This window comes from Homalodisca vitripennis, chromosome X, assembly GCF_021130785.1.
Source record: "Homalodisca vitripennis isolate AUS2020 chromosome X, UT_GWSS_2.1, whole genome shotgun sequence".
Lineage (NCBI taxonomy): Eukaryota > Metazoa > Arthropoda > Insecta > Hemiptera > Cicadellidae > Homalodisca > Homalodisca vitripennis.
Genome location: NC_060215.1, coordinates 27,795,002 through 28,056,255, shown reverse-complemented (window position 1 = coordinate 28,056,255; position 261,254 = coordinate 27,795,002). Strand labels below are relative to the sequence as shown.

The 261,254-nt window shown below is 34.0% G+C and overlaps 4 protein-coding genes and 2 long non-coding RNA genes across 17 annotated transcripts; 3 read left to right on the top strand and 3 right to left on the bottom strand.

The window, feature by feature from the left end:
* Positions 1 to 29,505: 29,505 nt before the first annotated feature.
* On the bottom strand, positions 29,506 to 49,878 carry LOC124368842. The gene is made up of 4 exons (XM_046826273.1): positions 49,633 to 49,878; positions 36,311 to 36,380; positions 32,558 to 32,731; positions 29,506 to 30,346 (listed from the first exon to the last, which is right to left on the bottom strand). The coding sequence occupies exons 1-4, from the start codon at positions 49,687 to 49,689 to the stop codon at positions 30,138 to 30,140; spliced, it is 510 nt and encodes a 169-aa protein (XP_046682229.1). The 5' UTR covers positions 49,690 to 49,878; the 3' UTR covers positions 29,506 to 30,137.
* Positions 49,879 to 53,966: 4,088 nt separating this feature from the next.
* Positions 53,967 to 100,405, top strand: LOC124368841. Its single transcript, XR_006923013.1, has 2 exons — positions 53,967 to 54,203; positions 100,286 to 100,405. It is a non-coding gene; the product is annotated as an uncharacterized LOC124368841 (long non-coding RNA).
* LOC124368840 lies at positions 92,786 to 113,603 on the bottom strand. 2 transcript variants are annotated; one of them, XM_046826271.1, is made up of 6 exons: positions 113,480 to 113,603; positions 108,018 to 108,121; positions 102,051 to 102,174; positions 101,635 to 101,796; positions 98,814 to 98,978; positions 92,786 to 94,797 (listed from the first exon to the last, which is right to left on the bottom strand). In XM_046826271.1, exons 1-6 carry the CDS (start codon positions 113,489 to 113,491, stop codon positions 94,402 to 94,404), a joined length of 963 nt encoding a protein of 320 aa, XP_046682227.1. In that variant the 5' UTR covers positions 113,492 to 113,603; the 3' UTR covers positions 92,786 to 94,401. The 2 variants fall into 2 exon arrangements, with proteins under 2 accessions (XP_046682227.1, XP_046682228.1); XM_046826272.1 differs by lacking the exon at positions 101,635 to 101,796 and having other exon boundaries at positions 113,480 to 113,601.
* Positions 113,604 to 118,440: 4,837 nt separating this feature from the next.
* LOC124368839 (haloacid dehalogenase-like hydrolase domain-containing 5) lies at positions 118,441 to 150,453 on the top strand. Its single transcript, XM_046826270.1, has 7 exons — positions 118,441 to 118,759; positions 131,199 to 131,405; positions 134,500 to 134,703; positions 138,120 to 138,331; positions 142,193 to 142,381; positions 145,233 to 145,377; positions 149,030 to 150,453. The coding sequence occupies exons 1-7, from the start codon at positions 118,652 to 118,654 to the stop codon at positions 149,183 to 149,185; spliced, it is 1,221 nt and encodes a 406-aa protein (XP_046682226.1). The 5' UTR covers positions 118,441 to 118,651; the 3' UTR covers positions 149,186 to 150,453.
* A 15,251-nt stretch (positions 150,454 to 165,704) lies between these two features.
* Positions 165,705 to 232,163, bottom strand: LOC124368838 (cullin-1-like). Of its 10 annotated transcripts, none has more exons than XM_046826261.1 (17): positions 232,084 to 232,163; positions 231,775 to 231,889; positions 215,500 to 215,677; positions 210,893 to 211,067; positions 207,539 to 207,648; positions 204,765 to 204,803; positions 200,104 to 200,312; positions 191,826 to 191,888; positions 188,852 to 189,006; positions 187,445 to 187,738; positions 186,463 to 186,726; positions 182,921 to 183,100; positions 182,309 to 182,458; positions 175,671 to 175,789; positions 173,757 to 173,978; positions 171,530 to 171,749; positions 165,705 to 168,464 (listed from the first exon to the last, which is right to left on the bottom strand). In XM_046826261.1, exons 3-17 carry the CDS (start codon positions 215,652 to 215,654, stop codon positions 168,384 to 168,386), a joined length of 2,436 nt encoding a protein of 811 aa, XP_046682217.1. In that variant the 5' UTR covers positions 215,655 to 215,677; positions 231,775 to 231,889; positions 232,084 to 232,163; the 3' UTR covers positions 165,705 to 168,383. The 10 variants fall into 10 exon arrangements, with proteins under 10 accessions (XP_046682217.1, XP_046682220.1, XP_046682216.1 ...); XM_046826264.1 differs by having other exon boundaries at positions 215,500 to 215,674; XM_046826260.1 differs by having other exon boundaries at positions 232,091 to 232,163.
* A 4,718-nt stretch (positions 232,164 to 236,881) lies between these two features.
* On the top strand, positions 236,882 to 260,580 carry LOC124368837. 2 transcript variants are annotated; one of them, XR_006923012.1, is made up of 5 exons: positions 236,882 to 237,169; positions 241,697 to 241,798; positions 249,724 to 249,792; positions 254,262 to 254,494; positions 258,809 to 259,498. It is a non-coding gene; the product is annotated as an uncharacterized LOC124368837 (long non-coding RNA). The 2 variants fall into 2 exon arrangements; XR_006923011.1 differs by lacking the exon at positions 258,809 to 259,498 and adding an exon at positions 260,295 to 260,580 and having other exon boundaries at positions 236,883 to 237,169.
* Positions 260,581 to 261,254: the final 674 nt, after the last annotated feature.

The window sequence follows — 261,254 nt, the reverse complement described above, 5'->3', positions numbered from 1 at the left end:
TTCATAGAGGGTAAATAAATCGAAGGAATTAAAATCAATTTTTCAGATTCCCAGGCAAGTTTGAAAACACTTTAACATGTTTTCCAGCAACGGTTGTTTAACTGGTTGTTCGTGTTATTTTGACAAAAATGTTCTTAGCCATCAGTTGTATATAATCTTCCTCGAACAATCCTCAACACTCCGTTGTTGTCTTCATTTGTGATTTCTTTCGGTCAGATGTATTTTTTATCTGGATGTAATAATTAGGTGTTATGACAAACCAAAGTTTTGGGACGGTAAACTTTACTTACTTGCTAGAATATTTGATATACGAGTATAGTCATATTTTGATTTTGAAGTGATGGAGATAATTAAAATTTGCTTTCAAAAGATTGGAGATCATGTATTTTAATTTATGTTTTTGAGGATTTAATTTAAAATAACGCGAAGTAAGACCTTTTAAATGTTTCTTGATATTTATATCAAAATAAGGATCAAACTATAAAATAGTCAACCAGTAGGCTAAAGGATGATTGGAATGTGTAAATCGTCTACAAAATTAAAATTGGGACTTCTTAGGCTACTTAGAATGTCCTAATCAAATGTTCGAGGATCTTATTAAATGACATACTTTATAACTAGACCTATCTTGTCCATCAAACAATTCAAAGACAAAACGCAAAATAAGAAGAATGTCTCGTGAAAACTATAGCTTTACCATAACAGAATATTATGAATTCTTTTCGGAAATATAAATGTGTTTACAGAAAGACATTAGTGCAACGAAAGTTAAAAAACAAATAAAACGTTAAAACAATCTGAAAACTTGTAAAAAATGGAGAAATTTTATTAATACTTCATAAAAACAGAAATAAACCATTCACAAAGATCCTCCAATGAAATAAAAATTAACATCGGCGTGTGAAATGGATGAGTTGGAGTGTATTTTCCATATACTTTACTAAAAAAACTTGTAACATTGTTTGGTTGATAAAACGTTACCTTGGGCACTTATTGGCTTCACTCACGAAGTTGGCCACTCTCCAGATAACTAGCCAACTTCCGTCGTCGTGTATTTTCAATATCAGGAATGACGACGATAATAATATATCGTCATGAGCTTTTTCCTTGGCGTTGTCTATGATATATTACAAAACATCATTATGTGTACTAATTACAGCTGTCAATGTCAGAATAGTTACCGATGGCCGACAGGTCGAAAACGTCGTACAGCGTAGCTCCAAATCCTGTCGGTGGCCTTAGCACTTTTTATTAATACCATCGACCTTTTGCTGTATCGATTCACCTCTTATTCTGTTTGATGAGCTCTTCTCACATGCCAATGGCCCTCGAGGCATGACCTAATAAGGCTTAAAAGAGGAACAGCCTTTGTCTTAAAAAATGTCTCAGATGAATTGGCCATAGACTATTGTATCTCAGCAAAGGCACAATGACGTTATAAATGTTACTATTCATTCAAAGGACGTTATCAATGATATGGCCATTTCCATTAGTTACAGGGTAAATCAAAGCCAGAGTTATCGTGCAAGGAATATTTGTATTTTCCACGTTGATAAAGCAATGGGCAGGTCCAAGCCTCACTATCTTATTATCGTTTTTTCCAAAAGCAACCGAGATTGTAAGCCTAAACTCACAAAGAACTCCATGTTTGGAATCTGTAATCCGGGGTAAGTGATTGTATATGATGATGTAATGAGTTATTAGTATCGACATTTTATTTCTTAGATAGAGCCTACCTTACTGTCTTCATAGTGACACTTGTGTTCTAATCATAACTGTAATTACGAAGGAGCGCTAGATGGAGGAATGTAGACGCAGGCCAATAGAAGGTTGTTACCAACACCCATGGATGCCAGTGTTTAAAAATAAACTCAGTGTTTATACGTGAGTGGACTCTCTCAACGGAAATGCTGTTGTGGAATACAATTAAGCATCCTCCTCCTGATTGCTTGGGGCTGGTTTCATTAGATCGGTCACACATATGCAACGAAAAATCAGTACCACCAATAATATCAGAATCCAGGATATCTGGTGAGAGATTCGTTTTGCACAAAAGGATAATATCGTCTAGGGTTGCAGATCAATTGTGTTTTAGTTCAACTTGTTTAGAACGGAGACCATTTAGATTTTGACAATATACAGTATATTAAGATGAGTTTGCTGTTTGCCATTGGAGTTTATTAGTTTTTTTAAACAATTATTGTAGGTATGCCATTTACAAACTTGATGGTTAAGTTAGTCTCCCCTGCATCTTGCCTCGATTTCAGAGTAACACGAAGGTGCTACAAATATTTTCTCTCGCGGGGAGTGCGACCATAAGATAGTGATATGCCAATGAAATGATCAGGAACATTATCATCTTTGAAGTTTCTGAAAATAGAAACGGCTACACTTTCAGAAGGCATGCAAAGAATTAAGGGGCGAGACTTAAATTGAGATTTCTTCCCTAATCTAAAATGACGCACTTCCGTTGGTTGAACTTGAGATCGCAAATGGCGCAAGAAGCCCTCGACAAACTTAGTATCATGAGTTTTTGCTTCATTAGCGGTGGCCGTAGAGTTAGGTTCAACTAAATTATGAATGATGACATTTCTGGAGCGTCGGTTGCGGTCGTTACTATCAGCCATAACGTTCTCAAACAATTTTGCATCATTTATAGCGTGTGAATTCTTGAGTGATGTAACTTCGGATTCCAAAACTTCGCCTGAGTTAGACGAGGTTCTAGTTCTTTCACTTTTGAAATTATCAAATCAAGATCCTGCTTAATCAACTTTAGACCATCAGCCAACTCCGCTTTTTTAGCAACATATGATAACTTTAAAAGGATGGAATCCAATTTAACTTCAAGTGGGTTAGTGGGTTACAACCCCATTTTATTTTGTTGTTACTGCTTATACGCTGGTACTCTGTTTTGGACACTCGAAGACATTGTCCGTGGAACCATCGCCCACAAGCTGCATCACAACACACTCCTTCCTCCGTGTCTAGGACAGTTTTTACACAAATATGGCAAGAAACAGACATATATAGTTTACGCCTTGCTACTTATTCACCAGTAGATATATGACTAACCAGCGGCAGCTACTCGATTCACCACCTACTAGGTCAGTCGTGCTACTAGAATAAGAGAGAATGAAGGAGGTGACAAATCATATTTAGAAGGCAGTGGCTGCTGGAGCTTTTGCCGTGGTGGCTAGTCTATCAGGGCGGCAAGGTTTCCTTATAGTTGACTGTTGTTATTGACGTCACGAGGAATACGGTTGTTAGTTTTTAAAAAGTGAAAAAGATGGATGTAACGAACAGAAAATAGGTGATGATCACTCACGATGAACTAATACAGGTACCTACCTAGAGGATAGGTGAAATTAATGTAAGCATTGAAAATAATGATATCATTAAAACCTAGGACCAACCAAATCACAACTGCAAGCGCTGTCATATTGATCACCTTGATTCACATTAAAACTGATGAAAGCACTAGTACAGCTTAATCCGAGATTACCCCGTCTCCATAATCTATGCCATCTCCTATTACTGATTCCTTGAATAGGGGAAATGCTTATTCTATTGGTGGTTTACGCGATGCCAAGATTGTACACTGTGTACTTTACTTCATTTGCAACGACAATCGTCTTTTGCTGTTATAGAAGAATCCATATGCCTTTTTCATAAATCGTCACCTTTGTTTAAAATCCTCTATTTCAAGTACATAAAGCAACAATTGGGATTGAAGTAAGAGGCTATCTCCGATAAATGAAAACAAGACTGCAAGGAGCTACTGTGAGTAGCCTCTTTGCCTTTCAGCAGATTTATGGACAGAAACAAAATCGGAAAAATCTAGGAGTTACAGCCAATTTTTTGGATTAAACAAACATTACATCAATTGGTCTTACTTGCAAAGGACTTGATTCTAACCATACTGCTGAATTCATAAGCAAACGATTAAAATAAGTACTTGACGAATGGGATATTATCTTAGAGAAGATAATCAGTATTGTAACAGATAATGACAGTAGTGGTTTTAGCAGTTCAAACTATTTTACCCAACAACCAGATGCTATGTTTTGCTCACTCTGTAAACCTTGTTATATTAGAAACGATATTTACTTCAGACATAGATGTCATAATCAAGAAATTTTGTAAAATAGTTGTTTACATAAAAAATTGTGATTAATTCAGAGAAGCTTAGAAAAATATAAGAAAGTGACATCTCAGAAGGAACAGTAAACAATGGTTCTTGACTTAAAGACAAGGTGGAATTCTACCTTTTGTGTCGTTGAGCATTTTCTAGAACTGTTGACCATTGTAACTCAGATTCTAATGATAACAGCAGCCCTGAGATGCTAACTACAACATAAATTGCTGACCTACTCCAACTTGAGCTATTGTTGAAACTATTTGAATCTGCAACCGAAATTTCTAGAGAGAAGTATGTCATCATTTCAAAAATTATTCGAATGGTGAACTGTTTGTGTTCTTATGTAAGCAATTTCAATTTCGATTCTGACAGGTCATCATGAAAACTGTAAAACATGTACTAGACTTATAAATTACCAAACTGTTTGGATACATTGAAATGAATCATTGTTTAGCAATCAGCGATCTTCTAGACCCAAAGTTCAAAAATATACACTTCAAGAATTCAGTAGCTTGTGCAAGTGCTATCAAAAATATAAAATAAGCTTCAACATCTTATTTCCCTATGGAACTTATTTTGAATAAATGTGGCTCATTCTATCGCGCATATTATATTGTGTGTGTGTGTGTGTGTGTGTGTGTGTGTGTGTGTGTGTGTGTGTGTGTGTGTGTGTGTGTGTGTGTGTGTGTGTGTGTGTGTGTGTGTGTGTGTGTGTGTGTGTGTGTGTGTGTGTGTGTGTGTGTGTGTGTGTGTGTGTGTGTGTGTGTGTGTGTGTGTGTGTGTGTGTGTGTGTGTGTGTGTGTGTGTGTGTGTGTGTGTGTGTGTGTGTGTGTGTGTGTGTGTGTGTGTGTGTGTGTGTGTGTGTGTGTGTGTGTGTGTGTGTGTGTGTGTGTGTGTGTGTGTGTGTGTGTGTGTGTGTGTGTGTGTGTGTGTGTGTGTGTGTGTGTGTGTGTGTGTGTGTGTGTGTGTGTGTGTGTGTGTGTGTGTGTGTGTGTGTGTGTGTGTGTGTTGTGTGTGTGTGTGTGTGTGTGTGTGTGTGTGTGTGTGTGTGTGTGTGTGTGTGTGTGTGTGTGTGTGTGTGTGTGTGTGTGTGTGTGTGTGTGTGTGTGTGTGTGTGTGTGTGTGTGTGTGTGTGTGTGTGTGTGTGTGTGTGTGTGTGTGTGTGTGTGTGTGTGTGTGTGTGTGTGTGTGTGTGTGTGTGTGTGTGTGTGTGTGTGTGTGTGTGTGTGTGTGTGTGTGTGTGTGTGTGTGTGTGTGTGTGTGTGTGTGTGTGTGTGTGTGTGTGTGTGTGTGTGTGTGTGTGTGTGTGTGTGTGTGTGTGTGTGTGTGTGTGTGTGTGTGTGTGTGTGTGTGTGTGTGTGTGTGTGTGTGTGTGTGTGTGTGTGTGTGTGTGTGTGTGTGTGTGTGTGTGTGTGTGTGTGTGTGTGTGTGTGTGTGTGTGTGTGTGTGTGTGTGTGTGTGATAACTGAGAAAATATTGTCCAGGCCACCTAGAATATTATTTAAGAGACCTCAAAATTTGAAGAATATTCTTGTAAGGCCCAAAATTCATGTTGGAAAAAATTCTAAACATTTATCTTTTGCCTGTGAACCATGTAATAAACAAAGTTGTGGTATTTGGAAAGAATGGATAAGACCGATCAATTTAAAAGTTGCTTCACTAAAAAAACTTATCCAATAGCTGATAAATGTGTGTGTTTCTTCTGTAAACAATAATTATTTGTATTTAAAATTACAAAATGGTCTTAAAATATATCAAACGGAATTTCACATTAGGCTCATTAAAATTATGAGAACTGGCCATATCACCATAGGTTGGGATGGGCTTTGGATTCCTCTTCAACAAGTCAACGTACTGTACTTACTTAAGTATCCAGTTGTACATTGTGGCTTTTTTCCAAAAAAGAACTATTCTCCTCACTAAGGTGTTTTCGTGAGAACCAGAATCGATTTACGTACATGGATTCACAACTAGTTCAGACAATAAAAATTGAATAAAAAACTACATAGATAAGGAGAAACAACATATAATTTTATTTATAAATCGATCTGGCAGTCATAGTGTGCAATATGAGACATATGGACAACCTTAGTGCAAACAGGAATGTATCAATCTCCTGGGTGCTAACTTTCGATGCCCACCTTTTCAAAATGTCTATTTGTTACGAATATTTTTTTAACTTTTCCTAAATCAACATTTCTAACAACATTATAAACATATATGTAATCAATAACACCTAAATAACATATCATGCCTGTTGAACTTTAATCTTGAAGAATTGGAAGACTCAGGATCGGCAACTACAATATAAATAAATATTTAAACTGTATAATTCAGTGTCATTAGAATAGTGAAAGTGTACGACGTGGCTGCATAATTATCTCCAGTAGCGTAGCCAGAAATTTTGTTCGGGGGGGGGGTCCGAAACCAGGGGATCCGGGGGACGTTTTGTGTGTTATTTGCCAATGAGTTCACTGGTAAAAGGTAAATACCAAAAATATGGAGCTTTAGTAACTACGCCTTATAGAAAGTGGAAAGATGTAATAGGCAAATTCAACTCTCACAGCAACTCTAGTACCACAAATGTTCTTGTATAGCTACAGAAACTTTACGAAGTTCGATTCTGGCGGAGTAGAAAGCACCAAAGTGATGTTGGATTCACTGGATAAGAAAGAAAAAGAACAAAACAGAGCTTCACTCAAGCGTATAATTAACACAACTATATTCTGTGTAGAAAATGAAATACCCCTTCGGGGACATTGGGCCACTGACGGCCGAAAACCCTTCAGAAAAGGAGGGCAATTTTCGAGCGTTGCTCGGGTACAGATCAAACTAACGGTCGGAAATGCACCGGAAAAACTCTACTGATTAGAAGTTCGCCTACTTTGGATTTCACTGATTGAGGTATTTATGAATGAGTTATAATGACGATTATTTTGTATCATTACACTGTAGACGAGTATATAATTATCGGGGGAAAAAAATTAAAAAATCACTTTCGGCTGGAAATAAAATACACCTGAAAAACTCTAATGATTAGAACTTCAAATACTTCGGACTTCAGTTATTGAGGTAAACGTGGTATATTTGATTGAGTTAGGACGACGATTATTTGTTGTCATTAAACCGTACTCGACTACCCAGTGGGCGTAACTAGACAGAGTCGCGCCCCCCCGCAGCGTACTGAAATGCGCCCCTCCTGTCGGCTCCTAACACCCCCCCCCCCCCTCCTACTGACCTACACGCATCGTCGTTTATAATTATGCCTACTTCCCTGGCTCTTTATTCCTTTATGATGTTCACTATGATGTTCACTCTACTTACGGTAAATTGTAATAGAAAACAAACCCTTTACTTTTTAAGAGTGGCTTTAAATTTGTGTAAATAGTTGATAGTCCGTGCTATGTCATTTTTAATACATTTTGTAAAAAGACAAATAAGGAAAAGAAAACTTTAAATGAAATCATAATTAAAATATTATAATGAAACTATCAAAATTAAAATTATATTAATAAAAAATATCTAAAACAATTAAATAAAAATAAAAAAATTGTAGACATGTTAATTATTTCCATTTATTTAAACCCTCTCCTCTTCTTAAAACTGAAATATTTTTCAGCTAACATCTTCAAGTTGATCCTACGAGCCCGTTCATGTTCTATGCTCAAGACTCCCAAAGCGCTCAGCCTTATTGAGTGGTCATAGTGTTTCTCAAATAATTCTTTATGAGCTTGAGTTTAGAAAATGACCTGAAAATTTATATAAGGATTAAAAAACTATGTTGTTAACATAATATGCCATTTTCAGGTTATAATACAAGTATATAATTAAAGGGTATAATAACTCTTCTTAACACAAAAATTAATTTTAGTTAGTACGGGTTTTTATGATATTTTGGTGATTACGAACCTTTTCCCGCTGGACGCTGACGTAACTGGGAGAGTCAAGAACATCATCATCATTCGCTGTGCAGACATCAGGAAGGCTGCTTGACAAAGTCACGTTTTCTATCATTAAATATATGAGGCTAAATCCTTAAACTTTTTTCAATCCTCTTGTTTTTATTTCATCCGAAACAATGTTTCTGAAACACACTATTTGTGTCTCCAACCCGTGTGAAACATCTTCCTCATACTTCTCACAAAACTTCCTGGCTGAAAAAAATTAGTTCATCATCACTTTTCTCTGTGAGGTACTTTGGAGTTAAAAAGATGAACTGATCGTTAATCCTGACCATGCTCTCAAAGTGGAACTCTTATATCGGATACTGAATATCTGGAGCCAATAACTATATCCAAGCTCCTGTAAAATTACTTTTTACTTTGAATTCTTGCAATGGATTAGAAAATTCAACATCGTTGGTCAGTTCGTCAAAAAAAGTTTTTTACTTTTATTACATCGTTTAGTCGGCAGGAAGACTCAATTCTATCCCCATGGCTAGCGTTTCAGCTTCTTTAACACACCACCTTCAAACTCATTTCTTGCTCTCTTTAGTTCAGTCATACTCTTTCCAAGAAGGGCTGTAGCTTCGTCAATTGATACATCTCGTGTTTGTGTGTGTTAGATGTAATATTAATTCTCTCTAAAACCTTACTTTGGAAAGTAAGCATCAATACAAATTGAAAACACGTCATTTGTTTTTTGAGTCCAGTTGCCTCTAAAACCTCTTTATTCTTTTTTTTTAGAAGTCAGAATAATATTCGTCAAACAGCTTAAGACAGAAACAAAGTTACACTTTATGGCCAGTAAATAAATCAGTACCTAGATGACCAACGGGTCGGAACACAATTCTTTTTGAGTGTCTTGCTAAGTATAGACCCCCTTTGCTTCCATAGATTTCTCTCTCAAAGCGCTTGCCATCTTGGCAGGCTTTCGCCGAAAAACACGTAAATTTGATTGACCAAATCGTAAAATAAAATCATTTCTGTTATGTCAGTAACTGAGTCATTGAGTACCAAATTTAAATTATGCGAGGCACAATGCACGTACTCTGCATTTGGCGACTTTTGCTTTATTCTAGATTGGATTCCAGATAGTTTCCACTCATTACGGCTTGCCCCGTCATAACCCTGGCCTCTACACTTTTTCAATTTTAATGTTGTTTTCTTCTTCCAAAAAATTACAAACCTCGTTAGTAATTTTTTCCGAATTTTTGGCCTGTAAGAGCTATGAACCCTAAGAATGATTCTTTAATTTCAAGTTTTTCGTAGTTTTGGACTGCCACATGTCGTATTACTATCGATAGTTGATCAGTTTTTGAGACGTCTTGAGTGGTGTCTAAATACCAGAGAGAAGAAAGGAGCTGCTTGGATTTCACTTACAACTTCATCCAGAACATGCTGTGACGCAAACATGATCATTTCATTTTGGATTTTGGGAGAACAAATACTTAACTTTGCTTTGATCGTTTTCTAAGTGACTTTTTAGAAGAGGATCGTTATCGTGACAACAAATCTATAATATTCAAAAAAGTTTCCAGAAGTAGTTGTCCACTGTTTCAATATTTTCATTCCGATGCCCTCTGAACGCTAAGTTACAAGTAGCCATAGTTATTTACTACATCTAAAAGTCTTTTGGAGAATCTCACAATACTCAGGTTTCATACTTTTGAATAAGTGATTTTGCCATCTTGGCTATTTTTTACGGTACTATATGCTAAACATGAATTTAAGTGTATACGAGATGTTTCATGTTCTTTAATTTTTTTGCTTAAACCTTGCCAATCATTTATTAGACCTTTACACCAAGCATCTTTAAATTTAGGGTCAGTTCTGTCAGCGAACAACCAACAAGGTTCACAGTATACGCCATTTAATAAAGGTGAATAACAAAGCCAAAACCGTTCTAGTTTTTGGCCCGTTTTGGCAATTTTGTAATAAAAATCACTGCTAAAAGATCTATTGTTTGTCGAGTCTTTAGGAAAAGGCCCTGTGGGCCTACATGGTTCAGAATTCAAAATGAAAGTTTTTATCTTCTTCTTTTAAGAGGGATACTCCGTCATTAGTGTAGATAGCCCAATGTCAGTTTTAAAAACACCACGTTGTTGACTGATTTCATTAGTATCAATATGCAAAACACAGTTTTTATCAATGTCTACGGTACAGCTACAGCTATCATTATTTATCTTAACGTCTAGACTCACGTCTGGTTCGTTATTTGTGAATTCAGGTGGGGTCTGAGTAGATGTTCCATTTTCTGTCTCGATGGTAGGTAGGTCAGAACTTATTTCACTACACTCACAAATTAAACCGGAAGTTATTTGTTTCCTTACACTGTCATTGTTTTTACTAAGAGATATGTCAGATTTAAAAAATAGATCAATTTTTTGGTGTTTTTTTTTTGCTTTTTCTTCCTCCTCCTTCTTCCGCTTTCGGTATTCTGCACCACTAGGTTTTTTAGACATTTTTGTGTTTAATTATTGATTTAGTTTTCTAGTACATCGTCCCATAATATAAGTTTCCTGTAAGAGGTGTAGTTTGCAAACACTTTTCACCGCCACCACAGTTGTAGGCTACTGAATAAATCACAACTTTCGAAAATGCAGTAAACGTAACGAGTAATGAATATATGACTGAGTGACAAGGAACCACAGTATACTGTGAAGGAACTACCTAACAATAATTGGTACTTGGTAGTGTGGAGGGAGGGAGGGGAGTATTCAAGTCGCAACATGAAACAAGGCAGTACACGCACGCACACCCCCACGCTCACACACGGTCCTAAAGCGCCTTAAAATACACTTCCGTGGCGGTTCAGCAAATAGTTTGCCTGCTTTAGTTTTGAAGGCGTTTAACTAAAACAAGAAATGATAATAGGCCTACGATATTCCTCGCTAGCTCATTTATACAAAAAAAAAATTATAAGGAATTACAATGAAAATAGTGATATTCAACCTTAAGAAATTTGGTAAAATCGGTATAATTTTTTTTATTTTTTTTCATTCCTTCGTGTGGCGCCCCTTGACACGCCGCGGCCCCCCCGCATTGCGGGGGTTGCGGGGGTATGTATTACGCCACTGCGACTACCTATATAGTTATCAAGAAAAAAATCACTTCCGGTCGGTAAATACCGAAGAAAAGCTCTCTACAGATTCAAGTTTTGACGATTTTGGATTTCGCTGGTTAAGGTAAAAGTGGTACTTATAAGTATATTAGGACATTGATTTTAGGTATTAATTCAACGCCGACTAATAAATATATAATTGTCGGGAAAAAAATTACTTCCGATCGGAATATACTAAGGAAAATGAAATAATACCTCAGTCAGTGAAATCAAAAATAGTCAGAACTTATCAGTAGAGTTTTTCCTGTGTATTATCCGACCGGAAGTGATTTTTTCAAGTTTTCTTCGATAATTATATAGGTATTAATCGGTGTTCAATTGGTACCAAAAATCAATGTTCTAACATAATTAAGTACCACTTTTATCTCAACGACTCAATCAGTGAAATCCAAAATCGTCAAAATCTGAATCTGTAGAGAGCTTATCTTCGGTTTTTACCAACCGGAAGTGATTTTTTTCTCGATAATTATATAGGTACAGTGAACAGTTTAATGATAAACAAAAATCGTCGTCATAACTCAATCGAAAATACCACGTTTACCTCAATCACTGAAGTCCAAATTAGTTAAGTTCTAATCAGTAGAGTTTTTCAAGTGTATTTCCGACCGAAAGTGATTTTTTGTATTTTTTCGATAATCATGTACACGCCTACAGTTTAATGACACCGAAAATCAAAGTCGTAACTTAATTCTAAGCAGTCATTTAACGTCCTCAAGACGAATTTGAACGAAGTGGTCGCTAATTTAAACTGTTCGCCGTTTTACGGTTCAGGTTACTTTGCGACGTCACGTGACCGCGCCCTATAGAAATATCGTGATTACACTACACTATCCGGAAGGCCGAGCCCAAAAGTATTGTTTGATACTTTATGATTTAAACGAAAAGACAATTATATTTTTAACAACGGTCACTTTAATCAATTAAATCAATAAATTTAATGTTTGTAAACAAGAGTAATGATAACTCTCATTTTTTCTCCTGCTCCATGCTTTATTTTTTATATGTCTTAAAATTTCGGGGGGGGTCCGGACCCCCTGGACCCCCCTTCGCTACGCCACTGGTTATCTCATAGATCAAGATTTTTTTTCTCAATAATCAAGAAAAAAATCCTTCAAAGTTCGATAGTTTGAATGTGAAAAATATCAGAGTAAAATTGAATGGTTCTTATTATCCAGATGAATTACAAAATTTAAACATTTCCGGAGGTCTTTTCAGAATTATGTATCAGATGTATCAAGATTTTAAGAAAGTTTACTACAAAAATATGGAAATGTATTACAATCCCAAAGAATTTATAGACCCATTTATGTTATTGATACAACAAAGAGTTTGACGAATATTTCTGGTTCAAAGAACGATATAATTATCAATATGGATTTTCAAAATGCTGTTGCAAATGCGATTTGTTATGTTGTTGTTATTTCTGAGAAATGTTTATCATATGACGTGATTAAGAACGATATTAGAGAAATCCAGTAAAATTTTAGATTTCTTGATTTTTCATAAAACAGCTTAAGAAAGTAGAAGCAAACAGCTATAGATTCGGTTATTTTTCATTCGTGATTTACAGATTCGTTTATGGTTCAATGAACAGTATTTTACATTGATTTTCTGACTGTCCCAAAAGTGGTCTAGAACCGGCATATTCATATCTACTCATATATACAAAATGACGGAAATAAAGATTTTTTTATTCGATTTAACCTTTAGCAGCCTTTAAGAAGTTAACCAGTAGCCTTACAACCGACCAATCCAAGCACATTTTATTTTATTCCTAATACAGTAGGAAGATGGTGGTATTAATAGTGTCAATACCTCCGATCCAGCACTGGTATAAAAATATTAGATTGAATAGATAAAATATAATAAATATATTTAGATGAATATTTGGTCATGCTAGAAACTATAGTGGACTTCATTGAATGAAACTCTATTTCACTCCACTTTGCCTCAAATGCACATTGAGTGTTATGAAAACTTGGAGCATTTTATTTTAGACTGTCCAATGCATAACCATGATAGAGAGAAAAAATATTTTATATATTAAACATAAATTCAGTAAACATTCCTACAGTTAGTAGATTTGTTGAGATCTACACAACAACAAAAATTGACATTTAGTTTTTGGTAAACGAGGGTTATTTTTACATATCATGGTCATAGATATCAAAATTGTATAACAGTTCCCCACAGCAGGAATGCCACGTTTTAATCTAATGACACCATTGGACCTTAAATGTCACTGATATCAATAAAACCTTTAGCGTTTTTTACTTCAAAACTTAGATATTATGTTAGAATCAGGTATTCTAACATGATAAGAACATAAGTAACATGGATAAGAAAATGCTATGCTCATTTACCTACTTTCTAATCTAAATATACACAGCAATTACATGTATCTGTATAATTTCTCAGGGCAAGAAAATAAATTAAAAATGGAACAATAATTAAATTTGATACATTGCTAAAAATTTTAAGCAAACATCAGGCCCCGATTAACACCTTTTGCGGCCTAGGCCACACTTTTTTATTACGCCCCTTAATGTTTAAGATGTACTAGACCTACGTAAAACACAAAAAGAGCATTCGAAAAATTATTTTTTATGTTTAACATACAATTTAATTTGTTGAATAAGTAATACAAACATAAATGTTTAGAGAGAAACTTGTAAACAATTTAATACTGAAGACAATTATGTACAATAAGGCAATTACAATGAAATAATAGTTTTTAAAATCAAATTTTACTACCAATATGTAGAAAAACAAATTAACGAAAATGAATGACACTGAACGATGAGTTAATGGATTTGAAGGGCTCAGTTAGTTTTAAATTAGTACGTTGTTGCGTTTTGTACTGCTAGTTCAGTTCCTGTCCACCAGGTTACGGGCTGAATTAGTTTAAACTTGATCTGTTGGGGAGCGCCATTGTTGGTGTGTGTTTCTTCTGTAAACAATAATTATTGGTATTTAATTAAAATTATAAAATGTTTTTAAAATAAATCAAACGTGATTATATTTAAAAGTTTATCGATATAAATATAAATTCGGTATAATACTATATAAATACAAACAAAACGATATAATCAATCGTACTTTTATACACTCTCGTTCGCAGATTTAACTGTATGATATTTAAATACAATCATGCTACATTGTTCGTAGTAACGACGGCTTGCTTCGATGTGAACTAAACACTAAACAGCTCTCACATAATAATTTATGAAAGCTGCTATCGGTCATTCTCACCTGAATGTCGATATGCAGCTCATCTGCTAATCTAGAATAAAATTTAGTTATCTTAATTAATAACTGTATAATATGTCAAGTAGGTAATTTATAGACAATATCTTTTAAGCATTAACTTCTTTACATCTATGACACAATATTGTTATTTAACCCTCAGGCACATGCACCAATTTTCGTAACAACGCTACTTGCGAGGGTGGATTAAACCTTATTATATTTTACTCATAAATATATAATTTTGGTATTTTTTTTAAAATTACTCACTAATATGTTAAATACAGCTTGATTTATTCATTTGAACAAGTCATTTATATAAATAATCTAGATTATTTTAATTTATTTGTGTTAAATATTCTGACTGTTTTGTTAGTAGTAATGTCCTTGTCATAACTTTTTTCATTTAAACTTGATGATGTTGAGTGGATTTTTTTAGAATACCTTATGACAAATAAATAAACAACAAAATAATCATTCTCATATAACATTTTTAAAAGAATTATCTGTTAAAAAGATGCCAATTTTTTTAGCTTTAATGCTCTGCTAGAAATTCTCTTCTAATCAATAGGAGTTTCATGTGACATACTTTATAGATAGACTCATTGCATAGATTATTAGTTTTAACTGCGCAGATTTAACTGTATCATTTAAAAATAAAATCATGCTACATCATTACTTATGGTGTATAATGGAGTCGACGGATTCTTCAGAAGACTAATATTTGAAAGCTGCAATCAGTCATTCTTACCTGAATGTTGATATGCAGCTCATATGCTAATCTAGAATAATATTTAGTATTCTTCCTTAACGTTTGAAGGTTATAATAAAAAGTGTTACTGATTTATTGTTTCACTGAACGATGGCAAATGTCCGGAAAAATCCTGTTTCCTTCACTTCCTTAACGAATGTATAACATTTTGAGTAGGTAAAGGTTATTTATAGACACAACAATATAAATAAATATTTAAACTGTATAATTCAGTGTTATTAGAATACCAACACTGTTTTGATGTCAGTGTTTTGATGTCCAACCTCTCCACCTTAGACGTCAGTTTCTCGACCTAATTTTCCTCTTTAAGTTGATCAATGGTGGGGTTGACTCTGCTCACTTGCTGCTGCAGATCAACTTCCTTATACCAAGAGGAACCAGATCTTCACAAATGTTTGCACGCAAATATCAGCCCACGAACGATTCGCTCAATGGTGGTCTTGCCTGATTGCAGCGCCTTGGGAACGAAATTTACTCAAAAATAGATTTTGTCAGTGAATCTTTGCTGTCCTTCAGGAAGAAATTATTTTATTTGATCTTTGAGCAACACTAAACTAATCTAGATGCTTATCTAGTCTTAGGCAATATATTTGTTTTTCTGGTCAATCATAGTTGTACTGCCAATTGCTACCGTTTTTCTTAGTTTATCCCTGTTAATGTTTTCTCGTGGTTAGCTCTCACCACTGTTGTTGTCTTTGCTGTTGTTTTGTTTGTTATTTATTGTTGTTACTGTTATTTATTATTATTGTATTGTTGAATTATTTAGCCTCTAGTAGAATATTGTATGTAGTACCTATAATATTTGCCATCTCGAAAATGTTCCTTTAATTTATATTATTATTGTAAATGGTATATCCGTTGGAAGAATAAATAAATAAATATATACCGTAATCACATAGTAAAAAATATATGTAAATTTTACCATACTGGTATAGTTTTATAAATACAATTATCATACATGACAATACAGCAACAATTTTCAGATTAAATATTCATAAATAAAGAAATAGGCTACTTCAACTAAAAAAGGAGAACAAAATGAGGATTTCTTACTATCAAGTCAATATAGTAGTACTATTAAGGCTAGTTTCTTAGAATGTAGGCCTATATGTTGCTGCTAGAAATTATATTGAAAAAAAAAAAACAGTTTAAAACAATGAGTTATGTATAGCGTAACTATAATTCTGGAACATTTTGCAATTTAGTTCTCTTTTCCACCCGTTGAAGGAGGACAATAACATAACACAAAGTTTGTATTTTGCAAATCCGGACGTTAATTAGGTCATGTTCTGTATGCATTAGTAGCCATAATAATTGGTTGAGCGGCATAGCTTTTGAAGGGAGCAATCCGTTTTAACTCAGATTATAGGGAAAACGCTCTCAAGTGAGCAAGAGAACCACTCGAGCATGATCAGGCAAGGGAGGTTTCCTTCCCCATGTAGCATGAGCTACAGGTGCTGAAGTTGCATTGGCACGTGCTGACAAAGTGTACCACACTGATGTATTTTGTAAGCTCAAATTTTCATATTTGTCTGTTGAGACATCCCCAATGATGGTTTTATCCGACATTCGTTGAACATGGCTGTTACTCTCTCAAGTTGTAGGTATTATGAGCTCTATGCTGTATATTACGGCTACTAAGGCATAGAGGGCACTACCCCTATGCTATGCACCTGACTTGCTTGGAAACCAAGTTTGAGCAAAGGAGTATATATTCTGCCTAGTGATAGCTGTTTCGATGTTGTTTCATCTCTTCAAACGCAGATAGGCAGCAGATTTCAGCTGTTACTTTGTTACAGCGTACTCAGTTGAAGATTGAGAACTTTACTCTCTCTCTACAACTATCATCCAAGCAAGGGTAGGAGACTCTACTACTAAATTTTACTGTTTAATAAAATGTATTTTTATTTAAGGATTACATTTCATAAAAGTTGATAATTTATTTTAAATTGTGAACTTTTCAAAAGAATTTTGTTGAATATTGTCAGTTTTTAATAAAGTTTTTGAAAGTTAAGAATTTTTTCATAACATCTTACAATATTTTCATGAATTTTAGCTTTTTAAACAAATTTTGTTGAAAAAGTTTTTTCCTCGATAAAAAAAATGTTCTGTTTGTTTTTTATAAATCTGTTTGTGGTATTTTAGATAGTTCACTTGATATTCGGTTGGCTCCAATATTGTCTTAAAAGTAACATATTATATCGATGTACATGATTTTGATAGTGACATAAAAATCCAAAATTGATTGAAATACAAGTCAATTTTTTTCTTTTCAAGATTAAGTGTTTGTTTCAGTTTTTAACTCTTCAAAAGTGTAGATGGATTTATCCCAGAGTCAGACGCATAGTCGTCTTTTTAAGGTGTTGGAGTCACAATTTTTTAAGTTTTGTGGAAGCATGTTGATTAGTCGTACTTTAATATAGGAAGGTTTCTTGGAGAAAAGTGTAGTTCTTTGCATCGGTAAGGAGAAGTCATTGCCATGTTGCGTGTGATGATCATGAACTGTCATTCTAGCAAGTTTCCTTGTGAAACAGCATGACTGATGACCAATTATGTAGATAGATACCACTGTAAGAATGCCAAGGGTCTTAAAGACTTCTCAACAGCTATCTCAAGGTTGAAGACTAGCCAGGACCCACACAGTGCGCTTTTGTGTAACAAGGGCTCCTTCGGGATTATCAATTGAACAGCTCCTCCAAATGATTATCCCATAACAAATATGAGATTCAAAAGGGCATAATATGCCAGTGTTAGTGTGATTACAATTCTTTTTTCTTTTCAATTTAAAAAATAGCAGAACTGAGTTTAGAATACAGCTTGTCAATGTGAAGCTTCCAAGAGAGTTATTCATTTAATATTATATCTAGATGCTTGTTTGCCTGAACCCTTTGTAGATTTGAGGTTTGGTAATTTCATTTTTTAGCCTTCCTAATGCTATAAGTTTTGTCTTGGAGGAGTTAAAAACAAGGTCATTGTTATTACATTACCACTGTACCATGCTCATTGTGATGTAGAAGTAGAAGTAGAATATATTTATTTCCACAAAATACAATAAATATTTACATGTGATTCATTTTACATAGAAAAAAATTAAAACTAAAACTCAAATGTCTTGTTGCCAGATTTGTTTTAGGCTACATAAGCCCTACTTAAGAATAAACTTAAATTAAATTAAATGCCAGTTTAATTTAGTAGTTTAAAAAAAAAAAAAAAAAAAATGGTACTAATATGTTTGGGGAAATAATAGGGCTTCCAAGGTTAAGCCTGTTTGGAGGTTCCATCAGTGTATTATGACAAATGGTATACACGAATCCAGCTTCAGAGTTACAGAAAAATAAAATTCAACTTCAATTTCTTGCTCAAAAAACAAACTAAATAAAACGCACATCTATTTAATATGCTTAAATTGTGCCATATAATGTAAAATAAAATAACTCCTTGTAAAATATACATTCACACAAATATCTACATACATATAATAATAAAATAATTTTAATTCAATCATTACTAATATAAAAATATAAGAAATCAAACAATTAATTAAGAATACCTTGCTGCAATGTATGCTACTACAACTTTAATTTACTTCATCCAGGAATCTCTAGCAGTGTTTCAATATCTGTCATACAAAATAACCAATGTTTATGTCTTGTTACAAATATATTTACATTTTTAGAAGTTTTAATATGGTCTGGTAATTTATTAAAAATCCTAGGTGCAACAAAAATATAGGATTTCGTAAAAAAGGTTGTACAAGGTTTTGGGACAAAAAATGCATTTCTATTCCTAAGTCTATGTTTGTATACATTATTATCACAAGGAATGTTACAATTCTTATTATAGAACAGTCTCATTACACTGCAGACAAACATATACTGTAATAGAAGTATTTTTAATGTTCAAAAAAAGGATGTAAACACTCAGTTTTATTTTTAAAGGATATTAATCGTATCAAATGTTTTTGCAGAATGTATAATGGCTCAATGTTTGTAAAATATGTCTCTCCCCAAAAAAACTATTCCATATTCTTATCTACTTTGGACCAAAGCAAAATATAACATTCGTAACAATGTCTCATTATACATTTCTCATAAATAATAAAAGTATCTCAAAATATTGTTTAAATTGTTTTTTTAATTTATTAATATAAATTTTCCACTTGATTCTTTCGTCAAAATGAATTCCTAAATATTTAATGTATTTCGCTCTTTCTACAACAGTACATTTAACCGCCCCACAAACTCCCTGGTAAATAAGACAGTTAGCACACATATATTCCGGATTAATATTAAAATTAATGTTCTTCTGATTAAAATTTATATACTTAATTTTCTATGCACTTAACAGCATATTATTATTGGCCAACCACCATTGAATTGCCCTAAGATTATTTTGCATTGATGATTGAACCATATCCCAACTTCTACCAACATAGCAAAGGGCAGTGTCATCGGCAAATGATGTCACTTTTCCTTAAAATCTAGCATTACATAGATCATTTATATAAATTATGAAAAGGGTTGCTCCCAGCACAGAACCCTAAGGGATCCATTTCTTTATTATACCCATTTCACTGATGTATGAATTTATTTTTAAACACTGTTTTCTTTCTAGTAAATAACTCCTAAAGCATTTATGACTAACACCCCCTATTCCACTTTTATATAATTTGTCTAACAGAATACCATGATCAACAGTGTCGAAAGCCATCCTTAAAAACTTTTATTAGCCTGTAAAACGGATTATTTGAGCATGATTTCAGATTTTGAAGACTGATTTGCAGAAGAAAAAAACAAAGTCAGTTCCATAGTATTCTGGAAAACAGAATCTTAACAATGGAACAATTACAAATTTTAATTTAAGATAAATTTTATAACAATACATATGATATATGATATTATTATGTCTATGTGCCAACAACAGTAAATTTGCAACTCATTTAATCTTTGCTCCAGTAATAACCTAAACTTTATTATTCGAGACTACTGTACCATGGAATCAATAAAATATTTTAATTTGTCGCCTCATAAATTAAGATGATGAACAATAGAATATTAAAACCAACTGTGTATTCTTGAAGACCATATATGTATATGAGAATCAAACCAACGTAGGTGGTGTTTTAAAACTACATAATTCTTCTCCTTCACTGAGATCTGTGAGGCAATGTTATTCTATAAACAGGTCCTTATAAACCATACGACATGTTCATTTGTTTATGTTTGTAACAAGTATCAAGTCTCATTTGGACTCCAATAATACATCACTTGCAAGAACTTGACCCTGAATCGGGATCAAAACATTCTTATGAGGCACTATATCATTTACAAATATTGTAAGTTATTGATATGCATTATTATAGCAATGACTGATGTTACCATTATTATTGTTCTTCTGTTAAATAAATATTATTCATTCTCATTACAACTGATTTAACCCTTATCTTATTTCTTAGTGTTGTAAAGAAGTTTCTGTTTATTCTACCTAAATTTAGAACATTTTATCCTAGAAAATTTATATACATTTTATGTAGGGGAGGTTGTTGTACCTCGGATCACTTTTATACATTTTACTTTTATTATTTTCTTATCCTAGTTGTATGGTCAAAGAATCATCACATTTTAAATTAGTTTTTATGACGAAAAACCTTTTATCTCCTTTTATTAATTTTTTAAAATTTCTTTACAAATGATTCATGGTACATGATGGTCATGTACCATGGATCACACCCTCATGTACCTAGGATTACTAACTTCATGTACCTTGGATATAAGGTGGGTCATTGGTAGTAGAATAATTTTTGTACAAAGTGAATAATTTTTTATTTGGAGAACATAAACAACTTTAATGATAAAATTGAACTATTACAGGTCTATTCACAACTAATAAAACTTATGAGGAAATGCAATACAGTCATTTAACATTGTAGTTTAAAAAAATCAAATGGAAAACTCAATTGTCCTTGTGTTCTTGATGAACCAGTCATTATTGTAAGTTTATGTAATTTAACAACTATATCCTCAATCATGACATCAAATATCTCTTCAGATTCTTGTACAAATTTGCTGGTGACGCCAATTCTCTTGTTAAACTTAATCTGTAATTCAAATCCTTGAGGGCATTTCTCTAATATTTGACCAAGATAATGCTCAGGCTTACCAACTATTTTTTGAAAACCTACTAAGACGTATTCATCTTTTTCAAAGGTCAGTCTCTCAAAAAGTTGCTCTTCTTGTTGTTCATACATTTCTTCATTTACTTATTCTAGTAGTCATGAATAGCAAACATCTTCACTGCCAGAGTCAGGATCATCATAATAATCCCCAGAACTGCTGTCAAACAAGATAGCTTTCTTTTTATTTTTGCTCTGAGCATTGTCATTTGCCAATTTTTGATTTTTTTGCTCCTCTTTTCTTGTTCTTCTTATATTGCTAATTTCTTGGGAGTATCAGTAGCAACTTTAGTTCTTCTGGGCTTTCTACCTCTGTTACCTTTCTTGTGAAGCGGAGCTTTAGGGAATGGAGCCACCTCTTCTGGTGTAACCATTGTATAAAGCTTATTTTGAGTAATGGTATGCCTACTTGGTGTTGCTGTTAGTTGTACATTGTCCTCTGACTGTGTTGTCACTGATTGTATGGTGACCTCAGACTGCTGATTGATTGCTGCTCACTTCTACCACTGCCGAATGTTCAGTTGGACTGTTGAAGGAGGATGGAGGATGGAGACATACAATGCCAAAAAGTCATCATCAGAAAAAAACGTTTTTATCTAATGGGTAAATTCCAGGTTCCTTAAATGTTAGATGTACTAAATGCTCGAGGAAAGATGTGGCCAACGATTTCAGCAATGCAATATATGTCAAATACCTTGCCAGGATTGTTACAAAGCCATGCTTCAACTGCCTGGCTGTAATAGGTTTTCAAAGGTGAATAAATGGTAAGATCCAAAGGTTGTAATCTGTGTGAGGTGTGGGAGGAGGAAATGGTAATATTATCACACCAACCTCTGACGCCTTTGCATTCACTTCCAATCAAAGGTGTTTCGTGGTTGTCTGTTATTAATATGACAGGTTCATCCTTAGAGGGTTTCGCATGTTTAATGAACTTTAAATAGAGTTCCTTCAGATGACCATCCAGATGGATTAGCTCCTCCAATTGTCCCTGGTGGTGCCTCTTTCAACATGAACTCCTTAAAATTAACCCTTGATAATATTAACATGGGCGGAATGTGGTTTCCAATTCCATGGATACAGGAACTTAATGTAACTAATGTAATGTCCACATTCAGCCGACATCATTGCGCTGAGTTGCTTAATGCCTTTAGGAGCAACAATTTTAGTAGGATTTTGCACTGTCATTAATCCTGTTTCATCTTGGTTCCATATTCTTTATGGTGGAGTTGGCAAAAAACACTTATGAATATCTTCCAAGTTATTATAAAACTGAGAGATATTATGCTTATTAATGCAGTTGCTTGTGCCAGGCTAGTTTTTTGAGGTTTTCTGATCGATAAATTGCCATGTCTTGTTAAAAAACTCCTCATCCATTCTTTTTCATGGACATTAGAGAACAGGAGCCCTCAAATCTGATTGGCTTCTGTAAGTCTCAGATTTGGAGGACATAAATATAAGTAAGAAAGGCACAAAGATCCTTTTAGGACTAAGTGCGGGGGCAAAAGTCTCTTTCCCTCAGGGGAAAATATGTAAATTATTTGTTAGTTATAAATTTTTAAGTAATACAAATGTTTAGATAACAAAACAAGATGAAGCTCAGGGGTCACTGAGTTTTAAAATGATGTTCAGATAGTGTAAAACCACATATAATGAAACAATGAAGCCGTGGTTAACTGCTAAGTTCAGCTAGTCAAGGGAGAGTTCACTCTAACGTCAGCTGAGAGCAACTAAACCTGTCAGTAAGTAATAGAATTTGTTTACAATAATTTTCTTAAACTTAATATTCTTAATATAACTTAATATCAGTAGTTTTAAATGTATTGACAATTCAAAACCGTTACAACTGATGATCTCTGGAGTATTAAATATAAATACACTAGGAAAACTGAATAACCAAGCTAAATGGGATCAGACAACCTTAATACGGAAATATTCGGATAATACAGAAGTTTCAATAAAACATGTTAATGTACAGAAAAAGTGAATATCGATTAGTAAAAATGGTTTATTTATATAATAAAAAACACTTGATATCTTCATTGTAATTTTGTACACACTTCATAATGATTATTCATGTTTTTAAAACAGGCCTTGGTTAACTGGGCATGTTGGATAATCGGACTTTTCCTCTACTTCTTTTTGTATTTTTATGCTTTTATTCATTTCAGGCTCCTCCTCGGTTACAATATTTTATTAGCTTTAAAACTAGCTGATTCTCCATTAGGATGAAACATTGCATTTGGGAACTGCTAAATTTGCAAGTACTTTCGGCGAAAACTTTTGAATGTAAACCAGTTGGCTGATATTAATTATGGACAGGTTTTTTCATATTTATGCTAATGAGCCATTGTCAGCTAACAATCACATTAAAGTCAAGTACAGCATAGGTACAGTATAGGGACACAACACATTGCATCAACTCTGCTTCAAGATAAACTCAAAACTAAGTGTTGTAAAATTGAATTAACTCCTTAATGGCTTTTGCCGAGTTAATTTGTCGCTGACTTATGACTAAAAGATGCTCAGTGACGAGTGAATCCGTCGTGCAACAAATTAACCCGATTAATTTTCATTTGACGGGTAGGAATTTGACTAGCGTGAAAACAGTAAATAACATTACACAGTTTATTGTTTGACGCTAGATTGTATAAGCATGCTGATTGTCTTACAATGTGATGTATAGTGTATAATGTACGCGAATGCATCACAAATTGCTTTACCAGTGCAGCGATTGTGATGTAGGTTTGTGCGTGGCTCCTTGCATCAAGGTTTCCCATTTTGAAAAAAAAAACATTAAAAACGGTATTCACAAACAACTTGTGTGTAAATAATGTATATGTGTGACAAATTTTCATTTGTTTAAAAGACCAGTCTTAAATTCAACAAACACAGCCAAAAAAGGTGTGTTTTAAGAAAGTTTTTAGCTTAAAAAGTAGTTATTTTTTAATTAAAATATAAGCAATAAAAATAAGCACTTTGTTGTCTGTCTACTTTTGTAATTTTTAATTAGCCATTAAGGGGTTAAATGTGTGGTAATTCTGGTTTAACCAGAAGAAGTACAACATTAATGAAATAAAAATAAGCACTTTGTTGTCTGTCTACTTTTGTAATTTTTAATTAGCCATTAAGGGGTTAAATGTGTGGTAATTCTGGTTTAACCAGAAGAAGTACAACATTAATGAAATAAAAATAAGCACTTTGTTGTCTGTCTACTTTTGTAATTTTTAATTAGCCATTAAGGGGTTAAATGTGTGGTAATTCTGATTTAACCAGAAGAAGTACAACATTAATGAAATAAAAATAAGCACTTTGTTGTCTGTCTACTTTTGTAATTTTTAATTAGCCATTAAAGGGTTAAATGTGTAGTAACTCTGGTTTAACCAGAAGAAGTACAACATTAATGAAATAAAGTAAGCACTTTGTTGTTCATTAGAAACGAACACTCTAGTGAACTGAAATGGATATGATCCACCAGCATGGTCGATGATACAGGTTACCAAAAAACCACTGGCTTGGAATGAGCAGTTAACTGGCAGGAATGTTTCGTTTGGTCCTGGAAATTAAATCAAAAAAAATATTTATTATCTGCATTTAATAAAAATAAATAAATCAAATGATAAAATAAAAAACTCTAGAATTTCTTTATATGACATTATTAGTATAACGTCTTACCACAGAGAAAAACTCAATACCTTATGTAATCACTCACATGTCCACACATCTGTCAATAGCACAGTCCAGGGAACTTCAGACAAACCGGTCTTGTTCATTTGCTCTATGTATATCTTCTTCAGTCCAGCCACAAACTGGTGACTGCCATCAATGGACATAATGGAGAGAAGAAGCAAATTCCACTTGAAAGCTGTAGTCCTTTGGTAAGACATGTGTAGAACATGTATGGCAATTTAAGTGTTTTTTGAACTTTCAAAAGAAATAAATATAAAATCACAAAATATTTTGGAAGCCCTGAATTTTAATTAAAAAGTAATGCCAAAATGTTAATGGGTTGTTGTTAAATAATCTTGAAGTTTCAATGTTGAGGCTGCTCTTAACGGATGTAGTCATGTCATTAATCATAGAGTTGTAGCTGCTAAAATAAGGTACAACGAGACACTTCATCAGAAGACAGTTTTCTTGCAATGAATTAACTGAGGAGAAATTAATTCTCCTACATATCTTAGTCACAATCTCAGTTGATTTAAGAGTAGAGGTATTATAACGTCCAAGGCTTTTAAATTTGTCATAGTAAGCATTGATGGTAGCATATTACGCGTAACTATGAAGTATTGTGTTCTGTAAATGTGCATGACACATGATCATTATTTGAGTTTTGTTGTGATTCAGTCTAAGTCTATGTTTTTCAGTCCATGTAATTATTTTGTTTATATCATAATTGACTTTAGTTACACAGTCAATCTAAGTCATGAACATCAAAATGAACATAAATATGTAAATTTTCAATGTATTTGCATTAGGTAAGTATAGTACTAATGTCGTTAACATATAGTACAATCAAAAGTCCCAAGAATGAATCATGTTATATGCATTAAGAAATTCCATAATTTTAATTTAATTAATATTACTAAATCCCAAATTATTTCCTGTCCCCAGCACCAGTTATAGTAGAGTAGAAAGCGACCAGAAGATACTAGTGATATATTAGCCAGTCTCAACTTCCCTTTACATTGTTGAGAAAATTAAATCAGTAACTGTTTCCTGAAGTAACACCCTTCCTCAATTAACACCAGCAGCAGCAGCCTATCTGCCTTCCTGCCTGATAGATAGTTAGCTTTTTACCCTCCCACAAAATTTTCCTAATATCAGTATTTGATTAGAGGATTCAAATCTTGATAATATACAGTGCCATATAAGTTTTATTACCCCTTTGCAACTTCAAGACATTTTTTGGCAAAGAATACATCTTTGGTGAGAAAAACTTTCCATCGCAAACGTCACCAAGAAACTTCATGTTAATCATGAAAGTGTAGTTTAAAGATTTTGTAAACTTTTAATCTGCAAGAGCTTTCTCAAATTTCAAAATATTTTCTGTAAAACTTTATCCATAGTTTAATGCTATTTAAATTTTTGAAAATATTAAACTTTAATTTGCATTTCAGCATTTGGACTTCATCTTATTCAATGTTCATGCTCGTGACAGAAACTCGGCTCCAATCCCATACGTTGTCCTCAGCTTGATCAACCACACCTTCAGAACCTATTGCTTTTATTAAATTTCATAAATTTTACCATCCCACTGTTCTATATTCCCCTACTGTAATTAAATCTTTTTAATTTTAAATATGTGTAAATTAAATTTAATACATTTATTTTGTTTTGAACAGAACCAAACTTGTGTCTGTTGATAAAGTATTTATAAGTTTAACTTTTAGTAATGTATATATATATATATATATATATATATATATATATATATATATATAATATTTATATATTAAAATCTTTTCAGGATGCATCACTTTCCCATGAAGACAATCAGACTGAGGATTTCAATTGTCATCCAAAGCACAGAGAGTTAATCGTTTGGTGAAAAATGGAGTAATTTTTTTTGTCTTAAAACTTATTATATATGTGATAGACACAATCTAAACTCCAATGCTCCATACCAATACCATTGACAGGGTTGAATCATGGTTGAATCGTATAGTTGAATCAATAGAGAGAAGGCTCTGTATTTTATGAACTCAGCTTTAGCATTTGAGATCTTAAAATTAAAAACACAATAGATGAGGTCTTCCCCAGATACAGCCGGATTTGGAAATTACTCATGATGGATGTCTTGTGGGCCAGAAACTATCACGAGATCAAGATAAGCGTCTGCTACATTGATATGATGTGTTGGTTCAAACAGTAGTCTGTGGTCAAAAATGCATTTGATCAAAAGTGAACCAGCATTAAAAACACCCATGATAAATCGAAACATGATTATAAGCAGCTATAAATTTCAGAAGAGCATTTTCGAATTTTATAAAATTCCTCACTCTAGAAGGGTTATAGTACACTTCCAGGAATAAAACATCTGAGCTAGGTAAGCCAATTTTGTACATAAATTAAAAATTACAACATATAAGAATAAGAATAAGAATAAGAATCATTTATTCCATTGATCTGTTTACAGAAATAGGACAAGTCATTTTAAAATTACATACATTGTTAGAGCTAAAAATTACATTAACACAAAAGTGTTGTAAAAAGTTCACATGAAATTTAAGTAAAGTAGCAATAAATAAAAGTAATTATAGTATTTGAATGTAAAATTTAATAATCATACAATTTTATTTAATAATTCCATTACAAGACACTCATTACGTTATTTATGGATATGAGGGTATAAATCTATAGAATAAAAAATAATATCAGATAAATAATAATAAAAACAGCATAATGTTTTCGTCAATAAAAAGTCAGAGAAAAATAATGTTACATATAATATACACATACAGAGTGTAACAAAACTCTTTACACAATCTTTAGGACCCAAAGGAGTTAAAATCTAAATCCAGCCAATTGTCCCTTTTCATTAACAATCTGTCAATCTTTATATATTTTTTTTTAGTTTTCATCTTTTCAGAAATCAGTAAAGATATAAATTGTAACTTGGTACAATTATTTGTATTCAGTCTAAAATCATGAACAAAATAATAAAATATTATTATATTAAGTTCCAAGATGGTGGATGGTTGAAGGTTTGGAAGCTGTGAAAAATAAAATTTGTATGATAATCCTTAAAGAATAATAAAAGTTGCTAAGTTTAATTATCAACATTTTACACCTATATCATAACACTCGATCACTAAATAATGTAGATATAAGCTTTTAACAGTTATAATGCATGGTTAATGATGTTGTAAATGTGTAAACAATAAAAACTTTGCTGTTACTTGAAATCAAATATTCCACAAAGATTTAGTTTGAAAAAGTTAACGTTAGCTTGACTTTTTCAAATGTTATGTAGTGTGTTTACATTTATGTTTTCTTGGTTCTTGTTTATTATTCATTTTGTTAAAATGTGTTAATTTATATTTAAAACTTCCTGAAGACGGGTATTAAATCCTCCAAAATATAGAATTGAAAAGAATTTTAGAACGGTGAAGGTAACCTGGGTCATATTTTAATCGGGTTGATATACTAGGTCACTACCGAAACTTTTGTGACCCATGTATGACGCCATTTTTGCAGGCCAACTTCACACTAGTGAACCATCTCAGAATTTATACAAATCTTTAATTTACCTTATTTTAGTTTAATTCTAATTTTAGTTCTCAGGGAAAGCAAATGAAGCTTATCTTCCAGGACTCCAGTTGAACCTGGACTGGAAGATTCTCACAGAGCAATCAATATCCTTTAACGTACATTTCCGGAGGCTGTAAATGTCACATTTAAACTTTATAATTTCACATAATAAATGTTCTGTAACAATGCAAATTAATTTATTGCATTTAAAATGTTATTGCATTAACAATTTATTCCATCTTAGATTATTATACGTTTATATAAATTTTCTTTAGAAAAACATTGTATTTAAATTCTCGTATGAACTTTTGGATTCATCCATATTTTTAAACCAACAAATAATAAATAGTAATAATTTCAAAAATAACGTTTTGGTAAATGCTTTCTATTAATTACAATTGTTTTTGCTGTTCTTTTATAATCACCAACATTACAATACCGTAACTGCCATTTGCCTGTGCCCATGTTTCATCTGAATGTTGTAAAGTCATACGTAATAAAATGATTCGCCTTTTATTTTATGTACCCAGTTCACCTCTCTTGTGCAAGATAAGTGCTTGCTGAATTAAATGTCAGTATCTATAAATTATGATGATGCCAAATCAAATATAGATCAATGTGAGACTAAAGGTTTAACACTACAGGTGTGAGATTATGGTTGTTTGGTAAGTGCAAAGTCATCTATAGTCCAATCTTGGATGCTTCTTCATAACATCTGTTGTACGAACACACTATTGCAAATGTGCAAATATGACTTAACATTATTTTATTTGAGATTTTAAGGTGGCAGCCCTTTTTCCTGTGTCTGAAAGTAGGCTACATTTCAATTCTATTCAGGAAGAGGAAGAAAATTAATCACAACAATTGATACTAATAATCTTTATCTATTAGTCAGTCACACATCATATCATAAAAGTGTTCAATTTAATATATACATTTTTCTTTTAATGATGAGCACAAATATAAATTTAAAAACCCCATAAGTTTAACACCATTACTTACATTTTACTCTCATTATTTGAACGATCTGAGAGAACAAACCGAATGTGTTGTTTTGTGTGCATTACTCAACCCTTACAAAATAACGTCAAAGGTGTGAGCGTGTGTCTTTCTTGTATAAAACAAATACACATTTTTATTAATCAGAGATGAAATATATTTCAAAACATAGCTACAGGGATGAAATGAACGTCATAGATCAAGATAACTCATCTACTTTGTACTTTAAGACAAACGTATTTGAAATGTAAAGTACAAGCATGTTATACTAACAAAACATCAGCGTGTTAGTCCCAATAGTAAATCAATGTATATTTCTCTTATCTACTTCACAAGACCAGTTGTGTTTGTGTTATGTAAGTAATATCCACCAAAGAACTGAGTTGACGATGTAGACTATGTACAATGATCGATGGATGGGTGGAACCTCCAGCCTTCAGGATCGGGATCTACTAGAGGAGTAGGCGGGTCAGAAAGAGCACTACTGTCCGAGTGTGTCAGGTGATGTGGTAGTACAGGGCAGCCAACACGATAACCACCAGGAGACCAGAAGTTCGGCTGAGCGTAGGAGCACCGTTGCAGCCATCGTAATCGCATGACTGGATACAACCTGTCATCATGGTGTCCTGATAGCGGAATCCGCCACACTGCGAGTCCATTGTTTTCATCACACAGGCTCTGATCACCATCACCTCTTTGGTTTCCACTAAAAATTTTGTTTACACAATAATTAAATGAAATAGTAGTATTAGAGTGCTAATATTAAAGTGATATCTTAGCTGCGTGATAATACAATGCTACAATGAAAATTACAGTGAAATTCGTAAGAATGAGCTTCAAAATCAAAAGCGTAGCTCCACAGATTTTTTATATCTATAATGTTTAAGAAAAATTCTAAGCTATTAAGCTATATAATTTTTGTGGATTCAATCCCAAATTTATTTTGATATTATGATTGATAATGGTATAACCAGTGTCCTAGCCTGCTGTACATTATGTCCATAAAATTTTGATTCAGTTGTAAGTTATAATTATTAGCTAAACAATAACATAGCTAGAAAAAAATTTGGGGGGTCCAGACAATGATATTTTTCTGTAGTGGACAGATAGTAAGGGCCCATTTTGTTCTTTCCAAAGTTTTATGTCTGTTTCTTTGTTGAGAACGATCTTTCAGCAGTACATGGCAGTAATATTGAATTATTAAATAATAATAATCGTTTACTAAAAAAGTAATCGAAAAAATTGAAAATTTGGGGGCTCAAGACCCCTTGGACCTCCTTGCTCGCTACATCCTTGTAGCCAAAGAATAATGAAGATATTTGAAACAGCTATTTATAAGTTTTCCACTGTGATTGGAATAGTCATTATTATGGTCTGTTAATTAATAAATGTCGCTTTTGTGTTCAAAGTCAGTACTATAATTGTGTAAAAGAAAGTGCAATATGTTTGAACTCAAAATACTACAGATCAATGGAAATAAATTGCGTACTTATAATCTTTGGCACAGTCTGTGCTCGAGTCTTAAATTTGTTATATCGACACCAGCAGTTTAAAACCATGGTGTACAATTATAAACCATGTAATAGACAAACTATTTCAAAGTTATGCAACTAGAAATATATTTGGCACTAGCTATTTTGTTTTGTAATTGGCCCAATCCACTGCTCAATGTGAAGTTAGACTACTATATTAGAATAAATATTATAGAAAACCACAGTCTCTTTATACAATACTTATAAAAATGGCTGCATATATATGTAGATGAAATATTTGTATACATCCTTTTGATATATGAGAACAGGTAGAATTATTATTAAATTTAAAATTGGTAAATTATTAAATTTAACAACTTAGACCCCCAAAATATTGAGCTGTTCATGGCCCTAGCTGTCTAACTGATATCACATCCAATCTTGATTTACCATATGATAAAAGTACTAAACATTTTGTTTTGGATATCCTATGGTAAATTCTAAAGACTACCCACCTATGTATTCTTTTTAATACATATTCTGGTCAAGAAATACTTGTGGAGAGCCTTTTTCAGTCAAGAAATATAACTAAAATTAACAGGGCCAGTAATACAAATCTAGTAATACAGTGAATGAAGCAGTGCAGAATTTTGTTATGATTGGTTGAAGCTTAAGAGCTGGCTGTAGTGAAATGACCTTGAATTTTCCTCCATAAGAGCAACGTTAAACTCATGTACTTTAACGGCCCTATTTTCCATCATAGTTTTATGGTAGATGTCTCTTTTTAAGTATATAATCAGTTCACATCCAAAAGCCTTTTAGTTTATTTTTTTAAAGAGTATACGTTTTTAATATTTCAAACAGTAAAGTACAAAAATGTTTGAGGTTTTTCCTGAATAATCCATAAAAATATCGACAATTATTGTATGACTAAAAATAAGGTCATAAAAGTGCAGAGGGCTACAAGCAAGATGGCCACTAGTACAGCTGGATCTTAATTGATGGTCCGATTGGTCAGTGATTGGATCAGTCAGTCACAACAAAGCTCCACCCCTTTCATGTGTTCAGTACTGGTTGTACCAGTTTTGGTTTAAAAGTAAGTGACTGAAGACGGCTCTCCACATAGAAACCAACATATTTTAAGATTCTGATTGAGTTAGCAATTTTTTAAATGGTCTTAACCAGGGAAAAATGGTACATGGTAGTCCTAACACTGGCTATGTATGCCTAAGGTGTAAGACTTTTAAGAGTTGAATAGGAATCTTAAAGGTTTTCAAACTAATAGTTTTACTATCAAATTAAATTAATCGTAAAAAAGATTTTCTTAAACCATAAAAAGTTGGTTTAGTTTCATGAATTTAAGTTACAGAAGATTCGCAACACTAACTCCATATTGAATACGTCGGTTATCAGTAATATGCAGTGCCAAAACTACTCAGACTTACCATTTTTCCCATCTATTTTGATGCAAAAGTTGGCAGGAAACATGCCGATGTGACCCTGCTTTGGCACCATGCACTTCTCCTTGTACGTAGACATGGCTGGGTTGAACGGATCTTCACAGTTAGGGTTGCTTCCATTTAGAGAGGAACAGATGTAGCAGTTTATAGAGACAGCTCCTAAAAACATTGTCTCTTATTTTAAAATCTCAGAGAAGAAAATCTGCAGTGAATACCTCGTGCACAGTTCATACCAACAATTGTGCAGTTTTAGAGTTGGTAATCATTTAAGGCAAATGACATTTGTGTTCAAAAAAGCTATGTAAAGGGGTTAGTATGACGAATATACAATATAATTAATTATGAATGAGGTATGATCTATCAAAAAACAGTTCTTCTCAAACAGCTGTTGTTAATTAATATATCAATGAACAATACATCTGAAGGAGTTTTACAGGGTTTCATATAATCCATGCCAAGGATCATTGTGGTAGTGTTAACGAATTGCTGATGTGCTCATTGCAAAGGCATGCTTGGCATTCTTGAAGCTTTCAAAAAGAAAAGTTAAAATATAAAACCTTTTAAATGATTTGTGCTGTCCACATTATGCATAATGCATAATGTGGACAGGTTATGTATTTTTTGCCTTTGGAAGGTTGACAAAGAGGAATGCCTGAAGCATCAGCTGCTTAAGATGCCTTGGAAACCAAAAGATCGGAAAACAGAAAGGAAATTGATACAATGGAACAGAATACACATAAGATTGGATATACAACAATAGAATTTCACAGACTAAGTAAAACTTGTAACGGTCACACTGTACTATCATTAAAACTACACTTAATCAAACTGTATCCCATGAAAAAAACTAAAACAAAACTATATAATTGGCTTCCCCTTTTTTAACACTGAAGAATTTTTCAAAATTAAAAATATTACAAGTATTCTCATTCCTCACCAGTCCATTTCTGTGTGGAATCTCATATTGTAGCATTGACTACTGCAGTTTTTAGTGTTATGTTGATACTGTTGTTATTTATTTTTTAATGCATAGTTTTTTTTGTACTGTTCTGTTTTACAATTTTGTTATGTTAACATACTGTCATTGTATATTGGTTAAATTAATTAGTTAAGTAACTAGTTAGTTGAATGGTTTGTTATTTTCATACATCAATATGATCGTGCAGCTACTTTTCTTTCATAACGTGTAAATTTGTCATTTATTTTTGCTGGAACTCTGGATTTGTTTTAACTCTATTTTGTGTTATTTGTTTATGTGTATTATTTATTTATCTATTCTTTTAATCTAAGTTAGGAATCATTTAATTAAATAGTTATAAGCATTTTGACTTGGCTGATGAACTACATTATGACTTTGTCAATGTTTATGTAAATTATACGACAGTAAAATATTTGAATTTGAATCGCTTTTGCTGAGATGCTAATTGTGACACCTTTGTACACTTTGGAGATCATGAAGCTAAGTTGACTGTTTAGAAGAAAGCATGCTCTCAAGTCTAGTGATTCCTCTGATTAGGCCTTCTATTTGAGGCCTGTCTAAACTTCACTAGGAAAGTCAGACACCCATTCTTCTTCAGGGAAGTGGAATGCCAAGCACTCTCCCTCCGCCTCCTCAGCTTCATGCTTGGTACACAATGCGCCACCTTTAATATATCAAGGTCGCAAGAGGTCCACACAACTGAAAATCACTGCCTCTGAGAACCAGCCAATCAGTTGATGAGTTTGGACTACATTCATGTAAAGTATTCTTAAACAGGTGAATTAAAATATCAGTCACAAGTTCTTTTATATTGTTTATGTAAGTTATAGGGCCTACGTCTGTACTTACACAAAATACTAAAGGGTGTATTTTAGAAGTTAAATAGTCAGAGCTGAAAAGCTCTGATAAATGTTTTCCAAAAGTATCGTTTTTATAGTTAGTTACGTGTTTGTAAAAGTAAATAGAAAATTAAAGGTAGTTTTAACGAAGGCTATCCTAAAAATTTGTACCCACTGGATTGAGTGTGAAGATTTAATAATTTTAGCTTTTTCATTTATTTGGCTACACATTTCTAGAAATTAAGGTTGGGACCTCTGTCCTTGATAGGAGGGTGAAAAGTTCATGCTGGTTTTGCGTACCACAGTAACTACGGTTTAGTAACCATTTTAAAAGTAATTGGGTGGCTATTGTTTTAAAATATGACTTGTTCTCTTAAACTTTGAAGGGTGTTTGTTTCGAAGGATAATACGAAGTAACTGTACAGAATGAAATAGAATTCTCTATGTTGACCAATTTGTTATAAATAATAAATTTGAGTAAATATTTAGGAGAGCTGGTGGCATAACAGTCTAAGGTTTGGAGTTTTGATCTGAGTTAGAGATTACGCAAATTCAAATCCTGTCGGTGACCTTTGTACTTTTGATTAGTGCTATTGATCCTTGGAAAAGGATTGGCCTCTCCTCTTTGTACTACAAAAGAAAAAATTTACATTTTGAAATTTGAAGTGAAATTGAAGTATTTATTATAGAAGAGAAGTTGGGACTTAAAAGTCCTATCCGCCACTTAACTCTAAGTATCACGGAAGGCACAAATACTCCCAAAAGGGTCTCTGTTGCTGAGAAACTTAAATCCCAGTGAAATAGAATGGAACATTTTATACTCCAACTAATATTTCATAAATCCACCTATGTGTTACTGAAACCAAGTGATCAATTCTAAATCCATCCAACACCAACTATGAACGCTGAAAAGATTTTGGACACTCCAGAGAACTATGAATACTGTGATACTATTTTGAATGATTAGTGCTTAGGCGGCACCTATCACTTGAAATCTGCCAGCTGCTCCCTTACCTGAAACCATTCTCAAAATTATAAACCAGTCTTACAAACCCATTATAATTTGGTAACTACTTTTACATAAACTAAAAACCAAAATTGGATGAGAGGGATGCAAATGATTGTTGAAAGTTAAATAGAGAATACTTCAAATGTTTGTGAGAAAGATTTTAAAGAAGAAAGCCTCTAGAATGATTTCAAAGAAAAATGTTCGTAAATTTATGTCATTGAATAAATTCTCTTGTTTTAACAATGATATTTACAAATGTATTATTTTGATCCAAAAGAAAATGGAAAACTTAAAAATTATACTATCCGAGCAGAGTTGTAAAAACTGATTAAATTAAAACACATATTTAACTGTTTATAAAATTCTATGTAAATACAAACTTTTTTTAGTAGAAGGCTGAAAAAAATGAAATGAAAAATTCTTTATTTATACAGGCAAAGTTAGGGCCGCATGGCCCTTTCTTACACTTAACCTGCGACAACATAAAATTTAAAACATTAAATAAATATTATCTTAAGAATAAAACAAAAAATGATAATGATAATAAAATAAAGAAATAATTACATTTACTCAATGTGGTGAAATTAATGTAATATTTTAACGTGTTATAATTAAAATTTAACACATTAATAAATTAACTACCTCTGTTATTCTTAAAACATATAAAATAAAATTTTACTTTTAATACAAATAAATTAAAGTATTTATTGCTAATTAAGGCTGGAATTAAAAGCTGTTACAACATATTTCTACATGATACTAGGAATTAAATATTCATACAACAATTAGTAATGTTATCATAACAATTGGAGGAATATAACTTATTAGCTTGTAAGAGTGAGTTAACATCACAATATTATTCATACTATAGTTGTAAAATATTTTAAACCAATTACATTCGAACTACTCACCCCGACACAAATATAATAACAATACGATAGTCAGCTCCAAAAAATGAAGTATCATTTTCTCTAAGGAGTCCTGAAAAAAACAGAATAATTTATAGTGTATAAATAATCTAGAGCAGTATTTTAGTTTGAACATTACAGAAAATTCAGTGTTGCTGGTTGTGACAAACATTACAGAAAATTCAGTGTTGCTGGTTGTGACGAACATTACAAAAATTCAGTGTTGCTGGTTGTGACGAACATTACAGAAAATTCAGTGTTGCTGGTTGTGACGAACATTACAGAAAATTCAGTGTTGCTGGTCGTGACGAACATTACAGAAAATTCAGTGTTTGCTGGTTGTGACAAACATTACAGAAAATTCAGTGTTGCTGGTTGTGATGAACATTACAAAAATTCAGTGTTGCTGGTTGTGACGAACATTACAGAAAATTCAGTGTTGCTGGTTGTGACGAACATTACAGAAAATTCAGTGTTGCTGGTTGTGACGAACATTACAGAAAATTCAGTGTTGCTGGTCGTGACAAACATTACAGAAAATTCAGTGTTGCTGGTTGTGACGAACATTACAAAAATTCAGTGTTGCTGGTTGTGACGAACATTACAGAAAATTCAGTGTTGCTGGTTGTGACGAACATTACAGAAAATTCAGTGTTGCTGGTTGTGACGAACATTACAGAAAATTCAGTGTTGCTGGTCGTGACGAACATTACAGAAAATTCAGTGTTGCTGGTCGTGACGAACATTACAGAAAATTCAGTGTTGCTGGTCGTGACGAACATTACAGAAAATTCAGTGTTGCTGGTTGTGACGAACATTACAGAAAATTCAGTGTTGCTGGTCGTGACAAACATTACAGAAAATTCAGTGTTGCTGGTCGTGACGAACATTACAGAAAATTCAGTGTTGCTGGTCGTGACGAACATTACAGAAAATTCAGAGTTGCTGGTCGTGACGAACATTACAGAAAATTCAGAGTTGCTGGTTGTGACGAACATTACAGAAAATTCAGTGTTGCTGGTCGTGACGAACATTACAGAAAATTCAGTGTTGCTGGTCGTGACGAACATTACAGAAAATTCAGTGTTGCTGGTCGTGACGAACATTACAGAAAATTCAGAGTTGCTGGTCGTGACGAACATTACAGAAAATTCAGAGTTGCTGGTTGTGACGAACATTACAGAAAATTCAGTGTTGCTGGTCGTGACGAACATTACAGAAAATTCAGTGTTGCTGGTCGTGACGAACATTACAGAAAATTCAGTGTTGCTGGTCGTGACGAACATTACAGAAAATTCAGTGTTGCTGGTTGTGACGAACATTACAGAAAATTCAGTGTTGCTGGTCGTGACAAACATTACAGAAAATTCAGTGTTGCTGGTCGTGACGAACATTACAGAAAATTCAGTGTTGCTGGTCGTGACGAACATTACAGAAAATTCAGAGTTGCTGGTCGTGACGAACATTACAGAAAATTCAGAGTTGCTGGTTGTGACGAACATTACAGAAAATTCAGTGTTGCTGGTCGTGACGAACATTACAGAAAATTCAGTGTTGCTGGTTGTGATGTAAGCGAAGAAGCTGAATATGTACAGTACGTGAAAGAAGCTCTATACTTAGTAGCTGAGGGCCCCTCCCACAAAACTCCTTACAAGTTGTACTCTGTAACTAACTCTACCCAAAATGTCAAGGTTACAGACCCATAATCACATCTGTAAACAACTTTCCTTTCAGTAGGTCTATCTGATTGTTGGTTTGTTTCTTCCGATGGTGACACTTCCTCTACGGGAATGTTTTGTAGAGAGGTTGAGAAATAACATTGAACTAAACGCTGAAACATAAACCAGCCGAAAAAGAGAGTTTATTTTTAGTCTCTAATTTAAAATGTTAGGTTTGTGTTATATCTATCATATTAAAGCCACCATGATAAACAAAGCTTGTAACAGCAAAAAAAAAAAAAACACAACATACATGTTTTGAAAATCTTGATTTCTACTGCTTTTAGAACGAAATTTGTCCTTCGAAAAATGAAAATAGATCAAACATTGAACAATTTTGTCCCTCAGTGAGTTTTATTTTATGACTCTGTGTCTCTGACCATCATTGACATAAGTTTTGTGTTTATGGATTTGTTTACGGTTAAAGATTTGAGTACACAAAACACTAAAATATTATATACTTTGATAGGCACTTTATGATAGACAATATTATTCTCTTCTACAACACATTTTGCAGTGAGAACTTTAAAATTACAAAGGTAGATTCCTCATGTTGTCAAAGTCAAAGTCAAATCATCTTTATTTACATGTACATAGAGTACAATATTGCGTCAAGATACTTTATTGATATTCATTAACATAACACCTGTCTTACAATAACATCATTAGGTACATAACACATTAACACTTGAAGATGAAACTAAAGGAACAAAAGGAAGAGTCTGAACACTTGTAATAAGGGTAAGCTGAAACATTTATCTCGTACGTAATATATGTTTGTTTAACATCTTTAATTTTGCTCTGGAAAAAGTCTGTATGCATTTCAGAATGTAATTAAAAACCACTAAATGCAATTTGTAAATTCTGATGAAAGAACAGATTTTCTGCATGCACCTTTCATCTACTCACTTAATTCTGGAGGAAGTTTACACATTGTGAACATAATTTTCTGTAATTCTTGTGAAACCAACAAACTGAAATATGCTATAAAATCCCCAAACAAAGTTTACAGCTGAACATACTGCGATGAGTGTCTTCAATGCTGTCGAGCTATCAGTAAAAATGGCTATTGTCTTGCTCCTATGCCACAGACAAAGATTCTAACAAGCACAATAGAGCAGCTATGGTGGAAGGACTGATCCAATGCGAATGTTGAGTTTAGCTCCAGTTCACCTTCCTCTTACGTGCAGCATCTGAAATCTGATGCTGTCTCAGACTTGACTCTTGAAATCTGGAGTCATGTTCGTCTGAAGGGGTCCAAAAACGTAAGAGGAAGGTGAACTGGAGCTAAGCTCAACATTCGCATCGAATCATCCCTTCCCACTATTGCTGGTTTATGTGTAGAAGACTCGGTTGCTCCACTGTGCTTTGGGATCATGTCAGCCAACGTCATAGTGCGCTTAATTGTGCACCTGATGCGACAATGAGAATACCTCTTCACCTAAATTACACTATTTTTATATTCTTGGTGTCTCTGATGTCGAAACGATGCGGGGGGAGTTCGTTTTGAACTACTTCATTCTTTGTCGCCGACTATTTTTCTGAAGATCCCTTAAGACTAACATGACTCCGTAATTCAGGAGTCAAGTCTGAAACAGCATCAGACTTCAAATGCTTCACTTAAGAGGAAGGTGAACTGGAGCTAAACTCAACATTCGCAAGCACAATAGATATACTGTTCATCGATCGAACTTCTTCAGTAAGTCGTTCACTGTTCAGGCATGTCGCCTCTGTAACTCTCTTCCTGATAATATCCGTATTATAGAAGGTCGAGCTCGTTTTGGGGCGGGGGTCAGGGACTTGTTGCTTGGCGGTCTGTAGGGGTAATGGGTGGCGGTGCTCGTGGCGTGCTTGTGGTCAGGCTGTCTGTTTGAGAGAATGAATGTAGCAATAACAAGAAATTCTTTAAAAAGTAAATTGTTAATTTAAGTTTTAATTTATCTTTGTTTGAATTTTTTCTACATATTAAGCTGATAAATTTGATTTTTTAATTGTTACATAGTAGTACATATATTTTGGTTAATTTAAAATGTAATTTGTTATTGTTTTAAAGTCATTAAATGTACATATGTATATATATATTATGTGAGATTGAGTGGTAGAGAGGGCTAAATAGCCCTAACTCCGCCTCTTGAATAAAGGCATATTTCATTTCATTTCATATAAAGGCAGTGACCTATGCACACAAATTTTAAATCAAAGACTCATAGGAACCACAGCTCTCTACATAGACTCGCACCTCCGATTTCAGCTCTGTACCTCTTTTTTGTCTCAGAGGTATAAGTCAAATCATTAAAGCTCTGCTGGTGGAAGGAGTTCACTTCCATTGAACCAATTCTCCCGGTAAGAATCTTTATCATGAAGGTTTTTGTAGTATATTTAAATACAATTTAAATTATTTTTATACCGTACTTAATAGGAGAGAAAATTATCTTTATAATGTACAATGTTGTACTATCACTGGTGTATCCTCTTACTTATTAGATGCAGAATCTAAAATTGTAAATTGTTTGTACCAAAAGTTTCTGGACGTGTTTACAGATTCACTAGGATGTTAGAAAGGTGAACTGGCTAGATTACAGCCAAAAGCAAATGTTTTACCTAGACTTCTGAAGCGAAGCCCAATTCCTTTTGCGCTAAAAAGTAAAGTTGTGGCTGAAATAGATCGATTGGTGGAGTCAGGTATTTTGTCACCTGTAAAGTAACAAAGAATGGGGAAGTCCTGTTGTCCTAATAATTAAAAACCCAAGGAATTGCGTTTGTGTGCGGATTTTCGGGCTTCTTCACTAAATGATTCACAAATAATTGACAGACATCCAATACCTAGAATCAAGGATCTCTTTAATACTTTACAAAAAGGCAAAACCTTCTCTAAAATCGATTCATCTCAGACATATCAGCTAGTGTGCTTGGACGATCAATGAAAAACTACCAAGGGACTATTTATGTATAATACAGTTACCTTTGGTGTTACTTCATCACCAGGGATTTTTAAAAAAATAATATAAATTGTATTTCAATATACTACAGGTTTATCGATTAAAAAGTAGAGGCAAGTGATATATACGAGTAGGATTCTTTTTTTTCTCTTAGGACAAGAAGCTTATAAATTGCACTTAGTACTATGAGAACCTTAGCGCTGCTTTCGGAGTGACAGGATATTCAGGAAGGGTAAAGTTAGAGGGTAGGGGCCGCCTCCCATCGAGACCCATGAGGAAGAATTAGAGCACTAATCTCAAAGTTATGTCCCCCCGGAAGAAGGGGAGGCCAGCTCTAAACCAGCCTCTCCAGTCAAAGTAGGCAGGGGGTGGCATACCCTTGTTGAGGCTAGCAAGAACCTCTGGTACTTAGGGAACGAACCCCACCAACTCCAACAGTCACCTCCCGCAGTGGACTAGACCTATCGAATTACCCTTGCACCCCAGAATCTCGACATTTGTGGTCAGTAATGTGCCGCTCCTGGACAACCATAAGGTTGCCCAGATTTAAGTGACACATCGGTTTTTGCTGTGCCCAGTGGTAGGATCTTCTGGAAGGTATAAACCAGCCAGAAGTTATCCCTGCTGGGTAAGTGATAGAGGATACCTGTAATACATTATCTCTGGATCACTGTGCTATTTTACAGTGTCCAGTGCTGCCAACTAGTGTCCTCTCTGCTGGAGAAGATACACACCAAAATCACATTGCGCTATGGGAGAAGGTTAAGGGGGCATCTCTAAGCAATGCCTGAATCTCCAGTAATGTTCCAGTGGCGGCCAGGCAAGCCACCACCTCCTTAATCTCCATTTACAGCGACCAAACTACGGCTCCAAACTACCTGAGGAGAGAGACATACAGACAATTAAAAGCCCTGGCTTAAGTCCACAAAACCTGCCTAATACAACTAACTTCCTCTTGGTGAAGACTCTGTATAGCTGTCTACTGTGATGCTTTTTGATCTGATTCACGCTGGCTATAGTACAACTAATTCTTAATAATAATTTTCCGTAAAGAACAGTAGCCTACATGTACATATTTATAATATTCTAATTGTTGATACTATCCAGTGAAAAAAACATTTTTTAGTATAAACCCCAAAAATATTAGCCTAATTTCAAGAACTTAGTAAGCAAATTACGCAAAATCGCCGAGAAAATAAAATTATCGTCTTCAATAAAAACCAATTAAAATGTTACTGTACTGTTGACTTTTACACAGAGTATTTTTTTAATTGACGACACAATTCACTGAATGGGGGTTTATGTGTCTCTAATACTGGTAAATTAATTGCTATAAAAATTACAAGACTAGTTTAGAATGTTCACTGAAGTGATCTACATTAACCTACGAACTCCGGAAGAAAATTGTGTTCATTTTTACTGTTATACTGCAACAAAATATTGCACCATTGTAGCGATTGTTCAACAATGATGCAACAATTATTGTTGTGTCTGCTTGCACGAAATGTCCAATGAGGATAATTGTTTTCTGGACGTTATTATACGTAATTGAAGTATAATTTTATACATTTTATTTATTACAGAGTTATAACATTGATGCAGAATAGTCCTGCTGGGTTTAAAGATTAGACCCTTCTTCTGAGAACACTTTAAACGGATTTTCTTGTTTTGTTGTACAATCCAACGAATACTACATTGGTTCTAGCCAGTGACGTGTGCAGAAAGAGGACCAGGGATCAATGTATGAGAAAAATAATAAAATCTTCTGACAAGGATGTGTTTTTCTTGATCGGGACAACACTGAGATAGGTCAGTGACGCGGTGTGCGGTAGTGTACGTGATCGTGGATTGAAGTTTTACATAGAAATAAAAACTTTTGAAGAAGAAATTTTTCTATGAAAATGTCCACAATTTTCGTTAAAAAAATATCAAACATTTTCCGTGTAACAGAAATGTATAAAACCACATTGTTGCTTAATAACAAATTACAACAATATAACATTGCTATATAATTATAAATAAGCTTCCAAAATATAAATTGTGCAAGGAAACAAGAATAGGAATCCCTGAAAGTGTCCTGAGTTTGTATTGTCATTATTCAATACTGGAAACTATTCCAGGACCGAGAAGGATAATTGTAACTACTTCACACATTTAACTATTCGGAATTACCTTTCATTTAGAGATAATGCATTTGGAGAAATAAAATGTCATAGATTTAAATGTGGCATTTTTCTGTTACTTCTTTGTTAACATATCTTGCTGCACGTTTAGAACACAACTGGACTCGATTCAGAGGTATTTACGGAGAAAGCGCAAGTCATATGAGATTGAGTAAAAATTGTAACCGTTTCGCAGTTTCCAACGCGGTATTAGTAGCAGTGTGAAACTGCCCATAGATTCCATCCATAGAAAGAACTAATCCTCTGACTCGAATCCTAACGTGGTTCATGAACTACTTCTAACCCAGTTCCTGAGCCAGTTCATTTAATAAAACTAAATTAACTTTATTATTTGAAAACGAAAATAACGAATTAAAAGCAAAGTCTATAAAACCTAGTTAACTGGCATTCTAAAACTACAAATACCGGTTTTTATGAACAAAAGTCAACTCAATTCCACGGGCCAAATGTAGAAAAACAAATCTATAAACGACCGTACCTCAAAAACGTACAAGCCGATTTCGATCAAACTTTCTATACACATTAAATACACGATCTACTATATTATATTACTACCCTCATTCTTAAGCCGCGCCTACATTCGATGTATCTATCTTACATGTCATATGCTGAAAAAACAAATCTATGAATGGCCGTACTTCAAAAACGTACGAGCCGATTTCGATAAAACTTTCTATACACATTCAATACACGATCTACTATATTATATACCTACCCTCATTCTTAAGCCGCGCCTATATTCGATGTATCTATCTTACATGCCATATGCTGAAAAAAACAAATCTATGGATGACCGTACCTCAAAAACGTACAAGCCGATTTCGATCAAACTTTCTATACACATTAAATAAACCATCTACTATATTATATTACTCCCTTAATTCTTAAGCCGCGCCTATATTCGATGTATCGATCTTACATGTCATATTCTGAAAAAACAAATCTATGGATGGCCGTACCTCAAAAACGTACGAGCCGATTTCGATAAAACTTTCTATACACATTTAATTCACAGTCTGCTATATTATATTACTACCCTCATTCTTAGGCCGTGCCTATTATCAGAGACATCGATTTTACATGTCAAATACTGAAAACCCAAATCTATGGATGGCCGCACCCCAAAAACATACAAGCCGATTTTGATGAAACTATCTATACACATTTGAGACACAGTCTACTATACTTCAATATAAACCTGACTCTTAGGCCGGGTGTATTTTCGGAGATTTATTGATTTTACAGGTTAACTACAGAAAGAACCTATGGATGGAATCTATGACCAGTTTTTTCGGCATATTAGTAGTATAGTACTGCAGTATAGTAATATAGCTTCAAGCGCGTTATTTTCTATTTTTATCACACCCCTTTAAAAAAATTTCAAAGTTCTAATGTACATTTCCCAAACATTCTGCAATATATTCTTTAATATATAATATGAAACAGATGTTAGAATTGAGAATTTATAATTTCGTCACATTTTGGTAGAAAAATTTTCACAACATTCATAAACAAGTATTTTAGGTGGGGGGGGGGAACCAACAATGTTCAGGCATGCATATGAAGCTTGAAACATATTTACTAGTAATTTAAAATGTCGGTAAACTGTTATATAAATACAATTTTGAATGTGCATTATTCAATCACAAGAAATATACAACGATTACTGTTATTAAATGCAAAATTATTAATATTCGGGCTTGCTTCAAATAATTTCAATGGAAGTCCATTCCAATGTTACTTTGAAGTCAACAATGCGCTCTCATAAAATAGTACCCCACAAGAGAGTAAGCGACTCTAGAACATTTATTAACATTAATTGCGCAATAATACAATTAACCGCTTTAATGATATAGTTAGGTCACACCTCCATTGTACGACGGATAGGACTATTCGAACAACGCAGTTGAAAACACAAACAAGGCAGTGTTTATCCAGAGCTGCAACAGTCCGGAACTCTCTCGACCCTTGGGAACAAAGTGGATCGTCAACCACAACTAGTCCCTTAATTTTGGTCATTTCCCATAAAATATGGAATATGTCTCATATTCCATATTTTATTTGCAATTCATAATCGAAGATCTAAAAAGTTGTGCTGTAGAAGAAAAACTAAAATGTGTGTGGACGTGTACTAATGTTCTTTGTAAAATTAAACATCTCCCATAATCTTAAGAAAAAAAAAGTCAGAAGTGTTAGATGTTTCACGTTACTTGTATGCAGTAAAATTCGAAGTTTCACTAAATCCAGGTCAAAAGTCCCTTACTTTGTATAGTACATCTTTAATAGTGTTTCATTTTACAAGTACAGTCTATTCAGAAATGATGTTATGGTTTTGTAAGATGTGTGTAGTTTTCCATATTTTGCAGTTTTGACCAACACAGCTCAGAGTTCCTTGTTGACTAATCAGCATTCTTGTAGAAAAACTATTGGAATTTAGGTGCGCGTAAGTTTTACGTTCAAAACGAGACGCCTAAAAATGCCATCGACCACAAGTAAGGGAGAACCATAGTTAAGTACATTTGTTTTGGGATAGCAATCAAAATGGCCTACAGGACAAGTATACTACTCAATAGTTGAAGACTTGAAAATCCAAAAGTACTGAGTGCCAAAACTTAAACTTTTCAGGAGCAATAAAAAACGACACAAATTCTTAAAATTAGCAAGTATATTTTACAGATATATTTTATGAACTCTTTGAAGTTTGCGGTCGGTTACAAAGTTGTAAAAAGTTGTTTTATTCCATAGCTTAGCAGTAAAATTCTGAAGTGGGCCATATTGCAGAAAGGTGTAAGTCCAGTATCTTAGTCAAAGCTAACAGACCTATCTGCCATTAGACATTTGACTTTAATAATTCCCCAACAAAGAAAAATATTTAACAGCTTAAGAATTTTGAATAATTTCGGAATAAAGTTGATGCCTGAAGTAGTACACATTCATTCTATCTGTCTTATAAAAGCAGGGACGGTTATGTATTTCAAGGCTGTAATTAGACTCTTCACATGTGTCACATTTAGAGGATTTTGCACTTTGTATTTTGGGATAACGCACTTCAACAAACTTGTATTTGTTATGTATTTCAAGGCTGTAATTAGACTCTTCACATGTGTCACATTTAGAGGATTTTGCACTTTGTATTTTGGGATAACGCACTTCAGCAAACTTTTATTTGTTATGTATTTCAAGGCTGTAATTAGACTCTTCACATGTGTCACATTTAGAGGATTTTGCACTTTGTATTTTGGGATAACGCACTTCAACAAACTTTTATTTGTTATGTATTTCAAGGCTGTAATTAGACTCTTCACATGTGTCACATTTAGAGGATTTTGCACTTTGTATTTTGGGATGACGCACTTCAACAAACTTTTATTTGTTATGTATTTCAAGGCTGTAATTAGACTCTTCACATGTGTCACATTTAGAGGATTTTGCACTTTGTATTTTGGGATGACGCACTTCAGCAAACTTTTATTTGTTATGTATTTCAAGGCTGTAATTAGACTCTTCACATGTGTCACATTTAGAGGATTTTGCACTTTGTATTTTGGGATAACGCACTTCAGCAAACTTTTATTTGTTATGTATTTCAAGGCTGTAATTAGACTCTGTGTCACATTTAGAGGATTTTGCGCTTTGTATTTTGGGATGACGCACTGCAGCAAACTTTTATTTGTTATGTATTTCAAGGCTGTAATTAGACTCTTCACATATGTCACATTTAGAGGATTTTGCACTTTGTATTTTGGGATGACGCACTTCAGCAAACTTTTATTTGTTATGTATTTCAAGGTTGTAATTAGACTCTTCACATGTGTCACATTTAGAGGGTTTTGCACTTTGTATTTTGGGATGACGCACTTCAACAAACTTTTATTTGTTATGTATTTGAAGGCTGTAATTAGACTCTTCACATGTGTCACATTTAGAGGATATTGCGCTTTGTATTTTGGGATGACGCACTTCAGCAAACTTATATTTGTTATGTATTTCAAGGCTGTAATTAGACTCTTCACATGTGTCACATTTAGAGGATTTTGCACTTTGTATTTTGGGATAACGCACTTCAGCAAACTTTTATTTGTTATGTATTTCAAGGTTGTAATTAGACTCTTCACATGTGTCACATTTAGAGGATATTGCGCTTTGTATTTTGGGATGACGCACTTCAGCAAACTTATATTTGTTATGTATTTCAAGGCTGTAATTAGACTCTTCACATGTGTCACATTTAGAGGATTTTGCACTTTGTATTTTGGGATAACGCACTTCAGCAAACTTTTTATTTGTTATGTATTTCAAGGTTGTAATTAGACTCTTCACATGTGTCACATTTAGAGGATTTTGCACTTTGTATTTTGGGATGACGCACTTCAGCAAACTTTTATTTGTTATGTATTTCAAGGTTGTAATTAGACTCTTCACATGTGTCACATTTAGAGGGTTTTGCACTTTGTATTTTGGGATGACGCACTTCAACAAACTTTTATTTGTTATGTATTTGAAGGCTGTAATTAGACTCTTCACATGTGTCACATTTAGAGGATATTGCGCTTTGTATTTTGGGATGACGCACTTCAGCAAACTTATATTTGTTATGTATTTCAAGGCTGTAATTAGACTCTTCACATGTGTCACATTTAGAGGATTTTGCACTTTGTATTTTGGGATAACGCACTTCAGCAAACTTTTATTTGTTATGTATTTCAAGGTTGTAATTAGACTCTTCACATGTGTCACATTTAGAGGATTTTGCACTTTGTATTTTGGGATGACGCACTTCAGCAAACTTTTATTTGTTAGATATATTAACCCTTCGCACGCCACTAATAAATCCATTAACTTTCCTATAATACCATGAGAAGTAAAAAAAATCTTGTTTCTTTAAGTCCAAAGCTAATTTTTATTATAACAAAATTATAAAAGGTAAAAGCAGAAAAGAACTATTTACAAAACTGTTTATTTCAAATTATTACAAATATTTCATTGTAAAATTTTATTAAAATGATAATCTATAATATCGGATATAACTGTATTTGGCGTTTTGGTCAAATAATTTGGGTTTTGGGTTTAAATATGATATATACCCTTCCTCGGTACACAGGGGCTATTAGAATCACTGATACTAAGAATTGAAGAGGTAGCCTAGGCCTGCATGACAATGTGTTCTCTTAGAAAAGTTTTTATTTTATTTTTTAATTGTCTTGTCTATTATTCTTGAACATTTCCGTGCTATACTTAGCTTCCTTACATTGTGGTGTAATGTTGGCTAAACTGAATAAGATTTACTCACAATTCAGATCCGCTATTATTACATTTTTATATAATACACTTCTTACTAAAAAAGTAGATTGTTCTCCTCCTTACAGTAATAAAACCATAAGGCTATAAAATACGCAAAATTTAGGGATCTATCATCTTGAGTATTTTATGTATTGAAGGTATATAGTTCAAGGTATAAGTTCTTTATGAAAATGGCTTAATATTTTCTTTCAGTTATTTATTTTATAGAAAACATACCTGTTGTAGCAGTTAGTTGTGCTCATGTAATTAATAACATAATGAATTAATAACACATCTTTATTTTAACTATAAGTTAAATTAAACTAATATAAATTACACGCTTGGAGATGAAGTATGTGAGCGCTTGTTGCGTTTTTGTTTTGTAAAACTGTGTTTCTTTTATCTATCTATTTAATATAGATTATAATATATTGGTATTAAAATAAAATACTAAACATAGGTTATGAATAAGTTAAAAAATGAATACTCCAACGTTAAGTGCAACAGCATGGTACTTAACGATATCGCAATAACAATAAACGTACTTATTTGAATTTACGATGTTACCAACTGGAAACCACAACGCCAGGTACCATATTTAACTTTATATTGCCACAGTTATAATTCGGGCACAAACCAATTATAAATATCTATGGACGTTTATAGTTTATGAACCAACTGTAGTAAACACCTAGTTCTCTAACGAACTACTATATTTAATATCAGCATTACATTTACAGCTTTCAATATTTCTCCAAGCATACTTTACTTTACATAAATATTAGTGTCTGAATTTTGTTTCAAAACAATTTTAATTAAGATTGAATACATGCTGTTCAAAGGAAGTAAAATACTAGATTTTAAATACCCTATGATATTGATAGTATAGGTAACTGAGATTCGAGTTTTTGTATGGAATTCAATTTTAATATTATAAAACTAAGAATGCACTAGACAATGTACCTTTGTTATCAAACGACAAACATTACAATAGCAATTAAATAATCAACAAATCGCTTACATAAACACAAATAAATTGATAATGGCTCGAACAGAATTATTCTTCAAGTACATGACCTCTTATTCTCTGGGATGATTGTAACGATTAAAACACAATTCAAGGTAAAATCGATAGATGCCCTATCCCCAAGGACAGTACCTAAGGGTGAAAGAGAGTACAGTAAAGTATATAAAGGATTACTTACTGTTTGTAGTTGGTGTAGGTTACATAGCAGCAGACGGCCTAACCCGAGAGTTGACATCGACCGATGACGTCAGAACCATAGCAACGGTTGCTATGGCCGTGCAGTCTCTGTACACTGGACCATTCACAGTGACAGCGACATCATCAGACTTGAGTGGTTGCTCGTTTTATTTTAAACGTCGCTTCTTCGAATATTAATGAGCTGGGTTCGGTGCGATGGCCGGAAAGTCAGTGTAAACTGCTTGAAATCTGTTGAACGCAATAAGTCATCTTCGAGTTGAAAGATGCTGTCCGCAATGACGGATTTCGACAGTTACTGCTTGTGCCAAAATTATTGTTAGCCTAAACGAACTGCTCCCTATTTAATGTGTAAACTATCCAAAAGCCTCAGGAGCGTATCTACCAGATTAGAAGCTGGGGTGACCTCCTTGGGTGCATGGGAGGCGGCGCAGGAGTCTTCAAAAATGTATAGTGGACGAAGTCCGTAAATGGATTGTCATAATCGAACAGAATATTATAATTTATTGCCTGATTTTGGGGAAGGGAGTACAGGAATCGTCTTCTGAGATATTTCGGAAACGTTTTTAGCTACTTTCATCTCTGAAAAAATGCTGGATCTTCCTTATGAATCAAATTGATGCTTTGGTCACAAGTGTCTGAGAGCACACCCACACCACTTGTTTTTTAGTGTTCTTTATAAATATTATAAACTAACTAGCATAAATGTATTTCTGTAGAAAAGGTTGGAGTTCCAAGCCTGTTCGGCCAGTTGCAAATCCGTTATCATCATAGCGATAAGACGTTTCGAATAATTTCACTGATAAAGCTGAAAACCCGATTCTTAGAAATGCGGAACTTCAAGACATATAGAATATTTAAGATTTGGGCCAGCTAACGGAATATTATTATTATTATGTAATAAATTATAGTGCAGTTATTATAAGACTCTATTACTAAAAACTTAAGTATTCAATAAAATTGTGTATTTCACGCAGTTTTACTTAAAACTCCAAACTAACACATAAATACTGATTTAGGAGTGATAAATTTTGAAGGTTTTTACTTCCACACAATGCTCAGACTTCTGAGATGTGGAAAAGGTTGGTCATTGCGGGGCGGGCCTGTACATCGAATTGTGATAAGTAGCCTACACTATTGTAGATACATTTTATTGTACAGTCAAAGTTCTCTTATGTTTTTATATTGTAACAGTTTAATAAGAACATAAAATAAATATGAACAGATAAAATACGTATCTAACATGAGTTTAAGTTTAGGGATTTTATTAGAGGTAAATCCCGATTTAGAGATATTGTCAGAAAAAAATCAATGTAAAATTAGAAAACATAGACGTACTCCGTATACAGTAGACTTGTGTAAGCAAGCAGAACACACAACTCCAAAAGAAAACTTTTTGTCTAATCAATTAATAATAATTTTTAAAAAAATCACAATTTCCGAACTCTCTGTATTTGTAGGGATAGCATGATTATGGGAATTTATCTTCGTTATATGTTAAATCACAAGCACGACGTTTCGAGGACTGGTATCTATAATCTTCTTCAGGTGCTAAATCCTAAAACACAAGATGCAGCACGCAAATCGTTTATAGCTTACAACACATGGCGACGAACATATAAAAATAAAAATTGACAAAATACAACAAAATTGACAACTACGTTAACAACATAAATAGCTTATATATTTTATATAGAATCTGAAAAAACATCCTGAATCTAAAATAAATAAACGTTTAAAAAAGAATAAGTTGATTCGTACATAATACAACGCTCTATATTATAGGGTACGCACGAACTTGAGTCCCGAGGAGCAATAAGTTACGGGAATAGGTTAATACGCGTGAATACATCATCCAAAGTTACCACAAAGTCAAAAGTAGTGGGCCCATGATGTTGGACAAGCAAATCTAAATTGTTTCTTGTTCCACATTATTTAAAATTGCTTACCCAGAAACTCTCCTCAATCATCTACTAATTCAAATCATTAATTGTCGACATGAAAAGAAGTTAACATTTTGCACACAAAATAATTCTACTAGGAGTTAGTTGGCTGGTTTTTTATATTATGCACGGCATGGCTAAGATACTCATAATATACTAACATGTGATACTCAACTTGTGGGCTTGATTATAAATAGTTCGAATCCAGTAAAATACTTCAAATAGTTTACTCAGTAATTTCTATATTTATGTGTATTTATACCGTGGTATTGAAAGGTAAAATATGGTGTTCTCTATTTCTCATTATCATTAATTCATTTGAGTCTTTTAAACGAGACAAAACTACGTTGCTTGTAAAACTGGCTTTTATAACTAAGTTATAAAACATTAAACTCTATAGGGTACTATATAAGGTTATTATATTGATAAATCGAGTATTTACAAAGGACCAGGAGCGTAGCTAGATGGGGGGCTTCCGAAATGAAAATAATGTATGAAAGTACAACAAGAACTATCTCTATAAATTAGTTTGAATTTATATATAAGTTTGAATTTATATATAAGTTTGAATTCGTATAAGGATTATGTTTACAATAAGATCGTAAACGTATTAAATTACTAAAGTAAAAGATGTATAGCCTTTATCACAGCTATGATTACTTGAACTATCTGACCTGACTTTTGTATAAATAACTAGTTGTTTCCCGCGGCTTCAAACACTTTTCGTAATCTTTGCCAGTGTATGTGCACTTCTAGTTCAAGTAAACTATATTTCCAACACCGATGTAGAGTTTTCCTTGTTGCCATGATCAAGAAAATCTGTGTACGTTTATAGCCAGTGTACACGTACGTATACTTTATTATAAAGTGGTCTAACACTCAAGCTTTAAGTTCAACCAGAAATTTTCTTAAAGACAAATATGCATCATAACTTAGCGCCTTCAATTATTGTTTGGCTATTTGACATACGTAACTGTTTCGTAATTGCAGTTTATAGTGTGCAGGCGCTTTGAAAACTGTTATCTTTTCCAGCGCCCTGGTGGCGACTTATATCAATTATTAGCATAGCATATAAACCTTTTCCGTAGAAAAATACATATACATACACATTTCCATAATGATAGGTAAAATAGTATACGATTCTATAAGTACATACAGACACATAACGATATATCTATATATTTATTAATTTTTAAATATATAGATTAAGCTTTTTTGGATTTAGGTTCGTTAAACTATCGATTATTTTTATTTGACAGTTGCAACGTTGGAACACAGTTATGCTGGACGAAATGAAAATAAACTTTATGTCAATATTCTCTGCGGTTTACCATTCGAGCACCACGTAACAGCAATTTTTAATCCTATGTTGAACGTGGCTCCAACATTTTTTATGACTAATTTCAAAGTTATGTTTAGTCGAGCAAAAAAAAAATCAAAATTTTAGCAACAGACGCTAACATTCAAAAGATTGCTTAAGACTAAGCTAACCATGTTTTCAGTAAAGTGGTCAGCTGATTATATATTAAATTTAATACAGATACAATTATAGTGAGTTAAGTATTTGAACGTTTAAAACAATACACAGGGCTGTACTAAACTATATCCGCCTTATCTCACTGACATCATCTTATTATTATCTGTTAATGATAGTAAGGTTCAATATAGGTTGCTAAAAATAAGTATGGACAAAATTGAATTAATCGGACCACTTGAAGCATTGTTTTTAATTATAATTGATTGAAATCCAAAAATGTATAATAATTAGTCTATTAGTTGTCCGATTGAAATTATTTTTACATACTGTATTCACGATTGTGAGAAAAGTCTCTAAAAGGCGTGCTTTTTATTTTATTATTTTAACCAGACCAGATGTAAGTGTTGAGGTATTTATTATTTTATCGCAGGAGTTATAATTGGCTTTTCCGCTTGAATGCATATAAAATATACACGATCTAGATTGTTTAATCCATATGAAGATTATTATTTAAAAAGTAACAGTCGCAGTTTCTTCAAAATTGTAATGAACGATATTGCAAATTGAGCCTATAGTAGCGTTACAGTTATTAGATTGAGCTATCTCGTCCGTCGACACTGTCCCTTCAAATAGACCTGTGGTGAAATAGACGGTAAAATTGTCCGCAAAAAACCAGTGTGAGTACGGGCCTGACTATACAGTCCATCATTCCCCGCGCCTGCATGAGCGTAAAACACAATACAGCTTAAAATACATTTCATCTCCTGGTTTAAAAAGCTTGGCTGTCCTTACATTCATCCAATTATTAATACCCTTCAGCAGGAAATGGCAACCCTGTTACTCGAGAAAACCGGCAACATCGGAAAACCCCAAATACCATTATCAGTTATGATAAGATTCAACCAGTTACCGGATCGGCGCAGTAGAGTGAACAATTAATTATTTGTGCTCAAGTCCACGCGAATGGGACTGTACCGTAGTGATCAGTTCTGAGACAGCAGATGTTTTTATTTGGGATTACAAGAGGAAATGTCTGTTCGCCCTTTTATTTGCATTTTGGAAGATGTTCCTCAGGGAAGTAAACGTGTTTCTCTTGTCCTTCTGTTGAAAACGACTACATGAAAGAAGTGTGCAGTAAGTAGATTATTTTACTGTAGATTTTGTATAGCAAATCGGCTTATTGCAATCGTCCTTATATTATCACTTTATCTACAGTCCTAAAAATTTCTACATGATTTTTCCCACAGCCTGAAAAAAACCCAGTTCCAAAGTTTATATACATATAACGGTGACATGATATGATAAGATATGTGACAGTGGTGTATAGACGTTAAGAGTTTATTTTATAATTTAAGGAAATAGTAGAGGAATTAACAGTCTGAAAACGGAATAAATCGATTAACATAAGTAAAGAAATTCTAATTGGATATTCAGTTTAACTTTTAGTGAATTATTTTAAAGATAAGAGTTTATTTTCTAATTTAAGGTAATAGTAGAGGAATTAACAGTCTGAAAACGGAATAAATCGATTAACATAAGTAAAGAAATTCTAATTGGACATACAGTTTAACTTTTAGTGAATTATTTTACAGATAAATTTAGTAAAATATTACTCATGTACATGCTGAGGTAAACCACATGTTTTTGGGGGCAAGTCACATTTTGTAACTTTTGAGGAAAATGGGCCTAAAGTTTCAAAGTTATAACGTTTATACTTTTTTATTTAATTTAGCTCTGAAAACGTTATTGGGAGGGAAAGACACATAACATTTTTGTGGCAACTCCTGGTAAAAATTAAAATACTCCTTCCTATTAAATTTTTAACTTTTCTAACACTTGCCCCCCTTTTCCACTTAAAAAGGGGGTATTTAGGAATGGAAGAAGGGGTTTAGTGCTGTAAAACAATACAAAAATATTATTATGTAAAAACAGAACTTTGTTTGAACATGATACCCTATGGAATACCTTTAGATAAGATTATTGCACAATAACAAACTCTTAACAGTAATAAATACTCTTATAAAAAGGTAAGTTTATAAGTCTTTTTGTTTTGGCGGTTACTAAGATCTAGTTTTATTCAAAAAAGGAAAATATGATCATTATTTTAAAAGCTTAAAAGTGCTAAAAAAAGAACAGTCTATTTTTAGTTTTTATCAGTCTTACCTCAGTGATAAACTTGACACAGTAAAAAATACTGTTGTTAAAAAAGCAACATTTTAGTACTTTTGCTTTATCTTAAAACAGTTCTAAAAACTAAATAAAATCTACTAATAAAAAAATTACAATCTTATTATTATTTTCAATGCTTGAAAAAGGTTAAAAGATACAGTCTTCGTTACATTATTTATCAGCCTTTTCTCAGTGTATCTATGTTAAAATTTTTACTCTGTTTCTTTCTGTCTTCACTCTTTGTTCCTTTGCTCTTCCTAATTTTGTTTCTGCTTCTTGCACCTGGTACCTGTTTACTTGTTCTTCGATTACTCTCTGATGAAACTACTGGTACTCTCCTTTAACATATTTAAGTTGTGTTTTCAGATTGTTGAGTTTCTCTTTGATTACAGTCCCATACAGGTTTTTCTTACTTACAATGTAAACATTCATTAAAACGTTTTCAAATAATGTTCTATGGTCATTTTCGTTCTTATTCTTAGCTGTTATTTCTTTTCTTTCCTGCTTTGGATGGTCATTCCCTTTCTTATTTTCAGCTTTTGTGCATTTTCTTTTCTGCTTTACATGGTCACTCCCTTCCTATTCTTAGCTTTTGTCTTTTCTTTCCTGCTTTATCAAGAACACCTTTTTAAATGGTGTGTTTTCATCATAGGTCTCTTTGTATAAGTAGCTTCCGAATTCGTCCACTCTTATCCATTTTATACCGTCACGGAATCTGATATTTTCTTCGAGAAGATCGTTCTTTCTTTTTTTAGACCTAGTTTGTCAGCAAATTCTTCAAAATATCTAAAATAAGATGACATGTCTACATCTAAGTTTTTCTTGGCTGACTTATATGTGATTTCCTGGTACTGTTTTGGTATATACACACTTTCGTGTTTTCTGAGTTCTTTTTCAATGCGTCCAAAATCACAGTCTGAATCCAGATAGCTATGGCCAACTTTAGGAAATTTATGATCAATTATTTTAAACATTTTTTGGGCCACCATATACTGATAGAATAGGATTAGCAAGAAGTTTTTATTTTGTCCTGAGCAGGAATCCTACCATATTAAGTGGTCAGAATTTATTAAGAATGTATCTAGTTCGAATAAGGTGAGCAAGGAACTTAGCACTTCGTGACTGCCCCGATTCGCAACATCTTCAGTCCAAGTACAAAAGTTTGATTTTTCGGTTTCTTTAGTAATGACATGTACTTCTAGGTTTTAAAACCATAGCTGTCTTAAGTAAAATGCTTTTGACGTTGTTATTTTAGGTAGTGGCATGGTTTGCTGTAAGTCCACAGTCATAACAGACTTTTTCAGTGGTTTTCGCTTTTTCCCTATCCTTTTTTTGTAGTGCAAATGCCTCTTTGTAGTTTTCTTGATGTTCTTCAGTATTTTCTCCCGCGTCACATGTGGAACAGGTGTCACTTTGTGGATGACCAAATGACAAATTAAAATCCCTGTCGAATATTCTTCAGTAGAAGCTGATTTTTACTCTGAAATATTCAAATTTGTTTTAAAGTTCACACAAATCTATATATAACTTATGCGTCTTAGGAATATTAAGCAGTAGAGAAAGATACTTTTATGTAAACCACAGATAAGACATAAGATCTTTATTGCTGTTGATCATATATACAATGACATAAGCATTTTCAATACACTTTTTAGTATAAAACATACTAGTATAGAAACAATCATTATTGAAAACCACAAAACAGATTTAACAGACTCAAAAACATTTACCTTACAGTTGTAAAATAAACACATTTTAAAATTAAACCACAACAATTTAAAATTAAATATTGACATCCATGTTGACATAGATGTTGACAAACCAACAATAATCATCTGTTCTCAGTGGATAAATGGGGCAAGTGCACATAAAGTACTGAAAAAGGGGCAAGTGCCCAAAGAGTAAGTGGATAAAGGGAGTAAGTGCAATTTTAAGTGGACAAAGCGGTCAAGTGAAGCACTTACCTCCTTCATCCACAAAATTTGAGTTCAGTTTCTGCACTAAACCTCCTAAATTCAAAATCTATCTCAGCTGTTGCAGTTAGGACAATGAGACCCAGTGTATCATATAGAGGATCGCTTACCCTCTTCTTCCATGCATCTAACTCAATTTTGCCAAATATGTTACCCCCTTTTTCCTTCAACTGTGATTTGTAACTGTTATAGCTGGAGATGGTAGAGAATCATAACTAATCATTCATTACACGTAATGACTGTTTGGTTTTAAAATTGGTTTGTGTAAAGTAATAGAATCAAGTTTTAATTTAATACAACAAACACTAGATGACAGGATGTGAGTCCTTAAGTGACTCCAGCAGTGACAGGCAGTGATCAGTCTGTTGCCTATAAGTACTTGCAGGGACAGGTCAAGGTCATACATAACAGCTGATCTACACTGTCTTCTGCTCTGTAGGCTGTCTGCAATGTTTTCATCCTGCTTGTTTACATTCTCACTGGTGCAATAGTTGGACATTTAATTTAGACAGGGCTACTGAATATAACTGGTTACAATTAATGCAAACAAATATGTGTTATAGCACCTAAAATATCTGATTTTGGTATTTTGCTCCACTATGAATTAAATAAACTTACTGAACAAATTGGTTAAAGCACATCAGTCGAAAAAATTGTATCTTCAATAGGTCACATCCTCGGTCAATGGAATGATAATATTCTTAGAAGTGTTGAACATAAGATACAGTTAAGGAACCTAGAAGACAAATATGACCCCTTAGAATCTAAATGCAAAAATGAGTCTCCAAAAAATAGGTCTCTCGTAGAGGAAATCTAGTTACTGGAAAACAGCTTGGCTGAAGGTATGACTCATAATTACTAAAATTCGGAAGAAAAATGTAATGAAAATTATCATGATCTCAATTCAAAGATATCTACAAAAACAGATGAGATAAGTAAATTGATGGGTAAAATAAATAATCTAGAATTATGTTTAAGTCAAAGTGAAAGCAAGCGCAAGGGGTTGGAAACACTTAACTGTATATTAAAATCAGACTATGATGTTGCTACAAAACTGTGTTTCCAACACAAGAAAGAACTAACAGACAGCATGGAGTGGCTAGATAACCTAGTAATCAACACTTATTTACAAATATTAAACCTGGAGCTCACGCACAAAAATTCTGGTATTTACCTGATTCTGGTATCTGCAGCCCGGCGGGTGTTGTGTGTGTGCAGGTCCCTACCCCTAACATTATCACTTGAAGTATGTATAGAAACACCACAGTGATTATGCAGAGCTCAATAAAGGCATATCTACAAGTTTATCTAGGCTGTAGACCAGCTAAAATGTGGACACACTTTTTTTGAAGAATAAGGGTTCTTTGTAGATTTGCTTTACTAGAGTTGCCCCATGCTGAAAGACAGTAGCTGAGGTGAGACTCAAAAACGGCATAGTAAGCAGTAGTTGCCGTGTTTAGATCACTTAAAGACTTAATTCTCTTTACAAGATAAAGTCCTGTGGCCAGCTTTTTGCAGATATTGTCAACACGTGTAGTCCATTTTAGGCTGTTGTCAATTTTAATACCCAAGTATTTGGCTTCATTCGATGATTCAATGTTTGGCAGCACTCCCACCTCCTCTTTTCTGCAACCCATGACGAGCTGCTTACATTTACTCTCATTTACCACTAGATTGTTGTTATGGCAGTACTGAACAACCATCTATCTCCATTGCTACATGGGCTGAGACTTCTAGGCTACCAGGTGTGGAGTCACTGAGGAGGAGTGCTATATCGTCTGCAACATTATGGTTGTTGAATATTCTTCCAAGTATTTAGGGAGGTCGTTAGAAAATAAAATAAAAAGGATAGGTATTTAGATGGATCCCTGTGATACACCTCTTAAGACTGGAAGCGGTTTGGATCTCACTATTCGATTAAAGCCCTTCTCTGTGTATTTTAGTTCAACCAGTTGTTGCCTGTTTGACAGATAACTCTTGAACCATCTAGCTGACGTGCCACATATACCGACTGCTTCTAATTTATTCAGCAGCTGCGTATGGTGAAGACAATCAAATGCCTTACTGAAGTCTAATAGTATAGTAGTAGCTGGGTTGCCATCCTCCAATTGATCGATTATAAACTCTACCACGTCTATCACAGCAGTGGTTGTAGAACGTCCTTTTATGAATCCATGCTGGTACTTTGTAAGTAGATCGTGCTTAAAAAGGTGATTCATGAGTCTGGATAGGACCACCTTTTCAATTACCTTGGATAATGTTGATATTAACGATATTGGGCGGTATTTACCCACTTCCCTAGCACTACCTAGCTTGAGAAGGGGTATAACTTTGGCTAGTTTAAGCTGTGCTGGAAACTTTCCTTATCTAAAAGACATGTTGATGATTAGTGTTAGTGGGTAGGCAAATTCATTATAACAAACTTTAAGGAGCTTAACACATACATTATCAATTCCCGCTGAAGTTTTATTTTTTAATGAGGAGATCACTTTCCTTACTTCTTTGACTGTCACTGGGTATAAAAACGAAACTGGAGTCTCTTGGTATGGGGGCAATTATCATAGGGTTTGGTTTAGGATTTGCAGCAAGAGTATTGTCCGCTAATTTTATGAATACAGAGTTAAAACAATTAGCCATTAATGGGGGGTCACTGATAATCTTAAATGGCAAACTCACATTGATTATGCTGCTTCAAAGATTGCTCGGGGCATTTTCTTAATTAGATCTCTAAAGGGTGTTATTTCCTCAGACCTTCAGCTGCAGATATACTATGCTTATGTCCACAGTTGTCTAACCTATGGGATTGTTTTGTGGGGTTACTCACAAGCTGCAAGCAAGCTATTTATTCTACAAAAAAGAGCTGTAAGGCTGCTATGTAATGTACGAAACCGTGAACACTGTAAACCTCTTTTTATAAAACTTAATATTTTAACACTGCCTTCTATTTATATATTATATGTGCTCCCGTATGTAAAAGATAATTTTAACTACCTCTCTAACCATAGTAATATCCATAGTTACTATACACGTAATAGAAATAACCTAGTAATAACAAAATGTAATTTTTCAAGCACCCAATCCAGTTTCAAGTATCAAGGAATTAAGCTGTACAATGCATTGCCTTCAGATATAAAAGAATTAAGTAGAACTAATTTTAAGAACTATGTAAAAAAATTGTTACTCAAATCTTGCCTGTACAGTGTCAATGATTTTTATACTGTATTAAGAGAAATTTAGAATAGACTATTTTAGCCTAATTATTTGACGTTGTTATATGTATGTACATTACATCTTGACAATAAATGATTTGATTTGATTTGATAACCTCACCCATTGGATCGAGCAGTTCTGTAGGATCTTTTGAAGTTTTACACTTTCTCTCCTGGTTTACTACTGTCCATATAACTTTTGATTTATTGTCAGAGCGAGCAATTTGATTGGCAACTTTCTGGCGCCTCTGTGTCTATAGTTTTTGATCATAGTTATTTTTTTTAAAGCTACCTCTTGCTTATGTTCTAGCATACCAGTGAGATCATACTGAGCTTGTGCTCTCAAAAACTCCTCCCTCAGAATTTCTGTTTCAGTGTCTGATATCTTATTTTTTGCCTTTAAGTTGGGTTTTTTTACATGGACATACATGATCAATTACCATACTAATTGTATTACTAAAATACTTGTAATAAGCATCGGATGTATTTGTAGAATCATGCAGTTCCTGCCAAACTTCCTGCGCCAGTATGGCACACCTGTTAAAAATGTCTGACCAGGATCATACAAGAGAAGTGAAGAAGTGGACAGCGGCAGCCATATTGGTCTCTACTCTTGCCTGATTTTGTACGCAGTACGGGGCTGCACTACGACTCATGCAATATATTAAATCACTCAAACGCAGCTAAAATGATTGATAAAACCAATGCAATGCTACAAACAAATTTCGATCTTTGTTTGAAGTTTATTTTTGAAGATGGAAGGGTCGTGAAGGAAACAGGATTTAGCCATTACAATACAAATTTTGGTCTATATGAAATGAAATCTAGTCAACAAAAAGAGAGGCCGAGTCACTGATGCATACAATGATACAGAAAACGAAACAATCTGGCAGTTAGTGCAGAATAAATGGAAAAAGTAGCAGAAGACAAAAGTAAGAATGAATAATACCACAAAAATAAAAAATGTAATACAGAAAAAGTTGTACAGGACAAGTTTAAGAGTGGTGTCTGTTTGGACTTGAGGTATCTATGTCTTCTGTGTGTCGACTGGGAGTACCTTTTAAGTATGTAGTGACAGATCTTGTCGAACTGTCTTCTGATTTGACATTTGAGGATAAAATGTCTGTGGTCGCTGGAACTAATGACATGAAATAATGATTTATTCCAATAGTTGTATACACATGATTAACAAAACTTAAAAACTCTGGAATGACTGACCACTTTTACAAGTAATGTGGTCAGTTAAAACACAAAATATAAAAACAAAGTTACTTCTTGAGTCCAGGTCAAATTGTCATGTTGCTGCCAGTTGAGCTGCACTCTGTGGCGTCTGTCAGACTTAGCTGACTCCATTCCACTAGATAAGACTTAATACAAAACATAATTGCTTAATAACTAAACCTACAGTATACAAATTATGTATTACTCAGAGTACAAAATATGAAGCCACAGCTAATTATAATAAAAACAAAAAAGTTCTTAAAATAATTTATTTTACATTAAAAAGAATAAAAATATAATAGTTAAGCATTTAGGCCTACATCTGTTTAAAAAAACCCAATATCGTGATGACTAAACAAAAAAAATTTTACTTTCAGACAAAAATGCTTTATATTACTAGTTTCTTTAATATTTTGAGGTAATCTATTAAGAAAGATGGTCCACTATACATAAATGAAATTCTTTTTTAATGATTTATTAACTTTATGAATTCTGAAATTTCTTCTATTCATACTTCTAGTTGCATATAAAAGATCAGTAATTCCGGTATTCCCACTCCATAAATAAAAGAACCTTAAATACATATAGATGTTGAATAGGCAGTATTTTACAAAGGACAACTGTCTCTCTTTTTCTTACCTAGTATCATTCGTAGAAAGTGATTTTGAACAACCCTTAGTTTGTCTATTAAATACTTATGTGTTCCTCCCCAACAAACTAATCTATATTGCATTCTAGAATCAATTAAATAAAAATAAAAATATCTTAATAGGACTTTGGAGCAAAAATTTTTCAAAAAGTAGAATTTCCTAATCGATGATTTTAGTTTTGACAAAATTTCTTTAATATGCGATTACCAATTTAGTTTTTCGTCTAATGTTACTCCTAGATATTTGAAAGTCGGCGTTTTAGTGATGTTATCGCAACAACGATTTACCATTAAACAATCTGTATCCTGATATTTTAAATCTGTTACCAAGTCAAATCCCTTAAAGTTGAAATTGTCTTACTTCATACTTTGTCTTATTAACATTAATGAAACACATTCAGCCTGACGGAAGACGTCAATACATTCCGTACTTGCAGCTGATTGAGATGTTGCTTCATTTACAGATGTGGTAGTTGTCTTAGTGCCTGACAGATACAACATTACATCTTGTGATAGAAATATATCGTTTTGTAATACACACGTCTTAACAAAACGTCTTTTGTCTGTGAAGAATGTTGATGTTCTCTGTATGGATTTCTTAACGAGGAAGAAAGAACCAGTCACGGACTGCATCTTAACAGTAAGGGGAAAACAGTTTTCCAATAAAACAGCAAGTTCATTTTGTAAAGATCAGGTGAACACACAACTGTGTAATCCAGTATCCCAGGACCCTGTGTGTGAGGGAGCCCAAGGTGCTATGCACGTGCAGGATGATATTTTGTGCTCATCACCAAAGAACGAGTCGAATGTGGCATTTGTCGGACATAGGGTATCATTGTTGACTCTGTACCCTCCTCTACTGCTGCCTGGGGTATCGGTTGGGACCTTAGTCACTCCGCGTGTTGCAGGGAACAGTATCACCAGTGCTTGGAAAGGATGGTAAACTCCAGAAAGTAAACAATGAAAGGAACTAAAATCAATCTAAAGTCTCTGACACAAAGGATTTGATATTAATTAATCACAATTGTGTTACACAAAATACAGTTAAGGTGGTTCACTCAAATATGGAAGAAGCTCTTGAGCAGAATAAAACAAACACAAAAAATAGTCTTTGCACATTTGTATATCAGCTGATTTCACCAACACAAAGCAAATGAGTACAGGGGTTGCGCAAGTCTTCAGAAAAAAAACCCTTCTTTCTGGTTGCCTGAGTAATCATTTGACTTAACCCAGCAGGGATCACTTCTGGTTGGTTTATACCTTCCAGTTGAACCTACCACTGGGCACAGCAAAAACCGATGTGTCACTTAAATCTGGACAACCTTACGGATGTCCAGGAGCAGCACATCACGAACCGCAAATGTCGAGATTCTAGGGTGCAAGGGCAATTCGTTAGGTCTAGTCTACTGCAGGAGATGACTGTTGGAGTTTGGTGGGGTTCGTTCCCTAACTATCAGAGGTTCTTGCTAACCTCAACAAGGGTGTGCCACTCCCTGCCTGCTTTGATTGGGGAGACTGATTCAGAGCTGGCCTCCCCTTCTTTCGGGGGGACATGACTTTGAGATTAGTGCCCTAATTCTTCATCATAGGTCTCGATAGGAGGCTCCCCCTAACCCCTAACCTTAGCGTTTCTGAATATCCTGTCACTCTGGAAGCAGCGCTAAGGTTCTTACAGGACTAATTGCAATTTATAAGCTTCTTGTCCTAAGAGAACAAAAAAAATCATTTGACTTACCAGAGCCCGGATGGAGCAGGAATTTGTTACGGCTTGACAACCAAACAGAAATATTTTCACAAACCTCTGACTAAGTATCATAATCAAGCCTTTGATGATTTAACTCACTTTTGACTTTGTGCAAAAGAAATTCCAGAAGCCCATATGTTCCCCAATGGGATGTGTTAGGGATCAAATCCCTGTAAGACACTTTGTTTCCAGAATTGCACATTTCCAACGCGGTACAGGAGCCGCAGTTTGTATTATTGTGCACGAAGGAAAATCTACATGCAATAAAAAAATAGACAACATTTGAATCTAATTGAAAAACTGGAATATGAACTGTACATGGCTATGGAACAACCAAGACTCTGTGGGCTGCTTGGAGGGAGAGGAGCTCCGATCAGATGCTAACCAGGACAGCGATTGCTGCCAACTCCTGACCACAGGCCACCAGACCAGCACGTCTTGTCTTTTGGACGGATTTCAGTCCTCCAACACTCCAAATAGCGAAAGAGGAAAATCAAAGACATTTTGGTTGTAATTTAAGAATTTGTGAACAAAAAAATCTTAAGCAGTCATGTTCTTGGAAATTCGGCTGATGCTTTGGGGGTCCTCTTAACTTCACTTTAAACTTATTAGTCAAACAAAAAGAAATTCCAATTTAAGCGAATCCTCAATTCATAATATACTACAAAACGTAACAAATCATTAAAAATCTTCTACCAGAATATAGAAAGTTTTATGACACGTGCAGAAATATTGTAAGTTATTTTGGATGAGTTAAATTCAAACATAATAATTTTATCCGAACATAATCTGAAATCAAAAGAAATAGAAAGACTATATTTAAATAACTATGTAATCAATGCTTGTTACTATAGAGATTCAACCTCAAAGGGCAGTGTCGCTTTACTTTCACACACGTTTGAAGTGGAGGCAGGTGGTCATCCCGGCAGACACTGGGCTTTTAGAAGATGACAAATTTGAATGTTGTGCAGTGAGGTATTCTGCTGAAAACTGTAAATTTATACTATTAGGGATTTATTGATCACCCAACAGTAATGAATGCTTTTGAATTTGTAGATAAATTAAACCTTTTAATTGTCTTTATGTTACAAAAAAGTAAAAATCTGACTATTGCAGGTGACATAAATATTAATGTATTAATCAATTCTAAATAGCACCAATCAATTTTTATAAGCGAATATTGAATGCAGATAACAATGCTAAAACGACTTGGCAAATATTAAACTCAGAAATTGGAAATTTATACAAACAACTTTACAAAATTACTTTGGTGAACATGAGATAAGTGGTATTCTTGATTATTTTAAAAGTAAACCCTCAAGTGGATGTGATGAGATCCCAATGACAGTGATAAAAGCAGCTAAATCACAATTGTGTAGTTTTGGTTCATTTGGTTAATTCTTCTCTAGTGTCAGGCATATTTCTTAAGAAGCTTAAACTATCTAAAATAATACCTATACACAAAAACCAAGTGAATAGACGATGAGATCCTGGAAAGTTATTTCCACTGTATGTCTGAGCATCTTGATGAGCAAAATGTTTTTTTATGCGGACCATCTTCAACACAGTTAATCACATATAGTCCAGTTACCGCTAGTGAGATCACAAAGGTTTCCTCATTTTCAAATAGTAATTATGTTCTCTTGTGTGTGAGTAACAGTTCCGATCTCACCAGGGAGGATGGGGATCGCACTGGAGCTTACTTTGTATTGACCGAACAAATAATCATGGTTATCACTTTGATTCACTTAAAGGCTCAAATAATAGTTCTGTACACAAAATTGCGGAACTTCTCTAAATACCCCCTAGAAATCTGGTTGAAGCAGAGTGCTTCCAACAAAGAAATACCTACAAATGTGGAATAAATGTTCTGGTTAATGCTAAACATATTCTCAATTATTTCTTTTACAAAGGTGAAATGGATGGCATTTCTTTACAACAATGGTTAGATCACAATTTTGTTAACATTAAACCAACCATTTTCAATTATGAGACACCTAATGCCAATCCAATTGTAGAGAAACTAGGTGACAAGATTAGCTTTGAGACATAATTCCTCAAGCGATTGGACTGCTACGAAGCGTCGTTTTAGTAATGCCCGCTCTACATTTACTTGTGCATGCGGTGCCAGTGCAAGTAAAATCATCGCTAGCTCAAATAAATTTGCTGTTCTTAGTACTCTCAACAATGACCAAACTAATACTGTAAAAGTAAGAGTAGTTAATAACAACAACAACAGGAAACCAGTTATTGTTAAGTATAATAGCAATAGTGGTAATGGTAAAAAATTTATAAAACGTAAAAAGAAGCGCACAAAGAATAACAAATTTTAAATAACTGATCAATTTATTAACAGTGAACATGATGTCGCCGATAATAGAAAATCTATAAGGTATCCTAGACTGTAGTACTCAGAGGATCTGATTCACATGTTGACTCAACAGATCTACAGGTGAATCAGATAATTTTAGTGCAGTAAACGTGCAATGTGTTGACTCCGGGCAGGTCTCTGTTACTCAACGCAAATTAAAATCATTGCGTCTTTTTACTGATAGCCACATCGTCGTATAGCAGACATTTGGCTAACTAGATTTTAACATTCAGTTAAAATAATTTCTCATTGTATGCCTGGAGACTGAGCAATGTGTTGCATGCCGGTAGCCCGGAACTGAACAAAACCGGTTCTGAGGATTGTATTGCTATTATGGCTGGGACTAACGACATATTAAGATCAGATTGTCAAGATATTGTCCAACAAATTGATTCTTTTTGTAATAGTGCACTAAATACCAATCTTATTGTCATCGGCATCCCTCTGTGTTTTGACAATAGAAGTTTCAATGACCAAATATGTTTAATTAGTCAGAGTATAAGTAATGTATGTTCAGAGTACAGTAATGTAACGTTTATACCCACTGATGTACTAAACAGATTTCTATGCAATCTCCACGTCCTTCATTTGAACCTGGCCGGCAAGCGTGTTGTGTGCAAATTAATCTTTGTTGGGTAATGCGAGAAATTTTCCTTACAACCCTTAAATCCACCAGCAGAAACCAACTTGTCGCTCAGTTCATTATCCTCGATCTCGAAAAATCTTAATGGTAAAAGCATTCCTGAGTTTTCCGATGATTATTATGGTCACAGTATTCTAATTCTGATTACAGACCGTGTATTGCCCCGTAAACAGATCTCAAGGAAATTATCTCATCCTGGTTTTTGACTTGGGTATAGAAACCAATATGGTAACTGGAATTTCCTCTACAAACAATCATAATTTTTTAGGGTTGAGCTGGAGTCACGATAAAGGACCTTAAAGGGTTGCCTTGTTATAAATAACTCTTCCTCACAGCCAGCTTTAAACCATTGCGAAACACGCCCAATGCTCCTAATGCATCACAATGTACAGGGAATTGTATCAAAGCTCGAGCAAGTTGAAATCCTGATTGATTTGAGTACTCCAGATATTTTATGTTTATCTGAACATTTTCTTAAGCAAGAGGAATTGAATTCATTCTGCCTCCCTGAATTTTCTGTTTCTTCTGGGTTCTGTCGGTCGAGCCTAAAAAGGGAAGGTGTTTGCATATTAACGAGAGATTTCTTACAGACTCAGACATTTGACGTTGGATCTTTCTGTGATGAAGGAATTTCTGAGTTTGCTGCTACAAAAATCATAATTCATGATTTAAACTACATCATTCTTGCTTTTTATAGACCACCTGTATGTACCTAAACAGAACTTAATAAATGTTTTGACTCAATGTCGAATTGTCTTGATATGATAACAGCATTACCATTGTCGCAGGTAATTTCAATATTGTTGTCATGTTTCTATTGACAACATCTCTAAAAAGTTCATCAACTTGATGTCTTCTTTTGAGCTCCGTCAAACCATCAAATCTTACACAAGGTAGTTTGGAGGATCGAGCTTGATCATTGACAACATCTCTAAAAATTTCATCAACTTGATGTCTTCTTTTGAGCTCCGTCAAACCCATCAAATCTTACACAAGGGAGTTTGGAGGATCGAGCTCGATCATTGACAACATATTTACAAACATAGGTCCTGCTCAATTCGATGCTGAAGTGTGACATATTTTAGCGATCATCACGCTCAAATCGGAGATATAAAAGTAGATCTTCCGATATGAAACTTCCTGCTCTTTAAAAACATTAGATTTTTTTCACAAATAAGCAAATATAAATTTCATAATTCTTTACAAAATGAGTCTTGGGAAGATTTTTATAAAACTGAGGATGTTGCACTCAGTTTCTCTCTTTTCTTAAATAAAGTTTTTACTATTACAACTTATCCCGAAAGACAAGTTAAACTCAAAGAAAATACATGTATCTTCAAGATCAGGCTAGATAAGAGTCTTGTGAATCAAAGGGAAAGAATGTTATTTATGTACACCATCAGCAAACACTTGGATTCCGATCATCCTCTAAAAATTCAATACAGGCAAACAAAGACAGAATTTAGGAACATAATACGGGACGCCAAATCTAAACTACTAATGAAGAAGCTGTCAAACTCAAACAACATTAAAAAGACATCATGGAAAATTATCAAAGATTTAAATCCCAACAAGAAAAAAAAGTCTTTAGACCTCTCTCATTTGTTAGTGCCGATGGAGTTGTAGAAACAGACCCTCGTGTTGTCTCGGAAGAGTTTAACTTATTTTTTAGTCAAGTTGGGATACGACTTAACTCATCGAAGCCCTCCTCTGGAGGTTCTTGTGGAACACTTCAAAATGTAGTTTCCTCTTTGTACTTGACACCTACTGATGAAGGTGAGGTATTAAAAGTCATAAAATCGTTTCGACCTAGTAATTCTTCGGGCAGAGATGGAATATCTACTAAAATATTAAAAGCCAATGGTGAACTCTTGGTCAGACCTATTTCTTTTTTAGCAAATGTGTCTTTCGAAGCCGGTGTTTTTCCACAGGATCTTGAAACTACAATTGTTAAGCCTCTTTTTAAGAAGGGGAACCCTCACGAACCAGAATATTTCAGGCCAATATCAATTCTTTCAACCTTCTCGAAAGTTTTAGAGAGGCTCTTTCTCAATCGGCTGGAATCATTCCTCGTGTTTAATAAAATTATCTGCAACCAACAATTTGGTTTCAGAATGCGAACTTCAACTTTAGATGTTATTTATAACTTCTTGTCACAGATTGTATATTCACTAAATTCTTTCGGATTGATCTGGTCATTAAACACCGCCAACACGAGTGACCGCCACATCGAGTATCAATCAATTCATTTATTGCCAAAAACATAACATGCATAGGCATTCGTCAAGAAAATTATAATATCCTAACTTAAAGTATACACTACTGACAGATCAAACACAACAAGACCAAATCAATATAACAGGAATGATCTACAATTCATTATCCTCAACGTATTCCCAGACACTGTAATATTCTCTCGAAATAAGAAAGTTTTTCAGACGATATTGAAATTCCCTATGGTCCACAACAATTTTCAAGCAGGATGGCAAAGAGTTAAAAAGGCGGATGCAGGAGGTAAAGACTTTGTTTTTCAAAAAAAGATGTTTAATGGCAGGGTAGGATTAGGTTGTTTCTTTTTCTTAAGGAGTAATTATGGGCTGGATTAACGTTGACTGAAAAAAGGTGGGGATACTTTTTGTAAAAAGAAAGACACTGAAGGATATAAATGGATGGGAACGTAAGGATATTATTACTGCGAAAGAAACCTCTACAAGACTGGGAACGACTCAACTTGAAAATAATCCTTATAGCTCTTTTCTGGAGACGAAAAACATATTGAGTTTTTTTACTCTTGTATCCCCATATAGAGACTCCATAAGGTAAGGATAAAAACAGCCATAGTAAGCAAGCAAAAGAATTTCCTCACTAGCAAAACAGGATAGTCTATACATCAAAAATATGCAGCTGCTTAGTTTTTTCGTGACTTTATCAATGTGACTAAAAATGTTTAGTTGATCATCCAAAACAATTCCAAGATAATTAACATTCAAAGAAGGACACATTTCTGACTCTCCAATCATAATGTTTTTGAGATTCAATCAACGTTTTAGCAGACTTTCTAATTCCAAAATCAAGAAAATTGGTTTTAGATGTATTTACAAACAGAGAGTTTTCACCCAACCACTGCAGCAGATTACTGGCCTGAACAAAGGTTTGGATTTCAAGCTCGGCTCGATTGCAACCAGAGATGACCAAGGAGGTATCATCAGCAAACAAAAACAACTTGGAACCTTTCACGCTTCGATGGATGTCATTTATGAATAGTAAAAATAATAAAGGACCAAGTACGGAGCCTTGGGGAACTCCAGTGCGTACTTCTCGCTCCTCAGAAAATTGGTTTTCTCAAGCACCCTGTATCATCAATAAAATGAATTTCAACAATCTGTCTATGGTTCAGGAGATAAGAAGCAATCCAATCAAAAGCTTTCCCTCTAATACCCAAGTTTTTCAAGTTTTCTGAGCAACAACCCGTGATCCACAACGTCGAAAGCCTTCGTAAGATCCAAAAATAGGCCAAACACGTGATTCCTGTTATCCAATGAGTTTGATACCTCAGTTAGAAGACTAAAAATTGCATTGACTGTAGACAATCCCTCACGAAAAGCCAAAATTGATGGTCATGTAAAATTCCCATTGACAGACAGGTAATTGGAAAGTCTGGTTAGCACAAGCCTTTCAAGAACTTTTGAAACTGTAGAAAGGATCGAAATGGGGCGGTAATTGCTAAGTTCATTTGGACTTCCTTTTTTCTTAAATATAGGTTTTACAATTGAGAGCTTCAAGTGTGATGGGAACTTCCCAGATTCAAATGATGAGTTCACAATCTGTGCAAGAGGATCAGCCAATATATCTATACAGCTCAACAAAAATCCTGGATGAAAACTCCATCAGATCCTGATGAGTTGCTTGTTTTCAAGGACTTTACGACTGAGATGATTTCATTCTTATCAGTTGGAGCAAAAAATATAGAGGAACTCATACTCGATGAAGACAATGATTTTGGAGGAACAAATGAAGAATTACCCTCAGAATCTCTCAAAACTCTGGCTTATTTCTGCAAAATGGATGTTGAATTCTCTGAAATCATCCTAGGATTGATTCATCAGATCGCCATTTCTCGTCATTAAGCGTAATATGTGTGAAGGCATTAGCTTTCTTATATCAGGAATGAGATCCTTAACCACATTCCAAGCAGCTCGCTGTTTTATTCTGAGCCCCGCTGATGTAGGTCAATACTTTTTTCGCTTTGGTGGAATGGATGCGATTCCTAAACTCCTTCTTGGTTTTTGAATAAAAGAAACTCTCAAAGGATGAGAAGAGTCAAGATGCTTAGACAGCGAGTAGAGAAACAAAAGGCGATTATGAAGATTTTTTTAGATCTTCGTCAAAGGAATCCTCATCTGAGTGCCCCATGTACCAAAACTAATCTTTTTTTGTAGGAAAAAACACAATCAATATGAAATGACAAAATTGCAAGAAATAAGTCAAATATTTCATCAACATCAGCGGCTCCAAAAAGGCTCATGCCATGATTCACCCTCCAGAAGACTCCTCAAGACCCGAATGCCGTCCGGAGTGAAGCACCACTTGAATGTAAATTTAATAATATTGTGGGTTGAAGGAACAAATGAGGCAATGTCTCCAATTTGCGCATGATGATTGGAAATTCCAGTAATTAGAACCTGAGGTGAAAAACATATTCTTTGGAAATATTGCTAAATATGTTGTCAATGAGTGAACTGGAACCAATTAAATTCTCGAGTGAGAGTGTCTATTGTGCTCACCAAGCCGAACAATACTCATCAGATCGATAAAAATTTTAGATGACTGACTAATGGTGGAAAAATCTATATTGAAATGAAATCACCACCAGACAAAACAATCCATCTGTCAAGATGGATACAGGTTTCCAAGCAATGCTGAATCGATAGAAAAAAAAGCATTTATTTCAGAAATGCTCTGATTAGGTGGTCTATAGACACATATAAAAGTAATACTATTTGCTTCAGACTCAACTCTAACACCACACAACTCACAAACACCCTCAATTGAGAACTCAGACATATCAATTTCATAAAACTTAAGTAGTTCCTTAACTAAAATAGAAACGCCTCCTCTTTTTAAGATAGAACGACAGTACCCCCCCGAAGCAATACAGTAGCCAGGCATGCTGAAAGAGTCTAGGTCCGCTTTATTTAAAAAATGCTCAGAGATACAAAGTAAATCTGGGGAGTACAGATCAAGTAAAACTTCAATTTGAGGCATTTTTGCTTTGGCACCCTGCACATTCTGATGGATAACTCGGAGACTTCGTAATAGAGGCCTGGTCACCAAAGAATAATTACCATTCATTAAAACACTATCCACTCTCGGCAAACAGCCCTCAAAAAACAGTCATTCTTAAGAGGATAGGTGTCTTTCGGCACTGTATCCGACATAATTGGGAGTGATTCGGACATATAGTTATATGAGAGATCTCGGTTAATTTAAGAAAGGAATAGGAGAGGTTTGGGAGCTACAATCAACAGGCATCATGTTAAAAAGGAGACTAGCTATCCTCCTCTTCCCTGAAATGTTAAGGTGGAGGCCAAATTTGGTGTAAAGTTGAGGCTTGAATACTGAGCTGAGTGACAGGAAATGGGCATGAACAAACTGTGAAACGATTTGAAAAATGGTCATATTAATCTTAGAAATCAAACTATTTAGATCAGGCCTATCCCGTCTATAAGGAAGGCCAACCACAATCACATTTGTGTTGCTAGTCGATGTCAATAATCTGGTAAATGAGTTTAATAAAATCTTCAATACTACAGTGTCCAGAGTTTACATCATTGGTCCCACCAAAAATTATCAAATAATCATTTTTACATAAATCACTAGATACATCATCTATATCATGTACAACATGATCCAACTTAGCACCAGGTCTGACAAAAGAAAGTACATCAGAACCACTATTACATTTTTCTTGTAACAAGGTTTACTTAGCAGTTTTACCATGACTGTCGGTTAACAACCTAATTTTCCTTTCTTGGAAGTCTTACAGAAACAGAAGGAGAGACATTTTCCTCATCGCAATATTCTGGTGTTAAGCTTAACACTTCCGTACTGATTACATTTGTTCTACTATTAGCACATTTGTTTGACCTAGAAGTCTTGTGTCTCTTAAGGTGACTAGGAGAGTTGTGCAATCTTATTGGACTACCAAAATCTCCACTTACTCTTGGAGTTACCCCTACCACCTCCACAAGGAGGTTCAGATTCGTCAAGGGAAGAGAGGATGGAGTAAGGATTATTGTGCTCAAAAGAGACATCAAGAGAGGTACTGGGTGAATTTTACTGGAAGTTTGGAACAGTTACCCAACCTAACTCATCTGACTGCTCCCCTCCAGCCTCCAGGGAAGCTGGTTTTAAGCTGTACTTTCATGAGTTCAGGTTGATTCAGTTTGGCGACACTATCAAGCTACTTGAAGAACAAACCTCACTTAACTCAGAATCCACATGCAATATCACATCAGTGTACCAATCAAGAAACGGTATCTGCAACATCTTATTACAGTAAGCTTCATTTACCAATTTAGCATACATCAAGACATTCAAGCCACACTCATAGTTGTTGTTTTGTTTTGCACAATCTACCTCAACAAGAGTAAGTCCAGCATTAAGTCTTTCGATCAAAATGTTCGCACTTAAGAGATTGTGTTTGCCAAGCGAATCAAAATGGAATGCCTGCTTTACAAGCAAGTCTACGAATAGTAAACTCCAGTGATCACCAGAATCACTTTTAATTTTATCAAGGTTATTGCCTACAACAAAAAAAACGCATATTTTGAGTTATAAAATGATAATTCCTCTAGAATTGGCAAAACATCACTAGAATCACCCAACTTAACAAATTGCGTAACAGATGGACCGAAAAAGAGAGTTTTCCGAATCTTTACTCGTCTGTTTGTCAGCAAAGGATTCGAAATAGGAATCAATAATTTTATCTTCTAGCCACCTACTGTTATGCCAAGATTTTTCCTCTGCAATCTCGCAACTGAGCTGCCAATTTACTATGAACAGATATTAATTCGACATTTTGCCTCTGATGCCGCTCAATTTGATTTTCAAGATTCGAGATAAAACTCTCCTTCTCAGATAGTAACTTTTGTACAGTAATACTTTGGCTTTCCATTAAACTAATTTCATCCTTAAGTTTACTAATTCTTAGATTTCAGGCAACTATTTTCATGAGCTAAAGAGTCTTTTTCCTCCTTAACTACATCCTGTGCCGTTATTGAGTCATTGAAGTCCGAGATTCTTTGAGTTTTTTCATCCTGATATTTGGACTCAAGTTGGGCTGTCTCACGCTGGCAGGTGTCCAGCGATGTTTGGAGGCTGGAGCCTCGAGTCACGGCATCACTCAGAGAAGTTATCAACCGTGCAACAGTTGATTCCAAATCGTCCAGTTCAATCTCAGGGTAATTAACTTTTAGTTTATTTAAAACCATGCATAAATCAGTAACTAAAGTCTCAGATACATCATCAAGATTCAAAGTGTCCTTTAAGAATTTCATCAATGGACCGAATGTAAGATTTAGTTTTAGCCCTGGTAAGAACCATTTTTGAAACAAATCACAAGTCTAACCGATGACTCACTGTTGGTAGAGTTTTTAACTAGAGTTAGTGATAAGTTGAAATTGTACAGTGCCTTCAAAACCCTGGATACAAGTACCGCATGCAGTAAAGATGAGTTGCCTTCAAATATTCCAGCGCAAACGCTGCCAGCCGTAATACAAGGCAGCGGCCGCTTTTTACCGGTCAGATAGATCACTACCAATCTATTTTGCATTTGTGTTCTAGTCAAAACCATTATGGCAAATGACAGAACCGGGCACACGTTAATAGATAGATAATAAATAATGGTAAGCTAACATAAAAACATATAAAACAACAACAAATTTTTTAGAATTACGAGAACGGCTCAAATTTTACCATTCGATTTACATTAGCACCGAAAATGAACAATTTAAAACTTTTTTTAGAAATTTCAAGAGCAAATATCGGAAAACAATAAAATCTGCAAAAGCACGTGAAATTGAAACAAAATTGAAAACTTGCGAAAACTTTTCCAAAACTGCTTGGAGCATTATTAAAAATGTAAACAACACAGCCAAATTGCTCAAAAAACTTCCAAATTCCAAAGCTCAAAATCCAGGACGAAATTATTTCAGATCCCTCTAAAGTGGCAAGTGAATTCAACTCATTTTTTTCATCTGTTGCATCACTTGACCCATCATTCAAAGGCCTCAATTGCAGCGAAGTGTCATCGATGGGACCGGTCTCATCCATGGGCACTGTCTCCTGTGAGTGAGGAAGAGGTGGCCCGCGTGATACAGGGATTGAAACCAAAAAAAATCATGTGACATCAACGGCATGTCTGTGTGGCTGCTCAAACGTTGCTCTAAGCATATTTTGGCTCCACTCACAAATTTGATCAACTTGCAAGCAACTATCGTCCCAATTTCAATCCTCCCAGTTATGAGCAAAGTTTTTGAAAAGATTTTTCTTGTCAGATTTGAAAATTTTCTTGATCGTTTTGAAATCCTCTGTTCCGAACAATTTGGTTTCAGAAAAAACAAATCAACAATCGATGCGGTCACAGACCTAATCAATACAGTTGTCGGTGGCCTGGAGAGAGAGAGAACATGTGTTAAGCATATTTCTAGACCTCTCTAAAAGCATTCGACTGTGTACATCACGAAACACTGTTGTACCAGTTGACGACATGTGGTGTTCGAGGTCTGCCGCACGAACGGATCTCGTCTTACCTCAGGATAGAAGCCAGTGTGTGCAGATTGCGAATACCCTGTCAGGAAAGGTTCAAATGACTTATGGTGTCCCACAGGGATCTATCCTTGGACCTGTCCTTTTCCTTGTGTACGTCAACAGATTGAACTCATCGATCCTTACGGGGAAGATGGTTCAGTATGCTGACGATACAACTCTCTGCATCAGAGCAAAAACAAAAGATGAATTAGAAATCAACTCATTTTTAGAACTGAATTCATGTATTCAGTATTTTTCAACACTAAATCTGAGGGCCAACAGTTCCAAATCAAGCGTCGTCAATTTTTTTCTCCCGGCAGCAAGAACCCTGACAACTTCGCTGCCGTGATGGCGGATGATGTTCTAATAGAAGAAACTGATTCCACCCAAGTTCCTCGGAATGCACCTAGATCGAGGGCTGACTTGGGATGATCACATTGACGGCATTTGTTCAAAGGTTTCCTCAGGCATTTATGCCTTACAGAACCTTGCAAAATTCTGCTCTTTGGATATACTAAGAACGGCCTACTTTGGCTTGGTATATCCACACATCTGACATACGGTTTGAGACTGTGGGGCAGCTGTTCTAAATACAAATTCGAACGTGTATTTAGAAGTCAAAAGAAAGCTGTCCGAATCATTTCAAAATTGAACTTCAGAGATTCATGCAAAAACACCTTCAGGGAGCCTTGGATTGCTGACTTTGCCCTGTCTCTATATCCTGGAGGTTGCCCTGTACTGCCGTTCTAAGTGTAACTTGGTTCAAGGCAGGGACGTTCACCAGTATGGGACTAGAGGCAGGGACAACTTCCTTCCGCTTATCAACAACACAGAACTGCAGCATTTGAACGTTTGCCGTCTGAAGTTGTTGTCAAGCTAATCAATAACCTCCCTGAAGAGATCAAACAATTGAATGACCAAAAAAAAAAATTTAAAACTCGACTAAGACATCTTTTGCTGTCCGGGGGTGTTTTTACTCAGTTGACGAGTTTATGGAGAGCCGCTGGGACGAAATTCAAAAACTAAACACCATCAATCCTCTGGTTCTGGTGTGGCAGTGGCAGGATTGTCTGGTGAGAATGAAGATGAGAGTGAATGAAAGAACCATGTGGACTGTGTGCGTGAGTGAATGAAGTTTAGGCCTACCTTTTTATTATTTAAATATTTATTTATGACGTTTGTATGCAATTTTATAATTGTTACCGCAATAAAATATTATTATTATTACTTGATGAGCATAAAACACACATATGCTTGGTTTTAGACCAAAATAAAGCCTTTGACGTAGTTCCGCACAGTCTGCTTCTCGAAAAGGTCTACTGTGTTGGTATTAAGGTAAGGCCTTTGATTGGGTTTCGTCTCTCATTCTCAACCGTAAGCAGGTTGTGGCTGTTCCCTACATCGTCAGTATAGGCTGCCTTTGAACATTTGAATCTAGTGAACTGCCCAAATTAGCAGGGGTACCTCAGGGTTCCGTCCTGGGACCGATACTTTTTCTTCTGTTTATGGATGATATTCCCTCAGCAGTAAATCGGGATGACCTTTGCCTCTTTGCAGATGACACGTCTTCCAGCATTTCTAATAGTGTGAGAGAACCTTTAGAGACTTAAATTTCACTCAAGGCAGTTCTGTACTTCAATGGCTTGAGCAAAACGTCTTCACGTAAATAAAAAAAGACCAAGTTCATTGATTTTTTTTCTAAAATCCTCTGAAAATAATTCAAACCAGTCTGATAATTATAGGAGATTTCTGCCTTGGCTCTAGTTCTTCTACGGACTTCCTTGGTCTTGAGACAGACTCTAACTTATCTTTCCACAACCATATCCATAAAGTTGCAAGTAGTCTTTGCAAAAGCTTAACAGTAGTCTGTTTGTCTTGCACAGGTTAGCCTCGTTCGCAAGTAGAGAAGTCTTGATAACAGCATATTACGGTTGTTTCTACATGTACTTGAATTATGGATTAATCGTTTGGGGTTATGAATCCTCCAAGACTAAATCCCTATTCGTTCTTCGAAAGAGGGCCATACGTGTCATTTTTAAACTCCACTGATCTCAATCATGTAAAGGTGTTTTTAGAAAAAATAATTTACTTACTTTTCCTTGTATATACATTCTGGAATGTTTCACATTTGCCTTTAAAAATAAAGACTTGTTTCCAATAAAACAAACAACTTATAACCTTCCGAGATAATAATGCCTTAGCCCTTCCAAAACATAGGACATCCTTCTTTGAAAAACATACGTTTTATTCCTGCATCATCAAGCTTTTTAACAACTTGCCCATAAGGTTCAAAGAGGCCACTAATTTAAACTCTTTTAGGAATATATTAAAAAAAGTTTTAATTCTAAAATAATACTACAGCATACATGGTTTTTTAGTTAATAAAAACTTTCAGATTTAAGGAATTTTATTTAGTTATAGTAGTTTTATGTACTGACGATTGTTATGCAATTTACATTATCAACAACAATAAAGAATTTTGAGTTTGAGTTTGAAAAAGGCAATGAGAAAGACATGAAAGAATTACTGGCCATTATCTTTGTCCAGTAATTTCAAAAATTTATGAAAAAGCCATGTACATGCGATTTTATAAATATCTAGAAAAATATCATATCCTTGATGACATGCAACATGGATTTCGTCAAGGGAAGTCAGTTTTGTCTGCAGCAATTTCATTATTAGTACCTATAATAGAGTCTATTGATAAAGGTGAAAGTGTAGTAGGAATTTTTATGGACATATCAAACGCATTTGACAAAAGTGTTGAGCATTCCATTTGATCCCAAAGTTGCATGGCATTGGAGTGAGAGGAATTAATAATATGTGGTTTAAGTCATGCCTTTTTGAAAGAAGTCAATTCGTAGAAATTACACATGTATCAAACCAAAATAAAATTACCAAAACTATGTCTAATTTGCAACCGATTCTTTATGGCATACCGAACTATTCTTGTCCCCTTACTTTTCTTATGTTATCTTCAAGGTCTGCAACAATCTCTCAGTTATGTTGCAACAGACAATTTATGCTTGTATGCGGATGATTCTAATTTGAGAATATCAGCAAATTCACAGCAAAAAATTGAACTATTGAGTTTTTATGAATTGGTTAATATTAAACAGTTCTGTGATTAAAATAATCATTTTATAAATAAACTAAAACACAAACTTTATCTGTTCCCGCTATCCTTGTTTTCCCTCAACACTTATAAACAACTAACAAGATTGCTGTGTTGCCATAACAATACCCTTATCCTATATCCTTATCAACAGATTGCTTTTATTTATACAGATTGTTGCCATTACTCTGGTGTGACTAGGTTTATGGTACCTAACACAGTAGAAGTAAGAGTCCACAGACTATTGTTTTAGAAGGTAGAATATTATTTAAGAAGCTGATACAAAACTGTCTAATTACATTAGCAACTTTCCATAAAGAATAATACAAGAGTATTTTACTCTCTCCAGTTCAATGTAAAAATGTTTGATACAGTCTCATCCTGTATTTTACAACTAATTTCAATTGACATCAATAGAGAAAAATCAAGTAATAAATTAAACTGTAATTAACAATAATAATAACAATTTAAGAAACACACATTTAGGCATGTTAAAGGCTTTCAACAAATTATCTCTGTTTTTATGTATATGACACAATCTTAATAATATGTACAGTAAATGAAATAGGATGATGAATGCACCTAATTTACTTACATATATATTTTTGCAGCTATGAACTTTTCTTAACATTAACAAAACTAATATGATGCAAAATTAATGAATGAAAACAAAAACAAAAAATGTAAGTCCCTTCTAAGTTATGTCTGATGACCATAAAATTTAAAATTGCACAAAACAAAATTCTTAGGACTAACTATTGACAGCAATTAACTGAATCCACCTTTTACTAAGAACAATTACTTTAGATTTTTTTAGTATACCAGATGTTCTAATATGCAATATTCAAAGTCTAAAATAATTTACTCTGCATGTGTAGAAGCTAATATTAACTTCATTATGAGTATTTATGGGCCAATCAGAGATTTGGATAGGCTATTAATAATGCCAAAATAGCACTCCATATACTGTTAAATCTTAAGTGGAAACACTCTTTAATATGAGCATTTATAAAGTGAATGTCTATTGTATAAACATATTATTATAATTTGATAATATGAGAAAATCACATATATCACACAAGAAATTGAGGATGTATTAAGACTCAAACCCATATCCTTATAGTTATTAGCTATCCTTATTAAATGAAATGAAAATTCTTTTTATTAATCAGATTATAAACGTATATACTATCAATGGAGTCATATATGTGGTAATAACCTATGAATAAATTAACCTTTAAACGTCAATGAAATTGTTAAAGGTAATAGCATTACCTAACTATTAGTGTAATTTTTTGTTGTTGTTATTTTATAGTTATTTTTTATTTTGACACTACCAAAGGATTGTAAAAAACATAAACACATGTTTTGAAAATTTCTTAGCATTTTAATATACAACAATTTATGTAGGTATCTAAATACGCCTATTTGTTAAAATTCTCTAAAACTCGTCCTGTATAATTTTTTTGTATTTCCTTTATTAATATGTTCACCACGACGTGTACCCCACCGGGTTCACTCGATCTTTCACAACTGCTGTTCAAGTTATATGAACTTCAAGTTAAATATAATTTACAAAGCACAATTTCGTTACTTTGGTTGTGTAATTTTTGGTTTTTATACAGAAAGTATGACAGAAACACGTATGTAGTATGATAGCGATCGATTAGTAACTATCGTTATAATTAATGCATGTACCCGACTATAAGTCGACGAAAGAAGACTCTATTGCCATATGAGACATTATTTTGGGTTACAGTGTTAGACAAACTATTACATGCATCATCTTGAGATCTGACAGGGAAGTATTGTGTAGATAACATTATTGTTAATCTTTCACATAACAAATTACACAGTACAACCCCCCCCCCCCACTGGATACGCCTATGGCCGAACATGACTCCAGATTCCAAGGCTCAAGTCTGAGAGAGCGTGAGATTCAAGATGCTGCACCAAGAGAGAGGTGCACTCTTTTTTAATGAGGATTAAATAAATAATACTTATTACAATGTACAAACTTAAATATACATATAATTTTAGAAGGGTACTGAAAATACTTATTATTAATTTATGTACATGTTTAAGTGTACTTTCATTAAAGTATGGAAATAAGCACTTATGGGATATTCAAAAATGTACTTTAAACATCTTGTTCAAATTTGAGCTACTTCCAACAATTCGTCTTCAAAGTTTCTTTATTTACAGTTGAATTCTTCTATCTTGGTAACTGTCTTATTGAGAAAATGTAATGGTCCAAGAAAACAAGCAGCATCTTCAAGACACAATTCTTGAAAATCCTTCTTTATAATTCCCTCTTATCATGTTTCTGTTTCATGCTCTTTGCCTCTTTCATTAGTTGATTCATTGGTAAAATTGTAAACCATTTCTGTTCAATACAGGGTGTCATTTAAGTCCTGATACGCAATTTGAAATTTTAAAGTTACCCCCTTTGAAAAGGGAGAAGAAATTTGTTTATCCTCAAAAATCCAGAAAGTAATTTAATAAGTATGGTGAAGGTTGTATATCGATATCTCAATCCGTTTGGAATATATCCATGTATATCAGGACTTAATTTACACCCTGTATATAACATTTTAGGAACAGTTATGTTGACATCCTGTACCCTGGTGTTCAGACTCTTATAGGATGGCAGTTTTCTAGTAGTATTTCCTGAACTGGTGGTAATTATTATTTTATCCATGGAAAGGGTTAAAATAATAACTAAAAATGTTTAAATGAGCTTATTGTCAACAGCGTTGAATTGTTATAACTGATTTGTGTTTCCGATGCATCTAGTTTCCATTCGCATTTGCTCTAAAATGGTTTCAATTTATTCACTATTAGCCTTTATATTCATCTGTGCCCTGTATCTTGATCTGTTCTTTCTTTTCAGCCACTTCAGCATTTTTTACACAATTTTTGATCTGCCATAAGTTTTACTGTTAGTGTCCTATATGCAGTATATAATTAAAATTCTCAAATTCACGCATAAAGAGTAATCCAACCTAAAAGTATTAATGTTTTCGGCTTGTGTTAAGTTGTTCAAAATAACAATTAAGTCATTGAGAACATATTCTTAAAACTCAAATGAATGGAATTAACACTTTTTCATATTCATTTTTGCTCAAATGATCCATAAGTAAATCAGAGTAAACTAACAAAATGAACAAAGCTATTATTTTTAATTTACCAAGTAAATACTTAAATTCAATAATTATTTTAATATTGGTTTACTTTATTTTGATTAATAACAGCTAATATGCTGTTATTTTAAAATTAAATAAATCCGGTTTTAATTTTAATCAATTCAAACAAAATTTATAAATATGTTTAATGGATTGTATAATAAGAAAACATTTACTTGGAGGCATGTAATAATAATATTTGTCTGAATACAGACTTTCAAGAACAGAATTTGACCCTTTAAAGAACGTTACAACCTTTTCTTAATTAATCCTGTTAATTTGAAATATTAAACAAATTTCCAGACATATAAAGGGTTTTAATTTGTTGCAGGCTTTAATAAGCAAATTTTTCAAGTCACTTTCTAAAAATTCTGGAATTATTTCCTAAAGGCATATTGTTAAATGATATAATTCCTTTATAAAATGGTCCAGTTTCTAAAAGAGTGAAGACAATGGATGAGAAGGTTACTAGAACTTGTGTTTGTTTCTTGTACTGTAATCATGTTGATGATTGAGTATTATAAAATTGGATTTATCTTTTTTTACAAATACAGCTAATTCTAAAATATAGAGAGCAGATAATTTTAACATTTTGAACTGAAGAATGGGTGGCGTGACTATCTAAAATTAATGTTGGCAATGGTATGTACGGTTCTTTTTTTCAGAATAGAGATTTTGTGGCTGTAACTACTATATCCCCAAAATATAATACCATAAAATAAAAGTGACTGAAAATACCCATGGTAGACTGCCTTGGCCACAGGAAAACTCACAACTCTTGTAATATGCCTAATGGAGAATAAAGCATTATTCAGTCTAGAGCACAAATCATTAATGTGTCCATTCCACTTTAAATCATCCTAGATTAATACTCCTAATAACTTTTTCAAATTAATTAATTTCAATTGTTTATTATATTCTATTTGATAAGATATGTTATAGTTGGGTTTTATTGTTCTAAAACTGATCAAGTTAGTTTTAGAAAAATTGAGATTTAATCCATTCCACTTAAACCAATTCGAGAGCTGACGGATTGATGAGTGGAGTATAATGTTCATTATTGGTTGATAGGAGCGCTGTTGTGTCATCTGCAAACAAAGTTAAACTGCTATCAAAATTAAAGGCAATTTCATTAACATAGGCTAGAAATAAAAAAAATGTCCTAATTTTGATTCTTGGGGGATACCGTAGTGAACTTTTTGCCATTCTGAAAAACAATCAAAACCATTTTCCGCAGTGATTTTAACTCTTTGGTATCTGTTTAGTAAATATGATTTAAACCACACTATTACATTTGTACTCATGCCATAATACTGAAGTTTCTCAAGCAAAATCTCATGAATGACACAATCATCAGCCTCGGGTAAGTCGCAGAAGACTCTAACTGTTACACCCAACCTATCCAAGGCCTGCAGAGCTCGATTAATGAAATTAAAGACCACACCTGTTGCAGAGTAATTCTGCCTAAAACCAAATTGATATCTAGTCAAAAACTGATTAAAATGCTCTCGAACATGGTTCAATACAATAGCTTCATATATTTTTGAGTAACCGGAAGCGATGCTACAGGACAATAGTTATTTGGATCAGTTTTATCAAATTTTTAAATAGAGGAAGCACAGTTGAATATTTAAGTTTTTCTGGAAAATGACCAGTTAGTAATGACATATTTATTGCTTTTATCAAGGGTTATAGAATTATGAGGGCTGCATCCTTCAAAACTGCTGTGGGAATTTCATCCCAACCAATTGAAAACTTGTTTGTTAGTTGTTTAATTACTTTTCAAACTACTGATTCAGCTACTGGTTGGCAATTAAACTTTAGAATTAATTGAAATGGTAATTTATCCAACAATGCCAGGGCTCTACGTAGTGATGCTCCCTTAACAGTATTCTGGGCACCTTTGTAAAATTGGTCAATCGAGGATGCACCAAAACCAATTTTATTCGGATAATAATTCACAAAAATATCTTGTGTTTGTTTATTAAAAATGTGTTTTCTTACAAACTTTGGCTTTGGTTTTTTATTTCCTATTTTGGGAATGTCGAATATTGTGCATTGTGATCTGAAAGCCCATACTCCACAACAAAAGGCCATAAGTAATCTAAAGAAATATTAAGAAAAATATTATCTATGCAGGATGACTTAAATCTAGAAATTCTTGTGGGGTCAGTCACGGTTTGTAATGTTGATGTGAAGTCAATAAAACTAACAATACAATGGTTTTATGGTCAATTTTGTTTAAAAAATCTACATTGAAATCTCCATTGATAAAAATATTTGTTGTTTTATATTCAGGCACAAGTTTAGTAAGCAATGTATCAAAACATTTGAGAAAAGTTGTTGTTATAATTTGGGATTCTGTAGATTACTTAATAAATATACATTTATTTTCCTTATTATATTTAAATTTGAAATTTCTACCGCAGCGCATTAAAAATTTTCTTCCAGAGAAAGATGATTTATACCTGTCCTTATCTTAGTATAAAAGTTTTTCCTTTGTACTAGAATGCAGACCCCACCTCTCAACGTAATGTACTACGCCTTTTGAAAACAGATGCAAGTTTGTATTTTTCAAAAGTGTTAAAATAGCAATTGTTTTCTTAATGTAACCTATGTTCTGAAAAACATAAGACTCTGGGATTAATTTTGTCGCTTAAAAGAGATACCTCTAATTGTCTAATTGATTAATCTTATTTTCAATACCCTGAATATTATAGTGCATTACCAGATTATTGTTATTTACAACTGACATTTCTGAATTAATATTAGAGCAACCTTTTTTTTTACTAAATTAAGCACTTCTATCCTGATTCTTTTTCTAAAATTTAAGTTCAATTTCTGTTTCTTATAAAATATCTTTCATTTCCCTTTTCTCTAACATTATTATCTACAACAGTGTTATTATTATTTTCCTCTAAATATTTAGTAATCCTAATAAGTCTACAATTAGAGTTGTCCAACCCTTCACTGTGAAATCTTCTTCTGGAAGTGACTGAGGAGTTACTGGAATTTCAGAATGTTCATTTCTTCCTTCACCATTGCAGGTGTTCTCCTTTATAGTTAATTGGTTCCTAAGGTTTCCTAGTGATGGAAACAATGTGGGCCAGGTTTCCTGGGCCTGGTAGTTGCCTCTCAGCCATCTGGCTTATTGTGCACCCTCTTCCAGGTTTAGCTGTGTCAAATCGCAGGCCTTTACAAAACTGCATGATCTTCTGAACAATGCTTACCTGTTCCAACCCCTCTTCTGTATGCCTAAGAAAACCTAGGGATCTTGAGCGTTTGCTCTGTAATGCCGTACATTCAAACATGACGTGCTCAGCTGTTTCGTCAGCCTCGCCACATTTGCTGCACAATGTTTCCTGAACCGGTGTTACCTATTCTGTTCAGGTGGCTTCGGAATATCCAATGACCTGTAATAAAACCAGTCATCTTACGGATCTCCTTTCTACTCATTCTAAGGGCCATCTGCTGCAATGTTTTTTGATGGTCCATTGAGCATCTGCTTTGCTTGTACGTACCCTTCAGTTTTTCTCCAATGTTGTCAGTGTTTGTTAAACACCCACCTGGCAACTGATTTACGTGCTAAGTTATATGAAACCTCACACGTTGGTTCAGGACCAGTAAGAGGACAGTTGGTTCCTAAGTTAGCAGAACTGTCTGCCCCTTCATTACTTGTGATTCCTCTATGTTCAGGCACCCATATCAGAATAACTTGTTAGAATAACACGCAGGAGAGCAGGAAAAATATCATCGGTACCTGGTGATTTGAACGGCTTAAAAGACTCTAGGGTCCATTTTATCTCTGAGTATTTAATGACAGTCTTTTGTACAGTTCCAGTCCTCCTTAGACGAGTTCCTTAGGTTCTCGTCGACATTCACTAACAACTGTTTCACTGGTCTGGAAAGATCCTAGGAAGTGTGTGTTCAGTAAACACTGAATGGTCTCCTCAGGATCCTTGGTGTGAGTCCCATCTTCACTAAGTATAGTACCCACCACATTTATGGGGTTTCAAGCTAGGACTTTTTGAAGCTTTGCACAGTCAGGTACCTTGTCAATACTCTGACAGAATTCTCTCTCTTAGCTCTTCTCACCTCTTTATTGTACTCTGTTAGGACAGCAGAGTACATATCCCAGTTCCCTGCATGTTTGCATATATTATATGCTCTGCAAAGGTTTTTCCTCAAGGTTTCTAGCCCCTGGTTGCACCAACATGCTTTTTTCCTAGAGTTCTTTTCTGTTACAGGGCAGGCTTTATGGTTTGATTCTTTTATGGCGTTTTGCAGAGTTAGCCATATCATCGACCCCTTGCACATTTACACATACACATTTTGATACACATTTTCCCTTACTAGATTGCTTCTTAGCTCCGCATTAAAAGCTACCCAATCTGCTTTCTTTGGATTTTTGTGTCTCATTTATTTTGTTCCACCTCATGTTATAGGAGATATAGCTATGATCTGAAGCAGATGCTTCATCTAGCACACCCCTGTTTAAAACTTTAGTTGCAATATAGTTGCTAGCCAGAGTTATATCTAAGACCTCTTCTCTTACCCCTGTACCTCTTCTTTGTACAAAAGTTGGTTTACGGCCTTTATTGATAATAATTGTTAGATTCTACTATAAAATCCAAGAGGCACTCATCCCGATTGTTGATGATGCTGCTTCCCCAAGCAGTGTGGTGGGCATTCACATCACAACCGACAATCAGGTTCTTCCTCGAAAGATTTCCGAACTCCACAATCCGCCTCATCTCCGCAGTTGGCGGAGAAAAAAATTTCTCTCCCTAGAGATTTATTTTTTCCCTGTTCTTATTAGAATTTAATTTCAACATTTTCAAATTTCTCTAAGAGAAAGGTTTTATTTGATTAGCTCATCTTTCTCCAGGATGTCACTATTATAAGTGATCTAGAGGTAGTCCAATAGTTTGTACCAGTGTTTCGAGGGACTCTACTCCAAGTTGTTATATTGTAGTATTTAATTCACAATGGATAACTACACTAAAATCTGCTACTTCCAGGGCAATAGGTTTGGAATCCATTTTTATTCAGTGTTTTAAGAAAAACATGTCATGCAGCAAAATATAAGTAATTATTCCGGAATATGTTGTCTATTTTATACATATAATTCTTTTGTATCTGCTCACAAGTGATTCTCTGAGTTAATAATATTTAAGTCTTATAACTGCCTTTATGTGTAGTAACAGTTAATTTTGTGAATTCATTTCAATTTCATTATTCACTAAACCACCCATCAGTTGGTTTAACAAGCAGACAAACAATCAGTAGGTAACAGATAGTTTTGCAGATATTAAATATCTATGAATCAGTTGGGGCAGCAATTCTCAACAGGAAACTGCTCAAGTCAAGTCAGTGACTACCTCAGTAGGAATTACTAGATTAAACTTTTAACCTATTTACAAAAAGAAAAAATGTGAACATGTCTAGTTGATATACTGAAAGGTAATATTTCAAGCATTAAATGTAGCTTCTGAGTCTCTAAAAATTGGATTGAAGCTTCAGAAAATGTGCTTCAAAACATGTGGTTGTCACCAAGTAAATGAATGAATATCCAAATATTAAAATTATTATTCTATCTATGGTGGTAAAGTTATATCTTTGCCTCCATTAGTGAAACATCCTTGTCCGATCCATTCAACTCAAAATATACCACAAACTTATCATAAAACAATTTTAAAATTTTGATTTTTTAAGCACTAAAAAATTAAACTTTAGTCATATGATATATTCATCTTCTTCATCCTAATTGCGTTAAATTTCAGTTTATTTGTAGAGTGTGCATTAAAAATAAATGCTCTCAAAAGCATGGGTTTCTCTTTCTATCCACCACAAAGATGGTACTTGTAATTTCTCTTGCATGTTTGTCGGAGTTCTGTCCCTTTACCCCTCATTTCTATCCACCACAAAGATGGTACATGTACTACTTTCTCTTGTGTGTTTGCCGGAGTTCTGTCCCTTTACCCCTCATTTCTATCCACCACAAAGATGGTACTTGTAATTTCTCTTGCATGTTTGTCGGAGTTCTGTCCCTTTACCCCTCATTTCTATCCACCACAAAGATGGTACATGTAACTTTCTCTTGTGTGTTTGTCGGAGTTCTGTCCCTTTACCCCTCATTTCTATCCACCACAAAGATGGTACTTGTATTGTCGGAGTTCTGTCCCTTTACCCCTCATTTCTATGCACTACAAAGATGGTACATGTCCTTTCCCTTACATATTCGCCGGAGTTCTATTCCCTTATCTCTCATTTCTATCACCAACTTCATAGCCATACCCTATATTCGTGTGTCAAAGGCCTATCAAATTATGTATATTTCATTATTTGTTGTGTTTTCTACTGTGTTCATAAATTTTAAACCATGACAAAATTTATCATGATATATAATCCTCACTTTTAATTATTATCAAAGCGAGAAGATAACTTAATAGATGTTGAAAATACCATAGCTGTTTGTTGAAGGTATGGATTAATGTTAATAGCTGACCAATTTGGTAATTTATAACAAAGGAATGGATGGAATTGATTGCAACCTATAGATCAAAATGGTTTATATTTGTGTCTTCTTGATAACGGTACACAAATCAACATGATGTACTTAACGCATGAATACTCAACAGAAAGCTTCTTTCTACTTAAGATGGTATCGCCCAACTATGGCTTTATTTGTACTAAAAGTACAACAAAAACACTTCAGTCGAGGAAGAAATGCAATGCTCAGACCACTCCCAGAAGTTGTATGAGACAACATTGACTATTGTCCACTAGAAATTTATACACAGAGAATAATTGCACAGAGAAAGCGAAATTTGTCCCCTCAGAGGACAAATCAGGTCTACTCCCAAAATTGTTTATGAACATGGTACTTATAATTATTATTTATCAACTACTTAGATTTGTAATATATTTTGAGAAGATTAAGGATTTCAATTAAATATTTCATTTCAGATTACAAACTGAAACTTATATCCCACAAAATGCTTCTTCATATGTAATAAAAAGTTTTCCTTGTTACAAAGTAAGGTCCGGGTAGTCTTCATAATGTCCTACTTGTACTGAAGTTCAACCTACTGTAACTAGTCTCTGTGCAGTGTCCAATATAGTATAAGATAGCTGTTACTTCAAAAAAGAAATTAAAAATAATATTGTATTTTTATATAATTCAAAACAATATTGAAATGTTATTTTTTATGAACTGCTAATAAGTTATTTAAACAAGGTAAAAAAAATTACAAAAAAAAAACTTTATCCATTAATGGGTCAATTAAATTTAACCGTTATTAGAAATGTAGAATTTTAAATGGAAGATCTGGCAACACCGTGACGTCTTCCACGTGACAAGTAAGCTGATGATGATGCAGATGCATATAAACAATATGTCCTCTGACACATTTGTATTGAGCTGAAGAAATGCAGAAAAGTTACCTAGGTTTACATGTTTTCCACCGTTCACGGTGATAAGTATAGAATATTGAAAGATTGTTGAAATTTTCATTCAGGGTAGTGATTGCATGCAGGCCATAAAACATTCGCATGTTGGTTATAAAAATGTGTATTATGTCACAAGTATGTGTTATTTAATTTAATTATAGTATTTGTCAAAAATGTTAGTGTTTTTATTTTGTTTACTCTAAATATAGTCCGTAAATAGTCAGAAATAAAATCACAACACAATTTAAAAATTTGAAATGTATTTATTATAAGATAAATTCAATACAACATTATAAAACAACTCAGACATCATTTAGTGAATTTGACATCACTTAAAATGTAACAATGTAGGTAAACACTATACATTTTGTTGTTGTATATTATACTTTTTATTTTATTATAGAAAATGATTATATCTACTGACAATTCTAAGTATTATAAAGTTATTTGACACTAACTTCCCCCTCAACTCATTTACTGGTCATAACACAAAATACAATCATTGTAGACATGATTCATTTATATCCAATACAACTCTTAAATCATTATTATAAATAATGACTTTGACAAAGTGTGTTATATGCTACCAATCATTGAAATTACTTAAAATATAGGCAAACACTATACATTTTTTTGTTGTATATTATACTTTTTATTTTATTATAGAAAATGATTATATCTACTGACAATTCTAAGTATTATAAAGTTATTTGACACTAACTTCCCCCTCAACTCATTTACTGGTCATAACACAAAATACAATCATTGTGGATATGATTCATTTATATCTAATACAACTCTTAAATCATTATTATAAATAATGACTTTGACAAAGTGTGTTATATGCTACCAATCATTGAAATTACTTAAAATATAGTTATTTGACACTAACTTCCCCCTCAACTCATTTACTGGTCATAACACAAAATACAATCATTGTGGATATGATTCATTTATATCTAATACAACTCTTAAATCATTATTATAAATAATGACTTTGACAAAGTGTGTTATATGCTACCAATCATTGAAATTACTTAAAATATAGGCAAACACTATACATTTTTTGTTGTATATTATACTTTTTATTTTATTATAGAAAATGATTATATCTACTGACAATTCTAAGTATTATAAAGTTATTTGACACTAACTTCCCCCTCAACTCATTTACTGGTCATAACACAAAATACAATCATTGTGGATATGATTCATTTATATCTAATACAACTCTTAAATCATTATTATAAATAATGACTTTGACAAAGTGTGTTATATGCTACCAATCATTGAAATTACTTAAAATATAGGCAAACACTATACATTTTTTTGTTGTATATTATACTTTTTATTTTATTATAGAAAATGATTATATCTACTGACAATTCTAAGTATTATAAAGTTATTTGACACTAACTTCCCCCTCAACTCATTTACTGGTCATAACACAAAATACAATCATTGTGGATATGATTCATTTATATCTAATACAAATCTTAAATCATTATTATAAATAATGACTTTGACAAAGTGTGTTATATGCTACCAATCATTGAAATTACTTAAAATATAGGCAAACACTATACATTTTTTTGTTGTATATTATACTTTTTATTTTATTATAGAAAATAATTATATCTACTGACAATTCTAAGTATTATAAAGTTATTTGACACTAACTTCCCCCTCAACTCATTTACTGGTCATAACACAAAATACAATCATTGTGGATATGATTCATTTATATCTAATACAACTCTTAAATCATTATTATAAATAATGACTTTGACAAAGTGTGTTATATGCTACCAATCATTGAAATTACTTAAAATATAGGCAAACACTATACATTTTTTTGTTGTATATTATACTTTTTATTTTATTATAGAAAATGATTATATCTACTGACAATTCTAAGTATTATAAAGTTATTTGACACTAACTTCCCCCTCAACTCATTTACTGGTCATAACACAAAATACAATCATTGTGGATATGATTCATTTATATCTAATACAACTCTTAAATCATTATTATAAATAATGACTTTGACAAAGTGTGTTATATGCTACCAATCATTGAAATTACTTAAAATATAGGCAAACACTATACATTTTTTTGTTGTATATTATACTTTTTATTTTATTATAGAAAATGATTATATCTACTGACAATTCTAAGTATTATAAAGTTATTTGACACTAACTTCCCCCTCAACTCATTTACTGGTCATAACACAAAATACAATCATTGTGGATATGATTCATTTATATCTAATACAACTCTTAAATCATTATTATAAATAATGACTTTGACAAAGTGTGTTATATGCTACCAATCATTGAAATTACTTAAAATATAGGCAAACACTATACATTTTTTTGTTGTATATTATACTTTTTATTTTATTATAGAAAATGATTATATCTACTGACAATTCTAAGTATTATAAAGTTATTTGACACTAACTTCCCCCTCAACTCATTTACTGGTCATAACACAAAATACAATCATTGTGGATATGATTCATTTATATCTAATACAAATCTTAAATCATTATTATAAATAATGACTTTGACAAAGTGTGTTATATGCTACCAATCATTGAAATTACTTAAAATATAGGCAAACACTATACATTTTTTTGTTGTATATTATACTTTTTATTTTATTATAGAAAATAATTATATCTACTGACAATTCTAAGTATTATAAAGTTATTTGACACTAACTTCCCCCTCAACTCATTTACTGGTCATAACACAAAATACAATCATTGTGGATATGATTCATTTATATCTAATACAACTCTTAAATCATTATTATAAATAATGACTTTGACAAAGTGTGTTATATGCTACCAATCATTGAAATTACTTAAAATATAGGCAAACACTATACATTTTTTTGTTGTATATTATACTTTTTATTTTATTATAGAAAATGATTATATCTACTGACAATTCTAAGTATTATAAAGTTATTTGACACTAACTTCCCCCTCAACTCATTTACTGGTCATAACACAAAATACAATCATTGTGGATATGATTCATTTATATCTAATACAACTCTTAAATCATTATTATAAATAATGACTTTGACAAAGTGTGTTATATGCTACCAATCATTGAAATTACTTAAAATATAGGCAAACACTATACATTTTTTTTATATTATACTTTTTATTTTATTATAGAAAATGATTATATCTACTGACAATTCTAAGTATTATAAAGTTATTTGACACTAACTTCCCCCTCAACTCATTTACTGGTCATAACACAAAATACAATCATTGTGGATATGATTCATTTATATCTAATACAACTCTTAAATGACTCTGACAGTGTGTGTTGTATGCTACAAAATGTAATTACAATGAGACATCTTCAAAAATTAACACTTAAATCACATACTAAAATTAACCCTTAAATTTCACAACAGAATTGCAGTACCACTCAAACATTTTGTCTCTTTGTGTATCTAAATCGTAAGAATGGCTCAACCATTTAGAATATTATGTAAATTAAGTATAATTGTTAAGTGATTGAAAAAATTTAGTATTTTTCAATTTTTATATTTAGAACAAAGAAACAAGAACATATAAAAAATATGAATATCTTATCTACCATAATTTAAGCTTTAGGCTCATACAAAAAATGTATAGGGCTTTGTTAATTCCATGTATGCCCCTAGTATCTAAAGTTAAATAACATTGAAAATACATACAGTAAATGCTTATTGTAAAACATTAAATAATAGTGTGTTTCAATAAAACATTACACAATTTTTATCCGATTTCTAACAAACATCTGCAAAAGCACCAGTAATTATTGAAAATATGATGAAACTGGCCAAACAGACCAATGAAACTGGATTTTAATTAAACAACTTAATTAGCATTGCTATTTATTATAAACTATTTAGTTTCTTTGTAGTTGGTTTTGACTGAAAGTCTGTACAGGGTGTAACAAAAAGGTTGGGCTGGCTATGCATTTTCACATTTTATGTGTGATTCTAAGCTAAAAACGAAGAATAACTTTTTCCAACTTCCACTTTGTTTAGCAGCTAGCTGCCATTTTGTATTAACAAATTATTATCTCTAAAACTAGTAAAGCTAAAGAAACCAAATTTGACACATTAGGCTTAAATAGGTAAGAGGAAAATAAAAAAATATTCTTTTACCTATTCAAACCTGAGTTTGTAATAAACAAAGTAATAAAATAGAAACATTACATATTACATTTTAAAAAGAAAGATTGGAGTATTTGTATTAGTGAAGTTATTCGCAAAAGATTGAAAAATTGGTGACTGGAATAGCCATCTGCAATTGTATAGAACTTATTCTAAATGCTGGTTGTACCAAATGTTTACTAGTTTAAGAGATAATAATTTGTTAATAAAAAATACAAAATGGCGGCTAGCGGCTAAACAAAGTGGAAATTGGAAAAAGTTATTCTTCATTTTTAGCTTAGAATCACACATAAAATGTGAAAATGCATAGCCAGCCCAACCATTTTGTTACACCCTGTATTTATGTCTATTTGAAAGGAAATATCATAATTGAATCAACAATTAAAAAATGTATTATCTATTTTACGGAAAAACAATAAGTATGCATATTATACAAGTGAAATACTTAAGACAGGATATAAGATATCCATAATGCACAATTATATTGAAAAAAATTGTTGCATGATATCCACTATGAAAGTATTGATCATGAAAAGGTTCACTCCCTTTGGAATTCTGTGTCAAATTCAAAAGTTTAAGCATTTACTTTCAAGTTAGTGAAGGTGCTTTGATGGATCTCCACAGTGAGCACATGGGTCTGGACGTCGGATGGACTTTCCCCATGTTTTGCGGTATGGCATTCTATATATTTTACATGTCATGCCGGGCAAACAGGTCGTCAGCCCATCCTTTAGCTCAGTCAGATTCACCACATTTGGTGACCTGGATTTCATGTCCATTTTATTTCTGTTATTCACAACGAGCTTGGAATACTTCATTGCCTCCTTAGCTTCATAGGAGAACCCTCCTACTGGTATGAGCCCCCATCCATCATCGAACAGTACATCTGCTTCTCTCAGCATCTCTGAGGTAAATCCCCAGTGAAATTCTTTCAGAGTGCTTTTCAGTTGGAACGCTCCCTGTGACACTAGGAAGTTGGTAAATTCCATCTGGTAACATAAAGACCGATGTGAAAACATCTTTGACATCAACATTAAAATGACAATGTAACAATTAAGTTTTCAATAATATTTATACTACTCATCTCTACAGTAGACCCATTACAAATGATTCAACTTGTATTGTTCAAACAATTTATTTCATACCAGAGGACAGTTAGGTTTTGATAAAAGATGAAAACTATCATGCACTGAATAGAAAGACAAGAAAACAAATATATCTACAGAAGTCATTGCCAAGACTGCATTTCATCAATTTAGGGACATGCAAGTCTACATTTTTAACTACATAAAATAAGGCTAATCTGAAAAAGTCTTGAGACATTTTCAGTGTTGCCTTACAATGTACTGTATTTATAAAACGTTTGCATTTTCCAAATATTTATCTTTGTTTTCTCCTGTACACCTTTCAGAAAAAGTGGTCACTTCAAAAGTATGTACCAGAAAAAATTACAAAAACATTTCATCATCATATATAGGTTTAGGTGAGTAATCATTTATTTAATGTGTTAACATTTATTCCGAATATAGTCTCAATTAAAATTTTCCCCGTAATAGGTGTTTTATTAAAAAATATTAGTCATTAATTTTTACTCTCTTAAACTTCCAAGATAAGTAAAGTGGTCAAAGAAATAATCAATCAGTGAGATCATTTTTTAAATCTGTAAACTACTCGTTTTATTACTTATTTCCAACATCAAGATTACATAACTAAAAAAAATGTTAATATAATGAATCCAAAAGATTGACCTACACTAACATAAATTAGAAATTGTGGAGTGAACTTCCTATAAATTCTGACACTTTATTGAGGAGGTGATATCTGAACAATAATTGGTTGTCACTTTCCAAAAACAAACATTTATCTTATACGTCTTAATTCATTAAGACTGAGAACAGGCATGGCTCATCCTACAAATTTTTCTGATAGATTACGGGAGCTAGTGATTTTTCAAAGCCGAATCTCAAATCTATCGAAGCTTAAAAAATTTGGTTTTGAGACTTAAACTGTAACCTTATATTTGCTGAGAATTTCAGTGTCGCTATTACTGGACAGAAATCACTATCACTATCAGTGTCACTATCACTTATTCATGTTCCATCACTATCAGTTCGACAACATATCAGTAGGTGGAATCTTCTTTTGCCGAAATAATAAATAAAAAATAATGGCTAGAAACTGAAAAATAGTAATGTGTCATCTGTTGTGATTGTCAATTGATACTGGTGAGGAGTCACAAATGGAAATGGTAAAGCCCAAGGCAAGACTAGGAAAGTTTTATGTTGTATGAGCATTATCGTTGTTTGGCTAAGAGTGGTAGAGAATAAACCAATAAACAATAAACCACAGAATATATTCAGTCTGAGATCCAAGGCACAGTGTTATTTTCAGTTCCAAATTTGTAATAAGAACATTTAATGAAGTACTATTTGTTAGCAAGATATCTGAATGATATTTATACCAGGCACTTCTAAACTACAGATTGATATATCTTTATATATAAAAAGGTTAATATGTGATAACTGAATTATTTTATTTATTGTGTGTGTGTGCGTGTGTGTGTGTGTGTGTAATAACTAAAAACATTTTGTGGAAATATAACTCATATTTTTAATGGGTTCCAAAGAAAATTAGTTTTGTTAAAATAACTAGATGGCATTTGGCAATGGTATGTTAGTCATGTCATATCAGTCCTGTGATTGAAAAAAACTATCAAATATGTCAATTCTAACCAGACTGCTGACAACGGCTTTTGCAATAATATTTTTGTTAAGCATTTACCAAACTCGTTAAATTACAGATAAGGGCCAATTATATATATATACACAGTGTGCTTAAAAAGTCCCGGAAGGTTTTAACCCTTAGAGCACTGAATACAAATTCCTATATTTTCCCCTAGCGTGCTATTAGCATAAACCATAAATTTTAAATTTGTTAAAAGTTCTATTTGATTTAACATTTCTAAAGTTATTATAGGAAGAAAAACATAAAAACGGATTTAAAAAAAATATTTTTGTATTTTTTACAGATTAAAATGTATAAAAAAACAAAACTTGGAATTCGCCAATTTCCAAAATTGTTGTGTGAATGAAATTTTTGAAATAATATAACTGTAAAAATGTTCAGAAATAACGTGAAACGCGCAACTCAACACAGGAAACAAGCTTACGCGTATGTTTCATGAACAGCACTGTCGCCCTCACCACGCGGGAAATCCTGTAAGACACGCCAGTCTGCAGGTCAGAATGGTGTTAAGTTGCTATGACAACCAGTGGCCGAGAACAATGAATGGAGCGCAGTCGTTGCCTGAGGTTCGGTCAACATTTTACCTCATTCTATCGGCAGTTTTACAAACTATAGTTCACAACAAAAAATAAAAACTTAAATCGCGAGATTTCCCGTAATACCCGTGGTAAGAGTTAAATTTTTTAAAACCATTTCTTGTAAAGCAATGTGATTTTGTATCAATATTACCCATAAAAATATAATTTTTTATGCAGTTGTCAGGATTTTATCTCATCAATCAGGGGGACGGCTAGCAAGGAGTCAGAAGAAAATCTTAAATTAGAGCATAGGTCCAGATGTGCATCAAATTCAAGGTCTGTTATAGTAGAATACAATGCCGCAAACCGGACCTCAAAAGGCTTACCCTATTCAAAATGGCGCCGTTTTATAGTTTTACGTATCCGGAGGTATTTCTTGAGTTTCTTCATTGATGGGATGAATTAGTTTTTGGGTGTTGGTAGCAATGATCACAACAATGGGATTTTAAAGACAGTTTATTCTTGAACAGTCATTATTATTTACACCCTTGTTAGTAAATGAATGTTGTTAATGACATTCCTACTCTCATTCCAACATTAAACTGATGCATTGTTTATCTTATCTAATTTGATTGTAGAATACATTCAGAAAGGAAATTTTCTTTTTCTTTAGATGTCTAAAGTTAATCTTGTAATGCAGTGTACAATATTTTTAAAGTGTAAATTGGTTTTTAATGCAAGTTTTATCAACACTGACTGGTTGTGTATTTTATTATTGTGATATCTCTGACTGAAAACTTAAAGAATAACCCTGCTTATGATGAGGGGATGTGGCGAGCAGTCGAATTCTGTGAAACAATGATGTGTATGTGTGGACAGGAACTATATTTCTTAACTAAGCTTGTATTTTCAGATGAAGCTACCTTTACACTTCACGGAGATGTAATTAGGCATAACTGCTATTATTGAAACGATAACAATCGTCACTGGATAAGAAGCCATACACAGACAGCCCAGAAAGTGAGAATGTGGGCTGAGATAGTTGGAAATCGCATTGTAGGACCCTTTGAAATCAATGACAATTTGAATGGGGTTTCATATGAATTATTTACTGTGTTGGATGAAAGTTATAACACAGTATGGTATTAACAGGATGGGGCACCACCTCATCGTGCACTACAAGTACGTGAGCTGCTGGACAGAGAGTTTCCCAATTGTTGGATAGGACGTAGGGGAACAATAGAGTGGCCACCTAGATCACCAGATTTAAACCCTTTAGATCTATGTTTATGGGGTTATTTAAAACAAAGAGTTTAAATAAATAAGCCTGCCAACACACAAGAACTAATTCGTTGCATCAATCAAGAAACTCTGCAAATACCTTCGGATATGTTACAAAATGTTACTGGTTTCTACCACAGATTAGGATATTGCCAATAGACACTTGGAGAGCATTTTGAACACTTACTATAGTTGTAAGTACTTGGTTTTAAATTTCACTACAGTAAATTAATGTTATCTTTAAGAAATAGAATATTATGTGGATAAACCTTTTGTAATCCTTGATAGGGCTCTGAACTGGTTCTGGGTTTACAATTCTTAGCATTTCAAGGCTCTGTCCGATGTGTTAAATTGTATATTGTTACAAATGTTATATGTGTTTTAATTCATATTTATATTATAAAAATTTTATAATGACACACTTATATTTGCTAAACACTGTTATTACTATAACTTGTTACCTCATCATCATAGTTGGGTATTACTAATAATCTTTTCAAGTTGGTACACAAGCCTAAGGAACTTATGTAGCCTGCTTTGATGTAAACGTTGACAAGTTCTAGTACTCTCAGTGATGGTAACTCGCTGATTTCCTGTAGGATTCTGTTAGTAGAGACCGTCCCTCCCTGTAAATTACATGAAATTTACAAATCCAATTGTATGAACTATTAAAATTAGTTTTGGATGAACTTCTTTTTAAGGTCATAGAGTGACAATTTTTTAAACCTTTTGGAAGCATGTTGAAAAGTCTTGCTCCGATACAGGAAGGTTCCTTGGAGAAAAGCATAGTTCTTTGCTCCTGTGCGGAGGACTGTCACGTGTGAGATGCTCATGGATAATCCTTTATCTGGGCAAGTTTCTTCAGCACGGTTTTTGTGCAACAAGGTCTCTTTTAAGATTATCAATTGAAGAGCATCCTCAGGGGATTATTCCGTAACAAATATGGAATTCAAAGAGGGCACAACATGCCATTATTAAACATTGATTAATGTTTACCTACAAATTTACCGTTGAACAATTTAATAACGGAACAAAATATTTGTATTAACAAGTTTAATAATGTATTGATTTTGGGTAACTTATGAACCGCTATACGTCAAATGAATGTAAGAAATTAAAGAAACTAGAGAAATTATTAATAAGACTAAAAGCAGGAAACTCAACACAGTAATAATAGGTTAACTAATTGGACTAACTATTAATAAAATTAATGTTAGAGGAATGTTAAGTTAATCAATGCATAAAGGATGCACTAGAATACTGAAGATTGATGCAATCATTTATGTTATCCGCAATTCGTTTTTGGGGCAGTGGTAGTGTCGTATAAATTGGTTTGGACGAACTTGAAGGGATATATTGTGGCTATGCCAATCTTCACATTAACAAAATTGTTGATAAAAGTTTTCATGTCACTCAACATCTTAAAAAAGAAGTTCATAAATCTTCTTATCAAATGCCTTGGCTGCTATACTCTAAATTAAATACACTGCATGTTATAGGATATTTTGTCAGTTTTTCACTATTGAAAATAATTTACATGTATATCTAAAGGCGCCAAATATCATCCTCGTGCCTAATTTGGCACCCTAAACTTCTCTATTCTGACGGATGGGCGCAATTGGTGATAATTTCCATTAGTTTTGTTCATGGTTCCCAGTTAGTTGTAAAAGTTTCATGCAACCCAGTCCTCTGCGTGGCTATTTGATAAAACTTATTCTGATTTTTCAAAAGGTAAGTCGTCAAAATAGTATTTTTAAATGCCCTTTTCGAATTACTATGTGTTTATTTAGTTGAATTTGACATGTCTGTTTGGGGTAAGCTATAAACTGAGTGATCTGAGCGTTTTGCCGTGTTCGGTTTACTTCCCCCCATCTGTTCCTAATTTTGTCCAGGGAACGAAATTTAAAATATACTTTTTTTTATTTTGTTTCAGATGCTACCTAGGAAGAAGTGGAACAGAGAGGCGATAAAATCCCAATATTTTATAGTGACCAAAAATGAACCTTTGTAGCCCGTGTCTAATATAAATAAATATTGTAACATGTTTTTAATATTATGACTTTGATTTTAAACTGTTAATATCTCCTTCACAAGAAGTATTAGTAGGGGACGAAAATAGTACCACTTTTTTAAAATTTTAGTAAAAGTAGACTGTGTTTGAATTTGTTTTCTCTAAGGATAACAAATCATTTCTGATATATTTTGAGCTAAATACAATGTTTAGGTTTAGTTGGTGGTGTTACATAAATTGTTTGGAAATAATTTATTTAAAGATATGGTATTCAGAGACCAAAAAGAGACTGAAGGACAGTCATTTGGCATCTTTATCGTAACACGAGGGTTGTTGTTTTTTCAATATCCAATCTCATATGCCATGACAGCAGGACATATCCATGAAATGAAATGAAAAATGTCTTTATTAGAGGCGAAGTTAGGACTATAAAGTCCTCTCTACCACTTAACCTCGTAAAAAATTAAACCAACATACATATACATGTATAACTAAAAATAAATCTATTTATTCGCCTTATACGTTAAAAGAATCTTAGCTTTAAGATAAAAAAAACATCTATAATTAATGTAACTTTATATATATATATATATATATATACACAATACTATAATAAGACACACACGCATTCATTCAACTTGCATTCAGTTGCCCTAAGTACCACATTCCAAAGCTGCCAACCGCTATACCCCCTGAGCCCCCAGCATCAAGGCCCTGACCTCCGCCCCAAAGCGAGCGCGCTTATCAATGGCTCTGATGTTTATAGGTAAGGCATTCCACAATCGACAGGCAGAAACTGTAAACGACTTACTAAAGGTAGATGTTCGATGAATTGGGATAGGACATATCCACGGTGTGAACAGTAGTTGATCGCGCAACATTTGTAGAGTTCAAGTCGCTAGTTTGCACATGAACATGGCCGCCTCTCTAATTTCTCCTGCCAAACGTAAACTGAGGAGTGTCATTCATTTCTTGCACGCATAAGAGAAAAGTGCAGCAAACAAACCATTGGAGAATGTGCCGTTTTTACAGAAAACATCATGAGCGAATGTGTTGTGTCTAAATCAACGGTTTCTTGGCCTCATTGTATTTGCAACGTATAAATAAAATAAATAAATAATAATTAAATAAACAATAAATAAATAAATAATAATTAAATAAACAATAAATAAATAAACAATAAATAACTAAACAATAAACAAATAAACAATAAATAACTAAACAATAAATAAATAATAAATAGCTATGTTTAGAAAACTGGTATTTCGTACCTTCTCAAGGCGAAGCCACCTGAGCTTTTTGAGTTTTTTAAAGGTTCCAAGAAATTGTTGCAAAGAAACAGATCCATAGTTTCCAAGCTCTAGATACTCAAGCTCTGTCATTTGGCCTACCACCACCAGTATCTCTGACATGTTTTCCACATCAGTTAGGGACTACAACAACCAATCCAATTGTCTTATTTTTTAGCAAAATAACTTGAATGTATACAAAAGATAATACAAAGTACCAAGCAACGTAGTGTCTAGCAATCAAGCAAGTTACATTAGACTATCCTAAGATAATTAAGGCATTGTGTACTATTTGGTAGAAAACGTATCAAATTCATTGAATTATAGTAGTACCTCCACTGCCTGAAACTTAAAATATAAAAAAAACACACATTTAAATTGAGAGCAAAAATACTTACCAATGTCTTTAAGTGTAGCATATTCAGGAGTGCTGTCACATTGACGACTTTCAACTCCCTATAGCCTCTGAGTCTCAGTTCCACCAATCTGGTATTAAAGCATTCCAAATTAATTTCAATGCCCCTGAAACAGGACAAAAGCAACACCGAATTATTAATACTGATAGCTGTTAGCACACCTGGGAGCAGAAGAATTATATTGGTATGTTGCAGATAAATTATATTTAATTACTATAATATTAAAAATGGATCAACAATTTGCTTAATTTTAGCAATTGAACTAGGCAGGTATATCCAACTACTACAGGATTTTCTTGAGTAGGGCAAAGGTTCTTGCCACAGTGAAGAAGTTACCAACAAACAATGTTCTCAGGGAGTGGGAAGTCATAGAGCTTTCAGCCCCAGACAAGACTAGAAAATAGGGCAGAGCAATAAAGCGAGGGATGTCACCCCCATGTTTATGATAGGGTCCTCTTGGGGTGTGAAGGACTGGACCTCGTGCACAGAGCCACTCTCCTGGAATCAGTCTAGTTCAAACTAAGATATATAGGGCAGAGAATCTGAACATTGGCGGTGACGTTACACTAGGCCCGGCTGCCCGGTGCCTATGCCTGTACGGACTTACAACATAACTGTCATTTCCCATTTCCATAAAAATATTAGTTTTAGTCCACTTATGGATATAATACACTATTGTATTATGATATTTAGGGTTTATTGTTGCATGTTTCGTTATGGTATTGTGCTAACGAAACATTAGGTAAGGATTATATTTACTGAGAAATAATGTGCTTCTGCCCATAAGCTGAGGTTTTGACTTGACTTATAATCTAACTGTTACCATTTATTAGGACATTTTGGTCAATTTACTAGGCTTACCTTGTTTTCATCTATTTCAATAGAGTATAAACATTTAATTAATAAATTTTAACTTTTCTCTAATTCTGGATTTATTTTCAGCTACGATTTTATTGATTTTTAAACAAAGTACGTAAATACCATTATGCCTAGGATACACTGTGCTGTTGTAAGGTGTAATAACATACATGTGAAAACAAAACGTCTAAGTGAAGTGATATCTTATTTTACTTTTCTCAAATGTGCCGCTTTGAGGAAAATTTGGGTTGATAGCTGCAAAAGAAAAGACTCCTTCAATCCAAGCACATCTTATGTATGGAAGTGCTCAATACACTTTTTAGAGTCTGATTGTATTGGAAGTTTTAAGGCAGAATTTTTAAGACAATTGCACAAACATTTTTTAATCTGATGCTTTTTCCCTCAATAAATCTGACCTCAATACGAAAACTGAAGTCACTGAAGATGAGTATCTTGTTGGAAAAGTGTTAGGGGAAAGTTGGGTGAATATTATCAAAGAATTACTAGAAACTAATGGCAGTTAAGATTCCAATTAAAGTAACAGTGAAAGAATGTACTTTTGAAGATGAATAAAAAACAAAAGCAGTGACCTTCACCATACAAATTTGAAACAAACAATATCTCTAGATGGATTAAGATATATCACTGAATATGTGTCAAAAAACTTATGAAACTTCACCCGCACATGGGTGGTTTCATTCACAAACAAGAACAAAAATCTACATGCTTACATAAAATATCACTTGGATGGTTAGCGATATTAACAGAACCTATTGATGAATTTTTAAATAAAATGCAAAGCCTTGAATTTTTAAATAATATGCAAGGCCTTGAATTTGTAAATAATATGCAAAGCCTTGAATTTGTAAATAATATGCAAAGCCTTGAACTATAACAGTGGAGTTTTTAAAAAATCTGTTGGAATAAGAAAACTTCCAACAAAAAAATAAAATGAAAATAAAAAATCACTTTCCTCATCAAGTCATAGATTTATTTTTATGAGGGAGAATCAGAATGAGGATGCCATTCTACAATAGGCTTGAAGTTGAAAGGAGAAAGATTGAAGAAATAAACAAATTAAGAAGATACAAACTAACAAATTAGCTTGAGTATTTATTATCAATTTTATTTTTACCAAAAATGTAGAATATACAGAATCTCGTGTTTTAGACCATAGTTAAGCAATGAAATTTCTTTAGATATTTCTAAAAGAAAACTCTCCTTTGTTTTGAGAGAAAATGTGTTACTGTGTGATAGTATAAAAAGAAGTTAATATGAGCATAGTTTTCAGCTTTGGCGTTTTATATGTTTTCTAAGTAAGATATTCTTTTCATTGCTATATTTTGAAATTTTTAAAAAATTAACCAATATAGAGCTGAAAATTATTTTTTTTATCATTGGAAAAATTATCTAAAAGTTTGAACAATTACAAATATACATTTTTAACAAATTTCAAGACACTAGTGAAGCGAAATACAACCAATGCAGACGAAATACAATTTGATAGTGAAAAAGTAGTTAAATTTAATTAACATTTTTTATTTCTATAAGCCTAAGTTAAGGTGTTATATAATAAAACATATCAAAGTTAAGCCATTCATTATTAGATTATAAATCTACTGAATATTTAACTATTTTCGCTTTTAAAATGCATTCCAACTGAAAAGGGTGTGAAACAAGGCTTTATGCAATGCAGTGTATGGTCTATACTGTCATCAGCTCATTGTGTGATGAGCGCAGGGGGTAGGGAGTCTGGCCCACCTGTTCTATTCTATACATTTTGGGATACATATAGTTTTAGGACAGACAGCGCTAGCTTCTAGAAGTACTTTGACTTTGTATCTATATACAGCTTGCCAACACCACCTCTGTCCCTACCCACCTTTTCAGTCCCTATCTACTGGTCCAATTTAACGTATTTTTGAATTTTTTTTTAGGGGTTTGACATTAAAAAATCTAGGTTTTCAGACTTTTTCCGGTGGTCTCACGTGCCAAATTTCGTGTCTCTAGCACTTCTAGAAATATTCTAATTTGTATACATGAATGAGTTACACATGCAGCTGTATATATATACTAGCTGTTATCCGCGGCTTTGCATGCAATCTTAAGAACCGAAGTCCTTATATTACTTAGTAAAAGCAATTATGATGTAATATGTTTGGAGTCCTATAAAAATTTTAAAATGTAAGTAGGCATACATCAGGTAGATATTATTTAAGTTCATGGTAAATAGTATCAGTGTTTAACTTAATTATTATATCATGTTTGGCACGTGTAGGAGAATTTCTGGTTCTAATTAATTTAATACATAATGTCATAGCTGAATCTGCCTTGTCATCCCAATCAAGAAAACACAAATCTCAGATCACACAGGTCCTGGAAACTTACTTCGGTCAAAAAGCGTATATTTCCAGTCCTTGTCATATATTTCAGGTCTAAGATATTTCCAGTACCATAGTAGAGTTTGCCTTGTTGTTCTGACGAAGAAAAAATATATATACTTACGTAGGACCGAGATGCCTACTTCGGTTAAAAAGTGCCTACTTAAGACAGTTTAAATTCACTTACCTACTATGTCACAATTTAGCTTGCCATATTGCCTCGATCAAAATACTATATACTTTCAATTATCTAGTTCTCGGAAATCTATTTTGGTAAATATCGTGTTGACATAGTTGAGTTTACCTTGTCCTGATGAAGAAAATAAACACATAAGTAGGACTGAAAAGCCTATTACGACCTAGGGGGAAGTCCTACCTATTACTTATGTACTTTCAGTATAAGGGGGAAATCCTTATTAAGGTTATGCAACATTCCAAAATAATCGTTATTAAAGTTTTGCGTTATACCAGTCTTGCTTTTTGGACTATAGCCAGGGAAACAATGAATTGTTGAGGCATGTAAGTGTTCATTTCTCTGTTTTCCATAAGCCACTGTTAAAATGCAATATCACAATATGTCAAGGAAGCCCACCAGTTTAAAGTAACTTATGTGAAAACATTCATAACTTTGTCCATTGAGGTTGTTTACTTAACAGTGTTTAAATAATATTTAAAATGCATTAGATTATTTAAATCCATCACTGGCGCAATCTGGATCAAAATTAATATTAACCGTATTTACAATCTGCATTACACTACTGATCAATCAGTTTACTTAATATTTCATCAAATTTAAATGTAAACAGATGTTTCAGCCAATTTGTCGACATAACACTGAAGGTTTGAACAGCTGTTAATTTAGATTATGAAACGTAAAAACTACATTTTTTCTGAATTTCAAAATATTCAAGGTAACTTTTCTTATATTTTGCTTCATAAAAACCTTCCATGGATTTCAATGAACATTTTACAAAAGGAATTAACCGAAGTGGTCCAGTCGTTCTCAAGATTTGCGCTTAGCAACACATTTTGTGATTCATTTTTATTTATAATATACATATATACAGGGTGTCCCATGAAGAAACGGAGAAACTGTCAGGACTTGTTCTTACGGTGAAAATAATGAAAAAAGTTCATATACACATAGGTCCAGAAACGCTTAGTTAGTGAGCTATACAGGGTGAAAGATTTCGCCCAGATTTCAGTGCCACCGTTAAAAGGGAGCCCTATTAAATTATTTTGGGCGTTACCCAGGACGTAAAATTTAATGTATATTATGCAAATTGAACTGAAAAATTGAATAAAATTGGTACCAGACCTCTAGCTGCAGTAATTTTTAAGATATCTGAAGAAATACGCAAAATTCGATGTCCAAAAACAAGTTTCATTTAGGTTTCAAGTAGATTAACTTTGTTAAATGTGTAACAAACACGTAAAATTCTTTAACAAAACTTGTAAAGAATTATTTTCTTAAGATAATGATGTAAAATAAGCCACTAAAAGTTATACGTAAACGTTAAGAAAATCAATTTTTAATTAAATAAATAACGTACGAAGAATAGACAAAATCGGTTACACTTCTTTTCTTACTGAATGTACATCCTAATATTTGGAGAAAACATGTTAATTATTGAAAATATTATTGAAAATAATTATGTATAGATTTTATTTATAGAAACATTCTTCTATTTTTTCAAATGAATTACATACTAGTAAAAAAAACTTGATACGTGATACTTCCTAATAAGGTAAACCTAATGAAGTAAAATGAGACACATTAAAATAATGTATGTAATATGATGTTAAACCAATAAACTGCATGTCAAGTTGTATTGAGACAAGATCCACCTCTGAATATTGATACTCGGCTAGTATTGCCCCATGCAAGGTCGCGTCGTTCGTTATTTTATCCTCCTATAGACACGTGTTTTGTAGCTTTAGAGTGTTTATTATGCTATTTAAAGTGTATGCATATGCCGTTCTTGTTATTCAATAGAAATTACGCTGTGGGTAACGGTTAGTACATATATATAAATAAAAAATATGCCAATAATTTTGAACACATTCCTATAATTTACTGTTCTCAACTTGTTAAAGAAAATGCCTCAAATCACGATATCACAAAAGTGATAAAATACTAAACTTGAGTTTTTATTAACCCTTTTACCGCCACAGACGTATACAACTTAGTGCGCAATGACCACCAAGCACTGTTTGAACGCCACCAATCCGACAACTCGTGCTACGACTGAAAAATGCCACAGAGAATTTCACTAATTAGCTGACATCTGCTGAAACGATCATAAATACAATACAATACGCTTAAACAACAGCTAGAGCAATAATTTATGTTTGGTTTAGTTCGTCTTTAATTGTTCTACATTCACATGTATAGTTTGAAAAGCTTATATTTGCTTTGTAGTTTTTGACAAAATATATTCTTTGCAAAACATAAATAATGTCTTACTTGGGTCACAGTAATCACAATAACACGATTTGAGTTCTTTCAGTGTTATATTTTGGTGTTAAAAATTAGATTTACTATTAAAATACACATATTTTAACAATAGCTTACAGCTGTAACCTTGGGAAAGAAACATTTATTTAAAATTTTGAAATTATAGCATAATTCTATTATTGCTATCCCAATAATCAAAAGAAACTAGTTTCAGCTTACACAGTCAAAGTTTGATTAGTCTAAACTACTAACTTGATAGGGCCAGCATCAACATATCGCAGGCTGTTGTTGCCTCTAACTTGCTCCTCAAGCTTCGTCGAGGAACAGTAACGAAGACGTAACTTCACTGTTTGAGCCTGTCAACATAAAGTAAGATAAAATAACAGCATATGTGTAATTTTTACTATGGTCGTGCCAGCTCACGAATTACTTACATAAAGACTTGATGTTCATTAACAAATCTATTGGTTCTTTTTGTTAGTTAAAAACAAAAAAGATATTTTTATCAAATCTAAAGATATTTAAAATAAATGAAAAATACTGTAAATCCTTGGCTAATAAAACTCGGTTCAAAAAACTTCCGTGAACGATAATGTTTGAATTAGTTTACATACAAAAGTAGAACACTGGACCAAACCTCCTTCTCGGGGCAGAAGTGGGAGTAGCAACTGTTTGGGCAAATGACGTGTCCGTGACATGATTCAATTTCCCCCTCCCTCACCAATGCCACAGTGCCGATTCACACCACTGCTATTAGTCATATCCTACCACCATTATATCAGTCACTATAGAGGCTATTAACGTGTAAGTCTACGAGTATTGTAAGAGTTTTCAAACAAAAAATTGCAAAATCTTCTTTGTTAAGATTGTGTTTTTCTATTCTTGAGTATATTCTTCACACTGATTGTTAAAAAACTAGTACCAAAGTAGAATGGTGTGGAGTTATAGATGCATCAAGTATTATTGATCATCGTGGATTGAGGATAACAGACCACAGACTAATATATTGTGACTTAAGATTCGAACAAGAGAAGACTCAGGCCAACTTAATAAGGCAGAGAGATTACTCCAAGTTCACTTTGAATGATACGTTAGCCATGGCTGCTGAAGTGGACTGGGATAGAACATGTGACCTCAGCAGTGTTGTTGATATAGAACATTTTACAACTTCACAACATTACAACATTAAAAGCATTTTTTTACAATTATGACCTAATGGTTCTTCTTCTTCTATGGGGCGGCCTACTGCCATGCACTTAAGCCTCAAGGGCCTTTTGCGCACCCCGAAAGCACACCATGAGGCCTACCAGACTATGATTTCACTAAAAGAGTAACAAAAACAAAGGCCCCTTGGAGAACCCGAGAAGTTATAGAGCTCACAAAATGAAAATCAGATTAAAGAGGCAGTTTCTTTAGAGTCAGAACGATGCTATCTAGACAGAATATAAAAGCATTAGAAATACACTGAATAATGCTGTAAGATCGGCAAAGAAAATATATTTTGAAGATAAACTGGCCAACTGTAGAGACTGGTAATTTTTGCAAATGTTTACGGCAGAATGGTATATTTGGGTCAATTTAGATTTGGAGAGCAAACGGATGTGGTCTGGAAGACATGGTCTTAAGCTGAATGCTAATAAATGCACTGTTCTCTACATAGCACCAGCAGCTCAGCTACAGCGTATCAAAAGGAGCAACATGCAAATCAGAATTGGCATCTCAAAGGAAGACGCAAAACGAAGTCAAAGAATGCAAATTGATTTGTCTATGTAGAAGATATCACAGTCAACCTTTTCGAAATACTGCAGGACACATGACCATGTATGCCATGTGTACAATGCAGACTTGCTGCCTTATAAAAAATGTGCTGTTCCAGCAGCAGCCGCGGTATCTAGCAGATAGGCCATGTAGGCACGGTGAGATCATTTGTCGCAGCACTAAGCATAACGGCCAACTTCACCTCAACAAAGTGAGGTTGGGGACTGGTCGAAGGGGGTTTTCCCACCCCAGGCAGTGGTGTATTGACTTTAAAAATGCCCATACCAATGTTCATGATGGTAGTCATAGCGGTCAGCCTAGCCTAGTGACTGAAGATTTGATGTTGAAAATCAATGACAAAGTTTGTGAAAATCGCCGTTTCACAATGACTGAACTCTCGGAACATTTCCCACAAATTTCAAGAAGTTTACTACATGAAATTGTTGTAGGGAAGCTTGGATACCACAAATTTTGTGTCAAGTGGGTTCCGAAAATCCTTATGGAAGATCATAAAAAACAAAGACTTGTTGCATCGTTTAAGTTTCTTGACGAATACAACAAACATGGTAACAAACTTATCGATCTTATCATTACTAGTGATGAAATATGGGTGAAGCATGTCAATTGTGAAACAGAAATGCAGTCTATGGATTGGAGACACACACATTCTCCAAAAAACTGAGAAAATTTTCTCCAAACTCTGTCAGCGAGAAAGATTACGGCAACTGATTTCTATGATGCTAAGGGTGTGATTCTGGTTGATTTCCTTGAATGAGGATCAACAATCAATGCAGAGACGTACATCTGCTTAAAAATTTATAATGATTGCCCAGACCACATACAACATGAGCCATAACTCAGAAGGTTCAGTAATCTTGCTGCTGAATTTCTTCTTCAAAACCATTTCTACAGCTTCTCCGAGTATCTTAGTCACCGTAGTCTTGACATCTGATTAAAAGTGTAGAAAAATGTTCCTCAGTTTGAAGCCTAACCCTTACCCAAACATTGCATTGTGAAACATTGCAGAAGCTACGGCGAGCGATACAAAACAAGCATAAGGGAAAATTGACCTTAACAATTTTTTTTTTCCATGATAATGCAAGCCCCATACATCTAATCGTACACGACAAACCTTGGATGATTTTGATTGGGAAGTGTTTGATCATCTGCCTTATAGCCCAGATCTGGCACCAAGCGACAACCACCTATTTCTAGCGATGAAGACCTGGCTCGCAACGCAGCTCTCCGATAGTGATGCTGAACCTCACGCTAGCGTTAATCATTGGTTAAGATCTCATGCAGTAGATTTCTACAAAACTATAATCAAAAAACTTATGTAACGTTAAGATAAAAGTCTCAATTTCAACGGGGATTACTTACGGAAATGTTTTTCTATATTTCATTCCATACAACCATTCCAGTAGGCTATTTTTAGATGTAATTGGATCGAATCCAAAAAAACTAGTATCCAAAATTAGCTTCCTTCTTTAGTTTGGTTAACTGGGGTTTTACTGTATATAAAGGCCTACTTAACTAGAGTGAACTCAACATTGATAAAGCAACGTATAAAATTATAATCAAAAGTAAATTTTAATATTTGTATAATAAAGTAAAGTAATGTCTTATTTTAACAGGCGAAGTTAGTATTAAGAAGATTTTCTAGATTGGTTACACCTTGTTATTTTACAATAGCAGTTAAAAATGTGTGACGTAGGCTAAATGAGAAAAATTCCGCAAGTTGTGAAGTACGTGTGAAGTACGATGTTGAGCATGTAATGTAATGTAATGAGCACGATGACGAACGAAGTGGACGGCCAAGCATTTTGATCGATGAAATTATTTCTAAAGTCGATGGGAAGATTAAAGAAGACCGCCAATTCTCAATAACAGAACTCTCTTAGTTTTCCTCAATTTTCACGGAGATTGTTACGCAGAAATTAGGTTACCATACAATTTTTGCAAGATGGGTACCGAGCATACACAGCAAATCGGATTGTTACACTAAATTGTTACGCAGAAATTAGGTTACCATAAAATTTTTGCAAGATGGGTACCGAGCATACACAGCAAATCGGATTGTTACACTAAAATTGTTACGCAGAAATTAGGTTACCATAAAATTTTTGCAAGATGGGTACCGAGCATACACAGCAAATCGGATTCGAGAAGTCCTCGATGCTTTTCAAAGGGTATTGTTTCCACATCCGCCTCCAGCAATGAAGACCTGGCTTGTGACGCAGCGTTTGCATGACGACGTGGAACTGTGGGAAGGTGTGACTACCTGGTCTAACGTAGTTAATACGTCGGCTTACGATCATAACAAGACCATGTACGCCCGTAGAACAAAAGTACAAGGGCTACCCAGAGAGTAGATTACGTTTCGCTCTGTAGCCGCTACGGGCGGGATATTGCAGCCATTGTGATGTCTGGGTGTTTCTCAGTTCAGTGGCTATTCAGCCGTTCTAGTGAGAGGTTACTGTCGTTCCTTATTGTTTAAGAATAGCAGTTTAAAATGTGTGACGTAACTGAAAATTCCGCAAGTTGTGAAGTGCTAACAGTAATATAGTTTTTATGGCTAAGCACAATAAACCAACGAGATTTACTGCCAACTCTGATAAGTTTATTAGAATTATGTGATTACTGAAGATGGAGTGTATCAGTGGTGCATTACGTTTAAAAATGGAGAAATAATGAGCATGAAGACGAACGAAGTGGACGGCCAAGCAGTGTGATCAATGAAATCGTCTCTAAAGTCGATGGGAAGATTAAAAAATGTCCACCAATTCTCAATAAAAGAACTCTTATCTAGTTTTCCTCAAATTTCAAGGAGTTTGTTACGCAGAAGTTAGGTTACTAAACATTTTTTGCAAGATGGGTACCAACTATACACAGCAAATCGGATTCGAGAAGTCCTCGATGGTTATAAAATGGTGACGTTTCCACATCCGCCTCTAGCAATGAAGACCTGGCTTGTGACGCAGTGTTTGGGTGACGACGTGGAACTGCGGGAAAGTGCGACTACCTGGTCTAACGTAGTTAATGGGTTGGTTTACGATCATAACAAAACCATGAACGCCCGTTGAAAAATGAAATATTCCTTTGTGTGAGAAAACTACAAGGGCTACCCAGAGAGTAGATTACGTTTCGCTCTGTAGCCGCTACGGGCGAGACTATTGCAGCCATTGTGATGACAGGGCGTTTCTCCGTTCAGTGGCTATTCAGCCGTTCTAGTGAGAGGTTACTGTCGCTCCTTATTGTTTAAGAATAGCAGTTTAAAATGGGTGACGTAGGCTAACTGAAAATTCCGCAAGTTGTGAAGTGCGGACAGTAATATGGATTTTATGGCTAAGCACAATAAACCAACGAGATTTACCGCCAACTCTGATAAGTTTATTAGAATTATGTGATTACTGAAGATGGAGTGTATCAGTGGTGCATTACGTTTAAAAATGGCGAACTAATGAGCATGAAGACGAACGAAGGGGACGGCCAAGCATTGTGATCGATGAGATTGTCTCTAAATTCGATGGGAGGATTAAAGACCACCAATTCACAATAATAGAAGTCTCACTTAGTTTTTCTTAAATTTCAAGAAACTTGTTATGCACAATGTAGGTTACCACTAATCTTTTGCAAGTTGGGTATCAATCATACATAGCAAATCAGGGGTACCAATCATACACAGCAAATCAGGCTCGAGAAGTCCTAAATGCTTTTAAATGGGAGGTGTTTCCTAATCCGCGATTAACCTTGCTGTTGATATCTGTAACTCTGTGCAAGGAGTCAGAAAGCTATGCCAGATAGGGTGAAATGCATATCAGTTTTAGATGCAACTACCTATTCTAACTTGTAAAAAACATGATGTCCTACTGATAAGTAACATGACAGACATAAACAATAAATATAATTTATTGATATAAAAAGTAAATAAGAATCAACATATAATGTATATTTACCCTAGAGCACATTATTCCAGAAGATCTCCTATGTTTTATAAGATCTTACAACTTCTACTGACACCTAACTGTTCAAAAACCCGGGAATACACTGAATAATATTGCTTGTAGCGTCAGCCTTTAGCCAGCCAGTATTGGGAATAACTGAAAGGAAACGACTGGTTAGTTCGGTTATTTTAATTTACCCGATTAGTCGTTTGTTTTTGCTGCAACCAGTTAAATTAGTTTTAAGGCTAATTTTCTACCAACTAATAAGTTTAGTTGATTGAATAAACTCAGTTTCAAATTGTATTAGTTACTGATTCTAAGTGCCATTGGAGGTTGGACCAAAGATGCAATTATTTAATTTATTATTTTTATATTGTTCATAAAGTTTATCTGTTTCTGTTTGTGGTTTTTATTAGTATTTACGGCTGTTCCTTGTTGCCTTTTCTTGATATTTATTATTGTTTATTGTATCTCATACACATATTACAAGACAACTATCCATACATCTCATTTATTTTTTAGTTTTGTGTTGGTCATTGTTGCTAACTTATTATTATAATTATAAATTATTATGCTCGCTTTTGTATTGGTTGACCCGTTGGAAATAAAAAAAATCAAAATCAAGATGGAAGCCAAAGAAATTTAACGATGCCAATCTCTCTGAACCAGAACGAAGGCAAAGTTGTATGTCCTGAACCTTCTCCCCATTTAAGCTCAACTTATTAACTTATCAAACAAGGAATGTCTGCTGTTAATGAGCGTAAGGCACTGAACAAATCTGAAAACAGTACTTATCAAGAAGTACGAAAGGGCAGTGGTGCACGCCAGAATAAAACATTTTTGTCGGCAATTCTGACGATTGCCATAACTAAAATTAGTGGACAAGAAAGTGTTTGTTTGTGTCCAGAGTGAGTCCTGAAACATCCGAAAATGAATTTAAGTTCTTTCTAAATGACACCCGTAAATGTGATAATGTAGTGGTAATGAAACCTGAATCTAAATATCCATCAGGATATTCTTCTTTTATGGTCGGTATATAAAAGTCAAACTGTGACAAGGCCTTTCAGCCAGACTTCTGGCCTATGTGTGCTTTTGTTGACTATTTTAGGCATAATTTAAACTCCAAAGCTGTGGGCAAGAAGTTGAAAGAATGACAGAATTAAGTTACAGTACCTACGTAAGTTTAAGTAAAGTGGATATCTCACAACCTGGTCTTAGCAAAAATATACACTTAATCAAGATACTTATTTGTAATATACAGTGTTTGAATAACAAAGTCCAGGAATTAGAGACTGTAGCAAGTGAGGGTACCTTTGATATAATGGCTCTCTCGGAACACTGGCTGGGAATATCAGAAGTTAGCATAATTAATATTAGTGGCTTTTGCTCGCAGTACTTCACAACATGGTGGGGTTACTCTTTTCTTGTCGGATAGATTCCAGTTTAATTATGAAGCTATTGATATTTCCTATTACTGTACAGAATTGCATAATGAATTTGCTGCTGTAAAACTCTGTACTTTTCAGATCAATGTAATAGTTATATATCGATCACCTAATAGTAACCTGGATCTGTTTATATCTAACATAGAAAGAATGATTCTGTCTTTGGAAAAAATTGACTTTCTTATAGATGGAGACTATAATGTAAATGTCGCCAAGTGTGATACTAATACAGTTAGGCTGGAAAATCATTTTAAAGCATTAAATATGTATTTTATGAATTACAATCCGACAAGAGGACTGTCGTGTTTGGATAGTGTAATAACCGACCTAGCGACTGAATCGATCGACTCGGAAGTAATTGATTACGGTTTGAGTGACCATGACTCAGTTTGTGCTAATGTTTGGATGACAGATCAAAATATACCTGTCAATGAAAATAATCAAACTGTTAGCGTTGGTAGACCCATCACACCTGATAATTTATGCAATTTTATTAACCATCTCGAAACGATTAACTGGGAGTTTGTGGTAAACTCTGTCAAAAGGCGCTAAAAACAAGGTTTAATGAATTCTTTCAAGTTTTTATAAATGGATTTAATTTCTGTTTTTCGGAAGTGGTTCTTAGGGCTCAGAACTATAGGCCTACTAGACATAAATGGTTCGCCCTTAAACTCAAAGTGATGCAGGAGAGACTAATGTCTTATCGGGACTTTGCCAAGGCAACAGAAAGGTTGTAGGCTAAGCAAGTCTATAGCGCCGCTATAAAAATGTATCAATACGAAATAAGACAAGCTAAACTGAAGACAAATGCTGCTTTTATTGAAGGTGCAGTGAACAAGTGTTCTGGTGCCTGGAAGTTAATTATCCGATGGACATGGCCAGAAGAGCTAATGCTCCAGTGGAAGACATGAAGTGAACGTCTATAATGGTGGACCAGATTCTGCACAAGGTTGGGCGGATGAAGGGCAGTAAAAGTAAGTACATTTATTCTTTATCGAGTAGCCTTATAAAATCAGTAGTTGGGTATATCTTGTTTCTCTTAATAGTGTGCTTCAATGCATGTCTAAATGAAGGTGTCTTTCCCAGTAAGTTAAATGTTGCTCGGTTCACTCCAATTTTTAAGAAGGAAGATAGGAAAGGCCTCTCCACAGTGAGTGCAGTCTCTCACGTGGTTAGTGGCGTACTAGATGGTTTTGAGCATAGGCTAAATACGGTGGTAACACTCCGTGACATCAGTAAGGCCTTCGGTTGTGTATCACATTGTATATTGTTTGAAAAATTAAGGCACTACGGTGTACACCACACTAATTTGGAATTGTTCAGGTCTTATTTGGGCGGCCGAGAGCAGATTGTCACAGTAAATGGTTGTAGCTCTCGGGTAGGTCCTGTTGTGCACGGAGTTCCACAGGGATTCGTTCTTGGACCATTACTCTTTCTTGTTATGGTAAACGACATATCTCGTAACACAGACTCTGATTTAATTTGTTACGCTGATGACACCATTCTGATTGATGTTAATGCTGATATACATGACTTGGTCATATCGATGCAGGACTCACTTGACTGTGTCTCGAGTTGGTTCCGAGCCAACATTTTTATGCTTAACACGGATAAAACACAGAAAATGATATTTAGCTTGAGTAATGTAAATATTTTTAAAGGTAGTGGGCATAACCCTAGATAGTAAGTTAGTTTGGCATGAGCATGTACATATTTTATGTAGTAGGTTATCTAGAGTAATATATCTCTTGAGAACACTAGGGGACTGTCTTTGTTGAATATGTTATACAGCATAATTTGCATTTTTTAAAAGCCCAATCCAGTATGGGCTAAGTCTATGGGGCAGTTCATATACTTCCAGGCTCACCTCGGACCTTGAATACATCAGAATTTAAAAACATACTGACTGCTTTCTTTTTGGTAAACCCATTCTACATCAAAGTTAGTTTCTTGCCTTATCTCAGAGTGACTTTAACTCTTACTTCTAATGCATGGAGTGCTTGTTTTTAGTATTTATTAAACCTGCATGGGTGTTACATAGCCATTAGTTTTTAGTTTTAGCCATTTTTGTTTTTTAGCCTCTACTGATTAAACCTATTACATGTATGCTGCTTGTTAAACTGTTAATAATGTTGTCTATTGAATATTCTAATTAGTTATTTCAATTACGCCAGTCTCGTACTTTATCTTTGAACTTCCGGTTAACTTTGGTGATTCGTAGCTAAAATAAATTATATTATTGCCATTTAAACGGTAATTATATTGTAGCCTTCATAGATATTATATAATATAATGATTTCTGATATGATTTTTAATTTAAAATACACTAACTAAAAACTAAGAAAATCAACTAGATTTGTGATATGCTTTGCATTATTGACAATGCCCACAATGTCAGGTTTAAATGAAGATAATGTCCATGGCAAGTTGTTTTCAACACAGAGCGTTTTCCTATATTTATTCTTAACGTATGCCAAACTTGAAAAGGATCGTTCACATTAATAGGTTGTTGTGAAAACCGTTAGTTCCATTATTGCAATTTTTGCTAATTCTTTATATTCACTTGATGTTTTAACTTTGATCCAGAAACAAGGAAGACTTGATTGGTTGAAGGAGGTCTTTAATTCTAAATCACATGACAGTTCAATTAGCGAATCCTCGTGAGAAGATGTCAGTGACACATTAAAAAAATTGTCATTGGCAAATGGATTTGTCATCCATAAAAAGCTGTCATCAATTTTAGGAAAGTAGTTCCTAAAATTAAAAAAATATATTGTCGGGACCAACGATAAAAGTACGTATTTAGGCTCATAAAAGTAGGTGACTGGCACATTAAAACTAAACATAGTTAGTTAGGTCAAAATTTAATAAAATCAAATACATCAAATTAATTTTTAATTATCTGAGAAACTTATTATAGAAATTATATTAGAAACTAATCAAGACAAGTGCTCCTTCAATGTTGTAGCTGTTTCTTCGTCTACTGTGAAATCGTTAGATTCTATTAAATCTAAATTCCCCACTATCGTTATAACAGGAGGCTAAAATTGCAAAAATCCGTCGAATGCACAAGTATTTGTTAAAGTTAATTTATTATTTGGCATATCTTTTAATTTAATTAATTTCAAGTCTGCTGCGCTGTTGCCATTTTAGGACACCTACTGGTATTGAGCATTTCCCTAAGATACTTCCGTCAGTTATATCAGGTTGCTTAATCAAGTACGATTTATAATTTAATTTCTTAATCTTCTTCCGATACTTATCTATATTATCTTAATTTTTCTTTTCAGTGAATTGGATATTTCCTCTGAATAGTAGTTTTAATTTAACCAAGTTAATTGACTCAGCCAATTGCACTTTTATATTTAACATCACCATAAATCATTGAATTGTTTAAAGTGAACTTTACGACCAACCGGCCGAAGTTATGGCTTAGTTGTGTCTGGCTATCAATCTACCACTACATGGATGGTCAAAGGCTGTGGACAGTCAAAGGTGTTGTTTTGTAATTGTACATGTTTGAATGATTTTTTAACACCGTGCAAACCAGCTGGAAGTCAGCTGTACATGATGTTTCTGGCAGCTGTTTTTCCACAATCACTTCTAGCAGAGGGGTCATTCTTGGTTAATGTTGTGTACGATAAGTTAGTGAAAAGGCCATACAATGGGATGTTGTTTTGATTTCTTTGAAAACGTTTTATCTTATTGTTTGATATGCTTTATTGCCTAAGAAATTAAAATGGCAGGTTTTATTTATTATCGAGGTGTAAGATGTGTTCAACACGAAGTGAAAAAATTGACCCTAACCTCAACAATTTCATTTTTTAGAAATAATTCTTCTAATCAGGTATGTAAACGTATTCAAATTATGTTTTACAGAATAATTGTGTGTTTTTGTGTGACTACGATGACAGACCAGTTGTTCTAGAGAGTTATACATTTAGATTTTTATAATTTACAACAGATTCTGTAAGCATTACAATTAAGCTAACAAATTACATTTATTTCAATGTTGAGTAAGAGAATTAGGTGAAACAAACTTTGTTTCAGCTTCTGTTAAAAGTTTAATTCCTTATTAAACCTCAACCCTAAATTTATCATCTTAAAATCCTGCTAAATACTTCTAAGTTCTCAAACAAATAACATAATTAATTGAAAATATATTACTAAGAGAGAGAGAGAATCTTTAAGCTGTGTAATTCTGTTAAAGAGAAGTACAGCACTATATTTGTGATTTGGAATATCTAAGCTAACTATTACAAATCAGTGTATAGTTTGGACTTGTAATAGAGACCATTTTGCTCTATTATTGACTTTAAATGTAGCCTATCTTCTTCAAGTTTTCGCTATTTAGTAAAGAATAAACCAAATTTTACCCCAACACAGGCAATTAACAGATATTTTGTTGATAGCATCGCTCGCTCACTTAATATGTATATGGCTAAATATCAATGTGATTTATAGACCATCGGACACAGAAGGAAATGCTGAACATCGTGATACTTTTTTGTTTCTCCATGTCAACTGTGATGTCACTGAAATATAACATAAAACGATCTGTCACCTAGGTGAAGGCTAGGCTCAGTATTAGTGCACCTATTAGGCACTTACTGTTTATAGCCATATTTTATAGCCATAAATAAATAAATACATAATCTATCATAAATCTTTTTTATAGGCTATTAGAAATGTCTGAAATCTTTTTTGATGTCTGATGATGCAGTCACAAGCTAGGTTGCTGACCCAAGTGAATCTAATAATGAGAATACTTATAAAATTAATACATTAATACAAGGCAATTGTCTAGTCATGTTATAAATCACACCATGTTTTTAGCTAAATTTAAGGTAACGTGAAATTGGTTATAGATTGCATCCATAGAAAGAACGATTACCCGGACCTAGTTCCTAACTGAATCCTAACGTCATCAACTTAACTCATACAAAATATACATTAATTTAATAATGTAAAGATAAATGCTACAAATACATATTTTAAATGAACAAAGTCTACTTTTACGATAATAATCGCCATATGTAGCTAAGTTCTACAAAAACCCTATAGATGGTCCTGTACATAAAAAATATTCAAGCCAATATTGATAATACTTTCTATACATGTTCAATACTTGGTCTACTATATTATATTACTGCCCTCATTTATAGGCCACGTCTATTTTCAGTGATATATATCGATTTTACATGTCAAATAAAGGAAAAAGTTATGGATTACGGTACGTCAATAACGTATGAGCTGATTTTCATCAAACTTTCTATAAACATTCAGTACATAGTCTACAATATAACCTTCATTCTTAGGCCGTACCTATTTTTAGGGCTATATCGATTTTACATGTCAACTAGTGAAAGGACATATGGATGGCTGTACCTCAAAAAACTTACAAGCTGATTTTGATAAAACTTTTCTATAAATATTCAGTACATAGTCTACTATACTAATATATATAACCTTCATTCTTATGCCGTACTTATTATTGGAGTTATATAAATTTTACATGTCAAATACTGAAAACCCAAATCTATGGATGGCCGTACTTCAAAAACGAACAAGGTTTATTTTAACTTACTTACATTAAAACATTAAACCAATATTTAGCACTTTTTGTATTTACTTTTGTGATGTGTCTGAAGAAGATATCTTTGATATCGAAAGGCCTCACAAAATAATAAAAGTGTTAAATATTGGTTTAATGTTTTAATGTAAGTAAGTTATCAGTACCAATATAAGCTCCATCTACAACATTACAAGGTTTATTTTGTTTATTTGGCATTACCCAGGAGGCACATGTTTGGTGCTAAAGAAATTTTATTATTGAATTGAGAATATAAATGACTTTCTTAAATGTAACATAGTAAAACATAGCAAACGTTTTTATTTAAGGTATGATGGAGGCATTTCAAATGAATGTTTACCATTACAAAATTCCCTTTTATATGGCAAGCATATATTTATCATGCTTTCTGAGTGGAGCAACAATTTCTTGGAAAGGTTAGCTCTTTAGCTGTTTGTAGAAAAAGATTGACTATTCTATAAAATACATTACAAATGCGCCACAGCTGTGTCCATCATGTTGTACTATATGATTTATTGGATAAATCTCCATCCTTTGTTTACACTATCCACTTTTTGTTCTGTTAAATGCGCAAATGTAATGAATCTATCAAATGTCCTTTTTCAGTCTGTGAGCCTAATGTTAATTTTATGGATCATCCATAGGATCTATACATATTAAAATGTTTTCTCTTTTATATTAGCATAAACTAGAACCCAGTGAACACCACAAGTGTCAACGGGAAAAAAACAATTTAGTTCTATGTTCTGTAATTATTTAGTTTTGTAACGCAAAGTGATCTCTATCATGATTTTTGCCTTTTTCAAGAACATTAGTACTAAAACTGTCATGAAACACTACGCTGTTTGTTTGTAGGTAAGCAATCTGAAGCATAAAACTAACACCTACGGTGAAATCTGAAGTAATCTATTTGTTTTAGTTAAATATTAGCATATCTTCTAAGTATACATAATTAGACATTTCAAGATACAAACAACATAGTCGACTCCATTATTCAGAGGCACATAGAAATTAAGATCATCGATTAAATCATTTTGCTGAACTTTGTTCTTAATTATGTCTATTTGTTACTGAGACATGACAACCCCATACACTGAATATATTGTGAGTTAAAGAATGTCTTTAGCCTTCTTTCTCGTCTTTGTCACGTGTCCTCAACAATATCCATGTTCTCAGGACAACTATGACATTTAAATTAGTGCCTGATAGAAGAGCAGATTTATGTTTCTTTTTCAATGCTGGGTCTCTCTTGTAACTTATGTTTCCGCTTACCACGTGCACATCCTTCTTTGGTTATGTTCATGTTATTTCTTTATAAATTGACATAAAATTTGCCCTAACCATTCTATATATCTATTTGGTCTAAGCCGTTTGTTCCTTGCAAGGACAATGTGCTTTAGTTCAAAAACCAATTCTCTACAGGACCACTGCTCATTCTTTCTGAACAAAAAAATCTCTGTATGTTTTGAAGTAACAAATCAGGCCATAAAGGCAAGTATTGTAAATATTTGTTATTAATTAAATTTGCCATTTCAGGATTGAAGTATATGTTTTCTGTCCTACATGCACTATCACGAGTAGTAGAGTCTTCACTGTTCTAATTTTTTATTGGCATCTAGCTGGTTGTTTTCGAAAACTTTAAAATTTGGCTCATCTTCTTTTGGTGGCTCTTTGATGTTCAGCAATGTCTGAACTTCAGTTTCAATTGCTTTTGTCTTTTTAAAATGGACTGACTCTGTTGGCATATTGCATCAAAAATAAACTCATGTAAGTCAGCTTCATCAGTTTGCAAAGAGTTCAAAATCTTCCTCCAGGTGACAGTGCATTAAGATTATAATTTGGTTGATGGGTGTTAGATAATCGAAATAATGTAAGTTGTCTTTTATTCATGGACAGATCGATGTTTACAAGATATGGAATTCTAAATTTGAAAAATAGTCACTGGTGGTTAACTGAATATCCAAAAGCAGTTGTAGAGTCGAACTTTCAAATTCGATTTCCAATAAATGTATGATGTGGTATAATTGGGAACCATTTAATTGGTCCATTTGTTTTTGAAAACCGCCTTACTGGTCTTGTGTACAAAGACTTTTTAGAGAATCAACTGCCAGTTCTACTTGAAGATGTACCATTTGAACGAAGACATCAAATGATATTCCAACATTATGGCGCACCAGCACATTATTTACAAAATGTTAGAGAGCACTTGCAGATAAGTTTTCCAGGTAGATGGATTGGTTGAGGTAGACCAATTAATTGGCCTCCTAGGTCCCCTGATATAAATCATTTGAATTCTTACCTTGGGGATCATTTAAAGCAACTTTCATACGCAGAACCAGTTAATTCCACAGAAGAATTATTGAACCGAATTTTAAACACTTGTGAATTACTTAAAAGATGCTATCAGAAAAGCTATACGTGGTTTTGTTAAATGGTCTAGATTGTGCATAAATTTTGGAGGGAATAATTTTGAACACCATTTATAAGGTATGGAAATTGGAATAAAAGATTAGCAAAGATCAGCAATTAAAATGATTTGTTTGTACTAAGAACGTTCATTTAATAAACAGATATTGCATTTTCTGTCTTATTTTTCGTATATGTGTTGATGTAGTTAAGCATTACTTTTTTAAACTTTGTGTTTGTTTATTACTAGCCTATTTAAATGATTCTCTTTTTAATTAAATTCTCTAAAAGTTTTGGTTAACAAGTTTGCATGTTTATTATCCATTTTATGAAGTTAATGTACTTCAAATATAAACAAAGCATGTTTTTCAAAATCAAATTTTGCACATTTTGTCTGATATCTCAGAAATGGGTAGTCTTACAGGTTTGGGACATATGTTATTAAATTTTTTAGTTCATTATTCATAGTATCCAATAAATTTAACAACTATCTTTATGCCATAAATACATCAGTTTCGCTTTATATCTGTCCTTTCTTAGAAAATCGGGCAAAATCTTTCACTAACCGTAGCCTGCTAACAAAGCGTTTTCGGACATATGTTTATGAGTTTTTTTCATTATTTTGATGAGAGGAAACCACCTGAGAAATTTGTCGGGTTACTTGTGAGACACCCTGTATTATAGTATGGACTAAGCATTAAATGTATATAGAAAGTTTTATCGAAATCGGCTTGTACGTTTTTGAGGTACAGCCATCCATAGGTTCTTTCAGTAGTTTACATGTAAGATTTTTATACTGAAGCAGGGGAGGGCTAGCCTGGATCCATCTAAGTCTTTCAGACTGATATGTCTGTCCTCCTTTCTTCTCAAAACCATGGAGAAGATGATTGCTAGGTTTGTGTGGGAGGGATCTCTTTTGTAGCGACCTCTGCATCCAATTCAGCATGCCTACACTCCAGGAAGATCATGCGACACGGCCCTGCATCAACTGGTATACACAATTGAGGAGACGCTGGTAGTCATAGGTGTCTTTTTGGATTTTTTTTTTTCTTCCTGAGGGAAGAGGACAGTTTGTCCCCGCACTTAGTCCTAAATGGACCTTTGCGCCTCCCTTACTTTAATTTGTGCCCTCAAAGACCGAGGCTTTTGCAAAAACCAATCAGATTTAAGGGCTCCTGTTCTCTAATGTCCTTGGGGCTGAGGAGATATACTCCCAAGTATCTTTTCCGAGTCTCTACGATGGCAGGACAATCCAACCAAATGTGCTCCGCTGACTCCTCCTCTTCTCCACAGAGTCTACATTCGCTGCTCTGACTAAGGCCTACCTTCAAAAGGTGCTTCCTCAGAGGGCCATGTCCTGTCAACATTCCTAATATCAGTCTTATATCCTCCTTATTCTGGTCTAGGAGAGCTGTCCACCCTTTTGCGTAAGGAGAGATAAACATTTAGGATATTCTTAAACCTGAGGCTCTACTCCAATTCTTGTGTCTTGTCCTCTTTTCTTTTTGGATATTGAAGGAGCCTTTGACAATACGGGCACTCAGGCGATTATCAATGCGGTCTCCAGACGTGGTATTGATGGTCAAATATGTGACTGGATAAGACCGTCACTCACAGACAGGGTGGTTGTTACCACTCTTATGGGAGCAAGTGTCAGTTCAAGGTCCTGTGTAACCTAGTTGTAGACGACCTGTTCATGTCTTTGAACAGTAGTGGTGTCTTTGCATAGGGGTATACAGATGATACTGTGATTCTTGTGAGTGGCAAGTTCAACACAACAGTCATGGAACTGACCAATGTTGCTCTAAACATAGGGGGAAACTGGTGTGCTGGGGTGGGCCTTACTATCAACCCCACCAAGGCTGCTGTGGTTGCCTATACCAGGAGGCGTCACTTAGAGGCACTGATGGCAACCGTTCTGAGGTATTCCAAAGTGTGAATCCTTTGTAGCTGTCTTGAAATGAGTTCACGCTGAACATGAAAGAAGGTGGAGGTTGCATCCGGTTTTGAGAATGAGCAGAATGGTACTACAGTCGCCTTCCTCCAGAGTGGCGTCTGACCTTCTCTCACTAAGTAGATCAATGTTTTTTTTGGGTTATATGTCTGATCACGAGACATGGACTTGAGAAGCATCTTCACAGAGTCGGCATCCTTTGGGAGGATCCGCTCTGTAGAATATGTGATGAGCAGGATGAAACTGCCGAACACTTGCTCTTTGATTGTCCTGCAATAGCAAGAGAGCGGTATGCCATCTTTGGTAGTTTGGACAAGGATGGTGAATTTCCCCAGGAGGACCTGATAGGTTGTTTTCTACGGTTTGTGGAACTGCTGAAATCATAGACTGGTAGGCCTCATGATGTGCTTCCGGGGTGCCCAAAAAAGGCCTTTGAGGTTTAAGTACAAGGCAATAGACCGCCCCATAGAAAAAGAAAATCAATATAGCTCTGAAAATAGGTGCAGCCTAAGAATAACAGTTATATAGTAGTATAGTAGACTATGTATTGAATGTGTGTAGAAAGTATTATAAAAATCGGCTCGTTCGTTTTTGAGATACGGCCATCCATAGATTTGTTTTTTAGCCCATATCCTGTCAAATCGGTGTGACTCGGCAAACGAGTCACACCTGTTATGGCCAGGTGTACCAGGCCTAAGAATGAGGCTAGTAATATATAGTAAACTGTGTATTGAATGTGTACTGAAAGTTTTATTGAAAGCGGCTTGTTCGTTTTTGAGGTATGATCATCCGTAGGTTCTTCCAATAGTTGACATGTAAATTGATATTGCTCTAAAAATAGGAGCAGCCTAAGAATGATGGTTATATTTTAGTATAGTAGACTCTATATTGAATGTGTCTAGAAAGATTTTTATCAAAATTGTCTAGTACATTTTTGAGGTACGGCCATCCACAGGTTCTTCTAGTAGTTTACATGTAAAATTGATATAGCTTGGAAAATATGCACGGCCTGAGAATGAGGGTTATATTGTAGTATAGTAGACCATGGTAAATGTGTATTGAAATTTTTATCAAAATCAGTTTGTTTGTTTTTGAGGTACGGGCATCCTTAGATTTATTTTTTCAGCACATAACTTATAAAATCGGTGTAACTCCAATATAATCAATATAATAGGTCTGGTCTAGGAATTAGGCTGGTACTACAATATAGTAGACTATGTATTGAAAGTTTTATCAAAATCGGCTTGTACGTTTTTGAGTTACGGCCATCCATAACAAAAAGTTGTTTTTGAGTTGTTCTTCCAGCAGTTAATTATAGAATCAATATAGCTCCAAAAATAGGCAAGGCGTAAGAATCAGGGTTATATTGTAGTATAGTATGTATTGAATGTGTCAGAAAGTTTTATCGAAATTGGCTTGTATGTTTTTGAGGTATCGTCATTTATAGTTTTGATTTTTCTGCATTTGTCCTGTAAAATTGAGTAGACTTTGTTCATTAAAAGCAATATTTGTAGTTTTAGAATGCCAGTTAAGTAGATTCTATAGATTTTGTTTCGTATTTGTTATCTTTGTTTCCAAATTATATAATTAATTTAGTTTTTTTAATGAACTGGCACTAGGTTAGATATAGTTCAGTAACTAGGTTAGGAGTAGTTCACGAACCAGGTTAGGATTCATGTCAGAGGATTAGTTCTTTCTATAGATGGAATATTTGGGGAGTTTCACAGTGCTAAAATTTAATATACATTAAAACTGTAGTCCTAAATATAATTATTATATGCATTTTTGGAAAATTTATGTATTTATGGTTACAATTATTGTATTTTATGTACTATTTCCAGTTTATGCATGGAACCTAATTTATTGATCTAATAACCTGTATAGATCTATTGATGTTTTTAAACAGATTAAATTTATGATATTTTGGCTATTAATGAAGTTTTAGTTTACTTACAGTACATAATTATCATGTTAACTCTGATAGTATTAGACGATGGTTATAACATTGCCTTATTTTACTTTGGGAATTTCAGCTCAGAATTATGAACGACGTAAATAGTAATTTTGAATTACCTCAAACAAAATCTGAATTACAATCCTATTTTAACATTAACATTATGTGTAATATAAATGTTGTGTAAGGAAAGATTGAATTTTCCAAGATCTCGAACTATTCATTATTATCGAATACACAAAATGTGCACTTGTCTTTTTTTCCGTTAGTATGGGGCATGTGCTTACACCAAATGTGCACTTGCCTTTTTTCTGTTAGTACGGGACATGTGCTTACACCAAATGTGCACTTGCCTTTTTTCCGTTAATACGGGGCAAGTGCATACACCAAATGTGCACTTGCCTTTTTTCTGTTAATACGGGGCAAGTGCTTACACTAATTGTGCACTTGCCTGTTTTCCGTTAGTATGGGGCCAGTGCTTACACCAATTGTGCACTTGCCTGTTTTCCGTTAGTACGGGGCAAGTGCTTACAACAAATGTGCACTTGCCTTTTTTCCGTTAGTACAGGGCAAGTGCTTACACTAATTGTGCACTTGCCTGTTTTCCGTTAGTACGGGGCAAGTGCTTACACCAAATGTGCACTTGCCTGTTTTCCGTTAATATGGTGTAACATTTGGTGTAAGCACTTGCCCCTCAACATAAATTTTATGCTTAAAACCATATTTCTGCACATTTTGTATCATAATTTGATTTTAATTTAGCGTTGCATGCCTAACCAATTTTGTTTACTTTTTAGGTGTTGGGTGTAGTGTGAGAAAGTAGTGACAGTATATACAAAGTAGTTACAATTAGTTTTAAAATAGTAAACAGTCATAAAAGAAAAACTATTAGAGGTTTAGGTCATTCAAAAGAGGACTTAGCAAAAGTTGTGGAGAATGATAAAAATGAGAAATGTGAACTAGGAAAACCTAGTCAACTATATAAAATATCTATTCCTAACATATCAGACCATATAAGAGGCAGAAGAGTACACAAGTCTGAGATGTATGGAAATGATAACAACAATCTCCTTAGATGAAGAAAAGTTAGTCATTTCTATTAAGAAACCTGAAAATGGTAATGAAATTACTTGAAGGAAACCCTGCCATCCTTTTGTCAGTTATGAATTTAAAAAAAAAAACATCTTAAAGGTGTTTCCAAATCAGATGTGAAACCTAGATGAAACCAGTTTTTTGTTTAGACATGTCAAAATCAAAGATGGGGGAGATAAGGATTTCGTGTGTAGGATGAATGGATCTCACCACAAGCACATCCTAGAACTAAATACGCAGCAACAAAAAAATGGCGGATGGAAACAGATATCTTTAAAAACTACTTGGAAAGAATTTTACTGAACATCATTAGACCAGAAAGACCAATAATAATTATTTATGATGGTCACAATGACCATATCAATCTAAATTTGATTGTAAGGGCAATTAAATATCAAACTAAAATCTTTTAAAACGGCTTGGGAAGAGGGCAGGGGCAATATAAAGCAATAAGGAACCAAAAATGTTTTCTTCTTTACTGGGCAAGAATTAAAACCAGTAACTATTTCCAATGGTTAAAAAAAAGGGATCTATCCTTTAGATGCGTATCTGATTAAAAAGATAGGAAGATCAGCATCATGATTACCGTGTCTCAAGCAAACAACATCAAATACTACTCCTCAATTAATTGAAGATCTTGATCCTCAATTCATCGGTGGTTTGCCTCAATTACCTCAACCAGGAACTTTAAGTAACTTAGTAAGCCTAAATGTAAGCTGTGTAAATGAAGATGAAGAAAGTACCTCTAAACAGAATGCTAGTTTTTTTAGAACTATCCTTCAAACAATCACTAGCAGTACACCAATATAAAAAGCAAAGATAACAAGAATAGCCCAAGGAGCTGAGGTAATAACTCATGAATATGTTGTCCTAAGCCTTAGAAATAAAGAGGGAGAAGAAAAGAATATACTTAACAATACAAAAATCTGTAATGATGAAGGAAAATAAAAGACAAACAGGAAGAAATCTTTGCATGAAAAAAGAAGTTATGTAACTTCAGAAAGTTCAGTCAGTGACAGGTGTTCTGATAAATCAAGCGATGATAAAGAATTTGTATCCAAGATATGTAGGATGAACAATTTGCCAAAGAAACTGAAACTATGATAGATCCAGGAAATATAAGAAAGGTTGATGACTGGTTTTAGCCGAGTTAAAAAAAGAAAAGTCACATTTTATACAAATCTATAAACACTGACAACAAACCAGTATGAAGGATTAGAAAAGATTCGTAATAAGAAGATAAGCATATTCAATATTCAGAAAGCAACACAAGAGCATAATAACAGACAAAGTTATGCAATTGTTGCCAGAACCATCACTGGCAGAGGAGAAGTTGTTTTTATCACACAATATTAAGTATAAGTGATTTCATAATGAGTTCATTTTGTCACATATCTTTAAGGAAAAAAAATTGTTTGAGAATTAAAAGTGAAAAAATACTCATGAGAACAGTCTTTAACAAACACTATCATTAACACCACCTGGAATTGAATTTAACACAATTTGGTAAGTAAAATCCAAATAATATTTGAGCATTTCAACACTCAAGTTTTCTTGCCACTGTAAAAAAGTTTGTATTCCATAAAGTATGAGAGATAATTCAGTTATATATTATAAAGTGTTAGAAAGCTTTCATTTAGTTCAATTTGCTCAACTCCACCATATTCTTCCTATTGCATCTTCTATAGGAGATAGAGGCAGAAAACGCATTAAATGTGGCAAGTGCATACACTCAGTCGAAAAAACTTTGAACATTTTTTCAATATGAAAATGTAATATATTTTTTATAAAAACTTCACAATTGATAAAGAAAACTATTAAAATTACCTGAAAATACTAAGTCTGTACCATTAAAAATATGCTGAGACTTGATCAAGGCTGTACTATCGATTTTACTTATTGCACATCCCCTACCCTAGTAAACAACAGTGTTGTAATATGTATGCGTTTTAACATAAATATAAGCAAAATATACATAGCAAATGATGTTTGACACCTTGGAATGTGTATTACTTTATATATTTATATGTTTCAATTTGAAGTTATAGTAATGTTAAACACGTGTTGTGGAGAATTTGGACATGTATTTATTTTTATTTTTAATGTTATCTGTTGATTTTCTGTAGTTAGTCTTTCGCCTTCAACAGTTTTTATCGTAAATACTGTCAGCTTTGGGAAAATTAATAGTTATTAATCTGTGTCCAATCAATCTGTAGAATAATTCTGCACAGTATAGTGGTTGAATAAAAGTATTTCTATTTGGTTTGAAACATTTAAGTAAAAACGCCAATTTTTACGATTAATAGTGCAAATTTTTATTAATGTGGTGTATGGATCCATTCAGATATTTTTACAATGTATTGATAGTTTTACATGTACTATGTAGTGTGACCCTGCATCTCCTTAAAACTAATTAGCCAGTTGATTAATGAATTTCTTTTACACAAGATCTAAATTGTCATGTAAACAATTTTGTAAAAATGTCACTTGTTTAATTTAACACTCCGATTAATTTTCACATTTTCAGTGATTTAAAAATTTCAGGTTCTCTAAAGTTTTACAGATTGTGGCAGTTAGCCAAAATTGCATCAGTTAAGACCACACTAGGATAAATGCCAAGTATCTGAATTGTTTGACAAGATACAATATAAGCCTAGAGCTGGTCTTAAACTTGATCTTTGACCACAATTGATAGTATTTGTTTTTAGTAAAGACCTGTAAGCAAATCCAAGGTTTTTCTGTGGTGCGTAGTTAAATGAATGATAATTTGTTTGTAATACAATCAATCTACTATCATGACACAAAATCCCAACATTGTAATCTTTTTGCCTTTACTTTTAAAGAAAAATTCTGTCCCCCTCTTGACATGTCTTGGAGTTGTAGTTTTTCTTTAGTTTTCCGGTTCAGTTATATCTAAAACAATAAATCGTGAGATATTTTTATCTTAAAATTTTGAATGAAATTATTGTTTATGGCATTTTAGTGTTACTTAGTGTTATCTCACAGTATTAGCCTTAATAAACAACTTGTTTGTAAATGTCTCAGCTGATGTCTATTTTTGTTATATCCTTTAGAATTATTAATCTTGTTTTTGAAAGTGTTGATGACAACCGTTTTAATATACAATAATTTAACCTCTTTGTAAAAGTAAAGAATTATTATATAATTTAGCATTTTACAAAAGGGTATAGACAAGGGACTTTAAACAAAATTATAAATCCTGAAAACCGGTAACATTTTGCTAAGTACATTGTTTTTTTTTTTTTAACCTAGTAATGCTTTTTCAGAACAATGAGCCTTCATTTGGATTGCTGTTCGATATAGATGGAGTCATTGTCAGAGGGAAAAAAGTTATTCCCAATGTTCCCGAAACCTTCAAGAAGTTGGTGAACTCTGAAGGGAAATTTCGTATTCCTACAGTATTTCTGACAAATGCTGGCAATGGCTTAACTCGAGATAAGGCCCAACAGCTCAGTGAATGGTTGAACATTAAGGTAATTTCTCTCTATTTGTTAATGCCACTGTATTGTTTAAATCACATGAAGATGAGTTATTATTATCAGCCAAGCGCTTACCTTTTCCAATTTAAAAAAAAAGATTGCATGATTTTGCAACATTGTTATTGCTTGAACTAATAGTTAGATTTGTCTTTAACTGATTTTATATTAGTTTATTGTTAATTATTCCTAGTATTATAACTATATATATATATATATAAAATTAATATTGCATGAATTATTTACTTATTTAGAGAACATGTATGTACATATTTTGACAATGCACTTCATATGTATTTAATATGATTTGAAAGTATTTATTTCATGTTTTTAATGTTAAATGATAGTAAAGAATTTGATCTTATCTTATCTTATCTTGTTTTGTCTTATCTTATTATATTATCCACCACTTATGACAATAGAGCTAAAGTGATATAGTCAGACTAATCAAATTACTGCTGCCAACTTACACCACTTGAATATAGATCAGATTTATTCCTATTGCAATCTTCTGTACATTATGTTATATTCTTATACTTTGCAGCACGACTTAAGCAACACAACACTGGGCATCTTTTTGTTAGGATTTGTTCTAATATCGTTATACATTTTGTTATCTATTGTCAGTTGACTTATTTTCTACTTTAGTAATATATTATTCATTGATAAATCCTTTATCGTTAAAGGTTTTTCCAAGCCTAAACATATAGGAGTAACTTCTAAAGATATACTTTTAGAAAATATGTACGCTCCATACTTTTTCAACACACACAGTAAATCTATATAAATAAGACAATTGTCTACTAAAAAATGTTTAAGTCTACTACTTGTTCGGATGCTATATGTCCTGGGTGCATTTATATGTATAGACATTTTTATTGGACTTCCAGAAATCAGTAATCTTAGTTGTTAGGCTTATGGACCCACTGCCATGACTATAACCTATATGCTCCAGTTCACAGATGTTTCGGTTTACTCAACAGTGTGAAACATTTAAAAATATTAATCCTATTTACCCTAGAACTGGCAATGGTGTCACTCTGTACTGGCGGCTCTATTTAAACAGCCTCGCAGACGTTTCTTATAATGTATCACATTTCATAACTTTTAGTCCAAATATAAACTATTATATGTCAATGTATTCACAACTATATGGAGAGCATTATAATAACAATATCTTAATGTTTTCATGGAAACATATTTTTATTTTTTTTACAAAATGTAAGAAAAATGTTTTTTAGAAATTTTTTTTGTAAATATTCCGTTGTGTAACTGCTTAGCAATAAGCTTTACATCAAAACCGTAATTGTATAACTTATTCAAAATTTTGTCCTGATTCCAAAAATATATAATTATTGTAACTTTTACCTCAAAACGTATGTGTTACAGGGCTTTGTATGAAAAAGCACCCATATTTACTTATTTTCAAAAATGCGTACATTTCTAAATAAATATTATTGTTCGTGGGTAAACATAATCTCTTGACTGCATTTATACTTATATAAGTATGACAGTTAAAACAAAAATAAAATAAAATAATAAATTTTAATCTTACCTTATTTACATATGTACAATATATACAAAGTTTCATTTTTCACTCAGCGTCACTAGATCCCGCCCTGCGAGCTCTCTAAGATCATTTGATCGGTCTCTAAAGTTTTCACCCATACTGAACAACTAAAACTATAGCCTAAGAAAGCTAAAAAAACAGTAATAACAACACCAAATACTATTGGATTCGTAACCTCAAACACAAAACCCGGCACTTGTTTACAGTTTCACAACAATGTGGTTGACCCGTACTACGTTCAAGTCAGCTGTCCAAAAAAAAAAAAACAATGTTTTACGGTAAACAAAGAAGACAATAATCAAAGTAAGAACAGTAAATCATTACTATAGTTATTGCTCTTCCAGAATATATCAAATAAAAATAATTTATATGACCTTAATTGCCTACAATTTCAATAACTGTACATGTCTACTTTGGCGACGAATATTCGTCCTTGCCAAATCGGACGGGCCTTTGGCGACGAAAATTCGTTTCATACCAGCTCTAGGGTTAACAATGTTTCAACACAGTGTGAACAGAAAAACTTAATTGATTCTTCAGGAATAAGATACCATTTTTTACTGGTGAAGACTGTGTAGAAAAATTTTTTATATGAACTCATAGTGAGGCTGAAAAATTTCTCGATTTTTAATCCTGTTAACAGCTGTTCTTAATTGTATTATCTGCTATTGGATGGGATTGTAATTTAATTTATTCTCTGAATTCTGCTGTGACTAGCAGTAACTTTGGAGTGTCGCACTCATTAATTTGTTACTCTTACAGATGGTTGTTATAGCAGATGGTTTGTTATATGGTTAAGTTATATCAGAAAGTTAGAAAGAAGATCAGAATTGTTAGAAATTAGTATCAGGTACTAAAAATTAAAACAAGTTTCAATAGGCTACAAATTTTAATTGTCATTCTTAGAAATTTTCTTACACTTTTATATACCTAAATCCCATCCTTGGTATTTATTTACGTTCAGAAAATAGCAACATGGAATTGAGTTCAGTGTCTTTAGTGGCCATGTATGAATAATGCTCAATGCTGAAAGAACTTAAAAAACAAACAAAAATAAGAACTAACCTCGTTAAGAATGTTTTATCTCAAACAAAAATAAAATAACCGGAAGCTCTGCTTAAAATGTTTGGTGCTGTGATTTGGATTACTGTATATGAAATCAGTTTCTATAGATTTTAGTCATATTTATGTGTAGTCATATTAGTCATATTAAAATGTAGATTTTTCTATAATGAATTGAACTCGCAGGCTTTTGATTACTATAGTTTAAAATTGGATTTGACCCATAATAATAACCGGCAAAGCGATTTTAAACAGAGAGTACAGGTCATCATAATTTGCACTGGTGACACTTTCGGAATGACTAAGTTGTCACAAATTTTGACGACAGACAATTGCAGGGTTGAAAGATTTGCTACAGTTATAACAATTTTGCACAATTGTAAGTGAACTTGGAAATCAACCTTTTTGAGTGATTTTGTTCTTTTACCTATTGATATAATTGTTTGTGTCGATGAGCAGGTAACGGAGGAACATGTTGTTATGGCACACAGTCCTCTCAAAGTCTTCAACGAGTACCATGACAAGAATGTGCTGGTGTCTGGCCAGGGGCCTATCGAAGAAATATCCAGGAGATTGGGCTTCAAGAGCATTGTTACCATCGATGACGTAAGGAAGGCATTTCCTTTGCTAGACGCTGTTGACCATAAGAGGAGAGTCTCTCAGGTATTATATGAATGCACCCGTTCTTTTACAGTTTCACTTTTGAACAATATGTGCAAATGAATAATCTGTGTTTATATCTGATTTTCTGTTATATACTGCCTAAAGTACAATCTTTGTCTTTGTTGTCTGTTCAAAACAGACTTTATAGGTGGCAAATGAGAACTACGCTTTATGTATGTCTTTGTTAAAACTGAAGATAATTTTGTATATCATCCGTTACTAGTATTTATACAGCCTATCAATTTAAACTATAGATTCTTTAAAATCTACCTCCTGATTTAGACTCTGAGAGTTTCTTTAGCTTCTTGTCCTATGTGAAAAAATAATAAGAATTGCTTTCTGTTAAGGCAGAATCAATTTTTCTTTTGAAGTTGAAACGCTATGGTTATATCGCTATACGTTGACATAAAACAATCTGTATATGTTGATCAATGGTGTCTTTGATGCTAATATCCATGTTATAAATATTAGCATATTAATATGTTTTTGAATATTTAAACTTTGAAAGTACCCAAAAACAATCTGCTGATAACAATCCTTTAACTCTTATTCTGATGAGATTTTAGTAGTTGCTCAGAAATTTAGCCTGAAATCGAAAGCCTCATCTCAACAAAGTGCTGATGAACCTTCCGATAGAATGATCGATGTTTTTTTAACTTTGGATACATGCAGTTAAAAAAAATCACTCACAAACCAAAGTTTGTGGAAAGAACCAATATTATATTGATGTCCAGACAAATGCACCCGAGAGGTTTTATGTAGGTTCAGGAACACTCTGTAATTACTATATTTTGGAAATGAATTATCAACCTCAATAAGAGAAAGTTTTGCTTATACTCGGTTATATGAAATCATCTGGCACAAATTATTTGATAACATGAAGCACTGACAATTGTATTATTCATGTTCTTTGTATCAGTAAGATACCAATCGAAATGTAGTAACATTGGCTGTGAATGCTACAAGATGATGTACAGCACAACTAATGTCTCTATAATAATTGTCATCCAGTATGACTGCTGTGCTGCTCATCCAATTACATAATAGGCTATCTTGTTTTATTCATGATTACAGAAGCTTATTTAAATGATAAATGGATTATGAATCACATCATAAATAAAATGAGCTGTTTAGTATGACTTGTGAAAAATTTACTTTCACTCTTTGTCTCAACACATAAATGTTGCTAAATTTGATGTGACAACTATGTCTGTAAATACTTAACTTCTTTTATTCACAATTGTACAATGTGTAAAATGAATAGCATCTATGCCAATATCAATATATATATATATATATCAATGCATATATGTTACATATGCTAAAATTAAAATTTGTTAATAGTCATAGACATTCAAATTCAAATTCAAAATTTCTTTATTCAGCCATGTAACAGATTACAAGAATAGCGTCACAATAAATCTCAATATAAATTTATAATTGCTATATTAAAACATAAAAATCAGTTTGACACTCACTGAAAAAGTAAGATTTGGCTATGTAGCCTTCTACAGAGTAAGTTAAAACAATTTTTAAATCAAGACAGTTATTAGTTAAGGTAATTATTAGGTAATTTAAGGGGATTTTATACATTTCTAAACATACCCAACAATACTTAAATGTTACTTACATATTGAAACAAAAAAAGTCTTCAAAAGAATACAAGGATAATGTTAATAAATAATCTTTAAGTAGTTTTTTGAATTTTTCATAATTTTGCTCATTTTGAATATTGAGAGGAAGGTTAAACAAAAATTTTGTGCCAATAAAACCAGTTTTCTTTTCATAAAACTTCAGCCTATGTTGTTCCACATATCTTCTACGTCTTAAATTATGATCATGATGATTTAAAATACTAATTGGGTTGTTGTATTTTTTTACGTATAAAACAGTTTCATAAATGTATAGATCATATACAGTCAAAATTTGAAGTTGAAAAAAGTATGGTTTCACTGTATATCTTTGTTTTAGGTTAAAAATTATTCTTAGAGCTTTTTTTTGTTGTAATAAGATTCTGTCCAGATTTCTTTTAGTTGTGGCTCCGTATATTCCTATATTGTAAGGCATATGGGAATTTACCATAGCGAAAGTAGATGGCTTTCAATGTCTCAATGCTACACACCCTTGACATTTGGCGTAAAGCAAATAGACTGGAGGACATTTTTTTTACCACATAATCAACATGTTTCTCCCAACCCAAATTCCGATCTAATATTATTCCAAGAAACTTTGTATTGTCTACTTGATTCAATTTTGAATTTTCTAAATATATGTTAGGCTCAAATTGTAATCTTGATTGTTTAGTACTGAACGATACAAAATTTGATTTATTTGAGTTTAGCAAGAGATTCTTGGAACTCAGGAAATCTTTAACAGTTAAAAGGTTTAAAAAAGACAAAAGCTCAATGTGAGCTGTGTTGAACTGTGTTATGAATATTAAACCAATTACCTTTCAGTAAGATTTAATTTAATTAACATTTAAAACATCATCATTGGAGTACAGAGTTACATTTGTTAGGTATGATTTTTGTTTGTATTTGTAATTATTTAGAATTTTTACTGTACTAGTTCTAAATTCTGCAACAAACAAATAGTTCTTTTTCAAACAAATTTAAGTTATTTGATCATATGTAAAGTTCAAAGTTCAAGTTTACTTATAAACTTGTGTAAATCTTTCTAAGAAGTCACTATTTTTTTATATGGAGATTTGATAAAGAATTTATAATCTTTCTATTTTGACTGAAACTGTGTATTTCTTTAGATGGTTTTTCTTAATCATTATCTTAGTGCACCATTTTTAATTCTTCTACTTGTTTATATAGATGAAATTTCTTATTTTTCGTAATGCAACATTTTGTAATTCACTTTACAACCGATTTTATAATTAACCTTAAAATTTGAATAAACTATATCTAGTAATTTTAAGATTATAGTTTTCCAGCATGGGGTTCCGGCATTGTTGTAGAAATTTAAAAAATTAACCCTAATTGATTTTATATCCATTTAATTAAATTTATGGCTTTTACAAATTAAAGTGAGATATTACTCTGGGACCATACTTATCTTGATGATAATGAAATAAACATATCTTTGACTTTGGAGAGGAAGGGGGTTCTTGTAGTAGGGGAGGAAGTTGAAATCCTCCCTGTTTAAGAGGATTTACTTAAAGACTTTCAGTGTGGTAGTTAGCTCTATACTGACACTCAATCAATAGAACATTGTTTTTGGGGTGGTTTACTACCTTTGTTTTGTCCACTGTTTCATTTTAAACAAACACAGTATTCTAATTTTTAGAAACGGTTGTTTGTTTTTAGCTAGTTATATAACAAACAAACAAAATTATACTAGTTTATTTCCTAAGGAAGGAAAGGGTATTGCGTTATAATAAATGAATAATAGCATCTGTAATGTTATAGCCAGTAAGTCACGACCCCAACTTCTCAAGGATCGAAGCAGTCGTGCTGTTTGGAGAGCCTGTGAGGTGGGAGACAGTGCTGCAGCTGTTAATTGATGTACTAATGACAAACGGGGACCCCCGTACTGTCCCCGTGCACCACACGTACCCCCACATCCCCGTGTTGGCGTGCAATATGGATCTGCAATGGATGGCGGAAGCAAATATGCCTAGGCAAGTCTGCGCCTATCCTTCCTAATTAAAAAAACATAGTTTGCTTTTGATTTAAATTATTTCTTTTGGTAATCAAATCTACTCTGTATAATGATCAGCTAACTTGATCAACAGAGTACATTTATGTTTTGTATATATTGATGATGTTATAGGGTTACCCCAGATTTGTATAATTTTAAATAAGTGTGTTCCTAGCATGAAAATAAATTTTTCCTTTAAACACATAGATCTGTCAGGAAAGCCTTCAACTGTATGCTGTAGAAGACATAATACTATTAGACCTCTTCAATATTACTTTAACTTAGATTACTACATTCTTCCGGTTGTCCTTTCACTTTGAGAAACATTCCTTCAACTTATATTTTAATACGAGGCATGTTCAAAAAGTAAGTACAAATTAAAAAAAAAAACAAGTAAAACAATTTGTTTTCAACATAATTTTATTTCTACATGAAAGCCCAAATCATAACTATTTTTCGACATAGTTTCCACCGATGTTCAAACACTTGTCGTAGCGGGTGACCAATTTGTCTATACCTTCTTCGTAGAAGGTTCCTGCCAATGAATAGAGCCACGACTCCATGGCAGTTTTCACTTCATCATCGGTTTCAAAGTGTTGGCCGCCTAGCTCGCGCTTCATGTGCAGGAACAAGTGGTAGTCGGATGGTGCCAAATCCGAGCTGTAGAGCAGGTGATCGGACTGCTCCCAACGAAATTGTCGAAACCAGTGTTTGAGTGTCACCAGTGGTATGGGGCCAAGCATTGTCATGGAGCAACACAATTTCGTTACTGAGCAATCCTCTCCGTTTGTTTTGAATTGCTCGCCTTAGTTTTCTTAAGGTTTCGCAAACCTTGTCACATTAATGGTTTCACCTCTTGGGTGAAAATCAATCAGTTAAACACCTTTTCGATCCCAAAAGACAGTGCACATAATGTTTTGTGCAGACATTGTCGTCTTGAATTTTTGTTTTTTCGGGGATTGCATGTGCTCTATTGTTTGGATTCCGTTGTGACATGACGGACCTATCTTTCATCACCTGTCACAATTTTGTTTAAAGAATCCTCACCATCATCACTGTACCGTGTGAGAAAAGTCAAAGCACTTCCGAGTCTCTAGGTTTTGTGCATGTCAGTGAGCATTTTTGGAACCCATCGGGAACACATTTTTTTCGTTTGGATTTGTTTGCTCTTAACAGATCGTCGGTGATGAGAGAAGGCCAACCGCTCCAACTCTCATCATGCACAATTATTCGACCGCCATTGAACATTCTAACCCACTTTCTCACTATTCCTTCACTGATCACGTCTTCCACGTAAATATCTCGAAGTTGACGATAAATTTCAGCTGTTATCACATTCCTTACGTTCAAAAGTCTTATTACAGAATGAATCTCACAATCGGCGGGATCACTAATTGTCTTAAACGTTCAGATAAAAATGAAAACAACAGTATAATAACTAAAATGGCGTGAGTCGATAGCCAGTGAACAAGGACGACTAGTACGCATGTGCGGAAAACCGATTGCAGCGCTACGGCGGCAGTAGAATGTATAGGTACTTACTTTCTGAACACGCCTCGTATATAGGACTTTCACCTCATTTTGTTCATTTCTTTTACGTTTTCAAATCTTGTTTTTTTTTCAAGAGAGATTTAAAATTTGGAAGGAACCGAATAAATAATAGGGGTATTTAAAGACCATAACTGATTTTACTGTATTTTGAATTTATTAAGTTCAACAATTTCCATCAATAAATTGGCTTGCAATTAATTAGAGACAGCCTACTTGAAACATCCCGTGTAATTGTAGCCTACTAATTTTTGCCATTATAATTAGTTTCAAATACTACCTTAACTCTCAAAGACAATATGGTCTGTGATCCACAGCTGATTTGAGAATCATACGAAGGCAAAAATAACTCATGTTATTCTCAAAATATAAAACACAAGGGTTACAAGGGGCATTTAAAGAATATTCTATACAACATCATTAAAATAATTAAACATTATTTTATAAATTATGTAGTCAGTGGTTTCTTGTCTGATCTAATAAATGATATGTCATATATTTTTCATAGAAAGCATTAGTATACTACCGGTAAATAAGAGATATCATCGTTTTTGTATATTAGCTATTAATTCACGATCAGACAATATTTTTCTAACATTAAAACAAATTAAGTAAAAATCTATATTGCGAATTAATACTATGCCATTATTGTACACTGACACAAGGCTGCAGATTTTTCACAAACAACTATGAGAGTTGTACACTGACACAAAGCTGTAGATTTGGCACAAACAACTATCATAGTTGTACACTGACACAAAGCTGTAGATTTGGCACAAACAACTATCATAGTTGTACACTGACACAAAGCTGTAGATTTGGCACAAACAACTATCATAGTTGTACACTGACACAAAGCTGTAGATTTGGCACAAACAACTATCATAGTTGTACACTGACACAAAGCTGTAGATTTGGCACAAACAACTATCATAGTTGTACACTGACACAAAGCTGTAGATTTGGCACAAACAACTATCATAGTTGTACACTGACACAAAGCTGTAGATTTGGCACAAACAACTATCATAGTTGTACACTGACACAAAGCTGTAGATTTGGCACAAACAACTATCATAGTTGTACACTGACACAAAGCTGTAGATTTGGCACAAACAACTATCATAGTTGTACACTGACACAAAGCTGTAGATTTGGCACAAACAACTATCATAGTTGTACACTGACACAAGGCTGAAAGTTTGGAGGCCCTCTGAGGGCAAGGTATTTTGAGTCTCTTAACATTTCTTATATGTCTTTGACTCTGGCAATGTTTTGGAAATGTTGAAATTGAAATGTATTAGGTATTTTTAGAAAGTAGAAGTATGAGAATTGGTAAATTGTGTTAGATTGTATTTATTGTAAAATAAAATCGAAGTTTTATTTTGGATATAATAAGTCTCGGTTAAGCTTATTACATTTTATGTGGTTGAGGGTATGATTTGTATTCATTTTTCAAAGAAACTCCCATTTCATGTAGCCTTACCTTAATCATTCAGGAAAGACTATCTGCCCGAATCCAGTTGCTTTTTGTAATAGACAGTTAGATGAATAAAAGTTATAGTTATATGAGGTCTGGGTTAAAATTAGTTTTTTGCCATAGAGTACAACAAATTTTCAATTACTCCCTCAAAAAAACTGAAAAAAGACTTCTCTACCTTTAATGCAGGTTGCATTATGTTGTTTAGATTGAATTTCCGGTAAAAAAAGTTTTCTGTTTCATAAATCAAAATGTTCCGAAATTATCAGTAAATAAAATTGTGATATATCTAAACATATCTTGTGAACCCTATCGATAATAAAATGTGTATCTAAAAGAATCTCATTTTCACTGTCCATATAAATTTGTTAGTAATGGCAGACAAGGTTACCCAGTTCATCATCTTACGTGTGCGTTCACTCTTGTTTAATTTGAAGATCTGCTTTGTGATGTTCAACTGATTTATTGAGTTTGAACCATAGGCCCTATGCAGCAACCAGCCAACAAAAGACTTCTCTTTCTGTGGAGCATAATACTGCAGATTTCACACTTTGTAGGATATTTAAGTGTGCTGGAGCTGGTTGCAATTTCAATAGACACGCTTATTGTTCGATTCTCAATGGCCACTGTTCTGAGTTGACTGAGTCGTTCCCAACTTCACCTCCTTCACACGGCAGTGCAGTCAGTCAACTCTTAAGGATACAACCTCTCTCTATTTTGGAAAACATCCAGGTCATGAGGTCATATCCCAGTTATGATTTAAGTTATGAAAATAAATAATAATTTTTATTAACCTACAAATTTATGTTGCAGGTTTGGGCATGGCGCTTTCTTGCTGTGTTTGGAAGATCTCTATAAAAAAATCACCGGAAAAGATTTAATATATAAAGCTTTAATTGGGAAGCCAAGTGAACTGACATACAGATATGCTCAGAAAATAATTATGGACCAAGCAAACAAAATACAAATAGGCAATAGAATAAAGCGTCTCTATGCGATTGGGTAAGCATCATAGTCACTAATTGTATACAGCAATGGTATTTTAGTTTTGATTAACTTCTCTCTTAACCTCTTGACTGCTGGGTTACTAATGTAATACTAAAACTATCACAGAATAAGGTCCTCAATAACGGTTTGTCTAATTATAAAATAATTATGTCCAATATTGTTAATAAACGGAGTCTCACTTAATGAAACATCTCCATAAGTTAGAGCAAGGAAAACAGAAGTTAAAAACAGCTCCCTGTCATTACAAAAGTTTTGCAGAATAGAAATGCATGTGGTCTTGTGATACTTCAAGTATAATTTGTTTGGGAACGGTAAAATTCAACAAAAGAGCATAGTTTGTAGCACTCGGTCATCAACACATGAACAGGAGTCAATGGGTTAACTTGAACCTGTACTACTAGTAGTGTACCTGTGACAGCAATAAAAGTAAAACATTTCCTTATTTTAAAGAAGGACATTCAAGTTTCACTGTGAAGTAGAATTATAATACTGATTTTATTGTGTTATGAAGCATACAATCTGAATTGAGACTGGGTCCACTCTTTGATCTCATTTTATTTATGATATTAATTTCTCTACTTAACCCTTTCCAGGCCAGGCAGCAATATATTGCCGCCATAGATTGTGTCTGAAAAGTGCCAGGCGTCAATATATTTCCGTCGGTGACATATGCGAAAAGCGCCAGGTGGCAATATATTGTCTCCTTGATATTCGTTGTTTTCTTAAATAAATACGACGTCAAATAATTAAAGTTTTATGTTTTTTTATTCCCTAGTATGTTTGTAGATGATTAGGCTAATATGAATATCATTTTTATTTTGGAGGTCTATACATTTTTATTTCGTAATTGTCACGTGACATTATCAGCTGACTCGATCTTTCGTTGTTAATTCTTTATGCTTTAGTGTAATCGTATTATTGTATACTGGATTCTTCTTCATTACTTTATTTTGTGGTTGTAAATATTAGTAGTTTTAGTTGTTACGTGCTTAGCTATTGTGTGTAGTAGTTACAATGACTGACAATTTGCGATCTCACAGGAGTGAAATTGTAAATAGCACATTTGTAAATAGAAAAAGTGTAAATAAATTTCAAATAAAATTGTGTAAATATTTCTTGATAAATAGTGTTGTTTAATTGTATTGAAACTGTTTATGGATCCTACAATCATCTGTTTACCGGTATATCCATAATGTGAATATTTATTTTAAGTTTCTTGCAATGTAAGAGTCAGTTGCTTTAACACTTATAAAATGTTGTGAAGCACAATTATGCGTATTTATACAAAATGTGTCATAACAAATTTATTTATGAGAGAAATAACACAAAATTTTGTATGGTTGTTCCTTTCTAAATGTATAATATAGTAAAGTACCTTCCCACAGTAAAATTAATTTTCCTTTTTTAGTTATTTGCAAAGAAAAAATAAAAAAAAATTTGTACATAATCTATTAAACATTTTTTAAAAATTTAAAATTACATAAAACTACATCTATATATTTTTTGTTGAGTGTATATATCTATAAGAGTAATTTGGTGCAACTTTTAGGTCATTCTCTAATTTTTATGAAAACTTATAAATTTTAATCTAAGAGACTGCAAATTTTAATCTAAGAGACTGCAGAATCGCCAATTTTAGCCTGGCACTTTTGACTAGTCACAAGGAGATATGAGATGTGAAAAAATTTTGCAACATCTCATATTTGCTCCTGGCCCTGAAAGGGTTAATTAATTTATTTTTGGGATGTGATTAAGTGACATGTTACAAGTATGTACCAACTTATGTAACATTATTTTGTTCACACTTGCTTTATTTAATCCACAGATAAAGTTAAGAAATTAGTATAATGTTATGTAATCTATTTACAGTTTTGTACAATTCTCTAAGACCCAAGATAGTTTATCAGTAGTGATGAATTTTATACAGGCATTTCAGTCAGAATTTTGTTGATTTAAACTATCTGTTTTTTTCTTTTCTTAGTGTTCGTTCTAACGAAATAAAACTAGAAAACAAGAAATATTTATAAATTTATATAAAAATCATAATGTGTAGCCTATAATTAGTATCATATTATACAACATAACTATATTACTAAAAGGATAAAGGTGTTAAAAAAAACACACACACACACAATGACCTATCACAGAGTATGAAGTATTTGGACATGATATTCTTCTAATGGTTTCCAAGCACTCCTCAAACATAATCAGTGACATTAACATGTCAACTTTATACAGCAAACAGTCATTGTCCCACCTATTAGGTGGTCATGTAGGAAAATAATTTGAGTAAGAAAACACACATTGATGAGTTGAAAAAAAAAAAAAAAAGAATGGAATGAGTTTACGAATGAAATGGAATTTCATTTCATTTCCACTTCATTCATTTCATTGCACTTCTTAAAAGAGGGATAGATATAGTGTTATTCATCAATTGTGACCTTAGAGGAAGATTTTTTAAAAAAGTTATATTCCAAAATCACAGAGAAGAGCCTCAGCCGTGTGATTAGTAAAAGAGACATCTTTCAGGGAATCTTTTACCGCCCTAAAAATCAATGGCGTTTCAAGCCATATTCTTTCATTAATGAAAAATTCTAAAGTGGTATGTGATGGATGAGATGGTCAGTTAACTCGCCATTACGTGCCAAACAGAATCAGAATGTATTTACAAAAGAATACAAATATTGCACAGCATAGTTTAGTTAAAAGTGTGGCAAAAAGTGAATTTATTAAAGCTGCTATCGAACGATTAATAAGTGAGAGCCAAGGAGACAATATCTTTAAGGGTTGAATATAATTCTCTGTTTGGGCTTCTTTTTCATAGTTCTTTGGTCGTACTTTTCAGGGATAATTTAAATACAGACATTTTTGGCGCCAATCTATATAATGAGTGCCTTTCGTCTGGTAAAACTAAAGTGACTGCTGATGCGAGCTTCAGGATAGAAGAGGAAAACTGCAGTGTCTGTAATTGCTACAGTGTTCTAGTCAAGGTAACAACAAATGTCCTTATGCCAGCTTCAGTAAAGTGTTTATGTTGAGTTTAGCCCCAGTTCACCTTCCTTGTAGTGCAGAGTTTGGAGTCTAATGCTGTCACAGACTTGACTCGGGAATCTGGAGTCGTGTTCGTCTGAAGAGATCCAAATAAAATTGACGACGAAGAAACTCAAAATGAACTCTTTATATCGTTTTGACATCAGAGACACCAAGAATACGATATATAGTGTAATCTAGGTGAATGTCTCATGAGGTGCACAATTGAGTGCACTAATAGGAAGGTGAACTGGAGCTGAACTCAACATTTACATTGAACCAACCTTTCCCACCATAGCTACGTTTAGTAAAGTATTATAGTTTAGTCCTCGATATCCAATTTTTCCAGTACTGGCACTAAAATTGCCAACTTTAAAATTTTAGAAAATCATCAATCAGAACAGACGGCACAAGTACACTGATGACCCAAGTTGTTAACATGCAGCAGTGACAGGAGCTCGAACAATTAGATACGACTGATACGATTACAATCAGATAAGACTGATCTATTACAATGACATAAGACTGATATGATTAAAATCAGACAATACTGATACGATTATTGCAGTATGCACTGTCTGCAGGTATCTCAAAACTTCCAGAGTGACCCTCATATCAGCACAGAATCTGCGGGATAAATTGGAAGTACTCCCAAATATTAAATCTCAAATCTGAGATTGGGTTAAGGCCGTAAGTTCAGGTTCGGTTTGCACTACCACTGCACGGGTGATGGTCAGGAGATTATAAATTCAAATTCTTTATTGCCAGAACATCTTTACAATATATAGCAGTGTCTGAAACAAATTCAGCATGTACTATCATCTATGATGTACATTACCTAGGCCTAATAACAAGTGTATCCAATTATAGCAAAATAATCACTGATGTCACATGGGCCGATATTCATCAATAGCTTTTTTACACTTTTATTGAAACAATTAATTTCAGGGGATTTAAGATGAGAAGGAAGAGAGTTGTAGAGTTTAATGCCTGTTTAAGCAAAACAATTTAAAGTGGTTTTAAGACTACATTGAGATATTCTAAGAGAATTTTAGTTTCTAGACATATGGTTATTAACAGATCTATTTGTAGGTATGGCAGGTAAATTTCTTTTTGTATACAATAGGCAATCTAAAATATACAGTGTAGGTACTGTAAGAATACCATACTATATAAATAAACGTTTACAGTGAGTCATGTTTACATTAGCTATAATCTTAATAGCATGTTTTTGTAAAATTAATAACTTTTGTGTTACAATCATTGCCCCATACAATAATTCCATAATATAAGAAACTATGAAAGTAGGCATAGTAGACAGTAATGAGGATATCTGTAATTACAATATATCTTAGCCTAATTAATATAAAAATACACTTAGACACTTTATTGCATAACATTTCAACGTGCCTACCCCATTTGATGTTACTCTGAAGCATGATTCCTAAGAATTTAACATAGTCAATGTTCTGTTGGGTAAACAGTTTTAAACAAAACATCGGTGGTTTAAAGTTGAATATTCGTTGTGGGTGATTTTAAGGGATAACATTATTACAGAGGCGGCCATTGCTTTAAAATAGAAACAAATTATTTGAGAGCTGGTCTCTTCTTTCTTCTTCATGTGTCAAATCCTAAAACGCAAAGTTAAGCATGCAAAAAAGTAAGCGTTTCAAACACAGTGGGAACTGACAGAAGTAAAGGTTGACACCAAGGGGGAGTTATGGATGCACAGTCATCTTCTCCAGATATTTACTCTCTTTTTTGGATCTCAAGGTCATCGTTTGTGTCCAAATTGAATTGGAGGGGGTTTCTTCAATTTCTTGATTTGGTTAGGTTTCCTCATTAATTCATTTTATACGAGGTCTGTCCAAAAAGTATCCGACCGCCGACCAGTAGGCGGTCGCGGCGTAACCGACCGGCTCGAACCGGTTATTGGAGGGGAGGGGCGAGCCTACTCCTTCCCATATTAGGCATTGAATACGATCCGGTCACTCAGTGAGTCACAGCGCTCTGTTTCGTACAGTACTGCCGTGTGTGTGCGTCGCATTTCAATATGACTGAATGTGTTGAGTAGCGCATTTACATTAAATTTTGCCAAAACTTGGCCATTCAGCATCAGAGACGATTACTATGATACGGAAAGTTTATGGTGACGTGTCTATGGGCGATACACAAATAAAAGAGTGGTTTAGGCGGTTTAAAAATGGCCGCACATCAGTGGAGAGTGATGACCGATCTGGCAGGTTTTTTGGTCAAACACAACATCAACCAACTACGTCAGCCTCCCTACAGTCCTGACATAGCTCCTTGTGACTTCTGGCTATTTCCGAAATTAAAAATTCCTTTGAAAGGAAAAAGATTTGACGATGTTGAACAAATAAAACAAAATGCGACGAAGGACCTGTTAGTCATTCCGCAAAATGAATTTAAGGAGTGTTTCCGGAAGTGGGAGGAGCGTTGGAATAAGGTAGTAGCTTGTGGAGGGGAGTACTTTGAAGGAGACCAGATTGCCGTTGCCGCCAAGTAACGTCAGTTCATGCCAGACGTCAAGGTCGGATACTTTTTGGACACACCTCGTATATGTTTTATAATTTCATTATGAAACCGCAATTAGTTCTTGTCTAAAAATACTCTCTTTGTGATGTTATATATTAGTTTCAACCCACTTCTTATATATTTTCACACCAGCAATGTTGAACAGTTGTAAAATTTTTCACTAATATTTTTTTCTTATTGTCTATTATGTTTTTTAATTCTCACAGTAGTGGTCTTTTTGTCTCACCTATTTATTGTCTACTACAAGAACAAGTTGTATTGATAACACAGAGTTTTGACTCCAGAGTACCCATTTTTGATTTGGTTTTTCCAAGACTTAAAGGTGTATTATGGTATATGTTCTAACGCATGTTTCCCTTAAGGCTCCTGGCACACATACACATACGCCAAGGACAATTTATACCTTGTCCTTTAGTCCTGGTATAAATTGTCAGTATAAAACTTCAGAAGACCTTAAGTAGGGTGGAGAACATTATATTCTAGTATTTGACATTTGAAGACTCTTCTTCAATGTCAAATACGTCTCTACGTTTAGATAACAATTCTGAAAACATGTCTCTGTTGGAAATCATAATGTTGGAAATTTTCAAATCCTTCATCAATTATGACTTTAAACAAAGAACAATAGTTTTCTCACTGTTGTCCTCATTGTAATTGAAAAACATATTTTTTACTTTTTATTATTATTTTTGGATTCTTTCTATTTAAGTATAGAGTTTGAATTGTGCCTTAAACTTAAAATTAAAATGCTTGGCACGCCTACATTGTGTTTTCTCAAAAACACATTTGAAACGTTACAATGTCTGTCAGAATTGTTTATTTACCTGTGTGATTTTTCTCTTCTGGATGAACTTTTTAACAATTAATCACACTTTATAAATAACAGTTCTTATTGCTCTTTGTTGTGTGTGTCCCTTTTGCGGGAGAAAGGTAACAAAATATATCAAGAATTAAGTAGGATCTCAGTCCTGTATTTCTATTTAGACTTTAACTTTTTAAATTTACATAAGATTTAAGATGTTTTTATTCCACGTAATTATATTTTTTTTATTGCAGACTGGTGTTTACTCACACGAACTTTCAAACAGTGAACTGGATCATTCACCACGTGATTTTCTCAACTTTGGACATCACTACCGACAACCTTCGTACACAGTTCAAGATGTTAGTGAAGCGATCGACATGATTTTTCAATTGGAGGCTTACAAATAATTATAATTTTAAATAATTTCTTCAAAAGTAAAAGTAAAGGTAAAGGATCTTATTTTACCAGGCGATTAGAGCTAAGAAACCCTCTCTGACTCTTAACCAAACCAAACAAACAATGGTATTGACAGTTTAATCGTAGTGTGAGTTTAGAAGTAATGTAAATATATAAAGTTTATGATAGAAGTTACAGAATCGTAAGAAGCAGATGTGCTGAAATCAATCGCTCGTGATTGATTGTCATTAATTAATCAAAGTATAATAAATTGCAGAAGTTTTTAAAATTGGTATAGATTATAAAAATGTTCACACGTGCTTCCATACTTTTCTGTGAACAAGTAACTTTTAGAAAAAGACTATAGAAACATGTAATTTTGTATTAAGTTGTTCAAGCTTGCTCGTAGTCTCTGAGATTAGAGAGGTTAGGTGGAACAGAGAATTATGAAATGCGGCTAAAAATCTGGTGAGGCTGGAAAAAGATGAATTTATTATTTATAGCTTTTACACTATCCCTTCTAAAAATGCTTCTTATCGATAGCTATACAGTTGACCTTCATAATCTCCCTAATTTTTATTATTACTATTTAACACTTTCAGGCCAACAGTCTAATCTGCAACAAGTATAACTATCCATACTCACGTGGAACTGAGATTGTTAAAGACCTAAACCTCATTACTTTCATAGTTCACTTAAGTGACATAAGAAAGTAAGGGAGCCAATAAATATTGTTTGAGCATTAACAAAGTCTACCACTCGAGGGGCTGGAAAAATTTCACTTCTGTCATTTGCCTGTTTATGGGATATCTCGAGAATAAATTCACCTGCAGACTTAAAATTTTGTCTGAAACTTTATTTCTCCATGGGCAAAATGATGATAGTGGATTTTCATTATTGGGATTTGGCTGAGCACCGTTAAAACTGAGTTAGTAAGTCGGCTGGCACAATCTCTCTTTTGTCTGCCTAGGGGATGCAGAAATTTTATTTTCTGTATGATTGTCTGTCTGCAGGACACCTAAAGACTGAAATGAGCTACAGACTTGAAATTTTGCATACAACCCAGCAAAAGGTCATGTGGTGTAGGCTACCTTGTTATTGCAGGAGAGGATGTTGTATTAAACCAAAATTGTCTTGGAAGACAAAACATAGATCCAGCAGGGATCACTTCTGGCTGGTTTATACCTACCAGTTGAACCCACCACTAGGAACAGCAAAAACCGATGTGCCACTTCAATCTGGGCAACCTTATGGATATCCAGTAGCAGCACATCACTAACCGCAAATGTTGAGATTCTGGGGTTTATGGGCAATTCGATAGGTCTAGTATACTGTGGAAGATGACTGTTGGAATTGGTGGGGTTTGTTCCCTTACCTCAGAGTTTCTTGTTAACCTCAACAAGGGTGTGCCACCCCCTGCCTACTTTGACTGGAGAGGCTGGTTCAGAGCTGGCCTCCCCTTCTTCCGGGATGACTTTGAGATTAGTGCCCTAATTCGTCCTCATGGATCTCGATAGGAGGCGGCCCCTACTCCCTAACCTTACCCATCCTGAATATCCTATCACTCCGGAAGCAGCGCAAAGGTTCTTACAGGACTAAGTGCAATTTGTAAGCTTCTTGTCCTAAGAGAACAAAAAAAAAAGATAAAACATAAGCGTTCATGAATTATTTTTTCATAAATTGAAAAAAGTTTTCTTTGTCCTTCCCTTGTGTTTTCGGAACATCATGTAGTAATTTGGTTTACTCCAAGAATATTTTGAACAACTGTTCCATTTATATAATCTGTTTTTAGAAATTTCGCATTGATGAGCAGTTTTTTCTGAGGTTCTGTATTTTACCAAGAGAATGAAATCACAAACCACTATCATTTAGTAATAATAATGGACTGAGTAAGCTTGTAAGTTACACTCGAGTAGAAGATGAATGCAATAACTTAACCTCTCAATCGCAGCCCTATTGCTTTCGTCAACCTGCTGCTGCGATAGCAGTCCGATTATTCTATAGACAGAACTCGTATACGTAACTATTTTAGTCTCTAAAATAACTCCAATAATGTATTTTATTTATTTACAGTACAGAAGAATTTGTTGCAACTAGGCTAGAGAATTTGTTGCATTAAATGCGTATTATTGTTGAATATAAATTGAACAGTCATTGTAATTATTAATATAGTTAACTATTTAAAAATAAAGGATCTATTCATTGTTTTATTTTTTAAATGACCGAAGTTTTACTTAGATATGCTTAGACTGTGTTGTGTTTATAGTTTTACGTGATTTAACACGTTGACTGTGGCAGGCTCAGGGTCACTCAATATAAACCACAGTGAACGTGTTAACCTAGGTGTTAAAATGTAATGTAAGTAAATTCAGTATCTGCTGTTGTATAGGAGTTAATTGAGTGTATTACAGTGTTTGTGTTGCAACACAAATATTAAAAATATGACGGCAAATTGATACATAGTTAACATTACAAATAAAGTCTAAAGGTAATGTTCATTGGCCCCTGGAAAAAATTAAACATTAAAACTGTCTGTAAGATCTTTTGGGACTCTAAAGACCCTTGTTACACATTTTAAAGTATTAGATTTTCTTATAAATAATCTGGATTTTATTGATTATATATACACTTAGAATGAACTAATTCAAGCATTCTGCTTAAACATAAAACACAAGATTCTAATGTTCAAAACATCTCTGTACATTTTAACATGTGGTGATCCTCTATTTTCATTATTGTCACCACATACTTGTGTGACAACTACCTCTGCATTCAGGCCACTTTATGTATTGTAATATTATACGTTTGCTTTTAGTAGAAAAAATTGTACCTTGTAACTTGTATATGAGATTTTACATAAAAAGTTTGACCTACAAGTAGGGAAGGTAAGTGAACAAGGGAGGGAAGTCTAACTTAAATATGTTTTGTAGTTTAAAAATTTACTACAATATAATTTTAAGCCTTTCACAGAGACATGTAATTTTTTTAATCAAATTTTAATACAACCAGTAACTACACGTAACACGGGTATGGTGAGAAGGGTAGATATAGTATGAGTGTTGAGTTTAGCTCTGATTCACCTTACATATAGTGAAGTGTTTGGAATCTGGAATCAATGCCTGTCTAAAGAGAGTAAAAAATGTCAGCGACAAAGAAGCTCTAAACGAACTCTCTGTATCATTTCAACATCAGAGACACCTAGACTACATAAGTGCTATAAAGCTCTTGAATAGAAAAGTGATAAAGCCTATTTCCTCACAATGACACATGTTAACTAACGTATCTAAGTGCGTTGTAAAGAAATATTCTTTTACAAACCATATTTTTGTCTCCATAGAAAGTAAAGATAAATAGAATGCAAAGGAGGTCTACCCCACTAAAAGTGTTCTGAAGTTTTACACTGATGGATCACACCCAGACTGCAGGGCAGAGTTTGGTGTATTTAGATAGAAGCCTGAGTGGCAATCACCTTAGGAAAATATGTCACAGTGTTCCGAGCAGAAGTCATGGCAGTTGCAACATGTGCCAGAAGGTTCACTTAGAGGGGAGCTAAAGGTACAGAATATCTAATACTATCAGACAGTCAAGCTGCTTTAAAGGCACCTGATACCTGCTCCTTTGACTCTAAGGTAGTACGAGAATGCACTAATGGAATTGGCTAAGAGGAACAAAGTTGGAATGATTTCAGTATTCACCGGGGTACTAAGATTGGGGGCTGCCAATGATTGACAACCGAACCACCCAATCAGGTGAGAAAGCTCCATCCAGTGTAATATAGGTGAAGAGGTGTTCTCATTTCTCAGCTGCACAGTTGAGTGCACTACAATGCTTTAGGAACGGTCCTCAAGGCGGGGTGGAGCGACCGAGTTTTTTTTACACATAACGCAGCTATGATGGTAAGTGTTGGTTCAATATGAACGTTTAGTTTAGCTCTATTTCGTCTTCGGTTTTTTTTTTCCCCCCCCTTGGGGCGGCCTACTGCCTTGCACTTAAGCTTCAAGGGCTTTTTGCGCACCCCGGAAACACACCATGACGCCCACCAGTCTACAACTTCAGCAGTTCCACAAACCGCCGAAAACACAACCTATCAAGTCCTCCTGGGAAAATTCACCACCCCTTTCCAAACTACCAAAGATGGCATACCGCTCTCTTGCTATTGCTTGCTTAGTACAGCGTCTGAAAATATCTTGTCCATGACAGTGTCAGATTTCAGATGCTGTACCAAATGGAAGGTAAAGTGGAGCTAAACTCAACATTCACATTGAATCGACTTTTCTCACCATGTAGAAGAGTGTTATATGTAGAATATGTGTTATGTGTATATGTTGGTACGACTGTACACGACCACAGTTCATATAGTCTACAGAAAGTGTGTTTATAGAATCTGTCGGAATAAATCCAACTGCCAAATAGTAGTGTTCATTGCAAGTTTGAGAATGCACCGAGATCCAGGTCCAATTCCACAACCACTGCACAAGTAACAGTGTTGAGACTAGGCCAGTGGGTTGAAGTAGTGTTTTTTGTGATGCACATGTTGTGCTGCGGAGTAATACATGCAGTGTCACTCGTGAACACTAGTTAACTAAAAACTGTTCTGGAAACTAATGAAATTGTCCTGAAATGTAAAAAAAATTTATTTCGACCTACTAGAGATTATTCAGTTCAGAAAAACCATATATAAGTGGGCTTAAGGAGGCCAGAAACAAGAAAATAACCTTAAAGCCAATGGTTTCATCCTGACAAGTTCAGAGCTCTTTTGCCTTTTCAAAAAGGCGGCTTATGAAAAGTTTAAAAATCTTGAATGATAGCATAGGTGGTACAAGTCATTTTAGGGATCTGAATGGCACAAGGAGAGTAAATTGAACAAATCAAATAAGAATTAGTTTTAAAATCAATAGAAATCAACCATGGTGAGGTGTACCAAAAATTAGATTTAAAATTTGAATTTCGGATGAAAATGGTTGAGTAATAATGTATTATATCTAGAGGTTTTGAGATTTATAAATCTTGTAGTCTCCTTGAGGAAAATAAAGTTAAGAGAGGTTTTAGATAATTGTATAAACACTTCTACTGATTTTTGTGCAAAACAGCACAGCTTATGTCATAAACATAATTGAAAATATAGTATCCACAAACACTGTACAGATTGTTAAAAAATATGTTTTTCTCGTCTCATCAAAACACATGTAATGTTTGCAAACGCCTTGTTGAAAAATAAAAATATTGTTACTTATACAACAACATTATATGTAACAAAGCAGGTATTGAACTATCTTACATTATTAAGTCAATATCAACTATGATAGTTTCATTGTGAAAATGAAAAAAAAACTAAATAAAAGTTTTATTGTTCAAATGACATAGTTGCTTAATTCATTTGTTTTAGAAAATCCATTTACGTTAAAAAATACTCTAGATGCTGATATTTATTTTATACTGTAATCAGAAGTGTAGAATATGGTCCCTTAGTGAATTAGAATTGTTCCTTCTGCAGCAATAGGACATCTTTGTCTCTCTTTTACGTCTTTGTCTCCCTTCATTGTTCCACATTATATTGTATCTCCTACCAAGTTCCACTGCCATGTTACAATCACAGTGTTGTCATTTGTTATATTACATCACCCTTTTACAATTTACAATAGTTACCTTTACATATGCAAGGTGTGACAAAAAATACGGCGAATGAGTTGTTATAGCAGCATTTGCTGATGGTACATCCATATGATGTAATTTGCCTAGTAGCGTGATCGTTGAGACATGCTGTGACAAGTTTCAACATGTCAGAGCTTGTCAGTCGACTGCCAGAGCCGCTAAAGTGGGGTCGTGTTTATTGTGTCAGTCATGCATCATGGATTTTGAACCACACATTAATATTAATTTTTGTTTTAAGTTGCAAAAGAATGCCAAAGAAGCACACGAAATGTTAAAATTTGTGTATGATGATAATGTGGTAACTTTGAAGACTGTATACAAGTGGTATGATCGACTTGAAAGCAGAAATAATCGGTAGAACTCAAGCAGCGTTCAGGGCGTCCATTAACCCCAAAAACAGGTGGCAATGTGCCAAAAGTAGAAACAATAGTTCGTTCAAACAGGAGCTGTCAGAAGATCTTAGCAGCTTGAACGGTTCCATTCAAAGCCTTTTTACCGATAATTTTTAAATTAGACGAATGAGTGGAGAATTTGTTCCTAGACTTTTGAGTGATGAAAAGAAGGAAAATCATGCGTCAGTTTGCACAGAGTTGAAGGATCATCTTTAAGCAAATCCGGACTTCATGGCATTCCAATTGTAAATGGAGATGAAAGTTGGGTCCATGGATATGACCCTGAGACCAAAATGCAAAGTTCTTAACTGAAAACTAGTGCATCTTCTTGTAGTATAAAGGTACGTCAGTCAAAGTTGAACATCAAGGTCATGTTCACTGTTTTTTTCAATAGTGAGGGCATAGTACGATCAGAGTTCGGTCCAAGGAGAACAACTGTGAACTCTGAATTTTGTTAGGGCATACTGCAATGTTTGTGAAACGACATACGAAGAAATAGACCAGGAAAATGGGCAAATGGCTTTCTTCTTTATCACGACAATGCACCCTGTCACACCTCATTTCACATTTATGAGTTTTTGGCCGAAACAAGTGTTCCTGCCTGTCCATATTATCCACCATACTCACCCGATTTAGCACCATGTGGCTTCTGGCACTTCCCAAAATTAAAACTGTGCTTAAGGGAAAGCGTTTTGACACCATTCCTGAAATTGAGAAGGCCACGATCAAGCAGTAAAAGCCCTTCCGAAAGAAGTCTTCCAGAAATGTTTCTAGTCATCGATTAAATGTTGGAATAAGTGAATTGCCAGTCAAGGACAGTACTTTGAAGGAGATTAAATCAAATTCGAGGTAAGTTTATTACATTTTGTAATAAAAAATTATTCACCTTATTTTTTTATCACACCTCATAAATAAATATTTGCATATTTACAGCCCCTTCCACTACTGATATCTATGCACAATTTACAAATTGTCATGATATACTTGAAATTTGCCAGTGTAGAGGCCAGGTTGTTGTAATAAGTTTGTAATAACTGTTTTAATTTCAATATCTTTCATTGAATTGCTGCTATCTTGATCTGTGTGTTTGATAACTTATGCATAACTTTCCGTATTTTCTTGAGATATCTAGTCTTAGGCTATAGGCAATTCAAATGGATAATACTCATATGTAGTACCAAACCACTAAAACCTTCAGATATTTCCTCCATCTTCAATCTTTAGTTATTCTTGATTTGGTTGTAAGAGTTTGTTTGAAATAAATTTGAAAAGTATCATCATTGTTAAATTACAGATTACCACAAACCAATCAGCTGAAGCTCTTTTACGTAGTAGAGATACAATCAATGTTTCATTCTTACTAACATTCATATCATAGGTATAATGGTCTATTCAAGAGCAATATGATCTATTATGTCATCTGAATCTATAAAGTACCGTACATGGTTGTCTTTCTTGATATTGCTGTTCAGATCTGCATGCTGACACATCCTTTTATCAGCCTGAATCATATGGTATTGGTAGTGAAGAATCTGTTAGCTCTGTTTTTTACTTCAAACGTTTCATATGTGAATGGATTCTTTGTAATAAAACAAAGAAGAACAATTTAAAACTATCCAAACCACTACTACAAAGGTTCACTGAACAAAAGTGGAGAAAAATGTTTGAACACTTAGGCTTTAGTGGTTCAACAATATCTGACGGAACGAAAATAAAATATATCACAATATTTATTTGCATACATTCAACAAAACTTATGGCAACCATTCCAACCTTTTAACACAATTGGTTGGCTCCCCCATCGGTGGACTGCACCAATATCCGGTAAACACAAATAAATTATACAATAATAATCGCATACCATGTCGCAGCAATTCCAACCCTCTCGCACATATGGTTGTCCAACACTGATGATTGTAACCATTTGTTATGTTCTCCCCCATTGGTAGATCCCCTCTGTCAATGTATTAAGTTTTTATGTAATGAGTAAGGTTATGTATGTTTGTACAGAAACTAGTACAATAATTAGTCTTAGATATTTAATATTTTACCTGTTTAAATAAGTGTATGTTGAAGTAAATGTATTTTATTGAGTGGCTAAACTGTAGATACAATACAATCTATATTTTATAAATTGATGTCATTATTCTCACTCCTGATATACCACCACATTTCTCACCATTCTAGACCAGATGGGAAACAATCAATTCAATTAGTTATTTAAATAACGTAAAATTTATATTAATATTAGCAAAAAAAACTCAAAAGGGCTGTCTAGAGTCAATACCACATCTAATGACTATCATCAAGATCCAACAAAGAACTAATTTCAACAAAGAAGATGGTATCAAATTATATAACAGATTGATAACATAAGGTGAAAGCCTGTTATAAGGAATCATATGGATTAGGTACCTTTTGTTTACAGTCATTGTCCAAAAAGATTGACCCAATCAAAAATTCTTCTCCACTAATCTGTATTGTATAAGTGGATGTTTATTACTGTCAATTACAGTTTAACATCTTACTAAATATGGCTTTCCAAAGTGATTCAAAAAAATTTCAAGGTTTTAAATTGTGTCGCAGTATTTTGATACAGTGTGAACCGGAAAATTTATATGACAGTCATGACATTGCTGTGTAATCCTAAGAAGTAAGATTACATCTAATCATACAATGTTATGGGCCACATATTGTATAAGTAATGGAAAAACTTCAATGCTTTGTTTGTGCATTGATGCTAGCTGGACTGAAAGAAGTTCCATCACTAGGCTTAATTTCAATGTGATAAAGTGTTACACAAGTTGATTGTTACATTGCTAACCTTCAGTCATATAAAATATCTGTAACACTATTTTAAGATCTACAATCTGGTCTCTTTCTCAGATAGATAACTAATCTAATACGTAACTACAACGTAGTCTAAAATAAACAAATCATACCAGAGTGTTGTGACATGCATAAGTTAGGAATTACAATAAACGTGTTGTGTGTCAACTCCATGTAGACTATCTCTCTAAGCCATATTTTAAATAAATAATAATTACTGTCAACCCAATAACCAAATCTAGGAATGGAGTTAGACTTTTTTATGTATTTATTCTAGATAAACTTCGTAAAAACATACTGGGACTCTGTATTGGTTTATTATAAATCTCGATTCTGTTTCACTCTAGGAGTTTTCAGTATTGACAACCAATGCAGCTTTATTTTACCTGATGGTTGGTGTGCTAGTTTAGTATACAAAGCCTTGATTAATTTCCTTTATCGGAAAAAAACAAACCAGAGAGAAAACCTAAAGGATCAAACAGAATAGAGATTTGTAATAAATCGTACAAAGTCACAGTATGGTGTTGTGAAGTTCGCCTAGATCAACCAATATAAAAGGCCTACATCTGTTACCAGATATGCCACCATCCTTGTTTCTGCCATGACTATCACCTTTTGGCGAGTGGTTGGTAATTACTTTGCATCATTTGTCACACTGGGATAGTCAGACAGTAAAAGATTACCGTGGTCGCTTATCTCTCTTTCAAGACTGATTTTTAGTTGCCTCGGTGACCACCAGAGAGTGCGGTCGTAGGTCAAGATGACCAAACCACACGCGGTATAAACCACCCGAGTCAGTGTTTGGGCAGGACCAGCTTCGCGTCAAGACTGATGAGTATTAGTATAAGTTATAACTATTTAAAGCAGCACAGTAATATGAATATGGTACGAATTATTACTAGGACAAGTAGGAGAGGTGTTGGCAGGATGTAGGGATTTATTTCTAGGGATCGTTACGATAAAACAGTAATAATATTTTCCGGAAAAGGTCAGGAGTGAATAGGTCAAGTGTTGATTTGGATAGGACAAATTAATTCAATCGCACAATGGTAATCGTAATTTATTGGATTTTATTATACAAGTAACTCTGTCTGGGTCAAAACTAAATAATATAATTTAATTCAGCATTTGTAGAAATTGGCGAATCATTAAAAATGGCTGTGTTAGGGACGATGCAACTGAGATGGTTAGACAGTTGTCACCTTAAGAACCACGGTTCCAAGACTTATTTTACGGACCTCAGGGGTTGACTGCCGCAACTTCCAGACCTGTATTGTATTGTTTACTTAAATTAATAATACGTGTTTGTTTTATTGAGTGCATGTCTTAAGAGATAGTAAGCATATAGTTTATCATGACATGTTATCACATACCTTTGGTATGATTTGTTTGTTAAAATCTAGTTTATAATCATTATTTTATGTTAATTATCGACTTGAGGAAGGGTTCAGGTTGCAGATCTCAACAAAAGGTGTTATTGTGTTTAGTGTCACTGAACGACAACAAAAGTAAAAGACTCTTATTATCTTCACAATGCTTCCATCATCAAAAACTAAGTTTAATAAACAATAAGTTTAAAATTTGGCTCCCATCAAATTGCTGAAGTTTTCATAAGATTAGATAAGTTTCCAAGCTTGATTGAAGTGTGAAGTGTTTTAATTGGTAGCATTGATCTCAAAATATACATCCATACACAATTATTGTGTCAAATTACATAAATTGTTCTTTAAAGATATAATTTCTTGAATACAGTAATGATGGGACTATTGACTACTTTTTACAATCAACTAGTGGCTAGTCGACTACATTCAAACACCGACTAGACTAGTCGACTAGTTTTTATTGTCTTGACATGAAAAGAAGTCTACTGTTGTCAATGATAATTCTAGTTGTCAGTTGTAATGGTCTTATAGTTCAACACTATTTGGAACTACCTCTACCTGGTAGATATAAAAACCCTCTCCCTTACTGTAGGACATAAAAAAATTAATTTAAGATATTTATAATTTACAAAAATGTATGTACATCAGTCCATTCTAAATTTTTTCAATTGACCAACAAGAAGCAAATGATAGAAGAAGTAGACTTGTCCCAAAAAGTATTTAATAAAATATTGTTTTTACGTTCTAATAAAAAATAAAAGTAATATAATTCAAACCAACTATGTAGCCTACTATAAAGTGAGTGTAAAAGAAATTTGTTATTTAATATTTACAAGACAGTACAAGTACTGTGTCTTTAAAATACCTAATTTATGCTTTTAATTATTAGGGTTATCTTTGGTAGGCAGAAAAACTAACGACTAATTTATACTGAATTAAACTAGTCGATTAATTTACGGTCTACTGTTGTGATATTGAAGCTTTTCATTATTAGCTAACAAGCAAGTTTACATCTTTACTTTAATGTATAAATAACTAGTCATTAGTTGACTAAACTTACTAGTCGTCAATGTTTCAAGTAGAAGCTCTAGCAAAACGCTACAGTACATTGAAAGTAACGCATATTACTAACAACTAGTGGTTCAACTATGACTAGTCAAATAAACGTAATCGACTAGTCATTAGCCCAACATTAGAATACAGGTTTTTAATATTTCAAAGTTCTAGTTGTGCAACGCACGATTGAATTCCAAAATATACAACTCAATAACAACTAGGATAAGAAATATTGTGACATTCTAAGATTAATTACTTACATCACGTCCATTCTTGTTACTATTAACCACAGTGAACAAAAATTTGGTTTAATTTACATTGAATTTTGGGCGCTCGTTTTATTTCTTAATATTTATTCATATATCAAAATCATTAAATAAAAATAATAATTACTAGTGACAGATTAATTCAAGTCAATTTTGTCTAGTAAACAATATAACCAGTAAAATGCAACTTGCAAAATTTTGTTACTATACTCAGGAATATTTTGCATTGTGGAAATATTCACTGATTGCCAAAAGAAACACGGCCTTACAGGCACCAAGGTGACAGATTCATGAGCCGGTTATTTTTGATTGGCACTAAACACTATGCAATCATTCACTATTTCAGGCCATTTATTTGGCTCTCAACCTTACCATTGGGCAATTATAATAAATAGTTTTATTTATTGGCAGTAGGCTATAGTACACTGGTAGTTCAGTATGAAGCCACTAGATCACAGAAACTCTAAAACTTAATTTGTTTAGGAATTGTATGTAAAAGACCTATTCTTTAAAAGCAAAAAAGTAAGAAAACAAAGAAAAGCTTAAATTATAAAAATGCACTCAAAAGGACTGTTTGGGTATACATTAAATTGACTTTAAAACACTTTAAATTAATTGAATTGTTATTTCTAACTTCTAACCTGATAATATTAGTGTTAGGGTTGCCACAGATGTTATACATATATCGAATGGAGTACATGTCTTGCAGAGACTTGTTTAATAATAGAAAAAAGCTTGTTACAAAATTTGATAATCTATCATGAATATTAAGTATGTAAACAGTTTTGTTTATTTCTGTAACTTAACATTTCTAGACCTTTGTTTTTTAGTTTGTGTGATATCATATTACACTTACAGAAAGTAAGATTTTGTTTTGAAAAGTCAATTTTGTTAATTGAACAAGTTTTTTTGGAAACTCATGCTGTTTACTTTTAAATTGATAAAATGGAATATTCTTGAGGTGAGTTTGATGATTTAGTTTAAAATTCGTTATAAACATTTCAGTTTGTTTTAAAATGTTTGTTTAATTTTAATTTGTAGCAAATTCTTATTTTAATAATTAATTATGATATGGAACGAAGTTAACTGCTATGGAAACTTCTCATTATTTCCACGTTGTTTACCTAGAAGGTTTAAGATTCAACAAAATAAAATAAAAGTTATTATATTTTATTACAGTTCAACAACTCAGATAATATGACTCTTGAGAGGAATTATACTAATTTTAGAGCATTTTCCAGTTGTTTTTTTAAGATTTCAACTCAAGTAATATTGACTGTTGCAGTCAGCTGAAGGAAATATGGCTGTTGAACTCAGGTAATATTGACTTTTGTCAGCTGATTTAACTCTGTGGTAAGCACGCTTTAAAGCATTGATTGGCAAACTATCTTGATGATTTGTAAAAAAAAGTACATTTTAATTTAATCCTAAAACTGATATGAGTTATACAGGGTGTTCAGTAAGTGTTCCAATACTTTGGGATTATGTTAATGCATAAGCGAGCATGGCCACTTTAAAGATAGGCTTGCACAAGCCAGGAGCAACAAACAAGTGATACCTCTCAGTGGGACATGTTTGGTGCTCTCAGCTTGTGCAAGTATACCTATAAAGTGATCGTGCTTGCTTATGTGTTGACACATTTCTTTGAAAAACGGTAGTTGGAATTGTTATAAAAATGACTAAATAGTTGGTATCTTATACATTTTTTACAACTATACTGGTTTTTTTGTTATTTGACTTTAAACATTTTAAACAGACGCCATTTTGAAACGGGGTAAAGGATTTTGCTATGTTATATTTTCAAAAAGGTCTACCATAGGTTGATACAATTCTCAAGTTTTATAACTTTATCTTAACTGGTTCAAAATATATAATTTTTTAAATCAAAAACACATACAGACAGATAGGTGAAAAACTAAAGGTTTTAGAACATACCTTCCTATGAACATTTTTATGTGTAGAACATAATCCCAAGGTATTGGAACACTTTTACTGAACACCCTGTATATTACGACTCATTTACATGTCTCTTTACTGCTGGAGTCGTAAATTACTACTCATTTTTTTCGGATCGTGTTACTCGGCAACCGTTCAACGTATTTCTATGAAATTGACACATGATCAATCAATTCTCGAACTCATTCTCAATATCGATTATACTATCCAAATACATAGAGAAATATTATTGCTTCATCACTGGCAGACAAAACCCAAGCGCTTCGCTGAGCCGTGTAGCCAACTGATTGCTAAACCATTATTGTTTCGCTGTGTCTGAGATGCCAGTATTGTTCTGCTGTTATTTTGATGTTTTGGATTAACCTAATATGGCTGATCCGTGTCATTTGAGTGACATCTGAGATATTTTATAGGAAGAATATTGCTCCCATTAATCCAACTTACTAACATAAATTGCAGCACTTTTATAGACCTTCCCAGACTGGGAGAAAGAGAAAAACTGCTGAAAGTGACTCTGACTAGGAACTCATTCCATAAAAATGGTGGTGCACTTTTAGTTTTGTGGGCTGAATTTTTTATCTTTGGTTTACCCGATATTTTTATTTAAACAAATTTTGTTCTAATTACATTATGAACATTTTATCCTAATTCTTATGGCATTGGAGCCAAATGCTTTGAAATATATTTTCTTCAAAATTGAACTTTTGGTTTTATCTGCTAGAAAACAAATTTTACTCAGATATGTACTTTGTATTGTAGGTTCTCCAGTCCATACAGATTATATATAATACCAGGTGTATCAAAAAGAATGACCTGATTTTGTACGGTAATAATTACGAAACATAAGGCGTGCGGGCAAGGAAAGCTGTGTATTTGGAATGGGCGTGGCCTAAAGTTTCATAAAATCGCCGCTAGATGTCGGTCAGTGCGTCTTCGTTTCCAGTCAGTCTGAAATAAAATGGTGTCCGCTCAACAAAAGGCGTTTTGTGTGTTGCAGTTTGCCAAGGATGAGTCAGTTGTTTCGGTCCAGCGTGCTTTTCGTCGTCGTTTCAGCATTGATACGCCTTCACCTAAAAACATTTGTCGATGGTATCGCCAATTTGAAGAGAAAGGGTGCTTGTGCAAAGGTAAAAGTTCAGGTCGACCTCGCACTTCTGACGAAATGGTGGAAACAGTTCGGCAAACGTATGAGCGCAGTCCACGAACGTCTACTCGCCGTGCAAGCAGACAACTGGGTATGCCTCACATGACTGTCTGGTGAGTGTTAAGACGTTGTTTGCTGTACAAACCATACAGACTAAAATTAGTAAACGCTCTCTGGGTTGGTGATAAAAGGAAACGTGTTGAATTTAGTAATGCTCTACTTGAGGACATGGAAGTGGATACATTTTTATCACGATTAATTTTCAGTGATGAAGCAACATTTCATACTAGTGGTAAAGTAAACCGACATAATGTGCGTATATGGGGACTCGAACAACCTCACAACGTTATTCAGCATGAACGAGACTCGCCGAATGTGAACGTTTTTTTGTGCAGTCTCTCGTAAAAAAGTGTACGGTCCCTTCTTTTTTGAGGGAGACACTGAATGGAATGAGCTATCTTCAAATGCTGCAGAATTGGCATTTCCCACAACTTCAGGCAGACTCTGGTGACTTCATTTTCCAACAGGATGGAGCTCCGCCTCACTGGCACAACAATGTTCGGCAGCTTCTCAACAACACTCTGCCCCACCGCTGGATAGGGCGCAAGGGACCTCGAGACAATGCCCTTCATTCTTGGCCTCCAAGAATACCAGACTTGACCCCATGCGACTTTTTCTTGTGGGTATATGTGAAGGAAAAAGTGTTTGTTCCCCCTCTAACTCATGACATCGAAGAACTAAAGAACAGAATAACTGTCGCAATAAGGTCCGTGAACGCAGATACGTTGTGTAAGGTTTATGAGGAATTTAGCTATCATCTGGATGTTGTTCGTGTTGCTGCTGGTGGACATATAGAACATTTGTAATAACATACCTAAAACATTAAGATTTTGTGAGTATTTTGCAATAAATATTATTTTTGTAGTACATTTTTAGCAATAGATATTGAGTTTTAAAATCAGGTCATTCATTTTGATACACGCTGTATTATAATTATATATATAATACCATACGTTTTCTGTTCATTAAGTATTTTTTGAGTTTTAAAAAATGTTTATGAACAAAACGGTAAAAATTGCTATGTAATTCTGGAAAATTAACCGCATCAGTTCCAGGGTTAATAGAATAATGTTAAATGATCATAAGTCAAAACTTTGTTTTCCAAAAAAAGCAGTTTTTTATTTTATGTCGCTCAAAGAGACCACCAAAATTCTATTTTAAAACTCCAAAATGAACAAAATGTTTGTCTGTATATTTTGTTAAAAGAAAATGTGTACTTACGTTAACAAATAAAATTATCAAGAATAATACGTCTGAGAAAATGCAAGTACTATCTAGTCCAAATCATCTTACGCATGAGCTTATTTCCATCCTATCTTTTTATATCTCCAGAAGGTTATTTCCTTGTACTGGAACACAATCCATTATCTGTTGTCATTACAAGGAAGGCCTGTATGGGCAGTAAGATTCCATAGTTCTCTGTTGTCGTTAATTGCAGTAACAGATTTTGTATCAGGCACAAACAGTCAACTTTCAGCAGCCGGAAAAGTATTCACATATATTTAAAAGTGAACACAACAGTAGAAAGTGTGGAGTATGTTGATTAAAATGATAAAACTTGTAATCCAATTTAAGCAAGAATTATTCACAAGGAGGTAAAAAATATGCAAATTATGACATGACAGAGCAAGTGTTAATTTATTGCTGTCAACGAATTCCTTCCTTAATGAAAGAACACCTTCTTTGGAGCAAAAGAAATTTAAATTTCATCCTAAATTATACAGATGTTTTAATGTAATCGAGATGAATAATACAAGGATAGTTCTTTAGGAAACAAAATAATCACAACAAACTTATGGAACAAAGTTTATTTTTATACTATATTTAAGTGAGATTGTAAATAACAAAAGTACATAATAATTTCTTATGAATACAGTTCATGATATATAAACTATTCAGATGTTCCTAATTGTATCACACAATATTTCAGTTTATAAAATGCTTTAAAACTCATTTTCAAGGTTGTCACTTGCAGAGTTCTAACATCAATGTCTGCAATCTTTTAGACAATGTAAAATTACGCAAATGAGTGTTCACTGAAATGTTTACTGTGGAAAACATACATAATTATTTGTTAATTTAACAATGTAAACAAGTAAACAGTTAATCTTAAACTACTAAACAGCTTAAACATTATAAAAGAACCGAACGGTTAATCTTAAACTACTAAACGGCTTAAACAGTATAAAAGAACCGAAGTTCATACATAATCAAGGTGATTGTTCTATAACTATAAATTACTGACCTAGGTTGAATAGGAATAATATCAACCTCCAAGAAAAGAAACACAATATTTTGATTGGAATTTATCATCTTCTTGAGGTGTTAAATGTTTAAAACATTTCATATCATAAAATCGTGCTGGGATACAGACATGTCCGTGGTGTAAGTTGTGCATTATTTGCAAGCTTAAAACTGTTATTAAATACTTAACACCTGCAGAAGAGGAAAGATTCGTCTAGAAACATGTTTCTTTTATTGTAACATAAAGATGGTAACGCCTGATATTCTTTTCATTTCCAAATCTTTCATTGTTAACAATGAACCTTTACTTTAACATTTTATCCAAACATAACAACATTAATTACGACCTTACACCAACACAAGTATGTTATTGTATTCAACACAAGTATGTTATTGTATTATTACGTGTATAAGTGAATTTAACGTTGAGAATCTAAATAAATAGCGAGATCAAGTGTGAAGGTTTTCAGCAATAAAGTCAGTAATTAATTCAAATCAAATCGTTTGTCATTTACAATAAAATTGCAAAATTGAAACTAACTTAATTAGACTACATTCCTGTAATTCCCTAACTTAATAGATTTGAGTGTAGGAAGGGCAAAGATTCCCTAACTGATTTAGTTTAGATTCTCTTACTGATTTTGTTTAGATTCCCTTACTGATTTTGTTTCGCAGCTTAAACCCTGGTTTGGCTAGTTATGTTATCACGACACATGTTATGACTTAATGCTTAGAGAAATGAAAGCTCAAAGGTGTGAAGAAAAGTCAAAAAAATGCATTGCTGGAGATACAGGCTTTAAAATGTTTATGCTACAGGAATAACAGGATTTCAGACGTTTGATTTGCATGTTATAAAACCTTTTTAACGCTACAACAAAAAAATTCTAGTTAGTATTTTTTTTGTTATTCTCCTAATTTTGATGTCGGGTCTTGGGAACATACATAACATTTTTTTATGTACAAATTTTCCGTTGTTAAAACGTTTTGTTCATCTATTTATTTTTCATGTTTGGCTTATGCTTTGATATCGGAAGAGGAAAGTTCCACTTAATGAGTTATGAGATTCCTAATAATGGCAATTATCTGAAATCCTGTTATTCTTTCAAGTCAAAGAATATATGTTAAATTGTTTGAATCTTAAAATATAAAAAGAAATCCTTCAAGAACAATTGTTCAGTCGCTTAATAAATAATAGGAATTGCAAATATGCATGTATCTGAACGGAGTGGTTACTTAAATTAATATTAATTTATTTGCAAGGTATTACATAAAAAATATTAAACTAATATTTATTATCAAAGAGTGAATATAGTAAATTAGAAAAATATATTTTCAAAAATAGTATTTTAATGTAGGCGAATTTAAATAGCATCTTTAGCTTTAAACTATTTGTTGTTTAAAGGGGCTTCTTCAATATTTAAAATCTTGATTTATTCAGAAATATCCCACTTTTAAGATATTAATAAGCAGACACTTATAGAAAAATCATATATGTTGCAACTAGATAGATGTTGGTTTACCAACATGCGTGATCTTACTTCAGCTATTATAGTCTTACTTGCCTCCACTAACTGTTGTCCCATCAGCACATTGGCATAAACAAATAATTCCGCTTTTATAAATCTATAACTTTGCCATGGCAATGACTTCTCCTTACCAGCGCACAGACCTACACTTCATATGGCAGATTTTAAAGTAAGATCACGGATCTAATTTTATTTTAACACCATATCTATGAGCTCTACTGTTCCAACACTTTTCTAAAGTGTGATGACTAGGTTGAACGAGGAGAAGTAGCAACTTTTGGAGTACACCCATGAAATGATATTCCATTGTCAGTGAAACAGTAGAAAATAAACGCAACATCAATTTGCATACTACATTGTCAATTTGCATTTAAATGCAATTTTATTATTGCACAAAACACCATAGTAAGTCTTACATAAAAACATTGTGTTTTACGTCACATTACATAATAAATTCATTTAAAAATCAGACCACATTACTTATAAAACAAAGGAGAGATAATGTAAGGCCCCTTATAGTAGATATCACAAAAACTAAACTGTAACGTATAAACATATTTTACATGAACAAGTTTGTTTTAACAATAAAATATCTGAACAAAAGTTTGTGAAACAAGATGAACAAACCTATGTACAAAATCACTAAGCCTACTTTTCCTTTTTATCAGAACAAAGGTGGTGGTAGCGCATATGCTTATTTAATCACGCTAGGTAACTGTATGTATCCTTTTCACCCTCAGTTCTCTCAAGATACTCTTTTTCAATCAATATGTCGATGCATTTCTGTAACAAGACAAAGGAATTGGTGAGAATAGTAAAATATGATTCTGAAATTCATAATTATATATCTTGAGTTTAACCCATTGCGGATCGTATTGTTTTGGTGCATGGGCACCAGCGGGCACGAATTAATTCACGGTCAGCGGCCGCACGAACAGCAATGGTGCGCCACATCTTATCGCTCGCTATTGTATACTAGAACATTCAGCTGCGAAGATATTCGTTCAGATGGAACATGGGCCTGCTGGGGTATCCGTGATGTAGAAACGATAACACGCGAGCAAGGTTCCGGGGTGACAGGGATGATGTCTGAATCATAGTCTAAATAAAGCGGCTCGGGCGAATCGATTGCAACATCCGGGCCATTGTCTAGACTAAACCCACCAACATGTACGTCTGCGTCGTTTAGTTGTGTCACTAACCTCAAAAGTATTATAATAACAACTGAGGAAAACACCCAATCAGAAGCGCTAAAAAGCAGAGAGTAAACTCATATGAATGATTTTTCAACTTCGACATACAACTGCGATCTGTAGGATATTTATAAAAGTTTTGAAAACTCTAAACGTAGACTGTTGTTAAACACTCTTAGTAGACAAGTGAAGACGATCGCCCGATCTATCAGACATTAACAGAACTATTTGGAGGGAAATTTAAAAGCAGACCGCTTTTGCGACCTGAGCTCGTCACCGTGCCGTTAGGCCCGGCCGCTGCGTGACGAGCCCAGCTCGTCAGTGATCCGCAATGGGTTAAGTAAGGATGCCCTTATAAAGTATTCTCCTGCGGAAATTAGATGTAACATAAACTGAACTCACTTAATTTCTTACAGACTGAAACTCTCAAATTTCAGAGTATATACCATATTTTATGGATAGTGTCTGGTAATCTAGATGTAGTTTACAGCTCCGTGGTTTTTGCTCACTCATTGTTAACTCACTTACAGATATTGTAGAGTTGAAATTTTGCAAGTAGGTGGTGAAATATTCAAATATTGCTGCCCTTTTTTATTTTAATAGTACTTTATTAGTCTCAAAATTTGTGGGTTGAAAAATTATTTTCTTTGTATAACTCCATAAGTACTAAGTTAACTTTACCGAACTTAGCATACGTGTAGACTGTATATGTGGGTATGTTTTTCTTGAACTTGTCCAAAAATGGTCTATTACTAAGAAAATGAATGCAGTAACAATTATTACCAGCATCACACATAACAATAATATGTTGTTATCAAACACTGAGTAACAATATACAAGACATATATTAATTCAACATACACATAAAAGTAGCAAATTGAACAAAATGCAAGTTTTTTTATAGGCCAATAAAAATAGTGTTTTAGATATTAACACAATATTTTTTATATAATAGTACTCAGAAAATTGTATCTTATTAGCTAAATGCAAATTTATCAGTCAGTACAAAACAGAAAAATACAAAAAGTTAAATTGCCAAAATAAAAAAAAAATTATAATTTTTGTTTGTAACCAATAATTCTAGAATCTAGATAGTGTAAAATCCAAAATTTTCATGATATATAATACACGTTATAAATGTTTATTTCTACCAGAATATAGATCGGGACATTAAAGTAAAACACTACAGCATAAACATATCAATATTTTGTTGGTACATATTAGGTGAAAAATCACTTATGGGATGACACATCATGTTAAAACGAGTATAATACTTCATTTACTGTAAAACACTTCTACTGTCAAAATATGTCAGTTTCATCCTAAAAAATAAAAATATCCAAACAGTTTATATTTCTCAAATACAAAATGACTAGATGTGAGTCACTGAGCATTATAGAAAATCACGTGCAGTGTTTTTTTAATACTTTTTATATGTATTTCTCTAGACTTGAAACAAAACACCACCTGTTTATAAAGAATTGCTCTTTTCAATGAAGTTACATTTTCTCAACACGATAGTTGAAAGTATCGGTAGATTTATACCTATTTTGTATATTTATTGGGAGAACGTAGATAATATATTTGTTGGGGTTTAAGTCCCGGTTGATGGTTAATACATCGTATAAGCGAAAATGACACAATGACTATATATGAGCCGCTTAGCACTGTTCAATGAACCTTGAGGAACTAAAAATGCTGAGCAGACCTAAGGTTAATATCAAGTGTGTACTTTGTTACTGGTGCATCATTAAATATTTATCCTCACTTAGCATATTTCAGTGAAAATTCTTTAATATTTCACTTTTAATAATCTAAATCGTCTTTGACCAGTAGTATGCCCAAGTCAAAATTTAGTTACATCTTTAACCCTAACACGCTCAAGCTAGAACGAGTAAGGGACTGAGAACGGATTAGAGTAAACATCTTTAACCCTAACACGCTCAAGCTAGAACGAGTAAGGGAATGAGAACGGATTGGAGTAAACATCTTTAACCCTAACACGCTCAAGCTAGAACGAGTAAGGGAATGAGAACGGATTGGAGTAAACATCTTTAACCCTAACACGCTCAAGCTAGAACGAGTAAGGGAATGAGAACGGATTGGAGTAAACATCTTTAACCCTAACACGCTCAAGCTAGAACGAGTAAGGGAATGAGAACGGATTGGAGTAAACATCTTTAACCCTAACACGCTCAAGCTAGAACGAGTAAGGGAATGAGAACGGATTGGAGTAAACATCTTTAACCCTAACACGCTCAAGCTAGAACGAGTAAGGGAATGAGAACGGATTGGAGTAAACATCTTTAACCCTAACACGCTCAAGCTAGAACGAGTAAGGGAATGAGAACGGATTGGAGTAAACATCTTTAACCCTAACACGCTCAAGCTAGAACGAGTAAGGGAATGAGAACGGATTGGAGTAAACATCTTTAACCCTAACACGCTCTAGCTAGAACGACTAAGGGACTGAGAACGGATTGGAGTAAACATCTTTAACCCTAACACGCTCAAGCTAGAACGAGTAAGGGAATGAGAATGGATTGGAGTAAATAAAAACTGATAAATGAGGAGAACTGTAGGGCACGAAAATCAGGCCTGGCTTGCGCAGATTTTAATGTTTTTTTTTTTAATGGGGACGAAAAAACACATTACCTTGATCATATGAACTCTGGGCTTGAACCTGGAGGAAAGCTGATTCAGCACTTCCGCTACAAGTTGCTGATGTTTTAGGACTTTTCGCATCTTCATGATTCGCACAATGGCAGCCTGGATCAAAAGTTTCCTATCTTCTTCGATGTGTTTGTGAGTAGTCTCTTGCTCAAGCTTTGTCTCAGCTTTCATAGGGATGTTGATGTTCACCCGCAACTTCTTGCTGTTTTAAAACAATTAATCATCAACTCAACAGTTAGTAATCACAAAAGTTCTTTTTTTAAACACAAAAAAAGTTTAGCTTGGTCCTGATATTTAAACAGGCACTACTTATACAAATCCTACACTAACTTAATGGTAATCTTTTATGATTAAAGAGAGAAAAAATCCTGGTTTCAGTAAATGTATATACCTATATATATATATACAAGGTGTTTGAAAAGTCTGGGTATGGCTTAATATTTTACAAACCGTAGCAGATAACATCTATAAACTTTGCACAGTGTCATATGGCTATGTAAACTATTTTTCCTTGCTATTACCATGACATGCCAACCATGGGGGGACGGCCCACAGAGGAAAACATGAAAAACTTAAATTAAAGCATGGGTCGAGTGATACCTCATTTGAAAGAGCTCACTTAGTAGAGTTGAATGCCGCAAACCGCATCTCAAAAGGTTTATCCAATCAGAAATGGCGGGTTGTTTTAGGTACACATTGTGAAGTACATTATGCGCTGCCAGTTCTGACTGGATCGTCGTATTCTGATGCGGTAGGTGGCGTTTCACTCTACTAACCAATGGTTTCACTGATTAGTATTTATAAAAAATAACAAAAAAATTAATTCAAAAATTAAGTGGTAAGTTAACTATTTCACCAACAAAGAACAATATTGTAGTACTTCACAATGTGTACCTAAAACAACCCGCCATTTCTGATTGGATAAACCTTTTGAGATGCGGTTTGCGGCATTCAACTCTACTAAGTGAGCTCTTTCAAATGAGGCATCACTCGACCCATGCTTTAATTTAAGATTTTCATGTTTTCCTCTGTGGGCCGTCCCCCCATGGTTGGCATGTCATGGTAATAGCAAGGAAAAATAGTTTACATAGCCATATGACACTGTGCAAAGTTTATAGATGTTATCTGCTATGGTTTGTAAAATATTAAGCCGTACCCAGACTTTTCAAACACCTTGTATATATATATAAATGGAAAGAATTATGTCTTCAAAGTACAAATGTGGATGAAATTTAGAAACACCATTTACAATTAATATTGTACACATACCTTCATCATACCGTTCTAATATTAGAATATATGACTGCTATTTTAATCGTATGACAAAGGTATTGGTAATATTAATTATCTATATACAGTACAGTGCTAAAATAAAATAGAAAACACATTTTACTAAAATGTTTAGCTAATTTAGTTAATGAAAGCTGAAGATCTTTTTATTGTTGATTAATTTATTGACAACCAGCTTAATGAATGGTGTTTAAAAAGGTGTCATAAATTAGTTTTAAAATTGAATAATCACAATTGTTTGCATACCAGATCATGTGCTGAATAATATATGATAAAAAATACATACTAATTTTCAACACTACTATGATCAGTTTTGTTTTATTTACATAATTATTAGACGTGCAATACAAAAAGTAACATAATATACTAAGGATTCTTAGTTTTGAAATGACACTTATTCATAAAACACCCACTCTTGATTATAAATATAGATATAAAAACATTTTGAGGAACGTTTAAAAAATATACAGATATAAGAAATCGATGAGGAGTTAAATATTAATTACTGTGTGTTTAACATGTAGTTTAACTAGATTTTGTTTTGATTAAAAACCAAGGAAAATTGGACAATTCACATTTACGAAAACCAATATACAAATGATGAAAAAAAAGCTTAGTCATCACAATCAAAGAGCTTGTCTTGGAAACCATACATTGAACATCTATGCAGAAAGCTAAACTGTGAAATGGTTGTAAGCTGCAGAATAGCTTACAAAGAGCAAATACTACTTATTTTGAACCATCGGAATACCATCTAAAATATGGAATAGCTGCATAGGGGGTAACTGCTTCTATAAATTAAAAAAAGTTCTTATCTGATAAAAAGAGCAGCCAGCTGTGTAGTAGGCCTCGGGTACCAGTCAATGTGTTAAAAGATAAAAAGAATGTTTGTCAAATTATACCCGATACTTTTACTTACTTTCGGTATCCGGTGTAGAGAGATATGATCGATGTGGAATGCAGCTCATTCTCGTCATCATCACAGATCAGTAGCTTAGATTTGATCAGAATCTGCAGCACTTGCAGTAGGAAATCAGTCTTGATTCTAGTTGAGTCTGACAACTGTGATACACTCCAGCTGTCACTGACATTGTATTGCAGAAGGACTGCCATCTGGAATGTTGAGGCTTGGAGGGTGTACCTAATGACAGACCATTTTTTATTGCTCTTTTACCATAGTAATAATAAATATAATGACTTACTTAAATTTTAAAACTTCTGTTTCATTTAACTGACTTAAAAACTTACAAGTTTATTAACCCTCCTATTGGCTATAGACTAGAATCTAGTTCCAGATCTCATGTTTCTTTCTACCACATATATTAAACAATATATTCAAATATTAACCCAAATAAGTTTGTTATCACTTTCACAATGTCATTTGACGTCGCCAACTTTTACAGTAATAAAATGCATTTAAACGTATTTAGACTTTGGTACTGATAGTCATTCGCTATTTCCATGTTTTTATTTCTTTCTCTATGGATTATGATCTATGAAATGTTGTTGGCCACCTGGAATATAGGAAAAAAGTGGTTTGTTTAAAAACTCGTCGCAGCGGCCATTTGTTGCCGTTTTGATATAGTTCTGTTAATTTGTTGTCTGCATTGTTATTGTTTTGCTTGCTATTACTTTAGTTTACAATTGCTTTGTGAGTAAATACAATGAATTATGACAGTATTAAAGACAATCAAGTGCTATAAGAGTTACTCTTGAAGATTTTCAAGTGACAGTGAAAGTGATGATTTACTCCTTCCAAGATGACACAGATAATGATCCTGTTTTACTACCAATGGACTTTTAGACATCGTTTTTTATTAAAAAAAAAAAAACAAAAAACAAATATCAGCATAAGAGTAATAAAAACTTTTATTCTTGTGTTTATAAATAACTGGTTTATTACAAAATTTTACAGTTTTTTTGTTTATTTTCAGCTTCTGATGAAAATTTTGATGATGGCCAAGGAACAAGTGGGTTAGGCCCCCGCACTAAAAAAAAATATTTAAACACAAGTAGATTTCAATTGTAAATATTTGTAGCTAAAGTGACAGTAATTATAATACAGAATACAGCAAATAATAGTAAGAAATATATTTATGTTTTAGTAGTACATGGTGATGTTTTTAGGTTAAATTTGTATTTTATGCAATTAATAACTGTATATATATATATATATATATATATATATATATATATATATATATATATATATATAAAATATGTTTTTGAGTAAATATATATACATCCAATAGCAGATTCCCACCAAAATAGATCGGCCATTGCAGGATAAGTAGATAGCCACATTTAATAACACAATGGCAAGGCCATCTGTTTAGTTAAATAAATGAGACTGTACTGTAATAACGTCAATAAAAAAATAATATTAAATGCTACCAATGCTTACAGGAGCAATGTGTGGTGTTTGTGCCAACATTATTATTCCAGCACTAAAATGAAATTAAAGTGCTACTTAACCCAGGAAAACAGAATATTAAAAGGTCCGTTGAGAGATTTTGGTGGATATTTGACAGCTAAAAATATAAAATTATCTGAAGACTTTTTATCAAGTTTTTAAGACTATGTGTATTTTTGAAAGCACAGTATTCCATCTGCATTTCTCTCTGATATTTGTAAATAACACAATGAAAATATGTCGGCAGTTACGTCATAAACATCCAAACTCGAACACTTAACTTAAACTAGAAGATTTAGTGCTAAGCTAGATCCAACAAACTGTCTGCCTCCGTACAGGTACTTACACAGTTACGTTAACTGAATCGTCCATTAACTAATTTGGAGCTACCATTATGTAGGAAAAAAATCATTAGTTTACCTGTTTCTGAAGCAGTTAGTAACCAGTTCTCCTTTGGACATATTATACAACCAGTTGAGTTTTCGGCCGGAGTGTTGGCTGCTGTAGAAAGTTGTGAATCGGTGCACACTACGTTCCAGCTGTACATAAATATTCGTTATCAATATTCTGAGGGGAAATGACATAAAGAAGCAATCATTAAGTAGTTATTGTTAGTTAAGTAACACAAAGATTTACAAAAGAGTTATAACACATTTTATTTAAATACATTATTAAGCTATGAACCGAGGGTGGAGGATAGAAACTCCAAATGCTAGCTTTGTAATTTGGAGGAAAATGAGAGTGTACACTTTGTTGCTACTTGACCAATCTAAAAAATTATAAGGCGGTGCTGGTTTGGGCTTTACACACTAAATGAAGAAATTTGTATTAATTATCTGAATGGGGAAAATTGGCTGGCTGTAGGGAATTATATTTTAAATGCTTGGACTTATAGAAGGAACATTTGGTTTGGGCTTATACATGTTCTAATCCATCTATACTCTCTGTTGCAGCTTATAATTATCGTATTCATAACAATTTTTTATATATTTTTTATTGCTTCAGAAAATATAATATACCATTATATTTTACCATATATTAATAATAATATAAATGCCCTGACATTCGGCTTTTTAAATCCATGCTGGGATCCTTTCTTACAAATGGTGAATTTGACAACTTATCTGAATTTTTAACTTTTGTTCATAGTTTCTCATAATTTTACAAGTTTTTAACAGTAGTTTAAGTAATAGTATTTATTATACGTTATGACTATGTTCGAAACATATTTGACATTAAGTATTAAACTGCAATAATAGAAATAATAAACTAGTGTCTCCTTTAAATATTAAATAATAATAATAATAATAATAATGTACTAAAGTGATAATTTAAATGATTTTTTCTGACTTATTTTATTATATATTTTATTACTTATGTATTTATTTATAAAGGAAATCATTTATTAGTTATTTTGAAAAATTTAGCTTAACATTTTTGAGGTGTTGAGTTTGTATAAAAAGTAGGCCAATCCAACAGACAGTCTTTTCTAGACTAATGTAAATTCTAAATTGTTTATCAAGATTTGTTGTACATATACTAATCAATTTGTTATAGAGTATTACTAATTTAATACAGCACTAATCTTCTATTCTATTTTATTCTGAGTGACTGGGGCGTTATTCAGAGAAACAAACTAAAGCAGTCATTTCACAAGTCACTAACATAAAGAACCAATCATTAAAAGTTAAGCAACACAAGAGAGTTACAAAATATTTTATATAAATACATTATTAAGCCATAACAGAATTTCCCTAGCGATAATAACACCTTAATGCATTTTGCAATTTGTTTTCTATCTCTGTAAAAGGTGAGTCCTCGGACGGTTCTATCAATATTGAGGGAATTGATAATGTTGTCAAGTTCTGGAACAAGCTTGCCACCAACATTACGCGTTCAATTTCATTTTGTGTAAAACCCAAAAGACACACCAACAATAATCATAAACACTACTATTTATACCTTGCTTATTTTAACCCATTTATCTCGTGGGGTTTCTCCAATTAATTCATAAAAGAAACCTAGTTTCTCAGAGAATTCAACAGAAATGTTAAAAAAAAATACCATAACCCTAATCTCCGTTACAAGATTTAGTAAAGGTTTCAAGAAATGTTCACTATATACCAAATTTATTTAAAACTGTAAGTGAATACTTAATTGGTAACCAATACACATTAATACGTTTTTTAACTAATTCTTAAAGATTATTATTATGAATAATGCCTGAAACATTTAATGTGCCATAATTTTAGACATATTACATTTTTTACAACTAGGCCATCACCCTTAGAAGAAAGTCCTCCTTCCCCCCTTCCACCTCACCCTCCCTTCTCCTAGAAATTGGCAGTTAAAAAAAAGTCACACTTCACTTGAAGAGAAATTCTCAAGCTTAGAAGCATCCATCACGAATTTATTAAGAATTAGAAATGGCAAAGAAGAAACCTCTGAAAGGAAAATACCAAGGCACAAACACAAAACTAATCCCAAAGCCAAATATAGTGCCTCCCTTAAAGTGCAGAAGACGAAAGCATCCATCTCCCAGGCTGAGCACCCTACCAGTGAGCCCATCCCTAAAATAGCCCAACCAATTCATTCCAACAGCAACAAAGAACATCCTTCTTTCACCAGTACTGCAAACTTTACAAAGAAACTATCACCCCCTATAACAGCCATCATAAGGCCTTCAAGTCAGACTACAGAGGATTTCTTTAATGAACACATAGAATTCTTTAAAAGGAATATGCAAAATAGTTCTACAACTCATCAAATAACACTTAAGGCAAGTAACCAATGCTCAACAGCTTTTCTAGATCAAGCTCCAAACCAACAACACACTTTTTTAGAAAAAACCAAGACAAAGATTGTGAAACCATAGTACAAATATTAAAACCAGTAACATGAAAAAGTAAACAACACAAATTTATCATTGCTCACCAAAACATTGATGGCCTTCAGAACAAAATCGAGAGACTGACACACTTCCTACACAGCTCTAATCCAGACTTAATAATTCTTACAGAACACGGCTTAAGTAGTCAAAAGTTGGAAAACACAAGAATCCCTGGCTACAGTCTACTAGGTGGTTTTACCAGACAGCAACACCGGAAAGGTGGAGTGGCTGTTTTTGCTAGCTTAAGACTAAAAAACAAGATTACAGTAGTATCAATATCAAGCAATACATCGGAACTCATTTGTGAAACGATGCTCCTGAAAATTGAGCTGAGACAAGGATTTTTACAACTGCTAAGCATCTACAGACCACCCTGCAGCAACTTAGAAAATGCAACAGACATTTTATCAGCTGAGCTTGACAAAATTGTAGCCATTAATGACATGGTACTGGTGATGGGGGACGTGAATGTAGACAATCTTATTGAAAGCAATGACAGAAGAAACCTGGATGAAATGTTCCTTAGCCATGGCTTGAGCAGACTTCATCTACCCGCAACCAGAATAACAAATCATAGCCAGACCTCTATAGATTTTATATGCACGAACATAAAAGAAACGGAAATAGCTACCAAAATAACACAGACAGGCCTCTCAGACCACACGGCCCAACTATGTACGATTCTCACAGATTCTACGAAACAGCCACTGACCCAAACAAAAAGAAGACAGTTTAATGCAAGAACAGTGCAAGAATTGAAGCACAATCTGGAATCCCAAGACTGGACTAAAGTCACTCTCACCGAGAATGTGGAAACTGCTTATAAAGCATTTAGTGGAATTTTTCAAACTGCATTGAACATAGCATGTCCACTCAAGATAGTAAAGAAGAAAAGAAACCCCTACAAAAATATATGGGACAATGAAAGTCAGGCCCTAAAATTATCATACTTAGAAGCACTGAATAAACAAATCATTACTGGCCACCCTGATGACAAAAAAGAAACAGCTCGAAGGAAAAAATGTTATGATATAAAACTCAAAACTCTTCGTAAACAGTGCAACTCTTCATTCATAGAACAGTCGGACAACAAATCAAAAGTTGTGTGGAATGTAATAAATAATGAAAGAAAAGAAAAATCTTCAAAAAATCCACTAGAATGCCTAAAAATAGAGGAAGAAATCGTTGACTCTCCAATAACTATTGCCAATCATTTAAATTACTTCTTTGCTACAGTCGCTGACCGAACACTCCTCAGAAATGGAACATCGACACCTGTAATAGCACCAAACAATAACAACCAAACACTTCAAACACCAAACCTAGCCTTCTTTGAAACCAACAAACAAGAAATTGGAAAAATCATTGACTCTTTAAAAGCAAAAACATCAGCAGGGGAGGATGAGATCTCATCAAAATTGATCAAACAGTGCAAACACGAAATAATCACCCCACTGACTCACATCATTAATAAATCACTTGCACAAGGAATATTTCCAAATGAACTAAAATTCGCAAAAATCTATCCGAAATTCAAATGTGGAGCAACAAATGAAGCCACCAGCTACAGACCAATTTCCCTAATCTCTACTTTTTCTAAAATACTGGAGCGAGTAATACTAAATAGACTACTGAGCCACCTCAAGCAGCACGATCTTCTCACCCCTAGACAACACGGTTTTATAAAAGACAGATCAACTTCAACAGCAATAGCTCAACTAATTGAAGAAATCATCGACAATCTGGAAAAAGGAAAAATTGCAACAAGCATATTTTTGGATTTTAGCAAAGCGTTTGACTGCCTTGACCATGAACTCATACTGAAAAAGTTACACTCTCTTGGAGTCATTGACAAGGAACTTGACTGGTTTAAGAGCTACTTGAGCAACAGGGAACAAGTAGTAGAACTTACTTACTTGGAGAAAAACACTGTGACGAAAGTAAAATCCAAGCCAATACCAGTAAGCAGAGGAGTACCTCAAGGCTCCGTGCTTGGACCCGTCTTGTACATTCTCCTAACAAATGACTTCCCAAATTATCTCCAAAACCACTGTGAAATTGTAATGTATGCTGACGACACAGCTTTGATTTTAGCAAATAAGAACAAATCTCAGCTAGATATAGACTCTTTTGTTGCATACAATGTGGCTAAGCAATACTGCCACCTCAATGATTTAGTCTTAAATGACTCAAAGACCCAACAGCTAGTCTTTACACCTAACCCAAACCAATATGACGGGCTCCCAGAAATAACTACAATTAAATCAGGAAAGTACCTTGGTCTAACTGTTGATCAAAACCTCTCATGGGAACCTCACATCAATCAACTCTGCCACAAACTTAATAGTAGCCTGTATGCAGTGAGAAGAATAAAACAAATCAGTAGCCCTCAAGTAGCTTTGACAGCATACCTTTCCCTATTTGAATGTCATCTCAGATATGGACTGATAGCCTGGGGAGGTACGACAATTGGAAATCTTAAAAGGGTGCTCGTTATACAAAAAAGGGCTGTCAGGACTCTAAGTGGATTAGGACCAATGGACTCATGCCGAGCAGCTTTCAGACATCTAGGAATACTGACGATCATAGGGCTCTATATCCTAGAGACGATCTTATTTGCCACAAAAACAGGGCACGCAAGAACTGGCGACATCCACCCCTACAACACCAGACATAGAAACAACTTCCTCCTTGACCCTCATCATCTGACTCTGTTCGAGAAAAAACCATCGTATAAAGGAGCCATGTTCTTTAACAATCTACCTGACTACCTAAGAAAGCTTCCAGAGAAGAACTTCAAGGCCTCCTTAAGAAGCTGGCTGCTGGAGCATCCATACTACAGTGTCCAGGAGTACCTTCAGTGGAGGACAAGCGCTTTGTAATTTACATACACTGACTCATACACTGATTGTGACATAAACACTGACCTTTGTTCTATTCTCTAAGAATATGTTCAATAAAGATATATTCTATTCTATTCTATTCTATTCATAGCAATTGACTTTACTACTACATAATCCACAGCATCCCATATTTCCTACTAAAAACTCCTAAAATTCACAACGGTTTTTTTATTTCATGTTCAAGAAGCCAGAACAGTCCACCATTACATGAAAATTCACGGAGAAATTACTTTCAAAACTAAGGCCTTTAAAACTCAAAACCTACTAAAATGGTGAAACCTACTAGAAAAACTGAAACCAATGCAATGTTGGCCGACAATAAGACAACATCCAAGTACTCCATAGAGTACTGCATGGTTAGTACCAGTACAGGTACGTTAATTGATTAAGAATATGTGAACAGTAAATTCTTATATGGAATTGAATATGAATTGAATAGTATGTCTTCTCATTAAATAAATATTGAATGGTTAGAAAATAATTAATAAAATAACTGACAAATAGAAATTTTGCGTTTTTACTATTAACCCCTTAAGAGTTTTTGTCGTGTATATGCGTCAAGAGCCAAGTGCAGGAAAAGTACCGATGTCGCGTATACGCGCGGTTATAAGTGATTCATGTTTTTCGTTGTTTGTCGCGCTAGCTCGCCGTAGTTCCTAGAATTGCCGCTAGAGTGAGCGCGATGTTCTATTTTTACATTGGTTCATTCCTTTGAATGTGGCTGTTCCGTTGACTGAACGTCTTCCCTTTGTTACTATGTAACGAATTTATTTGAGGCTTTATGCAATTAGGTGTTTTACTTTACATGTATTATTGCGTTATAACCTTTTCATATTTATTTATTACTTAAATCAAATTGAAACTCTTTCTTTGCAAATGTATTATTAGTTTCAAAAAGGGTTACTACAAAATCACTCAGCCGTACTCTGGGCCAAGACGCTGGAATTCTTAAAAAAATCAACACACGTATATAAAACTCTATTTATTTTTTTTTTAATAATTTTTTTTGTGGTTTTGAGACTTTTAGAGATATTTAAGAGCCTAAGCCCAACAATATTATACATTAAAAAAATATGCATTTTTGGATCGGTTAGGTTGAAAAAAAGAAACCCTTAAGGGGTTAACAGAAAAAGGTGATGTTACTGTCAAGAGTACAAACTTCTCTGATACCCCATTCCCTTCTGATCTGTTTATAGTACAAACAATAGTACCTATTTAGGGCACACAATAAGTATAACAAGGAACACCATCACATTGAGATTTACCTCGGCAGGTAAAGCAAAGTTGAACGATTGCTGGAAGGGCCATGAGCCAGAAGACAGCACTTGGATGCTGAAGTCAATGTCCAAGGGTTCGATGGAGTTGACCAGGTGCTTTCTGAAGTGTTCATTAAGGTCCTTAGACACACCGATATCCTAAAAATGAAGATGGTGATAAAAACAACACACTGAATTGTACACAAAAACAAACATTGCACTCTCTTAAGATGTGTTATAACCACTATTATCATAAAATTTGGAAGTATGTTGTTTAAGGTGGTTAATTTCCAACTAGTGTAAATAATGTAAGTTTAAATGCATGGCAATCTATGGACAAGTGAATATTCTTTACATGCCTTTACTAAAAGTAAAGGATTAAAGCTTTAGTTTGTGCAAAATTCACAAGCTTTTGTTTAAAAAATTGTTTCTCTATGGTATCAGGGACAGAGAGCTAAGGCTGCTGCAGTCATACTTGACTAATAGAGAGCAAATGGTTGTCCATGGGAATGACAGAACTCTCATCGAATGTTAACTTTGTCTCATGAAACTTTTGTTATAAAATATTATTTTCTCAGTGTTTCATCCAATCTTTTCTATCTCTAGTTAAAACTGCTTTACCTGGAACATGCGCTGGAGTTTTGACGTGTACTCGAAGCCACAAGCCTGCTTCAGTTTTGATATCATGGAAGCTTCGGCATCGTCACTGGCGGACATATGTTGTACAAGCCGCTTTGCCAACATCTTTGAGTAGAACTTTTGAAAGACATCTTTGTCCTCGATGTACTTAAAGACAACCATCTAAAATATGGGTACATAAAACATTAATCAGACATGTAAACATTTCACAAGGGTTTGATCTAACATAACACTAGGAGCACAATGAAACCCTGTTATAACATTTTCCCATCCAATAGAAAACCACTGTTTAAGGCATTTTCTATCTAGGGCCTTGGAGACGCTGCCCTTTAACCCATTGCGGATCACTGACGAGCTGGGCTCGTCACGCAGCGGCCGGGCCTAACGGCACGATAACGAGCTCAGGTTGCAAAAGCGGTCTGCTTTTAAGTTTCCCTCCAAATAGTTCTTTTAATGTCTTTTAATAGATCGGGAGATCGTCTTTGCTTGTCAACTAAGAGTGTTTAACAACGGTCTACGTTTAGAGTTTTCAAAAGTTTTATAAATATCCTACAGATCGCAGTTGTATGTCGAAGTTGAAAAATCATTCATATGAGTTTATCTCTGCTTTTTAGTGCTTCTGATTGGATGTTTTCCTCAGTTGTTATTATAATACTTTTGAGGTTAGTGACACAACGAAAAGACGCAGACATACAAATTGGCGGGTTTAGTCTAGACAATGGCCCGAATGTTGTAATCGCTTCGCCCGAGCCGCTTTATTTAGACTATGATTCAGACATCATCCCTGCCACCCTGGAATCTTGCTCGCGTGTTATCGTTCCTACATCACGGATACCCCAGCAGGCCCATGTTCCATCTGAACGAATACCTTCACAGCTGAATTTTCTAGTATACAATAGCGAGCGATACGATGTGGCGCACTATTACTGTTCGTGCGGCCGCTGACTGTAAATTAATTCGTGCCCACGTGCCAAAACAACACGATCCGCAATGGGTTAAATCTTAAAAAAATCTTCTGAGATTTACGTCCCTAATTATTAACTGTTTACATCTATAAAAATACAACTATTAACCAAAGCTTGTAGTTCACGAGCCTATTGGAAAGGAATCATGTTCCGCTACATTGTCCTGCACCATAGCGACAGGTGAAATCCTCCTATGCCAAACTAGTAAACAATGATTATTTGGACAAGAAAATAGCCTTGCATATTGCGTTGTCTGTCTGTTGTGATGATAGTCAACTGGCTAAGAGACAGTTGAACAGCATTATGCAATTTACATATCGGTAAAACTTGTTCGTGTTGTACTTTGTGTATAAAACCAATAGATAGATAACCTAATTCAAAAAGTTTTTTTAGTTTAATAAACAGTAACTTGCTTGCAGTTATTAATTTCTACATTAATAATCACAGGATGTCTGCTATGTCCATTTTCAGGGACGACAGCTGAAAGGTATTATGCAAATTAGCAATCACAAAAATTTGTTTTTGTTGTCCTTTGTGTAAAAAAACAATACATGAAAAATCAAATTAACAAACTATCGTACTTTTGTAAACAATGTTTAGCTAGCTGTTCATATTTCTCATGTCCACATTCGTGCATTACCATGCATCTGCTGCTCGGTGGTAAACAAAATGACAATCGCAAATTTTTGTTGCCTTGTAATTTGTGTAATTTATAAGTGAAGGATGAATTTCCAAGAATACTCTGCTCAGGTGTTAGATGGCCGGCGGCATCAGTGCATTGGTAGTTTCACTGAATTCGTGCCACTACCACCGCAAGACTTGCGTCTTGAGTGCCACACGAAAAATAGCCAAAAACACTTATTTCTGGGACAAAATTTGTAAGCGATAAAAATGTATTGAAGACAAACTGTACAAGCAGGAAATCGTTGCAATAAAAATCCAATTTTTCATCAGTGAAACAAGACTTTATAAGCGGGAAAATGTTACATGCATGAGATATTACGACAGGTTTCACTGTTTAGTGCTTCTATTTTGTCAATTACATACAAACATTTAAATTTCAAATTATTGTAAAAACAGTATTTTATTAAAACATAAAATGACACAACAAGGTAGTCCTACTACGTATGATAATACGCATAAATAATTATGGATGTAATGAAGATTTTTAACAGTACAATTAAGGAAGAAGAAAGGTTTATTTAGTCATGATATCAAATTTGTGATAAGGTTCAGTTCTGAAAATAGTTCTTTGATTTCAATTTCGGTTCTAGAACCTAATGTTTTAGGTTTAGCTACCTGTAGAAGAGAGCAGAAAAGTACTCAGTTCTTGAAATAGGTCTCATTAGTTTTGTCAATCTTAACCCTTCCCACGCCGTAGATATTACAATGGTACACTTGAACCAAAACGCCAAATACAGTTATATCCGATATTATAGATTATGTCTCTTGAAGAGTGTTTTAGTTCACAAAAGGCCTTTGAAATGCCCGGTGTACACTCCATGCTTATCAAGGTTGTCAAGGAAGTATTTATAAACGACCTTCATTCTGCGGCACGGGGAGGAGAGCGCTCTTTGTCTAAATCTGACCACCTGCTCGTCAGTTCTGCGTCTCCTACAGAGCCATAACCAAACATATCCGTGGCGTGTATTACTACTTTCTCGGTTGTCACGAGTGCGCATCTACTACGTATCTCGTTATTATTCTTCACAGTTTGGTAGTGTTGTCTAGTTTGAAATATTTATCTTGTTTTATAGTGTGACGAGGTGTGTTTAATTTAATTTAAATTTATTTGAAATAAAAAGTTGTGTAAATAGTTCTTTTTACATTTTTATCAATAAATATGCTAATTTTAAGTCAAATCCCCTGTTTTATACTTTGTTTTTGCTTTTACCTTTTATAATTTAGTTATAATAAAATTTATCTTTGAACTTAAAGAAAAAAATATTTTTACATGTCTTGGTGTTATAGGCATGCAAAGGGTTAACTTTTCAGTGGCCGATGTCATCCTTGATGTACCTTTTCAAACCATCAATTGTCAACTACAAACATAAAATAAGGCATTCAATAATGTATATGTAACTACAGTTTTGTTTTATCAATCAAACCATATATTTTAAGGAATTGGAAAAAACTGATTTTAAAGTATTGACCAAGTCATTGAGTATTAACCAACATTTGACATTCTTGTACATCATAATCTATCTTGTTAGTATAATGTACTTTGAATTTATTTTAATGTTAAATAAAAAGTTGGGTGGATGTGTGAAAAGCATATTAAAGGAATAAGATAGAATGATGCTATCTTATTCCCTATCAAGCATTCTTCTTAGTAAGCCTTCTTAGGGATTAAATGAAAAACAACCTGGAGGTTGGCCTAAGAACAGATTGTGTGTGAAATTAAATGTTTCAATTTGAAGGGGGTGAAATCAGGACTTTGTAGCCTCTCCATCACTTAAATTTTAAATTATCCAAAGAAAGAAGATACAAAGACAAAGGAAGAGAACTATGTGAAAAGCAGATTTGACAGAATCATGATGTGTTTATCATTGTACTCACAACTTGGTTAAGAGTATCTTCTAGTTCAGCTTCTTCTGGATTTTTGCTAGACTTCTTCAACAGTAAATCGCAGAACTTAGCAAGGAGCTCTGGAGACTTGGAGCTAGAGCTAGCAACCTTTGTAACAGCATTGCTGTTGATGAATCGGCCACAGGCTTTGTCAAGGGCTGCCACAAAGCCACTGTCATTGTTGAAAGCCGTCAAAACAAGGGCATTGTACTTCTTGTGGACTTCCAGTATAGTGCTTACGTACACTTTGGGATCCTGAAATGTAAACAATAAGGTTGGTTTTTGAGTTGCCTGAAGCAAAATAGTTCCTATTTGAGCTGCTCTTATAGAAAATTGTCTCAATTTTATAAAATAAAACTAGATTTTAATATATTACAATACAAAAGTGGAATATACTACATAATAGTTTAAAAATATTGTGGACATAATATGAATCAAATATATTGTGGCTGGATGAAGATGTCTTGCAGAACATTCTTCAGCTGACAGTAAAATTGTGAACAGAACACACACACACCTTTAAGAAATGTCATTGAAAATATTTCTTCAGGTGGAATTAATCACAGTTTTATATAGCAAAGTACAAATTTTGGGCTGATGCATTTTATCAGTTTTAAATAAGTCTTAAACACTGACATTGTGGAGATGCAAAGTATGAGTTTATCTTAAGAGTTATAATGGCTTATCTTCTTTTTCATACAATACACTAAGTAATATTATACTATTTTATTTACTATTTAATGAATAATTAACTACTGAAATGGTGGCAAACAAATTTTGTTTTGGTTTAACCTTGACTAACTTTTAAAATCTTGCGTTTTACTTTTACCACACACACACATATGTATAGAGATAAAGATTGCATTATATTTTGGCATAGTTTTTTAATAATGTGGAAATTTGTCTACTTGTATTCAGGTTAACTATTTTTACTATACATGTCTCAAAGCCTTACTTCTACACAAACACTTACGTTGGCAGCAGATTCGCCGCACTTATCGATGGCAGACAGTCCTTGAGAATAAATGTGGCTTTCCAAAAGGTTCCTGAGCTCGCCCAACCCGTCGGAGATCCTTGCCACCAAAGTGTACATTCGGCCAAGATCTTCATTCTTGTCTGCGTCCAGTAGGTACTGGAACTCTGAGTAGAACATCTCCAGATGTTTCTCGATGAGAACTCTCTCACATGTTTTGGCCAGTTCTTTTCCTGTAGTCTCATGAAGATACACTTGGACTCTTCTTTGTTCTTCAAACAATCTTTGCTCGGCCTAGAACATTTCATGATTCAAATTTAAATGAATTTTTTTTTAAAAAAGAACAAAATTTACCTGTGTCTGGGGAGGAAAAAAACAGACAGTGCTTTACTGTATAAATTATAAGATTAATTTTTGATTGTACATTGAGTACACAATTACCTCATACTTACTAACAAAAATATGCATATAAATTCAGATCTAATATAATTTAATTTTTATTAAATAAATTAAAAATTAAAAAAGTATACCAATCAAAACACTATATATTTTTAATAACCTATTGCTTACCTTAAACCATCCTTATTTTAATTAAACAAGGTGTTTAATCTAAAATATACATGCAGTTATATTTAAACTTAGGAGCTTGCTTTGAAATACTGCAATCAGCTGCTAGTTCACTTTCATCAATGTCTTTAATATTTAATTTATTAACAATTAAAATAACAATGAAAAATCAAACTACAAACAATCAAAGTTACCTGAGCAATAAAGGTTTTAAGTATATTTAAAATCCAAATCAGGATAAGAGACAAGGACCAGGCGATAATTACAACTCTCCTCGCGAAGGCTACTCGCTAGCTACACCTTATCATGTCGCAAATGATAGATTGTCAAGAGAACAAGGATACAGAAGAGTTGACTCTAAAAATACCACAATCCATTGGGTTCAAAGCAATCAATGATGCGCTTGCTTGCCTACATAGAACAAGAAGAATGTGAGCTACATGATGTAACGTCTCTGCAATGAGTGTCTATCGCATTGTCCACAGAGAGCAAACATTAACACCAAAATCAATCACGACTTATAAAAAAATTCTACGTTAAAAACTTTAAAGTATCATTTTTCCCAATTTTTTATGTAATAATGTTTTATTCACATTCCTACTACGCTTCTTGCAATAAACATTTTGTACATTTTAATCTTACATTTCGTATATTTTCAGCTTAATACCACGTAACCTCCGTATTATCCGAGTTAGTCCCAGTCCAAATTACCTCGGATAGTTGCGAGTCTACTGTGCTATCAGATATCTACTGCCTGGATAAATAAAAACTGACCATATCATCTTAATTAAAATGTATTAGAAAATTTCCTTTCCAGTTCAAAATGTTAATGGTAAATACCTTCTTCATGTACTCAGTCACCGGGTTCTGGCTGAGAAATTCACTGCTTTCTCTAGTGTAGAAACGCTCAGTGTCCTCCAAGAAAACATTCTCGAATGAGCCAGTGTACACTGACAAAGTAGGCCCCTTGGCTGTAGGTTCTTCTTCATTCAAACCTGCATTCAATCAAATTATCCCTTTTAACGTTTTTAACTAAATTATCTTTAAACTCTCTCATCTCAATCTTTAAAACATACATAGGCTTGAGAATCTTGGGGGTAATGGGTTAAGAAATATTTTTCAGTAACAAGGGCTTTTTTCAACCTCTGATGGTCTATAAAAACAGATGCATATAATAAAAATAAAAAAGATTTTATTACTAAACATTGAGCACAAAAAACTATAATACATTTAGATAGTAATGACATTTTTTATGTCGGGCAACCACATAAAACTACATTAACTCACAAAAAAGTCTTTTCTCAAACATGTCTCAAAATTTGTATATTTTATTAACGTTACATAAAGTACATGATAAAATGTATATGGGATTGATCCTAGTATAAATAAATAAATATTTCAACAGAAAACTATAAATTTTCAAACTAAAACTTAAATATCATATACAGTCAAACCTCAATATAACGAACCTCAATATAACAAATACCTTGATATAACGATTTTTTTTAGTTCCCTAGAAGTCTTTATAAGAATCAATGCAAATTTAACCTCTACATAACGAATAAAGCATACTCACAACCTCGATATAACAAATTTTTAGTAATCGTGGAAAAAATAAATCACCCTCGGTATAGTGAATTTTTTGTTGTTAGAACCTATTGTAGGGAAATTCAACTCTATATAACGAATTTTCCACGACTGCACCTTGTTATAATGAGCGTAAACAAGCATGAAAACTTAGTCACAGCCACTTTGGTCTGAATTGCTAGACGAGTTTATTCAGTTGTCATGGAAAATTTGGATTGTGCTGTGCTTCGGAATTAAGTTACAGTAGTTTAGTGACGATGGACGCCAATAACAAAAAGAAACGGCACGTAGAGTGTAAACGAAAAATTATCAAATGCGTTGAAGATAACCCGACGAAAAAATTGGATGTCGCAAAAGAATTTGACATTCCGCCCAGCACTTTAGCTACAATTTAAAAAAAAAGTAAGAGTACTTCGATGACGGAAATGTACTGTGTTTTAAAATCAGAAATATAAAGTCGTATGAGCTGAAGGACGTAGAGGAGTGTGTGGTTAAATGGTTAAAGCAGTGCTGAGACAAAAATATTGCAATAAGTGGACCTTTACTTCAAGAAAAAGCCCAACAGTTTGCTTTTAAACCGGGACATGAGAATTTCCGAGATAGCAATGGATGGTTGCAAAACTTTATAAAAGTAAATGAACTTATATTTGGAAAAGTGTGCTGTGAAAGTGTGTAAGTCGATGATGGTGTTTATACTGAGTGGAAAGATAAACTTCCCAAGCTAACCGAGGGATATGAACCAGAAAACTTCTATAAAGCAGATGAAACTGGATTGTTTTTCAAATGTTTACCTGATAAAACATTGTCATTTAAGGGTGATAAATGCCATGGTGGAAAAAAGTAAACAATAGTTTTACAGTTATGCTGGGAGCAAACTGCACATGGACTCATAAATTAAAGCCTTTAGTAGTTGGAAAAGCGAAAGCTAAAGTTTTTTTTTCTTTTAAAAGAGTAGTTTGAGTGAAAGTGTGGTAAAATCTATAACTGAATTGGATTGCTCATTGGATATTATCAACGTCACATCATGTAAGCAGACCAATATTACTGACTTTGTATCTAACAAACAGGGTGAAAACAGCATCAATAATGATGCAATTGAAACACAAAATGTAGATTAGGCCATTTAATTCTAACAATTCGTCAGTTTCAGTTTAGTGATACTGTACAGTAAGATTTTTAAGTTTTGTTCAGGTCATGTTTGCTTTTCAAATTTCATAGCTACAGTACAGCATACGATTTCACAACGTTTTAACACAACCAAGCCGATGGTCTGTGAACCTCGATATAGCGAAATTTTACCTAACCTAACCTCCATATAACAAACCTCATTATAACAAAATACTCGATATAACGAATTTTCTGTCCGGTCCCTTGAGGTTCGTTATATGGAGGTTTGACTGTAATAAGTTTACCACAGTATTCCTTCTCTAATTGTATGAAACCAAATGTGTTTAAAAATGAGTTAGAATGGTTTTTTTTTCTATTTCTTTAAAAAAGTGTTGAAAATGCGTGAAAAACGTAATAATAATATGCAGCCATGTTCTTCCAATTGTAGAACTAATTAAAATGTTTGAATGCTATGACACCATTCTCAACTTAAATTGCTAGGACACTGTGTGAAATAATTAAATAAACGTGACTATTGTTCTGATCACGCCAATTCCAAAACTCAATACTTGACTTTCAGTGCTATCAAAGATTCTTGATACTAAGGGTCTTTTCACTTGACTCCTGAGTAGTTTTGTAATTTTCAGGTTAACGAACGTGATCATAACTGAATATTTAATATGTTTAAAAGGTACTATGTTTAATTTATTTTAATGAGAAAATAAATTATATATATATATATATATATATATATATATAATACACTTTTTTAAGCTTAATAGCATATTATCTAACAGAGTACTTAATCATTAATAAATTGCTAGAAAATCATTTAAACATCTTTATATTTACTTGGATAAATTATGTATTCATGATAATGCTGCAAAATTTACATTTAGCCGTGTAAAAAAAAAAGTTGTTCTAAAAGAGTTAAGTGTTAAAATAATAATATGAACATAAAAAAAATCTATACTCCCAGATACACGGCCACAACACCAGATTCAAACTTCCATCCCACAGGACACTTTTCGGGAGGAAGCCATCCTACGCCGGTGCGAGATACGTCACCAGCCTTCCAGTTGAGCGCAAAATGTTACCTCCTCCAAAGCTGAAACCTCACCTGCTGAAGAAGCACTGGATGTCGATGCTGCAGTCGTTTTATTCAGTAGGTGCAATTCCCGACCTGGAGAGACTTTAGATTATGGAACTCTTAAACACGACTAAAATATCATGTGATTGTAACCTAATACTTGTAAAAAATGATACCTGTCAGATCTTAATGATTTTGAATAAAGCTTGTTCTCTCTCTTGTTATTGTAGAAATATTAAATGATACTCTTTATACAGCTCATTTCATTAATACTATAACAAAAATAAAAATTTACAGCTTCATCTGACAAGAAAATTGTTAGTATTGCTTGTAAGCACTCACTTTAACTAATGCAAGCACATTTTAAAAATCTGTTAATCTTACACATTCAAATAAGCCAACATATGTCATCCATCTCATAAAAATTTGCATGGTTGTTGTTCTATGTGTAAAACCAGACATGACCTTGTTCCCATATTTTATGTAAAGCAGCTTTTTATACCCTTGAAAAGGAGTATAAGATTCCAACACAAGTTAGGGGCAAGTAAAGTAAATAATTTTTTTACTGTTACATTAACCCTTTCAGGAGTAATGACATCACTAGTAGCATTACGCACGGGAGTAATATAAAATACAACAAAAATACGCTCAGGAGTAAAAAACTTTTGTTTCCACATTTGTATTTAAACATATTTATTTTGTTACAAAAATTCAACATTTTTAAAAGTTTTTTTGTATGAAACAATGCAAAACAGGGATATACACAAAGGGTAACATTACAGTCTGGGCACTCGTACTGTGTATCTTTTTGTTTTTTGTCTTAAGTTTTTGAGTTTGAACAAACGTAACATCGTTTTTGAATTTTTCGGGTTTGTCCCTCAAGGGATGGCATTGGACGTGGAAAGTGGCGGCCAGTCAGGCGCAAAGGGTGCTTGTCACCACTTGGGGCAATTGCTCTTGGTACTGTCCTTTTTTCTTTTGGAGTGTGGTGGGATTCAAAAATCTGCCTTATTAGATTCATCCTGAACTCCAAAAAGGGGATCTTCTTTGTAGATGCATTCATCAAGATAAACATGAAGAACGCGTTCAATACAGTGATGTCCAAATAAATGGAAAGCCAACTTTAGGTACCATTTGGTTGTTTTTTCTGGTGGAATCATTGAACGATATCATCATATCTGTGCGATCAATTGCACCCATGTCCTGGCAGTAATCAACTACTGTTTTTGGTTTTAGTTTTATTTCTCCACTTTTTTTTTTAGTTTCCATCATTTCATGCTTGTGCACAGATCAAATCATTGTGACATTTCTCCGGTCACACCATTTGACTACAAGTAACTTTTCATTACTTCGGACTACACACTCACCTTTTTCTATTTTTTTGGCAAGCATGGTGATACTTTGCGGTTAGATCTAACGTTACCACACGCACCGGTTTCATGGTCATATAACCATTCAAACAGTGCAAGACTTGAATGCCAATTATCTACAAAAAGTACATGGTTTTCCCAGATACGGTTGCATAAGAGTCTGAATCACTTTAGCTGAAGTTTGGGAGTCATCATACTCACCTGGTTATAGTTAGTCCCCTTCCCTGTATAGATTAGAAAGTCCAAGACAATGCCTGTGTCACTATCACACAAGACAAATATTTTTATTCAAAAACGTTTACACTAATAAGGTATGTATTGCTTGAAACCACGACGACCCTTCCACAGTATTAGGCTTTCATCGATAGCTACACTTTTGTCTTATGAATAACTGCAAGAAAATTTTCTTCTTAGGGTTTCAATGATGGTGCGGAGTTTATAAAGTTTGTCACCCCCATGTGCAAGTGTATTGTCATCAAAATGTATCATTCTCAAAAGCAGTAAAAATCCGTCTTGGGTAAAAACTTTTTTTAAAAAAAAGGAGTTTCCAATAAGGGGTCAGTGGACCAATACAACTTGTAGGAGTTTTTTTGCAATGAGGCATGAGGAAAAAAGATGCAAAAAAACAATACAGTTCGTCTGGATTGGTTTGGACCCAACGCTTTATCTTCGAAAATGCTGATAGGCTGTCATCAGTTGCTTGCAGTTGTGCATATTTATTTGTTTCTTCTGAAATGTGAGAAACCAAATTGTAGTCTCAAAAAGAGTATGGAAACAAATCAATTTTTTTACCTTCAAATCCAGTTGTGTCAATGGTTATACCAGCCTCAGTTTTGTCGAATTCGAATGTTTTAGGTTCGAACTCATTACCACTATGTTTCCCTAAACACAAAGCACATTGATCTGCTTGTGTATTTCTGACACTAGCCTGATCGGTATTACTTGTGTTTTGTTCATTGTCACTAGTCACACCAGATTCACTCTCAACGGCCATGATATCACTAATGAAAGTATCATATGCCTCAACAAACACATCATCATCAGAATGTAATATTTCCTCGTCATTTTCAGCAAGCTGATCAGCCTCACTTGCAGCGGACAAAAGACTATGTACAGTGTTAGCCAGTGAAATGGGAAGATTGGAGATGGCCTTGACAGTTAGAACGTGAGTGGTGGGGTTAATATTGGCTGGCTCCTTTCTACCTGCGTGTCCCGCCATTTAGTTGAGATGGATCGTTGGATGGGTGAACATCGTGGCTACGCGGTTAAAGCGTATTATACGAATGGTGAGAGTTTGGTGAAAACGCGACGTGATTTTCGACGCCATTTCAACATACCGCGCAACAGGCCTGTTCCTTCGGTTAACGCAATTCGTTCGTGGATAAACAACCTTGATCAAACTGAATCAACATCTAAAAAACGAGGTGGGAGTGCAAAAACCGTTCCAACTCCTCAAAATATTGCTACTGTTCAACAGACAATGCTCAGAAGAATCAAGAATCAAGAATCAAGAATCAAGAAGATTTATTGTCGTTAAATACACACAGGTACAATAGACATTGTCAGACAATATAAATATATATAATCTATTAAAGTTCTATGGTGGTTATAAACACAGTAATAAGTAATGTTTTTCTGTAGTAAGTTTATACATAAGTGGTTTACTTTCTAAAACTATATTAAAAAAAATTGCATAATAAATATTCACCAGTGCTAAAATTCAAATTACTTACAAATAGGAAACACAAATGAATAATTTATCACAAAAAATTTACATTGAAAAATGAATATAACAAATTAAAGTAGTTTGACTAGAATGCTGAGCTTAAATTAAAAGATTTCAAACTGGTACAATTAAAAACTAACATATAAACAGTACAAATTAAAACAACATTTATAGTTAAAAAGATGTATCAGACCATTTAAAACAGACTATCAGAAAATTATGGGTACTTGTATCACAGACTAAGAATTCATCCACAGAGTAAAAAGGTGCAACCTTAAACCAATTCTTAAGAACTGTTTTAAATTTATTTAGACTCGTTGTCCATGCACTATCAGGTAATTTATTAAACAACTGCACCTCCATAAAGCAGTGACTTTTTTTAAATTTTTCAAGTCTTACTGGTATTAAATTTAACAATATATTTAGCTCTTGTATTATAATTATGGATGTCTTGACGCACCTCATATTTGTCTAGATTTTCTTTAACTCTCATTAAGCAACAATATATATACATAGATGGTACTGTTCATTATGGAGAAACTCTTTGAAAAATCTGGGCGACAAGATTCCCTACCCTTCACATTCTTAATCAATCTTAGAGCTTGCTTTTGCCACAAAAAAACTCTTTGGGCTCCACTAACTATTACCCCAAAGAAGTATTCCATATAACAAGAGTGAGTGAAAAAAGGCAAAATATGATGTTATTAACATTTCTCTACTTACACATAAACTTAATTTACGTAATAAGTATGTTACCCTAGATAGTCTTTGTACATAGACTACTTGTATGAGTATCCCAACTAAGCCTGTCATCCAAATGTACCCCTAACAGTTTAACTGATTTACTTCCACTTGTTACAGCAGTCTTAAACTGAAATAAATATTCTCTGTTTTACTATTGTTTACATTTAAGAAATTTGCTCTAAACCAATCACAAGCTACCCTCATTGCATTACCTTGCACCAAGTCTAAGCTAATCAGGTCTTTACCAGAATTGAGTAAAGTTGTATCATCCGCATATAAAACGGACACACAGGGTACACTAAAAGCAAAATCATTTTATAGCTACCAATAAACAAAAAAGGCCCCAGGACCGAGCCCTGAGGGACACCTCCCATTTGAACTAATTTGAGCTTTGATACGTCAGAACCTTGAGCTACCATTTGCTTTCCTATTACTTAGATAAGAGGTCATTAAATTCAATTCTTTACCCTGTATACCGTAACAATGAAGTTTTTTTTAAAAGCAGATCATGAGATATACTATCGAAAGCTTTCGACAAGTCAATTAAAGTAGCTGATAACATATCTTTACATTCAAAACTTCTTAAGATTTTTTCAACAACTGATTCAACTGCTTTGATAGTGTTTTTACCAGGTAAAAAAACCAAACTGCTCCTTACTTAGTAGTTCTCCCTCAGCAAATTAATTGTACAGTTGGTCTTTTATATACAGCACAGCACCTTACTAAATTAAAATATAGGAACTAATGATATATCGGCGCGATAGTTAGAGGGGGCACAATTTATCTCCTTTCTTAAAAATAGGTACAACTTTGACAACTTTAAGAGTATATCTGGAAAAAAACACTCTGCTCAAGCATCATGTTAAAAAGAAGTGTTAAGGGCTCTAGAATAATATCTATTATTTCCTTGACTACTTTGTTGGAGAAACCATAAACAATCTTCACTTTGTGAGTGAACTCAATTTTGAGAAACATACTTGAGCACATCTTTTGAAGGAATCTGCTTCAGTGGAAAAACGTTATTCTCAATATTCATGTCAGATATATACCTATTTAAAAACTGGATGGCAGCTATATTACAGTTACTCGCTACATTATTTACATTTGATATTGTTACAGAGTTAATAAAATAGTCATTAAAAATTTCTGAATCAATTTTTGTTTCCTGATTTGCAGGTCTTAAATTAGCTTCTAATCTAATAACATTCCAAGCAGCTTTTACACTTATTTTTAGAAACTAAGAATATAATTTCATGAGATTCTAACTTGGCTTGTTTTATTTTTACTTTATAACATCTTTTAGCATTTAAATATGCATCTTTATATAAATTTTCTTCAGCAAGACCTTTATTATTCTTATAGCAATCATACAAATACATAACATAATCTCTATATGACCTCAGCTCAGGTGTAAACCACTTATTCTTTACATATATTTTTATTTAAATCTAAATCTAAGCATCGTTCTGCCAAACAACATGCTTCTACACCTTGGAAGAACATGCTCACTTCGGTGAGAAGGATTCTTCATCAAGATTTAAATTTTCACCCATACAAAATACAGATTGTGCAATCTTTCAAACCAACTGACCATCAGAAACGATTACAATTATGTGAGGAAATGGCCAGAAGACTTGAAGAAAATGTTGACCAAGTAAACAACTTGTGGATGAGCGATGAGGCGCATTTCCACCTCTCTGGATTTGTTAATAAACAAAACTTCCGATACTGGTCGGAGGAAAACCCTGGCGCACTTCATGAAACGCCTCTTCATGCTGAAAAAGTGACGGTTTGGTGCGCAATGTCAGCAAGAGGAATCATAGGCTCATTTTTCTTTGAGGATATCAATGGAAGTGCTGTGACTGTTAACTCTGTGCGTTACGTTGCAATGATCCAGACCTTTCTTACACAATTCTCCCACAACTCTCCCATTTTCCAGTGAATGAACACACAATGTTCCAACAAGATAACAAGATAGGGCAACAAGCCACACTCCAAGAGTTGCCATGAATGCTTTGTTTCTAGGTGGCGTCATTTCCGAAACGGGGATATCCCTAGGCTCCCTCGCTCTTTAGATTTGACAGCCTGTGACTTTTTTCTATGGGATTACTTAGAAACAAGAGTTTTTCAGAACGATCCACCTAGAACTATCCCAGCCCTAAAACAACGAATTCGGAACGAAATCGAAGGAATACTAGTCAATATGCTGCAAAAGGGCATGAGAAATGTCCAGGCCCGGCTGCAGCAGTGCATAGATTCCAATGGAGGACATATGGCAAATGTTATATTCGAAAAATAATTTTTTCACTGATTGTACAGTAAATGGCTATCTTTTTTCTTTATATTAATAACCATTAAATAATAAAATTAATTTTCTAAAAGAATTAGTTGCTTATTTAAATCTTCCTGTTTGACTGGCTAACCCTGTATTTCCTCTGAACGTATATTATTCCGTTCATCGTAACCCATACTGTAACACTAATCACACAAACAACAGTAATAAATCAAACAATACGTCTAGTATTGTGTAGTAGCTTGTTGTTATACAGCGAAAGAATAATGTAATGGTCTAGCGCCAATAGTTACCCACCAGTACTACTGAGCATTTCGAGCCAAAAGATAATCACATATTTTACTTTGACAGGCACAAGGAAGGAATGGGAAGACCACCACCAGTTAACAACTCAACATCACAGCTGAGACAGTCTGTGCCCCGCCCCTCCACGATGCTTACAGCTGTGGCGGTTTCCTCCCTCTCCCTCACCCACCACAATTCCTCATATATCCATTCTCTGTTCCTCTACTTAACTAATCATCCTCAATAAACGTTTTGTTATCGTTGAGTACGAATAAATAATGAATTGATTCATATTACTTCAGAAAACGTACCGGTACGTCCTTACTCCTTTGGGCCAAGTAAGTAAATCACATACCGGTACGTTGCTACTCCTTTCCCAGTAAAACTCATACTCTTCAAAGGGTTAAGTAGAACATAACTAAAAGTTATTCTATCAGTGTTATTTACAATGGAAAGTACTTCAGAACATATACATCGGAATGCAGTTTATCAATTACTGTTATAGGTTAAAGAAACATTTTTTTGAACATCCCAGGAGGAAAATTCATAATCATCCAAGTAAAATTACTGCCATTGGCTATAGTTTGGTCAAACCCCAACTCAGTTGACAAAGTAACACTTTCATCTCTTGAGACAAATACTAAACTACGACTACACTAAGGCCCAGCGCTCACAGAGCGACTGTTCTGCAACTACAGTTTAGCGCTCAACTATTTGGTGACCTCAACAATGTATTGAAGTGGGGAGGCGCACACGATGTGTGCGGTTTTTGACGATCTAAAACCGGTCACATGCAACCGTGGGCCCGTGGTTTCAGTTGTACAAGATCATGTGGTGTTTTGCCGGTCGCATAGTGTCTATTTTAACAAGAGTGATCAAGAACTCAACATTAAGCTCGTTGGAGCAGTGGAGAAGTATGAAGTTCTGTACAACTACAAACAGTAGCTGAATACTTCAGAGCAAAAGAGGCTAAACTACTATCAAACACCGAGGTAGATACCAGCAATCAGCAGATTCACAGACAACAGGGGATTAAGATGTTCCTGCGCAGTCCGATACCAGAATTGAGTGATTCGCAAATCAAGCTTTTCAAACGACACATGTTAAGGGTGATTGATGACATTTAATCCTCGGAACACGGTCATTAGGACCAACACGGTCAATATCCATCTCTCCAACAATGTCCGACTCAAGAGAGCCACAAATGAACATTACTCACATGTCCAATGTAGTTGATCAAATGCAAACTGCAGATTTTTATAACATCTTTTCTGATAGCCTTCACAACACTAATATATAAATTCTTTTACTCAATTTATATGGTTATCATCTTATTACCTGTACATGCTAATGTAATTATAAAATGATAATAAAGTTGACTTGTAAACTTATCTCACAAGTGCTCCAGCATTTCCTGTGCTGGAGCACATTCCCTCATGGTTGTGTCCAGCTTCTCCAAATAAGGACCAACCAGTCTTGTAAAGTCCAAAAAAGGAGTCTTTTATCATTAGGTAAAAAGATTTAAACTTCATATCCGACTGACACACCTCTCTAGCTGCTACAAATAGCCTATATTTCACATTTTTGCTTAAATAAGGATGAACCCGATGCTCTTTCTGTACCCTTCGCCCTTTTCGGTATTGGTAGTAGTTAACGTTTTCTTCGTCTGAGCCTGACATGGTAAGTGCAAACGGTGAAGCCAAAGTCTTAAAAACAAACTCGTTTAAATTAATAAACACTTCACTAAAGACGCAATTGATAAACAACCAACCTTTCGACATGTGCGGACAGAAGTTTTGTTTTAGTGGTAAACTAATTGCAGAGGCAACTATAGTTGCAGACCAGTCGCTCCATGTGCGCTGGGCATATACATTCTAGTAACTAACTCACCAAGTTCTACGTAGCAATTGATGACCCCACTAACCAATCTTGTGTTGATGGTTTCTCCATTGCGTTCACGCTCAATCAACTTCAATACAGCATTTGTTACCTGCTTGTTCACAGGTTTGAACAAGTTGTCTTTCCAGGTGACAAGTGCCAACTGGTAAATCTCGTAGATGCCTTTACGTCCTTCTTCACATTCACGCTTAACCCAGTGCCTAAAAAACCAAACACAAGAGTAAATCTAAATTCAAAGGAAAACTTCAAAATGATTACAATTTGTTGACGACAATCCAGGGGGCAAAGAAAATAATATTGTTACGTATTTTATAAGTTTAAGACTTTTAACACTGAGTAAAATGCACTACCGAAAATCATAATTTAGTGTATAACTACTTTTGAACCTGCTATTACATGTTAAGTTAATTTTCTATCAAACTAATGTTATAAATAACATTTTCCAGTTCAATATCATAACTGAATCTAATATTTTTAAGCATGTTCTTGCTAAGTGGTTCTAAAAGTGAAGATTATTTCGGATTTTTTTAATAGAATTATAAATGAGATAATACATTCTATTATGCAACCTATAACTGCTCTGTACATTGATATAGTACCATTTATCAGTACTGCTGACTTTGTAATGAATCGAATCTCCCCATAATTCTATTTGATAAAACCCTTACACAGGCCTCTGGTGAGTACCTGATCATGTCCCCAAGTATAAAGTAGTAACAAAAATAATAAGAACAAAACACACATTTTAAACTAATTTAACAAAACATTAATAAAAACATGCAATCCTTAAGGGATGTTCACAAATATACTGAACTTTTTTAATTTTTATAGACATTAACTTTGAAATGTAGATTGTTTCACATTTTATATATTATACTATAATATATACTACATATATAATAATACAGATAATAGTATATTTATTAGCCTTATATAATGCTAAAAATAACAGTATTGCATTTGTACTATGCCATGATAGGTCAAACAGGTCTCCGTATAATACCAAAGTACCTACGTATTATTAGATAAATTACTTTTTCGTTAAAATAAATACTGTATTAGTTTTTCAATTATTTTTACATAACTATTAAAATGTTACATGTCAAAACCGATAACACAACAATAAAACGTAGAAAATCACTTAATTAAAGTAAACATGTTTTTTAAAACTGAAAATAGTAAATTACTCTTATATTCAAATAGATAGTAATCCCATTAAAATTATACTAAAAATGTATAGGAGTGAATGTTAACCCTTTGAATACCACTGGCATTTTACCAAGTCATATAATATTGTGCATTAAGTGCTTGGCTGTTTTTTTTCCATATTTGTAAGCTTTTGGAAAAATATATGTTGTAAAATAACTATCCAACAGATGTTCAAAGTTTTATTATAGTTTTTATTTTAACTAAATGAAGAATATGAGACATATCGTTACAAACCAAATGTGTATTATACAAATATAAAAATTTCAGTTTTGACAAAACAAATTTTTTACAAAAAGTAAGTTTGAATCTAATTTGAATATATACGGTTTTTTTTTTCTTTATACCATGATGAAGTTCATAAAATCCATGCATAATATATGACTCTACAATGAAAACAAACATGTATAAACAAAATGCTGCCCGGTACCAACCTTTTATAAATTGTACTTAATTTGTCATAGTTTAGAAATTACATAGTAATAGTGTAGTTTTCACAATACATCAAATAAAACAACACAATGACACAAATAAATATAAGTAAATGTAGAGACAAATAATTGCTTACATTTCCTTTGTATGGGTGTTAGCAACTTTGTAAAAACCAAAATAACCCTATTATATTTACACTGAAAACTCATGTTTTTCGCTTGGACAAAACTCAAATCACTACATTACTTTTATAAAGAAATACGGTAAAATACTGTTATTATTTTAGTTTGTATTTACTCAAATGCTTGGTTATCGGCACATAAACAACAAGAATGACTTACGCAACACAGTACTCGTCCGCTATGTCGTGACTGTAAGACAAAATCATCGCATAGGTACTTCGGTATTATCACAGCCCACTATTTTTTGACGAGTTTTCCTTATCGGGGGCCAAAATAAACTTCATTATACATTCCTAATACTTTCCTTCTTGCATAATGAATTGAAAAATACATATTGATGAGTCATACTTCCTACAAATAGGCCTTGACGAGCAATCGCTCAAGTATGCCTACACACCTATCAATTTCGAATAGTAAAATGTTGTTCTTTTAGTTTTTGTTTTCATTGATTGCCATAATAATAATTTGTAAATGTCATAATAAGTTAAAAAAATAAACCACCTATTATTTATTTGGTCTTGTTATTTTTAATACTGTAATTTATTTTGTCCCTGATAAGAAAAACTCGTCCAAAAATAGTGCCTCCTGGTAAGTGCCCACACAGCATAGTTTCACAGATCAAAGAGAAGAGGAAATAACTTAAAACTAGTATTTATCGATAGTTTGGAACCTATTGAATACCTATCTGGTTATTTGGCCAAAAGAACCTTGTACTATACAAAATATTATCGAAATGCAAAATGTCAAAATTAGCGACGCCGGCACGTTATGCTTTTTACGTACTGTAAAAACTAGCGACGCTGCCGCACTCAAGGGTTAATAAAAAAAAATATTTATACAAAACAAAAAAGTGGGGAGCATAGTTGAACATTTTTTCATTACTTTACCTATATACATGTTTAGCTATGAATAAAGCAAGAAGTTAATATTTCAGAAATGAAATTTAGTAATATAAATTATTACCAAAATTGAAGTGTACATTTTTACATGCTCCCTTTAGTAAAATAACTAAACCATTACTAAATGTGGTTTTCTTGCCATATAAAACTACTAGCTCTGGTGATAAAATCTACTTATAAAGTACTACAATTGTAAAATAAATAATGATATAAAATGTTCTGTAAAAAATTATTCATAAATATGTGTATATTTATAAGGTAATCTATCTAATTATTCAAATTCAAATTAAAAATTTCTTTATTCAGACATGTAACAGATTACAAGAATAGCGTCACAATAAATCTCAATATAAATTTATCATTTATATATTAAAACACAAAAATCAGTAAAAAAACCACTCATGAAAAAGTAAGATTTGGCTATGTAACCTTCTACAGAGTAAGTTAAAGCAATTTTTACATTAAGGCAGTTATTAGGTAAGGTAATTATTAGGTAATTTAAGGGGCTTTTATACATTTCTAAACATACCCAACAATACTTAAAAGTTATTTACATATTGAAACAAAAAAAGTCTTCAAAAGAATACAAGGATAATGTTAATAAATAATCTTTAAGTAGTTTTTTTAATCTTTCATAATTTTGCTCATTTTGAATATTGAGAGGAAGGTTAAACAAAAATGTTGTGCCGATGAAACTAGTTGACAGAATCAACACTTTACTTTCTGTGTTATGTGCAGAGGTTCTTTGTGTTTCTTTCTTTTTATTAGTGTTAATATTGTTAAGAGATTCAATAAAGTTGTATTTTTAGTCGACAGTAGGGGAAAGTCTTTCATATTGAAAAATTTTAATGTCTCTGAGTTTCCATTGTCAATTTTGTTTAAAATATTAAAACTATTTTTCAATTCTATGAGTCTATTGTTGTATATTATAAGTGACAACAAAAAACAAATAAAAATTTTTATTTAGTAATATATTACAAATAAAAAAATTAACATTGTAGTGTACAAAAAGTAATGTTTATACGTTATTTTAATATCAACACATCCATGGAATCCTCTCCAGCCGAATCCACAGGTTCGACTGTGATGACTGGTAGCCAGTGTGAACCATCCAATGCTTCCCCAATCACTACTGTCACCGGAGCTGTGACACGCCGATGTCGCTGCAATCTAGTAGGAGTAGCGGTTATTTGCGAACTGCGCACCTGCACGTTGTGATCCGCCTGCTCGTGCCCGTGTAAACCACTGTGTATTTTAACAGCTATACTACTAAATCAGGCCGGCACAGATTGCCGCGATTAAGCCTACGCAATTCTCGCTCACATGTGAACCGTATCTTATGACATAGTCGCAGCGACAATGCATTTAATCACTAGTTGTATACATTTTAAAGGTTTTTAAATTATATTCACGACTTTTTTAAGGTTTTTTTATTTATCACGGTGAACTAAATTCACGGTCTGGGTGGGGGGGGGGGGAACTTGATAATGTATTGTTTTTCAGCATATTTGTGGTTGTTATTGTTGATATTAATTTGTAATCAATGTATTTTAGTCTCAGTTTGTATGATTCCACTCTATTATTATTTTACCTAGAAGAATAAATAGATTTTGTCAAGTATGTACTAAATTAATGTAAAGTGTTAACCATTTGTATAGATTTGATTAATGTAAAATATACATGAAAGAGTTACTTACTTTGTGTAAAACACTGTATTATATACATGAACAGGATCACAGACAGCTTTCAGGATCCCGGAGATAACAATTGGTCAGGTTCTCATAATTTTATTTCATGGATGGATGATCCATGAATAACACAAACTTTTAAAATGATTTTTTCATCCCCAATGAATAAAACAATCTTCAACCCCATTTTTTATGTAAACCATTATAAAGTTATTAAAACAATACCAAATCTGTGGCGAGCCTACCTAAGCATGTGACGGTGTATGCCTTGAAGGTCCGTGAACCTGTATAACATACTCCAAGATAAACTCTGAACTAACCAAACACCACATCGAATAAATAAATTTGATAACAGAACATAATAAGACACAAATAATAACACTGATAACAAAACAATCATAAGCTAATTTAATAAAAACATGTAATCCTTAAGGGATGTTCACAAATTTGAATATACAGAATTTTATTTATTTTTTATTATTTATAAATTTTTTACATTTTATAAATTATGCTACAGTATACAAAACACATTTTATGCTACAAATAATAGTGTATTTATTAGCCATATATAATACTAAAAATAATAGTATTGCATATGAACTATGCCATGTTATGTTAAACTGCACTTTTATACAATTTGTAAAACAACAAAAATGATCATTCAAACATATTGAGTGACATAATATAAGTTATGAGTGGTTAGTGAGACATATGTTGACCACATAAAATGTAAGTATGGTTACACTGAATCACCTCACAAGACTAACGGCAACATATCCAGAAATAAACATTTATTCAACTGTCAAATGCAGCGTACAGTCCGTCTTTTTACTGTTATGAAATCATAAATGACATCACCATATAAATAGACTTCAATGTAAACAGCAGCAAATGTATAGAAGTCATCTTGATGTATGTTTTCTCCATTTGATTTCTTCTATGATTTCATCACAGCCAAATAGACAAATTTTACAGATATGCCAAGAAAAATGCAGGCGCATTGTCCTTTTTCTGATATACTTGCATAATTTTCTTCTACAAGTTGCTCAGTACCACTTGGATTAATTTACCAAGTCTTTACAGTCTTTCCAAGAATGAATTTGTACAATTTTAACCCTTTGCACTCGAGAGTAAAATTTTTGGTCACTACCAAAAACTCAGGCCTCTATTGAACAAGTACTGGCGAAAACCTTGGAGCCCTTTTTATCAATTTTGTAAAGGTTTTGTTAAAAAGTTGTAACTTTTTTATTTTAGCAGATAGAGTTATAATTTTGGTTTTGTTTTATTTCTCATAAAATTCTTTATTGTAAAAAAATATAGATTTGTAATTACCTTATTTTTAATACCTTTTGTCACTTATAAAAAAAATTTTTTTGCAAAAAGTTTTACAAAAGTTAACTTTTAGCTGTTATAACTGAAAAGAATTACATTGACATTATATAAACTATTATTATTTCTAGGTTCCTTACATAATTGTAAACATGCACATAAAATTACATAAACTTACATCTATAAACAAAAATTTTGTAGGCAGTTTTGTAATTTCCGACAATTTCCCCAAATAGTGAGTTATTTGTCAAATGATTGAATATTTACTTTTTTATACCTTTTTATACCCATAATACCGGTACTCTGGGATTATACCGACCACACCAGTATGAAGAACACAAAAATATAAATTTATAAAAACAAACATGATAGAACGAAAAAACAACTCTTTAATTACAAAATTACAAACTCACAACGATTATCAATGGGGTCAGATTCCGTTATATGCCCCCCAACGCTTAAACCTTTTTTCAATGAACTTAGAACGTTAAAAAACTATGTAGTTGAGTAACAGAACTAATATTCCATCAATCAACAAGCATTTCCAGGTATTGTGATTGGTATTGTTGTCCCTGTTATCTTATCTTTCTCGTGAATCCCGATTACGGCAGGCCGCGCTGCATCACATGAGTATTTAAGTTTTTTGCACGGTACATAATTGCCTTTCCATTACAATTAAATTTATATCTCTGATCAGCCCCTCTAGAATTTGATATTTTACTGACAGGTACTATCTCGAGATATGTTTTTCTTTCGTTGACATCAGCGCGGGCTTCGGCAGCACCTTCGGCCGGAGGCACTCGCATTTTGGGTGGCGGAGTGTGATCAAGAATAAAAACAAGTTTTTTTGTGTTTTTTTTCAATAAAGAGTTTAGTTTTTGTTTGTTAATGTTTGTTTTTGTTGAATTTTTGTGTTTGGAGAAATGTAGGGGTAAAACACGGAAGTACAACAAAGCGACGCACCAGCTGAACGGCCGGCGAGACTGCAATCACGTTATCTACTAGATCGCTCGACTTTGACCTCTGTCTGAGGATGGGGAGGGGTTTGCGATAAGACAATTCCTGTTTTATATTGACAAAATATTGTTCTACGCTAATCTAGTAATCAGTAGAAGCAAAATGTCAAATAACGATTCATGTCTGGGTGTGGTCGGTATAATCCTAAAGTACCGTAATACCTCCCTCACTTTCACTTTTGGCATCGTCAGATGATTCAGAATCTGATATGTTACTGACAAAAATATCACTCAGATTGTCAACATAACCTTATTGACTGAAATAACTTATCAGACTAAACAAAACAATGAAGAGATCAGCTGTTGAAGTTGGGATCAAATCAGCTGACGAAAAAAGGTGAAGTTGACAAACCTCTACAACACAATGTAAAACTGCAAAATCACCGCCATAGACTATAAAGGTTTACTACGTTTTTACACCCAACAACTATCCAGCTTGCGTATATCGAAAATTTACGGCATTTGGATAATTTATAAAGCCAGTATAAAGGATTTACCAAACGTCCGACATTTCGGACTAAACAGCAAACGTCCGAAATGTCGGACGTCCGAGGTTTTGGCCAAAACAACGATGTCCGATATTTCGGACGTCGGAGTGCAAAGGGTTAATCAATGGTACATTTAATTAATTGTACAAATCTAGCTTGAATAGTAGTAACATAATCTAGATTCACCTGTTGAGATAAGAGCAAACACCATTCAGCACTTTGGAACTGAACTGGTATTCTTCCCATTGAAGGGTGTAGAATTGCAAAACACCCTCATCCATCAGATCAACGCCATCCTTTAAACAGATGAAATTTAGAAATAAATACCCAGTTATTTTGAAAATACTTCACAATAAGAATCAATCCTTCTATGTACAATGAAAAAATACAGAATCTTACATTATTTTATAAATATAATGTTGTTTTTCTAATTCTCAAACAAATATGAAATAGTATAGCTCTAATAAGTTACACAAAAAGGAATACAGGAGGGTTTGAATTTTGTATGAACTTAAAATATAACAGTTTACTTATCCATTATATTTTTATAAAAGAACACATGCTTAGTCTACTTACGAGGTGTGTTCAAAAAGTATCGTGAATTTTGAATTTTCACGGGTTACGTATATTTGAATTTCGATTTTTTTGTGGCGTTATGTTGGTACATATGTCTCTCACTTATATTGACAATTTCGGCCATTTTGAATGTTCAGTTAATTGTTGACAGCTGCTTTGCTTGCACGTGTTTTGGTTCGTCTTCGATTTTTACCTATTCAAAAACATGGAACAAAGAACCTGTATCAAATTTTGTGTGAAAAACGAAATTAAGTGCGCAGATGCATTCCGAATGTTGACTGTGGCATACGGAGAAGCTACTTTGGACAAAAGCAACGTTTATCGGTGGTACAAAATGTTTTCAGAAGGCCGAGAAGATGTGAACGACGAAGAGCGTGCCGGACGCCCGAGCACTTCAACAACAGACGAAAAAATTGATGAAGTGAAGAAAATGGTATTGGCCAATCGTCAAATCACCGTTAGAGAAGTTGCCGAGGATCTAGGCATATCGAATGGCTCGTGCCATTCGATTTTAATCGATAGTTTGGGCATGAGACAGGTCGCCGCAAAATTCGTACCAAAATTGCTCAATTTCGATCAAAAACAGCATCGCATGAACATTGCTAATGAGATGTTGGAATCTGTCCGTGATGACCCGAATTTGCTCCAGAGGGTCATAACTGGTGACGAATTGTGGGTTTATGGTTATGACATGGAAACCAAAGCTCAATCATCTCAAAGGAAGCTACCGCACGAACCAAGACTGAAAAAAGCACGCCAAGTTCGGTCGAATGTGAAAGTTTTGCTTACAGTTTTCTTCAATTGCAGGAGCGTGGTGCATCATGAGTTCTTGCCACAAGGTAGAACGGTGAATAAGGAATATTATCTGTAAGTTATGCGCAATTTGCGGGAAGCAATCTGCCAGAAACGCCCGAATTTGTGGAAAAACAAAAATTGGCTTTTGCACCACAATAACGCCCCTGCTCACACATCGCTGCTTGTACTCGACTTCTTGGCCAAAAACAACACACTAATGATACCGCAGCCACCGTATTCCCCAGATCTGGCTGGCCCCTGTGACTTTTTTGTTCCCGAAACTGAAGAGTCCTATGAAAGGACGACGCTACGCCACGATTGACGAGATAGAGACGGCATCGAAGGAGGAGCTGAGCAAGATACAAAAAAATGATTTTTGAAGCGCTTCGAAGATTGGAAAAAACGTTGGCACAAGTGTATAATATCCCAGGGGGATTACTTTGAAGGGGACAAAATAGATATTCACGAATAAATAAATAAATTTTGAAAATACACAAAATTCAGGATACTTCTTGAACACACCTCGTATAACTGAAAACCTTTGTCTTTTATTAGTTTCGAGTTCAGACTGAGTTTTTTTTATAGTTTTCACTTTCTATTGTTATTAATTTTAAAAAGCATGTTTGTTAAGTGATTCTTTTACTAGATTCGATAAGAAGTGAAAACCTTTAAACAGAACATTAATATATTATAAAGTTGTCTACATATTATATATCAGTATGGAAGGGCCTATATGTGCTCTTTGGGGAATCTTTGTGTTTATAATGTGTCTGTGTATATTATTAATTTATATTTTAACCTATAACACTTTTTTTAATTACACTGATGGACTAGGGCTCTGAGATTGTATATAGATTTAAAACTGTTATTATTCAACAAGGGTAGGACGGTATGGTCCTGGAGGTTTGCCACAAAATGAATATTTTTCTCTGACTAAACTCGTTTAGAAAATAACAAAGGTATTAAGGTATAAATAATCGTTTAGGTATAAATTAAAAGTTACAGTTAACACAGAAGATTAAACTACTTATTGTACCTAGTAAGAAATCACTTAACAAACTCTTCAAAATAAATAACACTTAAAAAAACTAGTTAACAATAGAAAAGGGAGAGAACTATAGAAGGGCACAGCCAGTCCAAACTAAAACTAATAAAAAAATTAGATTGTGTAGATTATTGAGTGAAAAGAACAAGTCCTCAGTCTCTTGACTAGCCACAAAGTACTCGCCAGGAACTTAAAGACACATTTAAAAAAAAGAATATTTGAAATGTTAAAAGGCCGGGACACTCATAACCGCACCGTGCCCGACACGTGAGTCGGCTGTGTATTGGCCGTCATACGGTGAAACAATTGCAGCGCAGTTTTCAACCTGCAAGTCCGCACTGACACCAGACCGTCGTGGCCGCACCGTCACCGACAGTTGAAGTTTGAATTTTAACGGGCACAGTGCGGTCTAAGAGCGGCATCAGTCATGGATATAGAGACATTTATTAAAGAAGTGAGGAAGAAGTTCTTTACAGTAAACTAGTAATGATTTCTTACTGCAATAAAATGACTACAAAACACATTAGATGGCATTACAATTTTTTTACTAATAAAAAATTATAAAAAATGTTGTATACTTATAATTTTTTATTTAAAAATAACAAGAATTCATTTATCTTGTGCAAAACTATATTTACTTTGAATGTATTGAAATTACTGGTCAAAATTCTTTCCTTTATTTTGTAGGGCTTAGATTTAAAATGTTTCTATGACCTTTCATATTTATTTTATTCTTCACAATACAGTACAGTCTTAGAAATAAAATATTTTATTTGCCGTCATAAGGTTTGAGAGTATGAAAAAACATTATAGTCTAGCATATATTAAAAAAAATATCTACTATGTTTTTACCAGTTATAATAAAAAGACTTTTTAACATTTTTTAAGTGACAGTTACTTAAACTTTAAAATCCAAAAGAAATATGCTCTAGTACAAACAGTGAGTTTTTGTGCTTGGACTATGTATGGCTTCACAGTAACCGAGCCGAGCACGCACCGACACTCGGCCGATTCATGTGTCGGGCGCGATGAGGTTACATGTGTGTCCCGACCTTAATGTGTATTTTTTTAACTTTGTAGTGACAAATTCCTAAATAATAATGAAATAAAACCACAATATTAACCTTTAGGAGGTTGACTAAGTAATTGCGAAGAAAGTCCCGGAGTCTCTTGTAGAGCTCAAGACCAACAAGCTGAGCACCCCCAGTAGTTCCCTGAGAGCCTTTCTTTGCCTTGCTAGAGGAAGTACTCTTGCCCCCCACTTGTTGATGCACGCTTGTACAGTAGTTATACACATGACTGAAGATTGTTGTAAAGGACCATATAATTAGTCACACAAAATACAACCAGCTTTTTAAAATTTGTAACAAAACCAGCATTGGTTTAAAATTGAGCAATATTAATTTTTTCTACCCTCCACACCAAATACCAATCACTCGAGAACAACAATACCTATAAAACTGAAATTTGGTATAATGTACTATATGCCATGCAATCCTTATCAGCTGATATGGTCATAATATCCTTAACTATTGCAGGATTTAGGTTTCTTTTCATTAAAACATTATAAAATTGAAATTTTAATTAATTATTTAAATTTAATTTAATAATTTAAAATTAAAATTGCAAGTCCAAGATTTGCAATTAAACTGGTGGTGGGAATATTTAACATTGCTTGTTCAATGCTGGGCTGAAATTTCAACAGCAGAAATTGTTTTGAATTCTAAATTATTTTGAACTCTAGTAATATAAAAACTTATATAAAATTCATTATAAATCCTATGTAAATAAAGTTGTTATTTGTGTACGTAATAAATATTCTTATTTTAATATGTTTTAGTCAAAAATAAATCTAAATCCTGCAATAAGTTAGGGTATAATGACCACAGTTCACCAATGTACTATTATTATTAGCTAATTAGAGTAACTAAAATTAAGACAAGTGTTGCAGTAGTTCACAAGCAGCGCTGTCACGTAATGAATGTTTATATTGTTTATTACTGTGATTTAATAAAAAAAAACCCCATGGTTGGGGAGGTTATACATTATCTCCCTTATTTATCAAACCAATTTTCTTAAAATTTGATCATTGGGTTTGCAATTAAATTGTTTACCTAAAATGCAATAACCGTAACCTTTTTATCATATGTAGTTTTTATGATATTTATGTTTAAGATTTTATGAAGCCGCCATTATGAAAATAAAGCTTGTAAAAACTATTATTTTTACCGTAATTAGACCTTAAAGTTATAAAGCTTGATACCAAATTTCAACTTATTACGATAAGCTGTTCTAAAATTAACAATAGATATGCAAAAAATACAAAATGTCGGATGTTTGGGTAATTGTTCAGTTTTTAAAAGCTTAAATGATATTTTGGTTTGTCTTTGGTCCTGGAATAATACATAAAAAGGCTGGTAAAGAGTTCTGGGGCACCCTGTATATTGCATGCTGAGGCTTAACTATGGAAAATAGTTTATCCCTAGGATCATGATTAAACACAAAGAAACTATTTATTTATAACAATCTCAAAAACTAACAGTGTAAAACCTCAAAGAATAATCTCTTACGATAATTTTTTCCAACTGAGAAATCTTAAAACATTAAAAACTAGCATAGGAATCCCACAAATGGTCTATACACACATTATCATTGTAACGTTTTATCATGCGTTCATAACCAATTTGGAAATGCATGGAAAACCGATTGCACTCAATTGTATTACAACCCTTTTTTAAAATATTGGTTGCTGAGTAAAATATTTGGAATGTAGGGTTATTTTGAGCCAAAGGTGCCAGCTTAGTAGGCCTAGTAGTTTTATCACCTGTTGAATGTAGGAAAACTACACAATTTTTCTACCTACAAAATTATAATTTTAGGACCAGAGATCCTAAAAGTTTTTACTATTTATACTTCAAACATCTCTCTCAAGAGGGTTCCAAATATTGTATTATAATTCAATGACGAAACTACCAAGATGAGCAAAGGGTATCAATGCAAGACTCTTCCATACAAATCATTCACTCACTTCTACTGAATCGTGACTGTGTGAATGGAAGAGTGAATGGAATACTGTAAGTGTAAGCTATAGTTAATTAGCCTTAATTTACATTATTACGATTAATTTTTTAAGAGGTTAAATGTAAGAAAGGACCATGTGGTCCTAATTTCGCCTCAATAAAGAAGTGTTTCTTTCTTTCTTTCTTTCTTATAGTAAAAAATTAATTTTTAAAACATCTAAATCCTCATAACGGTTCTTTAGTTAAACATCCAAAAACAAAATAAATTATTACTACTCCTAGCTTTTCAATTCTACTTTTTAAAGTTAGCTCTATATACATATAATATACATAAAGATATATAAAATATACTAATTATATATATCTATAATTATACATATATCTAGAATATTATATATATATATATATATATATATATATATATATATATATACTTTTCTCACTGTGATTAATTAAAATTTGTGGTGCAATTGAAAATCCTGCCACTTGGGAAGTGTGTTCAGAGATGAGGTTTTTGTTGGCAAAAATCATAAACCAATTGAAATCTATCGCCAACTGTGTGAAGTTTATGGAAATGGAATAATGAGTGAAAGCAGAGTAAGGAAGTGGTGTATTGACTTTAAAAATGGCCACACCAATGTTCATGACGATAGTCGTAGCGGTCGGCCTAGTCTAGTGACTGAAGATTTGATATTAAAAATCAATGACAAAGTTCGTGAAAATCACCGTTTCACAATGTGTGGTGATTTGTATGGGTTTTTGGAAGCAACGTGCCACCGTGCAGGACTAGGCTTGTAGCCGCCTGCACGATGAAGACCGTGGAGCGACCATAATCCTAATTACACAATATCCTCCTGCCAGCTTCGATAAGTATTTAAAGTTATAATTTAAGGACGAATCAGTAAAAGTAAATCGTAAAACAATTTATTAACCGCCAAAGATAATTTACACATACCGACACCAACCCCACGCCGACCTCCCATCACGACAAAACCCACCCCGACATACTAACAATTTAGAATTTACAATGACCCTATAATTTTCCGGCACCTAACCCCCCCCCTAATTATTAAATCAATCCATAGTGTAACACACAATACCAAAAACAAATAATAATTAACACTTTGCGACAGGTAAGTAGAATCTCCGTCACTGCCACTCGCCGATCAGATGTCCTCGCTCTTCCGTCACTCAATCTAGACTCCTCGTTATCAGACCACCGGTGGCCTCCATCCGCACGCGGCTTATCAGAAAGACTGGTTCTAACCGTTGATTCGGCGGTCTGATATATGTGGTGGGCAGTCACCACAATCTCCCCCCCTAAAGGAAAAAAAATGGAGAGGAAGTCGGAAGGAAGTAACATATAGTTAATAAAAATTTCAATTTGGAATATCCAGAAATTTTGGGTGCTCACCACCAATCGAAGAGCGGGTGACGACAGGAGGACCAATTACGTATTGATAATAGTGATGGAACAAAATAAAAACAAAATCCAACTGTTGGTCTACTCTTGTACTAGTCACCCTTCAAGTAATGACCGAATAGGCGATCGCACCTACCGTTAATATTTTGTATATATTCTAAAACAACGGGAAAATGTCACACAAATGACTGAACTCTCAGAACATTTCCCACAAATTTTACAAAGTTTACTTCATGAAATAGTTGTAGGGAAGCTTGGATACCACAAATTTAGAGCCAGGTGATTTCCAAAAATCCTTACGCGAGAAAAAAAACAAAAAAACAAAGACTTGCTGCATTATTAACTTTCCTTGATGAGTACAACAAACACGATAACAAACTTCTCGATCGTATTGTTACTGGTGATGAAGCATTGGTGAAGCATGTCAATTGTGAAACAAAAATGCAGTCTACGAGATGGAGGCACATACATTCCCCCAAAAACAATCAAGAAAATGTTTCCAAACTTTGTCAGCGAGTAAGATTATGGCAACTGATTTTTGGGATGGTAAGAGTGTGATTCTAGTTGATTTCCTTGAACGAGGATGAACAACCAATGCAAAGAGGTACTGTAAAACTTTGCAGAAGGTACGGTGAGTGTAAGGAAAAATTGAGTTCAAAAATGTTGTTTTCCCACGTCAATGCACGTTCCCATACAACCGTACATAATCATTCTTGGATGATTTTGATTGGACGTGTTTGATCATCCGCCTTACAGCCCAGATCTGGCACCAAGCGACTACCACCTCTTTCCAGCGATAAGACCTGGCTCACAACACAGCGCTTCGATAGTGATGCTGAACTTCACGCTGGCGTTAATCAGTGGTTAAGATCTCAGGCGCAGATTTCTACAAAGCTGGAATCGAAAAACTTGTGACACGTTATGATATAAGTCTCAATTCGAATGGATAACGTTGAAAAATAGCTTAAGAGTGTAGCTTTTAAATGTATATAATATAATAGTATATAATAAAATTTCCTATTTCAGTTGGTTAATTTTTTATTTCAAAACGTTAACATTCAAATGTTACTTTCTGGATAGCCCTTGTGTGTGCTACACTATTTGTTCAAACAAACATGCTAGGTAGGGCTCTTTTTGTTTTTGCTTACATAGAAAGTACAGATAGATAGTAAAGATTTTGTATATATATATATGTTTATAATGTATTGTATAAAAAATGGCATAATGAATGGTTTACTTATTACCTGTTTCACTTACACACAACTATAAATATCTATTATAAGGATACGTGTAGAGTTCCATGTATCGGGGTTTAGACATATACTGCCGGTTGTAGACTTGGTCAATTCCCTTTCGCAGGTCTCCCCAAATCTGGTCCAAGTCGATCTGCTTCAGGCCCGCCGGGTTGTGGATCTGACTGTGGTGGCCTCTGTGGCCTGCCATTTTTAACAAGTGTATTTCTTCTGCTGTAACAAAGGACACTCTTAATAAACTCAAACGCTAAGTCATTGACCTAACTACAAATTAACAGTACCCAAAGTGTACGTAAGCCAAACCACAAATTATGGAGAATTCTGATGTGTCACTCTTGAATTACCCAAATACATACGTCATGTATGTAGCCTCTGATAAATAAATGATTCCTAACTGACATATGCTGTGTCAATGACTTTTTATAGTTAATATAGCTCCGAGTTACTGGCTAGCCCAGTTGGCATTTTACATTTAGGAACTCAAGACAAATAACTCACAGAGTTTAAATAGTTCTTACATAGTAATAACATTTTTATCTAGCATTAAGTTTATCTCAACCTTAACATAATCATAAAGAAAAGTAAGATACAATGTTTGTTACAAAAACAATGTCCACAATTTTTTAGAACATGGCACACAACTCAAAACACAATGGAAGAGAAAACCACTGCTAATACCTTATTATTGCCTTGTCATGTACAAAAAAATTGATACTATATAAAAAGAAAACAAAATTTAAAAATCAAATCTAACTCTTAATAATTTTGTTCTATATGTACTGAGTAATAAAAAAATTAAATTAACAAAATATCCATTCTTCAAGATAAAAATAATTTGCCATACAATATTGTTAAGTCTGTATTTTGATGTAGGCTACAAATATTGCTGGTGAGACCAGAGTGTCACCTCACACTGAAGCTTACATCCTAGTAAACAACTAGTTCTAACACTGTCTAATGAAGATGACCTAATCTACCTACTGCACAGTAAAATCTAATAAGCTCCCTTCTAAGTTTATTCCCATTAAAGGCTTATTAATAGTTATTTAATTCTGACCTTTCTATTCACAATATAGAATTTAAAATGCATTGCCTCCTCGATTAATTTTAATGTTGTTTATTTATTTACTTGTTTGGTTACTAAGAAAGCAAAAAAGTAAGGAAAAACTTATAAAACAACCTGTGAATTATCAAAGAAATAAGCAAACATTTCCTTAATAAATACACATTGTGTACAGAATCAAAGACTAAAGATCATATACATAACATATCTAAGTTAAGTATGAATATTACTGTACATTTTAATACGTGAATAAAACTACAACTGAGTTAGTTTTGAAGGTTTTACTACCCAACATAAGTTTAAATATTAATGTTTTATCAATTCTAGTTACGGTTTTGTAATAACTGATTAGTAACAAAGTTTGTAAAGTCTACTACATGAACACTCAATAGATAAAGAAAGCTTTGTGTTTCATCTTGCTGCCTGAGATGACACAATCTCCATAATAAACACATCCACAGGATATCCGCATATCTAGTGTAGTAGAATGATCTAGCTGGTCCACATGGACGGAAGAAATTTATTTTCAGTCCATACATTTCTTTATTTCTTTCCTTAACTGAAACTAGGCCATTGATTTCTGTCACAGCGTTATGTAAAAAGTTGTTGTCATTTCCCTTTGTTAACTCTGCGCATCACCACTGGAAAAAGCATGAAATGTCCTACAAAATGTCACCTCCACCGGCTCTCTAGGAAAATTAGAAAAGCTCCAATTTTAAAAATGTCTGTTTGGTTCTTTTCAGTACGTTAAAAAAATATTCTTACCCAGTTTATTGGAAACAGTTTGAGATTTAAATTTAAAATCTGCTATTCTTAGTCTTAGCACTCACTTTGGGTGTACCAAAGTTTAGCAACATCTAAAATGGTGAGGTAACTTGAGTGTGTTGAGTTGACATGGAATGGGCATCCAAGAAAGTTAGAGAAGTTCTGTAAAAGAAACTATCACTTGCTTGAAAACTCAAAGTTCATTCTCTGCAACAGTAACACGCTTCAGTGAGTGCATTTGCACCACCCAGCAACATTTTAGGATTTGCGCAATGCCTCAAACGGTTTTTTAAACAAAATTAAATAATACTTGGATTATTTAAACAAAATGTTAATCCAGTAATGTTTTTCTTCACTGGTGCACTTTTACTGAATATACTAAAATATATTTAAGCACCGTAAATGGAGATGTACGAGGTGTGTTCAAAAAGTATCGTGAATTTTGAATTTTCGCGAGTTACGTATATTCGAATTTTGATTTTTTTGTGGCATTATGTTGGTACATATGTCTCTCACTTATGTTGACAATTTCGGCCATTTTGAATGTTCAGTTAATTGTTGACAGCTGCTTTGCTTGCACGTGTTTTGGTTCGTCTTCGATTTTTACCTATTCAAAAAAATGGAACAAAGAACCTGTATAAAATTTTGTGTGAAAAATGAAATTAAGTGCGCGGTTGCATTCCGAATGTAGACTATGGCGTACGGAGAAGCTACTTTGGACAAAAGCAACGTTTATCGGTAGTACAAAATGTTTTCAGAAGGCCGAGAAGATGTGAACGATGAAGAGCCCGTACGCCCGAGCACTTCAACAACAGACGAAAAAAAATGATGAAGTGAAGAAAATGGTATTGGCCAATCGTCGAATCACCGTTAGAGAAATTGCCGAGGACCTAGGCATATTGATTGGCTCGTGCCATTCGATTTTAATCGATAGTTTGGGCATGAGACAGGTCGCCGCAAAATTCGTACCAAAATTGCTCAATTTCAACCAAAAACAGCATCGCATGAACATTGCTAATGAGATGTTGGAATCTGTCCGTGATAACCCGAATTTGCTCTACAGAGTCATAACTGGTGACGAATCGTGGGTTTATGGTTATGACGTGGAAACCAAAGCTCAATCATCTCAATGGAAGCTGCCGCACGAACCAAGACAGAAAAAAGCACGCCAAGTTCGGTCGAATGTGAAAGTTTTGCTTACAGTTTTCTTCGATTGCAGGGGCGTGGTGCATCATGAGTTCTTGCCACAAGGTAGAAGGGTGAATAAGGAATATTACCTGCAAGTTATGGGCAATTTGCGCAAAGCAATCCGCCAGAAACGCCCGAATTTGTGGAAAAACAAAAATTGGCTTCTTGGCCAAAAACAACACACTAATGATACCGCAGCCACCGTATTCCCCAGATCTGGCCCCCTGTGACTTTTTCTTGTTCCCAAAACTGAAGAGGCCCATGAAAGGACGACGCTACGCCACGATTGACAAGATAGAGACGGCATCGAAGGAGGAGCTGAGCAAGATACAAAAAAAATGATTTTTGAAGTGCTTCGAAGATTGGAAAAAACGTTGGCACAAGTGTACAATATCCCAGGGGGATTACTTTGAAGGGGACAAAATAGATATTCACGAATAAGTAATTTTTGAAAATACACAAAATTCATGATACTTTTAGAACACACCTCGTACGTATGTCTATAAATATATGTATATAAATTAATTGATTTTTTTGTAACTATTATATTACAGTTATTATTAGTTACTATTTTTGTCTATCTGATTATTTGTTACTAAACTTTTTTACAGATTAGTAAAATCTAAGACATTGTTTGCTAACTTACTTTCTACGTTATGGTTATTCAAATATATCATTCTTTATTGAACAGTTAGGTTATAAATGTCTCACATAAATGCAAAATCAGATTTTATTCTCAATAGAAAAGCATCAATATAGAGTAATTTAAACGTGAATATTTGTGTACTGTAGTGGGACACATGCTTAAATATATAAATGTATTGAAATATTTAGTGTAAATAAAAATGAAAGAAAGGACTTACAGCAGATAAAGAAAAATTATTATTAACCATTGATAGATCAACAGCTGACGGAACAGAGGCTTGACGTCTGGTCTGGAAATAAGTCGGCAGAAACTGTTTTGAATTTAATCTTAAATTCACCTCTAGGATGTCTTATTTGTAAAATAAATTCCATAAAGACACTCCAAAATAACAAAGGAATCATAATAACATTGGCTGATAATAGTAGATAAGATTGTTATTCCAAACATACAGATTAGATAAGATAGTAATTCAAAACATACAAGATTATGTCTGAAAAACAATAACAGCTCAAATAACTACCGGATACTTTACAAAGACTCTGCTAAAAATTTAATAAAGCTATAAATGATTTCTAGAACATTGGGAAAATAAAGAGCTGTTTAGCTGTTCAATAAAACAATTTTTTAAATTGTAATCAGCCTCTCCTTCTTCCCAGAACTCTACTTTCTACAAGAACCGGATAACTTATTGTAGAATGATAAAAAATCAATAAACTAATTTTGAAAAACATAATTCTTTTCAATGTTAATACTTATTTCTTCTGTAACAACTCGCATAATGATTGCATTTTAAACGTTATCTCGACACCAGACCACTACATCAAACCAATTTACACTTTTTATATCAAAACTTACACTGTGAAGATTCCACTGTGAAGATTGAAGTTTTGTTTCAGGGTCATAAACCCAAGTCTCATCACCAGTATTAACTATTTTGAATATATCTATTTTGTTAAATGACGCATAAAATTATCCTGGTGCGATTTCAACATGGTAAGTCTGGACGGATTATTATTATAAAAGAACAGTCAAGTTTTGCAGAAACTAAAAATCCTCCCCCATTCAGTCAACCCATGGTTTTCATTGATTGTGATACAAACACGTTTGATGTTTGCAGGATTTCCGGCTGCTACAAGCTTGCCAGATCACGTGTCACTCTACACTGAAATGCAGCCATCTTTGAATTGCCTAGATCACCTTTTATCTGAGTATCACCGACAGCCTCATCACCAAAAGCTTTGTATATTATAGAGATTGTCCCTGAAGCAGAGAGGCCATGTTTCTGGCAAAACTTAATGAATTCTTTACTCAAGAGCGTTACCTCACTGACCAGGCGGAGAGTAAAGAATGCATAGTGGCGGTCTTGACAACCTTTTTGCACGCAAACTAAGCAATGCCTGTTACACAACACATGGTGTGGTGTATTTATACCTTGATTATTTTACCATAAGATACATATCAATGTTATACTGTATATTAATATGAGGGTACAAATTTAATATACTGTTAAGCACTACAACTTTAAAAACTGTTTTTAATGAATTATATTTACAATTAAAAAAAAAACCTATTTTTACTTGGTTTTCCTAGGAAACATTCTTTCCCTGTTTTTTCTAGTTACAAAATGATGGTCTACATATAGGAAGAATGACCATCCTAATACGGGAAAACTTTACCATTTCAATTTATAATTTTTATTCCTAAAGTCCTAACCATTTTATTATGTTTGCCTATACTTCTTCTTCATCTATGGAGCGGCCTTACTGCCATGCACTTAAGCCTCATGGGCCTTTTGCGTACACCATGAGGCCTACCAGTCTATGATTTCAGCAGTTCCACAAACCGCTGAAAACAACCTATCAGGTCCTCCTGGGGAAATTCACCACCCTTGTCCAAACTATCAAAGATGGCACACCGCTCCCTTGCTATTGTAGGACAATCAAAGAGCAAGTGTTCGGCAGTTTCATCCTGCTCATCACACATTCTACAGAGCGGATCCTCCTGAAGGATGCCGACTCTGTGAAGACGTTTCCGAAGGTGATCATGTCCCGTGATCAGACCTATAACCCGAGAAGACATTGATACTATATCTGCAATTTAGTTCTGAAGAAGACGAAAAGCATCCCTCGAGATAGTACAATCAGGTAACATCAAAATCTTAGGGGGTCATTTTGAGGTGCTGCCCCACCAACACTGCTGGTGATGAATGATAAACATATCTCGCTATACATTCATATAAAATATATACATCATACAAATACAAATTCTAGGATCACAAATGCTTCCGGCCATTAGAACAAGATGAGAAAAAACAAACTTGAGAGGGCATATATTGTAAACTCACATAACCATATATCCTGCAACATAAGTTTTATCTACAGGGGAAAAATAAAAATACATACACACCACAACTTTTAACAAAAGCACTATTAATTGGAGGCATTTGTGACGAGACATTATGTGCGCTGCCATTTCTGACTGGATCGTCGTATTCTGATGCGGTAGGCGGCGTTTCACTCTATTAACCGATGTGTTTTTCACTGACTATTTTAATTTTTACAATAGTAAACATCCAAGTTCCTCATAAATAAATTAGTTTAAACATTTAAAAATGTTAAAGTGGATAATATCAATACTTAAGTTCTACCAATGTTCATTGTTGGTGAAATAGTTAGCGTAACACTTAAATTTTGAATTAAATTTTTTTGTTATTTTTTATAAATACTAATCAGTGAAACCATTGATTAGTAGAGTGAAACGCTGCATAATGTACTTCACAATGTGTACCTAAACCAACCCGCCATTTCTGATTGGATAAACCTTTTGAGACGCGGTTTGCGGCATTCAACTCTACTAAGTGAGCTCTTTCAAATGAGGTATCACTCGACCCATGCTTTAATTTAAGATTTCCATGTTTTCCTCTGTGGGCCGTCCCCCCATGGTTGGCATGTCATGGTAATAGCAAGGAAAAATAGTTTACATAGCCATATGAGTTTATGGATGTTATCTGCTATGGTTTGTAAAATATTAAGCCGTACCCAGACTTTTCAAACACCTTGTATATATATATATATATATATATATATATATGAAAATATCTAGAGGAATTTTTTTCATCCTTAAGACAGCAGTGTGGGGGCAGCACTGTAAAATGATGTTGCAGCCCAATTGCTAACCGAAGGCACTTGAGATCAGACTGAATGAATATTCTAAAAAGTATATATAATGAATCCCTTCGGCCGTGGTGCTGTCCCTACATTGCTTGTGATTAATAAAAAACAACTCCCTCATATTACCTATAAGGTAATGGTTACAAAATCAAGAGCATCTGATTATGAATGTGTGTAATCACATATTATTTAAGGTCATCACTCACACTCATAATGAGGAAGTGAAATTTGTTCGAAGAGAATTGACATTTCATAAATAGATAAAACAACCACTTCTAAAGACAACTTTTAAGATAAAATATCAATATTCCTTTTATGTCCAACAGAGAACCACTTCTAAAGACAACTTTTAAGATAAAATATAAACATTCATTTTATATTCAACTGGTCTACCTGCAAGTTTAGTTTATAATTTAACTGTTATTATTTGAGATAAACTAATGAAATCACATAAAACCTGACTATCAGATCTACCCGAAAGCCAACCACAGTAACTTCCTTATTTTCCACCATTTTCCCTCACACTGAATGTTCCTTTATTACATTATTAAACAGTAAAGAAAGAGTTATTAGTACATTAAATGAGGTGTTTCAAAACTAAATACATATACAGTATCTTTAAAGCGTGATTCAAAAGGAGAGCCGGTTTTGATCTGTCAAATTGGAGATTTATTTTAATACAAAAACTAAAATGAAAATATCAACATGTTCATAAAACTTCTGATTTCACACATGAAAAATGATGACGTCCAAGTGGCTTCCTCTATTGCATTGACATGCAACAACTCTGTACTACTGAAATTCACTAAGACCGAAGGATAAGTACCAACTACTATTTCGCTGACAAACTGTTGAACCTCCTCATTCAATTTACTGATTTTTCAGGGTTTATTGGCATACACCAATGACTTCAGATAACCCCAACGATGAAAATCACAAGGCGTTAAGTCTCATGACCTTGGTAGCTACTGATGACTGAAATTCCGAGAAATTACGCGATCCTAGACAGTTCTAGCAGTCTCCATGGTTACGTACATAATGCAACAACGAGAGAAATACCAGCTGTGTCCAAAATCGGAATGTTCACAAAAATAGAAACAACGTCAAATATTGTTGGCAACTGATAGACAAAATTTTAACAGCCGTTTCAAAACAAGCTAACGCACGTGCTGTTGTGTTTTTATCATCTGCTCACGTGCATGCTACAGCGTAATTTCTTTTAAAATGCAATGTTATTCAATATGGTTCAAAAAATCTGTTATTGTGTGTATCTTTCGTAGTGTCATTGTGTTTAGTTTGTTTCAAGAAAGTAAAATATAAGTTATTTCGACGAAGAACAAAGACATATAAGGGACTTGCTAAATTACGTTATAGATCCAAGCACACGTGAGTTAAGTGATGTGGATGAAGAAGACAGTTAAACCGACATCAATCCGTAAAGAACACTCAGTGGCGGCATGCACAAGATGTTCAGGGGTTCTACACGAGCACACCAGTGACGATGCTGGTGTTTACTATACAGCAAAAAAGAGGTAATTGAATTTAGATTTTATACTATTAGTTACTTCAACATTGCAGTAGTCTATTTATTTAAAATCATTGAAAATAAAATATTTTTTCCAAGTTAAAATACTTTGTTTGAAAGAAATATATTTTGGGAATGCCGAAGGCCGAGCAGACTAAGACGTCGTACTTTGAGTCTGAGTTAGAAATAGCGCAGGTTCAAATCCTGTCTGACAGTAGCACTTTTTATCAGTAGACCATGTACTGTATTGTTTCTTCTCCTTATTCTGTTTGACAAGATCCTCACACAGGCCAGCGGCCCATTAGGATTGACAGAACATGGTTATAAAGGGGATATGCCTATCCTTAAAAAAATTATTTATCTTATTTACCAAACATAGTTTTGATAATTTTGTATGTTAATAAACCAATTTTGAAGTAATTTAAAAACTATTACGATTTAAAACTTAATCCAGATAAATGCAGCAATATGCTAATTCGTGTCAATAGCAAAAATTCATAAAGCAGTGGCAGTTTGTTAACAGTGCTTGTCGCAGCATAGTTGATAGAACCTATGAGTTTGTATGATATTGGGATTAAACTTTTAAAATAAGATTTAATGAATGTAAATGAAAAGTATCAATACATACAATATTAAGATCACATGCTAAACAGTACTCAGAATAATTATTATATTAAAAGGATTATTCTTATGAGGGTGAAAAACAATCTAACAAGATGTAATCAAATTGATGCAGTGCATGCCATCATGGAAATAGATAGACATGTGCTTGTATGTTATATTGTAAACAATACTTTGCCAGCCAATGTCCAACAGTCAGATTATCACATTATGTGAGTTTGAATATTTTGTCGTTTGATGTAGAAAAATATAAATTTACAGCATCTAGTTTTGTTATATTTCCTTACCTTGATGGATTAGAAAGTTATTTCTAAAGTACAAACCAAATTGAAGTTGTACCTTTGCTAATAGCTGATAGCTAACCATTACCTGATACCATCAGCTATATCCACAAATTTGGAAAATTTAGTAGGCCTATGTGTTAAATGTTGAATACAGGAGCATTTAATATTTTAAAGATACAAAATTATTGATTGAAAAAATTGAACATCATATTTTCAAGATCGAGAGCATGAATTGTGTAGTTTTCACTGCAGATACTTGTGTCAGCCCGATATGAACTATTATTGTAATAAATAAATAAAAATGCCTTTATTTAAGAGTATTTCTCATTTACAAATGTTTTTCAGAATAACTCGTGTCAGAAATTACAGTGGGTATAAGTGACATAAAAACTAACTTAGATAACTAAATTTAAACTAACAGCAATTTAAACAGCCAAACAATTTTAAAACTACTACAATCGTGTAAAATTTGTTTCAATTTAGCTTTAAAAGCTTTACACGAAACAACGGTCATTATAAAGGGTAGGCCTAAAGTGTAAAAAGCTTTTCCGACCAATCTTTAGCTTAACTCTAGGAAAGTGCAGACTACCAAGCTGACAGACGCATTGTTCAGCAACCTCTTCCCGGGAACGAATTCTGTCACTCAGTTACTGCGTCATCTTTCAAGACAACGCTTTGTGAACCATGCAGTACGTCAGCATCCTGCAAAAGACCTCCGTAGGAAACAAGTGGGCAGCCACGCGATAGGGGGACACATGGTCAAAACGTGAGAGGTCGTAAATGAACCTTGCTACAGTGTTTTACAAGTACTGAATCATTCCTGTGTCCTCCACAGAGAGGCTATTCCCAAATGCTGCAATGAAATACTGACAGACTATACTATGATCTTGACCAGATCAGAATTGATATCAGTAACCACAAGTTCCAAATTTTAAATGAAATATGTAACTGACAATTGTCTGCACATAGATGGACTGTACAATGTTTTACACAACTGGATAGGTCAGATGTGTACAGATTGAAGAGAATGAGCCTCAAACAATTACCCTGAGGCACACCATGCCCCTTAGGAAGGGGCAAAGATGTCTCACCCCCTACCTTCATAACCTGCCGCCGTACACTCAGATATGAACTGACCCACCTGACAATGTTCTCTCCAAACCCATAATAACTCATTTTAGCTGTCAAAAATTTGTGACTGATCGAGTCAAACTCCTGGGAATAACCAAGCATGGTCGGTGAGCTACATCTTCCATGTCTCTTGCATCATACAGGTCAGTGAATAAATTATAAAGTGCAGTGCATTTGCTACAGTTACTCCGAAATCCAGATTGCAACTTCGGCAATATGTCTTTGTAATTAACATAACTTACGATCTGACGAACTACAACCTTTTCCAGAATCTTTGACATTGGGATAGACCTATACAAAATGATTTCAATTCTGTTACCAAAGAAATTAACCCATTGCGGATCGTATTGTTTTGGTGCGCGGGCACCAGCGCGCACGAATTAATTTATGGTCAGCGGCGGCCGAACGAACAGCAATGGTACATCGTATCGCTCGCTATTGTATGCTAGAAAATTCAGCTGTGAAGGTATAATTCAGATGGAACATGGGCCTGCTGAGGTATCCGTGATATAGGAACTATAACACGCAAGCAAGGTTCCGGGGTGGCAGGGATGATGTCTGAATCATAGTCTAAATAAAGCGGCTCGAGCGAAGCGATTACAACATCCGGGCCATTGTATAGACTAAACCTGCTAACATGTACGTCTGCGTCATTTAGTTCTGTGTCACTAACCTCAAAATTATTATAATAATAACTGAGGAAAACACCCAATCAGAAGCACTAAAAAGCAGAGAGTAAACTCATATGAATGATTTTTCAACTTCGACATACAACTGCGATCTGTAGGATATTTATAAAACTTTTTGAAAACTCTAAACGTAGACCGTTGTTAAACATTCTTAGTTGACAAGTGAACACGATCGCCCGATCTGTCAGACATTAATAGGACTATTTGGAGGGAAATTTAAAAGCAGACCGCTTTTGCGACCTGAGCTCGTCATCGTGCCTTTAGGCCCGGCCGCTGCGTGACGAGCTGGGCTCGTCAGTGATCCGCAATGGGTTAAGATACTTTCGTATTATCCAGAGGATACTATGTTTGGAAGTTTTTCTTACCGTGGTTTAAAAAAAGCTACATTATTAGAAAGAACAGACTTTATTTGATTTACTGTGAAAATTACTCATTTATTATTATTTATTTTAGTTCCCTTTTCATTATTATATACCTACAATTTTATAACCTACTGAAATCAATAAAACGTCATTAATTTAATAATATAATTAATTTCATAGAACCAAAAAGACAAAACAACTTTATTTTACTTTCCTTTTCGTTACCAAGTAAGATTAATTCCATTGTCCCTTGGCAAATCGTAGGCTATCGAGAGAATATCTCCGCATATAATTTCTGAAGGATCCTGTTTGGTATATAATTAAATTACCCAAACTATTAACTATAGTTATTCACACATACCACCATAACCTTTTAATTAGTACACGATGTACAATACTGGAAGTTATCCGCAGAGTGTATTGTTCCGCAACCCTGTATATCAATCAATATGAATTTTTTCAAAAACACTACACAACAATATTTGTTTGTTTAAATAGTGAGTTTTGTCTAAAAAAATGCTGTTGTCCAATAACTTTCAACATTTTAAATAAATTGAATTTTATAACCTACTGAAATCAATAAAGTCATTAATTTAATAAAATAATTAATTTCATAGAACCAAAAAGGTAAAACAACTTTATTTTATTTTCCGTAAGATTAATTTTATTGTCCTTTGGCAAATACACGTAGGCTATCAAGAGAATATCTCCGCATTAAATTTCTAAAGAATCCTTTATGGTATAAAATTAGATTAACCAAACTATTACAGTAACTAAAGTTATTCACACGTACCACCTTTTTATTAGTACACAATATACAATACTGGAGGTTATCCAAAGAATGTAGTATTCAGACACCCTGTATGTCAATAAATATGCATTTTTTCAAAACAACACAACAATTTGTGTTTTGTCTAAATAACTTCTCTATAGCACGCCTCGATAGTTACTCAAATTGAACTAGTGTGACGTGACGTTTCATGACGCGAAAAGAAAGTTTTTCCGATCTGCAAAACATCCATAGCCTGTCAAAAGTAGTCACTTTCATTTCATATTTCAAAAAATGAAACTTAACGTTAGTTTATTTATTTAATGCAGAGCAGCTGACATCGCACATGACACAGCGGATGCACTAACATGGATGGACACTAAGTACGGCAATTAAAATAGTATTTTAAACAATGAAAGTTGTTTCAGCGATAACTAAATAATAATTTGTGTAATAGTTGATCAGGTGACGTCCATACATGATGCAGCAGACTGCTGTATTTGTTTTCGAGAATCGTACTTAAAGCTTTGCTAACGCTCAGCCAAATGATGTTAAGTAATAGAGCCTATTATATTAATTTATCAATAGATTACGTAGAAAAATGAACTTAATCACGTTAATGGTTCTAATTGAAAGAAGTGTGATAATATATCAATGTAAAAGAATATTTTAAGCAATGAAATTGACAAAAGAGAGGGAACGAAGTTAAAACACGTGCTTAGCGTAAATTACTAATTCAATTATTGACTAAGTCTGCACAATCAATTAACCCTTCGCACGCCACTAATAAATCCATTAACTTTCCTAAAATGCCAAGACAAATAAACAAAATTTTGTTTCTATAAGTTCAAAGCAAAATGTTATTATAGCAAAATTATAAAAGGTAAAAGCAAAAAGTATAAAACAGAGTATTTTATTTAAAATTATTGTACTTATTGATAAAAATTAAAAAACCTATTTACAAAACTGTTTATTTCAAATAAATTTTAGTTTAATTGTAAAATGTAATTAAACTGAAAAGTTTACATTTGACTATAAAACAAGATTAATTTTTCAAACTAATGACAACACTACCGCTTGATGTAGAGTAACGATATACGTAGTAGACGCGCAGATGGGTGCGCGCTCATAACAACCAAGAAAGTAGAAAAACCGTCCACGGATATTTTTGGTTATGGCTCTGTAGGAGACGCAGAACTGACGAACAGATAGTCTGAGTTAGATAAAGGGTGCTCCCCTCCTCCTGCCGCAGAGTGAAGGTAGTTTATAAATACTTCCTTGGCAACCTGGATAAGTAAGGAGCGTACACCGAGCATTTTGAAGGCCTTATGTAAACTAAAAACTCTCCAAGAGACATAATCTATAATATCGGAAATAAGTGTATTTGGCGTTTTGGTCAAAGTCTATCATTCAAATATATCCGTCTATGCGTGGAAAGGGTTAACTTATAGAACAATAAGTCTCTATAAAAATTAGTCTTAAGAATAATTAGAAATATCTGATCAACCAACGACAATTTACATAGATACGTAGCGTAGATAAGTTCGATCAATTAAAATTATTAAATTAAAATTATTAATCTGTAGAAAATTAATCCTGAGACTAATTTAACTAGTTGCTGAAAGAATAACCAACTAATCAGTAAAAATTTAAATAACCGAACCAACCAATCATTTTCATTCTATTATTCCAATCACTAGTCCACACATGACGCAGCAGACATGCACCGATGCATGAACATATACAGAAATTGAGAAATATCTACTGCAAGTAGAATTGTTTTGAAAGTACGATAATTCATAAATATTACATTTCCGATATTTCTTAGACAGATTACGACAAACGTCAGACAAAAAAACCATATCAAAAGATGGTGCGATGACCGATAACAGAACAATGACCAATACGAGGTTGACTGGCCACAAGATGATGTGACGCACAGCGCAGATGTATTAAAGAACATTAAAATGTTGGTCTACAGAAAAAGAAGTTCTACCTGCAGCCTAACGTTAAGAAGATAATAACTGATCAATCAACGACAATTCACGTAGATACGTAGCGTAGATATGTCCGATCAATTAAAATTATTAATCTGTGGAAAATTAATTAATCTTGAGACTAATCTAACTAGCTGCTGAAAGAATAACCGACTAATCAGTAAAAATTTAAATAACCGAACCAAACAATCATTTTCATTCTGTTATTCCAAACACTAGTCCACACATGACGCAGCAGACATGCACCGATGCATGAACATATACAGAAATTGAGAAATATATTCTGCAAGTAGTATTGTTTTGAAAACAACGATAATTTGTTAATTTGGTTATCATAAACAAAGTATGAAAATACAACGTTTTAGCAATCGCCAATCAGTAATTTGTATACTACATATCAGCTGCTGATGCAAGTAAAGGCAGGCGATTTACAGATCAGACAATACGAATTGCAAGTAAAATTGTTTTAAAAGTACAATAATTCATAAATATTACATTTACGATATTTCTTAGACAGATTACGACAAACGTCAGTCAAAAATACCGTATCAAAAGATGGTGCGATGACCGCTAACACAGCAATGACCAATACGAGGTTGACTGGCCACAAGATGATGTGACGCACAGTGCAGATGTATTAAAGAACATTTAAAAAAAGTTGGTCTACCGAGAAAAGAAGTTCTACGTGCAGCCTAACATTAAGAAGATAATAACTGATCAATCAACGACAATTCACGTAGATATGTCCGATCAATTAAAATTATTATTCTGTAGAAAACTAATCTTGAGACTAATTTAACTAGTTGCTCAAAGAATAACCAAATAATCAGTAAAATTTTTATAACCGAACCAACCAATCATTTTCATTCTGTTATTCCAATCACTAGTCCACACATGACGCAGCAGACATGCACCGATGCATGAACATATACAGAAATTGAGAAATATCTACTGCAAGTAGAATTGTTTTGAAAGTACGATAATTCATAAATATTACATTTACGATATTTCTTAGACAGATTACGACAAACGTCAGACAAAAAAACCGTATCAAAAGATGGTGCGATGACCGATAACACAGCAATGACCAATACGAGGTTGACTGGCCACAAGATGATGTGACGCACAGCGCAGATGTATTAAAGAACATTAAAATGTTGGTCTACCGAGAAAAGAAGTTCTACGTGCAGCTTAACGTTATAAAGATAATAACGTCAAATAATGATTTGTCACTAAGTTAATTTCTCTTAAATAATCTGTTTCCATTACTTTAAATGCAGTGTAATGTACAATTAGCCTAGGCTAAGTTCACTTCGGTACTTTGATATTATCCGAAGACCACTCAGCCTCGATCTACTGTTTGGTATTACGCTATATAAGCAGGTAAATACATATGCACATATTATACACAGAAAAGGTTAAATTTAACATTTATAACTTGAGCTTTAATTTGAATATTACCTTAGACAGATATTTTCCTGTTTCGGCAGAAGTGCAAGTGTAGCCGTAGCCCGCACTGATGGCTTGGTGCATTTCCGATCAATTTCCCGATCTCAGGTCATGTATCTTTTACTTGATCTACTTTTACCCGATTTACTTTTATGACGTGGATCACATAGGACAATCTGGCAAGTGATATGAGGTCAGGAAAGTAATGATCGGAAATGCGAGCTTCCTCGCCCTTCTGGCGATAAAAGAAAAATATCTGTCGATAGTACCCAAATTCAAGCTCAGATCATGTGAGTGATCGTAAAGGTCAACTTTAACGTAGGTACTACTACTAGTAGCATATTTACAATAGCCTAATCTAATCCTATTTATCATTATTAGTATATAGGAACAAAATGGCCTCCTGACAATACCAAAGTAACTACCTCTAATTAGCTGAAGAGAAGTTGGTATAGTTATAAGCCTAGTGAGATTTACCTTTCAGGCTATAACTTGATACACATGCGGCTGTATATATATTAGATTAATACATTTGTGCTGGATCTACATCCATTGTTACTATTAGCCTAGGACTTAACTTTTTGAATCCAAAATTAGACTCTGGAGTGAAACCTAATTGCATGAACTTTTAAGTTATTTTAATTAACTTACCTACGAAAAGTCACAATGATATTGTTCCTATGATTGCAGAATTGTTTAACGATACAGTTCGAAGTGTGTTATGATTCTATCCGTTTCACAATTATTCATGTTGACAGAAAAGATCCTTCAAAAAACAATAAGAGACATAAGATTAATAAACCGTTATAGATTAATCCAACTGTTACTTGTAAAACATTAAGATTTAACTACGAAAATAACGAAATCCACAAAACACTCAGTTACAAGTATACTTTGTTAAAAGAAATTAAGACATTTGAGCAAGACAAGTTCAAATAGAAACCACGACCAAAAGCGTACCACTCACAATGAATCCACCATCCGCATACACGAGCATTCACCAACAAGAACCACTACCAAGTGCCACCAGTTGTACCAACATCCAACACTAATATCATTGCCTATTTCAACTAGCCAGTAGTAAAACGTATAATCAGTATCAACTTTACCAAATTTTTATTTATCATCCATATATATATATATATATATATATATATATATATATATATATATATATATATATATATATATATATGGATGATTTTATATAAATAATATAATAGCCAAAGACAAATTGTTAAAACTCCTTCCACTATATATCTGCGCTCAACTTGTATATTTATATTCAGTAAATTTGAGGGTGAAGTACAAATTTAAATTTATCTGTTGTCTACTTGTTCACGATGTTATCATCTTGTTCGAGGGAAATCTATTTTAGCAAGGACTCTAAACTAGATTTTAAAGGTTTCTTTATCTTCAGGTTCTACCGATTGATCTGTAAAATTAACAAATCTGGTGCAGGAATTGGCATGATGACAGTTAAAACATATCGCGCCATGAGATGGTAAAAGTATCCTCAATGTTACAGTATGTTTTCTTGATTGTGAACCCACCTACACAAATCGCCATATTACGTATTCTACTGATGGTAGGTAGATTAAGGGTGCAATTTTGAGGGTAGTGACTTACCTTACCTTGGAGTCAGGAGTATCTAAATTAAACGAGAGATAAAAAAAGTCCTCCCGTCGAAAAATTTTGAAATGTACACACCTAATTAGAGAGTTTTAAACTATTTAAACTACGGTCTTAGTAAATGAATTAGTTTATTTTTAATGTATATACACACAAAGTAATACATAAAGCTCTTTCCTGATGATATTGTAACTTAGGCTAAATAGCTTGCACACATAAGATCAACATTTGAACTGAACATCTAAAGAAAGCTTTTCAACACTGTGACAACAAGAACGATTGGAGTGGAGATTGGTTACCGATACTTAGATGTGGATGTTCAGACAGCGTCGAGCTATCTACGGCTTCCACCTCTAGCAGTTCGAAGATTTTTTATAGACTTATTTTGATCTTTAAGGTACTAAGCGGATCGATCGACTGCCCTTCCATTTTCCAAATGATAGATCTCCATGTGCCTTACCCACACGCTCGCAATATTCAGCTGTTAGCCAAGCACCACCTTTCTATAAACTATCTTCGATATAGCGCTGTGCTTAGACTGATGAGAAATGGCAATTGACTTATTTGAAGCGTCTTTTTGCACCTTCAGTAATATTGTGCAGTCAGTTGTCCTAAATCGCTCACAACCTTAATGAGCTGTTATATGTCGTAGTGATACTGTGCCTTGCTTAGGGGATACCTTTGGATGGCCATTCTGTGACGTTCTGTGGAAGGTGATATGTGTTATGGTCACGTCTTTTCTTAAATCATTGATCTTTTGTTAATTTTGAAGATAAAGTCCATTTATGGAATCATAGATTGTAATAATCTAATAATCTTGTATCTCATTATATTCTCTTAGTTAATCTTATTTATTGTTTGTTAACGATTTGTTATATATCTGTTACTTCTTGGTTTTATTTGCCATACTTTGATATTGTTTATCTTTGCTTTATTGTTATTATTATTTTTCATTTTGTTATTGAAAATCTCTTACTTCCTACATGTGAAATACTGCGTTGTGTATTGCTTCTTTTTTAAATTTGGATGATGGTTATTGTTAGCTGTTAGTCTTAATATTCCAGCCATATTTTTGCTATTTGTTACAAAATGTAAAATGGTGTATTGCCATACGATAAAAAATAAATAATTAAACAGATCTAACATGGGTTAACTACGTGTATTGTAGCCATAGACAGTTATTGCACAGTAGTTTAACACTATACTACGCCAGGCGCCATAGTGCGCGTGCTGTGGCATTAGACAACTTACGATCACTCAGTATAGAGCGGTAGTAGAGGTATTAATGGCAACAAAACACGAGGTAACACTTCCATAGGCTTATCTTATGTTTTTTCACATTCGTCTTGGGTTAAAACAGATAATGCCAAACTGTCAACTATGCATGCGGTATTCTTATAATGACATTGTATGTTAATCAACATGGACGTGACGAGACATCACAAATAAACAAGAAAACTAATTAATTTTATTTATAAATTATATTCAGAGCCATCACAAGCTATTATTGACCGAATACTCTTTTGCCACCTCCTCCCTCATTACTGATTGATCAATCCCCACCCAACTAACACAAAAACACAACAACAGCGGAATTTCTTCCTCTCAAGGACTGCTTTTTAAAAACAACGAGGCTTTAATTACTGATGACCCAAGTTATGTCATCTTGGTGACTTTTATCTCAAATAGAAACTTAATAAAATAACAAACATAAAATAAAAAAATAACAAGCACAAATCATTTGGAATTGAGTTGAAAACTGTACATATAAAAGTTCACATAGGATTTATTTATTATTTCATTTTTCGTAGGTTAATTTTGGTGAAAGATGACATAAGGTCACAATGTACGGTTAGGGCCAAGTCTTGTTCTATTGATAGTATGGACAGTCCTTAAAACTTTCCAGAGTAATTGTCGAACAAATTTAAGTTTTAATTAACTTTAATTTGGAGAAACTGCGCTCACCACTCGTAACAGACACATGTAAAGGCAACAAGATTCTCAAATCAAGGAATGAAATTCGGGCACAGTCGGTTTGATTATTGCTGATTATATAATATTGTTTGAATTTCGTTACAAAGTTCATTTGTTTTTAAATGTCTTTAGCATCAGTAATTTGTCTAAACCCTTTCCTGACTATTCATTCTTCCAACAACGGTTATTTTTACGGCAGAAGTAAGTTTTGTTTGAAAGCAAGTAACCCCAGTGCCAACAAATTATAGAAGATGAAAGAAAAGTACTTTTTGGAACCTTCTAGGGAACACTAAACTGGCGTCAACAAAATTATATATTGTATCGTTGATTTAGTGCTCAGAAAAGAATACTACAAAGAAAAACCAAAAGAAGATTCCAGAAGACAAAAAATCTGTAAATTATCATTCAAAGTGCCCAAATGGAAAGACGATCCAAGTATGTAAGAAGCTTTTCCTAAGACGAATGGAAAGTTTTTGGCTGGATTTCTGAAAACTGTGACGGAGGAAACCATCATGGCATGACACTAAGTAAAGAATTTGTCAATAAAGAAAAGACGAGAATCGTATCCACGAAAAAAACAAAAAAACTTTTATTATAAATAAATATTTAAGACCTTTATTGAATCACTCCCTAAGCTACCGTCCCACTATTGTCGCAAGAACTCTAACAAAACTTACCTTGAACCTGTTTTTGGTGTGTTTTTTGCTAGGAGTATTCAACGAGTATAAAAGAGTTTGTCAAGGAATAGAGCTGTACCCGGGCAGCCGATATCTAGGTGTAGATTCGACATGTACATCTCTAAACTAAATTTGTCCTTTAACATTTTAAATGCAAGTTTTTAGAGCTTCTTAGTTGCATGGTAATGCTAATGTTTTGTGTTGATAATGTTGTCTGATCGTATTAAAAAAATTGCTTAAGTATTTTGCTAATTGAGAAAATAAAGACATTTTTATTGATGCACTTAACAATAACAGATATTTCATGCGACTAAGTAGACACACATTCACATTAAACAACTTTTGCCAATTACGGTACCAATAGTGACATTTGTAAGAAGATTCATTATAACATAAGTAGCCATTATAAAAACCAACAGTTTATTAATATTTATAGATAGTTTGGGCATTAAATTTAATTATTCTTACAAAAGCCTGGATTGACAATGATAAGAGTTTAGTTTCCTTAGAACGTTATAATATTTTTAGAACAATGAAGAATAGCAATAGAAATTATGGAGTGGTTATTTAGTTGAATACTGAAATACACCAGGGGTTGTATAACAAACCATTTTGGGAGAGGCAACAGGACTGCAACTGAACTTAGAAACTGACGGTTGATTTTACAGTATACTGTACTGGCGGTGTACTGCAGCCCGTTGATGTACTGCAACTTGTTACTAGATAGCTTACAATCAAACTTTTCTTAAACCAATGAAAATTATGAATTTTTAAAGTCAATTTTAAAACATTCTGTATTTTTAACGGTGATACCAATATAGATAATTTATCATCATACAGCAATATAAACCAGAAAAACTTATATTTAAACATTCTATGCCGCGCAGAATTGATAGAATGAATAAATAAACCAACAGGAATAACGAGACAATCTATAACTTGCATTTGATCACATTTTCATACAACACTCTGACTGTAAGGCTGTAACTGCAGGGGTTCTAACTAGTGACTTATTTGACACCTACGTGGTGCTGGCTGGGATAGAGTGTAAAGCCCTCCGCACCCTATGACAGTGACACAGTCACTTATCTGAACTAGAAGCTATTACAGGAACTGTTGGAGATCGGTCATGGAACCATGTACTATATCAGGAAAACATTGACGTTTGCTGTGACATATTTCTACAGTCACTCGAAAACTACAGTTTCAGTTCCGATATATCGGATGTCGGTAGGTTAATAGTAGCGAATGCAGCAAACTTCCAATATAGCGGAAGTTTCGTAATAAATGTTTTTCAATTATCTAATGACACATTTCGATCGTATTTTTTTGGAAAAAGTGTAAATAGACAATAAAAGTAAGGAAACGTAATGGTTTTGTAAATAGTATTTGACCTTTCGTTTGTTTATTCTATGTTTATATTCATTCAATGTCACCCGTCTGTTTCCTCTTTGGTCACACTACGCGCCAATTTCTGTTGTTGCTTTTTGGGAGTAAAAAACAGTTACCAACGTTTGTTTTCATAACAACATTATTTACGTTGTGTCTTATTTCTGTGTTTTGTTTGATTTACGTGAAGAACAATGCATGCTCGTTTCGACGATCATATACGTTCCAGTTCCAGTAAACAGATATACTTCTTAGAATTGAGTTGGTTGAGAGTGAGGATATTTCCTGTGCGGATGGCTCGATTATCGACGATTCTGATGAAGATCCATTGTGGGAACCTGTAGAATCTAATCAATCCTCATCGTCAACATCTGGTAGGCGAATTCATTTTATTCAAAGCAGTGATAGTGATGAGAGTGACGTTGATACCGACCAAAGTCGCGTTAGAAATAGGCCAGTAGGTAGGCTAAGCAAGGGAAGTAAAGGGAAAGCTAGAGGTAGGTCTAGGGATGTAAGAGTTGGCAATGCTCTTGTTCCAGATATGTCTGTTGAAGAGATCGATGACTGGAATGAAATTGATGAAGGGGATGATATGTCTTACTTGCTGTAGGATAGTGAACATATATTTATGTACTCTGAACTACCTGCACCCAAGCATTGTCCTCCAACAGATTCTAGTCCTATACCCTATTTCAATTTATTTTTTAGTATGGCCTTGTTGGAACTAATGGTAAAAGAGACTATAATATATATGCCCAAAAATATATGAACAAAAATCTTCTCTAATGTCATTGTCAAATAAGTTTAGGTCCAGAATAGCTACTACTGTTGATCAAATTTGAACCTTCCTAATTGTAGTCCTATTGTATTGTTGTAGTTGTAAAAATGGGACTAAAAAGAAGCCTACCATAAAAAGTTATTGGACCACAACTGGCTAACCCTTGGTTTATCTAAATGTTCGCTTGCAAAAGGTTTGGAAGTATTTATTCTTTTTTTCACGTGATAAACAATGACAATCTAGCTAAGCCTAATGTACCTGGTTATAACCCTTGTGCTAAGTTTGAGCCAATTATGAACCATGCAATAGTACATTCAGATACTCCTATTCCCCCAGTCAATATTTATCTGTTATCAATACTAACTATTACAGTATCTCCCTAATAAACATCATAAATGGGGAATAAAATTATGGATGTTGTGTGATTCTGTCACAAATTCTAAGCAGTAAATTACTGCTTAGGTGTCACATGCTATAGAGAACTAGATCAACTGAAGATGAACAAGAAGTATAACAGTTTGGGTTTGACTTTGTAGCAGTTACACACATTTTGAGTCTGTGTAACTATCTGAAAAAGGGATTTCACATGTTTTGTGATAATTTTTTTCTAGTATTTCACTTATAAAATATTTGTACAGCAGTGATACATTTTTTACTGGTATATGAGGTGTGTCCAAAAAGTATCCGACCTTGACGTCTGGCATGAACTGACTTTACTCGGCGGCAACGGCAATCTGGCCCCCATCAAAGTACTCCCCTCCAAAAGCCACTACTTTATTCCAACGTTCCTCCCTCTTCCAGAAACACTCCTTAAATTCACTTTGCGGAATGGCTAACAGGTCCTTCGTCGCATTTTGTTTTATTTGTTCAACATCGTCAAATCTTTTTCCTTTCAAAGGAATTTTTAATTTCGGAAATAACCAGAAGTCACAGGAGCTATGTCAGGACTGTGGGGAGGCTGTCATATTTGGTTGATGTTGTGATTGACAAAAAATTACTGAATAAGATTAGAGGTATGAGCTGGCGCGTTGTCGTGGTGCAGGATCTAGTCACGGCCTGTCCACAGTTCAGGTCGTTTCCTTCGTACTGCATCTCGTAGCCGCTTTAGGACCTCCAGATAATACTCCTTATTCACTGTCTGGCCTCTTGGAGCATATTCGTGATGAACATCGCCATCCTGGTCAAAAAAACTCAGCATTGTCTTGACATTGCTTCGACTTTATCTTGCTTATTTCGGCTGTTGCTCTTCGCGAGTTTTCCATTGTGAAGATTGAGCTTTTGTTTCAGGGTCATAGCCATAAACCCATGACTCGTCACCAGTAATAACTTTTTTAAATAGCCCTGGGTCACTTTTTATTAAATCCAGATTGTCCTGTGCGATCAAGTCGACAGTTCTTTTTGTCTTCTGTCAGCAGCCGAGGAACAAATTTTGCCGAAACACTGTTCATTTTTAAATCTTCTTGTAAAATGTTACAAACTGACGATTTTGGTATTCCTAAATCTTCTTCCAGCTCTTGGACAGTCAGTCGACGGTTTTCATTAATTGCTGCACGAACACGTTCAACATTTCCAGTGTTTCTGGCCTGCCAGATCGGTCATCACTCTCCACTGATATGCAGCCATTTTTAAACCGCCTAAACCACTCTTTTATTTGTGTATCGCCCATAGACACGTCACCATAAACTTTCCGTATCATAGTAATCGTCTCTGATGCTGAATGGCCAAGTTTTTGGCAAAATTTAATGCAAATGCTCTGCTCAACACATTCAGTCATATTGAAATGCGACGTACACACACGGCAGTACTGTACGGAACAGTGCGCTGTGACTCACTAAGTGACCGTATTTAATGCCTAATATAGGAAGGAGTAGGCTCACCCCTCCCCTCCAATAACCGGTTCGAGCCGGTCGGTTTCGCCGCGGCTGCCTATTGGTCGGTGGTCGGATACTTTTTGGACAGACCTCGTAATTAAACAGTCTAGAAAAAACCTGCCACCTCAAGTAAAAAATAGATTTCTAGTGGCACATAAAACTTTTAAAACTATTTCAGGAAAGAAAACATTCTGTTGCTTGCCTTTAGAGAAACAGAGCAAGAAAAACAGTATAATTGTTACATCATCACAAGGGTAACCTATTGATGTAGATAAAGTTAGAAGAGGACAACAAGGGGAAGACAGGGTTTTGAGTAAACTAATGCTGATTAGAAATTACTGTGATTATATGGGAGGAAATGACACATCGGACATGATGTTGTATGCGTATACGATTAAATGTTGACGAACGGAGAAGTGTTAGGTATTGGAAGAAGTTTTGTTTCAATATTATAGGAAGAATGATGTTGAATAGTTACATCGTGTACAAATTGAATTGTATACAATACAAGAATACAAGTTCTCGCTGGTGTGAACTGCTTCGGTTAGTAAGAGCTGATATGGTACAAGCGTTAAATATTATCCCCTTTTATGCTGATTATTTTAACAAATCATACCGTTGGACACAACCGCCCCTCTCTGTTTGTGTCGTAGTCTAGGCCTAAAATCTATTCCTATTTTTACATGCATCTGCTTATTCCTGCACAAATTGTCGACATCATTACTGAAATAAGGAAATTTAAAAATAGTTTCACCATATTGCTGCGCCTGAGAAAGGAAACACACCTGTATTTAAGCTGAGTTAAAATGCAAAACCGGCAACAGACACCAAAGTGCCGAAGCCCAGGCCACTGCACGCGCTGAGCACGTTTTAATGCTAGATACTGGCCACTCCGTGTGAAAAACACCAACTTTTCCTATTTTTATTTGTAATGTTTATAAAAACTATCTACTGTGAAATTCTATTTATTGTACCGTAAAAACTGTGAATTTGATGATTAAGATTGAATGGGAACCCAGTCCTTGCTTGTTTTGAAAAATTATATTAGGCTATATAATGTTATACTGATTAATTTTCAAATAAATAAGTAATTCAAAACATCTTTCTTACCAAACGTGAAAATGTAGAAAATTATATTGGCCTGAATGAACTTCAGCGATTGACTACAAGGACATTTTATGCGACCGGGGCTGTGTATGCTTTAACATTTTTCATTCTTCTGTGATAACATAAAAGAATAATAAAAACACACTACTCTAATACAGGAAACAGAAAAACATCCATATAAATAGACCAATCAACAAAGGGTACACATTTGAAGCAAAATTTAGAGTCATATTATAATTAGGCCCAAAGTTAATGGTTTAAGATAAGAATATAGCTTTTTACAGGATATTTACAAAAGATACACCCCGACTAGGAAATCACGTATTTTATTTTAAGTTAATTAGTATCTTTAAGATTAATTTATTACAAAATATGTTTTTTTCTTAAATTATGTTTCATTATACAAAATAATTTTCTGGAGTCATAAATGTATTTCTCTGAAGGTACAATCTTGGATTTTATTAGTTACACAACTAATAAATTTAAAGGTTTGACTCACATACATACTGCAAAAACATTCACATGTTTATATTCAGCCATTTTTATTTGGCCCTGGTTACTGAATTATCTAAGTTTCCTACTTTAAGGCATGGTAATTAATGTTGTGATAAAGTCTTTCATTACGTCACATCTCTAGGATAGCTAGTATCTAAGTGTTAGCGAAGCCTACCCTCAAAGGGCTGTCGTAATTCACTGCTGTCTTCTGTCTGTCTATTTACACGATAACTAAAAATTGAACTTACATAAAGTCTTGAAATTTCCTCCATTAGAATAAAGGAAAAAAAAACGAATAGGATTTCTCATTGATTGATTGATATTGGTTTATTCAATGCATAGGCCTAATATCACTAATCTAATTATGAAACAATGATATAGCTATGAAATAACATAAACATTTTTGTATCGTACGAATGTTTCTTTGTTGTTTTCGATTTCATAATCATGTCTAGGAAGAAAATGTTTATGTGAATCATAAAATGTGTGGTTCTCAAATTATAATTTGTCTAATTTTATCTGACATGTCACAATTTCGAAAATGTGTAATAAAATGTCCATTACATGGTAATTACAATTTTTATTCCTGTCTACTAGAATAGTTATAAATATAAGGCAAACTATACTCTTACATGCTATCGTGTTTATAGAATCCAACCCAGGACTTCCTAGAACGAATAACGCACTGGAAGCGTTCTATAGCCTACTACTACGAAGAGTGAGACCTTACCCAAGTGCGTGGTAGTTCAATGGTAAATACATATACTTAGAAATGTAGTCAAGAAAACAAAAGATAAAATTAGTAGTTTGTTCCACAAAGTTTTAATTAGACCATTAGTTGTTTGTTTAACTCTATCTCTACTCATTTTCAAAAGTTTAGTGAATTTTCCATTACTAAACTAATTTGGCCTCTTTGTACCACGTACTAAAGGATAGTGCGTATGAATTCTTGAACTGTCTTGAAAGATTATTTTTACTATTTATCTCAAATTGGAACTGTTGTGGTATTATGATTGGAGGCAACCTAAATGCCAGTTTTGACGTCAAAAAAGACAATAAAACTGTAAAGAACTCCTTAACCTCTTTAAACAATTTAATTTCTATTACGCGAATACCAATTCTACTCAAGGCAACTGCCTTGACAATGTTTTTGTTTTAAAAACCGTTTAATAATTCATTAGTATGTAACTTCAAGTTCCCTTTCTCTGACCATGATGGTATACTAATTGATATTGAATTTAAACATAAATCAGCCAAAACAATGAATTCTGTCCCTATCTCCCATAATATCCAAGTAAAATGAATACTAAAAAAAAGTAGGTTTAAAAACCAGAATCGATTTAAAACAACTGACAACATTGATTTCTGTTGGTTGACTGAAACCTACAATGTATTACAAGAAAAGATCAGTTCGCACTCTACAAAAAGTTTCCAAACTAAATGTTTTGATGGGCTACTTGTAAACCCATATTATAGTTTAAACAAATTTTTTAGTTATAAGGATATACATTTTTAGTGTTTTAATGAAAATAAGATGTTTGTAAATTAGTGACGGAATGCTATTATAATGGGTATATATATATGTTTATGTATGTATATGTGTATGTTTATTGTCATCACCGATATGCCATCATATCTATAGATTGTTTATTCTAAATAATTTGTAATGCCTCCTTTGACTTGCCTTAAGAGACTTAACCCTCTGGCTGCCATTCAACTGATATGTGTTGTTTTATTTTGTTTCTTTCGTTCTTAAACGCCAATAAACGGGTATCCGTTGATTTCGACCGCCCGGTTATTTTTATTTATTATAGTACGTAAATAATCAAGTATTAACGCAATTCATATACCAAATACTGTGTTGGAGTTGCCGAACACAGTACTGCTTTTTATATTGTGCTATGACCGCAGAGTAATTTTAGAATTGTAACGAGGGTAGATTATTTTGATATCATTGTGATACCTATTTTCCGATAGTGGTGAAACACCATGTGGTGATCCTGACACAAATCTTTATTATATTCACCCAAAGGGCCAGATCGGTGATTATTTTGGGACACTCCTCTAGCCAGCTTTGATTAATAATCCCTAACTAATATTTGCCCACAGTTAGACCCCCATTAGTTAAAGCATAAAACTACCCCCAACACCCGACGCATGCTGCCCGTATTTCCCGTTCTTTACAAACCCACAATCCCACGTTTAACCTGCTTAGCCTGCCATAATTTATCGGGACCAAAAGTAGAACCAAATTATATACCTGGATGTTAAATGAAAATTATTTCTAAACTCACAGATACTCTTCCAGTCAAATGTGTCGGTTAGCGTACATGTCTACTCACCACTTCCTCACTACAAGTGCGTTCTGTCTCAAACCTGCCACCAACCAAACGGCCTGATTACCCCGCCTCGATCATAGCCATCCGGATCCTGGAAGGAATCAGAATAAAACAAACAAAGGAAGTGAAATATCTGGGTATAATCCTGGATGAAAGGCTCACTTGGAACTCGCATATTGAGAACATAATATCCAAAGCGACAATGGTCCTTGGGGCTAGTAAGAGACTATTTGGATTTAAATGGGGATTGAAACCCAAAATGATGTACTGGATTTATGAAACTATAATGAAACCGATGGTCACATATGCTGCCTTAGTGTGGTGGCCGAAAGTAGAACAAACAACAGCTGTTAAAAGGCTGCAGAGTTTTCAAAGGCCAGCTTGCTTAAGCATTACAGGAGCAATGAGCTCCTGCCCAACACTAGCAATTGAAGCAGTCTTGGGATACACTCCTCTGGGGCAGGAGGTGATGAGAACAGCCGCTCTAAGTGCAATGAAGCTTCTAGGAACAAAGGTAATAAATACTACTTTCTTAGAAGGTCACATGAAGATAATGCAGGAATTTCCAGTGGCTGAAATGCTAACCAATGTGACAGAAGCAATGGTTAAGAAATACTCCTTTGAAAAACCATATACTGTCTCTATCGATGGAAAGGAGAAATGGATTAAAAAGGAGGCCTACCCTACAAAAGGAGTCCTGAAGTTTTACACAGATGGTTCACGCCTTGACTGTAGGGCAGGATACGGAATATAAAGATTAGGAGTTATCATGGCAGTGCCCCTGGGAAAACATGCCACAGTGTTCCAAGCAGAAATCATGGCAATAGACTTATGCTCCAGAAGACTCATACAAATGAGGACAAAAGGATTAAAATACTTAATACTTTCTGATAGTCAGGCTGCACTAAAGGCACTTGATACCTGTTCGTTTGACTCGAAAGCAATCTGGGAATGTAAGAATGCTCTAGCGGAGCTGGCAACGAATAACAGAGTAACACTTGGTAGGGTGCCGGGACATCCTCGTCAAAAAGGGAGCGGAGTCCATAATGGTGGGGCCTGAGCCAGGTTGCGGGATAGCTTTCTCCAACAGCAAAGCTTTTGTTAAAGATTGGGAAAAGAGGATAAGAAACATTAATTGGAGTAGAGCCTCAGAATTAAGACTATCCAAAATGTTTATCTCTCCTTACGCTAAAGGGTGGGCAATTTTCTTGGATCAGAGTAAGGAGGATATTAGACTGACATTAGGTATGTTGACAGGACATGGCCCCTAAGGAAACATCTTATGAGGGTGGGCCTTAGCCATACTACTGACGAATGTAGACTCTGTGGTGAAGAGGAGGAATCAGCAGAGCATATTTGGTTAGATTGTCCTGCCATCTTATAAATTCGGAAAAGATTCCTGGGAGCATATCTCCTCAGTCTCAAGGATATCAGAGAACAGGAGCCCTCAAATCTGATAGGCTTCTGCAAAAGCCTCGGACTTTGAGGACACAAATTTAAGTAAGGGAGGCGCAAAGGTCCTTTTAGGACTAAGCGTGGGGACAAACCATCCTTTTCCTTCAGGGCCAAAAAAAAGTGTTAAAGTGAAGAAGCACTCATTGAAACTTGAAACTAATATCACTACAGAGAAGTGTCTTCTACCGACAGGCGCCCCCAGGAGTCAGTGTGTTCGTGAAAAGAATCTATTTAAATGGGACACGTGTGCCTTACGCACAAATTTTCCGGTTGATGGGTTTAGTAGCTTAACAGTCACTGGTGATGTGAAACATTTTATCACGCAAGGTTTAGACCAAAGTGGTAGTAACTCGTATGCCATTCGCTGCTCTGCTTATAGGATTGCTCTTATACATGACCCAATCTCCTGGCTTAAAGACAACGGGCATCCGTCTAACATTATATAACCTCTCTCTACGTCTTTGGGCGTGTTGTAAGTTTTGTAAGACCTGATGCAATTTTTGATCATTTGGGACCGTATGCTTTTGATTAGGTAGCAATGACTCCAGATTCCAAGCCAATACTAATGAATGAGAAGTCTCGTGACCCAAAAACAAACTGGCTAGTGATGTTTTGGTGCTGTCATGCAATGCAGAGTTAAATGCTAATTGAAACCAATGAATGTTTCTGTTCCATGGCTTGTGATCCTGTTCATGAAATATCCTGATAGCGACCCTTAGATTTTTGTTCACTCTTTTCGCATGCGAGGGATTGGCATAATAGGGCAAAGTATAGATGTGTGTTTTTTTTTTTTTTTCCTTCTGAGGGAAGAGGACACTTTGTCCCCGCACTTAGTCCTAAAAGGACCTTTGCGCCTCCCTTACTTTAATTTGTGCCCTCAAAAACCGAGGCTTTTGCAAAAACCAATCAGATTTAAGGGCTCCTGTTCTCTAATGTCCTTGGGGCTGAGGGGATATGCTCCCAAGTATCTTTTCCTAGTCTCTACGATGGCAGGACAATCCAACCAAATGTGCTCTGCTGACTCCTCCTCTTCTCCACAGAGTCTACATTCGCTGCTCCGACTAAGGCCTACCTTCAAAAGGTGCTTCCTCAGAGGGCCATGTCCTGTCAACATTCCTAATATCAGTCTTATATCCTCCTTATTCTGGTCTAGGAGAGCTATCCACCCTTTTGCATAAGGAGAGATAAACATTTTGGATATTCTTAAACCCAAGGCTCTACTCCAATTCTTGTATCTTGTCCTCTTTTCCCAATCTTTGACCAGAGCTTTGATGTTGGAGAAGGCTATCCCACAACCTGGCTCAGGCCCCACCAATGTGGATTCTGCTCCCTTTTTGGCGAGGATGTCCGCTTTTTCATTCCCATGAATTCCTTCATGACCCGGCACCCAACCGAGTGTTACTCTGTTATTTGTTGCTAGCTCTGCTAGAGCATTCCTGCATTCCCAGACCGCTTTCGAATCAATCTAACAGGTATCCAGTGCCTTCAGTGCAGCCTGACTATCAGAGAGTATTAGGTATGATAATCCTTTTGTCCTCATTTGTATGAGTCTTCTGGAACATGAATCTATTGCCATGACCTCCACCTGAAAAACTGAGGCATGTCTTCCTAGGGGCACAGCCATGTCGACTCCAGGTCCATGTATTCCATATCCTGCCCTAGAGTCTAGGAGTGAACCATCGGTGAAAAACTTCAGGACTCCTTTTTTAGGGTAGGCCTCCCTTTTAATCCATTCCTCCCTACTTCCGATAGAAACCGTATATGGTTTTTCAAAGGAGTATTTCTTAACCATAGTATCAGATACTTTGGTTAGCATTTCAGCCTCAGGAAAATTTTCCAATATCTTCATGTGGCCTTCTAGGGAGGTAGCATTTATTACCTTTGTTCCTAGAAGCTTCATTGCGCTCATCGCAGCTGTTCTCATCACTTCCTGGCCAAGAGGAGTGTAACCCAGGGCCGCTTCCATTGCTAGTGTTGGGCAGGAGCTCATTGCTTCCGTGATGCTTAAGCAAGCTAACCTTTGAAGACTCTGCAGCCTTTTAACAGCTGTTGTTTGTTCTACTTTCGGCCACCACACTAAGGCAGCATATGTGACCATCGGTTTCATTATAGTTTCATAAATCCAGTACATCATTTTGGGTTTCAATCCCCATTTAAATCCAAATAGTGTCTTACAAGCCCCAAGGACCATTGTCGCTTTGGATATTATGTTCTCAATATGCGAGTTCCAAGTGAGCCTTTCATCCAGGATTAAACCCAGATACTTCACTTCCTTTGTTTGGTTAATGCTGATTCCCTCCAGGACCGGTTTTGCTAGCTGGAATTTCCTTTTCCTGGTAAAGGTAATCAAATTAGTTTTTGATGGGTTGATCCGCAGACCTTCCCCATGACACCAGTTACTTATGAAGTTCAGTTCTGTTTGTATTAGGCGTTCCAGCCTGCCTATGTTTTTCCCTTTAATCATAAGCACTAGGTCGTCCGCATAACATAGTAGCCTTATTCCCCTCTTCTCTGCTTTTCTTAGGAGATCATCCACTACCATCGCCCACAGGAGAGGAGATAAGACTCCCCCCTGGGGGCAGCCTCTTTGGGCCGTGATCGCAGCCGATTCGTCCCCGTACTTGGCTTTCACCTGTCTGCTTTTTAGGAGGGCTACTATCCATTTGACTACGTCTGGGGAAACTCCAAAACGTTCCATTGCAGTCTCCATGGATTGATATGCTACTCGGTCGAAAGCTCCTTCAATGTCCATAAAGACGCTGACTAGGGCTTCCTTTTTTTCGAAGGTATTCTCCACCTCTTTCACTAAACTGTGGAGAGCAGTGGTGGTTGATTTTCCTTCTATGTAGGCGTGTTGTGTGGGACTAAGCGGGTGTTCCAGTAATATTACGTTTCTTATGTGTCTATTTATTATTTTTTCCATAGTTTTCACCATGGAGGTTAGGCTTATGGGTCTGTACGAACTGGGTTTTGTTGGATCCCTGTCATTTTTTTGCAAGAACACCACTAGTGCTATCCTCCAGTTCTTTGGTATATATCCTAAGGCGAAACTGCTTCTAAATAGAATGCTAAGGGTATTTAATAAAATATCCAGCCCCTCTTGAAGAAGGGCTGGAAAAACTCCATCCGCCCCAGGAGATTTAAATGGCTTGAACGATCTTATCGCCCATTTAATTCTTTCGTGTGTGAATAGTCTGTTAGACAACTGTCTGGCTTTTGCCACCTCCTGACTGGATCCCCCCCATATAGAGAATAAGTATCCTCATTACGAGTTAGCTGACCCCACGGGAAGTGTGTCTCCAGAAGTAGTTCTAAGGTCTCCTTCCTGTTCATTGTTAGGTCTCCATTGTCATTTACTAGAGTCCCCATAGGATTAGTATGTTCCGTTTGGAGAGTTTTTTGAAGCCTGGATGCCTCGGGAAGACTGTTAATATTTTTACAGAAATTCCTTCAGGTTCTTCTTTTATTCGTTCTAAGTTCTTTTTTATATTCATTTTGGGCCTGTAGATAAGGGAGCCAATCGTCTGTCATTTTTGCCCATTTTAATAATTTCCTCGTTTTGTTTCTTAATGTTTCCAACCTCCCAGTCCACCATGGCACATCCCTCTTTAACCGGTTTTGCCTGGGAGGACAGTTTTTCTCGTAGGCCTTTATTATAGCTTGCTCTACTATTTGTGCAGACCTTTCTAATTCAAATTCATTTTTCTGAAAGGGTCCTATTTCTTCCAACTCTTCTGCTAGGGACTCTCTGTAACCTCTCCAGTTGGTAGATTTAGGAACCCTGTGGGTCACGTACCTTTCCCCTATCTCCTCTATGTCGAACCTAATTGGACAGTGGTCCGATAGTGAGGCCTCCTTGGAGACGTGCCATCTTACAATATTTATGTTTTTGAGTCCTGTAGATAGGGTTTATGTCTAGGACTTCTTTCCTATTTCTAGTTATAAAGGTTGGGCTTGACCCTCTATTTTCTAACACTAGGTCATTGCTGAACATAAACTGTAGAAGTTCCTCACCTCTCTTGTTTATGTTTGTGCTTCCCCAATACGTATGGTGAGCATTGCAGTCGCAGCTGAGAATGAGGGCCGAGCCTCTATCTCTGCAGCTCTGCAATAGTCTTTCTATTTCTTTCGGTGGGCAGCTTGTTGACGGGTTGGGGAAGTAGGCTGAGGCTATAGTAACCTCTCTGTCCCCTTGCAGTGAAGCCACCTTCACTGTAGCCGCCACTAGATCTCTTGTTATTAGATCTGTAATCGGAAAGGCTGTTATTAGTTTTGAAGTTAGGATACAAGTTCTTGGGTTTTCAATTGTTCGATCATAAATGAGATTACCTACCTGAGTTGTCAGTCCTCTGATGCAACCTTTATTGATCCAAGGCTCCTGGATTAGGGCGATATCCAGGCCTTTTGAGATAAACCTTCTTCCCAAGATGTCAGTTGCGCCCTTTGCATGGTGTAGGTTTATCTGTATTAGGTGCATACTTACGCCTTTTTCCCACCTCCCCCAGGTGGTCCATCCCCGTCTCTTCTTTTGGATTGCTTGGAGACTGTCCCCTTTTCTTCCTCGAGCTGTTGAAATCCATACTCTAAACACGTCTGTAAATTTTTGTGAGCGAAACGCTATAAAAGTTAACACATTCCTTGAATGAATCTAGCTCCAGATAAAAGATAAATTTAAATAGATATCATTGTCATTATCACCCTCCAATGGAGCCAGTTGCACAAACCCACGCACAGTCTGCCCGCCCAGTCATAAAAAGGCTTAATATAATTTGTGGCATTAACTACAAGACCACATGTCTATGTATGAGCAGAAGTTGGCGTCTCATGGTAGTACCTAAATACGAGATCTATTAATCTTTGTGGTAAAACGACTTGTTGTTTAGTCTATCCTGGAGGAAGAGGAGGACCCTGAGAACCTATCTTATGGAGCTCCTGCACAACCATGCACTAAGGTAAACTACTGTTTATAATTATAACTAGCATATTTTAAATTTGCGTTTTCCGGAAGTTAACATGTTTAAGCTTTAATGTACCTTTCTCAGGAACCACATGAGATATCTGAATGATTTTTTTATTTTTGTTTAGCTCATTGTCTTTTTTAATTTGTATGGAAAATACTTTTTTGCAACTATTTTATTTTACTTTTTAGAGATCTAAGTTACATAAGATTAAAAAGTCAATTTAAAAAAAATCATAAAAATACCAATATTAACTTAAACAGTAAACCATCCATGTAAATGATAGAGAAAGGAGTAGGCTTTCATTTAAAACAAACATTAGAATTATGGTATTTGTACTTATTTCAAAAAGGTACATCAAAGACAGTCAATTTAACATTGTATGGATAGGGACACCCGACCCCTTAAATAGTTATTATCACATATACAGCAGCTTATGTATAGAAGAAAATATAAGATAAGTGTAACGAAATGAACAATAAATATAACAATACTGGAAAGCCTACATGGGCAATCTGCCTGTGGGTAGGCCTAGTTGCATCTAGCTGCCAACATAAAATTTAAATAATACACCAAATATGTTAGTAATAGAGTAAGAATAACTTTAAAAATGATAAAGGGATATATCTTTATTGCTTCTTGTTAATTAGTTTGTCTCTCTTTACCGAATCAAAAGCTTTCTTGAGATCTAGAAAAACAAGCATTGAGCGATTAACTCTTGAAATAGAAGCATTTACGAGTATTTCTTTTTTTAAATCAAATAGGAAATCGTTTACGTTTTATCGCTTCTGAACCCATACTGACACCCACTCAAGATGTTGTTTTGATTAAGATAGGTTACTAATTGTTGTTTAATTATTCGCTGTAATATCTTGGAATATACGTTGAGTAAGGAAATCGATCTAAAGTTACATTTATTGGTAAATTCATATGGTTTATATAAAGGAAACACTTTATCCTATTTTAAAAGTATTATGAAAGACACCCAATAAAATAGTTAGATTAATTAAATGGCGCAAGGGTTTAATAAGGAACTGAATATTCGCTTTGAGAACATCAGCAGAGACACCATCAAAGCCGGGTGCAGAGATTCCCCGTAGTGCGTTCACGTGACGTGCAACGTCCACTTCAGTCACAGTGTTCAGGTTAAACACATAGTATAGTCTAAAGTCAGCGCCATTCACAATCGGCACCCCATCTGAATCGATTGCATCCTCCAACTCCTGCCCCACGTTTGCAAAAAAAGAATTGAAGCTGTAGGTTTGTCAATGCATTGCTCAAGTCCCGCACCCTCTTAACAGTTTAAATATCTGTCCTTATGTTCTGTAGTTCTTAATAAGTCCAAATTTATGTCACCAAGAAAATGCATGTTTTGAAACATTCTGTGTCTTCGTAAAAGTGTTCTAATTCGTCTATAAATAAGTTCAAGTCGCTATCAAAGGTTCTGTACACAGCAAGAGTATTATATTGTTTATTTAATAAGGTAAAGTCCAGTTTGAGGCCATAAACGTCTCCTAATGTTATCTGAGTGGTAGTTACTGATAAGCGGTCGTTAACTAAAATAATTAGTTTGTCATTTTGATTCCGTAGTTTCTCAGTAGCTATAAGTTCAAAACCTTGAATCCTTGTCCATTCCTCATCCTCTCTTTAACCAACACGTGACAGAACTATTAAATCTAATTGTTCAAATATGCTACTCAAATATAAAATTAACTGATCCAAATTCTTAGAAAAACTTCTTATGTTACAATGGAAAATTTTTAAACCGTGCCACTACTATTATAAAAGTTAACACATTCCTTGAATGAATCTAGCTCCAGATAAAAGATAAATTTAAATAGATATCATTGTCATCATCACTCTCCAATGGAGCCAGTTGCACAAACCCACCCACAGTCTGCCCGCCCAGTCATAAAAAGGCTTAATATAATTTGTGGCATTAACTACAAGACCACATGTCTATGTATGAGCAGAAGTTGGCGTCTCATGGCAGTACCTAAAAACGAGATCTATTAATCTTTGTGGTAAAACGACTTGTTGTTTCGTCTATCCTGGTGGCCTATGTAGAAGGACGTCCTGCTCAACGCAATAATTTGGACACTTAACCGGAGTTTTGATAATGTTTGCAAGCTCAGGATCCTCTTTTTGATGCTGTGCAATATCTTTAAACACTTTGGGTATGGTAAATAAGGTCATAGTAACATCCTTATGATCATTCGACTCCAAACTACCCTCGGAGGAGCAGCTACTACTAGTTACCCTTGTATTCTTGTGAATGTTGGTTATTTCCACATTCTCAAAAAGTCTGGATAAACAGTCTGCAACCACATTTTCCCTGCCTTTAATATGCTGGACCTCTAATTTGAAAGAATTAATCAAAGATACTCATCTTGCAATCTTACCAGTTTGTTGATAAAGATGTTTTAGCAGCCATGATAGTGCTGAACAGTCTGTGTGCAACTAAAATTCGTAGTGCTCAAGATATTGCTTAGGATTTTGCACCTGACATACCATTTCCGATAAACACTGCTCCCTCACTCGACCAGGAAGAAAAGTCTCTAAGACCGAGCATATTACCTGACTCGATGAGTATTTTTCAATTATGGCTCTATTTCAAAGCGCCCTTAGGTGACCCTGAGTTTTAGGCAAAACATTAAAATCACATTATTCGATGGGATAAGATAGAGCTTAATTATCTGCTTGAAGCTAATAAGGAAACGTACTAAATGTCTTGGATCAGTTCCTGACACTAAAGGAAAGCTACTAATCATATCAGCCAAAATCTTGGGTAAATTCAAGTTTCAGAAGTCATTTCCGGAGATTGGCCCAGATCTAGTGCCCACCAAAGCTGCTGCCACCTCCATGCCTACCGCTGTTGCAGTGGCCCTAACCAAATATGACTATTGGTCCTCCGCACCTATATTTTTTTGGCCTTCCTTAAGATTCGGAGTAGTTCTTACCTCATCTTCTAATTCCTGCATTTTCTCTGATTTATTCTGAATTTGACCTACAAACTTTTCGGCCTTGTGAGTTCTGTTGGCTGTAGACTTACTCTGACGAAGCCTATTGTAATTTGTAAAAATTATTTAATGGCTAATAAAGATTCTTGATTCTTGATTCCAAGGTTGGCTGCTGGCACGATATGCCAGGCATTGATCTTTCGCCTGACTTGTTCTCAGTTTGTCCACCCAAAAAGTTCCTTTTGTTTTGGCCGCGATTCCCATTGATATGGTGGTTGTGCTTGTTCCTCCACCTCATTTTGTCCTGACGAATTCTCAGACATGATAGCGGGACAAAATTACAATTTTTCAGGAGTAAAAGTTCCTCTGTAGACTCAAAAAAATAGTAAACTAACTGTACACAATGTATGGAACATGAAGGAAACAGGATTTTTCCGGACATTTGCCATCGTTCAGTGAAACAAGAAATCAGTAACACCTCTTGTTTCACTGAACGATGGCAAATGTCCGGAAAAATCCTGTTTCCTTCACAATCCTTCCATCGTCAAAAATAACCTTCAAACAAAGAAGTATGAAACATATTTGATTTGGCGAGGGGGGGGTAATGGTTTTACGATAGAACAGGTTCTTTTCCCTCTTTGAATAAATGTTGAAACACTAAATATTATTTAAACCTCTAAAGCTTTTCTTTTAACAAACCAACAAGTACCTCATAACCTTTCTTATTAAGATGAATTCTATCCACATTTTCTGATTTTGGATAAAACGTATGAAAATATTCCTTCGAATCCAGATAATCGCTAAACATATAATTTTATGTTTGTTTATGTTTTTATTATGAGTTGTGTATGTCAAAATTAATATTATTTTGTGACTCAGCCATATATACTTTATACCATCTACCATATGGGATCGAAAAGATTAATATTTATGGAAATATTAATACTCTCGGCAAACTCTAAAAAAGATTCTTCACATATTAACTAACCATATACCTAAACAGCATGATTAAGTTACACGATTTAAAATAATTAAGTGACGCCTAGATTTAATTTTCCCTGGGGGGTTTTGGGGGTATGTTGTACTAATGGTTCAATGGCTAACTTGGTCATTTTGGCTATTTTAACGCTGTTATAATAAACAAATCTACAATTAAATAAAACTTTCAGGTAATATTGTATCCTGTCAATATTCTTTATTTTGCCGCATAAAAATTAAATATAAAAGTAACAATATGATTACCTATGGCTATGAAATATAACTAATAACAATATAAATATATTTATAAAATATAACAATAATAAAGGTAACAATCTGTACAAAACAATAACTATGTAAATATTACAAAAAAAAAAAAAACATTTATGGGTGGAGTGCTGAATACTTATTTATCAAATACAACTAATATTGAGGACTGGCGCAAAATAATCTTGGTAACTGTGTTGAATGTCTTTGAGAATCTGAGCAAGTTCAGTGGACTGACATTGAGAAACTTGTCTATAGGGCTCCACACGTCAGTCAGACGACGGAGACTGGCCTTACGACGTCAGAATGCAGTCATTCATGAGGATTCAGCAGAACTGACATGTTGACATGTGGAGCCTACAATGTTGCTCAGTACCTTGACAAGCTCTCCGACCGCACAAGAGGTCTGGTGGAAAGGCAGAGTTGAGGAGCAATGAAGGTGGCTATTGGTTCCAGCACAACCAGTTACTCAGGGTCCAGCAGCCAACCAAGTGAGTGAAATATATTTTCCTTTACATAATTTATACATGAAAGTAATGGATACAATAATGTTTATATCTACAGGATGGCACATATGTCAGTTCCCCCATAAATTGGGATATTTTGTTTCGATAGGTTGGTAACAATGTTAAGTTGGCAGCAACACATAGTTAGTTCTTTGTTGTCTGTTCCAGTAGCTAGTGTAAAGTGACACTCTTTACATCTGTTATTGTTTGTGTGTGTTTTTAAAATGTTTGCAACCCAACAACGAGTTTTACATCCTTCAGTTGTGGTGGAAGCATAATAAAAATACTGCTATAATAATTGAAGAATTTAGTGGTAAATATCCAGGTGTCACTACAGTACTCAACAGTATATGCAGAAGTTAAATAAGAAATTTGAAAACAGGAAGCGTTTTTAAATGTCCCGAAGTGTGGTCGTCCATGATCAATTTGCAATGAAGGAAACCTGTAGACAGCTGCTCAAACTTTTGTAGCTAGTCCCGGTAAGTCGACTCGTAAGGCATCTGCAACTAGAAATATCAAGAAGAAGCATGCAAAGAATGTTAAAGGAATTAAAATTTAAGCCATACCTTCCATCTTTACTCCAAGCGCTTCACAAGGATGATTCCCATAGGTGATTAGAATTGTGTGAGACAATTATTATCCACTCAGAGGCTGATCAAAATTTCTTGCGATCAATTTAGTGGTGTGATGAGGCATGTTTCAAACTAAATGGATGCGTTAATTGGCATAACTGCATGTACTGGTTGGATGTAAATCCTCATAACGTAGTCCAAGCAGAACTCAATGTGCCTGGTGTTATAGTATGGGGAGGTATTTCGAGTACTGCACTGATTGGTCCTTATTTTCTTCAAAGAAATGTTAACTTAGAAAGTAACTTACGGTTGCTGCAAGAAGTAATAGTTTCCGAGCTCAGAATAATCCTGTTTTCAATATTTATTCGCTCATCTGGCAACAAGATGGTGCCCCAGCACATTTTGGTATCTTAAGTTTGAGATTTTTCAAATAACACATTTAATGAATGGATTGGTCGTTGTGGTACAATCGATTGGACTGCGTGCTCACCAGACCTGACCCCATGTGATTTTTCACTGTGGGTTATCATAAAGGGGACTGTGTAATCTTTAAAACCACAAAATCTTGACGAACTCAGAAACCTAATTAGAAACGCATTTGAACTTGTTAATAACGATAAACCTTTATCACTAAAACTTTGTAATTCTGTTCTCAGTCATTGTATGAAGTGTATACAAAATCAAGGTGGACATTTCGAACAACTGCTATAACATTGTATGGTAATATGTAAGTAATTTCATATAATGAGTTTGTTTTCTTGCCTAAAAGTGTTTTCTTCAATTAACCTATAATGCCTTTAAATTTCTCTTCTGGGGAACCTGACATATGTGCCACCTTGTATGGGATTATGCACTGAAGCACAACTGTTTAAAGTTTATGGCGGTTACTAAGTTTTATACTTCACTTTACGTTTACTTCTATTTAATGCAACATGAAAATTGCTTCGTCTACTCCAGTGGTTCCCAAAGAAAATTTTTCAAGGACCCCCTCATCAGTCACTTTACTGACACGGACCCCTCAAATTCTTAAACTTAAATAGTAGATTACACGCATAATAATTTGAGTTACATTAGTCAGTAAGTACCTTGCCTACCCATTTACTTTAATATAGAAACTGTTCTTATGAAAATTAAATTTGATGCTAGCACAAGTTTATAATAGTTTATTTGAAAAGTGTAATGTTTTTATTTTTATTTAAGAAACCAAAAGTAAGACGACCAATATGTCATAATATGTAGATCCAGCCTACATTATTGATATTATTAATTTCGTTAGAAAAAGGTGTTAATGAAGTAAAAACAAGTATCACAAATGTGTTTTAATTGCGATATACAGAGAAAAGTATTGATTAAAATAATATATAATAATAAGAAAATTAACAATATTATTAAAGCAAAATAATTATTTATAAACAAAGCAATACAATAACTCACAACTTCAAAAATTTTCATTGAGATACGCTGAACCTGTCCTTTGAGTTCATGATTTCTGATATGTTTGGTTCTATACATGACAATTTTACTCTGAAATAATACTACATATTAAGCCGATTCCTGTATTCATTTTTCATGAAGCACACAGTTGAGAATGTCGGTTCACACCTGTAGGTAGTTGGAAAAGGAAGTAATACTTTCATTACCTTATTGCTGAGTGCTTTGTACTTCTTACTGTTAGCCAAAATTCTACAATTTTCTCGCCTTTGAAAACATTTTTCATTGTGCCACTGCTAGTCAGGTCTATAAAGTTGGTATTGTTCCTCTGCTGAGAGACTTTGTACATTTTCTATTTCCGGGAAGCAGAACGGATTTTTAATCCAACCTAGATTAGAATCCGGCTTGGGAAAGTATTCCCTAAACCACAAATTGTATCTTTTGATCTATTCTTCTCCCTCGATTAGCAATGCTAGAGGGTTAGATGTAGTTATTTATACACTGTAATTGTAAATCATGTTGATGAAATAAAAGAATTTTGAATTGAATTGAAAAGTGGTTGCTAAGCTTTGAAGGTGCTCAATTATTTTTTCCATTGTTTGGTTTGTTAAGTTCTCATCAGAAGACTCCAAAAATGCTTTCACAGTGGGGAAATTTGTAAAAGAGTATTTATCGACTCTTTTTACCCACAATTGACACTTTTTAACCATGGCACTAACTTTATCTTCAACTTTGAACATGTCTACATTGTTACCTTGTAAGCCTAGAATCAAAACAATGAAATGTCCAAACACATCAGCTAAGTAAGCAATTACGCAAAGCCAAGAAAAGTCTGTGAGAAAATCTGCATACTTGGTATCAAGAAGGAAAAGTCTGACCTCATCTTTAAGCTCGAAAAACCTTGTCAAGATCGTACCTCGAGAGAGCCATCTTATTTTGGTGTGAATAAGAAGCTGCTCGTGCTCACTACCCATCTCTTTACACAACAAAGAAACCAATCTGGACTGCACAGGTTGAGTTTTAATGTAGTTAATAACTTGAACTACTTCGTCAAGAACTTTCTGCAACATTCCAGGCAATCTCTTGGCTACTAAAGCCTCGATGAATGCAATAGTGCGTCCATTTCATGTTAGGAGCTACAGATCTGATACAAGTTTGAAGACCTGTTTTGTATTCAGCTATGGATTTTGCTCCATCTGTAGACAAACCCACACATTTCCTCCAGTCAATGTCATGTTTAGCAAAAAAGTCATTCAATGCAGTGAAAATGTTATCTGCTGTTGTATGAAGTAGTTCACATGAAGAAAGGAAATCTTCGAACCACTGGTCTTCCCATAAATATTGAACAAAAACCAACATCACTGCTTTCTTTTATGTGTCTGTGCTCTCAGCCAACTGAAGAGCAAACATGTCACATAAGCAAAGCCTAACCAACATGGTATTTTCAATGTTACTAGCCATATCTGTAATTCGTCTTTGGACAGTATTGTTTGAGAGTGGGACAGTAGCTACTTGCTTAACGACTGCATCACTCTACGTTCTTTTGCAAAGAATTACCGCTGATGGTAATATAAGTTCTTCTACAATTATATGGTTTTTACCACGTTTTGCAATAATTCGTGATACCTCTAAGAAGCAAGGGTTGCATTTTCATTTACATTTGTGCCAGAATGTTTTTAAATGACCTTTTGTGATAATTTGAGCTCACCTAATTTATGTTTAAATTAATTTACTGACTTACTTTTGTGTTCTGGGTGCTTTGTTTGTAAATGCAGACAAAGTTTTGCAAGATTCATACACTCATTAGAAAGACTTTCATAGTAAATCACACATTGAGGTTTAGGTTCGATCTGTAGGTGACATGCAGCAAGCACGAACTTTAGTGGAAATTGGAAAATCTAGTGGAAAATACGACTTAGTAGATGTAGTACCCAACATTGCTGCTAGATTGAGTTATTGCTAGTTGACTAGGATCACCTGTTGGGAACCACTGGTCTACTATAAACATCTACATACTGTGAAGTCCTATAGAAGTATCTAGCTCACGTACTAGTATCTACATAAAATTCATAGACACCAAATTGTAGAGGCAAACGTTTTAAAGATATGGGATTTGGCAGTTGGCCAGTAATTAACTTCGATACATTCTTCAGGTAGATACCGAATCAAATGAATAAGTCATCACATGAATTTCCAACAGATATTACTTCACGAGTAACCTATAATTATCTTGAATTTGTCATAATTATTTTGTCTTGTTTTCTTTACGATGTTATAATTATAATAATACCATCAGGTACTACCTCTGGTACGAGTGCCTGTAGCTGCACATGAGCCACCAACGCCTGCACCTGCTCCACCCGCTCTAATTTTTCGTAAATCAATACCGATACTGAAAGTAGGTATGAATGAGAGCTCACGTACTAATATCTACATGAAATTCATAGACACCAAATTGTAGAGGCAAACGTTTTAAAGATATGGGATTTGGCAGTTGGCCAGTAATTAACTTAGGTAGATACCGAATAAAATGAATACGTCATCGCATGAATTTCAAAGAGATATTACTTCACGAGTAACCTATAATTATCTTGAATTTCTCATAATTATTTTGTCTTGTTTTCTTTACGATGTTATAATTATAAATCGCCTTCGGCTCGCTGGAGGCTACGCCCCCAGGCCCCTAATTAGGAGGTTGACTAAATGCGGGGATAAGCGGAATTTGGAGACAGGTTATGTCCGAGCATTAGATTAGGGATCTAAAAAGTGACTGGACCTTTTATTGTCGGAAATTTAATTTAATCTTTTAATTCTGACCTCGGATTTTTGCTTCCGAGTTTCAGTTTAGCCAATACACAGTACGGAAGAAAATTTTGCACTGGTCAGCTATTGTGAATTGTTTAGTGTAAAGATAATAAAATCCGATTCTAAGTTAGAATTCTAAAATGTTAAGGGAGTATAATTTGCTCAGGAGTTTAACTATTCATCCCAGGAAATTCCCTGTAGGGGGGTTAATGTTACCAGGGGTTAAGACATCAGGGGGTTTAATTTACTCAGGAGATTATTTGGTCATAACAGGAAATTTGGGGGTGGGGGGTAAATGTCACCGGAGGTTAATGACACACGTGGGCCTCTTGTAGAGGGTGTTGTGTCTGTGAACATAATTAAAATTCACTCTGTCCCTATCTACTTTGACGCTTCGCTTACGCTCAGCCAATTGACGATATGGGCTAGTAAACGTATACTAGTCATTCGTTTACATAGTAATACAAACTCAATCTGGAACCGGGATGAATAGCACACATTTTTGGTCTTTATCTGATTATTAAGTTGATCAGGGGTATTTACTCAGGAGTAATTCCCGGGTGGGGGGTTAGTGTTATCGGGGGTTATGAAAATACGTGGTTTTTTTCTGGGGGAAATTTATCGACCAGATAATCCCAAACTGGAGCAATTTCTACAAATTGTGGTACAATCTTAAAACCACCTAAAATAGCCAATTCACGACAAACATTTTACCATTGAGAGCGTTTATCGGGCTTATGCAATATATACGAAAAAAGTGCTTGACCTTTTTTGTAGATCTAATCATTAACTAGTTATAAAAAGTTTAATTTTTAAGTTACATCCAATGGTTCGACCGCTAACGCCTCCAGAAACAGAAATATCATGTAAAAATTACAAAATATTTGAATATAAACGAGTTTTGCAGCCAAACCATTGACGATAGGGCAAAAAGTAACTGAATTCTTTTTGAAAATCATGTGATTTTCTGATTCCAGTACTTCATCTATTTTGGGCTACGATCAACGGTTTGGCCGCTATGGAGCCCGGAGTCTAACATTTCACGTGAAAATTACACCTACCAATGCCACACATGAGCCACCAACGCCTGCACCTGCTCCACCCGCTCCGGAAGGCCACACTCCACCAGTGCCAGCAGCTCAGCCAGCACCTGCTGCCATACCCGGTGGAGGCTCATACTTGAACTTCACCGAGCAACACTTATTGTGATCGCATGTGGTCATGTGTGTGTGTGCCACGTGCTTGGCACACTACTTAGTTATCCAAAAGAAAACCCAGAGATATTATAATTTTAAGATGAGTTCATGTTACGCCGCTGGTTTCATAGATACTGAAAGTATGTATGAATGAGAGGGAGGTTTTTGGCCAGTGAAGGTTCAATCTGGAGGTGTGACCCTTGCAGTGTGAATCAACGTTAACGTTTGAGGTTTGATTTGCAGGCCACTGAAGGTAAGTTGACACTTGAGGACGTAATGAAGACAATTTCTAATCTTGTTAAAGACCAAAAGCAATCCATCAAAGACTTTAATACATCTTACTGAATGAAAAATTTGATGAGAACACGAGGGTCCTGAGGGAACAGACTGAGAAGGTCAAGGAGTATTTTGAGTTGATAGAGTTGATAGACAGAAAAACAAATGCCTAAGGGAAAGTATTGAATCACGAGAGCAGAATAGATGAAACAGAGCAACACTCTAGACGCAAACTGTGTTGAAATTCAAGGAATGCCCCTTGTAGACAATGATTCTGTAGGGGCAGTCAAAAGTGTTGGTAGGGCCCTTGGAATGGAGATTAGAGAGTCTATGATACATACTTGTCATACTTTGAGAAACAGACCAAATGCTACTTGACCACCAGACGTCATTGTAAGGTTTGCTAGAAGGATGGATGCAGAGGAAATGTTGACAAAGTAATGTCAGAAAAAGCAGCTCTCAACC

Coding starts and splice junctions, on each gene's coding strand:
- LOC124368842 (XM_046826273.1), bottom strand. CDS start 49,689: ATGTCAACTCTCGGGTTAGGCCGTCTGCTGCTATGTAACCTACACCAA. Junction 36,381..49,632: donor ACCTACACCAACTACAAACA/GTAAGTAATCCT, acceptor TGTTTTTTTCAG/GACTCCTTAGAGAAAATGAT. Junction 32,732..36,310: donor GTTATTATATTTGTGTCGGG/GTGAGTAGTTCG, acceptor CAATGTTTTTAG/GAGCTGTCTCTATAAACTGC.
- LOC124368840 (XM_046826271.1), bottom strand. Junction 101,797..102,050: donor TGCTACACTTAAAGACATTG/GTAAGTATTTTT, acceptor TGGTTGTTGTAG/TCCCTAACTGATGTGGAAAA. Junction 94,798..98,813: donor TACCCAACTATGATGATGAG/GTAACAAGTTAT, acceptor TTATGTTACCAG/ATGGAATTTACCAACTTCCT.
- LOC124368839 (XM_046826270.1), top strand. CDS start 118,652: ATGGCAGGTTTTATTTATTATCGAGGTGTAAGATGTGTTCAACACGAA. Junction 118,760..131,198: donor GAAATAATTCTTCTAATCAG/GTATGTAAACGT, acceptor ATGCTTTTTCAG/AACAATGAGCCTTCATTTGG. Junction 138,332..142,192: donor GCGGAAGCAAATATGCCTAG/GCAAGTCTGCGC, acceptor TTTATGTTGCAG/GTTTGGGCATGGCGCTTTCT.
- LOC124368838 (XM_046826261.1), bottom strand. CDS start 215,654: ATGGCAGGCCACAGAGGCCACCACAGTCAGATCCACAACCCGGCGGGC. Junction 186,727..187,444: donor GCGGCGAATCTGCTGCCAAC/GTAAGTGTTTGT, acceptor TTTACATTTCAG/GATCCCAAAGTGTACGTAAG. Junction 182,459..182,920: donor AACTCCAGCGCATGTTCCAG/GTAAAGCAGTTT, acceptor CTTCATTTTTAG/GATATCGGTGTGTCTAAGGA.